This window comes from Schistocerca cancellata, chromosome 2, assembly GCF_023864275.1.
Source record: "Schistocerca cancellata isolate TAMUIC-IGC-003103 chromosome 2, iqSchCanc2.1, whole genome shotgun sequence".
NCBI classification, from domain to species: Eukaryota; Metazoa; Arthropoda; class Insecta; order Orthoptera; family Acrididae; genus Schistocerca; species Schistocerca cancellata.
The window spans coordinates 971,534,249-971,794,856 of record NC_064627.1 but is presented as its reverse complement, the minus strand read 5'-3'; the positions used below and the strand labels follow the sequence as shown (position 1 = coordinate 971,794,856).

The 260,608-nt window shown below is 41.9% G+C and overlaps 1 protein-coding gene across 7 annotated transcripts; it reads left to right on the top strand.

Moving 5' to 3' along the window:
* Positions 1–29,140: 29,140 nt before the first annotated feature.
* On the top strand, positions 29,141–221,701 carry LOC126162936 (leukocyte elastase inhibitor-like). 7 transcript variants are annotated; one of them, XM_049919766.1, is made up of 9 exons: positions 29,141–29,254; positions 50,915–51,001; positions 54,929–55,108; positions 73,076–73,283; positions 75,264–75,478; positions 84,923–85,108; positions 104,318–104,459; positions 155,952–156,125; positions 183,834–183,957. In XM_049919766.1, the coding sequence occupies exons 2-8, from the start codon at positions 50,927–50,929 to the stop codon at positions 156,104–156,106; spliced, it is 1,161 nt and encodes a 386-aa protein (XP_049775723.1). In that variant the 5' UTR covers positions 29,141–29,254; positions 50,915–50,926; the 3' UTR covers positions 156,107–156,125; positions 183,834–183,957. The 7 variants fall into 7 exon arrangements, with proteins under 7 accessions (XP_049775723.1, XP_049775718.1, XP_049775717.1 ...); XM_049919761.1 differs by having other exon boundaries at positions 155,949–156,125; XM_049919760.1 differs by lacking the exon at positions 155,952–156,125 and having other exon boundaries at positions 183,834–184,127.
* The last annotated feature ends 38,907 nt before the right edge of the window (positions 221,702–260,608 follow it).

Genomic DNA, 260,608 nt, shown 5'->3' with positions numbered 1-260,608 from the left:
CACTTTGAGCATGAGATGTGAACGCTATGTTTAGTATGTAGTGCTGGTATCACAGTGGAAGTTTCTACAAAGGGCCATTTTACTCAGTGATGTTAAGAAACATTTGTTTGCAACAATTTGTCATTTAACGCATTAGATAAACATAACATTGATAATTATGTGATAATAAAACTAATTGGTTAAACATGTTTACATTCATCTTCTGTGTCCTACCTGAACTTCCCAAATCAAAACATTTTTACCTAAACAACGGTAAAACTTTTAGTCCACTTGCTCGTTTCACTAAAACCGTCAACATGAATTTTACTATTACGAGTGAATGATTAACTGTCACTTGCACTAGATCTACAGTAAAGTTTTAACGTTGAACGGCAGTTCCATTTTAGTAACGGATTAACGATAAGCGAAGTTAACTTTGTGACTAACGTTGCGGTACACAGATATGTTACAGAACCGCATCACCCCTAGCCTATGGGATAAATACCTGCTGGAATGTACGACGTTAATGCAGGATGGCAGCAGACCGTATTATTCGTTTCGGACCTCTTGATAAGTATGGAGGTGTGATTACACATGTCAATCACATCGCGATTGCGGGCAGCATGGGGTTCACGCCTGAGCCTCAGGACGTGCGCTAGCAGCGCATGTCGGGTGTTCCAAGCGTCAACTTCGCGTCTCAATATCTCGGGATGTAATGGGAATATTGCGATGCAATCAACGCCATTGTGTATGTGCTTTGTCATGTTATGGATTGCTGAAGAAAAAATATGGGAGGTCCATTTAAAAAAACATACGTTTGTGTTAAAAACACATATGCTTTCGTTTTAGAATGTTTCCAAATATGTACATTCATGGGCCCCAGCCCTACATTGATACCGGTGAAAGTCGTTTTCCAATAGCTGTTATTGTTCCAGAGATATTTTGGGTGGACAAGATAGCTGGAACACGCTGTATACAAACAAATTTTGCATATAGTACCTATATAACGGTAAATGCACCTGCACAAGTCTATCAATTTGCGACACAAAGATCAGGAAGTATTACGTCATAGATGCAGCTCCAAGCAGAAGACGTGCCTTTTGCTCCACATCTTGCGTCATATTCGTGAGATATCCTGCCGCTGCAGTTTTCATCTGCGGCACACTGGACTAAAGCCGCAACACGAAAGCAGCTACTTGCAAAATCCGTGCAGTTCGCACATTTATTTTCATATATTGACGTATATTAGTCGACTTTCGGTTTTTCCTTTGTGTCCGAACAAAATGACGTGTATCAGATGAAATCTTCTCGAAAACTTTGTTCCAAAAACTGAGCGTCAAATTTAAACGTGCTTTTCGTCGTTATTACACCATAACTCGAGAAATGTGTCGAGATAAATAATTTTCGTACACTGCGTGCCATAGACAACGTAATATATGTGATAACGTCAGTTTCAATTAACATTTGTGCCTTATCCAATGTTTGCAGAAGTATCCTCATTCAAGGAATCGTTCATCTCGAACATCGGTTTATGTCAACATGAATAATCGTAGAGTTCTGAAAATGTTTGGGAGTTACGAATGTTCATTCAAGAGACTTGCAAAGATTTATTACGAAAATTACAAGTGATTGTGCAAATCTATCTTGTAGTCCATCGCCCTTTGTGATTTACAGTTACTGTAAATAACGAACGTATTGCGTCACATTCGTTTTCTCTTTTAACAGCAGTGTATATTGTCTGTATTAATGGTACGTTATCGTTATTGTGGAATTTATTAGAGACAGTAACCTGGAAAATGTTTGAGAGAAACAGCAAATTGTGTACCAAGTTAGCGTAATAGACGCCTCCTTTTGGCTGTAAATCGCTACGTTCTGAAAGAGTGCTGGTAATACTTGTAGCATATCAGACCCATAAATTAAAGAGAATCAACCTTAGCTTACGCAGTTGGTTAGTTACACGTTCCATAGATGATATGAACGATCATTTATCGAAACGATATGTAAAGAATCAGTTATCTACTTATTGTTTTCTAAAATATTGCACAAGGGATATTGCAGCCCGACTGTGTATGTTGTTCTCGAACACGGGGTGAGTTAGTTGCTGTTCATAAGCAACTGGAAATCCGCTTGACTGCTCTCAAGCGGTTGAAAACTGTTGCAAATATGGTTACCAAAGACACCAAAGGTACCTCAAGTACTATGATTTCTTGTGGATAATGTATCTTCTGTAGGTAATATGCGGTCTGTAACTACTCGTCCACTTGACTGTGAGTGGCATGTCAGTCGTAGCTCTAGGCTTCCTGCACAGGGGACACAGGGACTAAGCAGAACTCAGGATGTTACAGCCATGCCCCTGACCAATAAATTCGAGGTGTTCTCTTCCACTGAAACTGATCCAGTGAGACTCGCTGCACATGTTTGGGAATGTTCTGTATCCCGTGGAAAAGGAAGGCAAACACAGCAGGATAGGGTATATTATTCGTCAGCAGTTCAAATGTACTGCAAATAATGGTACCATTTAGGGAAATGGCAGGAAAGGATGCACTCAGTGTGTATATCTTGGGGCTTCATTCAAAATGTTGGACGCAATAGTGCCAGCTACTGAGGGAACAGCGTGTAATCAGCCACAAAGTGTGGCGCATTTTGGGACAAACGATGCCTGTCGTTTGGGCACGAAGGTCGTTCACGTATCATTCCAGCGACTGACAGAGAAGATTGAGAATACCGGCCTCGTTCATGGAGTTCCATCGATGCTCACGATCTGCAGCACTGGCCCGAGAACATATCGTGGCCCCGTGATTGTGAATCGAGTGGAGAGCTTAAACTGTAAAGTTCTGTGGCAAGCTAATCTGTAACATTTCAGACTTGGGGTAGAGAACTGTAAGGTACACTGTAAGGGACGCCTAAAAGAATGCGGTGTGCACAACGCATCATACAGCACACAAGGCTTTTCAGATTAGGCAACTTCCCACCTAGTTCAGATAATGGTAGATGTAGGAAACTGAGAAGTATTAGGGTAAGATCCGAAGAAATGCTCCTACAAGCGAGAGTATTAAAATACTAGTGGTTAACTGCTGCAGCATTTGTAGCGAAATGCCAGAGTCTGAAGCGCTTCTAAGAAGCCGTGAGGCTCCTATAGTACTAGGTATGGAAAACTGGATCAAACCTGAGGTTGACAGCAGTGAGATTATGGGGAAAATTTAACTGAATGTCGATACAATAGGCTAACGGGAACTGGAGATGGTGTAGTCGTGTTTGTCGCTGTAGACAAGAAACCCAAATCTGCCGCAATAAAAACTGAAGCAGCGTGTGACACTGTTTAGGCAATACTCTGCTGAATATGGGGTGGGCAAAAAATTGTGATTGGATCTTCCTATTGACCACTAGATTTACCTGTTTATGTGACCGAAAACTTTAGAGAAAATCTCAGTTGTCTTGACCGTAAGTTCCCAAATCATGCGGTAGTCACCGAAGGTGACTTTAATCATCCAACGATCAACTGGTTTCATTACAATTTTGTTACACGTTCACACGATAAGACATCCTGTGAAACATTACACAGTGCTTTCCCAAAAAATTGTCTAGAGAAAGCTGTTTGGAATGCATTTATGGTGGAAGTGTGTTACATCTAACTGAAACATACAGACGCCACCACTTTGAGGATGCCCTAAGAGAAACTGGTATCACTGACTATGAGGCAGTTGTAGTGATACACAAAAATTTTTGCTATGCGTCGTAATCAAACTCCATTAAACTGACCAACCCACCAAATCTAATTAATTACCACCGAGAAATTGAAGAATTAATATTGTTTACCGAACGAGGTGGCGCAGTGGTTAGACGCTGGCCTCGTATTCGGGAGGACGACGGTTCAATCCCGCGTCCGGCCATCCTGATTTAGGTTTTCCGTGATTTCCCTCAATCACTCCAGGCAAATGCCGGGATGGTTCCTCTGAAAGGGCACGGCCGACTTCCTTCCCCATCCTTCTCTAATCCGATGAGACCGATGACCTCGCTGTCTGGTCTGCTTCCCCAAACAACCAACCAACCAATTAATATTGTTAAAGTTAATCTCAGTGACTGCCATATACGGCAAGTAAAATTCGATATTAATTTCTTCTGGTGCACGATATCTTAAATGAATAGTTGAGAGTCCCACTGAATGAATGTTGAGCGAAGCCTCGCAGAGCAGAGACAGGAGGGCGAAAATAGATCCACTAGGTTCAAAGTCCGTGCCGCTCCGGCAGTAGTACTTGCGTACTAAGCGAGAGGAAGTTATTACGTAATAAAAAACTGTCTTTAAGGTGTGCAACACTACAGGCTACCGCTAAATTAGCAATATGTTCATAAAGTTATTCCTCTGAAAGGATATTTACTGGACCGTGTTCGTGCGTAATAGAAAGATATCGGAATGTTTTTGTTTCTCTAAAGGACAAACAGTACCAAGGTTCTATTACCAATAAAGTTAACTCAGTTACATAAAAGGAAACGGTCACCAGCTTAATTAGGCAAAGTTAGACCAAGTACTAGAACCGCTCATAAAGAAAGTTGAAACGTCCCCTTAGAAAAATTTAATGAGTTACTGTGCTGATAAACCTCTTACATTATTTGATTTTCAAACAGCTGAGCAGAACTGAACGTACTCAGACATTTCGCTCTTTGCCTATTCTGATCAACACTAAACTGACACACAATATTTTTAGCGTAACACAATCTGACTTTCAAAAATCCCTGCAAAAGAATGGCCCTGACTAACATTAACCTATACCTTTCACAAATCACTTACCTCAGCAAAATCTTCGTTACTCGAACTACTGCAATACAGCGAGCGCCACTACTGCCAGCTAAATAAAAGATTGAAACTACTGAAGGCACTAACTACTGATAGACATAGTTAGCAAATGAAAGATTTTGATAGAGAACAAACAATGTATTTACCTTAATAGTGTTCAAAAGTCATAACATACATCAGTTCATGATACCCAGTCTTACAAATTTACTGTCTCTGATGGATACACGTCCAGATCATCCGCTCTCAAAACTCAGCCATCTCTCTCCCCACATCCACCACTACTGGCGGCTCACCCCCAACTGTGCAACGCTACGCGCTGTTAACATCCAACTGCCCAACACTACAATAGCAATACTGCAACAATGCAGACCAGCCACAGACTTCACACAGCACAGTCAGTGATTTTCATATAGAGTGCTACGTGGCGTTACCAACATAATAACCTATACAGCCTACTTACAAAGTTAACTATTGGGACTGACTGTACTTGATACTGAAATTCTGTTTTTCTGACAAGACACAAGGCAGTAGCAGAATTTAGCAAGTAATGTACCAGTGGTTTGACATAAACTACAAGAGGAGTAAGAATACGTTTAGGCAACAACCGGCTCTCAAAAACACTTACTGTCTGTACATAAGCAGGAAGCTACTGATCATTATAGGCACATGATTACAAATGGTGAAGCACAAGTATCTTGTACGAGGAGTATTTTGTCAGATTTGTTATTGGAAATTACTACCACTGAAACAGTTTTCAAATAATTGTATCTTTTGTACTGATCGTTATTTGTATTCTCAAGGAGCATTCACTTCCTTACACTATTTAGTTCCAATGGGACATCTGAAAGTTGTACTTTGTGATTACTTTTATTGTAAAATGAAATTTAAGCCTGGCTCAACTACAGGGTTATTACAAATGATTGAAGCGATTTCACAGCCCTACAATAACTTTATTATTTGAGATATTTTCACAGTGCTTTGCACACACATACAAAAACTCAAAAAGTTTTTTTAGGCATTCACAAATGTTCGATATGTGCCCCTTTAGTGATTCGGCAGACATCAAGCCGATAATCAAGTTTCTCTCACACTCGGCGCAGCATGTCCCCATCAATGAGTTCGAAACGGTAAGGCTTCTGCTTTAGCCTTTTCCGTAAGATTTTCCAAACCGTCGGCTGTGGTACGTTTAGCTCCCTGCTTGCTTTATTCGTCGACTTCCGCGGGCTACGCGTGAAACTTGCCCGCACGCGTTCAACCGTTTCTTCGCTCACTGCAGGCCGACCCGTTGATTTCCCCTTACAGAGGCATCCAGAAGCTTTAAACTGCGCATACCATCGCCGAATGGAGTTAGCAGTTGATGGTTCTTTGTTGAACTTCGTCCTGAAGTGTCGTTGCACTGTTATGAGTGCATTTCAAGCACGACATACGCTTTCTCGGCTCCTGTCGCCATTTTGTCTCACTGAGCTCTCGAGCGCTCTGGCGGCAGAAACCTGAAGTGCGGCTTCAGTCGAACAAAACTTTATGAGTTTTTCTACGTATCTGTAGTGTGTCGTGACCATATGTCAGTGAATGGAGCTACAGTGAATTTATGAAATCGCTTAAATCATTTGTAATAGCTCTGTATTAGCATGAGGACTCAGAAAATAATCTGTCAGTAGACTCAAATCAAGGATGAACACTTCAGGCGCAACACAATATGGGAAACATAGATAACTATATGCACATGATATAACAAATACTGTTACTTTGGAAACTACGCATTAATTAATCTTAATGCTGGTCATTCAAAGTCTGCTAGACAGTACAACAAAACTTATGCTCACTGAATAATTATGAAATTTACTACTCAGGAAAGTTTATTAATTGTAGTGAAAGTTTACTGAAATTACTTTTCAGTTGAATAAAATAAGATAAGAGGAAAAAACGTAGCAATTGAGATAGGACCCTATCTAGGTAATCGACTAAGGATAAAATAGGGTACTCACACAAAGTTTACAGAACACGAACTTATTACTGAGAAAGAAACCGCACAACTGGTCCAAGCAATGATGCAGTACTCAACTGCTAATTTGAGATGAAGTTGGTGGCGATGTCGGGCTCCTGTGCTACACAAAAAGTCAAAAAAGGCGGAAAAAATATAAACGGCTCTTTCTGTGTAACTACCTCTGAAAATTCTCTTCTTAGCGTCGGACTTTCATAACACTAACCAAAATTAGCCATGAATAATAAGCCACATTACGTCCACTTCCGGGGCTATATTATACACATACCAAAAAAAGTTTCGCATTACCTCGGTTCCGAGAGTTCCAGAACATGTAGAGAAAATTGGAATAGAGATCAACATAACCATCATTTCCGCCCTTTTTATTGCTAATGAAAACCACACATTTCACGTCATACCACCGTACAACGAGACCTTCAGAGGTGGTGTAAGTAGGCTGTTCAGGTTTTTATATTAGTAACGCCAAGTAGCGCTCTGTATGAAATTACTGGCTGTGCTGTGTGCAGTCTGTGGCTAGTTTGCATTGTTGTCTGCCATTGTAGTGTTAGGCAGCTGGATGTTAACTGCGCGTAGCGTTGTGCAGTTGGAGGTGAGCCGCCAGCAGTGGTGGATGTGGGGAGAGAAATGGCGCAGATTTGAAATTTGTAAGACTGGATGGCATGAACTGCTATATATATTATGATTATTAAGGTAAATACATTGTTTGTTCTCTATTAAAATCTTTCATTTGCTAACTATGCCTATCAGTAGTTAGTGCCTTCAGTAGTTTGAATCTTTTATTTAGCTGGCAGTAGTGGCGCTCGCTGTATTGCAGTAGTTCGAGTAACGAAGATTTTTGGTGAGGTAAGTGATTTGTGAAAGGTACAGGTTAATGTTAGTCAGGGCCATTCTTTTGTAGGGATTTTCGAAAGTCAGATTGCATTGCGCTAAAATTTTTGTGTGCCACTTTAGTGAATGTTTGAGTACGTTCAGTTTTGCTCAGCTGTTTGAAAAGCAAATAGTGTAAGAGGTTTATCAGCACAGTAATTCAGAAATTGTTCAAAGGGGGCGTTTCATATGTCGACCCTTAGCCGAGGATACCTCATTGGAATCTTCTGATTTTTTTCTTGTAGTTTGTGTAATTAGTGTAGCTTTTGTTTATTGCTAGCACGTAACTGTAGAGAGAATTTCCTTTGTAGTTGTAGTTTTTCATTCTTGTACAGTACAACAGTTGTGGCATGCATGTAGATTTGCACCAAGTATTTCGCAGCTGCGCTTGCAATTAACTAGATATTATTTTCAGTGCTATGTTAATGTGTTCCCCTATTTTTGCTCTTCAAATTGTGTTTTTCTGTGTTGTCTTGTGAAATATTGTGACAATAATGGCGTGTGAAAAACGTAATACTAGGCTCCAAAGTAAACTGAGAAATGACAGTGAAGACGAAAGCAGTGTGTTAGCGCCACCGTGTAATGAATTAACTAATGTTCAACATAGTAATTTGGTAATTGTGCATAGGGAAATGGAGCGGGCGGCAAACAATGGCGTAGGCAGTGAAGCAATTAGTGAACAGGGAAGCATTATCGATCGATCGGTCGGCAACAGCTCGCCTCGGGAATCCGAAATGACAGAACACAATATTGCAAATACTGTAGACTTAGGTTTTGGGTCCTCTCAAATGAGTCAAGACACATTTTCTGCTTGTCAAAATGCGAAAGTTGCCGGTGAAAATGCACTGCCAAAAAGCATAGAGAAACAGATTCCAGACACTAATACATTATTATAGGAATTAATGCAACAAATGGAACAAAATCAGAGACAAACACAGCAAAAGCTTCAAAAGTTAGACGCAATGGAACAAAATCTTCAAAAGTTAGACACAATGGAAGAAACTCTTCAAAAGTTAGACACAATGGAACAACACCAGAGACAAACACAGCAACAGTTAGACGCAATGGAACAAAAGCTTCAAAAGTTAGACTCAGTGGAACATAAGCTTGACAAACACGTGAAGATTTAACTACTGAGTTACATAACATTTAATCGAAATGTCAAAAAGTCTGTAATGATGTGAAAACACAAATTTGTGAGCATTTTCAACCTATTTTTTCGCGGCATGAAAATGCATTATAGAATCACGAAGCAGCCGTAAAAGAACTGCAAACTATTGTTCATGAAAATCATGAGACCTTGCAAGCTAAAATTGACTCAGTTGCATCTACCGATTCGGTTACGCAACTTGCAAAAACTCAGGAGAACTTAAAGGACACAGTAGATACCCTGAAAATTGGTTCAGAAAGACACATGGAGGAAATTAGTTCATTATCAGACAAAGTAGTCGAACTTTCGGATCAGCTAAATAATTTATCTACGAAGTTAGATGATAATCTGAATGACACAAAACCGGTAGTCTTTAATGACACAGAAGAGTGCAAACAAATTAGGAAATTAAAAAAAATCAGAATCAAATAAATACGCAACACCAAAGAGAAATCCGGGAAGTACAAGATCAGCTGACAGAGGTAATACAAGAATTACGTACACTCCTGGAAATTGAAATAAGAACACCGTGAATTCATTGTCCCAGGAAGGGGAAACTTTATGGACACATTCCTGGGGTCAGATGCATCACATGATCACACTGACAGAACCACAGGCACATAGACACAGGCAACAGAGCATGCACAATGTCGGCACTAGTACAGCGTACATCCACCTTTCGCAGCAATGCAGGCTGCTATTCTCCCATGGAGACGATCGTAGAGATGCTGGATGTAGTCCTGTGGAACGGCTTGCCATGCCATTTCCACCTGGCGCCTCAGTTGGACCAGCGTTCGTGCTGGACGTGCAGACCGCGTGAGACGACGCTTCATCCAGTCCCAAACATGCTCAATGGGGGACAGATCCGGAGATCTTGCTGGTCAGGGTAGTTGACTTACACCTTCTAGAGCACGTTGGGTGGCACGGGATACATGCGGCCGTGCATTGTCCTGTTGGAACAGCAAGTTCCCTTGCCGGTCTAGGAATGGTAGAACGATGGGTTCGATGACGGTTTGGATGTACCGTGCACTATTCAGTGTCCCCTCGACGATCACCAGTGGTGTACGGCCAGTGTAGGAGATTGCTCCCCACACCATGGTGCCGGGTGTTGGCCCTGTGTGCCTCGGTCGTATGCAGTCCTGATTGTGGCGCTCACCTGCACGGCGCCAAACACGCATACGACCATCATTGGCACCAAGGCAGAAGCGACTCTCATCGCTGAAGACGACATGTCTCCATTCGTCCCTCCATTCACGCCTGTCGCGACACCACTGGAGGCGGGCTGCACGATGTTGGGGCGTGAGCGGAAGACGGCCTAACGGTGTGCGGGACCGTAGCCCAGCTTCATGGAGACGGTTGCGAATGGTCCTCGCCGATACCCCAGGAGCAACAGTGTCCCTAATTTGCTGGGAAGTGGCGGTGCGGTCCCCTACGCCACTGCGTAGGATCCTACGGTCTTGGCGTGCATCTGTGCGTCGCTGCGGTCCGGTCCCAGGTCGACGGGCACGTGCACCTTCCGCCGACCACTGGCGACAACATCGATGTACTGTGGAGACCTCACGCCCCACGTGTTGAGCAATTCGGCGGTACGTCCACCCGGCCTCCCGCATGCCCACTATACGCCCTCGCCTAAAGTCCGTCAACTGCACATACGGTTCATGTCCACACTGTCGCGGCATGCTACCAGTGTTAAAGACTGCGATGGAGCTCCGTATGCCACGGCAAACTGGCTGACACTGACGGCGGCGGTGCACAAATGCTGCGCAGCTAGCGCCATTCGACGGCCAACACCGCGGTTCCTGGTGTGTCCGCTGTGCCGTGCGTGTGATCATTGCTTGTACAGCCCTCTCGCAGTGTCCGGAGCAAGTATGGTGGGTCTGACACATCGGTGTCAATGTGTTCTTTTTTCCATTTCCAGGAGTGTATTTCAGAGGACACTCGCGCCCCAATACGGGAAGAGGGACATAGAAATACGGAACAGCTACAAAATAATAACAGAGCGCATTCCGGAAATTATGAAAGAAATTGGCAAGGTTCACCGAATTTGGAAACGGAACCGCCGAAACGACGTAGCAATGACCGATATGCGACTCGCCGACATGATGATTTTGACTATAAGCTGTTCATTACTACACGTAAATTCAAAACATTTAAGAATTCTGGCAACGACATTCATCCACAAGCGTGGCTCCATCAATTCTCTCATTGTTTTCCGCCCAACTGGTCATTAGAGCACAGATTAGAATTTATGTGTGGCTATTTAGAGAATGAACCAGCTGTAAGAATGCGATCGATCATTCACGATTGCCACAGTGAAGGAGAATTTTATCATGCCTTCCTCTCAGCATATTGGTCTCAAACTGCACAAGACCGAGTAAAACATAACATCATGATGATGAAACACTTTGAACAATCTGAATTTTCCAGTCTTGTCAAATATTTTGAAGACATGTTGCATAAGAATCAATATCTTTCAAACCCATACAGCACTTCGGAACTCATCCGCATTTGCTTAATGAAATTGCCTGAACATTTACGACATATTATTTTGGCAGGACGTTGCAAAGACGACACTGAAGCTTTTCAGGGGCTCTTACAAGAACTGGAAATTGACACTAACAATCGCAGAACGCGAAATCAGGAGCACAACAATTACAGGTCACATCCGTCACAATTCCGTGATGACAGAAATAATAACTGGACGCGACAAGCCTATTCTCACAACAGAAATCGTGACCAAAACAGACACCACCCGTATGACAACCGTTGGCAGAGTAGTAATAATTACAGGGAAAGACAAAAAAAAAATGGTTCAAATGGCTCTGAGCACTATGGGACTTAACTTCTAAGGTCATCAGTCCCCTAGAACTTAGAACTATTTAAACCTAACTAACCTAAGGACATCACACACATCCATGCCCAAGGCAGGATTCGAACCTGCGACCGTAGCGGTCGCGCGGTTCCAGACTGTAGCGCCTTTAACCGCTTGGCCACCCCGGCCGGCAGGGAAAGATCACCTCTCTGCAGTAATGACTATCACAGAGACAATCAGAGAAACAGACAATATGGGAACTAAAACAATTATTATTACGGGAGACAGAATAACTTTAGACGCAACGGTCCAACGCGCAGTTACGATTCAGGGAGAAATTCTCCACCACTTAACCGACAAGAAAGGAACTACAGGAACTACCGACATGACGACAGACGATATAATCATAACGACAGACCTGAATTTCATTAGAACTGGCGCGATTTAAACAGGGCTGGGCCCTCTGGGCAACGTGAATTTGTAGAAGTTAGACCTCCAAATCTCAATAACGACACGCGCCAACAAAGAAACAGACAATGACTCGCACCGCAGGCAGCCACGTGCGCCAGCTGGCTCAGAGAAAAATAACATAGACGCTAACATTGAGAAAAATTCCAGTATTCTTTACCGACGTATACAACATGATAATTGCTTTGAAGTTGAAACTCTGCGTACTAGGAAGAGTAAAGGATTGCACCACATTTCACATGTAAAACCGTTTATTGAAAGATGATCTGCTTTATAACTTAGTCTTTGCTATAAAATTTTTCACTTTACATTGCTAGTATACTTTGCCAGACTTAGAATCTGTTAACATGCAACAATGTTTGAAGTTAAATATCCAGTCAAGAACCAAGAGAACTCATTTAAACAGAAATTACGAATGCATTGTTATTGTGAACAGACCACACAGTGTAATTGTGTGTGTACATTCTTGCTTGTTAGTTGCACGATTACATAACAACTATAAGGCTCACATACTTTGAACATTTACCAGTACTGCTAATGATATTTTAATGCAACATTTTGGTTTACTTGAAAATACATTCTGGATTTAAAGTACTTTCTGTGAGATACCAGATGACACAGTGGTTAGTTTATGTGGCAGCTATACGATTATATCACGATGCTACTAATGTGTGACACAATTTACATTGTTGCTTTTGCGGTGTTTCTGTTTTATATCTGCACAGTTTTTCTGAATTATTCTGGAAAGTAAAACATGTTTTAGTAGTAACTTTTGTGCTATAGCTACAAGGAGACAGCCTTTTCCGTAGGACAACAATACATTACAGCACAGTACTTTCCTCATCACGGCAATAAGCGTAATAACTAAGATATCTATACGCAAAGCATTTCACTTTTGTGTATCATGAGGTAAGTACATTGACTTGTGCAGAACTTAGCTTTCGGAGGACGATACCTACGACACTTCCACAGAGATTATCTTACAACAAGACGCACAGTTTAGCGCTACAGTACACATATCTGAGTAATTAATTTTGTACTTAAAACATTTATTTTTAAAGATATTTGAAGTACAATGATACAAAGGTTTTCCGTGATACATTTCATTCCATTGCTGTAATCTGTAACACCTGAGGGTATAATTACATTAATCCTCAGGGGGGTACACGCCTACTTTGTGTACCATGTGTTTGGCAAGCACAAGGAGCCCTAGCTAATATGGTATTTGCTTATACAACTTTACACATCGGTACCATATTCCTCTAACACATAAATTACACAGCTATCTGATCATTTAATTGAGAGATAAAATTTTTTTACTACATCAGTGACAGATGTTTACGCAATTACTCAGTTGGGTAACTTCACACTTATGAAATTGTATTTTGTCTGTACTGTGTGAACTCTTCATATTTTTTCATAACCATTGTGATACCATAAGAGCTTTGAATGATGTATTTGATAAGGGAGCATGATTTTAAAGTATGTTTGAGGTAGATGACACTATTGAAATGAGCAGAGACCTTTTTTTTTGTTTTGAAATTATTGCATAAAGCTACGACGTTTTTGAGATTTGGCTGAGGTGTTATGGTGTTATTATTACGACGACGATGTGTATTATGCTTTTGAGGCATGTTTATGATCAATAAGCTGATGCTATATGAGGAATTTGATTATGCTATGTATTTATTATGATGAAATATTGAAGTGTCATCGCAAGATAGACGTGTCGACGAATATATATGTGTAATAAGGTAAGGAGTAATGAATAGTGGTTAGGGACTCTGACTTGTGAAAAAGGATGTTGGAAACCAAGAATCGTACTTTAAGAGTTATGAAATGTATGTAAATGTGTGAATCTATTACAATGCCGACGAAAATTTTTTGGACACTGTTATATCAATAGCATTTTGTTTCTACAGATTTGTAACGCAAATTCTTGACCTGTGAAATATTTTTATATGAGACTGTCACTGTAGCGGAAACTGCTGTCGTAAATATTTCGGTAAGAAAGTTAAGTGACCACCTTCACGTAATGCGTCGTGGGCACCCAGCTGTGCAACAGACGCCCGGAAAAAAAGCCATTAGTGTGTGCCTTTCAGAGGTACAGGTGGAGAAAAAAAAAAGGGGGGCCATTATCCTCGCTATTGACATTCCTTTGTAGAAAGCATCGCAAATACGACACGCTCATTACTTGGAAACATTATCGTACTTTGTGCTACTTACTGAAATGCTTATGAATTGATGGGAAATATTCTTACATCTGCAAACCTGATTATGACAAGTGTCTTTCTACGAGAGTTGAGAGCTACTGACTTACGAAATGCCACATAGCTATTGAATGATGTTTTTATGCTTTGGTTTGTGTAATTGCTTATTTCATTTGATACCTGTTTTCCAGCTGTGTTGCAGCATTGGTTTTATAAAATAAACTTAAATGCATCTGCTAATGTGAACACTTTCTGTCAACAGATTTATTAAATAATTATTTTCTGATCCACATTCTTCGAAAAAGGAGCTCTTGGAATGGAGAGGACAATAAGAAGGGACTAATAACAGTAACTGCATATATAATTTTCTTTTCAAGTACTTGGTAATTTTTTGTAGAATTAGTTTTTGTGGTGCACCACTTTAATTACATAGACATTACGATGTGAATATACATTTCCCTTGTCTGCACTGTTGTCTGTAGTGTAATATTTTTTTTGCTTGAGCTATGTCATGTTTAGATATAAGTTATTTCATTTGCTGCTCCTGTTTGCCAGGCATAGTGCTACTAAATTTCACTTTGTATTACTCTGTTAAGCTAGTTTTACTATTGATATATTTTTCTTGTTTGCTGCACAGTGCCTTATATTAGTTGTAATATTGCAATTGCTTTGCCTATTTCTATTTCTTATCATTGCTGTTTGTGTTAATTGTTTTGTGCTGCTGCATTGCCTCGTTCCTTAGTTTAGCATCTGAGCTCAGTAGATTTAAGTTAGCTTGAGATGGGGTAGGCTACATAAGAGAACGAGTTTGATGAATTGGAAGAAATGCATTGAGAAGCTATAAGAAAGTGGTTTGGCCAAAAAAGTATTTTGAAAGAGGATATGAGCAAAAAAAAGTAGGGTTTAGGGACAACAGGTTTAGGTAGGATTTTCTTGGAAATAAATGATGAGGTAAGATAATGGAAAATAAATAATGAGGTAAGAAATATGTGAACATATAAATACAGAAAGCATGCTTGGATAGGATTTTTTTGGTGGAAACAAATGTTGAAATAAGACGAAAGATCTATGGAATGAAGTTTTAGGTTGGACTGCAGTACCAAATGTCACACAGAAAACAAACCCTGTCCTGTATTTTTGTGTTATTACGCTATTGAATTTGTGTTTTTCCTGTCTTAATGTGTTTAGCTAATAAGAGTTATGTTGTAGAATTTTTCTGATAATATGTTATTTTCTTTGTAAAGATGTTTAGACATTATTTATTCTGTTCTGTTTTAAAGCTCATGTGTGAAGATGATGTTTTGAAAGTTATTCTGATCTTTTATGTATGTACTCATGTCATAATTCCTGTAACACTGATGCAAATGTTATTTCGATTTTTTTGTAAAGCCTGTACAACAAATGTTTTCTGTATTGTTTTGTACCTTTGTAATTGTGTTCTTATGTTATAAAATTGTAATTGACACCAGTTCATCATATTACTGACTTGTAAGTTACATTTCACTGCACACGTTTCTGTTGGTCATAGTATATGGACAATATGTGAGAAGTAGGGACTGATAGTGTTTGCACGTGTGTTAATAATTCAGCAAGGGACTGGATAACAGCATTGCTGATTCTAAGGACAATTCCAAAAAGTTCGTGAGTGTACAAGTGGTGGTTTATGGACTTGCTATATTGTCTGCAAGACTTCTAAGGACAATTCCAAAAACTTTGTGCGTGCACAAGTGGTGGTTTATGGACTTGCTATATTCTCCGCAAGACTCTTCAATGGTGATTGTGCACCTGCACAGTCACAACAGATGGCCGCTGGCCATCTCTACAAGGACTACAGTGGGTCCTCATCTTTGATGACCCAACAATACCATTATTTCTACAAGGACTACAGTGGGTCTACACCTTTCCTCCCTCACCAGTACCATTATTTCTACAAGGACTGCAGTGGGTCTGCACCTCTGGTGGCCCACCAATACCACAATCTCTACCAGGACTACAGTGGGTCTGCACCTCTGGTAGCCCACCAATACCGTAATCTCTACCAGGACTACAGTGGTCTGCTCTGTGATGACCTACCTACCAATATTCTTCAAAACTTCGAATGACTCTGCTGTCGGTTTTTGCTCTGTTGTGGCCCATTACCTGTCTGCATGTCGAGAGTCAGCACTGTCTTTCTGTTGGAAGGACAACACTACTTCTTTAAGACTGCATGGAAATCCACTACTTCCGTGTGCATTTTCTTTTATTGTTCAGACTTTGAGAAAAACACTGCAATTTTACTGTGATGAATGATCAGGACTGTCTTTATGGACTGTGAATTTTAGCTTTTGACCAATATTGTATCAATAAGTGTGTGCATTTGATATCTTTGTTATTGTAATTATGAAAAATTTTATCAAATCATTATTGGCCACTGCCCAAAACAATTTGTAAAATTTGTTGTGGGGAGCGTGGGGGCTATGTAAGTAGGCTGTTCAGGTTTTTATATTGGTAACGCCACGCAGCGCTCTGTATGAAAATTACTGGCTGTGCTGTGTGCAGTCTGTGGCTAGTTTGCATTGTTGTCTTCCATTGTAGTGTTAGGCAGCTGGATGTTAACAGCGCGTAGCGTTGCGCAGTTGGAGGTGAGCCGCCAGCAGTGGTGGATGTGTGGAGAGAAATGGCGCAGATTTGAAATTTGTAAGACTGGATGGCATGAACCGCTATATATATTATGATTATTAAGGTAAATACATTGTTTGTTCTCTATTAAAATCTTTCATTTGCTAACTATGCCTATCAGTAGTTAGTGCCTTCAGTAGTTTGAATCTTTTATTTAGCTGGCAGTAGTGGCGCTCGCTGTATTGCAGTAGTTCGAGTAACGAAGATTTTTGGTGAGGTAAGTGATTTGTGAAAGGTATAGGTTAATGTTAGTCAGGGCCATTCTTTTGTAGGGATTTTCGAAAGTCAGATTGCGTTGCGCTAACAATTTTGTGTGTCACTTTAGTGAATGTTTGAGTACGTTCAGTTTTGCTCAGCTGTTTGAAATGCAAATAGTGTAAGAGGTTTATCAGCACAGTAATTCAGAAATTGTTCAAAGGGGACGTTTCAGTGGTGGTCCAGACTGCTGTACAAGCCGATAGCTCTAATGCACAGTAGCACATCCTATTGCATTGTTGCATGCCTGTATTCGTCGTGGCATGATACACACAAGTTCAGCAAGGCGCTGTTGGTCCAGATTGTCCCATTCCTCAACGGCGATTCGGCGTACAACCCTCAGAGTGGTTGATAGGTCACGTCGTCCATGAACAGCCCTTTTCAATCTATCTCAGGCATATTCGATAGGGTTCATGTCTGGAGAACCTAGTCGAGCGATGTCGTTATCCCGAAGGAAATCATTGACAAGATGTACACGATGGGGGCGCGAATTGTCGTCCATTAAGACGGATGCCTCGCCAATCTGCAGCCAATATGGTTGCACTATTGTTCGGAGGATGGCATTCACGCATCGTACTGCCGTTACGGCGCCTTCCATGACCACCAGTGGCGTACGTTGGCCTCATATAATGCCACCCCAAGACAGCAGGGAACCTCCACCTTGCTGCACTCGCTGGACAGTGTGTCTAAAGTGTTACGCCTGACGAGATTGCCTCCAAATACTGCAGATTGAAACTGAAGAAACTGCAAAAAGGTGGGAATTTAAGGAGATGGGACCTGGATAAACTGAAAGAACCAGAGGTTGTAGAGAGTTTCAGGGAGAGCATTAGGGAACAATTGACAGGAATGGGGGAAAGAAATACAGTAGAAGAAGAATGGGTAGCTCTGAGGGATGAAGTGGTGAAGGCAGCAGACGATCAAGTAGGTAAAAAGACGCCGGCTAATAGAAATCCTTGGGTAACAGAAGAAATGTTGAATTTAATTGATGAAAGGAGAAAATATAAAAATGCAGTAAATGAAGCAGGCAAAAAGGAATAAAAACGTCTCAAAAATGAAATCGACAGGAAGTGCAAAATGGCTAAGCAGGGATGGCTAGAGGACAAATGTAAGGATGTAGAGGCTTGTCTCACTCCCTAGGGGTAAGATAGATACTGCCTACAGGAAAATTAAAGAGACCTTTGGAGAGAAGAGAACCACTTGTATGAACATCAAGAGCTCAGATGGCAACCCAGTTCTAAGCAAAGAAGGGAAAGCAGAAAGGTGGAAGGAGTATATAGAGGGTTTATACAAGGGCGATGTACTTGACGACAATATTATGGAAATGGAAGAGGATGTAGATGAAGATGAAATGGGAGGTAAGATACTGCGTGAAGAGTTTGACAGAGCAGTGAAAGACCTGAGTCAAAACAAGGCCCCGGGAGTAGACAACATTCCATTAGAACTACTGATGGCCTCAGGTGAGCCAGTCATGACAAAACTCTACCATCTGGTGAGCACGATGTATGAGACAGGCGAAATACCCTCAGACTTTAAGAAGAATATAATAATTCCAATCCCAAAGAAAGCAGGTGTTGACAGATGTGAAAGTTACCGAACTATCAGTTTAATAAGTCACAGCTGCAAAATACTAACGCGAATTCTTTACAGACGAATGGAAAAACTGGCAGAAGCCGACCTCGGGGAAGATCAGTTTGGATTCCGGAGAAATGTTGGAACACGTGAGGCAATACTGACCTTACGACTTATCTTGGAAGAAAGATTAAGAAAAGGCAAACCTACGTTTCTAGCATTTGTAGACTTAGAGAAAGCTTTTGACAATGTTGACTGGAATACTCTCTTTCAAATTCTGAAGGTGGCAGGGGTAAAATACAGGGAGCGAAAGGCTATTTACAATTTGTACAGTAACCAGATGGCAGTTATAAGAGTCGAGGGGCATGAAAAGGAAGCAGTGATTGGGAAAGGAGTGAGACAGGGTTGTAGCCTCTCCCCGATGTTATTCAATCTGTATATTGAGCAAGCAGTAAAGGAAACAAAAGAAAAATTCGGAGTAGCTATTAAAATTCATGGAGAAGAAATAAAAACTTTGAGGTTCGCCGATGACATTGTAATTCTGTCAGAGACAGCAAAGGACTTGGAAGAGCAGTTGAACTGAATGGACAGTGTCTTGAAAGGAGGATATAAGATGAACATCAACAAAAGCAAAACGAGGATAATGGAATGTAGTCAAATTAAGTCGGGTGATGCTGAGGGAATTAGATTAGGAAATGAGACACTTAAAGTAGTAAAGGAGTTTTGCTATTTGGGGAGCAAAATAACTGATGATGGTCGAAGTATAGAGGATATAAAATGTAGACTGGCAATGGCAAGGAAAGCGTTTCTCAAGAAGAGAAATTTGTTAACATCGAATATAGAGTTAGGTGTCAGGAAGTCGTTTCTGAAAGTATTTGTATGGAGTGTAGCCATGTATGGAAGTGAGACATGGACGATAACTTGTTTGGACAAGACGAGAATAGAAGCTTTCGAAATGTGGTGCTACAGAAGAATGCTGAAGATAAGGTGGGTAGATCACGTAACTAATGAGGAGGTATTGAATAGGATTGGGGAGAAGAGAAGTTTGTGGGACAACTTGACTAGAAGAAGGGATCGGTTGGTAGGACATGTTCTGAGGCATCGAGGGATCACAAATTTAGCATTGGAGGGCAGCGTGGAGGGTAAAAATCGTAGAGCGAGACCAAGAGATCAATACACTAAGCAGATTCAGAGGGATGTAGGTTGTAGTAGGTACTGGGAGATGAAGAAGCTTGCACAGGATAGAGTAGCATGGAGAGCTGCATCAAACCAGTCTCAGGACTGAAGACCGCAACAACAACAATAGTGATAAATCCAGAAATCGTAAAAATCAGTCAAAGAATTTTCTCGAAGTCTAATTTATTATCACACTATTTAAAACTGGCAACCTTTTGCAACCCATTCTCTCTTTTTAGATACAGACTGCTCCATAGATTTAATAATTCATATCCATATACACATATGTAGCTCTACACAAGGAAATCCGGTTTAGTTACACTGATGCGCAATCATTCAGCAAAATCCGTGTGCTAGCATATTGACCTAAATAGATGTGTAATATTATTAAGATTTCATATATGTACATCTTACACGTAATGGTGAATGAGTGTTTATATGTGTAAAATTAAGTCATCCGTCCTAGACAAGGGTAGCAGTGATGTTAGAAACACATAGAGGACATGGAAACATTTGTTTGGCGTTGAAGTATTTTGGAGAAACAATACAGGTTTGGTGGTAAAATTGCGAGTGTTTGTCTTTGTTAGTAGTAGCAAATAGTCATTTAAGCTTACTTCAGATGTAGTCAAGCGTTCGTGAGTAACATTCCACAGCTATGTATGAAGTTAGGGCTAGTAGAAATCCTTGGGTAACAGGAGAAATATTGAATTTAATTGATGAAAGGAGAAAATATAAAAATGCAGTAAATGAAGCAGGAAAAAAGGAATACAAACGTCTCAAAAATGATATCGGCAGGAAGTGCAAAATGGTTAAGCAGGGGTGCCTAGAGGACAAATGTAAGGATGTAGAGGCTTATCTCACTTAGGGTAAGATAGATCCTGCCTACAGGAAATTAAAGAGACCTTTGGAGAAAAGAGAACCATTTGTATGAATATCAAGAGCTCAGATGGAAACCCAGATCCAAGCAAAGAAGGGGAAGCAGAAAAGTGGAAGGAGTATATAGAAGGTCTATACAAGGGCGATGTAATTGAGGGCAATATTATGGAAATGGAAGAGAATGTAGATGAAGATGAAATGGGAGATAGGATACTGGGTGAAGAGTTTGACAGAGGACTGAAAGACCTGAGTCGAAAGAAGGCCCCAGGAGTGGACAACATTCCACTAGAATTACTAACAGCCTTGGGAGAGCCAGTCCTGGCAAAACTCTACAATCTGGTGAGCAAGTTGTATGAGACAGGCGAAATTCCCTCAGACTTCAAGAAGAATATAATAATTCCAATCCCAAAAACACAGGTGTTGACAGATGTGAAAGTTACCGAACTATCAGTTTAATAAATCACGGCTACAAAATACTAACGCGAATTCTTTACAGACGAATGGAAAAACTGGTAGAAGCTGACCTCGGGGAAGATCAGTTTGGATTCCGTAGAAATGTTGGAACACGTCAGGCAATACTGACCCTACGACTTATCTTAGAAGATAGATTAAGGAAAGGCAAACCTACGTTTCTAGCATTTGTAGACTTAGAGAAAGCTTTTGACAATGTTGACTGCAATACTTTCTTTCAAATTCTGTAGGTGGCAGGGGTAAAATACAGGGAGCGAAAGGCTATTTACAATTTGTACAGAAACCAGATGGCAGTTATAAGAGTCGAGGGACACGAAAGGGAGGCAGTGGTTGGGAAGGGAGTGAGACAGGGTTGTAGCCTCTCCCCGATGTTATTCAATTTGTATATTGAGAAAGCAGTAAAGGAAACAAAAGAAAAATTCGGAGTAGGTATTAAAATCCATGGAGAAGAAATAAGAACTTTGAGGTTCGCCGACGATATCGTAATTCTGTCAGAGACAGCAAAGGACTTGGAAGAGCAGTTGAACGGAATGGACAGTGTCTTGAAAGGAGGGTATAAGATGAACATCAACAAAAGCAAAACGAGGATAATGGAATGTAGTGGAATTAAGTCCGATGATGCTGAGGGAATTAGATTAGGAAATGAGACACTTAAAGTAGTAAACGAGTTTTGCTATTTGGAGAGCAAAATAACTGATGATGGTCGAAGTAGAGAGGATATAAAATGTAACCCGGCAATGTCAAGGAAAGCGTTTCTGAAGAAGAGAAATTTGTTAACATCGAGTATAGATTTAAGTCTCAGGAAGTCGTTTCTGAAAGTATTTGTATGGAGTGTAGCCATATATGGAAGTGAAACATGGACGATAAAGAGTTTAGACAAGAAGAGAATAGAAGCTTTCGAAATGTGGTGCTACAGAGGAATGCTGAAGATTAGATGGGTAGATCACATAACTAATGAGGAGTTATTGAACAGAACTGAGGAGAAGAGGAGTTTGTGGCACAACTTGACTAGAAGCAGGGATCGGTTGGTAGGACATGTTCTGAGGCATCGAGGGATCACCGATTTAGTATTGGAGGGCAGCGCGGAGGGTAAAGATAGTAGAGGGAGACCAAGAGATGAATACACTAAGCAGATTCAGAAGTATGTAGGCGGCAATATATAGTGGGAGATGAACCAGCTTGCACAGGTTAGAGTAGCATGGAGAGCTGCATCAAACCAGTCTCAGGATTGAAGACCAGAACAACAACAACAACGAGAAAGATTTATCTTTACATTCAAACACACGTAACTTCCGTCGCGTAATTTATGCTTTTCTGAGTACTGGCCACTCTAAATTCAGTCTTCACCAAGTATCTGTTCTAGGAGCGCACTTGAAAATAGCTCTAATTTGACATTCGCCACATTCCCAGGCGTCTGCAGAACTGTCGTAACGTCGGTTGCTGTGAACTCTTCTAGTGTGAGGATGCTCACTTTGTTTTATTTAATTAATTATGAGTATTTGTTTGAGTTTCATCTAAAGACAACGTAACCTTTTATAATGCACTGACGGAGAAAAGATCGCAATACCAAAAAATTATTAGTATAGGGTAATGAAATTTCAGGAGTAAATTTGTCTATGTAACACATTTAAGTGATTAGCAAATGGTTCAAATGGCTCTGAGCACTATGCGACTTAACTTCTGAGGTCATCAGTCGCCTAGAACTTAGATCTAATTAAAGCTAACTAACCTAAGGACATCACACACATCCATGCCCGAGGCAGGATTCGAACCTGCGACCGTAGCGGTCGTTCGGCTCCAGACTGTAGCGCCTAGAACCGCAAGGCCACTCCGGCCGGCTAAGTTAAAAAAAAAAAAAAAGGTTCAAATGGCTGTGAGCACTATGGGACTTAACATCTGTGGTCATCAGTTCCCTAGAACTTAGAACTACTTAAACCTAACTAACCTAAGGACATCACACACATCCATGCCCGAGGCAGGATTCGAACCTGCGACTGTAGCAGTCGCGCGGCTCCGGACTGAACGCCTAGAACCGCGAGACCACCGCGGTCGGCCCGGCTAAGTGATTCGCATTGCAAGATGTAAGCGCAAGATAAGCCACTACAAATGTGAAATGCTGATACACTAATAAGCAGTGCAAAAACCGGACTGTTGATTGCACGCATGCAAACGTTTGCTCGTTATGTTATACAGGTTCCGGATGTCAGTTTTTGGGATGGAGTTCCATGCCCGTTGCATTTGGTTGGTCAGACAAAGGCCTTAATGCTGATGGTGGGTGACGCTGGAGTTGTCTTCCGATGACGACCCATTTGTGCTGGACTGGAGACAGATCTAGTAATCGAGCAAGGCATGGCAACATGTTGACACTCTGTAATGCACGTTGGGTTGCAAGAGCGGTTTGCGAGCGAGCGTTACCCTGTTGTAAGACAACCCCCGGAATGTTGTTCATGAATGGCAGCACAGCAGGAGGAATCTCCAGACCGACGTACAAATTTTCAGTCAGAGTGCATGGGATGACCACGTGAGTGTTCCTGCTGTCATACGAAATCGCACCCCAGACGATAACTCCAGGCCTATGTACAGTGTGTCTAACACGCAGACAGTTTGGGTGCAGGCCCTCAGCTGACCTCCTTATCGCTAACACACAGACAAACACCAGACAAAACCAGCTTTCATCAAAAAACACCACAGACCTCCACCCTGCCCTGCAATGAGCCCTCGCTCGACACCAATGAAATCGCGAACGGCGATGGTTTGGGGCCAGCAGAATGCATGCTACGGGGCTGATGGCTCAGAGCTGTCCTTAAAGTAAGCGATTAGAAACAGTTCGTTGTGCTTTTGTGGTGCCAACTGCAAACTGCTGCTGATGCAGTACGATGCGCCAGGGCCGCTCGTCGAACACGACGGTCTTGCCACGTGACCGTCTGGAACCCAGTCTTCTTGCTACCGTACATTCCCGTGGCCACTACTGTCAGCAGCCATGTGCAGTGGTTGTATTCCTCCCAAATCTTTCACCAGTATCGCAGAAAGAACATCCAGCTTCTCGTAACCCTATTACAGGACCTTATTCAAACTCAGTGATGTGTCGATAATAGCGTCTTTGTCGCCTTAAAGGCATTGTTGACTGACATGTACTCACCACGTCCGATCTCAAAGGAAAATAACGGTCACTATCGTTACAGAGCGTATTTAAAGCGTATGTTATTTACAGCCTCATTGTGGCGGTACTAGTGCCACACTTATTTGACTGGCGCGAAATTCGAATGGACATCATATTTCAACTGTCGAAACACGCCTACCAACATTCGTTAATGTGGAACAGCTCCTTTCCGTGGGTGTAAATATGCCATTACAACATTTTTTTAAATATTTAAACTTGGGAGCCCTGCCTGGAATGGTGTGACTTCTTGTCGTTTGCTATGGTACGTGCCCCAGTATGTGTTTGCAATCCATTCCACCCACCGCAGTGCATGAACAAGGCCACGCGGAGTGGCCGCTAGGTTTGAGGCGCCATGTTACGGATTGCGCGGCATCTCCCGCCGGAACGTAAGTTATTTTAAGTAGTGTGTAAGTCTGGCGACCGATGACCACAGCAGTTAGGAATCCACACACATTTAAACATTTTTCCATGAACAAAGCCTGAAAATGTGACAGTGAGAAGTTTTATTTTTTTAATTTGACATAAAAACTGTCATCCCTTGATGCCTCAGAACATGTCCTACCAACCGGTCCATTCTTCTTGTCAAGTTGTGCCACAAACTCCTCTTCTCCCCAAATCTATTCAGTACCTCATCACTAGTTATGTGATCTACCCATCTACTCTTCAGCATTCCGTTGTACCACCACATTTCGAAAGCATCTATTCTCTTCCTGTCCAAACTATTTATCGTCCATGTTTCACTACATACAAATACTTTCAGAAACGACTTCCTGACACTTAAATCTATGCTCGATGTTAACAAATTTCTCTTCTTCAGAAACGCTTTCCTTGCAATTGCCAGTCTACATTACATATGCTCTCTACTTCGACCATCATCAGTTATTTTGCTCCCCAAATAGCAAAACTCTTTTATTACTTTAAGTGTCTCATTTCCTAATCTAATTCCCTGAGCATCACCCGACTTAATTCGACTACATTCCATTATCCTCGTTTTGCTTTTGTTGATGTTCATCTTATATCCTCCTTTCAAGACACTGTCAATTCCGTTCAACTGCTCTTCCAAGTCCATTGCTGTCTCTGACAGAATTACAATGTCATCGGCAAACCTGAAAGTTTTTATTTGTTCTCCATGGATTTTAATACCTACTCCGAATTTTTCTTTTGTTTCCTTTACTGCTTGCTCACTTTCAGAGTGAATAACATCGGGGAGAAGCTACAACCCTGTCTCACTCCCTTCTCAACCACTGCTACCCTTTCATGTCCCTCGACTCATATAACTGCCATCTAGTTTCTGTACAAATGGTAAATAACCTTTCGCTCCCTGTGTTTTACCCCTGCCACATTCAGAATTTGAAAGAGAGTAATCCAGGGAACATTGTCAAAAGCTTTCTCTAAATCTACAAACGCTAGAAACGTAGGTTTGCCTTTTCTTAATCTAGCTTCTAAGATAAGTCGTAGAGTCAGTATTGCCTCACGTGTTCCACTATCTCTACTGAATCCAAACTGATCTTCCCTGAGGTCGGTTTCTACCAGTTTTTCCATTCGTCTGTAAAGAATTCGCGTTAGTATTTTGCAGCCGTGACTTATTAAACTGATAGTTCGGTAATTTTCACATCTGACAACACGTGCTATCTTTGGGATTGGAATTATTATATTCTTCTTGAAGTCTGAGGGAATTTCGCCTGTCTAATACATCTTGCTCACCAGATGGTAGAGTTTTGTCAGCACTGGCTCTCCCAAGGCTGTCATTAGCTCTAATGGAATGTTGTCTACTCCCGGAGCCTTGTTTCGACTTAGGTCTTTCACTGCTCTGTCAAACTCTTCACGCAGTATCCTATCTCCCATTTCATCTTCATCTACATCCCCTTCCATTTCCATAATATTGTCCTCAAGTACACCGCCCTTGAATAGACCCTCTATATACTCCTTCCACCTTTCCGCATCCCCTTCTTTGCTTAGGACTGGTTTTCCATCTGAGCTCTTGATATTCATACAAGTGTTTCTCTTTTCTCCAAAGGTCTCTCTAATTTTCCTGTAGGCAGTATCTATCTTACCCCTAGTGAAATATGCCTCTACATTCTTACATTTGTCCTCTAGCCATCCCTGCTTAGCCATTTTGCACTTCTTGTCGATCTCATTTTTGAGACGTTTGTACTCCCTTTTTTCCTGCTTCATTTACTGCATTTTTATATTTTCTCCTTTCATCAATTAAATTCAATATTTCTTCTGTTACCCAAGTATTTCTACTAGCCCTCGTCTTTTTACCTACTTGATCCTTTGCTGCCTTCACTACTTCATCCCTCAAAGCTACCCATTCTTCTTCTACTGTATTTCTTTTCCTCATTCTTGTCGATTGTTCCCTTATGCTCTCCTTGAAACTCTATATAACCTCTAATTTGGTCAGTTTATCCAGGTCCCATCTCCTTAAATTCCCACCCTTTTTGCAGTTTCTTCAGTTTTAATCTACAGTTCATAACCAACAGAGTGTGGTCAGAGTCCACATCTGCCCCTGTAAATGTCTTACAATTTAAAACCTGGTTCCTAAATCTCAGTCTTATCAATATATAATCTATCTGATACCTTCTAGTATCTCCAGGCTTCTTCCATGTATAAAACGTTCTTTCATTATTCTTGAATCAAGTGTTAGCTATGATTAAGTTATGCTCTGTGCAAAATTCTACCAGGCGGCTTCCTCTTTCATTCCTTACTCCCATTCCATATTCACCTAGTGCGTTTCCTTCTCTTCCTTTTCCTACTATCGAATTCCAGTCACCCATGACTATTAAATTTTTGTCTCCCTTCACTATCTGAATGATTTCTTTTATTTCATCATACATTTCTTCAATTTCTTCGTCATCTGCAGAGCTAGTTGGCATATAAACTTGTACTACTGTAGTAGGCGTGGGCTGCGTGTCTGTCTTGGCCACAATAAGGCGTTCACTATACTGTTTGTGATCGCTTACCCGCACTCCTATTTTTTTATTCATTATTAAAGCTACTCCTGCATTACCCCTATTTGATTTTGTATTTATAACCCTGTATTCACCTGAACAAAAGTCTTGTTCCTCCTGCCACCGAACTTCGCTAATTGCCACTATAACTTTAACCTATCCATTTCCGTTTTTAAATTTTCTAACCTACCTGCTGAATTAAGGGATCTGACATTCCACGCTCCGATCCGTAGAACGCCAGTTTTCTTTGTCCTGATAAAGACGTCCTCTTGAGTACCCCCCCCCCCCCCCCCCAGAGATCCAAATGAGGGACTATTTTACCTCCGGAATAATTTTACCCAAGAGGACGCCATTATCATTTAACCATACAGTAAAGCTGCATGCCCTCGGGAAAAATTACGGCTTTAGTTTCCTCTTGCTTTCAGCCGTTCGCAGTACCAGCTCAGCAAGGCGATTTTGATTAATGTTACAAGGCCAGATCAGTCAATCATCCAGACTGTTGCCCCTGCAAGTACTGAAAAGGCTGCTGCCCCTCTTTAGGAACCACACGTTTCTCTAGCCTCTCTACAGATACCCCTCCGTTGTTGTTGCACCTACGGTATGGCTATCTGTATCGCTGTGGCACACAAACCTCCCCACCAACGGCAAGGTCCATGGTTCATCAGGGTGTGAGGGCGGGAATCATTCTCATAAGTAGTGATGTGCTAGTTCTGTGATATGTTTCAAAAAGAAAATTATAATGACCATGAAAAAATTCCTTGGACTGAAAAGTACATACACGGCACACACTTCCATATACCTGAGCACAATGGGTATTAAAGACGTGAGTGTGGTCGTGACTATGTATTTTTCTCTGTTCCGTCTTTCACTCACATGTATTTCCATGCAGTGTAGTAGGTTGAGAGATAGTGCGAATTTATCAAGTATTGAGAATCTAGTTACCGCAGCATTTCTAAAAAATGGTTAAAATGGCTCTGAGCACTATGGGACTTAACATCTGATGTCATCAGTCCCCTAGAACTTAGAACTACTTAAACCTAACTAACGTAAGGACATCACACACAGACATGCCCGAGACAGAATTCGACCGTAGCGGTCGCGCGGTTCCAGACTGTAGCGCCTAGAACCGCTCGGCCACTCCGGCCGGCGCAGAATTTCTAATTTCATTTCATTCTGTTCTGTGCAAAGAAAGGTAGCTCGTTTCGTGTTATCGCACAATAGACGTGAGAGTGTCACTGATATGATACGCCACTGAAACGAAGGTGGTTTTGTTTGCGGCGAGATCTATTTACGAAATTTCAATCACCAATTTTCTCTTCCGAATGCGGAAATATTTTGTTGACACCCACCTACGTAGGGAGAAATGATCATCATAATAAAATAAGGGAAATCAGAGCTCGAATGGAAAGATTTACGTGTTCCTTTTTCCCACTCGCCACTCGAGAGTGGAATGGTAGAGAAGTAGTACGAAAATGGCTCGATGATCCCTCTGCTAGGCCCTTAAAGAATCTCTTGTATTTTGTGGAAAATGCGTTACGAACGACCCTATCCTGGAAACAGGAGATAGAAAACCGAAGGTGCTGGAAGAGTGCGTCATTAGCTTTCTGTGAAATGCGGGCGCAGAGAAGATGTGCTTATTGGCTGCCTGTCCAGGGCTTTCCCGGCTGTGGACGTCGGCCGTTTTACACCGCCGCTGACCTTGAGAGACCAGAGAGTGCGTGATTACAGATGACGTCATCCGTGCCTCCGGACGGAAAAAGAACGAGTTTGCGATTGGGTACACTGGCAGCGCAGCTTCGGGGAGCCCCAGTCCACTGCCGCAGCACTAGCGAGCTGGTGAACATCCGCAGCAGGAAAGGTAAGCCCGGCTCTCAACAACACAGCGTTGTTACCTACTATCACAGTCCGCGCTCCACGACAGTGATCGGCATTCACTAAAAACGAGTCACTATGCAGCGGGTTTTGTCTGTATTCATTACATTTGGTATACAGAATAATTTCAAACATGTTGCTTACTGAATTCCGTTATTTGATGCTTCCCGGCGATTTTTTTTTTATGACGAGTATAGCCATGTATGGAAGTGAAACATGGACGATAAATAGTTTGGACAAGAAGAGAATAGAAGCTTTCGAAATGTGGTGCTACAGAAGACTGCTGAAGATTAGATGGGTGGATCACATAACTAATGAGGAGGTATTGAATAGGGTTTGGGAGAAGAGGAGTTTGTGGCACAACTTGACTAGAAGAAGGGATCGGTTGGTAGGACATGTTCTTTGGCATCGAGGGATCGCCGATTTAGTATTGGAGGGTAGCGTGGAGGGTAAAAATCGTAGAGGGAGACCAAGAGATGAATACACTAAGCAGATTCAGAAGGATGTAGGCGGCAGTAGGTACTGGGAGATGAAGAAACTTGCACAGGATAGAGTAGCATGGAGAGCTGCATCAAACCAGTCTCAGGACTGAAGACCACAACAACAATGACGAGGGTCTTCAAAAAGTGAGTTACACATCATTATGACAAGTCGATTTACTTGTATTGAAAACTCCACTAAACATCAAAGTGAAGCAGATACATGACACTATTTGTCAACATAGTTACCAAATCTCTCTAAACGAACGGCCAGACCGTTGTACTCACTGGGATGCACTTCTTATCACATGTTATCCGTATCGTAGCATAACTATTTCTGCAAGAAACCTACAACATATGCTCTCTGTATCACATTGAATTTACACTGAAGTTCAAAAAAGAAAAACACATTGAACGACTAGAGATAGGATGTTAAGATTCACAGGATATGTACATTAATATGTTCTGCAGAAAGATCAGCATTTCAGTAACCTCGGTTCAGGATGTGTCCTGTTGCCTAGTGGGCACAGGGTCTACCATGACCCCTGATAACTTGTTCCACGCGTGACGGCATCGATGCGTATAAGGCGGGAATGGCGTCCTGTGATATAGCCATTCATGCTGCATTCACCTTGTTCCAAAATTCAACTAAGGCAGTGGGCATTGGGTCACAGCACTGCACCCGTCATTTCACCATATTCAAAAAAAAGGTTCCTGGCTACAAGTCTGGTGATCTGGAGGCCCAGGGCAAAAGGGTGAGATCCTGAGACACCAAGAAGGCACGTGTTCGTGCAGCAACATGTGGTCTTGCATTGTCTTGCTGAAAAATGTCGTCTTGGATGCTGTGCAGAAAAAGGTATGGCTACGGGTCGCAGGGTGTCATTCACGTAAATCATACTGGTCACAGTGCCCTGTTCATGCATCAGCAGTGATTTGTGGGTGTACCCAATAGCACCCCACACCATAAGATCTTGAGCTGGCGCTCTATACCTTGTGCGAATGCGGTCACTGTGATGCCGCTCGTCTGCGGCGAACCAAAATGCGGCCATTGTATTCGAACAAAGACAACCAGGATTCGTCCGAAAACACTATCTGATGTCATTCCTGTTCCCAGTGACGTCGTTCCACACTGTATCACAATCGTTAAAGGTAGATGGAGAAGTGGACGACACGCACGTAAGCCTACCGTAATAAACGGCCACGGTCTCTCACCCGTGATAGTGTACGATGTGTTACACTTTTCCACTTTACCGAACTGAGGAAGACATAAATATGCCGTTCAATGATATTGGGATAAGGTGTCGACCTTCTCTGTGGGCAGTGGGGCGTCTAGGTGGTGCGACCTGACCCGTATCGTCGTGTTCCACTGCCTTCCGTGACTCATTCTGCACACACACACACACACACACACACACACACACACACACACACACACTTCGTCCCATACGAGCACTAGTTAACCACATGGATGTATCACATTCTCTCATGCCAATAATGCGCCCTCTTTCGGACTCTCTGATTTGACGGTACACTTCGCACATACGTCTACGAGGGAGCCTATACGTCTGCTCAAGTAACACTTATGCATTACCTTCGATGTATAGCGACAACGAGAGGCAGGCACATTATATCGGTAGGTGGTGTTGTGCGGTATCGATGTTGGCCTAGTACCCGTGGGCCGACATGCCTCAAAATCTACTCATTTCTGCAGAACACAGTAATGTACATTTTCTGTGGATACGAAAGTCCGGTAGCTATTAATTCAAGGGGTTATGCATTTTTTCCTGAACATAAGTGTATACAGATGTGTTTCGTTTATCAGATGTATCTGATGATGGAATGTGTATTCCAAAAGAAATCCGCTACTTGGTCACGGAGACATTCGAGAACCACTGTGTGAACGTCACTGCCGTTGGAAAATCTCACTCTCCATCCCCGATGTTCTTTCAGCTTGCCTTCCTTCGCGATCGGCACCATCCACAGCGGTGCAGCCTTCATCTACATCTATATCTACATTTATACTCCGCAAGCCACCCAACGGTGTGTGGCGGAGGGCACTTTACGTGCCACTGTCATTACCTCCGTTTCCTGTTCCAGTCGCGTATGGTTCGCGGGAAGAACGACTGCTCCGTGCGCGCTCGAATCTCTCTATTTTACATCGTGATCTCCTCGGGAGGTATAAGTAGGGGGAAGCAATATATTCGATACCTCATCCACAAACGCACCCTCTCGAAATCTGGACAGCGAGCTACACCGCGATGCAGAGCGCCTCTCTTGCAAGGTCCGCCACTTGAGTTTGCTAAAGATCTCCGTAACGCTATCACGCTTACGAAATAACCCTGTGACGAAACCCGCCGCTCTTCTTTAGATGTTCTCTATCTCCTCTGTCAACCCGACCTGGTACGGATCCCACACTGATGAGCAATACTCAAGTATAGGTCGAACGAGTGTTCTGTAAGCCACCTCCTTTGTTGATGGACTTCAGTTTGTAAGGACTTTCCCAATGAATATCAACGTGGCACCCGCCTTACCAACAATTAATTTTATATGATCATTCCACTTCAAATCGTTCCGTACGCATACTCCCAGATATTTTACAGAAGTAACTGCTACCAGTGTTTGTTCCCCTATCATATAATAATACAATAAAGGATCCTTCTTTCTATGTATTCACAATACATTACATTTGCCTATGTTAAGGACCAGTTGCCACTCCCTGCACCAAGTGCCTATCCGCTGCAGATCTTCCTGCATTTCGCAGCAATTTTCTAATGCTGCAACTTCTCTGTATACTACAGCACCATCCGCGAAAAGCCGCATGGAACTTACCGACACTATCTACTAGGTCAATCAAATTGTTGGCGCCATTTCACTCGGCTGGACGCGGCATTGTATTTGGTCTATACACCGCCAAAGATCACGTTAATCTGTATACAATTTAGAAGTTTTGACCACAAGAATCGTACTGTCTCGCATCCATGGAGTACGTTTGCAGTTGCAAACCATTTCGCTCCCACACTGTGATGTACCTGTTACCCATACAGCTACAGAAGTATGTCTACAAGAAGAGCAGCACTTGTGCCCCCTTCAGACAATGCGGTTCTCTTATTGTGCAATGTTCCTATCGTCGGACGAGATTTGTAACTTACATTTAAAGTATGTATGTATTTTTAATCTCTACCTTGTTATTGATGATAACATTTCGGAATTACTTATTCGATGGAGGAGTTGTTGTCGTTTCAGAAATTTGTATGAATGTATGATTTCTCGAAAGAAAGCAATTATGTAAGATTACAGACTCCTGTTGCTTGGATTTTCAGTATGACTCTATATGTACTCTGTGCAGTGACATAGCTAGGTAGTTGGCATCCAGTGCGCAATTTTGACAACCCCTCCTACGACAGCCCCCCTACCCCCCCTACTACCAATCCCACAAAATCTTTCTCAACAGGCAACTTTTTGGTACAAGTGGTTATGTAATCAACGTGTACTGGTAACTACTTTGTAAATAGTTTTTATGAATGGCAACAAATAAGTTAAACGGATTTTTATTAATAACAGAGTGTAGATTATTAATAGTGAAGCAGGTCAAATAACCAAAATTTTCGTTAGTGATATGTGAGTATAACATTCAGCTTTCTTCCTTTCATGTCTTTTGCTGCAAATTTTGAATTTGCATCATCAGAATAGATACTTTTAGCTAAACAAGTTTCTGAGTCGTGGTTGTCTCATAGTGGGCCTAAGGTAATTCTTAATTAGTTTGAATTTTGGAACACTCCTCTCACACGACGTTACCAAAAGACAAACTGTTAATAAAAATGCTAACTCCAAAAAGAGATTTGGAACTGGTGCAAAAAATTAGTATTGAACCATGAACTGTAAGAATCTTAAAAAATCCGACCAAAAGCCTTTGCAGAAATCAAATTCGGCGTGGAATTCAGTTTCTTAGGAAATAAGAGAGCCAAAAATTATAAGGGCCCTGTGGATGAACTGTTGTCTTGTTATTAAAAGCTTGACTGTAACATGTCTCAGAAATACACTTCCTTCGTGCACAGGTGCACAACTCTGTTTGTTCACTGAAAATTGCGGAGCAGTTCCTGACGAACGTGGTGAGCGGCTTCACAAAAAGATTTCAGTCATGTCGAAGAGCTATGTAGGGAACTGGCCTCTTGATATTTCGATATACGACTGTGGGACTATTCCGGGGATGGTCCAGCTATAACTTATGAGCGGTAAACCAAATTCTGAAAAAGTCAGTTTAGATCATTGATGATGACGAAAGTGTTTCTAGTAGTGACTATTACGCAGTCTAGCGGTATCTACCGTTATTTTCTTTATTCGTTATAAATTTATGCGTTATGGATAATAGATAATTTCTAGAAGAAACTGTAAAAACACGGAAAATTCTTCAGTTTCTTTTGTATTAATGCAGCAATTTTGTGAGTTGATGTGTATTGAAGTTTATAAGTGCAACTGTTCCATATTATTTGGGTGAAACTTCACCTTAGGGATTCACAATTATTAACAAGTTTTCTTTATGGAACTTTTCAAGTGTATATTGCTACTGAAATCAACATGTATTGGCATATTGGTGGCATAAAACAGGCCAGGTATTTATGCAGCTGTAGTTAGGTATTTTTAATGGTTATTTTTCCTCGCATTACGTGTAAATAGATGCAGAAAACCTGAATACAAGTAACTTCCAAATGTTAAATGAAAATTAGTTGCACGGTGTAATCAGCGGTGCTACATACACCTACTCTTGTTAGATTTTTCCTTGAATATGCTGTGGAACGAGGCTCATTTTTAATACATTTAAAGAGAAACTCTCGCTCAGCCAAGTTCACCGTGACTGAGAAAGGGCGCAGGTGTTGTTTACAAAAGAAGTAACAGAACGAATGCACGGAATTACACACCAATATCAGTAATGTCAATATGTTGCAATATAACAGAGCACTTTCTATGCACAAATATTACGATGATTCCTTAGGAAAAGAAGTTTCTCTCAAAGAGTACCTATTTACAAAGAATCGATCGGATGAGACACAACTTGCTTTATTCACACACCATGTGTTGCATAGGGTAGTTGCAGGGGAACCTGTCAAATCTATTTTCCTAGATTTCTGACAGCCATTCGACACGGTAATATATCGTCGGAAAAGAAAACCAAGACACTATCATACGAGATATCTTCACAGATATATTGTTGGGTGTGTTATGCAGGACGGCTAATCGGCTATGTTCATCCTAAACGAAAGTGACTTTACCTGTGTCCATGAAAAACGGTATAGAACCGCTAATGTAATACACAGACTATGAGAGTTTATCAGATGAGAACAGCAGAGCTATAGTACTATTCTACACGAAAGTATCGTCGTAGGGCAATCGTAACGAAATGTAGAAAGATTTGAACAAAACTTCCACTTGAGGTACGTAACGGCAGCTTTACTAAAATGTGCATAATTGCAAGATAATGCCTATAAAAGAGAGACAGAACTCAGTATTACCCGATTACAAAGTGAGTTGAAAATTTACGATATTGGTCGCGTAGATACACAATTAAGGGCAATATTAAAAAGCGAAATCAAATAGGACGAAAAAGTATAATCATTAATATGGAATGCAAATGGAAAAATTAGATTTATTGTAAGGGTTCTAAGAAGCTCGATGCATCCGTAACTGAAATCGCATACAAGACGCTAGTCACAGTTATTATGGAGTACTGATACACCATTTGGAGTTGTTAGCAAGATGCCTTGGTAGCAGGAAGCACTTGAAGGAATTCAGAGACACGATGCCAGGACCGTAAAAGGTTAGTGCAGCCTGTGAACAGAGATTCTCGGGAATGTGAATATTTGAAGGAAAAGCAGAAAAGTAGCGTTATTCTAGTTAAATCCTGTTGGGGAAAATAGAGAACCAGTACTCGACGAATGCAGCGTGACAGTTCTGCTGACGCCATCGTATACCTTGAGCAGTGACCGTGAGAATAAGGTGAGAGAGACTAGGCCGCATGAAATTGCGTACAGAGAGACTTTTTTCTCAGTATGTGAATGGAACAGGACAGATCCTGTAACATTGGTATGAAGTGTCTTCCACCACAAACTCTCCAATGACTTTTGGAGAATTTAAGTAGCTATAGATACGAAAAACTCTAATCTGTAAAGTTATTTTCTTCGAAATACGGGGTGTCTACACCGAAATGTCCTATTTCCTATTTGCTCCAAACACAAAAGTAAATGAAATAAATATAAATTTCCTTGTAAGAAATAAGTTGTACGTCAAGTTGAGTTTAAAAAATTCCAACTTCAAATCAAAACACTTCTACGTGAGCACCTGCGGTGATCCGAAAAATGTCTTGCTGTACTGAACTTCCGGCCAAGTCCGCTGCAACATGTACGAAGCGATGGTACCGACACAGTCCGAGTACGGTCTTGGAGGTCCAGACTACATCGGCGAACGCACTGTCCTTCACGTAGCCCCAGAGAGAAAAATCCGCTGATGTGATGCCAGGAGAACGAGGCGGTTTGTTCATTGGTACACCTCGTCCAATCCAGCGTCCTGGAAATATTCGATTCGGTGTTTTCCGAACATTCATTGACCTGAGGTGGGGCAACATCTTCTTGAAACCACTGGTTCGGTTGTGTTTCTACAGCCTGGGGAAAAGAGAATGTCTATGACAGTTCTAGGGGCGATGTTATGTGACAGTTTTCTCAGCAAAGAGTAACTGTCCAACTACACTATGTGATCAAAAGTATCCGGACACCTGGCTGAAAATGACTTACAAGTTCGTGGCGCCCTCCATCGGTAATGCTGGAATTCAATATGGTGTTGGCCTACCATTAGCCTTGATGACAGCTTCCACTCTCGCAGGCATAGATTCAGTCAGGTGCCGGGTTTCTTGGGGAATGGCAGCCCATTTTTCACGGAGTGCTGCACTGAGGAGAGGTATCGATGTCGGTCGATGAGGCCTGGCACGAAGTCGGCGTTCCAAAAAGGTGTTATGTAGGATTCAGGGCAGTGCACTACATAGATGTTATTATCGTGTAACCACTCCGCACAGGCCGTAAATTACGAACAGGTGCTCGATCGTGTTGAAAGGTGCAATCGCCATCACCGAATTGCCCTTCAACAGCGGGAAGCAAGAAGGTGCTAAAAACATCAGTGTAGGGCTGTGCTGTCATAGTGGTACGCAAAACAACAAGGGGTGCAAGCCCCCCTCCATGAAAAACACGACCACACCACAACACCACCTCCGAATTTTACTTTTGGCACTACACACGATGGCATATGGAGTTCACCGGACATCCGCCATACCCACACCCTGCCATCGGATCGCCACAATGAGTACCGTGATTCGTCACTCCACACAACGTTTTTCTACTGCTCAATCGTCCAATGTTTACGCTCCTTACACCAAGCGAGGCGTCGTCTGGCATTTACCAGCGTGATGTGTGGCTTATGAGCAGCCGCTCGATCATGAAATCTACGTTTTCTCACCTCCCGCCTAACTGTCATAGTACTTTCAGTGGATGCAGTTTGGAATTCTTGTATGATGGTCTGGATAGTTGTCTGCCTATTACACATTACGACTCTCTTCAACTGTCCGCGGTCTTTGTCAGTCAACGAGGTCGGCCTGGACGCTTTTGTGCTGTACGTGTTCCTTCACGTTTCCACTTCACTACCACTTCGGAAAAAGCGGACCTAGGGATGTTTAGGAGTTTGGAAATCTCGCGTACAGACGTTTGACCCAAGTGACACCCAATCACCTGACCACGTTCGAAGTCCGTGAGTTCCGCAGAGCGCCCCATTCTGCTCTCTCACGATGTCTAATGACTACTGAGGTCACTGATATGGAGTACCTGGCAGTAGGTAGCAGCACAATGCACCTAATATTAAAATAGTTTGTTTTTAGGAGTGTCCGGATACTTTTGATCACTTACTGTACCTTATCGCTTATCAGGCCAAAGCAATCGTTTACTTTCTGGGTATCTCCCACTTTTCGCCTGGTTCTGTGTGGATTCTGTGACTGCGAAATGCGAACGTTTTGCTTGTTTACAGATCCAGAGACTTGGACTGTGACCTCATCAGAGATCACTATTCTTGTCAAGAGAGCAGAATTCCGATAGATTCGGTTAAGCATTTCAAATGCAAATCCACGCCACCGATGCTTGTCGTCGGCTTTTATGGCCTGCAGAATCAGCACGTTGTATGACTACATATTCAACTGATGTTTGAGGACCTTATGCATTGTTGCAAGTGGCATTTGAAGTTCCCGTAAAGCCTGACGAATTGATTTGCGTGGACTTCATTGGAAGATTTGGCAGATTCTCTCGTTTTGTTGTCTAGAGATACACCCACCTCTTGCATGGCCCCAGAACTGCCTATGCCGTGCTTTTATCCTCAAAAAATGTGTGTGTGATTTCCTAAGGGAGCAAACTGCTGAGGTTGAAACGGCCCCTTAGAACAATTATACATGGCTGTGCTTAAACTGACACACAATATTTTTTGGCGCAACGCAATCTGACTTTCAAAAATCCCTACAAAAGAATGGCCCTGACTAACATTAACCAATACTTTTCACAAATCACTTACCTCACAAAGATCTTCGTTACTCGAACTACTGCAATACAGCGAGCGCCACTACTGCCAGCTAAATAAAAGATTCAAACTACTGAAGGCACTAACTACTGATAGGTATAGTTAGCAAATGAAAGATTTCGATAGAGAACAAACAATGTATTTACCTCAATAGTGTTCAAAAGTCATTATATATATACACTCCTGGAAATTGAAATAAGAACACCGTGAATTCATTGTCCCAGGAAGGGGAAACTTTATTGACACATTCCTGGGGTCAGATACATCACATGATCACACTGACAGAACCACAGGACATAGACACAGGCAACAGAGCATGCACAATGTCGGCACTAGTACAGTGTATATCCACCTTTCGCAGCAATGCAGGCTGCTATTCTCCCATGGAGACGATCGTAGAGATGCTGGATGTAGTCCTGTGGAACGGCTTGCCATGCCATTTCCACCTGGCGCCTCAGTTGGACCAGCGTTCGTGCTGGACGTGCAGACCGCGTGAGACGACGCTTCATCCAGTCCCAAACATGCTCAATGGGGGACAGATCCGGAGATCTTGCTGGCCAGGGTAGTTGACTTACACCTTCTAGAGCACGTTGGGTGGCACGGGATACATGCGGACGTACATAGTCCTGTTGGAACAGCAAGTTCCCTTGCCGGTCTAGGAATGGTAGAACGATGGGTTCGATGACGGTTTGGATGTACCGTGCACTATTCAGTGTCCCCTCGACGATCACCAGTGGTGTGCGGCCAGTGTAGGAGATCGCTCCCCACACCATGATGCCGGGTGTTGGCCCTGTGTGCCTCGGTCGTATGCAGTCCTGATTGTGGCGCTCACCTGCACGGCGCCAAACATGCATACGACCATCATTGGCACCAAGGCAGAAGCGACTCTCATCGCTGAAGACGACACGTCTCCATTCGTCCCTCCATTCACGCCTGTCGCGACACCACTGGAGGCGGGCTGCACGATGTTGGGGCGTGAGCGGAAGACGGCCTAACGGTGTGCGGGACCGTAGCCCAGCTTCATGGAGACGGTTGCGAATGGTCCTCGCCGATACCCCAGGAGCAACAGTGTCCCTAATTTGCTGGGAAGTGGCGGTGCGGTCCCCTACGGCACTGCGTAGGATCCTACGGTCTTGGCGTGCATCCGTGCGTCGCTGCGGTCCGGTCCCAGGTCGACGGGCACGTGCACATTCCGCCGACCACTGGCGACAACATCGATGTACTGTGGAGAACTCACGCCCCACGTGTTGAGCAATTCGGCGGTACGTCCACCCGGCCTCCCGCATGCCCACTATACGCCCTCGCTCAAAGTCCGTCAACTGCACATACGGTTCACGTCCACGCTGTCGCGGCATGCTACCAGTGTTAAAGACTGCGATGGAGCTCCGTATGCCACGGCAAACTGGCTGACACTGACGGCGGCGGTGCACAAATGCTGCGCAGCTAGCGCCATTCGACGGCCAACACCGCGGTTCCTGGTGTGTCCGCTGTGCCGTGCGTGTGATCATTGCTTGTACAGCCCTCTCGCAGTGTCCGGAGCAAGTATGGTGGGTCTGACACACCGGTGTCAATGTGTTCTTTTTTCCATTTCCAGGAGTGTATATATATATATATATATATATATATATATATATATATATATATATATCAGTTCATGGCATCCAGTCTTACAAATTTACTGTATCTGTCCAAAACTCCGCCATCTCACTCCCCACATCCACCACTGTTGGCGTTTTTTAAAAACATTTCGTCCCCTATTGCACTTCCTTAGGGACTGAATTTCCAGAAACACTGAAACACGTATTTTTTTTTATTTCTAACTGAGAAGTCAAATACCAGTTGTCATATATGTAGCCTTAAAATCGTTTAGTTCTTTAGTAATACCAGGTGTACCGGTATGAAATGAGCGTTTTCTTGTGAAAATGAAACACTAATTTTGAATTGAAAAGTAAAAACATTTTATTCAAAGTACTGACCATTGCTTTGTATACATGTTGGCCACCATTGTGGCAATTTGTGGACACCACGCCAATAGAAATGTTCGTCTTTTGAAGCAAACCAATCAGACACCCAATTTTCGACTTCTTCGTAGGAATCGAAGTGTTCCTCAGCCAATGCGTGTCCCATTGATGAAAACAAATGGTAGTCGAAAGGGGCAAAGTCTGGCGAATACGGCAGATGGGGTAGCAGCTCCCAGCCAAGTGTTTTGATTGTATCCTGAACCAGTTTTGCTTTGTGTGCAGGTGCATTGTCGTGTAAAAAATTACTTTGCCATGTCTATGGCCCATTCTGGTCTTTTTTCGATCAATGCATAGTTCAAATTGATCATTTGTTGTCTGTAGCGATTAGTATTCACAGTTTCACCGGGTTTCAGAAGCTCATGATACACCACACTTTTCTGATCCCACCAAACACAGAGCATTGTCTTCTTGCCGAATAGATCTGGTTTTTCAGTCGATGTTCATGGTTGCCCCTGATTAACCCATGATTTTTCCGGTTTAGGATTCTTGAAATAAATCCATTTTTCATCGCCAGTAACAATTAGATGTAAAATTGATTTTCTTTCATGTCTTCGAAGCAAAATTTGACAAATGGTTTTTCGGTTTTCCATCTGTTTTTCATTCAATTCATGTGGCACCCATTTTCCACACTTTTGGATCTTTCCCATAGCTTTCAAACGGTCAGAAATTGTTTGTTGTGCAACATTTAGCACTGCTGCCATTTGCCTCTGACTCGAAGTATCATCTTCATCCAATATTGCTTGCTATTCGGCGTCTTCGAACTTTTTTGGTGGTCTTCCACATTCTTCATTTCTGACATCAAAATCATTATTTCTGAACCATTGAAACCATCTTTTGCCTGTTGCTTCTGATAGAGCATGATCATCATATGCCTCGACAAGCATTCAATGCGACTCTGCAGCACTTTATTTGAAATGAAAACAAAAAATTAATGCTTTCCACAAATCATCATTTTCTGGTAGACAATTCGACATTGTTAACACAATGAAAACATATGATGTTGTTTGTTCCATGACTTGATGTATACTAAATATCTTTGACAGATGTCATACCAACCAAACAAAAAAAAGTTAAGGCTCGTTCACAACAAATGTTCCCTATCGACACATTTGTATCTTAACGCTCGTTTCATACCGGTACATCTGGTAATTTATTTTCAGAAACCTTTCACATTATTTTACCCCTTTAATGACCGAATTTCCAAAAATACTGAAATATGTATTTTTTATTTTCTGACTGAGAAACCAAATACTAGTTTTCGTAGATCTAGCTTCAAAATTCCCTTAATACCAACATACTTTCATCCCCTACCACACCCCCTTAGTAGTGGAATTCCACACAGTCCCTTCTTAAACGATGCCTGCAATTTAATACCCACATCCTCTCCAAACGTCAAGTTTGTATCCTTAGCGGTTTGGGCTGGGCGGTGATGAGTCCGTGAATCAGTCTGACCCTATTTCACATCCTTAGGGATTGAATTTCCAAAAACAGTGACATGCGTGTGTTTTATTTCTAACAGAGAAGTCAAATTTAAATTTTCATATATTTAGCTTAAAACTTCTTTCATAATAAAATATTTTCATAAAAAAATGTAGTTTCCTATTTCACCCCCTTAGGGCTTCAGTTTCCAAAAACAGTGAAACATATATTTTTTAATTTGTAACCGAGAAGTAAGAAACCATTGTTCATAGGTGTAACTGTAAAAACAGTTTAGTAGTTCTTTAATAATATTGTAACCTCCCCACAAAATTCCTTCACATTTAGTGTAACCTCAAAACAGAAGAATTTCTAAACTTTTCAACAGTAAAAATTATAATTATGTCGTTCACATTCAGTGTAACGTCCCAACAAAAAATAAATTCAGTAATCTGGTAATAATACAATGTAACTAACCTCTCAATTAAATTGTCGCTCACTTATAACTTTTCCATAATTGACTGTGAATTTAACCTGGTAAATTTTGGACGTCAGCAGTGCTGCGTCATGGCCCTGAAAGATCATTCTGAATAAAATAAAGAAAAATTCTTTCATCAATGAAGTCGCTGGATAACGCATATATGTCTGCTCTTACAATAAATTTTTCTGGCACAGCCCTGTGCAATGCTGGCCGATAGATTTGTCATTTATGAAAGGAAACAACTGAATTTTCTTTTGCAATAATCGGGACGATCATGGAATGGAGAAATTAGTAAATTCTTTAAATTGAAATGAATGATTGTTAAAAGTTACTTTTTATGAGAAAGATTATTATTAGGACATTTTTAAAACATTTACATGGGGCTTCAGATAACAATATTACATATGCGCGAGGCTGCTTTTTACCTTATACAATAAAGCTCAGGCTCTGGCATTGCTGCACCATGACCGGCCCAGCCAACATGATACACCAGACCAGAGTGCTAGCAACAACTTACTGCTACAGCTACACAGTTCCTACTGCAGTCAACCCTGCTCTCTGTTCTGAGATTCTCTTATACCTTACATATCGCAGGCAGTGCGTGAGCAATACATCGAAATTACATTGAAACATCCCCTTTGAAAAATGGGCATTTGAAGTTCCCGTAAAGCCTGACGAATTGATTTGCGTGGACTTCATTGGAAGATTTGGCAGACTCTCTCGTTTTGTTGTCCAGAGATACACCCACCCCTTGCATGGCCCCAGAACTGCCTATGCCGTGCTTTTATCCTCAAAAAATGTGTGTGTGAATTCCTAAGGGAGCAAACGGCTGAGGTTGAAACGTCCCCTTAGAACAATTATACATGACTGTGCTTAAACTGACACACAATATTTTTTGGCGCAACGCAATCTGACTTTCAAAAATCCCTACAAAAGAGTGGCCCTGACTAACATTAACCTATACTTTTCACAAATCACTTACCTCACAAAAATCTTCGTTACTCGAACTACTGCAATACAGCGAGCGCCACTACTGCCAGCTAAATAAAAGATTCAAACTACTGAAGGCACTAACTACTGATAGGCATAGTTAGCAAATGAAAGATTTTGATAGAGAACAAACAAACAAAGTATTTACCTTAATAGTGTTCAAAAGTCATAATATATAGCAGTTCATGACACCCAGTCTTACAAATTTACTGTCTCTGATGGATACACGTCCAGATCATCCGCTCTCAAAACTCAGCCATCTCTCTCCCCACATCCACCACTGCTGGCGGCTCACCCCCAACTGCGCAACGCTACGCGCTGTTAACAGCCAACTGCCCAACACTACAATAGCAATACTGCAACAATGCAGACCAGCCACAGACTTCACAAGCACAGTCAGTGATTTTCATATAGAGTGCTATGTGGCGTTACCAACATAAAAACCTATACAGCCTACTTACAAAGTTAACTATTGGGGCTGACTGTACTTCATACTGAAATTCTGTTTTTCTGACAAGACACAAGGCAGTAGCAGAATTTAGCAAGTAAAGTACCAGTGGTTTGACATAAACTACAAGAGCAGTACGAATACGTTTAGGCTCTCAAAAACACTTACTGTCTGTACATAAGCAGGAAGCTACTGATCATTATAGGCACATGATTACAAATGGTGGAGCACAAGTATCTTGTACGAGGAGTATTTTGTCAGATTTGTTATTGGAAATTACTACCACTGAAACAGTTTTCAAATAATTGCATGTTTTGTACTGATCGTTATTTGTATTCTCAAGGAGCATTCACTTCCTTACACTATTTAGTTCCAATGGGACATCTGAAAGTTGTACTTTGTGATTACTTTTATTGTAAAATGAAATTTAAGCCTGGCTCAACTATTAGCATGAGGACTCAGAAAATAATCTGTCAGTAGACTCAAATCAAGGATGAACACTTCAGTCACAACACAATATGGGAAACAGTTAACTATATGCACATGATATTACAAATACTGTTACTTCAGAAACTACGCATTAATTAATCTTAATGCTGGTCCTTCAAAGTCTGCTAGACAGTACAACAAAACTTATGCTCACTGAATAATTATGAATTTTACTACTCAGGAAAGTTTATTAATTGTAGTGAAAGTTTACTGAAATGACTTTTCAGTTGAACTACTGATAGGCATAGTTAGCAAATGAAATATTTTGATAGAGAACAAACAATGTATTTACATTAATAGTGTTGAAAAATCATAATATACATAGCAGTTCATGACATCCAGTCTTACAAATTTCAAAACTCCGCCATTTCTCTCCCCACATCCACCACTGTTGGCGGCTCACCTCCAACTGCGCAACGCTACGCGCTGTTAACATCCAGCTGCCCAACACTACAATAGCCAACAACAATGCAAACCAGCCACAGACTGCACACAGCACAGCCAGTGATTTTCATACAGAGCGCTACGTGGCGTTACCAATATAAAAACCTAAACGCCTACTTACAACATCTGCTCGGACCTCTTACAATATATTTTCAAAAAAAGCTTTCACCCACTATTTCACGCCCATAAAGTTGAATTTCCAAAAATACTGAAACATGTATTTCTTTATTTCTGACTGTGAAACTAAATACAAATTTTCATAGATCTAGTTTCAAAATTGCCTTAATAGCGACATTTTTCAAAGAAAAACCTACATCCTCTATTTCACCCCCTTAGGGACGAAATTTCAAAAAAATCCCTTCTTAAACGACGCCTACATTGTAAGATACACAGGTTCTCCAAATTTCAAGTTTCTGTCCGTAGAGGTTTGGGCTGGGCGATGTTGAGTCACTCAGTAAGTCAACCGTCAGGACATTGGATTCTGTATGTAGACGATGGCTGTACGAGCACAGTCTGTAGACACGAGGCTGACGAAATATGGAAGTTTGGGTCTAGCTGTGCGTCGCACTCGCGTAGCCTAATGCTGCCCGCACGTTAGCTCAGCGTGTTCCGTCAGCGGGTTAGCTGTCCTCTGTAATAAAAAAAAAATGAGTGAATGAATCAACGATGAACTTGAACGCATGTCATGGGACGTCCGCCCCGAACAAATGCCACGAAGAATGACGAAGCAAAAGCGGAAAAACCGTCTTCGAGTCTCGGTCCTGCACAAATTTCCATTGTTGTCATTCTATTATACAGCTGATGGTTGCCCGTATTCGCAACTCCGAATACATTTCATGTATCGATGGATTTTGTTTTCCGCAGAGATAAACCCAATTACCACTGAAACTTCCTGGCAAATTAAAACTGTGTGCCGGACCGAGACTCGAACTCGGGACCTTTGTCTTTCGCGGGCAAGTGCTCCACCAAAAGAGCTACCCAAGCACGACTCACGCCCCGTCCTCACAGCTGTACTTCTGCCAGTACCTCGTCTCCTACCTTCCAAACTTTACAGAAGCTCTTCTGCGAACCTTGCAGAACTAGCACTCCTGAAAGAAAGGATATTGCGGAGACATGGCTGAGCCACAGCCTGGGGGGGATGTTTTCCTAATTACCATTGTATGTGCCTACAATGTGCCGCTACATTTCAATTTTTCGTGGAAAGTGTAGTTGCTCAGAACCTCACTTCACGTGGTAAACTGCACAGCAGACAGCTCTCACAACAAGTTTGGCGCTGAGGTGTAAACCAAAACGACCAATCGTCACAAGGATAAAACCCCAGAGGCACTGCACAAAACTCACCTGTCACGAGTAATCAGTTCAAAGAAAAAAAGTCGCTTTTGTAATAGCGGCTTAAGGCGCCACATGATCCTAATGTCTTCCAGTACATAACATCGGTCTTCGAAACTGGATGCTCTGTTTCTCCTGAAAGTCGATCTTTAGTTTTTCTCATTTGGGATAGTGGACTTTTCCCCAGTATTGTCACTCTGAAGATGGCAGTAATCGAACCAATGTCACTCGTTTGTCAAACTGTATGAACTCTCACATAAAGAGGTTATAGGACTGTATTACAAGTCTGAATGTTTTCTATACTCTTGCGGAAAATGCTCAGTGCTATAGCAACCTTGCGTGGCTTCGTTTACATTTCCATCCACTAAATCCTTGAAAACACCCGACTGCCCCACTTGTGTATCGGGAAACTTCCCTAAAGATCTTTGCCACAATAATATGTTTATGCAACCTAAGTCCTCCACCGAAATTCATAGCGAAGGTAACATAATAATGAAACCAAAGTAAATAATTCTCTACAGTACTTTTCGTACTACGCTGAAGAACAAATTGTGATCTATCTTCATAGATTGTGTTTATTTCTGCTTGCATTTCAGTAAATTAAATTGTCTTTGACTCTTCGAGATGTAAAGTCCCATTGAAACTCATGCTTCTCTTGAACAATCTGAAGGAATGGTCTCCTTAAAGAATAGTTCAAGTGGGATGAGAAGTTCCGCCATATGCAATACACCTTATTTCTTGTTTCACCCATACATGTTTCAGCACTTTTGTGCTATCATCAGTGGGTTCTATTTATTTTTAACTGTAAATTTGTTGTTAACATATTAATATTTTCGTCGTTTACAACATTATGTAAAAGTTGCATTTATAACTTAAATGGCGAAAAGTAACATACCTTACATTATATTATTGTCCTCTTGTTTTGGTAGCTGTTATGCTACACAATATACAACATGTCATCTGCAAACAGCAAAACGTAATTTATTTTCTATTTGTTATGTATTTACGAACGGAAATAAGACTGTATCACCTTTTCTTTCTGTAACTTACAGTTTTGAAGTTGTGGTAGGTTTTCCTGTTTTGTTGGCGAAGTAAATGGGCTTACTTCTTTGCCTGTGTTCGTGTGGCAATGCAGTTTATCGATTATTCAAAACATAGGCGGAGTTTTCGCTGCCATTACGTGTTGTTGTGGTTGTGTGGCGTTCATTTGTTTCGTAGCGTGTTCTGTTGGCTGAGGCGCGCGAGTTTGAGTTGTATTTGATGTCAGTTGTGTGTGGTTTATATGGGTTTGTCTGTGTGTGATGAGTACTGGGGCAGAGAGGGAGTGTGTGTGTGTGTGTGTGTGTGTGTGTGTGAGAGAGAGAGAGAGAGAGAGAGAGAGAAGGAGAGAGAAAGAAAGAAAGAAAGAAAAGAGACAGGATTTGTGTGTGTGTGTGTGTGTGTGTGTGTGTGTGTGTGTGTGTGTTTTACTTGTACAGTTCTTCTATTGTGGTGAAGAGAGTTTTGTTGCACAGTGATGTATATTCATTGAGTACTTTCTTTCCTTGGGCTATTGATTTTTGGATGTGGTAGTTTTCTTCTATAGTTAATTTTTGGTATAGGCTGCTGCTGGTTTTTAGGATGTGAAGGTCAGTTTCAATGTTTGTTGGGTGGTGGTTGTGTGCTACAAGGTGGTCTGCAAATGTTGAGTGTGTGCTATTGCTTTTCAGTGCTCTGAGGTGTTCATTATATCTGGTTCTGAAGGTCCTGCATGTTTGGCCCACATATACAGATTGACAGCAGTTGCAAGTAAGTTGGTAGATGCCAGACTGGCTGTATTTGTCAGTGTTGGTGGTAATTCTTCCAAATCTGCTCTGTATTGTGTTGTTGGTTCTGTATGCTATGTTGAGTCCTTGTTTCTTTAGTATATTAGCCACCCTGTGTGTGACTTTGTTGTTGTAAGTCATTATGTGCCATTTGTTGCTTACTGTCTGCCAATTTGTTGTGTGATGAGTTGTGTTTGTATGTATGTGTGTTTCATGGATATGTGCTGTTTGTTTTTGTATTTTGTGGTTTATTTTGTCTATTCTCTTTGCATCATATCCATTCTCCTGTGCAATTTGTTTTATTGTGTTCAGTTCTTGTGTGTAGTCATGCTTATTCAAGGGGTATTTTGTTCAGCCTGTGAAGTAAATATCTGAAGCTGGCTTCTTTGTGGGTTATGGGGTGATTGGATTGGTTATGAATAATGGTGCTGGTGAGTGTGGGTTTTCTGTAGATTGTGAATTCATGTTTGTTGTTTTTCTTGTGTATAGTGAGATCTAAGAAGTTAAGTTTTTCATCTGTTTGTGTTTCTATGGTGAATTGTATTTGTGGGTGGATGGAGTTTATGTTATCATGAAGTTCTTTTATGCGGGACAGTGGTTCATCTATTAAGCAAATTATGTCTTCTACGTATCTGTACCAATATATTATTTTGTGCTGTTTTGGTATTACTATTTTGTCAAAGATTTGTTTTTTCTATTTGGTTGAGGAAAATGTCAGCTAGGAGGCCACTGATTGGGGATCCCATGGGTAGTCCATCTTGTTGAGAGTAAAATCTGTTGTTGAATGTGAAGTAGTTTTGTTCTGTGATGAGCCTGAGTATGGCTAATATTTCTTGTATGTTTGTTGTGGGTATGTTTCCTTGCAGTTGGAGGTTTCTTTCTATTATGTTGATGGTTTCTTCTGTTGGGATGTGTGTGTACATTGAAATTATATCAAATGAAACCAATGTTGCTGTGTTTGGTATGTTTTCATTTTTTATTTTTTCTATTAAGTCACTTGAGTTCTTTAGACTTCTGTTGTCAGTGTATTTGTATATTGTCTGTAGCAGAGTGTGTGTGTGTTTGGCTAAGTGGTATGTTGGCGCTTTGGTGAAGTTAATTAATGGACATATGGGTATTCTGGGTTTGTGAACTTTAGGCAATGATTTTAGGGTGGGGGCCTTGGGATTTTTCTGTATCATTTTTTTAATCTGTGTTTCTGTGAAAATTGTTTCTATGTTTCTCAGGGTTTTCTGTAACTTGCTTTGGTATCGGTTTGTTGGGTCACTTGTTAATTCTGTGATGTTGTTGCTTTGGATGAATTCTAATGTTTTGTGAATGTATTCCTGTTTGTTTATGACTACTATTGAATTACCTTTGTCAGATTTTGTGATGATGGCATTTTCTTGTGTTAATTTATTCTGTAGTTTTCTGTAGGTTTTTTCTTCAGGAGTCCTAGTGTTTTCTTTTATGGTGGTTTTGTTCTCTTTGATTATATTTCTTATTTCCTCAGCAACTAGTTCTCTTGTTAGGTTTGCATTAAATTCAGGTGTGTTTAGTGTTTCTTGTTGCTTTATGATGTTTTCAGTTTCTGTTATGATATTTTCTACTGTCCTATGTGACACCAATGTGTTAATGTTATGTTTGGGACCCTTTTCAAGTAGGCTGCTTTCTTGTTCAGATAATTTTATGTCTGTTAGATTAATAACTCTTTTGTGAAAGGTGTGTTGGTTGTATTGGTGGTGGGATTGGTGGGTGTTTGTGTGATTTAACATTTTTGTGAGTTTCTTTTGTTGGATTGTCTGTTTTCTTCCTATTATGGTCTCAGTGTATGTTCTAACCCTGTATATTAGTTCGTCAAAAAATGGTGGGTATGTTATGTGGTTCGCTAATTCTAAATGCAATCTGTATAATTCAATATTCAGAGTCTGTTTTTTGGAATACAAAGACCGGATTTCTTGCTTTATCCACATGATTTCTGCCTTACGTTTTGTCTGCTGAGCTGCTAGTGACATGTTGTTTACAGTTATTGTTACATAGTTAGGTACAATTTTATATGCCAAACATAGTTTATTGAACTTAATGTTGAGTATGGTTTTATGAAGTCTGATGGTTGTGTTCTGATATTTGTTGAAGAGCTGTGATGGAACAAGAAGAACTGCACCACAAGATGATTAATAGTTCAAGTATTCACATTGTTTATGGAAACTACAATTTATGTAAACCAGGATGCCCAGAAGCACATTCGAGTGAAATTTCAGCCGAATATGATAACAGTGTCTCAAGCACTGCGCAATATCTTTCGGTTCCATCGCATCATTTTCGTTAATTTCAGCTGAATGAAAGTTGTCTGAATTCAGTGTTTATTACAGAAATGCACATACGAGAAATGGATCGAAAACACTCAGGAGAAGCTATCCAGTGTATAGGATCATCAACATAGGGTCACTAATACACCTATGGATTGATCGTGTTGGACAACGATACAATAACCTTGTATAGCCTTTTCTAGCTGGTTAAATAACATTCAATGTTTCTCAGATCATCTGGACATATAATGTAATAATAGGAGTAGTAATAGTAGTAGTAGTTTTATTAATCGATAGATCATTTTTACAAGGGTACTGGACATGAAATGGTATTAGAATTTGTAGTTTCCCAATTCCACATTCACAAAAATACCTTGTTGAAATTCATTTAACGTCACCAAATTTTTGCATTTACGACATTCTGCCCTGAGTACAATGTTTATTAATCAAATACAGTGGTCAAGACAACAGACTACTCATCCAGCAAGTAAAATACGTTGACACACGGTCAACACAGTCGCACTCAATGCGTCGTTTCAATTGCGTTCACAGTGCGTCACTTCATTGCCTTCATTTTTCCTCTATCAGCACCCCATAAGCCACAGTGTTTGTCCCCAGTATTTGTAAAGGTATACATTTTCCATCCTCCATTCGTATACTGAACTTAGTAAAACGAATACATACATCATCGGTAAGTTAGTATACGTGGATTGTATTTGCCGAATATTATTCTTCTAGTTTTCCGTGTAACTTAACGTAATTCTCAGTATGGAAAGCATGTTTAGATAGAAATGTATTCGGACTGTTTATCAACTTCCTCAGAGTATTCTTATAATTTGTGTTCCTTTATTTTTGCAGATCGACGAAAAAATGGCAGAGGAAGTGAACGTCGCCCTGCATAATATATCTCAGGCAAATAATGTCTTTACTTTCGACATGTACAAGGTTGGTATCCAGGCAGTCCGCTACACGACAGTATGGAGTCGTGCATTTTACTCTTTTGGAAAAGCTGATTTAGGTATAAGATCTACTGTGTGCGTTACCAATCCCTTATGATTATCATTTTTGTACCAGCAATAGTCAAATGAAAATATATCACGTTCATAACTAAAAGACGTGAAGAACTGATAAAAGTGCAGTTCCCTATCCAAAACATCAAGCATAAGAAACCATAAGGTCTTTTTATAGGGGAATTTCAAATTTTCGTGCTTTTCAGCATATTAGAATGTAACTAGTTCTGTTTGAAACACAGAAGAAATTTTTTCATATATTCAACAGGTAAGTCGTATTAAGTGTGATCTGTGACAGTTTTCAAAAATTATTTCATTATATTGGTTTCACCAAACGCTGCCATAGTTACCAGTTAACTGGATATTCTTTCACGTTATATTTCACCTGACGTACACTAAAACAAATAGTAGCAGATTACTGTTTATGAGTTTCATAAAAAAAGATTTAATGTCATTCTTTCAAAGCCAGTTCTTCTCCACCATTTAAGTAAAGGCGTAACATCTATAACAAGTACCTACGTAGTGCTGGTAGAAAATTATAAAGCGGCGGCCACGTAATCTATTCTGCGAAACTGCGTGGATGACATTTACGGTGCTTCAAAATTACGTTTTGGGCGCGTGTAAGCTATTAAGGCCGCGCAGTTTTCAGAAGGAACAATAATACATCATTATCTGCGAAAAGTGGTGAACGCCCATAAATAATATGGGGCTGCTTCCACTTGGACCAGCTACAGCCGCGGAGACCTGCTATTAACTGTCATTAACTACAAGAAATCCCGATTCGTATTACATGCGAAGATGAGAGTCGCTCGCCCGAAATTTAAATTTCGCTGGCTAGGCTAAGAAATGAGAAACGAATAACTCATGGTCTAACCATTCGCGTGATGTGAGTTTGGTAAGTCATCAAATAGCGTTCTGCATCTGACTCCGCGTAGGAAAATGCAATATTTTACCACTGTACCATCTCGTCCCGTAGTAGTAGCAACTTCCACGTGTACCGAAATTTGAAACATACCAACCATCTGAATCACACTACTAGTAGCTCAATGTTGTCTTCATAGCATGCGGGCCGTGTGACGCGTTTAGCTGACCTTTTAGTGCAGTCAAAATTTGCTTGGCTTCAAGAGAGCGCCCCACCCATTCTGTAGGACCTATGGCAAATACAGTTCCAGATATTAAATATCTCTAGACCTTTGGCCTGTAAACCATTTAACAGTAACGTGACACTTTCTCATAAAAAGTGAGGGCACTGGACATCGCTGTTTTCTCGAAACAGACATACATCAGTATGGATCTGCGAACGACTGAAACGTATACACACTGGCCTCTTTAGGAAGAACTTAGAGTTAATACTCTATTGCAATCTCCTGCGAGCCGTAACTGAAGCGTAATTGCTTCTGGAACGCAAGTGAGACAGCGATTGTGCATGCGCTCTTGACTCTTTCTTAAAAATTATTAAGGGCTCTGCTGGGAAATTACGCCTTCCCTTACTTCAGGGATATCCTCCGTCAACGAGCAGGGAACTCTCCATTCGGATTTTTTACGACTCATTTACTATGTTTCGCATAATATTGATCTCGGTTCGATCCTACACGGTGGCAGCTTTGCAAGAGTCAGTGACAAACGAAGCTCCCACACGGAGAAAGTGAGATTGTGTTTCTCGGTGTTGCTAATTGTCTCATCTGTCCTTTTTCTCTAAAGCCGCGTCGGCAGGCTGGATCCTGCACTTCTGTGGCAGAGACTGAAAAATATTTGTTCTACCCTTACCTGAGCGACGTCTGACGAAGTCGTTGCAAGAAATTCATCCTTAAAGGCAGCTGTTTATTGTGAATATGTCAGCCTAAAATTTTTCTGAATGGTTTTCATATTTTCGTGGATCTTATGGACGAGAAACTTCTTCTGTGGCCTATTGTTGCCTTTACTTCGTGATTTCGTCATTGTGACGTGAAAGGCTGTGAGGTTCTCTGCTTACGGTCGCTATTTGTGCCAATGCTGACCTCTTAGTAGCCCCCAAGTTAAGATCGTCCGTGTAGCGTGGAACAGACAGGAAATAGTGAGGTATGCTTCAGCAGCATAGTGTGCCACGCTTATAACGTTATAAAATCAGTCCAGAACGCTGTGTTCAGAAATATCCAGTTGACTGTATAATGTCAAGTTTCATCGCATTGAGCAACGATTGAGAAGCCAGGGGAGCTTAGCAAATTCTATGAGAGACAATAGCTGTATTTAAGTGTTGAGGTGCGAGCGATTTTCATTAGATGCGAAACATAACAACCCTGACATTACGAGACTCTGAGTGAATGTACACGCGACACAGGGGAACATGGGATTCCAAGAACACCTTGAGAGTTCTTCTAAAAAGAACATAAGTCGTGGAAGAGAGAAATGATGATGGTGGGAGTGTCTCGGCGAAGTGCTTCTTGAATGCTAGATTAGGGAAGTTGATTGTTACGAGAGACGGAATTTGCATTTTTATGTCAACAGCGTAGATATTGATTACTACGGGTTAGTAGAAACAAGTGTGGCGTGATAGGAATCGTTCCCATTCATGGCCACCATTTTGGGACTACGCCAATGATATCATACCCTCCGTGGAAACTACATCCGATCAACATGGGGATGTTTATGGTCCATCAGCTGTCTTGCTGCATTTTCTGAAGTTTTCTAGCGCCTGCACACAGACTGGAGTTCTTTGATTGTGAAACTAACCACGTAATGAAACGTTTCGGATACTTTGGAGGCATCCAAGCTTGCAGCACTTTGTGTGTCTGCGAGGCCTCTCCATGCAGTAATGGGAGAAGTGTTGGTTTTTCTACCATACCTGGTAGCCTTGTTTGTCTGTCTGTAGCAGCACGTGCAGTTGCTTACTTTCTCTGACAGGGATTACTTATATCAGTTCAGGTGAAAATTAATTCTAAAAGGTAGGCAGAATTGTAGAAAACTAGTAAGTAGTTATGTTTGTAAGTCAGATGGCCTCCTTCAACTTCCATGGAAAACTGAACGATCCTTGATTACATTAAATTCAGTGCAATCAGCTCGATTATCGATTACAATAGTGTGTTACAGCGAAAACTATACGAAACGCCTGTTGTATACAGAACTTGCTAGAATTTAAAAATAGCTTTCGCATCTCAATCTAAGGAATACAAGTACAAAATATTCCTTGGACTGAAGATAACGATTCGGGTGCAACAGCGGTTTGGTTCTAGGAATGTCTCAGCCTCCTTTCATCTTCAATTAACAGCTTTAAGCCATTTTAAAAAGAATTTTTCTATGCACTCTCAACTAAATAACGGGTGGTAGAATGTGTAACTTGAAAAGTAATGGATTTTTGTTTTAGAATCTGTAATTCCATTCGTGAAGCAAAAATTCGGAACTTTATGAAAAGAAACAAATGGCGAACATTAACGACCAAGGTTGTCACAGTCTATCACGTTGAATGTACGAGTATTATCTGATACATAATAATTTCGATGATATTATAAGAAAGTGTCAATCAGATACATTAATTACATGAACTTCTTATTCACGAAGCACTTAGAAACAATTACTTTGATTGCAAACAGTTTTCTGATTCAGCGTTTCAGATGCTCTTACTTACCATTACTGTATATTAATTATGTAGAAAAGTTACATAATTTGCTGTCCTCGTTACAATTGGACCATCAGAATGCTTTGTTGTTGCTCGCTATCGATGGTGATGGCATAATTCATTCATTTCATTCTAATTCTAACGATCTCTACGAAGATATTTAGGTTTCACAGCCTTAATTTCTCTTAGCAGATAAATGTTATTATATTAGTGCAGAGCATGAACTACAAACGAAGAAGAATAAATTGTGACACACGTATTCATTTTCAGATTTTGGCGGCGGAGCCTGGAAACTTGTTCTTCTCTCCTATCAGTATACAGGTAATACTCGCGCTCACATTCCTTGGAGCCAAAGGCAATACGGCCAAACAGATTGCCAGAGGACTGCGCCTACCTGAGGACACAACTGTCGTTGAAGATGGTGTTGGGGCTATAATGAACAGATTACAGGTGAGTAAAGGTTGTGTAAGGGACCAAGGCACGTAGAAGGGATTCCTTATTCGTTTATATCAAAAGAACAGAAATCATTTCGTTTCTACATCTACATCCATACTGCGCAAGCGACCTGACGGTGTGTGGCGGAGGGTACTTTGAGTACCTCTATCGGTTCTCCCTTCTATTCCAGTCTCGTATTGTTCGTTGAAAGAAAGATTGTCTGATGCCTCTGTGTGGGCTCTAATCTCTCTGGCTTTATCCTCATGGTCTCTTCGCGAGATATACGTAGGAGGGAGCAATATACTGCTTGACTCCTCGGTGAATGTATGTTCTCGAAACTTCAACAAAGTAGTTTGTAGTCGGATTCTTGATACACGTTTAACGATATTATCTCAGTAAATTTGATTTCAGTGATAGCCAGTGAGACAACTTGCTTAGTATGGTAGAGGCAAAACATAAATTTTCGTACCTAGGGCGACAACAAGTGCGTGCTTGCATTTTCTTTCCGGTGTTCAACGGCGTTTTTTGAATATCACATACTGACCTTAGAATCTGCCTTAGAGTCTGCTTTATTGAGCATTTTTCATTAATTGTCGTCGAATCACAGCTTTCGTAGGCCTTCGTGTATACAGGTATGCAACTCCGGCTTCCAGGATCTGGCGAGTAGACATGTTACCGGCATCACTGCCTTAGCCAGTATCTATCTGTTCAGGCAAGGGACCTACATAGACTGGTGTCCAAAATTAAATCAACAAACAGAAAATTTGCAAGTTTGCCTTTTTTGGCCACAAAACAATTTAAACAGGTGATAAAAAAGTAGAAACAATGTAAAGAATACAGAACGTAAACAACTGCAACATGCATAACAGTAGACGAAAATGTTCTTCGTGTTTTCCATCTTAACAGATTTACACACACATTTCGACAACTGGCTAGTGCGACCACTATGGGGTGTGACCACCTCTGGCAACAATACAGGCGTGACATGTGTGTGAATTTCTAAGGGACCAAACTGCTGGGGTCATCGGTCCCTATACTTATACACTACTTTAACTAACTTTTGCTAAGAACAACATACACACCCATGCCCGAGGGAGGACTCGAACCTCCGGCGGGAGGGGCCGCGCAATCCGTGACCGCTTGGTCACTCCGCGCGGCACAGACCTGACAGCGGCAGAGCATACAGTGAGTGAGCAACGCCATCAGTGTCACGTTGAGGCAATAACGCCCATTCTTCCTGCGGAGCTCCTCGTAAGTCTTAGAGAGTGGTTGGTGGACGCTGACGCGATGCAACCCGTCTCCCTAGTACATCCCAGACAAGCGCTATGGGATTCGAATCGCAGAGCGAGCAGGTCACGCTATGCGCCCAGCATCTTCCGTTTCCAAGAAAACGTCAGCCACTCGTGCTTTATGAGGTTGAGCATTATCGTCCATCAGCACAACATCTGAACGCACAACACTTCACAACGACCGCACATGAGGTCCCAAGCCCTCGTCACGATACCTGACAGCAGTTGAAAAGTTTCCGATTCACCCGTAAAATTTCATGAAGAGATGTTCGAGTGATCAACATAATCCCTGCCCAAACCGTTAGCGATCCTCCTCGATATCGGTCTCTTTCCACTATGTTCGGATCTCGAAACAGTGTACCACATTGCCTTCAGATGCGAATCCGTCGAGAGCCACTCTCCAGACCAAATCGGGACTCATCTGTGAAAAGAACATTGGCCCACTATTCGACTGTCCAGGTGGGATATTGACGACTCTACTCTACACGTCCCTTCTATAAGGACGCACCAGAGGCATACATACAGCAGGTCTCTTGATGCGTCGCAGCTAGGGCGCAATCGCCAATTTGTCTATTAAAGCTTTCTTGTATGAATGTATGTGGGCCCCAGTGTAAGTAGTCAAGAATCTTATACGATCTGCAACGGGCGAGCTGTGTCCTGCAGACGTGCGCCATGACCATATGGCGTGACTGCAGCGTGTGAACGAAGTGGATAGGCGCTTACAGAGCAGTTACATTCTCTGGAATTATAAAAATTAATGTGGTGTCACCGCCAGACACCACATTTGCTAGGTGGTAGCCTTTAAGTCGGCCGCGGTCCGTTAGTATACGTCGGACCTGCGTGTCGCCACTATCAGTGATTGCAGACCGAGCGCCGCCACACGGCAGGTCTAGTCTAGAGAGACTCCCTAGCACTCGCCCCAGTTGTACAGCCGACATTGCTAGCGATGATTCACTGTCTACATACGCTCTCATTTGCAGAGACGACAGTTTAGCATAGCCTTCAGCTACGTCATTTACTACGACCTAGCAAGGCGCCATATTCAGTTACTATGAACGTATTCTGATCAGATGATATTGTGAATTATGTACCGTCAAGAGCGACGTTCATCATTAATGGATTAAAGTTAAGTATCAAACTAATTACGTCAGCTTTCTGAATTCTAATTCCTTGTCATGTTGCAGACCCCACGTCAGTGTAGTTCTTCCCTCCTCACGCCAGCCTGCGTGAGCTAAAACGCTTGCATTTCGGCCACCATTCGCAACACGGTGTTGGCTCTTCTGCCAACACAACAATTAATAACTGATCTAGAAATAGCCTGAGGAACTTCATATTAGGTACATAACCTTATGTTGTGTAAAGGAACAATCTGTCAAAATCTGAAGTCAATAACTGTCATAATTTGGAAGTTCCAAAAAAAAAAAAAAAAGTCAGTAGAAAACGTAATTATCCGACACTTAAAAAACTAAATCAATATATATATATATATATATATATATAAAATGTTAATAGTTCACCAACTGTGACAATTTGAAAACACCTTCAGTTTTTAGATTCAAATTTGGACAGTTCTCATTTTAGAAAACCTTTCGTAATTTTGATGTAGTAATAACTTTAAGAATTTAAGTAGATATTTGTGTTTTGTGTTAGGGTGAGTATGAAAGAGAGTACTTATGTGAGTGTATGTGGGACATTCGCCAATATTAAATTTTCAGTTTGTAGTTCTCTATAGGAACTTTCATGTGTTCCAGCTTTGTATCGTGAGAACGAATCCACCAATGGTTCCCCTACTAGTAGATGGCGGATGTCCAAGCATGTTTGAATATGTAAGAGACAGTTAAAACGTTCGCGACTATATAGCTAAATTCCAGACGTAAACTACAGCTTAAAGTTTATTTAATTTTATTTGTTTAACAAGAGAGTTTTGAGTTGCTTATGTTAATGACGTCAATGAGCTGAGAGCAGTGATGGTTCTTGCTAGATTTTGGCGCGAGCTGCGCCCTGAAAGTCAGTTCTGATTGGCCGTAATTCTGTACAGCCAATAAGAAGTGAGACGGTTTACCACCGAACGCTTGAGATAGAGGGGCTTGTAGAGGCAGAGAGAAGAAGGAAGTGGTAGACTAGCTTTCATGCTGAAAGTGTCGAACGCATTATGTGCAAAATGAAGTGATATTGTGACTTCCGCGTTTCGGTACAGTGTTAAGAGTGGAGAGATATTTTGTTCTGGAGAAAATCGCGTGTGTAAACTTTGATGATTTGAACACCTGTGGGCTGATGATCTTTCTTAATAGCAGTAAAAAAATCCTAATGCAAGTTTAAAAGGACCTTTGAACTTAACAATTTGAACAGCAACCCATTTTCGGTTTATTCTTTAGAGTTCACAAGACTATTTTCAGCTTTTTGTACTTATAGCGGCCTCCGACGTGTAGTTACGAAATCTCAGTTTCTTCACCACTGCTTTTCTGAGATCTCTTAAGTAGCTGCAGTCAGGAGCTACGTGTGCAGATCTGCAGCAGTATCGAGGTGGGTGGACAATTTATGTTGCAGAACCGCCGTCGATGTGCGAAAGAGCGCGTTACGTCGCACTCTGGCAATAAAGGCCACTCTGTCTAAGCCTTCTCTCCACCGTTTGCCTCAATACAACACGCCCTACGGATGCTGCGAGGTCAGATGCCAGTTGCAATGCAGCATTAAGGCGGTATCGCCGAGCCCTTACAGCCAAATAACGGTCCTGTCTTTCTGATATCACACGCGGTCGGCCCTGCGCTGATCTTTATGATACAGTTTCGGTCCCAATAAACTGCAGCCACACCCGAGAAACAACAGAACGATTCACGTTAAGCCATCGAACCACATGAGTTTGCGACTGTCCTGCTTCCATTCTTCCTATGGTCCTCCACTGCAGAGAGTTTGGTATGCTTCTTCTCTGTGCCATACTGCACCGCCTGTGACTGTGTATACAGCAACTGTGGGTGTGGGACTGCGGCAAACACTCTTCCGTTTGATAGGTGTTCTGACGTCATCGTTGGCGTGGTTTTCCGTTGACCGAAATACCATTTTCCGTGCAGAACACGATCGTACGGACATCTGTTGACAGTTTGTATGATTATATCGTGAATTAGACACAAGACGGAGAAACAGTGGTTCGCTGCTTTAATTTTGGGCACCAGTGTATTATACCTGTAAAATTTACTTTACCTTTATTTTTGGGCAAATGTAGTTTTTGCGCCATTTCAAATACATGATGTCCGTAAAGTCTCTTTACAAATTAAAATGTTACAGAGTTAAAGGAAAAAACAGACACGTGAAATGTTTCACATAATGAGACATACATATTTAAGTTTTCTTTTGCTCCAATTAATATGTATTTATGTTGAAGTCTCTTTACAAATTAAAATGTTACAGAGTTAAAGGAAAAAACAGACACGTGAAATGTTTTACATAATGAGACATACATATTTAAGTTTTTTTTGCTCCAATTAATATGTACTTATGTTGGTTGAATTAGCTGCACAAAGTACATCAAGACGGTAGCCGTTTTCTTACTACTTCCGCTGTAACAGCCCCACATCACTGTTGGCAAAGACATAAGTAATCCTCTGCTTGAGATGAGTGATGTCCCATACATTTGTCAAAGCCAGTGATATATGATGAAGGTGGTGGCCTTGGCTGTAAGCCACCTTTCCCACCCATGACACTGGAAAGTTTTAATTGGGAATTCACTCACATGTAATCCACAATGTGATGGTGAAGCACCTTACCGGAAAGTTATGGTCCTGTAGTGCTAAGCTGAAGAGCCAAAGAAGCTGGTACTCCTGAGTAGTATTGTGTAGGGGTCCCGCGAGCACGCAGAAGTGCCGCAACATGACGTGGCATGGTTCAAAATGGTTCAAATGGCTCTGAGCACTATGGGACTTAACATCTATGGTCATCAGTCCCCTAGAACTTAGAACTACTTAAACCTAACTAACCTAAGGACAGCACACAACACCCAGCCATCACGAGGTAGAGAAAATCCCTGACCCCGCCGGGAATCGAACCCGGGAACCGGGGCGTGGGAAGCGAGAACGCTACCGCACGACCACGAGATGCGGGCGACGTGGCATGGACTCGACTGATATCTGAAGTAGTGCTGAAGGGAACTGACACAATGAATCCTGCACGGCTGTCCATATATCCTTAAGAATACGAGGGGGTTGAGACCTCTTCTGAAAAGCACGTTGAGAGGTACCAGAGATATGCTCAATAATGCTCATGTCTGGGAAAATGGTGGCCAGCGGAAGTGTTTAAATTCAGAAGAGTATTCCTGGAGCCACTCAGTAGCAATTGTGGTCGTATGGGTTGTCGCATTGTCCTGCTGGAATTGCCCACGAGTGTCAGAAAGCAGAACGGACATGAATTGATCCAGGTGATCCGGTAGGATGCTTACGCACTTGTCGCCTGTCGGAGTCGTACCTAGACGTATCAGAGGTCCCATATCACTCCAATACACACGCCCCACACCATTACAGAGCCTCCACCAGCTTGAACAGTTCCCTGCTGACATGCAGGGTCCATGAATTCATGAGGTCGTCTCCATACCCGCCGTACACGTCCATCCGCTCGATACAATTTGAAACGAGGCTCGTCCGACCGGGCAATATGTTCCCAGTCATCAACAATCCAATGTCGGTGTTGACGGGCCCAGGCGAAGCGTAAGGTTTGTGTCGTGCAGTCAACAAGCGTACACGAGTGAGCCTTTGGCTCCGAAAGCCATATCGATGATGTTTCGTTGAATGGTTCGCACGCTGACACTTTTTGATGTACCAGTATTGAAATTTGCAACACTTTGCCAAAGGGTTGCACTTCTGTCACTTCGAATGATTCTCTTCAGTCGTCTTTGGTCCCTTTTTTGCAGGATCTTTTTCCGGCCGCAGCGACGCCGGAGATTTGATGTTCTACCGAATTCCTGATATTCACGGTACACTCGTTAAATGGTCGTACCGGAAAATCCCCACTTCATCGCTACCTCGGAGATACTGCGTCCCATCGCTCGTGCGCCGACTGTAGTACCACGTTTAAACTCACTTGAATCTAGATAACCTGCCATTTGTAGCAGCAGTAACCGATCGAACAACTGAGCCATACACTTGTTGCCGGCCGCAGCGCCGTTTTCTACCTGTTTACGTATCTCTGTATGTGAATACGCACGCCTGTGCTAGTTTCTTTGGCGCTTCAGCGTACATATTCAGTTTACAGGTCCAGGCAAACATATTTTTTATTGATGTCTCTCCGAAGAAAAACGGACTAATGACGCGATTACACACGATGCCACGCCACACATTCGCCTTTGGACTATCTCTCAGAAGTTCCGTTGACACTCGTGGGTTTTGTGACCCCCATGTTCTCGCGTTGTATATATTCAGCTTCCCTGAAAGATGAAAGGTTGACTCACCACTGAAACTAATTCTGATGACAATTGTTTCACCCGCAGACAGTCGTTACAGCATGTTATCTGGAAAATCTTGTAATTTTGGTTTACATTGTGACTCCTACAGCAATTGCACTTCGTAAGCGTAGAACGGCAAATTTTGTAAGACTTTGTGCATTAATTAACGTGGCAAGTGTAAATGTTTGAGAGCGACACGGATAGACTTGTGGAAGATCTTAAACGAACGATGTTTTCCTCATATTTTCTTGATAGTCCACTGTTCCTTTCTCCAATACTATTCCAGTATCCTCATATTTATTGCGCCACGTAAGGAAGTGACGGTGGGTGTCATCAGTACGTAGTTGTGTGTTCTTGCTGAGCCTACATCTCCCATATCTGTCTCAGTACATCAGAATATATAGTGTGACTTCCCCTGAAGAGTTCGTTTCACTGTATCTCATCCATCAACAGGACATCTAAAATATACACAAATGCATTATGATTAAAAACTTAGCAAACCAATGAGTGTATAGTGCAAATTTGATGACGATATCTCATCGGTTTCCACTGTAATGAATTTTTGGAACAGAAGAGAGACCTCATCCATGAGGTGTATGTAGTGGGGAAAAGGTCATAACGGAGAATTTGCTTTCGAAAATTAAATCTTTTGTCGGCTAACTTTCTAGTACTCAATCTGTCAGCTCCATACGGCAGTGCCATTTGACGGTATGTCTTTTTCTCTGAATCTCTGAATTTTGCTGGGCGGGGGGTTGTTGAGTTGACACAGTTTATTTCAAACAGGTTACATGTTTATGTTGTTGATCAGGTGTTTCTCCTCACTAACCCTTATCAATTCCCCAACTTGCAGGAGCCTCGTTGCACGATTCCTCCGTAAAGTACCAGTCACTAATATGTTGTTTTTAGTGCTATTTTTATTTTGGGCTAGGTATGTTGCTGCCTCTGTCATCGCAGCTTCACTTTCTGCCAGAACTGCAATGTCATCTACACAGTATTTACACATGGGATCTCCAACTCAGCTTTGCACACTCCCATTTTTCTTCATTCAGCGGTGGATTTCCCTAAGCGGTGTATTAAGCAATACTGGTGAAACAGATTGTCTCTCGTGTAATTTCTCTGTCTAGTAATTCACCTTTGCTCATACCCCTGAAAAACATGTAGGCGCTAACTCGAAATATTATATACATATATAAAACAACTGATCTCAGTCTAAGTATCCTAGCATCCCCAGACTTCTCTTTACATATGCCTTTAGGGCTTCTTAATATTGTAGACTTTCGTCAGTTTCCTTTCTCTTTACCATTCAGCAAGTGAACTACTCTATACGTCATCATTTAATTTCATAAACGCCGACTCGCTTAATTCATTTCAAATTTTTCTAGCTGTACAATATTTTTTGACCCATCTTTGGCCGCCACACTTCATAAAGTAAAATTATCGTAAGCGCCTCTTGAAATGACCTTAGGAGTTCATTGATTCTTGCACAGTAAGACCATCAGCTGTCTACTTTCCTAGTAGACAGCTATGTTGCATCGTTGATGTACGCCACATTTACTCCCAGAGAGTTATCGGTGGAAGCTTCAGAACTGACTTACTGTAATCATGCGCACGATGGTTCCAGAGCGCAGAATCAACATTAGCAAACTCCGATTTCCACAGGGCTATTCCTCGAATTTTAACAGTACATAAAATAATGTATGTAACAAAATTTCCTCCCTTGCACGCTTTCGGTGGAAAATCTGCGTCAAAGAAAGACATATGGGAAACATTCCAATCGCGAGAAAGAAAATTATTCTCATTCAAAATCTATGGCCGTGCGGCACAGTTTGAGCACTCAGCAGCGTTTTGCGTCAGAGCACTCGAGTTCGAATGCTCTATTAGGGTTCGATTTTTCTAATTTTATACTGTGTGATATAGTATCTGGCTTCTTAATTGTTTCACAGCAAGTACAGCAGTCTTTGCCCAATGGAATAATTTGATGTTAACACAGAAATAAGAGTACAATCATTTGTATTATGTCAATGTCAAACACATATTCAGGATTTAAAGTTTAACTCCGTTCTTTTCCACACACTAAACGCCTCCACGCTTTCCTGTCCATTGTCACCATTGATTCCCTTTTCTTCAGTTATATCCCTTCCTTCACCGTAAAAAGAAAAGACTCCTCTCCTCTCCTTTTTGTTCTACTCGTGATTATTTTATCCTAGGTAGTTCCCTGCAGTAATGTGCATCACATAGTCGCATCATTTGAGTGCAGGGATCTGCACAAAATCCGAGCCTGCTTTCCAGCATACCCTCCGCCCATTGGTACTATCGATTAGTATCAACTACCATATGTACCACTTTCAGTACTATTACACTTGCTTAGGGTGTCATCAGTACAGCTAGCAACCTACTTCACAGATAATTTCAAAACTCTGTTACTATTTTTACTGTTATCATATGACTACTGATTTTAAAGGGCTGTCAAATGAAAACGAATGTCTCGAGAACGAATCGTTATTGGTACGATTTGTTGCATTAAAACAACGAGGAATTTCATATTGGCTGTTAAAGAAGTTTTGTAATTAGTTTCTTTCGTGTCATAACTAGCGAGAGTATGAGGGTAAACCATTTTATAGCAACGCCCCATTGAAAAGTCATGAAAACATTTCGTTCTTGTTAGGATTTGTTATTATTAAATATCAATAACATTTCGGCGATTGAAACTTGTAATATAAGTACGAAATCAAAAGCAGTTGAGTTCTAACACATACTACGTGATCAAAAGTATCCGGACATGTGACTGAAAATGACTTAAAGGTTCGTGGCGCCCTCCATCAGTAATGCTAGAATTCAATATGGTGTTGGCCCACCCTTAGCCTTGATGACAGCTTCCATTCTCGCAGGCATACGTTCAATCACGTGCTGCAAGGCTTCTTGGGGAATGGTAGCCCATTCTACACGAAATGCTGCACTGAGGTGAGGTATCGATATCGGTCGGTGAGGCCTGGCACGAAGTCGGTGTTCCAAAACACCCCAAAGGTGTCCTATAGGATTCAGGCCAGACCTCTGTGCAGGCCAGTCCATTACAGGGATGTTATTATCGTATAACCACTCTGCCACAGGCCGTGCATTATGAACAGATGCTCGATCGTGTTGAAATATGCAGTCGCCATCCCCGATTTGCTCTTCAACGGTGGGAAGCGAAAAGGTGCTTAAAACAACTATGTAGGCCTGTGCTGTGATGGTGCCATGCAAAGCAACAAGGGGTGTGCGCCCTCTCCATGAAAAACACTACACCATAACACCACCGCCTCCGAATTTTACTGTTGGCACTACACACGCTGGCAGATGACGCTCACCGGCATTCACCATACCAACACCCTGCCATCAGATCGCCACATTGTACCGTGACTCGTCACTCCACACAACGTTTTTCTACTGTTCAATCGTCCAATGTTTACGCTCCTTACACCAAGCAAGGCGTCGCTTGGCATTTACCGGCGTGATGTGTGGTTTATGAGCAGCCGCTCGATCATGAAATCCAAGTTTTCTCATCTCCCGCCCAACTGTCATAGTACTTGCAGTGGATCCTGATGCAGTTTGGAATTCCCGTGTGATGGTCTAGGTAGATGTCTGCCTATGGCACATTACGACCATCTTCAACTGTCGGCGGTCTCTGTCAGTAAACAGACGAGGTCGCCCTGAACGCTTTTGTGCTGTACGTGTCCCTTCACGTTTCCACTTCACTATGACATCGGAAACCGTCGACCTAGGGACATTTACGAGTGTGGAAATCTCGCGTAGAGACGTATGACACATGTGACACGCAATCACCTGAGCACGTTCGAAGTCCGTGAGTTCCGTGGAGCGCACCATTCTGCTCTCTCACGATGTCTAATGTCTACTGAGGTGGCTCATATGGAGTACCTGGTAGTAGGTGGCAGCACAATGCACCTAATATGAAAAATGTATGTTTTTGGGGGTGTCCGCATACTTTTCATTACACAGTGTAGCATAATTAAGGTGACACGATACAGAACTGAGGGTTCGTGTCCCACTTGTGCCAAAAATTTTTTACCCCCTTATCGTTTTCAAAAAGCTTGCGGGAAGTTTGTATGAAGTTAATAAAAGAATTTCTGTAATATCTGACGTCATGCGAATATAAGTGCACGCTCTGCCAGGAGTGAGTTTTTCGATTTGGTGAATTTTTGTAAGCTGATGACCTTCCTGAGTGGATACATCTTTCATTTTTGTACTATTATATGTTCACAGTTACTGAAGTTTTTATTTGTGTATACCGCAGACAGATCAACATGACTAGCATATGTCAAGATGGTTCAAATGGTTCTGAGCACTATGGGACTCAACTGCTGAGGTCATTAGTCCCCTAGAACCTAGAACTAGTTAAACCTAACTAACCTAAGGACATCACAAACATCCATGCCCGAGGCAGGATTCGAACCTGCGACCGTAGCGGTCTTGCGGTTCCAGACTGCAGCGCCTTTAACCGCACGGCCACTTCGGCCGGCCATATGTCAAGAAAGAAAAGGTGTGTTTTAATAGAGCTGGCATATGAATTCTATGTGCGTCCATTTTCGTGAACGAATTGTATGGTTTGCGAGCCAAATAAAGCCGACAACTATCGCTGCGTAGCGCTGAGAGTTCAAAATCATGTTAACCAGGTCGTGGCATGTGCCGACGACTCTGTGTCGTGTGACGGGGGATATCCTGTCTGCGTGCATGTCAACGTTAGCTGCCTTGTCCCATACGCCGACGGCTTTAGAGAACAGGTGTGTGTTTGGATCAACAGCTGATTTCGACGAGTGAAGGGTTTACAGGTTTTTCTACAAATAGTTAACAGCTGGGAGCAAAGTAACGCACAGTTAAAGTACTCCGCTGTACAGTTGTATACTTATCGTACTTCCCTCTTGAATTTCTCGTCAAAACCGTGAACAGTAATATTGTAAGTAGGCTGTTTAGGTTTTTATATTGGTAACGCCACGTAGTGCTCTGTATGAAAATCACTGGCTGTGCTGTCTGCAGTCTGTGGCTGGTTTGCATTGTTGTTGGCTATTGTAGTGTTGGGCAGTTGGCTGTTAACAACGCGTAGCGTTGTGCAGTTGGAGGTGAGCCGCCAGCAGTGGTGGATGTGGGGAGTGAGATGGCGGAGTTTTGAGAGCGGATGATCTGGACAGAGACAGTAAATTTGTAAGACTGGATATCATGAACTGGTATATATATATTATGACTTTTTAACAGTATTAAGGTAAATACATTGTTTGTTCTATATCAAAATCTTTCATTTAATGTTTTAACGTTTCTGAAACATACAAAGTAACCATAATAACAAGCACAAGGAAAGGAGCACACTAATTTCCGCTGACTGATTACAGTAAGGATATTGACCAGATAACACTGTGAAACGTCCCCTTAGAAAAATTGTACATGACTGTGCTTTAACTGACACACAATATTTTTAGCGCAACGGAATCTGACTTTTAATAATCCCTACAAAAGAATGGCCCTGACTAACATTAACCTATACCTTTCACAAATCACTTACCCCACAAAAATCTTCGTTACTCAAGCTACTGTAATACAGCGAGCGCCACTACTGCCAGCTAAATAAAAGATTCTAACTACTGAAGGCACTAACTACTGATAGGCATAGTTAGCAAATGAAAGATTTTGATAGAGAACAAACAATGTATTTACCTTAATAGTGTTCAAAAGTCGTAATATATACAGGGTTAATGATTGAAGCGATTTCACAGCTCTACAATAACTTTATTATTTGAGATATTTTCACAATGCTTTGCACACACATACAAAAACTCAAAAAGTTTTTTTAGGCATTCACAAATGTTAGATATGTGCCCCTTTAGTGATTCGGCAGACATCAAGCCGATAATCAAGTTCCTTCCACACTCGGCGCAGCATGTCCCCATCAATGAGTTCGAAAGCATCGTTGATGCGAGCTCGCAGTTCTGGCACGTTTCCTGGTAGAGGGGGTTTAAACATTGAATCTTTCACATAACCCCACAAAAATAAATCGCATGGGGTTAAGTCGGGAGAGCGTGGAGGCCATCACATGAATTGCTGATCATGATCTCCACCACGACCGATCCATCGATTTTCCAATCTCCTGTTTAAGAAATGCCGAACATCATGATGGAAGTGCGGTGGAGCACCATCCTATTGAAAGATGAAGTCGGCGCTGTCGGTCTCCAGTTGTGGCATGAGCCAATTTTCCAGCATGTCCAGATACACGTGTGCTGTAACGTTTTTTTCGTAGAAGAAAAAGGGGCCGCAAACTTTAAACCGTGAGATTGCACAAAACACGTTAACTTTTGGTGAATTGCGAATTTACTGCACGAATGCATGAGGATTCTCTACCGCCCAGATTCGCACATTGTGTCTGTTCACTTCACCATTAAGAAAAAAAATGTTGCTTCATCACTGAAAACAAGTTTCGCACTGAACGCATCCTCTTCCATGAGCTGTTGCAACCGCGCCGAAAATTCAAAGCGTTTGACTTTGTCAACGGGTGTCAGAGCTTGTAGCAATTGTAAACGGTATGCCTTCTGCTTCAGCCTTTTCCGTAAGATTTTCCAAACCGTCGGCTGTGGTACGTTTAGCTCCCTGCTTGCTTTATTCGTCGACTTCCGCGGGCTACGCGTGAAACTTTCCCGCACGCGTTCAACCGTTTCTTCGCTCACTGCAGGCCGACCCGTTGATTTCCCCTTACACAGGCATCCAGAAGCTTTAAACTGCGCAGACCATCGCCGAATGGAGTTAGCAGTTGGTGGATCCTTGTTGAACTTCGTCCTGAAGTGTCGTTGCACTGTTATGACTGACTGATGTGAGTGCATTTCAAGCACGACATACGCTTTCTCGGCTCCTGTCGCCATTTTGTCTCACTGCGCTCTCGAGCGCTCTGGCGGCAGAAACCTGAAGTGCGGCTTCAGCCAAACAAAACTTTGAGTTTTTCTACGTATCTGTAGTGTGTGGTGACCATATGTCAATGAATGGAGCTACAGTGAATTTATGAAAGCGCTTCAATCATTTGTAATAGCCCTGTATATCAGTTCATGATATCTAGTCTTACAAATTTACTGTCTCTGTTCAGATCATCCGCTCTCAAAACTCCGCCATCTCACTCCCCACATCCACCACTGCTGGCGGCTCACCTCCAACTGCGCAACGCCACGCGCAGTTCACATCCAACTGCCCAACACTAGAATAGCCAACAACAATGCATACCAGCCACAGACTGCACGCAGCACAGCCAGTCATTTTCATACAGAGCGCTACGTGGCGTTACCAATATAAAAACCTAAACAGCCTACTTACAGTATATCAATCACAAACTCTGAATGCTTTTGATCCCTATTGCATCTGACAAAAGGCATGGAGTCGTCGCACATGAATATGCTGCTAGGTATCCTGTTCGACGTCATCCAGAGAAAAATGTATTTCATCGCACTCTAGCTAACGAGGAAGTCATTCTAGAAGCTATGCCCAAAGAACGCCAACGAAGTATAGGACACGCAACAACACATGATCACTGACGTGTGAAAGAAGAAGTACTGCACCCCAATCATATTCATTAAAGTGATTCAGCATCCTGAAGACTGCGTCCTACGTATGCAGTTTTGTAAATGGTTCCAACAACAACAAGAAGTTAACGACAACTTCCTAAAAATTATAATACGGCCTGATGAAGCTGTGTGATGGTCTCTTCAGTATCTACAACGCCCACCATTGGTGTCTAGTTAACCCACATGTCAGCTGTAACTTTAGACGTCGGGCCCACTTTAGCATCAACGTACAGATCAGAACAATCAAGTATTTCTTACAATTTGCTTGAATCACTAGAAGATATTGCACTTCACGTTCAGCCGGGGTTGCGGTTCCAGTATGATGGTGCACAATGGAAGAAATGCGAGATTTTTTTTAGAAACAGATCAGTGCTGGAAATTCTGTTTTAAGGCCTCCGCTTGTTCCTGATATCGATCGCTGGATTTCATCCTGTGGGGATTCTTGAAGAAGCACGTCTATTCTGCTCTGCTGATGAATTTGCAAGAACTCTTGTAAATATGGACGCAGCTATGCAGCAAAGAGTTCAAAGAAGCGTAATGAAGCCAGTCGCTAAATTTTTGGAGATGCAGAGACATTGATGAGTTTTGTAGCCATTTCTGTCCAATGACAGGTAAATTATTTTTAACAAATTTTTCTGACATATCGGGGCAGTAATAGTTCTCAAGTTTGAAACTTCCTGGCAGATTAAAACTGTGTGCCCGACCGAGACTCGAACTCGGGACCTTTGCCTTTCACGGGCAAGTGCTCTACCATCTGAGCTACCGAAGCACGACTCACGCCCGCTCCTCACAGCTTTACTTCTGCCAGTATCTCGTCTCCTACCTTCCAAACTTTACAGAAGCTCTCCTGCGAACCTTGCAGAACTAGCACTCCTGAAAGAAAGGATATTGCGGAGACGTGGCTTAGCCACAGCCTGGGGGATGTTTTCAGAATGAGATTTTCACTCTGATACACGAGATACTGGCAGAAGTAAAGCTGTGAGGACCGGGCGTGAGTCGTGCTTCAGTAGCTCAGATGGTAGAGCACTTGCCCGCGAAAGGCAAAGGTCCCGAGTTCGCGTCTCGGTCGGGCACACAGTTTTAATCTGCCAGGAAGTTTCATATCAGCGCACACTCCGCTGCAGAGTGAAAATCTCATTCTGGAATCATCCCCCAGGCTGTGGCTAAGCCATGTCTCCGCAATATCCTTTCTTTCAGGAGTGCTAGTTCTACAAGGTTCGCAGGAGAGCTTCTGTAAAGTTTGGAAGGTAGGAGACGAGATACTGGCAGAAGTAAAGCTGTGAGGACCGGGCGTGAGTCGTGCTTCGGTAGCTCAGATGGTAGAGCACTTGCCCGCGAAAGGCAAAGGTCCCGAGTTCGAGTCTCGGTCGGGCACACAGTTTTAATCTGCCAGGAAGTTTCATATCAGCGCACACTCCGCTGCAGAGTGAAAATCTCATTCTGGAGTTCTCAAGTTTGTTTGTGTGGTCGATCTCAGCAGCAAGCATATAAATACTTGTTTTCTAAATAAAACTGCCTTTTCCCGCTGCTAGTTACTTTATTTATCCCATACGTGTTTCGCCTTCTCCTGTTCTAAGGCATCATCAGTGGAATCTATAACGATATAGTTTTGTTAGTTACAGCTTATCAAACATTTCACTTCGCGATTTTTTGTAAAAAAAAAAGTAATTACTTACGATTTGCTGATCTGCGTTTCCTTACATCTGGTCCGGAGGTCGCACTACCACTTTTATCACTGCCATGTAATCACATCGTTGTGTTCTCGCCTTCCACACACTGATCACCATGTTTCTCACTCTTTTTTGTGGTGGACTATTGTTCTTTTATCACTCAATACAACTATTTCGTCGTACACCGCTTTTCACAGCGTAAATATTGCGACTCCATTACGTGTTTCATCTTCTTTGGTATGTTTACCTATTTGTTGCCAACCTAACGAAGTATGTGTTCATTGCTAACTTCTATTATTTATGATGTTTATACCGCGTGTGTGAATGAGTGAGAGAGAGAGAGAGAGAGAGAGGGAGCCTGGAAATATGGGATAAACTACTCTACATTTGCAGAACACCTAAGAGAAAATGACCACAAACCAACCACCTGAGAATATGACACGAAAATAATTAGAATCAACAATAAAAACACCTCCTGACCATGCAATAAAATTACCACATACATAAAACCAAAGCAGAAGGGAAAATCCTGTTGAATGACCAAGTACACACGCCAAGCAATTCATTATTTACACTAATAGATAAAATAATAGTATAACGTTCACAAAAAGTATTAATATAATAATATTGTGCAGTGTAATAATAATAGAACCCAACATCTTTACACTCACTCATCCTTGAACCCCTCCACAGAATGTTGAAACGAAAAGTCAAAACAGCTGTCACCAAAGTTTTCAGCCTCTCGCTAACAGCTAGTACACCTGACACGACACTCCCCGCCCCCCCCCCCCCCCCCACTCGCCCCCAAAAAAAGGTCAACTCTATCATCCTCTGTAATTACTTTTTTATTTACAAAAAATCGCGAAGTGAACTGTTTGATAATCTATAACTAACGAAACTGTATCGTTATAGATCCCACTGGTGATGCCTCAGAACAGGAGAAGGCGAAACGCGTATGGCATAAATAAAGTAACTACCAGCAGGAAAAGGCAGTTTTATTTACAAAACGTATACTAGTGATAGTTCTGTTCTTTACAGGAGCTGCAGTTGTAGGATATGTATCAAAATAAGAAAATAAAAGGAAATACGCCTAGATCCAGAATCGAACTCTGAACTAGAGTATTCTAATGCGAAATTCTACTCACTGCACCAACTGGGAAACACAACTATACAACGCTTAACCAAAATATTTGTACATATGACTACAAAGTTGCCGACCTTATGAGTGTCAAGCAATCCTTTAAAAGACTCACTGGGTGATTGATCCAAAATGGAGGGTTACTCTAATTTCGAAGAAGTTATTGGGAGATTTAGCTTGTAAAACCTATTTCAGTAATTCTAAGGCCCTGTTCGAACAACAAAACCTGTAACACGAGGATATGTTAGAATTCAATAAGAAACTTCTGTTTGACTTAACTCTTAGTGCAGCATTTCTTTGAGCCGCATTGGTCTGTATTTAAACATGATCTCCTTGATCGTTGTGAAGTGTTATGGTGAACTGCATTCGGAAATATAAACTCACGAAATGTTACATCGAAATTTACTGGCAAATTTTCGTATCTCTGTGCTCATTTGTCACTCATTTTCTCCAGCATTCTGTGATCACAATCGTGTACTTTCCCCTAGGTTAGTTCACTGAAGGTCAATAACATGATGTTAAAAACTAGTAAATAAATAAAAGTTAAAATTACTCAATAAAATGAGCTCACTGAATCCAAAGTACCAAATACAGTTCACACAACAAACGGAGCTTTAACCGTTGTTATTTTTCACTCACTCGCCGTAACTTTATAGTTTTTTTTTTATCAAGAAAGTCAATATTTTAGAACTCGCAATGAGTTCTAGAACTGGGCAGCATGTACACATTACACTATAGGTTTGATGCAGTAGCTCTATAATTTAGTTCTTCTGTCTTTAATGTAAGATAGTGCGACGTGTACTTTATTATGTGTATGGTGAGAAAGAAATTCTTTGTGCTTTGTTTTAATATCATTTGAACAATGTTTCAGGACAACAACGATGTGCTGCTTGACATAGCGAACAGAATATTTCTGAAAGCTGGTTATGGCATTAAAGATGGGTTTAATCAGTCAGCAACTAGATTCAAGGCTGGAATAGAAGAAGTTGATTTCCTGCAAGAACCACAAGCAAGGAAAACAATAAATGACTGGGTGGAGAAGAAGACAAATAATAAAATAAAAGACATAATTCCACCTGGTGAGCACAAATTATGGTCATTATAATATAATAAAGACATCACTCGTAATTAGTACCAGATGAAGAAAATATTTCCGCTAACCTTTTAGATAAATTATACAGGCTGCCTTAAAATTCGTCTCAGACAAGAACTTTGACAGTTGTTCAACGTCATAAACACTTAGCCCATTTCATACATTGCCTATGCTATGGGATAATCATGATTCTTCCTTTATTCATTTGTTGCGTTTGTCAGCACAACCATTGATTTGTATAGACTGCCGACAGTAGCGCAGTGGCGCTGTAAATGAGTCATCAACGTCGTACTTGAGTGACTTGGCGGAAGGTAATTCACCTCTGTTGTTATTAACTTAGCTTACGAAACTACCTTTGCAAAGGAAAATCCTGCAGTATTGTCTCACCTTAATTCTCGCACCACTTCAAAGATTGACAGAGGCATTAGTGCTACTGGCGCCGAGAAAAATCTGAAATCTATCTAAGGACCCGACAGCATCCCTGTCCGAATCTATAAAGAACTTGCGGCTGCATTAGTCCCTGTTTTAAGTAAAATGTACATTATATCCCTCGAACAAAAAATTTTGCCCTTATAGTTGGTAGGACGAGCTGGTCAAACCCGTCTACAAGCTGCATAGTGGAAGTCATCTACAAAATTACCGTGAGTGGATTCGGGGAGGAGACCAAACTGCGAGGTCATCGGTCTCAAAAATTACCGTCCAATACTTTTGACATATATCTGTTGCAGAATATTACAACATATTCTGAGCTCAAACAGAATGCGATATTTCAAACAGAATGAAAGAATTGGTCGTGTGAGACCTAACTCGCGCTTTTCTCACATTGCATTCTGAAAACCAGGGATGAAGGCCATCAAGTGAATTTGGTATTTCCTGCGATACGAAAAGCATTTTACTCGGCACCACATTTACATTTATTATTGAACGTATAATCGTAAGGGATACCAAGTAAAAATTGTGACTGCACACTTTTGAGGAAGGACGCATTTCCATCGACAACTGTACAAGTAGGTGTGCTGGTATCCTACATGTTATACATTAATGACACTGCAGACAATGTTAACAGTAACTTCCGACTTTTCGCGGATGATGCAGTTATCTCTGACGAGGCGTTGCGTGGAAAAATCTGAACAAATATTCAGTCAGATATTTATCAGATATCAAAGTTCTGGCAGAGATTGGCGACTTTGTGGTAGCCACTGTCAAACTGGGCGCTCAGCTGCCTCAAACTGCTCCGTGAGTCGGTCAGCAGGAGTCATCGAACAAATCACTTCAGAAACATGCTGAGACAATGCTGAGACAATTCAATTAACAACTCACACACCTAGTTCCTTCTTCATATTTGTCCAACAAATATTGTCTTCTGTCTGTTGGTGACCGATGGTCCTTTAAAAGATAGCCTTCCTTGACGTTCTTTTTTCTTCAGTCGCCAAACCTATTGCACATCTAGACTATCAGTTTTCGTGTGTACCCAGCAGTTGCACCGGTGATTTCTCGCATATTTCCACCAGCCTTGTTACATTTTAACTTCGACGACCCACATACCACATCAGTGTTGTCGTTTGAATTGTGCGGAAGAAACAGCAGCTCTGCCTCCCTCCTCCCCCCAACTCACACACCGCCCCATGCCGTTATAGTTAATTGTGAATTTATATGTTGATAAGTTTAGTGAGCCACGTGGTTAATAAAGGGAGTTTACATGTTGACTTGATGGTCATAATTCTGTATCATCTGATGAGTATGGGATGCGCTGATAAAAGATTACAAGAGCTACTTGCTAAACTACTTGCTCTGACTAAATACTGTTATAATTGGTGATCCTTGTATTGATATCAACCAAGTCTGGATTCATTGTTAAAATTCACTCATAATCATAGAAAAATCTCACAGAAGACATTGACTATTTACGTTTTCTGCGTGGATGTGTAAAAAAGATTGCTTACTGCTAACAGTTCTTTCTTTCCAGGTATCTTGAACGACTTAACTCGGATGGTACTGGTCAATGCCATATACTTCAAAGGGGACTGGCTCAAAAAGTTTGAAGAGGATAGAACCTTACCTTTACCTTTCCACTCAGCTGTTGGACAATCAAAGAATGTGGACATGATGTTCCTCGAGGAAGAATTCAAGTACACGGAGATAAATGATTTAAACTGTCAAGCTCTTCTGCTTCCTTATAAGGTACTGTTGCGACGATAGTGACTGTTGATGACTGATTGTAAAGCTAACATGAACACGAAAAGAGATGAAACTAATTCAGGATCAAATAGTCGTATATTAAATAAGGGACAAGTTTGGGGAGGAAGAAAAGCGTATAGAGTGAAATGTATGTACCCTGATTAACACCAATAAATATAATATTTTCTATGTGCTCATGTTGCAGCTATTGCTTTGCCTGGTTGTGCGTGGCATTAAAAGAAGAAGATATTTTTTTAAAATTGTTTTCTTATACAAGGTATGGAAACGTGCCATCGAAGCAATGTATACTAATGGAGACCGGAAAGAGAGGTAGCGTGCTAGAACGATGTGGCGTGTTGTCATTCTGTCTGGTGGTCTTCTGGAGCCCGTAACATTATAAATTTTCTCTTGCATCAATCTCCAGAAATATTTTGTATAGCCCGCCATGACTTTCATCTTCTATGCCAATCGCTTCACCTCAGTGAGGCATTTACGTTCAAAGAACTTGATTCTTGGATACGTTCCAATCTCTGCATTTAAAAAAAATGGTTCAAATGGCTCTGAGCACTATGGGACTCAACATCTTAGGTCATAAGTCCCCTAGAACTTAGAACTACTTAAACCTAACTAACCTAAGGACACCACACACACCCATGCCCGAGGCAGGATTCGAACCTGCGACCGCAGCAGTCCCGCGGTTCCGGACTGCAGCGCCAGAAGCGCTAGACCACCGCGGCCGGCATCTCTGCATTTACCTAGAGATTTTCACTCTAGTGATTCTTGTAGTACCATGGAAGCTATACCCTGATGTCTTAACACATGTAGTATCACCTTGTCCCGTCTTCTAGTCAATGTTTATCCCGTGTGTATTTCCTCTCGGATTTTGCGGAAGACAGCTTCATTTCTTACATTAGTCATTTCGTTTTCAACCTTCCTCCGTAACAAAACATGTAAGATAGTTCGGTTTTCCGGGTTTCGCACAGTCTATGATATACTTCCAAACAATGCTGCGCACCAGATGTATATTCTCAGAAATTTATCACCCTAATTAAAGCCTATGTTTGATACTAATAAATTTCTTTTATCGAGAAACGCCTTTTTGCCTGTTCTAGACTGCTTCTAAAATCTTGTTTATGATGCACGTCATGCGTTGTTTCGCCGGTAACAAAATGCTTTTACGTTACTATTTGGTCCCCAATTTTGATGTTAATTTTATCGCTAACTTTTCTTCTGTTAGTCATTATTTTCGCCTTACTTTAGTTTACTATAAGTCCATATTGTGCGCTCATTTCAATGTCCATTCCAATCAACAGCTCCTGCAATTATCCCTCATTTTGTATTCTTTTATTTTATTGAACTTTTTTTTGTTCTTACAACACAGTCACTTTAGGATTTCACAAAGCGTGGAACTCATTTCGACCAGCCAGTGGTCACTTTAGGGCTATAGGTACATGCTGCAAGCAGTTTTAGCATGAGCCCGTTGCTGGCAGTGTGAACCTCATATGTCATTGCTACTTAACAAAATAAAAATTGAAAGAACATAAATTACTCCCTTACTCAGCCTCCATGGTAACATTCATTTCTTCCTCTTTTCCATGAGGTTAGCAATGTCATCATAAAATATTATTAGTGATGTCCTTCCACTCTAAATTTTAATCCCTGAGAATTTCTGCCTTATACATTTCTAATACGAGCACTTCTCTCTTACTGTGCCATACTTACGGTTGCTTCTTGGATATTGTACATGTAGCATCATGGTCAGCTTTCGCTAAAGCTAAATTTTTTTTGTTATTGTCGAGAATTTCGTATCACAGTATTTGCATTCTCAGGCACATCATCATTCCTCAATATATCTACATTCCACTTCTTTACACGATTCTAATTCAGTACACTTTTCTCATCACTAAATTGTGATCTGAGTCTATCTGCTCCTGAGTACAATATGTGTTCAGCATCTTATTTTGCAATCTCTCTCCCACAATTATGTAGTCCAGTTGGTATCTTCCCGAGTCTCCAGGTCTTTTTCAGGTATACTTCCTTATGTTGTGATTCTTTAACAACGATTTACAATTGCGAGCTTGAATATTTTGTAAAATCCAAGGAATATTTCTCCTCCCTCATTCCCACTACAAAGCAGTAATTCTTTCCCTTACTTTATCGTTACAAACTCTCTTATTTCAATTTTCACCTTCCTTTGGATACTTGGTTACCCCTTCAGTACCCTCAAATACTTTACCACTTCTGTTCCCAACATTTAGGAATTATCAGGTCAGTAGGTCGGAAACCCCTTGACGCTGCTGTATTTAGAAAAGACCTAAGACCAGAAATTTCCATTGGTCGCAAGAAACTAAAACTGCGGGTAGCAGTAATGCCGAACTCTGTTTTCAAAAGTACCTTTACGAAGGAAAAGGTTCCAGGGATCGATGGAATCCTTTCAGATTCTATACTGAATCCGTGTCTGAGTTAACTTCACCGTTAACTGTAATACGTCGTAAATCTCTCGAACAAAAATCCGTGCGCAGCAGTTGGAAGAAGGAAGATGTCACGGAAGCCTACTAAAAGGGCAGCGGACGTGGCCCACAAAACTACCGACCAATCTACGCTACTGGCCATTAAAATTGCTACACCAAGAAGAAATGCAGATGATAAACGGGTATTCTTTGGACAAATACATTATGCTAGAACTGACATGTGATAACATTTTCACGCAATTTGGGTGCATAGATCCTGAGAAATCAGTACCCAGAACAACCACCTCTGGCCGTAATAACGGCTTTGATACGCCTGGGCATTGAGTCAAACAGAGCTTGGATGGCGTGTACAGGTACAGCTGCCCATGCAGCTTCAACACGATACCACAGTTCATCAAGAGTAGTGACTGGCGTATTGTGACAAGCCAGTTGCTCGGCCACCATTGACCAGACGTTTTCAATTGGTGAGAGATCTGGAGAATGTGCTGGCCAGGGCAGCAGTCGGCGGTTGTGCATTATCTGGTTAAATGTAGGGTTTCGCAGGGATCGAATGAAGGGTAGAGCCACGGGTCGGAACACATTTGAAATGTAACGCCCACTGTTCAAAATGCCGCAAATGCGAACAAGAGGTCATCGAGAGGTGTAACCAATGGCACCCCATACCATCAGGCCGGGTGATAAGCCGGTAGGGCAATATTTCCAATGTGCGCTCACCGCGATGTCGCCAAACACGGATGCGACCATCAAAAAATGGTTCAAATGGCTCTGAGCACTATGGGACTTAACTTCTGAGGTCATCAGTCCCCTAGAACTTAGAACTACTTAAACCTAACTAACCTAAGGACATCACACACATCCATGCCCGAGGCAGGATTCGAGCCTGCGACCGTAGCGATCGTGCGGCTCCAGACTGTAGCACCTAGAACCGCTCGGCCACTCCGGCCGGCGATGCGACCATCATGATGCTGTAAACAGAACCTGGATTCATCCGAAAAAATGACGTTTTGCCATTCGTGCACCCAGGTTCGTCGTCGAGTACACCATCGCAGGCGCTGCTGTCTGTGATGCAGCGTCAAGGGTAACCGCAGCCACGGTCTCCGAGCTGTTAGTCCATGCTGCTGCAAACGTCGTCGAACTGTTCGTGCAGATGGTTGTTGTCCTGCAAACGTCCCCATCCGTTGACTCAGGGATCGACACGTGGTTGCACGATCCGTTACAGCCATGTGGATAATATGCCTGTCATCTCGACTGCTAGTGATACGAGGCCGTTGGGATCCGGCACGGCGTTCCGTATTACCCTCCTGAACCCACCTTTTAAATATTCTGCAAACAGTCATTGGATTTCGACCAACACGAGCAGCAATGTCGCGATACGATAAACCGCAATCGCGATAGGCTACAATCCGACCTTTATCAAAGTCGAAAACGTGATGGTACGCATTTCTCCTCCTTACACGAGGCATCACAACGTTTCACCAGGCAATGCCGGTCAACTGCTGTTTGTGTATGAGAAATCGGTTGGAAACTTTCCTCATGTCAGCCCGTTGTAGGTGTCGCCACCAGCGCCAACCTTGTGTGAATGCTCTGAAAAGCTAATCATTTGCATATCATAGCATCTCCTTCCTGTCGGTTAAATTTCGCGTCTGTAGCACGTCATCTTCGTGGTGTAGCAATTTTAATGGCCAGTAGTGTAGTTGACATGCATTTTCCGTGGAATCTTAGAATGTATTAGGAATATGTTTCGACGAGAATGACCTTCTCCATATAAACCAGCATGGGCTCCGAAAACTCTGACAATGTGAAATCTACGTCACGTTTTCGTCACAATGTGTGCTGAAAGTCATTGGTCAAGACAGTCAAGTATTTCCCTGTTTTATTAACTTCCGAAAAGTACTTGATTAAGAACAACATAGACGCTTACTATCGAAAGATCGGGCGTATGGTGTATCAAGCGGAAGCTGCAACCAAATGACGTCTTAGTAGGGAGGACAAAGTACATTGTCTTAGAGTGTCGTAGACGTTTGTAGAAGTGCCCCAGGGCAGTGTGGTGGGCACATTCTGTTCATGTTGTATGACCTTGCACATAATATTCATATCACACTTAAACTACTTGTATGTGCTGCAGTTATCTATAACACAGCCTTACTTATATTCAGTCGTATCTTGATAAGTTTGCGCCACACTACAAAGCAGTACAGTCACTTTCATAGAGGTGGCAGCTCGATGATGTCCTTAGAGAAGGGTTGAAACATCCAGGGGTTTGAAATCAGTACTGGTATGAAATAATGAAATGTTTAAAAATACACAACGGTGGTTGTTATATAACACACAGCCATGGAATCCGCAATATGCCTTTTCTTAACAAAGTAGAACAGCACAAGAGAGGAGCAGTATCAAACAATTTGAAAGACCGATGATCTAAAAAGGAGGGTGCGTCCCACCAGTGGTTCTTCTCACCCGCCATAATATTACCCCAAGCAACCTTCCCATAAAGCATTAGGTGGCTTGTAGTGTATAGGTGTAGATGTAGGTAATTCTGTCATGTGTACGGTAATACCATCAGTCGTCAGTTCTGGGACCGTTGTTTTATTCAAATCGAAAAGTCGTGCGGGCTGATAACTGACAACACTAGCAATAGGTTACTCAATGCGTCCGCCCCGCGAAATTAACATTGACCTAACTCGCTCAGATATTCTGATTTTCCGTTCTATAAACAGCTTTCATTGAGCCATCTATTCGGAAATTTGACATTAGTGTCATATCACGTATCCAACAATTTCAATCACTTATGTGACAGCAAACGTCATGCTCCACTGTGACAGCTGTTTCACGTAGTTAGTCGCTACGAAGATGAAATTGTTTTACTAGGCGTGATCATATTGGAGCCGGTAGGCCATGGTCTTCTTCCTATTTGTATTAATTCGTCCCATCAGACTATCGCGGGAGCTAATGTTTGACGTGGTCTTCGAACAGACAAGGAGGAATTTTTCAATTATGAAAATCTTTGCCCTAGATGGAAACAATCCTATGGTTGAACCCCGAAACTCACCTGCTTAGATTCGCGCATGATAATGCATTTCCTGCTACAGAGTACTTCAGAGGAACACTTAATGAGTATGAGCGCGGTTTTCTGTTAGCTGGCCGCTGTAGCCGAGCGGTTCTAGGCGCTTCAGTCCGGAACCGCGGTGCTGCTACGGTCGCAGGTTCGAATCGTGCCTCAGGCATGGATGTGTGTGATGTCCTTAGGTTAGTTAGGTTTAAGTAGTTCTAAGTCTAGGGGACTGATGACCTCAGATGTTAAGTCCCGTAGTGCTTAGAGCCATTTGAACCATTTTTGGTTTTATGTTTACAAGTGTTCAGGCACATTTACACCAAAGTTTACAATGTTACTGATTTACAACGCTGCTTTCTTCTTATTTTCGATGGAAAGGTTTAATTGACGTCTGTTTATCATCATCAGAATGGGTCTGACTTCTGTCAGACTAGACAATTTCCGTTTTATGCTGCAGACGTAAATTTACTTAGCACTTAAGGGCAATACATAAGAATACGCACTGGTAATGATTTTATACTACAATATCTAATATTATAAGAATGATATTATAGAATCGAACGTGCGGTAACAAGGAAGAGAGTGTGTAGACAAAAATGAAGGAGGCAGCAATGACGATTTTCGTAATAGTATTTAATCTGCCTCGAGGTTGCGCTGTGCATGGTCTCAGTGAGAAGTAAAGAGAAATTTTCCACTGTTTCAATAGATAAGTCAGTAGTTTATTTTTAAAACCGAAAATAGATGACCTCATGACACATGTTATTCTATGTTCTAGTACTTGCTGCATTTAAGGACTTGGCTCAGACACTTGCGTTAGGAAATTGGTGATTTAGGGCGAGAGAATCGAACGTTTCGCGAGTGTTGTCCATGTAGGTTCAAAATCAAATGGCTCTGAGCACTGTGGGACTCAACATCTGAGGTCATCTGTCCCCTAGAACTTAGAACTACTTAAACCTAACTAACCTAAGGACATTACACACATCCATGCCCGAGGCAGGATTAGAACCTGCGAGCGTAGGGGTCGCTCGGTTCCAGACTGAAGCGCCTAGAACCGCTTGGCCACACAGGTCGGCGTTGATGTAGCAATACTAATTCTGATTATAGATATTTGAAACAAACTGGTTGATTAAAATAATTTTAGCATATTTAAAATTTGGTTGCTACTTTTCTGTGTTCATAGTTCTAAACTTACGGAAAGAAATCGCAACACCAAAAAATAATTAATGTAGAGAAATGAAATTTCTGGTATACATTTATCTAGGTAGCACATTAAACTGATTAACATTACAAGATTACTGCCTAATGTAAACACGAGAAAATCCACTGCAAATGTGTGAAAGTATGGCACGTTAATAACCGTCTAACCGTGAGAATGTAGAATACAAGCATGCAAACGTGCATCTATTGTGTTGCATAGGTGTCGGATGTCAGTTTGTGGAATGATGTTCCATGACTATCGGACTTGGTCCGTGAACACAGGGACGGTTAAAGCTGGTTGTGGGTCACGTTGGAGTTGTCCTCCGATGACGCCCCATATGCGCTCGACTGGGGATAGATCTGGTGATCGAGCGCGCCAAGGTAACATATCCGCACGCCTTAGAGCATGTTGGTTTAGAACAGCGGTATGTGGGCGAGCGTTAATCTGTTGAAAAATACCCCATGGAATGCTGTACATGAATGGTAGCACAACAGATCGAACAACCAGACTGAAGTGTAAATTTGCAATCAGGGTTCGTGGGATAAACAGGAGAGCGCCCATGCTGTCATACGAAATCGCACTCCAGACCATAACTCCAGCTGTAGGTCCATTGTGTCTAGCATGCAGATACGCCGGTTGCAAGCTCTCATCTGGCCTCCTTGTAACCAACACACTGTCATCGTTGGACCGACGCAGAACTAGCTTTCATCAGAAAACACAGCAGACCTCTACCTTGCTCTCCAATGACCTCTCGCTTGAGACCGTTTGAAGTCGCAAATGGCGGTGGTTTGGGATCAGTAGAATACACGTAACAGGGCAAGCTGTCCTTGTAGAAACCGATTTGTAACGGTTCGTTGTGTTACTGTGATGCCAACTGGTGCGCAAGTTGATGCAGTTTGATGGCCAGAGTCATATACCGAACACGACAGTCTTCTCTCTCGTTAGTGCCATGTGGCCGTCCGCAGCCCCGGATTCTTGCGACCGTATATTTCCATGACAACTGTTGCCAGCAATCATGTACAATGGCTACATTCCTGCTAAGGTTTTCTACAGTATCACAGAAGGAACATCTACATCTACACATTTACGTGATTACTCGACTATTCACAATAAGGTGCCTGGAAGAGGGTTCAATGAACCACCTTCATGCTGTCAACCGTTCTTCTCTCGAACGGCACGCGGGAAAAACGAGCACTTAAATTTTTCCTTTGCGAGCCCTGATTTCTCTTATTTTATCGTGATGATCATTTCTGCCTATGTAGGTGGGTGCCAACAGAATGTTTTCGCAATCGGAGGAGAAAACTGGTGATTGAAATTTCATGAGAAGATCTCGTCGCAACGAAAAGTTTGTGGCACAACTAGACTAGAAGAAGGGATCGGTTGGTAGGACATGTTCTGAGGCATCAAGGGATCACCAATTTAGTATTGGAGGGAAGCATGGAGGGTAAAAATCGTAGAGGGAGACCAAGAGATGAATACACTAAACAGATTCAGAAGGATGTAGGTTGCAGCAGGTAATGGGAGATGAAGAAGCTTACACAGCATATAGTAGCATGGAGAGCTGCATCAAACCAGTCTCAGGACTGAAGACCACAACAACAACAACAACATCGCGTAATCGAATTTTAGCTGATTTCTTTTAATAGTCATGTGACTAACATCGCACTTTTCTTTATTCGGGGTCAACTGCCACTTTTCGCACCATTCAGATATCTTATCTAAATCATTTTGCAAGTCGTTTTGATCATCTGATGACTTTACAAGACGGTAAATGACAGCATCATGTGCAAACAATCTAAGACGGCTACTCAGATTGTCTCCTACGTCGTTAATATAGATCAGGAACAATAGAGGATCTATAACACTACCTTGGTGAACGCCGGATATTAGTTCTGTTTTACTCGATGACTTTCCGTCTATTACTACGAACTGTGACCTTTCTGACAGGAAATCACGAGTCTAGTCTCACAACTGAGGCGATACTCCGTAGGCACGCAGTTTGATTAGAAGACGCTTGTGAGGAACGGTGTCGAAAGCCTTCTGGAAATTTAAAAATATGGAATCAATTTGACCTCTCCTGACGATAGCACTTATTACTTCATGAGTGTAAAGAGCTAGTTGTGTTTAACAACAACGATATTTTCTGAATCCGGGCTGACTATATGTCAATAAATCGTTTTCTTCGAGGTACTTCATAATGTTCGAATACAGTATATGTTCTAAAACCCTAGCTTCTAGTAGCCCTATTACACGAGCCCGTTTAAACTCAGTGAGGTATTGATAATGGGCTGTATGTCGTCTTAAAGCCATTCCTGACGAACATCAACTCATCACGCCCAATCTCATAGATAACGTACATCCCCGATCCTTAGAGGGTGTACTTAATTGAAACCTTATGTGCCTCCTCATAGTGGCGCTACTGGCGCCAGTCTTGTGCGACTGGCGCCAAATTAGAATAGTGTTCACCTTTCAAATGTAGAAACACGCCTACCAACTTTCGTTTATGCCACAAAACTCCTTCTTGTTGTCCGCGAGTTTTTCCCTTCGGTGTATTTGTTTGAATCTCTATGCATTTCGATTGATGAGCGTTTGAGTCATAACGCAATTAATACCATGTAAATGTCTTGATTGCTAGTAATCGAAAACGTAAGAAAGGCTAATAATCTATTAAAATATATAAAATAAAAAATTGTGACTCATATTGCTTTCATTGTTTCTTCCTACAGGGAGAGCGGCTCAACATGATGATCCTTCTCCCCCGAGAAGTTAACGGTTTGGCAAGCCTTGAGGCGAAACTTGCCGACTTCAGTCTCCAAGACACTGTGAACAACATGTATAGGACAAACGTATATGTCTATTTACCCAAATTCAAAATGGAATACTCAAAAGAACTTACCGGTCCACTAACTGGGGTAAGTTTAGCCAAGTGATGTATGTCAACTGCTTTCTATGTGTTTACAGTTAATGAAAAGTATCGCAATACTGGATAAAAAAAAAAGACAAAAAAGCATGCGTCAGAACAAACTCAGTAGTACGGGATCTTAATGTATCTGTCACTTAAAGCGAGGAACACGCTACTAAAATGTTTCGGGAGACAGGCGAACTGTTTATTGTAGGTTACTTATGCTTGAAACCCGTTTACATTGCTATGTTTTGTGTGGATATTCATTACCACACGACAGATCTTATAACAGCATCTCACAATTCTCCAAGCCATGTGCAGATATTTTTCAAATTTTTGTCAGTGGTCGTGTTACTAATGGTTAGTTTTTAATAAATCGGACTCAGTTGTTTTTTCGTCTCCGAAACACACCGTAATCAATACGTAAAAAAAGAGTTGATTGTGGAACGTTTCTGATGGGTTACACAAAGATCTTCCCACAAGTTGTAGCAAGGTAAAATTACAATCTCCAATCCAAATCCAGCATACATCGAGAAATCAAGAAAATTATAATATTTAAACCCAAAATTTCAATAAGTGTGTAATTTCTTCACTAACTGATTCATGAGAAAAGTATTTCAAGGATTCACCTTACGAACAAAGTGTTGATTTGGCACTTCACTGTGGGATACTAGTTAATGAGAAAACAACTCCCTCATATTAGCGATTACACATAAACTCACGATGAATCTTAAAAAAGCAACATCAAAACTTATAGTGGAAGTTAACCTGGCGACTAAGTTCCATTACATGGGGTTTCCATCAGTACACAGGCACATACGCTTATCACACTTACGAAACAATGAAAAATAATTTAAACATTTATTTTAAATGACTGTTGAATAGCACAGTCGAAATAAATAATTTTGAAACTAATGTTTAACTTTTTATGTTATTCATGTTATATTCCTGTATTGCTCAATAGCCTAATATGAAACATTTTTGCTTCACTCAGTCACTAAATTGTTTTTCAGGCAAATTTTAATCTCTGAAATTCTTTGTTAACAAAATATGACTGGACATTGTAATTATGACGTATCATATACTTTAGGAAACAGATCAGGACCCTGTCATTATCGTAATACAATCCTGGAAATGGAAAAAAGAACACATTGACACTGGTGTGTCAGACCCACCATACTTGCTCCGGACACTGCGAGAGGGCTGTACAAGCAATGATCACACGCACGGCACAGCGGACACACCAGGAACCGCGGTGTTGGCCGTCGAATGGCACTAGCTGCGCAGCATTTGTGCACCGCCGCCGTCAGTGTCAGCCAGTTTGCCGTGGCATACGGAGCTCCATCGCAGTCTTTAACACTGGTAGCATGCCGCGACAGCGTGGACGTGAACCGTATGTGCAGTTGACGGACTTTGAGCGAGGGCGTATAGTGGGCATGCGGGAGGCCGGGTGGACGTACCGCCGAATTGCTCAACACGTGGGGCGTGAGGTCTCCACAGTACATCGATGTTGTCGCCAGTGGTCGGCGGAAGGTGCACGTGCCCGTCGACCTGGGACCGGACCGCAGCGACGCACGGATGCACGCCAAGACCGTAGGATCCTACGCAGTGCCGTAGGGGACCGCACCGCCACTTCCCAGCAAATTAGGGACACTGTTGCTCCTGGGGTATCGGCGAGGACCATTCGCAACCGTCTCCATGAAGCTGGGCTACGGTCCCGCACACCGTTAGGCCGTCTTCCGCTCACGCCCCAACATCGTGCAGCCCGCCTCCAGTGGTGTCGCGACAGGCGTGAATGGAGGGACGAATGGAGACGTGTCGTCTTCAGCGATGAGAGTCGCTTCTGCCTTGGTGCCAATGATGGTCGTATGCGTGTTTGGCGCCGTGCAGGTGAGCGCCACAATCAGGACTGCATACGACCGAGGCACACAGGGCCGACACCCGGCATCATGGTGTGGGGAGCGATCTCCTACACTGGCCGTACACCACTGGTGATCGTCGAGGGGACACTGAATAGTGCACGGTACATCCAAACTGTCATCGAACCCATCGTTCTACCATTCCTAGACCGGCAAGGGAACTTGCTGTTCCAACAGGACAATGCACGTCCGCATGTATCCCGTGCCTCCCAACGTGCTCTAGAAGGTGTAAGACAACTACCCTGGCCAGCAAGATCTCCGGATCTGTCCCCCATTGAGCATGTTTGGGACTGGATGAAGCGTCGTCTCTCGCGGTCTGCACGTCCAGCACGAATGCTGGTCCAACTGAGGCGCCAGGTGCAAATGGCATGGCAAGCCGTTCCACAGGACTACATCCAGCATCTCTACGATCGTCTCCATGGGAGAATAGCAGCCTTCATTGCTGCGAAAGGTGGATATACACTGTACTAGTGCCGACATTGTGCATGCTCTGTTGCCTGTGTCTATGTGCCTGTGGTTCTGTCAGTGTGATCATGTGATGTATCTGACCCCAGGAATGTGTCAATAAAGTTTCCCCTTCCTGGAACAATGAATTCACGGTCTTCTTATTTCAATTTCCAGGAGTGTATAAACGTTTGGCTACAAATATAAGTTGAATTTGGCTCACATATTCGCAAATGAAGACACAAGAAATACTGGCCCTTATGTTTTTACAATGCTAAAAAATGACTTTGTCTGAAGGCAACGGTGCTTAGGACTGTGTTGACGTCTGCAAGTATTGCACACACATAGCCTCAGTATTTACGTAGTTTACTGTGTGTGTGTGTTAAATCTTATGGGACTTAACTGCTAAGGTCATCAGTCCCTAAGCTTACACGCTACTTAACCTAAATTATCCTAAGGACAAACACACACACCCATGCCCGAGGGAGAACTCGAACCTCCGCCGGGACCAGCCGCACAGCACGTAGTTTACACATGGCTCTTTTTCCCATTGCCATCTGCAATGGAACACAAGAAAAGTGTTCCACACTGTTACACGTGGAACAAGCATACATCTGAGGCTCGAATTACTTAGAACCGTAGGTGTTTTAGCCTCGTTTTCACGTTGGGGCATGCACAGTTTGATAGCTATCGACAGACTGGTACTTTCCACTTTCTGCGCATCGTCTACGTTTTGCATGGCACGTCTTTGCGTCTTTCACACAGGGGAACTTCCTTCAAGCTTCTCCTGTCCTCTAGCGAGAATTCAAATTATCGACCCTATAATATGACCAATAAATAACATACACTCCTGGAAATTGAAATAAGAACACCGTGAATTCATTGTCCCAAGAAGGGGAAACTTTATTGACACATTCCTGGGGTCAGATACATCACATGATCACTCTGACAGAGAACCACAGGCACATAGACACAGGCAACAGAGCATGCACAATGTCGGCACTAGTACAGTGTATATCCACCTTTCGCAGCAATGCAGGCTGCTATTCTCCCATGGAGACGATCGTAGAGATGCTGGATGTAGTCCTGTGGAACGGCTTGCCATGCCATTTCCACCTGGCGCCTCAGTTGGACCAGCGTTCGTGCTGGACGTGCAGACCGCGTGAGACGACGCTTCATCCAGTCCCAAACATGCTCAATGGGGGACAGATCCGGAGATCTTGCTGGCCAGGGTAGTTGACTTACACCTTCTAGAGCACGTTGGGTGGCACGGGATACATGCGGACGTGCATTGTCCTGTTGGAACAGCAAGTTCCCTTGCCGGTCTAGGAATGGTAGAACGATGGGTTCGATGACAGTTTGGATGTACCGTGCACTATTCAGTGTCCCCTCGACGATCACCAGTGGTGTACGGCCAGTGTAGGAGATCGCTCCCCACACCATGATGCCGGGTGTTGGCCCTGTGTGCCTCGGTCGTATGCAGTCCTGATTGTGGCGCTCACCTGCACGGCGCCAAACACGCATACGACCATCATTGGCACCAAGGCAGAAGCGACTCTCATCGCTGAAGACGACACGTCTCCATTCGTCCCTCCATTCACGCCTGTCGCGACACCACTGGAGGCGGGCTGCACGATGTTGGGGCGTGAGCGGAAGACGGCCTAACGGTGTGGGGGACCGTAGCCCAGTTTCATGGAGACGGTTGCGAATGGTCCTCGCCGATACCCCAGGAGCAACAGTGTCCCTAATTTGCTGGGAAGTGGCGGTGCGGTCCCCTACGGCACTGCGTAGGATCCTACGGTCTTGGCGTGCTTCCGTGCGTCGCTGCGGTCCGGTCCCAGGTCGACGGGCACGTGCACCTTCCGCCGACCACTGGCGACAACATCGATGTACTGTGGAGACCTCACGCCCCACGTGTTGAGCAATTCGGCGGTACGTCCACCCGGCCTCCCGCATGCCCACTATACGCCCTCGCTCAAAGTCCGTCAACTGCACATACGGTTCACGTCCACGCTGTCGCAGCAAAACAGTGTTAAAGACTGCGATGGAGCTCCGTATGCCACGGCAAACTGGCTGACACTGACGGCGGCGGTGCACAAATGCTGCGCAGCTAGCGCCATTCGACGGCCAACACCGCGGTTCCTGGTGTGTCCGCTGTGCCGTGCGTGTGATCATTGCTTGTACAGCCCTCTCGCAGTGTCCGGAGCAAGTATGGTGGGTCTGACACACCGGTGTCAATGTTTTCTTTTTTCCATTTCCAGGAGTGTATTATTTTACGAATCACATACAAATATGGAAACTGGCCATATTCAGAACAAATTAATAAATGGACACCAATAGTAGCAAGGCATACCTCTTTCCATTTCTCTTGAAGTTAGTCAACAATTTCAACGACGGACTAGGTCTGCGGACCCAACGGCGAAGATGGTGGAAAAACCAACTTCAGCAGCGTCTGTACTCCATGTTGGGAGCGACATTTCCTGCTGCTGGCAACAGCTCTAAAAAGCATGCTGACAGGCTATGTGACGAGCCGTCACATGTTTATGCAAATGTTGTCTTCTGGATCCCGTACAAAGACAGCATTAGGAAACAGTTTGGTGTTGCACCGATCTACGACAAGATGCGTGAGAGTCGTCTTCTTTGGTTTGGGCATGTTTCACGGGTTGATGATGAGTCTGTTGCCAAGGCGGGTTACACACTTGAAGCCATCGGCAGTGGACCCGAAGGACGATCCCCACGTAGGGCAGATCAGTTCATAAAGACCGTAAATGAGTGAACATTCACCCAGATGCACCCCGTGATAGAGCGAAATGGAGACAACGGACCCATGTAGAGGACCCCGCAGGCACGCGGGACAAACGCTGAAGCAAAAGAAGATGAAGAATAGTAGCAAGGCATACACAAAGTACGCGAAAAGCATTGCTGATAAACAGTAGAAAAATATGAACCACATGAAGTGTTGGTGTTAAACATTCGTTTATCACTTGCCACATCCTTTGTATCGTCGTTTCAACAAATGAGACGATCATAATTGTCGTACAGATTGAATAGCTTTTAACACACTAATTGTACGGCCTCCACACTTCGCTCTTTGATGACGCTACCTGCAACCAAGGCAATCGGCTACGTAACCTCCTTTAGTTTATGAGTAAAATACTGGAACAGTTTAAAACAAATTCATTTAAAAAATTGTCAAACAACATCGATGTATTTCCTCCCTACATAATCACCATTAGCCATTATCATATCTCTTAATAACATTTCCTTGCCTTGACGAAATAAATCTCAGGTGAACAGCATGGTATGAGTGTGCATAGGAGACAATATTTCGGCAATCGACCACGTTGCCATCGTCAGGTGATGGCAACGTGGTCGATTGCCAAAATGTTGTGTCCTATGCTCACTCATACTAGGCTGTTCACCTGAGATTTATTTCGTCATAAAATACACCTGGAGAAATTGAAGAATCACATTTCCTTGCCTTTATGTTGGGTGGTTATAGCTAAACTTTCTCTTCTTGAGAGAGTCCCTTTGAAGCTAATGATACGACGTGCATTCAAGTTCTAATGCCTCCGATTTTTTTCTCCGGACTGGAAAGAGATAGAAATATGTGCATTGTTTTAAAATGAGGCCGCGTTCATTGTCAATACGTCCCAGAGATGGCAGCACCCTACGGCAGATGGAATTTTACCGCCAGTGGCGAGAATGAGAACTGTTTTAAATACTTAAAATGGCGACGTTTTCCTTACTTGAACAGCGTGCTATCATTCGTTTTCTGAATTTGCGAGGTGTGAAACCAATTGAAATTCATCGACAGTTGAAGGAGACATGTGGTGATGGAGTTATGGACGTGTCGAAAGTGCATTCGTGGGTGCGACAGTTTAATGAAGGCAGAACATCGTGTGACAACAAACCGAAACAACCTCAGGCTCGCACAAGCCGGTCTGACGACATGATCGAGAAAGTGGAGAGAATTGTTTTGGGGGATCGCCGAATGACTGTTGAACAGATCGCCTCCAGAGTTGGCATTTCTGTGGGTTCTGTGCACACAATCCTGCATGACGACCTGAAAATGCGAGAAGTGTCATCCAGGTGGGTGCCACGAATGCTGACGGACGACCACATGGCTGCCCGTGTGGCATGTTGCCAAGCAATGTTGACGCACAACGACAGCATGAATGGGACTTTCTTTTCGTCGGTTGTGACAATGGATGAGACGTGGATGCCATTTTTCAATCCAGAAACAAAGCACCAGTCAGCTCAATGGAAGCACACAGATTCACCGCCACCAAAAAATTTCGGGTAACCGCCAGTGCTGAAAAAATGATGGTGTCCATGTTCTGGGACAGCGAGGGCGTAATCCTTACCCATTGCGTTTCAAAGGGCATTACCGTAACAGTTGCATCCTACGAAAATGTTTTGAAGAACAAATTCCTTCCTGCACTGCAACAAAAACGTCCGGGAAGGGCTGCGCGTGTGCTGTTTCACCAAGACAACGTACCCGCACATCGAGCTAACGTTACGCAACAGTTTCTTCGTGATAACAACTTTGAAGTGATTCCTCTGCTCCCTACTCACCTGACCTGGCTCCTAGTGACTTTTGGCTTTTTCCAACAATGAAAGACACTCTCCGTGGCCGCACATTCACCAGCCGTGCTGCTATTGCCTCAGCGATTTTCCAGTGGTCAAAACAGACTCCTAAAGAAGCCTTCGCCGCTGCCATGGAATCATGGCGTCAGCGTTGTGAAAAATGTGTACGTCTGCAGGTCGATTACGTCGAGAAGTAACGCCAGTTTCACGATTTCGGGTGAGTAGTTAATTAGAAAAAAAAATCGGAGGCCTTAGAACTTGAATGCACCTCGTAGTAGGAGAAAGAAATTTTGTGGAAACATTTGCAAGGACTCGCGAAAGAAAAATGGCAAATAAACCATTAAGAGAACCACATTTTAAGTAATAAATGAGAGGGTTCAAATCTAGTGATCTTGGTGGTTACGCAGTTTAGAACGATCGGCCAATGATTGGGTTTTCTCCAAATGTGTTGCAGAGTAACCGAGTGATCACGAGTAGTGTGAGGTGGAGTTCACAATGTATCAAAACAGCTGAGTCCAAGCAGCTCTCTCCCGTGGAGCGGGTATCAAATGTCGGCGAAGCAGATAACAGTAACGTGTGTCGCTTACTCTGCATGTCTTTGGTTCTTTGAGTCTGAGTTCCTCAAAGAAAAATGGACCAGTCATAAACTGTGCCGTGAAGCCGCTTTACACAGTGACGCGTGCACTATACAGGGGACCTCCATGAACGTTCGTTGGCGGTGACAATCCCCAAACGGGACAATTTTGGGTATTCGCCACCCCAGTAAAGGTAAAGTACGATTCATCACTGTACAAAATGTTCCTAGGCCGCATGTCGTCAATTTCAACCCTTGCAAGAAACGTAAGAGCAAACTGTACTCGAAGGCCTGTGTCACGTGGCAAAAGTTTGTGAGTCATGTGAAGTTTATACGGATACCATTTCACAACTATTCGGAGCACTTTTCGAACGGGGCACCATGAAACGTTCAGCTATCGTGACACAGCATGTCCCTACAGATATCTCCACAAAGTTTCCTTGTCCTACTATCAATAGCTTTATATGGGGCCCTCTCAAGTAGTGAAAACATCTCTGTATTTCACCGCTTTGCTATGGGTGTGGTTCAGGCTGAGTGGATGAGAGTCTGTCTCGAGTGTTCGGATTTAGTACCGAGAATTTCCATCTGTAGGCTGAGTTTATCCGACGACTCTCACAAATACTAATGCAGTTTCACTAGAAGAGAATTATGTAAATCATGTGAACGTCGTCATTAAGAAATGAGCTGCCGCGAATAATAATAATTAACCTTGGGACGGTAGTATACGACTTAAGGAAGTTTTGAATCGACGTTTTAGTGAGGAACTGTTCTGAGTAAGATTAATGTCAAAACGTGTACAGCACTTTCATTGTTTCATGTGCTGGCTTGTGGAACAACCTAAGTATTGCATAAAGCGGGCTGGGGTGCTCTCATGACACGAAGGTAACACTTGAACTGGTGGATTATGTTTGTTTGAAGTAAAGAAGAGGCTGTCGCGAGTAATGATTTTTCTTTTATCTTTTTTTTATTATTATTCCAGATCAGACCACGTGATAGGTAATGGGTATTTTGTAGATGACGGTCCACAAGTCCAGGTGCTGTAAGCGAAGCTTTAAATAAAACGATTAGATTTGTTTAAGTCTGAAATCTACGTCAACTAACCCTACTTAATGGAAAAAAATAAGTCTTCCAGTTATGTTCCAAGGAAAAAGGGAAAGATCAGTCAGAATCAAAAAGTTTTCAGCAATTTTAAGAGAATATATGCAAACAGAATTTATAGGAAATACAAAATAAATTAGCAGTGGAAGGGATTACGCAATTTACAAAGATGCAAAGCTAGCTACGGCAATATTCAGATAACATCAGACTGCATATTCACCGCTGCTGCGCAGTTTTCATTCTTTTACAAAAATGGTTTTCGTTACTGCTATTGAAACATCTCCAGGAAGAACAGAGGTTTGAATATCTACTTACATGGACGGTAAACGGGTGTTTGAGCTACAGGTCTGAGTACCTGAATATTTGCTGAATTAGGCGTAAAACTGTCGCATTGTTAGTAAGATGGCACGTTCCTGCTAATAATTTGTTAGTTAAACAATGAGGCGCCAACCGAGATAACAAGCCCTTTGGCTTCTAAACTGATCGCCAGCGGTTGGGCCAACCGAGAGACAGGTCACTCCTCAGAAAATCACACACGGAAGTGTATCTATCACGCAACCGATTAAATATTATGCAGAGAATTGCCATCGTAAATGATTCGCGGGTGCTGGTACTAAAAATAAACATTAATGGTTTATTAATTATAAAGGGATTCATCCAACAATTGAATTAAAAATCTTGTAGCAATTTGACCTCAGTTTATTACAACTACTCCTTGCGAGCACATTATTAAACAAGAAAGCAATAATTACAGATTATTGTATTAATTTATACTACTTTATAAAGAAAAATCGTTGTTTAATGTTGTTACCAAAAGTCTCGAAAAGTACTTGGTCCAGTTCCCTCAGTTTTTTACAGCGTACACTAATGAGCATTGGAACGCACGTTGGCTATATATTTTGGACGATTTAATTCAAATTTTTACGCGATACTCTAATGAACATTCAAACGAACAGAGGCTATGTACTTTTAATGTGTGTAATATACGAGGGTAGGAACTTAAAGAGTGGCAACTATTTATTCAGAAGTGATACAAAAGAGTTACATGTTTGCACCTGTTACTGTCCTTCAGAGTAGTCACCAGCGTTGCGTAGAACCCGTTGCCAGCGATGTGGAAGGCGTAGTATACTGTAAGCATAGCCTGTTCTGTTGATGGTGCGAATGGAGCGGTCTACTGCCTGACGAATCTCTGGAACAGTTCTGAAGCGAATGCCACGAAGTGATTCCTTCATCTTTGGAATCAAATCAAAGTCACAAGGACTTAAGTCCGGGGAGTATGGTGGATGGTACAGTACTTCCCAGTCCCATCGACCGAACAGAGCAGTCACAGCTTGCGCTGTATGCGCCCGCGCATTGTCGTGCAAAATGATGGGTTGGTTGCCCAGAAAGTGTCGACGCTTCTTTCGCAAAGCTGGTCGTAGGTGATGTTCCAAAACGAGCAGTAGTACTGTGCTTTGACGGGCTGCTGTGGAGGAACAAAATAGTTCAAATGGCTCTGAGTACTATGGGACTTAACATCTGAGGTCATTAGCCCCCTAGAACTACTTAAACCTAACTAACCTAAGGACATCACACACATCCATGCCCGAGACAGGATTCGAACCTGTGACCGTAGCAGCCCCGCGGTTCCGGACTGAAGCGCCTAGAACCGCTCGGCCACCGGGGCCGACGCTGTGGAGGAACGTATAGGATAACACCATCACTGTCGTACACGAGAATCACCATAACTTTAGACCGCTCCACTCCCACCATCAACAGAACAGGCTCTGCTAACGGTATAATACACCTTCCACACCGCTGGCGATGGGTTCTACACGACGCTGGTGACTACTTTGAAGGGCAGTAACAGGTGCAAACATGTAATTCTTTTGTATCGGTTGTGAATAAATAGTTGCCATTATTTAAGTTCCAACTCTCGTATAAATATATGTGTAATGCGTAAAGGGCAAATATTGTTACCAAAAATCTCCACAAATGTTTGGCCAATTTACTTTGATATTTACAGAGTACTGTAATGCACATTTGGACAGACGTAATAGGGAAACACTATTGCCAAAATACTTGGTCCATTTACTTCAGAGTTTCACACATTACTCTAACAAACCTTCAAAGGGACATGGACTATGTACTTCTTTAATTAGCGATCTAAAAGTTGTCTGTTAAAACAGAATACTGTGCTCTGCTGTGAAAACGTGTGGCTTTGTTTTCTTTCTCGTAGTCAATTGTAGCTATGATAGCAGGGCATTTAAACCGTGCGATGAACTATTTGACCCATATATATTATTTCTCTCCATAAACATTTTTTTTAAATTCGGTCATAACACTGTTGTGGCAGAGCACCTGAAGGAAAATTTGGAAAATATTTCGAGTAGATTTCCCGACCATGTTATAGTTCTGGGTGGAGATTTTTATTTGCCGGATGTAGACTGGGAGACTCAAACGTTCATAACGGGTGGCAGGGACAAAGAGTCCAGTGAAATATTTTTAAGTGCATTATCTGAAAACTACCTTGAGCAATTAAACAGAGAACCGACTCGTGGCGATAACGTATTAGACCTTCTGGTGACAAACAGACCCGAACTATTTGAAACAGTTAACGCAGAACAGGGAATCAGCGATCATAAAGCGGTTACTGCATCGATGATTTCAGCAGTAAATATAAATGTTAAAAAAGGTAGGAAGATTTTTCTGTTTAGCAAAAGTGACAAAAAGCAGATTTCAGAGTACTTGACGGCTCAACACAAAAGTTTTATCTCAAGTACAGATAGTGTTGAGCATCAGTGGACAAAGTTCAGAACCATCGTACAATATGCATTAGATGAGTATGTGCCAAACAAGATCGTAAGAGATGGAAAAGAGCCACCGTGGTACAACAACCAAGTTAGAAAACTGCTGCGGAAGCAAAGGGAACTTCACAGCAAACATAAACATAGCCAAAGCCTTGCAGACAAACAAAAATTACGCGAAGCGAAATGTAGTGTGAGGAGGGCTAAACGAGAGGCATTCAGTGAATTCGAAAGTAAAGTTCTGTGTACTGACTTGGCAGAAAATCCTAAGAAATTTTGGTCTTATGTCAAAGCGGTAGGTGGATCAAAACAAAATGTCCAGACACTCTGTGACCAAAATGGTACTGAAACAGAGGATGACAGACTAAAGGCCGAAATACTAAATGTCTTTTTCCAAAGCTGTTTCACAGAGGAAGACTGAACTGTACTTCCTTCTGTACATTGTCGCACAGATGACAAAACAGTAGATATCGAAATAGACGACAGAGGGATAGAGAAACAATTAAAATCGCTCAAAAGAGGAAAGGCCGCTGGACCTGATGGGATACCAGTTCCATTTTACACAGAGTAGGCGAAGGAACTTGCCCTCCTTCTTGCAGCGGTGTACCGTAGGTCTCTAGAAGAGCGTAGCGTTCCAAAGGATTGGAAAAGGACACAGGTCATCCCCGTTTTCAAAAAGGGACGTCGAACTGATGTGCAGAACTATAGACCTATGTTTCTAACGTCGATCAGTTGTAGAATTTTGTAACACGTATTATGTTCGAGTATAATGACTTTCTGGAGACTAGAAATGTACTCTGTAGGAATCAGCTTGGGTTTCCAAAAAGACGATCGTGTGAAACCCAGCTCGCGCTATTCGTCCACCAGACCCAGAGGGCCATAAACACGGGTTCACAGGTAGATGCCTTGTTTCTTGACTTCCGCAAGGCGTTCGATACAGTTCCCCACAGCAGTTTAATGAACAAAATTAAGAGCATATGGACTATCAGACAAATTGTGTGATAGGATTGAAGAGTTCCTAGATAACAGAAAGCAGCATGTCATTCTCAATGGAGAGAAGCCTTCCGAAGTAAGAGTGATTTCAGATGTGCCGAGGGGAGTGTCGTAGGACCGTTGCTATTCACAATATATATATAAATGACCTTGTGGATATCATCGGAAGTTCACTGAGCCTATTTGCGGATGATGCTGCAGTATATCTAGAGGTTGTAACGATGGAAAATTGTACTGAAATATAGGAGAATCTGCAATGAATTGACGCATGGTGCAGGGAATGGCAATTGAATCTCAATGTAGACAAGTCTAATGTGCTGCGAATACGTAGAAAGGAAGATCCTTTATCATTTAGCTACAATATAGCATGTCAGCAACGGGAAGCAGTTAATTCCATAAATTATCTGGGAGTAGGCTTTAGGAGTGATTTAAAATGGAATGACCATATAAAATTAATCGTCGGTAAAGCAGATGCCAGACTCATATTCATTGGTAGAATCCTAACGAAATGCAGTCCGAAAACAAAAGAAGTAGGTTAAAATACACTTGTTCACCCACTGCTTGAATACTGCTCACCGGTGTGGGATCAGTACCAGATAGGGTTGATAGAAGAGATAGAGAGGATCCAACGGAGAGCACAGCGCTTCGTTACAGGATGGCGAAAGCGTTACGGAGATGATAGGTAAACTCCAGTGGGAGACTCGGCAGGAGAGACGCTCAGTAGTCCGGTACGGGCTTTTGTTGAAGTTTCGAGAACATATCTTCACCGAGGAGTTCAGCAGTATATTGCTCACTCCTCCGTATATCTCGCGAAGAGACCATGAGGATAAAATCAGAGAGATTAGAGCCCACACAGAGGCATACCGACAATCTTTCTTTCCACGAGCAATACAAGACTGTAATAGAAGGGAGAACCTCCGCCACACACCGTCAGGTGGCTTGCCGAGTATGGATGTAGATGCAGATGTAGATGATTTTTGTTTCCTTCCTCGCAGTTCGTTTTCACCGGAAAAGTGTATTTACAGCTTATCGGCTTATCATTAGAAAACTGTTACGGAATCTGAATTTGCAGTAACAATAAGTGAGGCTCAAGGTTAGACAGAAAGGGAGGAAGAGGAAGTGGGGAAGGGAGGGAGGGGGGAGAAACTGGACATAGTGAGGGGGGGAAGAGGAGAAGGACAAGCAGAAGGAGATTAGTAGTTATGTCCAATTCTTATGGATGTTTATTAATTGCGAAGCATTTTCAGTAAAATACAAAGTGAAAGGAACTACTCACTGTGAACACTGAAACAAATGTAAGCCAGATCTAGGCAAAGCCTCCAGGAACAAATGATGTAAGAGCGACCGTCGTCTCAGCAGATCATTCCCGAATAAACACAACCGTGGATGAGTACCCAGTGACTGCACTGATCATGCCAGTCACATACGACATCAACATGCAAATGAAACGCCTGCTAAGTCATGGATGAAGACTCGAAAACCTGACACGTGGTAAATCTCGAAACATGAACCCGTTTAACAGTAACACGTCAAGAAGCGCCTTACTGTTTCCCTTTCGAGGTAGCCAGTGCTGACAGATATTCTCACCACAGTTGACAGGTTGAAGATTGAGAGTGCTGCATACTGCCTGGCATGCTGTCAACTGCTACACATCCCCGCTGCGTGATGGGCTGCACGTCTGCGTCCTGCCACGTCTCTAAAGGCACGGTGCCCTCTTCCGCGTCTCTATTTCCAGAGATCCGCTTCTATACACCTCCAAAACCCGAATTTCGGCTTCCGTGTCTCGAAGCAGTGTCTCAAAAATTCCGTCTAGCCTCTGAGATTCCCATGAGAAAGCAGAGATGAATATCTCTCGATCAACCTGGCATCCTCCAGTTTTAGAGGGAACGCGTTGCGGGCGGACACAACACTCTGCCAAGCTGTTCTTTGAGCAGAGAGGCCGACGTGTAAAAATAATTTATTCTGCATTGACTGGTCGCACGACACAGTTCATTATTATGTAAACTGAAGGTGAAAAGGAGAGAAAGGAAAGGTAAGGATTACTGGAGTCAGCTGGATCGCGACTTTACGCGAAATCAGCGGCGAGGAGTGAAAATATGCGCCGACCGGAACTCGAAACCAAGACCCCCTGCTTACTATACGCAATCGCGTTCACCACTGCGCCATCCAGGCACAGTGTTTATCGCAACCGCGCAGGCTAAACACGCCTCCCAGCCGACCCACACTCTCACCGAGGGTCACCTATGCGCAGCCCCCGTCCACGTCACTCGCTACTTTGAGATTGGCGCAGGAGACACAACGTAATTGTTTATCCGCACTGAAGGTGGCGGAGTTATGACACATCTACATCTACATGACTACTCTGCAATTCACATTTAAGTGCTTGGCAGAGGGTTCGTCGAACCACAATCATACTATCTCTCTACCATTCCACTCACGAACAGCGCGCGGGAAAAACGAACACCTAAACCTTTCTGTTCGAGCTCTGATTTCTCTTATTTTATTTTGATGATCATTCCTACCTATGTAGGTTGGGCTCAACAAAATATTTTCGCATTCGGAAGAGAAAGTTGGTGACTGAAATTTCGTAAATAGATCTCGCCGCGACGAAAAACGTCTTTGCTTTAATGACTTCCATCCCAATTCGCGTATCATATCTGCCACACTCTCTCTCCTACTACGTCATAATACAAAACGAGCTGCCCTTTTTTGCACCCTTTCGATGTCCTCCGTCAATCCCACCTGGTAAGGATCCCACACCGCGCAGCAATATTCTAACAGAGGACGAACGAGTGTAGTGTAAGCTGTCTCTTTAGTGGACTTGTTGCATCTTCTAAGCGTCCTGCCAATGAAACGCAACCTTTGGCTCGCCTTCCCCACAATATTGTCTATGTGGTCTTTCAAAATGGTTCAAATGGCTCTGAGCACTATGGGACTTAACATCTATGGTCATCAGTCCCCTAGAACTTAGAACTACTTAAACCTAACTAACCTAAGGACAGCACACAACACCCAGTCATCACGAGGCAGAGAAAATCCCTGACCCCGCCGGGAATCGAACCCGGGAACCCGGGCGTGGGAAGCGAGAACGCTACCGCACGACCACGAGCTGCGGACTGTGGTCTTTCCAACTGAAGTTGTCCGTAATGTTAACACCCAGGTACTTAGTTGAATTGACAGCCTTGAGAATTGTACTATTTATCGAGTAATCGAACTCCAACGGATTTCTTTTGGAATTCATGTGGATCACCTCACGATTTTCGTTATTTAGCGTCAACTGCCACCTGGCACACCATACAGCAATCTTCTCTAAATCGCTTTGCAACTGATACTGGTCTTCGGATGACCTTACTAGACGGTAAATTACAGCATCATCTGGGAACAACCTAAGAGAACTGTTCAGATTGTCACTCAGGTCATTTATATAGATCAGGAACAGCAGATGTCCCAGGACGCTTCCCTGGGAAACACCTGATATCACTACAGTTTTACTCGATGATTTGCCGTCTATTACTACGAACTGCGACCTTACTGACAGGAAATCACGAATCCAGTCGCACGACTGAGGCGATACCCTATAGGCCCGCAGCTTGATTAGAAGTCGCTTGTGAGGAACGGTGTCAAAAGCTTTCCGGAAATCTAGAAATACAGAATCAACTTAAGATCCCCTGTCGATAGCGGCCATTACTTCGTGCGAATAAAGAGCTAGCTGCGTTGCACAAGAACGACGTTTTCTCAAACCATGCTGATTACGTATCAATAGATCGTTCCCTTCGAGGTGATTCATAATGTTTGAATACAGTATATGCTCCAAAACCCTACTGCAAACCGACGTCAGTGATACAGGTCTCTAGTTCGATGGATTACTCCTACTACCCTTCTTAAACACTGGTGCGACCTGCGCAATTTTCCAATCTGTAGGTACAGATCTATCGGTGAGCGAGCGGTTGTATATGATTGCTAAGTAGGGAGCTATTGTATCAGCGTAATCTGAAAGAAACCTAATCGCTATACAATCTGGACCTGAAGACTTGCCCGTATCAAGCGATTTGAGTTACTTCGCAACCCCTAAGGTATCTACTTCTAAGAAACTCATGCTAGCAGCTGTTCGTGTTTCAAATTCTGGAATATTCCATTCATCTTCCCTGGTGAAGGAATTTCGGAAAACTGCGTTCAATAACTCCGCTTTAGCGGCACAGTCGTCGGTAACAGTACCATCGGCACTGCGCAGCGAAGGTATTGACTGCGTCTTGCCGCTTGTGTACTTTACATACGACCAGAAACCAATTATATGAATCCATTGTATGTGTTCTTTCGGGAATGTCGGAAAAAACAAACACTACACATTCATACAATTCACAATTTTCCTATTTTTTAACCAGTTCTGGACCGCACAGCTTGGGGGCACAATGTTTGGAATCTTGAACGTGCGCGCCTCGCCGAAGCCTTGTCGTAAAATACAAGACCCTTGAATGCCTATCTGGCGCTGGTCATTGCTTCCTTCTCAAGTGACCTAAACTTCAGGCGGCCCCTCGACCCCTCCTATCGTGTCGTCCAACAACGATTCCGTCAGATTCGTACATCACAACAAAAATGGGACGTGCAACTAACTATACAGAAGTGGAGATAAATTAAGATACGTATCAGCTGCTCAGTCTTTCCAGTCACTGATGTCACTGATATAATCAGCGCCAGATATTCATGAAATTGGTAGAAACATGATACAGATTACGATAAAATGAATAAATAGCAATTATCGATGAGACATATCAGTCCACACTTGATTGATGCGTTTAAAAACGTCAGACTTTTAACATGCTGTGAATTTACATATCGATCTTTGAGAACGTAAGCAACATTTCTCAATACTTTACTGAATTAATTAACGGCTTTGGCCACAGCTGATGACCTACCAGATTGGCAGTTATTGTCATAAAAGTCATACCGTTGTCCATGGGTATAGAACAGGGTGACCGAAAAATCCGTTAACATTTGAAAATTCAATACTTGACGGAATAATGTAGATAGAGGAAAAAATTGACACACGTGCTTGAGATGACTTTGTGTTTTACTGAAACCAAAAGAAAACTGCGAAAAATGGCCAACAAATGACGCTTCATATGATACAAAAGCAGTAATTAGCATCACAATTGATTTGTGGCATAGACGACGTTCTCTATAACAATTACTCAACATATTCGTCGTCATTCGTCAACTATACCTGCAGTCGAGCGACAATGTTGTGAACATATCAGTATGTGTGGTGAGAAGCTGCTGTCGGATGTTGTCTTTTAACATCCATATTGAGGTCGGACTATGGCGGTAGACTTGCAACTTTAGGCAGCCCTACAACTAATAATCCCACGGATTGAGGTCTGGGGACCTGGGAGGCTAAACATAACGAGCGTGGTGGCTCAGTACATAATCAACACCAAACGATGTGCGCAAGAGATCTGTCACACATGTAGCAACGTGGAGTGGACCGTCATCCTGGATAAAAGTCGCATCTTTCAGCAACTGCTCATCAGCCAGGCTAGGGATTATCTAACTCCCTCTTTCACTACAGCTCATTTCATACACGATTATCATGGAGCGTCACTGAGTTTTCCTGCACAGCGGCATCTGTTGGCCAGTTTTTAGACTCGTATCTGGTTTCAATAAAACCACATGTCATTTCAGGCATGTGTGTCAGTTTTTACCTCTCTACTTACATTATTCCGCGAATCGCTGCATGTTAACAGACTTTCGGGTCATCCTGTGCGTTATTCAGTCAGAAAGATTAATAAAACGTGTTGTGAGAGAAAGGCGTCTACTGTTTATCCTGAATAGCAGTACGCGCGCAATTGATCTAGCGTTTGAGATTGCAATTAGCCCATGAGAGAATCCTGAAGTTTTTAGTCGGAGTAAAGGGGTTGAGGGATAAGCCATTTGTTCAGTTATGTAGAAATAGAGAAACCACGCGGAATTAAGTCAGGGAGGTTGCGCCTTTGTTCAAAAACGTCCTGTCTGAACTTATGATTCCCGGGAAGTGTGTGATCAGCATATGGTATTAGAACAACACGACACTGATGGTCAAAAGACCGTGTTCCTTGTTTAGAATAGCGGTTCTCAGTTTGCTTTGTGTGTTTCAGAAGGATTCAGACATTTGAGGGAATTTTAAGTACCAGTTCGTTGCTGACTACAGACAACGGCCAATTATGCCACCAACATAAACTCATTTCGAACGGCTAATGTAGGCGAATGAGTATGAGCGTGGCTTTCTCGACACAAAATTTCTAGGTTCGCTGACGAAAGTGTGCAAATCAGGCCCTTTCCTTGGTACATGAAAATGGATATGCCTTTCAGGATAGTTTTCGTATTATTTAATCTGTAGTTTACAGAAAGCGCCCTGACGTAATGGAAAACTTCCTTAATCACCAAAAGAAACCAGCACGTTGAAAGACATAGCCGGAAAGGCAGTTTTGCTCAGATGATAGGAAATTCAATCCTTTGCTAATTCTGTGCAGACGAGACAGACTAAAATACGATGCTCGAAGTAACAAACTTCTGTTCCAGTGTGGCAAAGAATTGTTATGGGTTCAGTGTGATTTCGTGGTTTCTACCCCTTCAGCTCTACAATATTCGCACTCATTGCCTTTACTACCACCTTTGACTCCTTCAAAGAAAACTGCCGCTTTTGACTTCTGCATAGAAATCTGACTTCCGTATGTCACGCCTTTAGATGCGTCAACTATTTTAATTACACACTAGTGAATTTATAATGTCACTCAGATTTAGTCATAACTTTAATCCTTTAATCTACATCCTATTTTCAGCTCGGAATGATCGACATGTTTGATGACTTCGCCTCTAATTTCTCTGGAATTACTGACGAAGAGCGACTTAAGGTCGACAAGGTCTTACACAAGGCTTTCGTCGAAGTCAACGAGAAGGGAACAGAAGCCGCCGCTGCTACTGGTAAGAAGTTACGTATTATGCTCGTAGGCTTGTTTAGCTGTAAATTGTCTACTCTCTTCTTTACAAAAGTATCACAAGATTCAAATACTTGAATTTAGTATTCTGCACTTCATCAAAATGTCGTTCTTCAGCGATTTTTCTTGTTCCTTGTTACCATGGGAGAACTGAGATGTTAGTGAGCTGCAAAAATGCTTGAGCAAAGTGTCTGGTAGAAGGATGAATAAATAAAAAATGGTCAATAGAGTCAGGATATTTGACGTATCGCACATCTGTATAGATGAACAATACAGTCAAGACAGTTTGCACTTCTGAACATGAGTTGTGAGAAATGAATTCCTACTTGCCAATCGAAGGTCATTACGTACCATCACTCGACTCTGCTGAGCCACCAGCTTCGATGAAAATTATGTCCGCTGTTGTGATTAATAATGATGTTGCGGCTATGGTTTCAGACATCCATGGGGAAACAAATAAAAGCTCATATAAGCTGCAGTCATTGCTTTTATTTGTGAACATGAAGTCACTATCGAAACCGGTGCCATAGCAGGTTATGTTCTTTGAAACTGTGACTGCAAGTAAAGACATTTTTAAAACAACTGAAATACTCTGACAGACAAACATGATATGGCAAGTGTAAACATAGTAAATGTCATTGATAAAATCAGCGCCAGATATTCATGAAATTGGTAGAAACACAATACTGATTACGATAAAATGAATCAACGGCAATTATCGATGAGACATATGAGTTCACACTAGACTGATGCGTTTTAAAACGTCAGACAGTAACATAGGTCAACACGTGCTGTGAACTTACATATCCATCTTTGGGTACTTAAGCAACATTTCTTAATATTTTACTGAATGAATTAACGGCTTTGGCCACAGCTGATAACCTACGGGATTGGCAGTTATTGTCATAAAAGTCATAGCTTTGTTCATGCGTATAGAACAGGGTGACCCAAAAATCCGTTAACATTCGAAAATTCAACACTTCACGGAATAATGTAGGTAGAGGTAAAAATCGACACACGTGCTTGAAATGGCAACGGGTTTTATTGAAACTAAAAGAAAAGTGCACAAAATGGCCAAAAAAATGACGCTTCATATGATACAAACGCAGTAATTAGCATCACAATTGATTTTTAGCAAAGACGATGTTCTCTACAACAAATGCTCAACAAGTCAGCCGTAAATAATGCAGTCTAAGAAAAAAAAAAACGAAAAGGAAAAAACCAACGTACCACGAAGGTTTTATACGAATGGTACATAAATCAGTAGATGTGATGTACATATACAGAAAAATAGATGTTTACAGTTTTGGAAAAGTTGGATGACTTATTCAAGAGAAAGAACTTCACAAATCGAGCAAGTCAGAAGCACGTTGGTCCATCTCCGGCCTTCAATAAGCAGTTTCCAGCTTGGTCTACATTGACAGAGTTGTTGGATGTCCTTCTGATGGATATCGCGCCAAACTCTGCCCATTCGACGGTTTAGGTCGTCTAAATCTTGAGATGGTTGGAGGGCCCTGCTCATAATACTCCTAACTTTCTCAACTGGGGAAGAGATTCGGCGATCTTGCTAGCCATGGTATTGTCAAGGAAAAAGCCAAGCATAGAAACTCTCGCCGTGTGTGGGCGGTAAATATCTCGCTGAAACGTAAGACCAGAATGGCTTGCCTGGAAGGGCAACGAAATGGAATATCGTCGACGTAACGATTTGCTGTAAGGGTGCCGCGGATGACAAACAAAGGCGTCCTGCTGTGAAAAGAAGCGTCACCGCAGACCATCACTCCTGGTTGTCTGGCAGTATGGCGAGTTGACCATCAGTCTGGTATGCCATCGGTATCCGGAGCGTCTCCAGACACGCCTTCGACTTGGAATCTCATCGATTGGAGTAGTGTCGTCTTCAGTGAGTCCCGCACCGAATTGAGCCCGATGAACAGCGAAGGGTGCGGAGAGTGGTGGGATGCCATACTGCCCGACAATCAGCAGTGATTATCTGGGGCGCCATTTCTTTTCATAGCAGTACCACTTTGGTCGTTGTCAATGCACCATCACGGCACAGCGGTACGTCGACGATATCCTACGTCCCGTTTTGGTGCCCTTCATAGCAAGCCATCCTCAGCTTACATTCCAGCAAGATTGTGCCCGTCCGCACCCAGTGAGAGTTTCTGTTACCTGTCTTCGTCCTTGACAAATCCCAGCTTGGCCAGCAAAGTATCCAGATCTCTCCGCTTTATGGGATTATGGGATGGGTGTTCCATTCGGTTTGTTATTTTGACCAGTTGGTCAGAATTCGGCACGACGTACCTCAGGAGGACATCCGACACCCCTGTCAATCACTGCCAAGCCGAATAACTGCTTACGTAAGGCCAGAGGTGGACCAGCACGTTACTGACTTTCTCTTGAATAAATCATCCAATTTTTCTGAAACTGTAATCGTTTTGAAACCTGGTAATTAAGGAAGGCAGGATTGGGTTACGGTTGTGGATGGGGCCCAAATAAATTACTATTGGTTTGTATTGCAATTTCACTCATTTATTTTTAATAAATAATTTTTGAAAACAAGCCAATCAGGTCGCAAGAACCTACAATCAAGAAGCTGTCAAACTCACACGCCTCACTGGACTACGGCGGCAAGGCGAGGAAATGTACACTGCCGTTATACAGGGTGTTACAAAAAGGTACGGCCAAACTTTCAGGAAACATTCCTTACACACTAATAAAGAACAGATGTTATGTGTACATGTGTCCGGAAACGCTTAATTTCCATGTTAGAGCTCATTTTAGTTTCGTCAGTATGTACTGTACTTCCTCGATTCACCGCCAGTTGGCCCAATTGAAGGAAGGTAATGTTGACTTCGGTGCTTGTGTTGACATGCGACTCATTGCTCTACAGTACTAGCATCAAGCACATCAGTACGTAGCATCAAAAGGTTAGTGTTCATCACGAACGTGGATTTGCAGTCAGTGCAATGTTTACAAATGCGGAGTTGGCAGATGCCCATTTCATGTATTTTACATTTTCGCTCTTCACGCATTAAAACTGCCGCGTGAAGCATGACGCTTTAATTTCTAAATCTACATCTACATGGCTACTCTGCAAATCACACTTAAGTGCCTGGCAGAGAGTTCATCGAACCATTATCATTCTACTTCTCTACCATTCCACTCTCCAATGGCGCGTGGGAAAAAGGAACACCTAAATCTTTCCGGTCGAGCTCTGATTTATCTTATTTTATTATGGTGATCATTTCTCCCTACGTAGGTGGGTGTAAACAAAATATTTTCGCATTCAGAAGAGAAAGTTGGTGACTGTAATTTCGTAAACAGATGTCGCCGCAAAGAAAACCGCCCTTGTTTCAGTTACTGCCACTCCAACTCGCATAGCATATCAGTGACACTCTCACCCCTATTGCGCGATAACACGAAACGAGCTGCCTTTTTTAGCACCTTTTCCATGTCCTCCGTCAATCCTACGTGGTAAGGATCCCACACCGCGCAGCAATATTCCATCAGAGGACGGACAAGTGTAATTTAGGCTGTCTCTTTAGTGGGTTTGTCGCATCTTCTAAATGTTCTCCCAACAACTCACAGTCTTTGTTTCGCCGTCCTCACAAGCGACTATTAATTAAATTGCGTCTTTCCAATTTAATCTGTTCTTAATTGTAATTCCTAAATATTTAGTCGAATTGACAGCCCTTAGATTTGTGCGATTTATGGTATACCCAAAATTTATCGGATTTCTTTTAGTACCCATGTGGATGACCTCGCACTTTTCCTTGTTTACTGCCAATTGCCACTTTACGCACCATACAGAATTTCTCTCGAGATCATTTTGTTATTGGAATTGATCGTCTGATGATTTTACTAGACGGCAAATTACAGCGTCATCTGCAAACAATCTAAGGGCGCTACAGTCTGGAACCGAGCGACCGCTACGGTCGCAGGTTCGAATCCTGCCTCGGGCATGGATGGGTGTGATGTTCTTAGGTTAGTTAGGTTTAATTAGTTCTAAGTTCTAGGCGACTGATGACCTCAGAAGTTAAGTCGCGTAGTGCTCAGAGCCATTTGAACCAGAGCCAATCTAAGGGGGCTGCTCAGATTATCACCTAGATCATTTATGTAAATCATGAACAGCAGTGGGGTTATGACACTTCCTTGCGGAACGCCAGATATCACGTCTGTTCTACTCGATGATTTATCGTCTATCAATACGAACTATGACCTCTCTGAGAGGAAACCACGAATCCAGTCACACAACTGAGACGATAGTCCATATGCACGCAATTTAATTAATAGTCGCTTGTGAGGAACGGTATCAAAAGCCTTCTGGAAATCTAGGAATGTGGAACTGATCTGAGATCCCTTGTCGACAGCACTCATTACTTCAAGGGAATAAAGAGCTGGCTGTGTTGGACAAGAACGATATTTTCTGAATCCGTCATGGTTATGTATCAATAAGTCATTTTCTTCAAGGTGATTCATAATGTTAGAGTACAGTATATGCTCCAAGATCCTACTGCAATTTATTACTTGTTCAGTACTAAATGTATTCGCGACACAGTTTGTAGAGAGTATTATTCACCTGTACCACTGAAGTATCAGCAAAATTATATCATTGTACGACAAATAGCTCAGGAGATATGACGTCAAGTTATGGGACGCGAGAAAAACTGCAGCCTCATACATAACGTTTTAATTTGTTACTTCTTTATTACTAACTCTATTCGCATCACATGTTACAGACAGTATTCGCGTACAATATTGAATGTATCAGCAAAATTATATTATTGTACGACTGGTATTTCAGGAGATATGACGTCAAATATTGAGATGAGTGAAAAACTGCCGCATCATGCATGACGTTGTAATCTATTACCTGTTTAGTACTACCTCTACTCGCAACACATTTCGCAGACAGTACCACTGGATGTACCTAGAGAATATATCATTGTACGATACGTAGTTCAAGAGATATGACGTAATAAGCACCGATAAGCGACGCTTTAATTAATTGCTTCTTTACTCCTAACACTATTCACAGCACATCTTGCAGCCAGTAGCCACATATACCACTGGATGTCCGCTTATGTCGTATAGTATTATACTGGGGTTGGAACTTTAATAGTGGAAACTATTTATTTGCTGCAAGTACAAAATAGATAGGTGTTTCAAAGTTTTACTGACCTTCAAAGTAGTCACCAGCATTGTGTATAACCCGTTGCCAACTATGTGGAAGTCGAAGGATACTCTTAGCAGTGCCAGTTGTGTTGACAGTTAGAGATGCGCGGTCTATTTCCCGACGAATTTGTAGCAGTCGTGAAGCGAATGCCGTGAAGTGTTTCCTTTAGTTTAGAAGTCGAGTAGAACTCACGAGGGCTTGAGTCAGGGGAGTGCAGTAGGTGGTATAGCACTTCGCAGCCCCATCAGTCAAACAAATCAGTAACAGCTTGCACTGTACGTGCTTGAACATTGACCTACAAACTGATGGCCAGGTCCTGCAGAAAGTGTCATCACTTCTGTCTCTATGCTGTTCATTTTTGGAACACAACCTACGACCAGCTTAGAGACAGAACATATCAAGAAAGTAAAATCTGTTTTTGTAGTGTACGTCAAATCCGTCAGCTTCATCGCCAGTTGTATTTCTGTGGTTGTACCGAGTTACAACATACTATCTGTCGTGTGCGACTAACCTCATATTCATCGATACAAGATTTTCATACAATTTAGCGGTATTTCAGATAATTTTCCAAATCCATTATCCGTAATTACGCATTATTGATCGAGTAAAATTTGCATTATTGATCGAGCTGTCGTCCTGTCGTCCTCAGTCGCGAGTGATTTTATTTTAATAATTATTATGTTGTGTCTAACTACCGTATTCAGAAAGCCATTGTAGGGAACTAATAGATAATAAACGACCAGACACAAACTGTCTACTAATAAAAGAATTTACAATGAAATGACAACCCTTAGCTGCTTACAGGCGTTGACATACGTCAACGGGGACAGATGAAAATGTGTGCCCCGACAGGGACTCGAACCCGGGATCTCCTGCTTACATGGCACACGCTCTATCCATCGGAGCCACCGAGGACACAAAGGATAGTGCCACTGCAGGGACTTATCTCTGGCACGCCTCCCGTGACACCCACATTCTCAACGTATTGTCCCGCACTACATTCGTAGTGCCCCCGCCCATTATACTCATTTCTCGCGGCGCGTTGCCGATTCCCGTAAGAGTTCGGGCACTTGTTGTGCGTCCGCACAGAAGAAGAAGATGGTCAAGTGGCCGGTGAGCCTTAACTGTATATATACTAAGATGGTATCTGTTATCGGACATGTCCGAAAGAACAGATACCATCTTAGTATACAGGGTGTTACAAACAGGTACGACCAAACTTTCAGGAAACATTCCTCACACATAAATAAAGAAAAGATGTTATGTAGGCATGTGTCCGGAAACTCTTAATTTCCATGTTAGAGCTCATTTTAGTTTCGTCAGTATGTACTGTACTTCCTCGATTCACCGCCAGTTGGCCCAATTGAAGGAAGGTAATGTTGGCTTCGGTGCTTGTGTTGACATGCGACTCATTGCTCTACTGTACTAGCATCAAGCACATCAGTACGTATCATCAACAGGTTAGTGTTCATCACGAACGTGGTTTTGCAGTCAGTGCAATATTTACAAATGCGGAGTTGGCAGATGCCCATTTGATGTATGGATTAGCACGGGGCAATAGCAGTGGCGCGGTACGTTTGTATCGAGACAGATTTCCAGAACGAGGGTGTCCCGACAGGAAGACGTTCGAAGCAATTGATCGGCGTCTTAGGGAGCACGGAACATTCCAGCCTATGACTCGCCACTGGGGAAGACCTAGAACGACGAGGACACCTGCAATGGACGAGGCAATTCTTCGTGCAGTTGACGATAACCCTAATGTCAGCGTCAGAGAAGTTGCTGCTGTTCAAGGTAACGTTGACCACGTCACTGTATGCAGAGTGCTACGGGAGAACCAGTTGTTTCCGTACCATGTACAGCGTGTGCAGGCACTATCAGCAGCTGATTGGCCTCCACGGGTACACTTCTGCGAATGGTTCATCCAACAATGTGTCAATCCGCATTTCAGTGCAAATGTTCTCTTTACGGATGAGGCTTCATTTCAACGTGATCAAATTGTAAATTTTCTCAATCAACATGTGTGGGCGGACGAGAATCCGCACGCAATTGTGCAATCACGTCATCAACACAGATTTTCTGTGAACGTTTGGGCAGGCATTGTTGGTGATGTCTTGATTGGGCCCCATGTTCTTCCACATACGCTCAATGGATCACATTATCATGATTTCATACGGGATACTCTACCTGTGCTGCTAGAACATGTGCCTTTACAATTACGACACAACATGTGGTTCATGCACGATGGAGCTCCTGCACATTTCAGTCGAAGTGTTCGTACGCTTCTCAACAACAGATTCGGTGACCGATGGATTGGTAGAGGCGGACCAATTCCATGGCCTCCACGCTCTCCTGACCTCAACCCTCTTGACTTTAATTTATGGGGGCATTTGAAAGCTCTTGTCTACGCAACCCCGGTACCGAATGTAGAGACTCCTCGTGCTCGTATTATGGACGGCTGTGATACAATACGCCATTCTCCAGTGCTGCATCATTGCATCAGGGATTCCATGCGACGGAGGGTGGATGCATGTATCCTCGCTAACGGAGGACATTTTGAACATTTCCTGTAACAAAGTGTTTGAAGCCACGCTGGTACGTTCTTTTGCTGTGTGTTTCCATTCCATGATTACTGTGATTTGAAGAGAAGTAATAAAATGAGCTCTAACATGGAAAGTAAGCGTTTCCGGACACCTGTCCACATAACATATTTTCTTTCTTTGTGTGTGAGGAATGTTTCCTGAAAGTTTGGTCGTACCTTTTTGTAACACCCTTTATATACAATAAAAGAAATGATAGTAAATAAGTATCTGAGTACCTGCCGTTGCCCGTCTATGTATTTATTCCAGTCGTGCATTAGTCCATCTCATTCTTCCCCTCTCCCCCCCCCCCATCTCTCTGACAATCTCCTCTTTCGCCCTCTCTCTGTCCCACTCTTCCAACCCCTCTCTCGGGCCACCACTTCCACCCTCTACCTCTGACCATCTCTGCCTGCCCTTTTCTCTGTCCATCTCTTACTAACACTATCTGTCCATCTGCTCCTCGACCTCTGTCCATCTACTCCTTCCCCCTCTGTCCATCTCCTCCTCCCCTCTTATTCCATCACCTCGATACCCCCTCTTTGCCCATCATATACCTCCCTCCGTCCATCCATCTCCTCTTCCACCTTGTCTCTGTCCAATTCCTTCTACCTCTCTCCATGTCCGTCTCCTCCTACCCCTTCCACTGTTAATCAATTCGTCCCTCTTCTTTCTCTGTCCACTATCTCGTCTTTCCATTCCCTGTTCAGCTCCGCCCAGGCATCAAACGTCTCCAACCTGGTCAAATGTTCACACTCCAGTGCTTTCGCAACGCCCGGCGGCTGTAATCTCATACAGAGCGGGGCATCCTCGCGTACACAGTTTATTGTCTTAATAAAATATCTATAACTAAAAATAAAATAAATTTTACAGCATTGTGAGGAAAATGTACGCCGTAGAGTTAAAACAACAAAAGCGTAAAAATGTCAGCTAAGAACACATTAAATCTCACAAGGGGAAGGCCTCAGACACGGCCAACCGATTCGGCTCAAATTTGGCAGGTCGCTTGTGTACAACTTAAAACGAAGGACTCTAAGATATTTTGGGTCAACAGCCCCGTGTTTTTGAGAAAATCGCCCCTAAAGGTTATGACGAGCAACCGATTCAAAATTGGCGGGATCGATAGATAATTGTAAATAGAGCATTTTTCATCATCAGGTATGGGTCCGCAAACGCATACTTTTCCAGAAATCGAGGAAAGAAACTTTTACAACTGCTGTTCTGTAACCACATGGTAACCGTTTCTCGTCGACAGCACCCATATCGCCGGCACGGTAGCTCAGCGTGTTCGGTCAGAGGGTTAGCTGCCCTCTGTAATAACAAAAAAGGAAAAAAAAACTGAGTTACTTGATCCACAACGAACTTAAACGGATGTATTACGACGTCCGCCCCGACCAGATGCAACGAACGAAAGCGAACAAAGTGAGATTAAAAAAAAAAAAAAGATAGCGCAACGGCCAAGGTAAATGGCTGGTAATCGGAGAACCCGCGCTCGAATCTCGAAGAAACCTAGAGGATGTTCTTCTTTTCGTTTGTATTTTTTCATATCTCAATTGATAGGGATAGGAGGGTTAATAAGGTAATTAAATCAATAAGGAATGATGATAATAAGGTAGGCAAATAAATTTCCCAAACCTCTTGGGATAGTCAACAACCAAAATGTTACTCCAGGTCATTTTACAGTGGTTCTTCCAGTCACTGTTACTCGTCATAACCTTTAGGGGTGATTTTCTCAAAATTGCGGGGGTGTTGACCCAAAATATCTTAGAGTCCTTTGTTTTAAGTTGTACACAAGCGACCTGCCAAATTTGAGCCGAATCGGTTGGCCGTGTCTGAGGCCTTCCGCTTGTCAGTGTTCTGATATCATGCAGATTATGCTGCAATGAACGAAAACATCACGTGATACATTCTTTTGCAGCTGTGTTGGTTGCCGGTACGACCTCCCTTCAAACTGGGGGGCCACGACCCATCATCTTCAAAGCGGATCACCCATTCGTGTTCCTCATACTGGACCAGCAGACGAAAACTGTGCTGTTCGCGGGACGATACTCGGAGCCCCCGTCCACATCCTGATGTGAACACATTGCCTAGCGTAAAGCGAGCAGCACGTTGGATATTTGCACCGTATCACACCCATTTGAAGGAAACTGTTTTATAAAACGATCGCTCTTTACTGTATGAATTTGTTTTGAAAGACAGGCCTATCCTCAAAATAAATATAAATTACGAGTACTTTTGTGTTATTTTTTTCCACATTAAAGTTACTTTAATTGAAAATCAAGGTACACTTGTTTTCCTTGTAACACTTGTCCCACTTATGGTGGCGTCCTCAGTTTCATGATCTGACATATATCGTAGCTTTGCGGCCGTATGATCTTCGTGCCACCATAGCCATCCGATAAACTAATCTAGGAGCAAGTCGAGCGTCGATTGGTCTGTAAAGGGTGAAAAATGTTTTTTATATAGTATTGTGCTGTATTACAACTACGGTGCGATAAGTTTGGTCCAATACAAAAATGACGTAGTGAATGATACGATTAGCGGTAGAAATAGTAGAGTAACAAACACAAATGAATGAGAAGTCGTTCTCATTTTCTGTTTGCTTTTTGGTGTGCACATAATTAGAACCGCACGTCGCTCAGTGTTAGGTCGTTGTATATTTTACATCTTTACAAAATATAAATTGGCACAAATCTGAAATACAGAGAAGTCTTGATAGCACAATTCTTTATCAAGCCTTACGCGTTTCAAAATCTCATCATCAGATTGAAGCTGTGCGGGGTGTACAAGAAAATCGATAGCAAATACTTACATAAATACGAATCTAAGTATACCAGTACATTTAGTATCATACTTACGTTAAACTCAAACTTCAGAACAATAGTGAATACAATACAAATCTCATTTCATATATGCATATTTGACACCGCTGTTGTCTATTCGAATAGAACCAGTGCCAAACTGAGTGTGACGAGTAAGCTATCAAAGACGTAACGAAGGCCAGTGGGTGGCGCTAGTATGAACCGTAGAAAGCAAGTCAAAGAGTAGCTTAAAAAATTTCCTTGCACAGCGACTAAGTATATGTCACAGCATCGTGAGCAACTTGTCAAAAATAAATTTCTGCTACGTTTATCGAAGAAAAGCTCATATACTAACAGCATGAAATGTGCGTCGTTAGCTAACCTCGTGAACAACGTTACAGAGACTGCCTTTACCCAATAATCACAACAGAAGACAATTGCAACCAATAACTGGTGTGGTACGATATAAATATAAAACCGATATAAGTTTTCAGCCATCACCAAATAAAATTTTTCAGGAGTATCACCAAATGTAGTCATACTACAATAGACGAACATGTAATAAATGACATAACACAATCATTTAGATGAGCCGAGGTTAGTGGCAACAACTTAAAATAAAAACAAATGTGATGCAGTAAAAAGGGAGAATTTCTTTCGTTTTTTAAGTTAGTGTTAGATCGTATAACAGTCCAGCTGTTATCAGATTCCAACCATCACAAAAAAATGTTACATGCGTATGACCAACCGTAATCATTACACTAGTCGGACAAACAATAGATGTCATACAATATAACCATTTAGGTAAGTGTAGAGGAGTAGAGCTATTTACTAAAAAAAAAAAAAAAAAAAAAAAAAAAAAAAAAAAAAAAAAAAAAAAAAAAAAAAAGATACGAGAAGTTAAATTTGCTTTGCCCATAAAGTGGAATGCATGAGCGAGTTGTGATAAAACAGCAAAGTAAGTCAAATGAACGGCTTGGAGAATTATTATTGGCAAAATGCGAAGTATCGATGCACTACGCGTCGTCTGAAATTAAAGAAGCTGCACAGCGAGGCAGGTACAAGGTGTGTGGGTGCCTTCGAGAACAGTGGCTCCATCTCCTTGAGTCGAGTGAATCTGTAGAGGAAGATTGGCAAGACAGCAGCATCAGATGGTCCATGAAAATGGTGGCACCATCTAACAGGTTGGAATACAGTAAGGTATATTCAGCTATAATGGTTGCCAGTAAGTAAGTACGATAGTAACTGAAATGTCTATATGCTGGAATACTTAGACGCATACTTACGTACTTATCTGCCGTAGTTAATTTTCTTGTGGACTTCATTCCACAGCTACAGTCCAATGATAAGATTTAGAAACGCTTTCATAATAAAGAACTGTGAGATCAATACCTTTCTATGTTTCAGAGTTGTGCCAAATCTGAATGGTCACCTACCTCTACCATGGATGTACACATATCAAACAAAGTTTTGCATCACCTCGGTTCCGAGAGTTCCGAAACCAGTATAAAAATCTCCACCCTTTCTATTGCTAATGAAAAACACAAATATCATGCTGTACCACCATACAGCGTGACCCTCAGAGACGGTGGTCCAGACTGCTGTACAAACCGGTACCTCTAATACCCAATAGCACGTCCTCTTGCATTGATGATTGCCTGTATTCGTCGTGGTATACTATCCATAAGCTCATCAAGGCACTGTTGGTCCAGATTGACCTATTCCTCAACGGCGATTCGGCGTAGATCCCCCAGAGTGGTTGGAGGGTCACGTCGTCCATAAACAGACCTTTTCAAAATATACCAGGCATGTTCGATAAGGGTCATGTCTGGAGAACATGCTGGCCCCTCTAGTCGAGCGATGACGTTACCCTGAAGGAAGTCCTTCACAAGATGAGCACGATGTGGGCGCGAATTGTCGTCTATGAAGACGAATGCCTCGCCAATATGCTGCCGATATGGTTTCACTATCGATTGGAGGATGGTACTCACGTATCGTACAGCCGTTACGGTGCCTTCCATGACCACCAGCGGCGTACGTTACCCCACATAATGCCACCCCAAAACAGCAGGGAATCTCCACCTGTTTGCATTCGCTGGACAGCGTGTCTAGGGCGTTCATCCTGACCGGGTCGCCTCCAAACACGTCTGGTTGAAGGCATGTGCGACACTCATCGGTGAAGAGAACGTGATGCCAAACCTGAGCGGTCCAATCGGCATGTTCTTGGGCCCATCTGCACCGCGCTGCATGGTGACGTGGGTGCAAAGATGGATCTCGCCATTTACATCGGGAGTGAAGTTGCGCATCCTGCAGCCTATTGCCCACAGTTTGAGATGTAATACGACGTCTTGTGGCTGCACGAAAAGCATTATTCAATATGGTGGCGTTGCTGTCACGGTTCCTCCGAGCCATAATCGTAGGTAACGGTCATCCACTGCAGTAGTAGCACTTGGGCGGCCTGAGCGAGTCATGTCATCGACAGTTCCTCTCTCTCCTCCATGCCCGAACAACATCGCTTTGGTTCACACCGAGATGCCTGAATACTTCCCTTTGTTGAGAGCCCTTCCTGGCTTAAAGTAACGATGCGGACGCGATCGATCTGCGGTAATGACAGTCTAGGCATGGATGAACTACAGACAACACGAGCCTTGTACCCCCTTCCTGGTGGAATGACTGGAAGTGATCGGCTGTCGGACTCCCTCGTCTAACAGGCGCTGCTTATGCATGGTTGAGCGGGTTTAGTGATATCTCTGAACAGTCAAATGGACTGTGTCTGTGATACAATATCCGCAATCAACGTCTATCTTCAGGAGCTCTGGGAAACGGGGTGATGTATAACATTATCTGATGTCTGTATTTCTCCATCAAGTAAAGGATAATATACATTACAATTGAGGAGCACCGAAACAAAAGCCGATATATCCACTTTTGCTGTATTCGCGTGTTTGAGCTGCAGGAAAGAGATACATGCTGCCACAAAATAACTTTCAGCACAACGCGACATAAAGTGTTTTATTGTGTGTTTCTTCATTTTATAGCTTGTGGAGTCATGTAGAGATCACTATTTGTTACTTTCTGTACTAACAGCAACTGGGGATTTATCGGTTTTTGTTCCGGCGCTCCTCAATTTATAAGTAAGAAAAATTACTTGATCACGTATCGTCTGCGCTTTTATCTAACCGGCAATTACTCTAGTTGCAAGTGTAATTTACTTGCACAAACATAAGACGTTTTATGTAATTATTGTAATTCTGTAATCAATGGAACGTTCTTCAACACTATGAAAGACAAACGTTTTCTGTTGTTACTGATAAGCTTGAAAGTTGTTTATGAATAGCAGAAACATGTTTTATATACGATAGACGAAGAATCGAAGCGATTTTTGATATGTTTTTGTTTTGGGCTTTTTATACTACATTTTTGTACGAAATTGCCTTTTATTTTCACAAGTCCGTCTTGATCACACAGTTTTCTTACATTTTATTACCGGTTCCGGCAAACTGCCATCCTCAGATCTATTACAGAGATAAGTATTGTGTAAGCGACAGGTTCAATAAGTTAACGCTAAATCTAACAAATCTTAGTGATAGGTAAAATATAAAATTGTAAAATGTTTATAGCCACGTATATCTGCCATACATACGATTAAAATATCTGATGTAAATCATCGTCAAGTTACACGTGAGTACATGGTACGTGCTGGTAATACTCAGACTGCGTCTGGTATTTACACAAGAGACTAATGCCAGCAGAGGGCACTTTACCTAGAGCGCATATAATACCAGTGTCGCCAACGTGATGATTAAATTGCGGTATGCACAGTCATTAGTTAAACATTTATTTTTAAATTACTTGCCATAGCAAAACATTTATCTCAATTTGTGTTTTGGATGTTTTTGCCGACAGTTGAATATTGTTGCCAACTGTCGAATGTGAGTTTGTGATCTCTCTTGCATTCCTGTGTGTGTGTGTGTGTGTGTTTGTGTGTGTGTGTGTGTGTGTGTGTGTGTGTGTGTGTGTGCGTGTGTGTGCGTGCGTGTGTCTGTGTGTGTGTGTGTGTGTGTGTGTGTGTCTATGCGTGACTTCATATTTCTTTTAGTAACCATACGTATTATAAAAGTGAAAGGATAAATGTATGTATCTAGATAAATATGTAAGTTACACATCGCCTCCTAAACCACTGGATCGATGCCATCCAAACTTGATACACATGTCACATTGTAAAAAATCACTGTGGGGGTAAAAGCCACATACCTATCAAACGGGTGGTAGTGAAAAGGAAGTGCAGGTCACGACGCTTGAATACAGGTAATTTATTCATGCAGTAGTTGGGAACGAGAGCAATAAGTAATTTGCAACAAACTATACACATCAATTCGAACTTTTACGAAACTGTTTCTTGCTGACAACCCCCATAAAATGATGCAAGAAAAAAATGTTTATGGCTTACTACGTTTTCGCTCTTCATGCATTAAAACTGCCACATGAAGCATGAGGCTTTAATTTATCACATCTGCAGTACTAACTGTATTCGCGACATATTTTGCGCTACTGAAAGTATTAGCAAAATTATATCACTGTACAATAATTAGCTCGGGAGGTGTGACGTCAAATAATGAGAAACGAGGAAAACTGCATCGTCATGCATGATGTTGTAATTTATTACTTCTTTAGTACTAACTCGATTCGTAACACATTTCGTAGACAGTGTCATTGATGTACCTAGAAAATATACCGGCGTACGATACGTAATTCAGGAGATATGAGGTTCGCCGATGACACTGTAATTCTGTCAGAGACAGTAAAGGACCTGGAAGAGCAGTTGAACGGAATGGGCAGTCTCTCGAAAGGACGATATAAGATGATCATCAACAATAGTAAAATGAGGATAATGGAAGGTAGTCGAATTAAATAGCGTGATGTTTCGGGAATTAGATTAGGAAATGACACGCTTAAAGTAGTAAAGGAGTTTTGCTATTAGGGGAGCAAAATAACTGTTGATGGTCGAAGTAGAGAGGATATAAACTGTAGACTGGCAATGGCAAGGAAAGCGTTTCTGAAGAAGCGAAATTTGTTAACATCGAGTATAGATTTAAGTGTCAGGAAGTCGTTTCTGAAAGTATTTGTATGGAGTGTAGCCATGTATGGAAGTGAAACATGGACGATAAATAGTTTGGACAAGAAGAGAATAGAAGCTTTCGAAATGTGGTGCTACAGAAGAATGCTGAAGATTAGATGGGTGGATCACATAACTAATGAGGAGGTATTGAATAGGACTGGGGAGAAGAGGAGTTTGTGGCACAACTTGACAAGAAGAAGGGACCGGTTGGTAGGACATGTTCTGAGGCATCAAGGGATCACAAATTTAGCATTGGAGGGCAGCGTGGAGGGTAAAAATCGCAGAGGGCGACCAAGAGATGAATACACTAAACAGATTCAGAAGGATTTAGGTTGCAGTAAGCACTGGGAAATGAAGAAACTTGCACAGGATAGAGTAGCATGGAGAGCTGCATCAAACCAGTCTCAGGACTGAAGGCCACAACAACAACAACAACAGCTCATCGTATACCCCTGCAACGATTCCAACCGAATTTGCTACAATTATTAGTTACAATCTGAAAAAAATACTTTGGGGGTAAGAACCACAACCCTCTTGTTGAAGTATGGATGGTAACGTTGAGAGGGAAGGGGGGAGGATGAGATGGACAGAGATAGAAAATAGGAGGGGAGAGACAGAGGCAGGGGAGGAGGTGGGCAGAGAACGGAAAGAGGAGGTGTGGACAGAGAGAGTGGATGGAGAAGGAGATGAACTAATAGAAGACTGGAATAAATACATACGCGGGCAAGGCAAGGTACTGAGGTACTTTTTATATTATATTTCATTTTATTACGTTTAGCACACTTTGTGCCTGGTCGTTTATCACCGGTCCGTTCCCTCCAAAGGCTTTCTGAATACAGTAGTTAGACGGACACAAGGTGGTAATGATTAATATGATATTACACACAACAGAGGACGACTGGACAGCGAAAGCTTGTATCGATGAAAAAGGGGGTAGTCGCACATTACAGACAGGAAATTTTAGCTCCGTAGAAACACAGAAATTCACTACTGGCCATTAAAATTCCTACACCAAGAAGAAATGAAGATGATAAACGGGTATTCATTGGACGAATATATTATACTAGAACTGACATGTGATTACATTTTCACGCAGTTTGGGTGCATAGATACTGACAAATCAGTACCTAGAACAACCACCTCTGGCCGTAATAACGGCCTTGATACGCCTGGGCATTGAGTCAAACAGAGCTTGGATGGCGTGTACAGGTACAGCTGCCCATGCAGCTTCAACACGATACCACAGTTCATCAAGAGTAGTGACTGGCGTATTGTGACGAGCCAGTTGCTCGGCCACCATTGACCAGGCGTTTTAAATTGGTGAGAGATCTGGAGAATGTGCTGGCCAGGGCAGCAGTCGAACATTTTCTGCATCCAGAAAGGCCCCTAGAGGACCTGCAACATGCGGTCGTGCATTATCCTGATGAAATGTAGAATTTCGCAGGCATCGTATGAAGGGCAGAGCCACTGGTCGTAACACATCTGACATGTAACGTCCGCTGTTCAAAGTGCCGTCAGTGCGAACAAGAGGTGACCGAGACATGTAGCCAATGACATCCGATACCATCACGCCGGGTGATACGCCAGTATGGTGATGACGAATACACGCTTCCAATGTGCGTTCACCGCGATGTCGCCCAACACGGATGCGACCATCATTCTGCTGTAAACAGAACCTGGATTCATCCGAAAAATGACGTTTTGTCATTCGTGCACCCAGTTTCGTCGCTGAGTACATCATCGCAGGCGCTCCTGTCTGTCATGCAACGTCAAGGTTAACCGCAGCCATGGTCTCCGAGCCGATAGTCCATGCTGCTGTATACGTCGTCGAACTGTTCGTGCAGATGGTTGTTGTCTTGCAAACGTCCCCATCTGTTGATGCAGGGATCGAGACGTGGCTGCACAATCCGTTACAGCCATGCGGATAAGACGCCTGTTATCTTGTCTGCTAGTGAAACGATACCGTTGGGATGCAGCACGGCGTTCCGTATTACCCTCCTGAACCCACCGATTCTATATTCTGCTAACAATAATTGGATCTCGACCAACGCGGACAGCAATGTCGCGATACGATAAACCGCAATCGCGGTAGGCTACAGTCCGACCTTTATCAAAGTCGGAAACGTGATGGTACGCATTTCTCCTCCTTACACGAGGCATCACAACAACATTTCAGCAGGCAACGCCGGTCAACTGCTGTTTGTGTATGAGAAATCGGTTGGAAACTTCCCTCATGTCAGCACGTTGTGGGTGTCGTCAATGGCGCCAACCTTGTGTGAATGCTCTGAATAGCTAATCATTTGCATATCACAGCATCGTCTTCCTGTCTGTGAAATTTCAGGTCTGTAGCACGTCATCTTCGTGGTGTAGCATTTTTAATGGCCAGTAGGGTATAACAGACGATGAAACTGAGGGATCCGACGTACACCTGGAAAACATATTGCAGTCTTTTGATATGTTACAGGACCTTCATTAAACAGTACAGAAATAGATAACCTGATTCATTAAGAAAATTGCGCAGCTCCGTGTAGCTCCTCGCTGCACTTGCAAATATACAGCGTTAGACATTGCCCTGCTTGGGATTTCTCAAAATTGTGCGGTACTTGAAACTGTCCCATAGACCATTACCAGCGATGCATTGTGTGGAGCACGTGATGACAAAAATTGCTGATTCACTGCACCTACATTGGTGCCAAATCTATAAAGAGTGAGATTAAAGCAGTCCTTCGCTTTTTTTTAATGAATGACGAAAGTGAGCATTCATTCCCGATAAATTGTCAAAAATAACTGTTCTAGAATCAATTTATGACAGTGATTCTTAATATTGTTTTCGCTTTGCTCTATCACATCAAGATTTTTCATAATACAATTATACTTAAGTAATAGAAGTACAGATATTTAAATAGAAATTAAATCAAGGTCTTTATTTTTATAATTAATGGTTTAAGTATACATTACAAATGTTAGACACTGTTGTTTTAGCAACGTTATAAGTAATCCTTCACATTTAATTTTAAATCTTTCTCTTTTTTGTTTCTCTCAAAGAACCTTCAGCTTTGCCTCTCTCCAGCATCATACTTTCAGTCCATCTCACGTAATACATCTTCTCCATCCTGGTAATGTCCTGATGGAAGTGTTCACCTTGCTGTTCACTGTAACGTCCCAGGACATTCAGGGAAGTAGTCAGTACGTGAATGTAGAAACGGTACTTTTCACCTTACAGCCTAGCCTCTTGAAGCTTGCCGACATGGTTTTGAGAATTTGATGTTTATTACTCTCTAGCAACATATTTAAAGGCAGTCAATGTATCTTTTTCTGTAACATTCTTTGTACTCCCGAATTCGTGATCCCTCATTAGTTTGTGAATTTAAGGACTAAAGGAAATTCCACCTTTCAGTGCTATTTTACTGATGAAGAGAATTTTCACAGACATGCATTAATGCAGAACCCATCTGATGTAGAAATGAGTCATTGAACTCGGTATGATATGTAGCAGTGGAGCCCTTGTACACTGGTGTGTAAAACATGAGGACGAATACAAATTTGGCATCATGTGTCACATTCACGTGACATACCTCAATGAGACTTGGGCCTGATTAAGAAGAACGGCTACAGTATGGTAACAAAAGGTAACTGAAGGAAAGGCGCTATATAACGAACAAAAATGACTGTATTATTCAAAAGGAATAATTACACTTAAGTCCCCGCTATTCGTGATAGTCCGCTGTGCATTAAAAAGGCGTGACATGGTTCTTAATACGATGTGGGATCACACTCTACAGCGTGCTGCCTTGGCCACAAGGTTGGAGAGGCGTTCTTTTGGTAGGGCAATCCATTCCTCCATGCGTTGGACGTGTACGTGTTGTAATACGTCCCCCCAGCGCATCACATACCAGCTCGATCGGATTTAAACTGGGGGAATAGGCAGGCCAATCCATTCACCTAAAGAGCTAAACTCCGTCCGAACAGGCCTTCCAAAGCCCAACGGCATCGACCGGCCGCCGTGTCATCCTCTCAGCCCAGGGGCGTCACTGGATGCTAATACTGATGGGCAGGTTGTCAGCACACCGCTCTCTCTGCCGTTGTCAATTTTCGTGACCAGAGCCACTGCTTCTCAATCAAGTAGCTCCTCAGTTTGCCTCAGAAGGGCTGAGTACACCCCGCTTGTCAACAGGGCTCGGCAGACCGGATGGTCCCCCATCCAAGTGCTAGCGCAGTCGGACAGTGCTTAACTTTGCTGATCCGACGGAAACCGGTGTTACCACTGCGGCAAGGCCGTAATCCATTTACCTGCGCTGTTCGATTCGGCCACGCGTTGTCATCTATGAAGTCAGAGACGAATGAACCTTTCAAAATACGGACATGGAGAAAGAGCACAGTGTCAAAATAACATTGACTAGTGAGTGTAACGTGTCCGTTATCAACGATTTGGAGGTCATTATGCCCATGCAACAGTATGCCTTCCCACACCGTAGCACCTGGACTACCAAAACGATCATGTTCGACAATGTTCCATGGTGCGTTATGTGTTCCCGCATCTCTCCATATGAGGGAAAGTCCAGCGCTGTATTATAGAACATGGTCATTTTGATGGCCCGAGTGTTTCGGAGTAGGAAGGCATAATGTTGCATGGACGTGTTGACCTCCAAATCTTTGTACACGTTAGAATCACCGTTCAACGTCATTGTGACACTGTACGCCTTGCCCAAGTACACATTTTTAGAAGTACATTCTGCTCTGATGTCATCTATACGGGTGATATAAGACGGCCACGTCGGTAGCGCAAGTAGAGAAGCTCTTGGAACGAAAGAATATTCCGCGGAATGGAAGGTTACTCTCGTAATTACGTTTTACGCGCTAGTGTATTGTGTGGTACGTAAACAGTTCAGACAGCATATTGTTGGGCCCAGACAAAGGATGTCTCCGACGTGGTCAAATGTTCACACTCCAGTGTTTTCGCAACGCCATGTGGCTGTAATCTCATACATAGCGAGTCATATTCATGTACCTACTTGGCTGTCTTAATAAAATTCTTATAATAAAAAATAAAATAAAATTTACGGCGTTGTGAAGAAAATGTACTTCGTAGAGATAAAACAAGAACAGCATAAAAATTTCAGATAAGAAATTTCAGTCTTCTGATATAATGGAGATTACGGTGTGATGAAAGAAAACATCACATGATGTATTTTTTTGCAGCTGTGATTATTGGCTACCCTACCTCCGTCGGATTTGGGCCGCCACCACCCATCATCTTCAAAGCGGATCACCCCTTCCTGTTCCTCATACTGGACCAGCAGACGAAAACTGTGCTGTTCGCTGGACGTTACTCGGAGCCTCCGTCCACATCCTGATGTGAACACATTGCCAAGCGTAAAGCGAGCAGCACGTTGCTTATTTGCACCGTATCACACCCATTTGAAGAAAACTGTTTTATAAAACGTTCGCTCTTTACTGTATGAATTTGTTTTCAAAGACAGGCCTATCCTCAAAATAAATATAAATTACGAGTACTTTTGTGTTATTTTTTTCCACATTAAAGTTACTTTAATTCAAAATCATGGTACACTTGTTTTCATTGTAACACTTGTCCCACTTATGGTGGAGTCCTCAGTTACATGATCTGACACATATCGTAGCTTTGCGGCCGTATGATCTTCATGCCACCATAGCCAGCCGATAAACTAATCCAGGAGCAAGTCGAGCGTCAATCTGTCTGTTAAGCGTGAAAGATGTTTTCTGTATAGAATTGTGCTGTATCACAACTACGGTGCGGTAAATTTGGTCCAATACATAAATGACGTAGTAAATGATGCGATTAGCGGTAGAAATGGTAGAGCAAGAAACATAAATGAGTGTGCGAGAAAGAAACCGGGAACCGCCGACTTCTCATTTTGTGTTTGCTTTTTGGTGTGCACATAATCAGAGCAGCACGTCGTTCAGTCTTAGTACGTTGTCTATTTTATATCTTTGCGAAGTATCGCCGACTTCTCATTTTGTGTTTGCTTTTTGGTGTGCACATAATCAGAGCAGCACGTCGTTCAGTCTTAGTCCGTTGTCTATTTTATATCTTTGCGAAGTATAAATTGCCACAGACCTGAAATACAGAACAGTCTTGATAGCACAATGCTTTATCAAGCGTTACGCGTTTCAAAATCTCATCATCAGCGCGAAGCTGTGGGGATGTAGAAGAAAATCAACGATAGCAACTACGTGCATAAATATGAATCTAAGTATTCCAGTATACAGAAACTGCACTTAGTATCATACTTACGTTAAACTCAAACTTCAGTGCAAAAATGACTACAATACATATCTCATCTCATGTATGTATATTTGACAGCGCCGTTGTCTATTCGAATAGAACCAGTGCCAAACTAAATGTGACGGTTAAGCTGTCAAAGACGTAACGAAGGCCAGGGGATGGCGTTATCATTAACCATAGAGAGCAAGTCAAAGATGTACTCAACAAATTCTCATGCACTGCGACTAAGTATATGTCAGAACATTGTGAGCAACTTGGCGAAAATATATTTATGCTACTTTTATCGAAGAGAAGCTCATATACTAACAGCATGAAATGTGCATCGTTAGGTAACACCGTCAATAACGTTACAGAGACAGTCTCCAAGCACTAATCAGAACAGAAGAGAATTGCAACCAATAACTGGTGTGGTACAATATAAACACAAAATCGATATAGATAATACATAAGTTATAAGCTGCGAGGGAAAAAGTTTACAGCCATCACCAAATAAAATTCTTCAGAAGTGTCACGAAATGTGGTCATACTACAATAGACGAATATGTAATAAATGACATATGAGAATAATTTAGATGAGCCCAGATTAGTGGCAACAACTTGAAATGAAAAGAATTATTATGCAGTAAAAAGGGGGATTTTTTGGTTGTTTAGATTAGTGTTATATTGTGTAAGTGTCCAGCTGTTACAAGTTTACAACCATCACCAAAAAATGTTACATGCGTATGACCAACTGCAAACATTACACTCGTCGAACAAACAATAGATGGCATACAATATAACCATTTAGGTAAGTCTAGAGGAGTAGAGCTATTTATCAAAAAAAAAAAAGAAAAGAAACACTCGTTGAACTCGATACGAGAGGTTAAATTTACTTTGACCATAATGTGCAACGCATGGCGAGGGAGCATGAGCGAGTTGTGATAAAATTGTAGAGTAAGTTAAATGAATAGCATGAAGAATTATTACTGGCAAAACGCGAAGTATCGATGAACTACGCATCGTCTGTAACTAAAGGAGCTGCACAGCGAGGCAGGTAGAACGTGGTGGCTGCCTGGGAGAACAGTGGCTCCATCTCTTTAAGGCGAGTGAATCTATAGAGGAAGGTTGGCAAGACACCATTATCAGACGGTCCATGAAAATGGTGGCACCATCTAACAGGTTGGAATACAGTAACGTATATTTAGCTATAATGGCCAGTAAGTAAGTACGATAGTAACTGAAATTTCTGTATGCTGGAATACATAGACGAATACTTATGTACTTATTTCCTGTAGTTAATTTTCTTGTGGACTTCACTCCACAGCTACAGTCCGATGATGAGATTTAGAAACGCTTTCATAATAAAGAACTGTGCGATCAATACCTTTCTATGTTTCAGAGTTGTGCCAAATCTGAATGGTCGCCTACATCTACCATTGATGTACACATATCAAACAAAGTTTTGCATCACCTCGGTTCCGAGAGTTCCGAAACCGGAAAAAGTGGAATAGAAATCAATATGAACATCACTTCTGCCCTTTTTATTGCTGATGAAAACCAAACACTGCATGTTGTACCATCATACAGCGAGACCTTCAGAAGTGGTGGTCCACTCTGCTGTACACACTGGTGCCCCTAACACCTAGTAGCAAGTTCTCATGCATTGATGCATGCCTGTATTCGTCGTGGTATACTATACACAAGTTCATCAAGACAGGGTTGGTCCAGATTGTCCCACTCCTCAACGGCGATTCGGCGTAGATCCCTCAGAGTGGTTGGTGGGTGACGTTGGCCATAAACAGTCCTTTTCAATCTATCCGGTCATGTTCGATAGGGTTCATTTGTGGAGAACATGCTGTCGACTCTAGTCGCGCGATGTCGTTATCCAGAAGGAAGTCATTCACAAGATGTGCACAATGGGGGCGCGAATTGTCGTCCATGAAGACGTATGCCTCGCCAATATGCTGCCGATATGGTTGCACTATCTGTCGGAGGATGACACCCGTTACAACGCCTTCCGTGACCACTAGCGGTGTACTTCGGCCCCACATAATGCCACCCCAAAAAAGCAGGGAATCTCCACCTTGCAGCAATCGCTGGACAGTGTGTCTAGGGCGTTTATCCTGCCGGGTCACCTCCAAACAAGTCTCCGACGATTGTCTGGTTGACGGCATATGCTACACTCATCAGTGAAAAGAACGTGATGTCAATCCTGAGCGGTCCATTCGACAAGTTGTTGGGCCCATCTGTACCGCGCTGTATAGTGACGTGGGTGCAAAGATTGATCTCGCCATGTACGTCGGGAGTGAAGTTGCGCATCATGCACCCTATTGCGCACAGTTTGAGACGTAATACGGCGTCCTGTGGCTGCACGAAAAGCAGGAAAAGGTTTTGGCTGCGTTTAAACTTGCAGTGAAGCTCTCTTTGCTTTCGCAGTAGTTTCCTAATTTTGTTGTTGAACCACGGTGGGTTTTTCCAGTCCCTCACAGTTTTACTTGGCACGTACCTATCTAAAACTCATTTTACGATTGCCTTGAACTTTTTCCATAAAGACTCAACATTGTCAGTGACGTAACAGACATTTTCGTTTTGATCTGTTAGGTAGTCTGGAATCTGCCTCCTATTACTCTTGCTAAACGGATAAACCTTCCTCCCTTTTTTTATATTCCTATTTGCTTCCATATTCAGGGATGCTGCAACGGCCTTATGAACACTGATTCCCTGTTCTGCGCTTACAGAGTCGAAAAGTTTGGGTCTGTTTGTTATCAGTCGATTCTCTGTTTAATTGCTCGAGGTAATTTTCGGATAGTGCACTCAGTGTAATGTCACACGATGGTCTGTCCCTACCACCCGTCCTAAACATCTGAGTGTCCCAGTCTATATCTGGAAAAATTGAAATCTCCACCTAAGACTATAACATGCTGAGGAAATGTATGTGAAATGTATTCCAGATTTTCTCTCAGTTGTTCTGCCACTAATGCTGCTGAGTCGGGAGGTCGGTAAAAGGAGCCAATTATTAACCTAGCTCGGTTGTTGAGTATAACCTCCACCCACAATAATTCACAAGAACTATCCACTTCTACTTCACTACAGGATAAACTACTACTAAAAGCGACAAACACGCCACCACCGGCTGCATGCAATTTATCCTTTCTAAACACCGTCTGCGCCTTTGTAAAAATTTCGGCAGAATTTATCTCTGGCTTCAGCCAGCTTTCCGCACCTATAACGATTTCAGCTTCGGTGCTTTCTATCAGCGCTTGAAGTTCCGGTACTTTACCAACGCAGCTTGGACAGTTTACAATTACAATACCGATTGCTGCTTGGTCCCCGCATGTCCTGACTTTGCCCCGCCCCCTTTGAGGCTGTTGCCCTTTCTGTACTTGCCCAAGGCCATCTAACCTAAAAAACCGCCCAGTCCACGCCACACAACCCCTGCTACCCGTGTAGCCGCTTGCTGCGTGTAGTGGACTCCTGACCTATCCAGCGGAACCCGAAACCCCACAACTCTATGGCGCAAGTCGAGGAATCTGCAGCCCACACGGTCGAAGAACCATCTCAGCCTCTGATTCAGACCCTCCACTCGGCTCTGTGCCGAAGGTCCACAGTCAGTCCTGTCGACGATGCTGCAGATGGTGAGCTCTGCTTTCATCCCGCTAGCGAGACTGGCAGTCTTCACCAAATCAGATAGCCGCCGGAAGCCAGAGAGGATTTCCTCCGATCCATAGCGACACACGTCATTGGTGCCGACATGAGCGAGCACCTGCAGATGGGTGCACCCTGTGCTCTTAATGGCATCCGGAAGGACCCTTTCCACATCTGGAATGACTCCCCCCGGTATGCACACGGAGTGCACATTGGTTTTCTTCCCCTCTCTTGCTGCCATATCCCTAAGGGGCCCCATTACGCGCCTGACGTTGGAGCTCCCAACTACCAGTAAGCCCACCCTCTTCAACCGGCCGGATCTTGCAGACTGAGGGGCAACCTCTGGAACAGGACAAGCTGCCATGTTTGGCTGAAGATCAGTATCAGCCGGAGACAGAGCCTGAAACCAGTTCGTCAGACAAACTGGAGAGGCCTTCCGTTCAGCCCTCCGGAATGTCTTTCGCCCCCTGCCACACCTCGAGACGACCTCCCACTCTACCACAGGTGAGGGGTCAGCCTCAATGTGGGCAGTATCCTGGGCAGCCACAGTCGTAGTCCGATCGGGCAATGCGTGGGACGAGCTGGCCGTCCCTGACAAACCCCCATCCGGACCCTCACAGTGATGCCCATTGGCAACAGCCTCAAGCTGTGTGACCGAAGCCAACACTGCCTGAAGCTGGGAGCGAAGGGATGCCAACTCAGCCCGCATCCGAACACAGCAGTCGCAGTCCCTATCCATGCTAAATACTGTTGTGCAAAGAACGTCTGAACTAATCTACAGAGAGCACAAACAATTCGACACAAAATTTAAAGGGTTATTAAAATACAAGACTGCCTAGTAACTGCATTAATGCTGCTACTTGGGCACTGCTGACACACTGCTCGGTGGCAGAAGGAGACTACGCAATTTTACACTATTCAGGTACTAAAACGCGATGCTACAACTCTCAAAAACTATAATACCCCCGAAATTTGTGAATTAAACAATGCAAGTGCCCAAAAACACTCAAAGAAATTGAGAATTAAACTATGTAACAAATAAGTGAGCTAGGGGTATATGACTTACTGTTGGCAGCTGCTTATCCAACGGCGGCAGGGAGCACACTCTGTAACAGATCTGAGGATGGCAGTTTGCCGGAACCGGTAATAAAATGTAAGAAAACTGTGTGATCAAGCCGGACTTGTGAAAATAAAAGGCAATTTCGTCAAAAAATGTAGTATAAAAAGCCCAAAACAAAAACATATCAAAAATCGCTTCGATTCTTCGTCTATTTTATATAAAACATGTTTCTGCTATTCATTAACAACTTTCAAGCTTACCAGTAACAACAAAGTTAGGAAACTACTGCGAAACCAAAGAGAGCTTCACGGCAAGTTTAAACGCAGCCAAAACCTCTCAGACAAACAGAAGAGGAGGGCTATGCGTGAAGCGTTCAGTGAATTCAAAAGTGAAATTCTATGTACCGACTTGACAGAAAATCCTAGGAAATTCTGGTCGTACGTTAAATCAGTAAGTGGATCGAAACAGCATATCCAGACATTCTGGGATGATGATGGCATTGAAACAGAGGATGACACGCGTAAAGCTGAAATACTAAACACCTTTTTCCAAAGCTGTTTCACAGAGGACCGCACTGCAGTTCTTTCTCTAAATCATCGCGCAAACGAAAAAATGGCTGATATCGAAATAAGTGTCCAAGGAATAGAAAAGCCACTGAAATCACTCTACAGAGGAAAGTCCACTGGACCTGACGGGATACCAGTTCGATTTTACACAGAGTATGCGAAAGAACTTGCCCCCCCCCCCCCCCCTTCCTTCTCACATCCGTGTACCGCAAGTCTCTAGAGGAACGGAAGGTTCCAAATGATTGGAAAAGAGCACAGGTATATCCAGTTTTCAAGAAGGGTCGTCGAGCAAAACTATAGGCCTATATCTCTGACATCGATCTGTTGTAGAATCTTAGAACATGTTTTTTGCTCGCGTATCATGTTATTTCTGGAAACCCAGAATCTACTCTGTAGGAATCAATATCGATTCCGGAAAAAAGCGTTCATGTGAGACCCAACTCGCTTTATTTGTTCATGAGACCCAGAAAATATTAGATACAGGCTCCCAGGTAGATGCCATTTTCCTTGACTTCCGGAAGGCGTTCGATACAGTTCCGCACTGTCGCCTGATAAACAAAGTAAGAGCCTACGGAATATCAGACCAGCTGTGTGGCTGGATTGAAGAGTTTTTAACAAACAGAACACAGCATGTTGTTCTCAATGGAGAGAAGTCTACAGACGTTAAAGTAACCTCTGGCGTGCCACAGGGGAGTGTTATGGGACCATTGCTTTTCACAATATATATAAATGACCTAGTAGATAGTGACGGAAGTTCCATGCGGCTTTTCGCGGATGATGCTGTAGTATACAGGGAAGTTGCCGCATTAGAAAATTGCAGCGAAATGCAGGAAGATCTGCAGCGGATAGGAACTTCGTGCAGGGAGTGGCAACTGACCCTTAACATCGACAAATGTAATGTATTGCGAATACATAGAAAGAAGGATACTTTATTGTATGATTATATGATAGCCGAACAAACACTGGTAGCAGTTACTTCTGTAAAATATCAGGGAGTATGGGTACGGAACGATTTGAAGTGGAATGATCATATAAAATTAATTGTTGGTAAGGTGGGTGCCAGGTTGAGATTCATTGCCAGAGTCCTTAGAAAATGTAGTCCATCAAGAAAGGAGGTGGCTTACAAAACACTCGTTCGACCTATACTTGAGTATTGCTCATCAGTGTTGGATCCGTACGAAGTTGGGTTGACAGAGGAGATAGAGATGATACAAAGAAGAGCGGCGCGTTTCGTCACAGGGTTATTTGGTAAGCGTGATAGCATTATGGAGAAGTTTAACAAACTCAAGTGGCAGACTCTGCAAGAGAGGCGCTCTGCATCACGGTGTAGCTTGCTCGCCAGGTTTCGAGAGGGTGCGTTTCTGGATGAGGTATCGAATATATTGCTTCCCCCTGCTTATACCTCCCGAGGAGATCACGAATGTAAAATTAGAGATATTCGAGCGCGCACGGAGGCTTTCCGGCAGTCATTCTTCCCGCAAACCATAAGCGACTGGAACAGGAAAGGGAGATAATGACAGTGGCACGTAAAGTGCCCTCCGCCACACACCGTTGGGTGGCTTGCGGAGTATAAATGCAGATGTAGATGTAGATTATTCAACATGGTGGCGTTGCTGTTAGGGTTCCTCCCAGCCATAATCGGAAGTAACGGTCATCCACTGCACTTGGGCGGCCTGAGCGAGGCATGTCATCGACAGTTCCTGTCTCTCCTCCATGTGCAAACAACATCGCTTTGGTTCACTCCGAGATGCCTGGATACTTCCCTTGTTGAGAGCCCTTCCCGGCACAAAGTAACAATGCGGACGCGATCGAACCGCGGTATTGACAGTCTAGGCATGGATGAACTACAGACAACACGAGCCTTGTACCCCCTTCGTGGTGGAATGACTGGAAGTGATCGGCTGTCGGACTCCCTCGTCTAACAGGCGCTGCTTATGCATGGTTGAGTGTGTTTAGTGACATCTCTGATCAGTCAAATGGACTGTGTCTGTGACACAATATCCGCAATCAACGTCTATCTTCAGGAGGTCTGGGAAGCGGGGTGATGCAAAACATTATTTGATGTCTGTATTTCTCCATCAAGTAATGGATAATATACTTTACAATTGAGGAGAGCCGGAACAAAACCCGATATATCCACTTTTGCTGTAGTCGCGTGTTTGAGCTGCAGGGGGGAGATACGGGAGTAATAATACATGCTGCCACAAAATAATTTTCAGCACAACGCGACATAAAGTGTTTTATGGCGTGTTTCTTCTTTTTATAGCTTGTGGAGTCATTTAGAGATCACTATTTGTTACTTTCTGTACTAACAGCAAATGGGGATTTATCGGTTTTTGTTCCGGCGCTCCTCAATTTATAAGTGAGAAAAATTACTTGATCACGTATCGTCTGCGCTTTTGTGTAACCAGCAATTACTTTAGATGCAAGTGTACTTTACTTCCACAACCATAAGAAGTTTTATGTAATTATTGTAATTCTGTAATCAATGGAACGTTCTACAACACTATCAAAGACAAAAGTTTTCTGTTGTTACTGATAAGCTTGAAAGTTGTTTATGAATAGCAGAAACATGTTTTATATATGATAGACGAAGAATCGAAGCGATTTTTGATACGTTATTGTTTTGGGCTTTTTATACTACATTTTTTGACGAAATTGCCTTTTATTTTAAGAAGTCCGTCTTGATCACACAGTTTTCTTACATTTTATTACCGGTTCCGGCAAACTGCCATCCTCAGATCTATTACAGAGATAAGTATTGTGTAAGCGACAGGTTCAATAAGTTAACGCTAAATCTAACAAATCTTAGTGATAGGTAAAATATAAAATTATAAACTGTTTATAGGCACGTATAGCTGCCATACATACGATTAAAATATCTGATGTAAATCATCGTCAAGTTAAACGTGAGTACATGGTACGTGCTGGTAATACTCAGACTGCGTCTGGTATTTGTACAAGAGACTAATGCCAGCAGAGGTCACTTAATCTAGAGCGCATATAATACCAGTGTCGCCAATGTGATGATTAAATGGCGGTATGCACATTCATTAGTTTAACATTTATTTTTAAATTACTTCCCATAGGAAAACATTTTTCTCATTTTGTGTTTGGGATGTTTTTGCCGACAGTTGAATGTTGTTGCCAACTGCCGAATGTGAGTTTGTAATCTCTCTTTCATTCGTGTGTGTGTGTGTGTGTGTGTGTGTATGCGTGACTTCACATTTCTTTTAGTATCCATACATATTATAAAAGTGAATGTATATATGTATGTATCTACATAAGTATGTAAGTTACACATCGCCTCCTAAACCACTGGATCAATGCCATCCAAACATGGTACACCTGTCACATTGGAAAGAATCACTGTGGGGGTAAAAGTCACATACTTATTAAATTGGTGGGAGTGAAAAGGCAGTGTAGGTCACGACGCACGAATACGCGTAATTTATTCATGCAGTATTTGAGAACTGGAGCACTAGGTGACTTGCAACAAACTGTACACATAATTTCGAACTTTTACGAAACTGTTTCTCGCTGACAACGCCCGTAAAATGATGAACGAAAGAAAAGTTTATTGCTTACTACGTTTTCGCTCTTCATGAGTTAAAACTGCCACATGAAGCATGATGCTTTAATTCACTACATCTACAGTACTAACTGAATTGGGGACATATTTTGGAGAGAATACTCGCCTGCGCCACTGAAAGTATCAGCAAAATTATCATTGTAGAACAATTAGCTGAGGAGGTGTGACGTCAAATAATGAGAAGCGAGAAGAACTGCATCGTCATGCATGATGTTGTAATTTATTACTTCTTTAGTGCTAACTCTATTCGTAACACATTTCGTAGACGGTATCATTGATGTACCTAGAAAATATACCGGCGTACGATACGTAATTCAGTAGATATGACGTAATAACACTGAGAAGTGAGCAAAATTGTCGCCTCATGTATGACGATTTAATTAATTGATTCTTTTCTACTAATTCGATTCCCAACACATCTGTCAGACATTAGCCACATATACCACTGAATGTATCTAAAAAAATATATCAATGTACGACACATACTTCAAGAGATATGACGTAATAAACACTGAAATGCTTGAAAGATTGCCGTATCGTGTGTAATGTTTTAATCAGTTACTTCTTTAATACTAATTCTATTCACAACACATTTCACAGATACTAGCCCCCTATACTACTGGACGTACTATGTGCAAAATTATATAATTGTACGACAAATAATTCAGGAGATACGACGTCATAAAAACTTTGCTGCGTGGAAGTGGAACTGTTGGACGATATTCGCTAGAGATTCAGGCGAAATGCGCATACAAATGCGTGCAAAATATGTTGAATATGTGTGAAATATATTTGGAATCTGTTACAATTGTTAGTTACAATTAAAAAAAAAACTGTGGGGGTATAAACCACAACCCTCTTGTTGAAGTATGGATGATAACGTTGAGAGGTAAGGGGGAAGGAGGAAATGGATAGAGATAGAAAATAGAAGGGGAGAGACAGAGGCAGGGAGGAGGTGGGCAGAGAACGGAAAGAGGAGGTGTGGACAGAGAGAGTGGATGGAGGAGGAGATGAACTAATAGAAGACTGGAATAAATACATACGCGGGCAAGGCAAGGTACTGAGGTACTTTTTATATTATATTTTATTTTATTACGTTTAGCACACTTTGTGCCTGGTCGTTTATCACCGGTTCGTTCCCTCCAAAGGCTTTCTGAATACAGTAGTTAGACGGACACAAGGTGGTAATGATTAATATAATATTACACTCAACTGAGGACGACAGGACAGCGATGGCTTGTATCGATGAAAAAGGGGGTAGTCGCACATTACAGGCAGGAAGTTTTAGCTCGGTACAAACACAGAAATACACTACTGGCCATTAAAATTGGTACACCAAGAGGAAATGCAATTCATAAACGGGTATTCATTGGACAAATATATTATACTAGAACTGACATGTGATTACATTTTCACGCAATAAGGCTGCATAGATCCTGAGAAATCAGTACCTAGAACAACCACCTCTGGCCGTAATAACGGCCTTGATACGCCTGGGGATTGAGTCAAACAGAGCTTGGATGGCGTGTACAGGTACAGCTGCCCATGTAGCTTCAACACAATACCACAGTTCATCAACAGTAGTGACTGACGTACTGTGACGAGCCAGTTGCTCGGCCACCATTGACCAGACGTTTTCAGATGGTGAGAGATCTGGAGAATGTCCTGGACAGGGCAGCAGTCGAACATTTTCTGTATCCAGAAAGGTCCTTACAGGACCTGCAACATGCGGTCGTGCATTATCCTGGTGAAATGTAGGGTTTCGAAAGGATCGAATGAAGGGTAGAGCCACGGGTCGTAACACATCTGAAATGTAACGTCCACTGTTCAAAGTGCCGTCAATGCGAACAAGAGATGACCGAGACGTGTGACCAATGGCACCCCATACCATCACGCCGGGTGATACGCCAGTATGTTGATGACGAGTACACGCTTCCAGTGTGCGTTCACCTCGATGTCGCCAAACACGGATGCAACCATCATGATGCTGTAAACAGAACCTGGATTCATCCGAAAAAACGACGTTTTGCCATTCGTGCACCCAGGTTCGTCGTTGAGTACACCATCGCACGCGCTCCTGTCAGTGATGCAGCGTCAAGGGTAACCGCAGCCACAGTGTCCGAGCTGTAAACGTCGCCGAACTGTTCGTGCAGATGGTTGTTGTCTTTCAAACGTCCCCATCTGTTGACTCAGGGATCGAGAGGTGGCTGCACGATCCGTTACAGCCATGCGGATAAGATGCCTGTTATCTCGACTGCTAGTGAAACGATACCGTTGGGATGCAGCACGGCGTTCCGTATTACCCTCCTGAACCCACCGATTCTATATTCCGCTAACAATAATTGGATGTCGAACAACGCGGACAGCAATGTCGGATACGATAAACCGCAATCGCGATAGGCTACAATCCGACCTTTATCAAAGTCGGAAACGTGATGGTACGCATTTCTCCTCCTTACACGAGGCATCACAACGTTTCACCAGGCAACGCCGGTCAACTGCTGTTTGTGTATGAGAAACTTGTTGGAAACTTTCCTCATGTCAGCACGTTGTAGGTGTCGCCACCGGCGCCAACCTTGTGTGAATGGTCTGAAAAGCTAATCATTTGCGTATCACAGAATCTTCTTCCTGTCGGTTAAATTTCGCGTCTGTAGCACATCATCTTCGTGGTGTAGCAATTTTAATGACCAGTAGTGTATAACAGATGATGAAACTGAGGGATCTGACGTACACCGGAAAATCGTATTTTACTCTTTTGATATATTACAGGACTTTCATTGAACAGTATAGAAATAGATAACCTCATTCATTAAGCTCCCTGTAGCTCCTCGCTTCACTTGCAAATATACAACGTTAGACAGTGCCCTGCTTGGGATTTCTCAAAATTGTGCGGTACTTGAAACTTTCCCATAGACCATTACCAGCGATGCATTGTGTGGAGCACGTGATAACAAAAATTGCTGATTCACTGCACCTACATTGGTGCCAAATCTATAAAGAGTGAGATTAAAGCAGTCCTTCGCCTTTTTTAATGAATAAGGACAGTGAGCGATCATTCTCGGTAAATTATCAAAAATAACTGTTCTAGATTCAATTTATGACAGTGATTCTCAAAATTGTTTTCGCATTGCTCTATCACATCAAGAGTTTTCATGAAACAATAGCTCGTATTTTAAATACATAAGTAATTGAAGTAGATTAAAAGTGAAGAAACTGCAAAAAGGTGGGAATTTAAGGAGATGGGACCTGGATGAACTGAAAGAACCAGAGGTTGTACAGAGTTTCGGGGAGAGCATAAGGGAACAATTGACAGGAATGGGGGAAAGAAATACAGTAGAAGAAGAATGGGTAGCTTTGAGGGATGAAGTAGTGAAGGCAGCAGAGGATCAAGTAGGTAAAAAGACGAGGGCTAGTAGAAATCCTTGGGTAACAGAAGAAATATTGAATTTAATTGATGAATGGAGAAAATATAAAAATGCAGTAAATGAAGCAGGCAAAAAGGAATACAAACGTCTCAAAAATGAGATCGACAGGAAGTGCAAAATGGCTAAGCAGGGATGGCTAGAGGACAAATGTAAGGATGTAAAGGCTTATCTCACTAGGGGTAAGATAGATACTGCCTACAGGAAAACTAAAGAGACCTTTGGAGATAAGAAAACCACTTGTATGAACATCAAGAGCTCAGATGGAAACCCAGTTCTAAGCAAAGAAGGGAAAGCAGAAATGTGGAAGGAGTATATAGAGGGTCTATACAAGGGTGATGCACTTGAGGACAATATTATGGAAATGGAAGAGGATGTAGATGAAGATGAAATGGGAGATACGATACTGCGTGAAGAGTTTGACAGAGCACTGAAAGACCTGAGTCGAAACAAGGCCCCCGGAGTAGACAACATTCCATTGGAACTACTGATGTCCAGTCCTGACAAAACTCTACCATCTGGTGAGCAAAATGTATGAAACAGGCGAAATACCCTCAGACTTCAAGAAGAATATAATAATTCCAATCCCAAAGAAAGCAGGTGTTGACAGATGTGAAAATTACAGAACAATCAGTTTAATAAGCCACAGCTGCAAAATACTAACACGAATTCTTTACAGACGAATGGAAAAACTAGTAGAAGCCGACCTCGGGGAAGATCAGTTTGGATTCCGTAGAAATACTGGAACACGTGAGGCAATACTGACCTTACGACTTATCTTAGAAAAAAGATTAAGGAAAGGCAAACCTACATTTCTAACATTTGTAGACTTAGAGAAAGCTTTTGACAATGTTGACTGGAATACTCTCTTTCAAATTCTAAAGGTGGCAGGGGTAAAATACAGGGAGCGAAACGCTATTTACAATTTGTACAGAAACCAGTTGGCAGTTATACGAGTTGAGGGGCATGAAAGGGAGGCAGCGGTTCGGAAGGGAGTAAGACAGGGTTGTAGCCTCTCCCCGATGTTATTCAATCTGTATATTGAGCAAGCAGTAAAGGAAACAAAAGAAAAATTCGGAGTAGGTATTAAAATCCATGGAGAAGAAATAAAAACTTTGAGGTTCGCCGATGACATTGTAATTCTGTCAGAGACAGCAAAGGACTTGGAAGAGCAGTTGAACGGAATGGATGGTGTCTTGTAGGGAGGATATAAGATGATCATCAACAAAAGCAAAACGAGGATAATGGAATGTAGTCGAATTAAGTCGGGTGATGTTGAGGGTATTAGATTAGGAAATGAGACACTTAAATTAGTAAAGGAGTTTTGCTATTTGGGGAGCAAAATAACTGATGATGGTCGAAGTAGAGAGGATATAAAATGTAGACTGGCAATGGCAAGGAAAGCGTTTCTGAAGAAGAGAAATTTGTTAACATCGAGTATAGATTTAAGTGTCAGGAAGTCTTTTCTGAAAGTATTCGTATGGAGTGTAGCCATGTATGGAAGTAAAACATGGACGATAAATAGTTTGGACAAGAAGAGAATAGAAGCTTTCGAAATATGGTGCTACAGAAGAATGCTGAAGATTAGATGGGTAGATCACATAACTAATGAGGAAGTATTGAATAGGATTGGGGAGAAGAGAAGTTTGTGGCACAACTTGACCAGAAGAAGGGATCGGCTATTAGGACATGTTCTGAGGCATCAAGGGATCACCAATTTAGTATTGGAGGGCAGCGTGGAGGGTAAAAATCGTAGGGGGAGACAAAGAGATGAATACACTAAGCAGATTCAGAAGGATGTAGGTTGCAGTAGGTACTGGGAGATGAAGAAGCTTGCACAGGATAGAGCAGCATGATGAGCTGCATCAAACCAGTCTCAGGACTGAAGGCCACAACAACAACAAGTAACTGAAACACAAATATTTAAATAGAATTTAAATCAAGATTTTTGTTTTTATATTTACTGTGTTAGGTATACACTACAAATACTGCAAACTGTTGTTTTAGCAACGTTGTAAAAAATCCATTACATTTAATTTTAGAACTCTCTTTTTTGTTTCCCTCAAAGAACCTTCAGCTTTTCTTTACCTCTCCAACATCATACTTTCAGTCTATCTCACCTAATACATCTTCTCCATCCCGGTAATGTCCTGATGGAAGTGTTCACCTTGCTCTTCGCTGTAACGTCCCAGAGCACTCATGGAAGTAGTCAATATGTGAGTGTAGAAACGGTACTTGTCACCTTACAACCTAGCTTCTTGAAGCTTACCGAAATGGTTTTGAAAATTTTATGTTTATTACTCACCAGCATCAGATTTAGAGGCAGTCAATGCATCTTTTGCTGTAGCATCCTTTGTACTATCGAGTTCGTGGTCCCTCATCAGTTTTTGAATTTGAGGACTAGAGGAAATTCCACCTTTCAGTGCTATTTTCCTGATGAAGTGATATTTCACAGACATGTATTAAAGCGGACTCCGTCTCATGAAGAAATGATTCATAGCACTCGGTTCGATGTGTAGCAGTGGAGCCCTTGTATACTGGTGTGCAAAACGTAAGGACGAAAACAAATTTGGCATCATGTGCAACATTCACGAGATATATCTCAATGGACCTGATTGGGAAGAACGGCTACAGTATGGGAACAGAAGGTAACTGAAAGAAAGGCGCTCTAAAACGAACAAAAATGACAATTTTATTCAAAGCCAATAATTACACTGGAGTCCCCGCTATTCGTGATGGTCCGCTCTACACTAGAAAAGGCGTGACATGTTTCTTAATAGGGTATGTGATCACAGCAGACGGCAGTGGACGCTGTACAGTGTGTTCCCGTGGCCACCAGGTTGGAGAGGAGTTCCTTTGGTAGGGCAGTCCTCCACCAACATGACCGACAACGGCTGGCCTGACATTCATGCACGCGTAGGATGTGTGCGTATTGTAATACGTCCCTCCAGTGCATCCCATTCAAGCTCGATGGGATTTAAGTCTGGGGAACAGGAAGACCAATCCATTCACCTGCGCTGTTTGATTCGGCCACGCATCAATGAAAATGAAGTCACAGACGGATGAACCTCTTAAAATGCGGACGTGGAGAAAGAGCGTGGTGTCACAATTACCTTGACGCATGAGTATACATTGTCCGTGATCAAAGTTTTGGAGGTCAATACGCCCGTGCAACATTTTGCCTTCCCACACCGTAGCACCTGGAGCACCGAAACGATCCTGGTCGACAATATTCCACGGTGCGTCTCGCCATATGAGGGAACGTCCAGCGTTGGAGAACATGGTCGTTTTAATGGCCCAAGTGTTGTGGTGTAAGAAGGCATAATGTTGCATAGACTCGTTGACTTCCAAGTCTTTGTACACATTACATTCACCGTTCAACGTCATTGCGGCGCTGTACACCTTGCCCACGTGCACCATTTCAGAAGTACATTCTGCTCTGACTTCAGCTTTATGGGCGACATCAGGCGACCACATCGGACAGCGCAAGTAGAAGAGCTATCGGAACGACGGAATATTCCGCGGAATGTCCTTAACTTTTGCGCGCTAGAATATTGTGTGGTGTGTGTAGTGACCCTTTTTTCTATCCCGACTTCCGTATCTTGCATGAAAGTAGGAATGTTAATTTATCTATACATTGACTGGTATTGAGGAGTTTTGTTTTATCCCGGCTAGTTCTTAAATTAACCCCAGTGAGTTACTACACGTATTGCCTTCCTAGTTCTGAAGGAAAAAACCATAAGTAAATTAATACTAGTGTTTTCAATAGATTCATGTTCACTTGTTTCAGATACTAATCTGCAGTTTATTCTTGGTGAAAATCACGTAACCTAATTATTTATGAACCTAAATCGAAGTAAAGTTCAAGACGAATAGTCAGTTTCAAATTAACACGTTATTTTATTTAACAATAATTATTAGTAAATCGATTATTTCACACTATCGCATTCAAAGGGGTTCTTTGAATAAGTATCTGATCAGGAATCCCGTAAATATCAGAGATACTAAACAATGTTCTGTCACTTTAGAGAAAAAGATTGTTCCCGTTTAATATCTATAAACAACTGTCACGAACTATGATTACTAGTCGCGTGAAGTAAAGCTTTTACACTATCACAATACAAAGTCCGAATCTGTCCAAAAATCGTTAATTCCGTAAAATATTTAAATCTTCACACGAAGTCACGTTAAAGTCAGAGAGATTATTGATCACCTCCCCGTTCCTCTAATATGACGAAAGCTCTAATTCTGATCTGAAATTAATGCTTCCCAAAAAACAATCTCGTCGCGATTTATTCTTGCGCCCTGGTTTAATAAAGCTCCTATTGTTGCTTCCTAAAGCTGCACGTCCTAATTGACTTCGAATAGACTAGAGGATAGAGACCGGAGTATCATAATTGCATTGTATGTCTATTTATACTTTAGTAAACGCTATCTTTGGTGTTCAAGACCTACGTTCTGTGACTATAATATCGATTTTCTCATAGATAAGAATAACTAATAATTTAACCATTTCTACCGTTCCCCCCCCACCCATGCTTCCAAAATTTGTGATTAAAATTCTTTTCTTTTTCTATTATTTTTCTACTATAGATTTCCCTCTATTTGTCTCTTATTTCTATTTCGTAAGTTACTGCTTGTGAAGGGGCTTTGGACATTTTCTGAATTTATATTTCGAGGGCATGGGAGCTAATTTGGGAGCTATTTTGGTTTATTAACACGGAGAGGCGTTGTAGGTGTTACATGTGCAAGTCGTTCACGCAACATGTTGTTAGTCCCAGGCGTAAAATGACTCCGACCTGGTCAAATGTTCACACTCCAGCGCTTTTGCAATGCCCGATGGCTGTAACCTCATACATGGCGGGGAATATTCTTGTACCCAGTTTGCTGTCTTAATGAAATAACTATAACTAAAAATAAAATAAAATTTACAGCATTGAGAGGAAAATGAATGTTGTAGAGTTAAAACAAGAAAAGTATAAAAATGTCAGCTAAGAACACATTAAATTTCAGTCTTCTGATATGATGCAGATTATGGTGTGATGCACGAAAACATCACGTGATGCATTCTTTTGCAGCTGTGATTGTTGGCTACCCAGCCTCCGCCGTATTTGCGCCGCCGCGTCCCATCGTCTTCAAAGCGGATCACCCCTTCCTGTTCCTCATACTGGACCAGCAGACGAAAACTGTGCTCTTCGCGGGGCGTTACTCGGAGCCCCCGTCCACATCCTGACGTGAACACATTGCCTAGCATAAAGCGAGCAGCACGTTGGATATTTGCACCGTGTCACACCCATTTCAAGAAAACTGTTTTATAAAACGCTCGCTCTTTACTGTATGAATTTGTTTTGAAAGACAGGCCTATCCTCAAAATAAATATAAATTACGAGTACTTTTGTGTAATTTTTTTTCGCATTAAAGTTATTTTAATTCAAAATCTAGGTACACTTGCTTGTCTTGTAACACTTGTTCCACTTATGGTGGAGTCCACAGTCACATGATCTGACATTTAACGTAGCTTTGCGGCCATGTGATATTCGTGCCACCATAGCCATCCGATAAACTACTCTAGGAGCGTGAAATTACAATGAAATTCAGAGCTGTAGCTGCCTACAGGCGTTGATAAATATCAATGGCGACAGTTGAAAATGTGTGCCCCCAGTGAACTAGAACACGGGATCTCTTGTTTAAATGGCAGTTGCGCTATCCGTCTGAGCCAGCGAGGACAGGGAGAACAGTGCGATTGCAGGGACTTACCGCTGCCATGCTCTCCCATAAGACCCATATTCCCAACTTACTGTCCACACACTACATTTGTAGTGCCCCTGCCCACGGATCCAACGGAGAGCAGCGCGCTTCGTTGCAGGATCATTTAGTAATCGCGAAAGCGTTACGGAGATGATAGATAAACTCCAGTGGAAGACTCTGCAGGAGAGACGCTCAGTAGCTCGGTACGGGCTTTTGTTGAAGTCAAGCAGTATATTGCTCCCTCCTACGTATATCTCGCGAAGAGACCGTGAGGATAAAATCAGAGAGATTAGAGCTCACACAGATGCATACCGACAATCCTTCTTTCCACGAACAATACGAGACTGGAATAGAAGGGAGAACCGATAGAGGTACTCAAGGTACCCTCCGCCACACACCGTCAGGTGGCTTTCGGAGTATGGATATAGATGTAGACTATAGTCATTACTCGCGGCAGTCAATCTACCGATTCCCGTAAGAGTTCGGGTAATGTGGGTGCGCCCGCACTGAAGAAGATCATTGGCCGGTAAGCCTTATCTATATGAAGATGGTACCTTCGGGATCGAAAAAACAGATACCATCTTCATATATAGATAAGGCTTACTGGCCAATGATCTTCTTCAGTGCGGGAGCACCCACGATGCCCGAACTCTTACAGGAATCGGTAGATTGCCGCGAGTAATGAGTATAGTGGTCAGGGGCACTACAAATTGAAACGTCCCCTTAGAACAATTATACATGACTGTGCTGAAACTGACACACAATATTTTTGCGCAACGCAATCTGACTTTCAAAAATCCCTACAAAAGAATGGCCCTGACTAACATTAACCTATACCTTTCACAAATCACTTACCTCACAAAAATCTTCATCACTCGAACTACTGCAATACAGCGAGCGCCACTACTGCCAGCTAAATAAAAGATTCAAACTACGGAAGGCACTGACTACTGACAGGGATAGTTAGCAAATGAAAGATTTTAATAGAGAACAAACAATGTATTTACCTTAATCGTCGTAATAGTCATATAGCAGTTCATGACATCCAGTCTTACAAATTTCAGAACTCCGCAATCTCTCTGCCCACATCCACCACTGCTGGCGGCTCACCTCCAACTGCGCAACGCTACGCGCTGTTAACATCCAGCTGCCCAACACTACAATAGCCAACAACAATGCAAACCAGCCACAGACTGCACACAGCACAGCCAGTGATTTTCATACAGAGCACTATGTGGCGTTACCAATAAAAAAACCTGTACAGTCTACTTACAAAATGTAGTGTGTGGACAATAAGTTGGGAATATGGGTCTTATGGAGAGCGTCCCTGCAGGCGCGCTCTGCTCTGTGTCCTCGGTGGCTCAACGGGTGCCGGCAAGGTAGCTCAGCGTGTTCGGTCAGAGGGTTAGCTGCCTTCTGTAAAAAAAAAAAAAAAAAAAAAAAAAAAAAAAAAAAAAAAAAAAAAAAACCTGAGTCAACGGCTCAACATTGAACTTGAACAGGCGTCATGGGACATACGCACCGGAATCAAAAACAGGAAAAAACGGATAGAGCATCTTAGCAGGAGATCCCATGTTCGCGTCCCGGTCGGGGCACACATTTTCAACTGCCCCTGTTGATATTTATAAACGCCTGTAAGCAGCTTCAGGTCTGGATTTCATTGTAACTTCATTCTTCGGGAGCTGCAAGATTCATATAAATCTAGGAGCACGTCGTGCGTCGATCTGTCTATGAAGCATATAAGATGTTTTCTGTGTAGAGTTGTGCTGTACCAAAACTACAGTTTGGTAAGCTATGTACAATATGTAAATGACGTAGTAAATGATGGGATTAGTGGTAGTATTGGTAGCGTTGGTAGGGAATGAAACACAAATGAATGTGCGACAGAGAAACCAGGAGCCGACGACCTCTTCATATTTTATGCTTGCTTTTTGTTTTACGCGTAATTAGAAAAGCACGTCGTTCAGTGTTAGTCCGTTGTATATTTTATATTTTTGCAAAATATAAACTGGCACAATTCTGAAATACAGAAAACTCTTGATAGCACGATTCTTTATTAAGCGTTAAGCGTTTCAAAATCTCATCATCAGACTGAAGCTGTGGGGTGTACAAGAAAATCAACGATTGCAGATATGTACATAAGTATCAATCTAAGTATAACAGTTTACAGAAATTTCAGTTAGTGCCATACTTGCATTAAAATCAAACTAAGTACAAAGCTCACGAAAGTGAGCACGTAGAGTGAATACGATACAAATCTCATCTCATGTATGCATATTTGATAGTGTCGAAATCTATTCGAATAGAACCAGTGCCAAACTGAGTGCGACGATTAAGCTATCAAATACGTAAACGAAGGCCAGAGGGTGGCGCTAGCATTAACCATAGAAAGCAAGTCAAAGTGGTGCTTAAAAAACTTCTATGCACTGTGATTAATTATATGGTGGTGGTGATGATGGTGGGGTTAAGTTCTAATGGGACCAAACTGCTGAAGTCGTCGGTCCCTAGGCTTATACACTACTTAATCTAACTTACGCTAAGGAGACCACTCACATTAATAACCGAGGGAGGACTCGAACCTCCGACAAGGGGATTAAGTATTTGTCAGAACCTAGTGAGCATCTTGACAAAAATACATTTATGTTACCTTTATTGAAGAGAAGCTCATATTCTAACAGCATGAAATATGCGTCGTTTGGCAACACCGTGAACAACGTCGCAGAGACAGTCTCCAGCCAGTAATCAGAACAGAAGACAATTGCAACCAATAACTGGTGTGATACAATATAAACATAAAACCGATATAGGTAGTACATAAATTATAAGATGTCAGGGAATAAGTTTACACCCATCACCAAATAAAATTTTTCTTAAGTATAGAAACGTCTCAGAAAAATTTATGAATGACTGTGCTGATAAACATGTTACATTATTTGCTTTTCAAACAGCTGAGCAAAACTGAACGTACTCAGACATTACTCTCTTTACTTATTCTGATCAACACTAAACTGACACACGATATTTTTAGTCCGCAGCTCGTGGTCGTGCGGTAGCGTTCTCGCTTCCCCAGTCCGGGTTCCCGGGTTCGATTCCCGGCGGGGTCTGGGATTTTCTCTGCCTCGTGATGACTGGGTGTTGTGTGATGTCCTTAGGTTACTTAGGTTTACGTAGTTCTAAGTTCTAGGGGACTGATGACCATGGATGTTAAGTCCCATAGTGCTCAGAGCCATTTGAACAATATTTTTAGCGCAACGCAATCTGACTTTTAATATTCCCCACAAAAGAATGGCCCTGACTAACAATAACCTACACCTTTCATGAATGGCTTACCTCACAAAAATCTTCGTTACTCGAACTACTGCAATACAGCGAGCGCCAATACTGCCAGCTAAATAAAATATTTTAACTACTGAAGTCACTAACTACTGATAGGCATACTTAGCAAATGAAAGTTTTTGATAAAGAGCAAACAATGTATTTACCTTAATAGTGTTCAAAAGTCATAAAATATATATATATATATATATATATATATATATATATATATATATATATATATATATCAGTTCATGACATCCAGTCTTACAAATTTACTGTCTCTGATGGACACACGTGCAGATCATCTGCTCTGAAAACTCCGCCATATCTCTCCCCTCATCCACCACTGCTGGCGGCTCTCCTCCAACTTCGCAAAGCTACGCGCTGTTAACAGCCAACTGCCCAACACTACAATAGCAAATTTCAACAATGCAAACTAGCCACAGACTGCACACAGCACAGCCAGTGATTTTCATACAGAGCACTACGTGTCGTTACCTATAAAAAAGACCTAAACAGCCTACTTACAGTATCACTAAATGTAGTCATACTACAATAGACGAACATGTAATAAATGACATAGCAGAATCATTTAGGTGAGCCCAGGTAAGTGGCAACAACTTGAAATGAAAAGAACTAGTATACAGTAAAAGGAGGACTTTTTTTGGTCTTTTATATTAGTGTTAGATCGTAGGACTGTCCAGCTGTTATCAGTTTACAAACATAAAAAAAAATATTACGTGAGTATGACCAACTGTAATCATTACAACCGTCGAACAAACAATAGATGACATACAATATAACTATTTAGGTAACTCTAGAGGAGTGGCAACCATTTGAAAAAATGTATGACAATTTTTTCTTGTATTTTACATTAAAAACGTAAAGGTATAATATCAGAAGTGTATATCAGATCAGCCTGAAGCAGATGCGTGAGGACCTCAAAAAATGTCCTAGCATACTGTGGTTGAGGATGCGAGATTATGATCATTGGTTGACAAAAAAAGTGATGCCTAGGCAATCGTAATGTGAAATAGTGGTCATATTATTTAGGATGTAATGGACTTCGTTTGGACTTACATGAAATGTATTTCGAATGTGTAATACTGTTGTAAAGCTATTAATTAAAAGAAAGTCCCGTTGAACAGCTATCGTCACCCAAACGTTCATCGTCCGTACGTTTTATTATTTTTTTCCTTTATTGATTTTCGATTCCCCCTCCCCCCTCCCTACATGGGAAAGGGGGGGGGGGCTGACAGTAGCTTAATACGCTGCTCTACAGCCAAGAGAAGAGTTAAAGAAACAATGGTAAGATAACAAACAATATAAAAAGGCGAAAAACGGTGACTTAGTTAATAACACTAAAATGGTTTAAGGTTGCGGGATTTAAAATACAAAAGCACGGCGTTGACGATGCGGATGAAGACACACAGTATGTAGACAGGCACAATTAAAAAACACGGCGACAGTCTGGTGTCTGTTCACACGAGATAAAAAACACAACGGGTGATAGTATGGTGGCTGTTCACAACACTGTCGGGGGACGCACAACACTGAATATTCACTGGAAACAGCACTATTGGCGACACAGTGGCAGATGGGGCAGGGGGAGGACCTAGACTGATGAGGGGGAGAAAAGGGGGAAGGAGGGAAAAGAAAAAAGGGGGGAGCTGATGGAGGAAGAGGATATAGAAAAAGAGAGGCAGAGCGGACACGAGAAGGAGTGAGGAAGGCAGTGGAGGGGAAAGCAAAAGGACTCGGGGAAGAAAAGGGAGTCAAAGAGAGGATATGTAGGGAAGAACAGGATGGAAGGGGGGGGAGAGGGAGCCCATGAAAAGGACAGAGGGAGGAAGGGGGAGGTGAGGAGCAGAGTTGATAGGAGGGATAGATGGAGGGAAAGAGGGAATCATCTGGGAGGGGGAGTTGGAAGCTACCTCAGGATAGGAGATGAAGGGTATAAAGGGGTGGACTGATCTTCCCTGAAGTCGGCTTCTATACGTTTTTCCATTCTTCTGTAATTAATTCGTTTCCTAACTTTGCAAACATGATATATCAAACTAATTATTCGGTGATATTCATTATTCGGTGGCATTCACCCCCATCAGAAATTGCCTTCTTTGGAACTGAATTTATTACGTTCTTCTTGAGGTCTAAGGGTATTCGTCTGTCTCATATTTTGCATGACTGACTCATCCTAGGCTCTCACTAATTCCAAAGGAATGCTGTCTGCTCCATCGCTACTAGTTCGAGTTGCGTCTTTTAGCGCTGTCAAACGTAACTCCCATCTTATCTTCCGTTACTTTCTCTTCTCCTTCTATTTTGTTGTCCTCAATTTTATTTCCGTTACACAGACCTCCCACCCTTCAGCTTTTATGGCCCCTAGTTATGCATGCTTCTACAGTCTTGCATTTGTCCTGCAGGCATTCCTGCTTATCTATTTTAAATGTCCTTATTCTCTTTCGTCTGCTTCATTTGCTAGATTTTTATATTCACTTCTTTACTCAGTTAAATTCAGTATCTCGGATAAAGTAATGAAAAGCTTCTGATGGCCTAGGAACACGAAATTCTTGAACATTATCCACTAGCTAAACTGCAGACTTACGGTTAGGTAACTAGTTATTTTTGTAGAGTGTGAGTTGTAGGCAGTGTCACGTATACTACTAAAGTAACGATCATCAGAATGGCTTCTTAATTGTAATTGGTATGAAAAATCTAAAGGCTTATTTTTTTACCATCTTATAAGTACCCTGGTGACCAGTTTTAGGTCTCAAGTATGAGAGGTACATTTTACTAACTAAAACTGTAAAGTTCCTTTGATGCTTTTTGCTCACAAACGTACCATAAATGTAACAGAGACTGTCAGGACAGTTTTTAAAACTGAACGCTCTAAAAAGAGAAACGTGTGGCTGCGTTGCAACAGAATGAACTATCGTAAATAATGAAGAAGAGCCAAAGAAGTTGCCATAGCAGTTACGACTTGGTGTGCAACATCTACCATCGAAATTTCAAATTCATGTTGTAAATTTAAGTAGTAGGCAGCAGTCGGCAGATAATGGTTGAACTTGTAACCTCCCTCTTACTAATCGGTCTATCCTGCTTGCGATATAAAATATGACCGTGGATCGCATGTATGCGTAATGGATTTTTACTAATTGGATAAGGCTATCTTTCCCGAAGAAATAATACCGATAAGTAGGAGGAAAGTGTACAACAGATGATGGAAAAGTCTACTAAAAACAAAAAGTAATTAAACTGAACAGGGTTATAATTTGGAAAAACGAAAGTTATTTTGTGCATTCACTCCCGAACAACACTGAACAGAAAAGGATACCACTGATCATAAATCCAAAAGTTACACTAATGAAGGAAAAGGAGATAATTAACGGTCGCTAACCCACTAGGGCTATTTACATACAAAATCCCGTACAAGATGATGAGAAAGAAAAACGTGTATTATTAAACACTGACGTGACACCTGAAGGTAGTCAAGTTTTTTTTTACACTAATTTTAAGTACGTAATGATAAAGGAAACTGAGAAGTCACTCTTACGTTATGTTTGTAATTAAAGTTTGGAAAAAACTGATCGAGTAATGATTTGAAAATATGCAATTAAACTGTATGTTAGTACTGAACTTCATTACGTGAACATTGACTTTCAGTGACCTCAACGTAACGTCATCAAAGAAATTTAGAAAAAAAAGCAAGCACTTTTACTTTGCAGTTACTTATTTTGCAAATTGGATTTCAAATTATTGTCTGAACAGCTGAGCCTTTTTTACTGACTTGAACATAAATAAATAATAGAATACGTACCAAACCAAACAGCCATGTGCTCCAAGCTACATGTAAAATAAATAAAACTTCGGCTCTCTTAAATTGTGCATTTCTTTAGATTTGGATTTTTCCAGTGATTGATTCTCAAACTTGAAAAATGAAATTGCTTTACATTACTCATACACTGAAGCCTCTGTTGTACAACAGTTACTTGAAAGTCCACTGAGGCTACAATTCTTAAACATGAAATTATTCATTAATAAACTGGCTGTAACTATTCAATTTGTTTCTTAAGGCACTCGGTTAGCATATAAGGAAAAAAAAAAAGGAACAAGGACCCTTCTTGGTAACAATGTCTGAGGACAATGAGGACACAATGGCCCTGAGTTTACCTTATTATTATTTAAATAAATTTTATTCATCAAATCACATTCAATTGTGCTGCTAGGTTAGCCATTAACACTTTCTACCAATGAACAGTCTTACTTCAGTGCTGGGCATACGACGAAACTCGGAGCCGACGACGAAACTGTGTTGCTGGAACTGCTGGTGTTGTTGAAGATGGTAGCATCTTCAACTACAGGAAGGGGCAATCGTAACTAATACAGCCTCTTCCGCCCGTCCACTGTCATTACTCGTGCCGCTAGTCACATGGCCGGCGCGCATACATGATGCCACCGAAGAAAATACCCTTTACTGCGAGAGCGTTAACACCACACTTTCGCACACTATAAGCGCTGGAATCCGTCTCTCTCTCTCCGCGCGCTCCGTGCAAAAACTCCCTACCCAAAGATTTTACAACCCACAAGCACTGCTTTTATCGTTGCTAGTCGATGCAAAAACAATTCCTTTGGCTTTTTCCCTGAGCTCATAAGTTTCACAATAAGACACAGGTAAATACAATGAAATGTCAACAGACCTCTACCGAAATTTACACATACAGTGAAGCAATGTCCTTACTTATTAAAAGAAAGCATTTAAATTACAAATATTTACATACAATTCAGCAAAAAAAAAATATTTATCGGTAGCGGGTGCGATGCATCCTGCATTTTCGGTGTTACAAAGTGATCGATAGCAAAAACCTACTAATACCAGCGTTTCTGGCCCCCGTTTTGATCACAACCGGTGTAGAATCTTCCTACACGTTGGCCAGGGACCTGAAGGTGGCGTAGAAAAACGCTAAACTGGTTGCCAAATAAATTAAGGTTAGAAACTAGACGGCTGAAAGGTGTTTAATTTGACACTTCGTATCGAACAGCCGAGTCCGGCAAACATCTCTGAAAAGATCGACATACAGAGAGTAGGCAATATGAGACATACACTGCTTGACAAAAAGAAAGTGAGACATTAGTCGTAGAGAGTATACTACTTATGATGTGATTTCTGTTATCACAAAAACTAGTACAATTTTCAAAGAACTTCGGAGTATTGTCCCACTTATTTGTGTGGCGTTGCAACCCCTCTGGTCTAGATGCATGGACTGATTCATTTGGGAAGGTGTTGTATCCAATTCTGAGCAAATTCGCTTACAACTGGGGTAACTTGTGCTTCACATCGTAGATAGTGGCACTGGGACATAGTTGACGCCGGCCGGTGCGGCCGAGTGGTTCTAGGCGCTTCAGTCTGGAACCGCGCGACCGCTACGGTCGCAGGTTCGAATCCTGCCTCGGGCATGGATGTGTGTGATGTCCTTAGGTTAGTTAGGTTTAAGCAGTTCTAAGTTCTAGGGGACTGATGACCTCAGATGTTAAGTCCCATAGTGCTCAGAGCCATTTGAACGTAGTATACACCCGAGCTGGTCCCACACAAATTCTATCTGGCACAGATCTGTGGATCTTTCTGCCCACGGTACTCCTTCAACATCGCGCAGACATTTCATAGAGGCACGTGCCTTGTGTGGACGAGAATTATCCTGTTGAAAAGTGTCACCACGTTACTGTGACGTGAGAGATAACAGACTAGCTGGCAGGATGTCAGTGACGTTCCGTTGTGCTGTGAGAGTTCCTGAAGCTCGCCACGCCATGACGCCAGGATTAACACCGCTGAGCCTCTACAGAACGTTCGAAGAATGGGACCTCCCCCACGTCGCCGCCATCCTCGCCGATGACGGTCATCCGACGCAGTGCAAGACAGCTGTTCACCGCTGAGCACAAAACGACGTCATTCATTAGGAGTATATGATCTCTGCTCACGCCACCACTCCGAACTCAGCCATTGTGATGTTAACGGCAGCGTATCCATGGGACCGTAATTCCATACTCCTCCTGTTGCATCTCTCTGACCGCCGGCCGTTGTGGCCGAGCCGTTTCTAGGCGCTTCAGTCTAGAACCACGCTGATGCTACAGTCGCACGTTCGAATCCTGCCTCGGGCATGGATGTGTGTGATGTCCTTAGGTTACTTAGGTTTAAGTAGTTGTAAGTTCTAGGGGATTGATGACCTCAGATGGTAAGTCCCATAGTGCCTTTTTTTTAGCATCTCTCTGACCAGTGGTGCTGCTTGTATTAGAAAGTAGGAGGGAGTCCACGACTTGTTCTCGGATGGCAGGCGCGGATGTGAAGACTTAGTGATGTCCTCGGTGCACAATACGGCACCCTCCCTTGTGCTGATCAGATGTGGTTGATTGAAACCTCTGACGATAGGTATGCCTCCGTGTGCAGCGAAACATCGGGCGACTGTAACGTCCGAATGCCCCACAAATCTGTGTATCGCAAGAACCGACCAGCAGGCCAGCGGATACCCACAACGAGGCTTCTTTTAAATTCCGTCGGGTGCTGTTAATGCTGTCTCACATACGTATGCGGCATCCCAGTGTACTACATAGTTGTCACTCAACGTCTGACGCTGTTCTCTCCCTTACATCACCCACCAGGCCTGGTAACAAATTCAACATGAACAGTGCTAACGCTGGTAGCCGTTCTGCTTGTCACAGAGAACCGAGAATTAGCAGTTTTCAAATACTGTTGTGATAACAGAAAAAAGGGGTTTCATACGATGTTTGTCTTACGGCAGGACGTAGCACACTAAACACCGTAAGAATATGTCACTTTCATTAAAAGGGCATTTTTATCTCCTAGCGGCAAATGGATTTTTTTTGGAGACCTACATCTACATCTACTTTTATATTCCGTAAGCCACCCAATGGCGTGTGGCGGAGGGCACTTTAAGTGCCACTGTCATTACCTCCCTTTCCTGTTCCAGTCGCGTATGGTTCGCGGGAAGAACGACTGCCAAAAAGCCTCCGTGCGCGCTCGAATCCTTCTAATTTTTCATTCGTGATCTCCTCAGGACGTATAAGTAAGGGGAAGCAATATATTGGATACCTCATCCAGAAACGCACCCTCTCGAAACCTGGACAGCAAGCTACACCGCGATGCAGAGCGCCTCTCTTGCAGAGTCTGCCACTTGAGTTTGCTTAACATCTCCGTAACTCTATCACGCTTACCAAATAACCCTGTGACGAAATGCGCCGCTCTTCTTTGGATCATCTCTATCTCCTCTGTCAACCCGACCTGGTACGGATCCCACACTGATGAGCAATACTCAAGTGTAGACCGAACGAGTGTTTTGTAAGCCACCTCCTTTGTTGATGGACTACGTTTTCTAAGGACTCTCCCAATGAATCTCAACCTGGCACCCGGCTTACCAACTATTAATTTTATATGATCATTCCACTTCAAATCGTTCCGTACGCATACTCCCAGATATTTTACAGAAGTAACTGCTACCAGCGTTTGTTCTGAGGTTCTTTAGGTTATGCTAAGCGTATTTCAATCCAGTAATATCAACACATTTTTCTTCGGGATTTTCTCCAAACCACACTGATGACTGCTAAAGAAAAGAGTACTGCTGTTTCACGCGTGTCCATTTTCGGAGGCAGAACTTGTACGGCGTTACCACTGGAGAGCACTGTGGTTGCAGGCAACATTGCCAAGCACACACCGCATGTTTCTGAGCGCTCACCAAGCACATTGCTTTCACGTCTGGCATGCGGCTTTGGGAAGTACACGCCAACACGATCCACTATTGCTGTTACCTCTAGCTGCAGTTTACTAGACCTCCCTTACCCACGTGAGTGGCAATGGATTATCCATAAAAATCGAGTTATCTATCAAGTTCTCCCCTTTCCCACGCTTAATACGGAAGACCTCCCTGCTGTTTTGTGCTATCCATAGGTGACGAAAAAGATGTCGCGATTATCTCTATGCAGCAAACAGAATATTCTACATGGAACAGCGTTGTAGTCACCGCAGTTTTCTGTTCCAGTTGCTCTGTTAATTTAATAGAAATTTCACTGCTTCCACTGTAATTTACTTTCAATTATCATTTCGTTTATCAAAAATCTATTGTTTAGATGTTATTCTTTTGTAACCAGTAAGCGTTTCTTTGGGGGCTGAATGATCATTTAATTATTCAGTGTCTCATTATTTTTCAGCAGTAGTGGACGTCGCTGTTGATTCCCTTTTTGATCCTGAGCCACCAAGCCCCACCGTCTTCAGAGCGGATCACCCATTCGTGTTCCTCATACTGGAGCAGCAGACGAAAACTGTGCTCTTCGCTGGACGTTACTCGGACCCTCCCGCTGAATCCTGAAGTGAACGACTTACCTGAGGTTCAGACTGTTGACTGTTTTGTCATTTGATGTAAATGTTGCATTACTTACATAATGAGGTCATAATTTACCACGCATATTTTCTTCTGAAGAACAACACGTCTTAAAAATAATCGGAAACTGAATATGAAACCAGTACACTGAGCTATTTTTACTCCACCCAATGCACCTGCCAAAAATACCTGAACTATAGTGAATTATGTGCATATACAGGGTGTCAAAAACCTTTTGGGTCAAATTTAAGTCGGTGACAGTGGATCCACAACTGATTATATTGAGGTTAGGGAGCCAGTGGTTGGAAATGTTTATTGTGTTATGGACATAGCAGCGCATACCGTAGCTGATAGTAACTGTTCAGTGACGATAGTGTATTGTCGGGAGTTAGGAGAATCCCCATGCCTCCCACATCGGTGGCCACCAACAACGATTCTCTGTCAACGTATGGGCGATCATTGTCCAAAATCGCCTAAGAGGACCTTCTCTGATGCATTCCCTGTTTTAGTGGTCTACGTTACCTGTTATGCAAGATTTGCTGCCACAATTCATGGCAACTGAATCCTTGTTGTCAGATAAAGCATATGGTTTCAACGTGATGGTGCACCAGCTCACTTCGAACTTAATGTTCGCGAGCACCTGAACAATACGTATCCCAATCGTTGTATTGGAAGAGGAGGTCTTGTCTCACGGCCAGCGCAATCGCCCTGTCTCACGCCTCTGGATTTTTCCCCCTAGGATTACGTCAAGAAGCTGATGTATGAAACGGATGAAGACCTTTGAAATGTTACGATGAGCTACGTTGTAGCTACGCTGTGTATGTCCATATCACAAAAGTATGCGTTTACGGCCATTCGTTCCCTATCTCAATTTTATCGGTTGTGGGCCCATTTTATCATCTGTTTCAATTTGACTCATAAGGTTGAGATACGTTTTATATACAGTACGTTTGCAGTACGTTTGTTTTAATTTAAGACAACCAAATATCTCGAAAACGACGCATAATACGGAAAAAGGAAATTCTAGATGAAAATTTGATTAATGAACAAGACATCTGTCTGAGCTGCAACTGGCCATTTCCTAATTGCACCTCGTCCATGGGCGGGGACAGCTTTGCATTTTGAAATTTGAACTCACCATTTTAATTAAATATTTACATTCTACACCAAAAAATACGTACGATTTACTCAAACCAGTGTTCCCCGTTCGTCGTAGATGGCGCGGTGATCGACAAATATCAAGTGTGCCTATTTTTGCAATGAAAAACTGACGCATTTGATTCTACCCTTCATTTACGATGTAAATGTAAACGTTTGTGCTATAGCGTTTGCTATTGATGTTAAAACGTTATTTGAGTGTTTACAGTGTGATGCTGTTGTCTTCAGTGACGACTGCTGACTAAACTGAGTGATACTGCGCTCAGATGTAAATAAGCGAGCTGATGCTGATGGCGTATGGGAACTCTTCTGCGAGTGTCTACCCCACCGTCCCTCATTCGTCGGTACTTGTATCGACGATGTTTACTTGTGCTTCCGTTGCGAGGTTACCTCACTTGCCTTGGCACCTCGCTCTTCCGACGACACCACATTCAGTATGGCTTCAGGAAAGTCGAAGGCATCAGAGATTCTGTTCTGAAGTTGTGCTTGATAATGGAAGCAAGGTTTCAGAAAAACTGAGACACGTTTGTGGAATTTGTGGACCCCCAAAAACCATCGACTTCGTGCAATGGTGAAAGATGTTCGAAATTCTAAGTAAAATGGATGTAAAGTATTAGACAATACAGATGATATACAATATGTACAGGAGCCGAGATGGAACAATAAGAATGGAAGACCAAGAACAAAGAGCTTTTATTACAAATGGCTTAGGAGGAGAGTGCAGGCTTTTGCCGTTTAGGTAAAGCCATATATCGCAGAAGGAATAAAGGAAATAAAAGAATGGTTCAAGAGTGGGATTAAAATTCCAGGTGAAATATTATCGATATATTATTAGCTGATTACTTTTCTACTCTCAATAAAAGCGTTGAAAAATTGTGTAATGAGCATGCACTATGGTTCCGATGGGACAAAACACGATGGACAAAGCGAGGAGGGCAAAAATAGCGGACTAGCACACATGAAGAGGGTAGTCTTGGCTTAAAGAAGGCTACCGTAGTAATATCAAACATCGACCTTAATTAGTGGAAGAAATTTCGGATAATGTGCATTTGAAACACAGCACTGCATGGAAGTGAATCATGCACTAGTCGAGAAATGGGAAAGAAGATAATCGAAGCGTTTGAGAGATAGTGTTACAGAAAGATGCAAAAAATTAGATGAACTGGTAAAATAAGAAGTGAGGAAGTTGTCCGCAGATTTGGCGAGGAGCAGAGCATACGGAAAACATTAACAAGAGAAAGGACAGGATGATAGGACATGGGTAAAGACATCAGGGAATTGCTTCCATGGTACTCGAGGGATAGGTAGTAGGTAGGAACTGTAAAGGAAGACAGAGATTTAAATACTGAATGAATAAATAATTGATTATACGCGAAAACGCAAGTCTGAGATGAATATTTTGATACAGGAGAGGAATTTACTGGCGTCTGAATCAAACAGTTCAGCAGACATTAAAATAAAAATCTATGATTGTCACTATAGCCAACATATTAGTAACGAGAGATTCAGCAATTATAATGTTATTGAAAACAACTCTCATTCGTTCTTCAATCTCAGTAACACATTTTTAATTATATCATATGTTTCGAAATATAAAAATTTAAATACTTCGGAGAAACAATCCAGCCAAATACTCTGCAATCATAAACAGAGTCACAAAAATGTAAACAGAGTCACAAAAATGTGAATGGCATTCCACTCAACAAAGAACAGACACAATAAAAAATCCTTATTTATTCAGGCAAAATTGCCAATGGCCTTGCCGCAGTGGTAACACCGGTTCCCGTCAGATCACCGAATTTAAGCGCTGTCGGGCTGGGCTAGCACTTGGATGGATAACCATCCGGTCTGGCGAGCGCTGTTGGCAAGCGGGATGCACTCAGACTTTGTGAGGAAAAATGAGGAGCTACTTCACTGAGAAGTAGCGGCTCCGGTCTCGTAAAGTGACGTACATTCGGGAGAGCGTTGTGCTGACCACATGCCCCTCCAAAGTCGCATCCAGCAACGCCTGTGGACTGAGGATGACACGGCGGCCGCTCCGTACCGACTGGTCTTCATGGCCTGTTCGGGCAGAGTTTACTTTTTTCATTAATACAAAATTGAGGTGTGACAGTTTTGTGATTATAACTGGGTGCCTTTATGTCTCAGGACGCTTCGCCATAAACACAGCTAAACAGTTAAGTAATTTGGAGAAAATTAAGGAAGAATAATTCGAAAAATATAAGTCCAAGGAAAGAAAATAGGATTTGGAATTTGAGAAGCGACAAACAGATGTATGAGAAAGCTGAGAATGTAGTAGATACAATGAGGAAACGGAGGATTATATTTCATGCCAACATAAAAAGAATGGGTAACAATATGCTGAGAAAAAGTATTCAAATTCTTTGACACAAGTTCAGTAACCCAAATTTCACGGATTGCAAGAGTTTGGAATGATGTACAAGAGTTGTGGATAACAGAGAACGACATGAAATCGAAGAAATATACAAACAGGTCAGAATTTTCGGAATAAAACACAGAAGAAGAAAGGAGGGACACGGACAGAAGAGAGGAGAGAACAACAAGACCAAGAATGAAGTATTGGGTAGCCAAAAGAAGTAAAATAATTTGATGTCATAAATCAGCAGGGTTGTGAAATGCTGAATTCGAATAATAATAATAAACATCGACATCTAAACGGGAAAAGTATTTAGTATTGTCAAATTTGTTTCCTAAGCAATTAAATATAAAATATTAATACTGGATATTAAGTATCTTGGCGCCAAAGCTTGATGCAAGATTTCCTACTATCTGTCATCTCTCAAATATAGCTTAGTCTACTCACATGACTTCCACATATTCGCTAACAATGTTACGTGAACTTCTGTCGCTAGTGGAGCAGGTGACCTGTCTTTTCCACTGGCTTGCATCGCAACAATAGCGTATGTTACTCCGTAAAATATGATAAATCATAACCTGCAAAGTAGCACCTCTGCCACACAATTCTTAATAATTTCTATTTTTATTACATACTGAAATAAAAAAAAGAGTTAAAACAAGGTCCAAACCTACTTGGACTGGGGCTTTATTCACACCATTACAATGATAATACACTGCTATTTTGGTTGAACAAATTCTGAAATTGCATTTAATCATAGAAATCCTAAGATGTTCATATGTACTTTCAGAAAGATATTGCAAACAACGAAAACATTGTTATTATCACTATCAATTGTTTGGGTGTACTATGTGTTTTCAACTTCCATAGGTGAAAATTAATTTTACAAATATAGCAATACAGTATAATAAGATTTAATATTTCTGATTTTCATTCATTTGGTAACGACTCTCTGCTCATTTGTATCCAGTACTAACAATAGAGCCATGCTACTGGTTAGTAGCGTAAATTTCTCATATGCATGTTCTTGTTGGATGTGCAAAATCAGCCATTGATTCATGGTCTTGTTGTTGAATTCAGTTTTGGCATCTCCTCTTTGCTTTTCTTGAATACAGTCTTAAATGAAGTAAATATAAAAAAGGAATAGATTACGTGCATATAACAATATTATCTACCTGAAATAAAGTCATCATATATTAATAATACTTAGAGCAGTGAGAAAATCATCTAAATAAACATACATCAATACAAGTGACACACTAATTACGATCTATTCAGTGAGCAAATAATCGCTTTGTCTATTTTTAAGGAAGCATGAAAACTTATGACAGCTATTACACATCAAACAGCATTGCGACCCTTGTTTTCCTTTAGCTGGGCGCTAATGTGTCCTTGATTACACTGCCATCACCACGCAGTTCACTGCCTTTTGAGTCACAAGCCTTGTAACTCACATCAGTCCTCTGGTGGTTCTGCATACACTCAGCTATTTTTACTGCCGTCGCACTAATGCAGTGCACTCTGATATTTTATGTACTTCATATTATACACGAAATGTAAAATGTTAGTGGCTGATGCCATAGATCATTATAGAAGCATTAAACAAACATTATTTAAATTAGAATTGACATAGCGTAATATAATTAATTACTGAACATAGTACTTATTGATATGATTAGATCTTAATTTTCATTGAAAGGAATGTCTAGTTTTGCAGTGTAATAAAAACACATCTAAATTTTTATACACAGTAGGGTGTAATGTCTACACTGTTATAGATATGTTTCGACATGTTTGTTACAGCTGTTGCCAGTTCCACAGCATTAGAACCTGCTATACATAACGAGTGGTTATAATTACACATTCCCTATTTAACACGTTATAACAAGGAAACTAATTACTGTACGAGTACCAAACTTGGTGGCATTAATGTCCAGAGCATGGGGTGCATGATTTCCATGCATCACAGCGGCAACGTCCAGTCCCAACTATGGCCACCAGATGCCGTGATCAGTCATCTTGATTGACAGTCTCGCATATCTGACTAGCGCAGTGCACTTGTTGATGTGTCAACATGAGCTTGGACAAAAGGAGCAGGACATTACTAGTGAAGCTCTGTTATCAAAACAACAGTAATGCTGCAGCTGCACTTCGAAAATATCGCTGGCTGAAAGGATCACGGAAGGGTCCTCTTTCTCTGCTGTGAAGAGCATGACGAAGAAGTTCGAATCCAGCGGAGAACTCGGCGTCGCTCCGGGAAAAGGCCGACGGCCTGTTGCACCGCAGGTGATTGATGAAATCGCTGTTGCAATGGCAGACAACGCTGCGCGCAGTTCCCGATTGTCAGGCAATGCGCGTGCTGTGTCACGACAGTTGAACATCCCCTTGTCAACTGTACGGAAAGTGCTTCGAACCATTCTCAAATGGTATCCGTACAAGATCCATATCGTGCTGCAGCTTGCACTACAGGATGCAAAACGACGTGTTGACTTCGCTCTCCACTTTCTCACAAGGATTGAAGTTGACGAGGGCTGGCCCTCGACCATCCTATGGACAGACGAGGCTCCTTTTTCTCTGACGTTTGAGGTGAACACACAGAACTACCGAATGTGGGGATCTTCACCTCCAGTCACTGTACATGAAGTTCCTCTATGTAGTGAATGTGTCATAGTCTGGTGTGGCTTGTAACATTATGTGATTGTCTTATCATTTTAAATCATTCACTAATGGAGCAGTCGCTCGGCAACAGCTACAGTTAGCAAATAATGTTTGGAGAATGTAAAAGCTGAACGACCTGTGACGTAACTTGTTTATTGTCGAAGCGCTGTCAGAGATGCAGTGAGTTATTGACTTTGAAAACCGCGGCGCGAAAAACGGACAGAAGAAGAACACTTTTACACATTTTTTTTTTTTTTTGAGGTACGAGATATTCTCGATGAACAGTTACTCATTCTTCTCTTGTCTCCTGTAACTTGTGTCGGACGCGCATGTCTTGCCGCCGTATTATTATTGTCAAAATTAATATTGTTCTAGTGTAAAGTAAATGTGTAATACTAAAAGTACCTAGCAGTAGATTTATTGTGCGACGTGTATGTGAAAACGTCGAAGGAATTGTTTTTATTAAGAGAAGTGCCAGTCAAAACGGCATCCATGTTAAATCCTTCATTGCAGTGTAAGTTCGTCGATTAATTACCATAAATTCAGAGTTAAATGGAACTGGTGTATGGACTATTCATTGACTATAGAATCTATGTCTCACTTCTTCATGAAATTATTTAATTTTCTATATGTTTCTGCCAAATAGAGAGTTCACAGTCACGAATTCTTTCGTCGAGTTCGGACGGAAGTTGCATGCGGCGAAATATTTTCTCCGCGCCATATTTTACTGGTAAATGCATGATAAACTACGGTCCCTTAGGAAATTCATGTTGAGCTATCCAAAATAATTATATTTTGAATAGGCATTTACTCTCCTATGCAATGCAACTTCCGACTGATCAGACGATCCAACAAGAAACAGCCGCACACGGTCGGCGTTCGCAAATATGTTTCCACCGCTGATTATAGCTATATGTTACAGCACAAAAGTAATATATTGTTATAATTAGAGACTACGAACGGGGACATTTATAACTGTATGTTTATGTACACACATTACGTAAACATAACGTTATAGGCTTCACTGCTACGTTCATCATTGGCCCATTCTTTTTTGAACAGGTTGGAGCTCAAGGACCAAAGACGCGCATTGTAACTGGCCAGCATTACTGCGATATACTTTGCCAACATGTCATACTCACCCTACAGGAGAGAGACGCATTGAACTCAACAGTTTTCATGCAAGATGGGGCCCCATCGCAAATCCCTCGTGAAATTTTACTGCCTCTCCGAAACACATTTGGAAACGATCGAATTGGCAGCCGATCGTTACCAAATGCTTGGCCGGTATCGATCGTCTGATCTCCCTCCCTGTGATTTCTGGTTGTGGGGTTACCTGAAGGACAGGGTTTACCAGGGGATCGTTCACACATGTGCTGATCTGAAGGGGAGCATATCAAGAGAGGTAGCCAGCATACCTACGAACATGCTTCGTCCCGCTGCGTAGAAAAAAATCCTGCTCTTTCAGACTCTTCTGGACACGGATGGTAAGATGTACCGTAGCAACACATTGAAAGTGTTTCAGTTGAACTGAGTCTGCATTATTTCTTTTCTCCATGTCCTTGACATTAATGATACTATGTTTGGTACACGTATGGTAATTAGTTTCTGTGTTATAATGTGTTAAATAGGGAAAGTTTAATTATAACCACCCGGTATAATCCAGTATAGATCCTCAGAAATTTCATGGAATTTCTTAATTACAGGAACTTATTTTTTGATAAACTAGTCCTCACTTACACCAAGACTAAATCTCCTATCAGAAAAAATTCTGCCATTGCTCCATGAGTGTACGTTTGTCACTTTCACCATTTTCTTTTTTTGGGTTTTCATCTTACGAAATCTGCCTTCTAAAAGAAAATGTAGCAACTTACTCATAAATATTTAAAGACTTCAACCAAATATTACTTCATGTGGTGATAAGTCTGTCACTGAGTGTGGTAACTCATTCATTATTTGTTCAAATGTCTTGAAGTTCTTTTGCCAGACTGAGTGTTTTAGCACAGTAAGGTCTAAACAGTCTAGCTGTCTCTCTCATCACTTAGCCTGCAGGACTGTATGATGGAAAGTATTTTAGATATATAAACTGGTACTGCTTATGTTTCCCTTAATAAGTTGTGGCCTACTTTTCCGATAAACAGCGAACCATTATTAATAAGAACTTTTTGCAACTAACCAATAATTTTCACGTAATCTTTCTTCGTATTATGTGTTATGACATTACTAGTATTTTTCGACAAGGGATTAGTTTTACCTGACATCAAAATGGTAGAAAATGTGTAACAGTCGTGCCAATCGAAGCGTGGATTGCCGAGTTAAATCCTCGTTTGGTTGCAGGTAGTGGGCCATGCAAATATACTGCAACTAGACTAACAGAAAAAGAAATCTCAACACCATAAAATAATTTAGAATAATGAAATTTCAGAAATCATTTGTGTAGGTAACATATTCAAATGATCAACGTTGGAAGATCACAGGTTAGTGTAATTGCGAAATGTGAAATGTTGTTACATTAATAACCAGTGTAATCGTCGGCATGTTGAATGTCAGCATGCAAACGTGAATTCATTGTGTTGTACAGGTGTTCGATGTCAGTTCGTGGGGTGGAGTCTATGCCCGTTGCACTTGGTCGATCAAAACAGGGGTGGTTAATGCTGTTTCTGAACGATGCTGGAGTTGCCTAATGATAACCAACATGTGCTCAATTGGGGGCAGATCTGGTGACTGAGCATGCCAAGACAACATGTCAATACATGTCAACACGTAGAGCCTGTTGGGTTCCAAATGCGGTATGTTGGAAACCACCTCCTAGAATGCTGTTCATGAATGACAGCGCAGCAGGTCAAATCACCAGACCGACGAACAAATTTGCAGTCAGGGTGCATGGGATAACCACGAGAGTGTTCCTGCTCTCATACGAAATCGCACTCCATAGCGCCACTCCAGGTATAGGACCAGTGTGTTTACCACATAAACAGGTTGATTGCAGGCCCTCAACTGGCTTCTTCCTAACACATGACCGTCACTGGCACCGAGATAGAAACAGTTTTAATGAAAAACTACAACATACTTCCACTCTGCCCTCCAACGAGCTCTCACAAATGGCGGTGGTTTGGGGTTATTGGAATGCACGCTACAGGGAGTCTAGTCCAGAGCTCTCCTTGGAGTAAACGATGTGTAACAGATCGCTGTGTCACTAGGGTGTTAACTGCTGCTCAGATTACTGCTGCAGATGCAATGCAACGCGCCAGAGCCTTACGCAAAACACGATAGTCTTCCCTCTCGGTAGTGCCACGTGCCCATCTGGAACCTGGTCTTTTTGCGACTGTACCTTCATGTCACAGCTGCTGCCAGCAATCATGTGCAGTGGCTACATTCCTGCCACGTCTGTCTGCAGTATCGCAGAAGGTACATCCGGCTTCTCGTAGCCGTTATTCAGACGCAGTGAGGTGCTGATTATGGCATCTTTGCCGCCTTAAAAGCATTCTTGACTTACGTCAAGTCACCGCGACCTTTACAGCATGTATTTAAAGAAAACCTGATTTACACTTTTATTGCACTGTGGCGAAATCTGAACAGATAGCATCTTTCAGATGTAGAAACACGCCTAACAAATTTCGTTTATGTTGCATAACTCCTTCTTGGTGCTGCGCTTTTCTGTCAGCAGTGTTTTTCTCAGACTATCTTGGGGTAATGCTGTACGTGAGCCCATTCATCTGTTGATTCGATGCTTTTCTCTTTTATAATACTCCACTTTCTCCAATACTTTCCTCACTTTCTTTTCCATGTTATTAAATCATCAGCTAGTGCAAAGTGTACATTCCAGTTATTAGCTGGAGTTAATACATCACGCATGTAACGTAGCTTTTGACAACACTTACTCTCCTAATACCCAACTCAACATATACATAAATGCTGAAACAAACATTTAGATCAAATGGTGCTGCTCTGAAGTGGTAAAACTAGTCGATGTAAATGAATGTGGTGTACTTTCTGCAATCTTACTTGCCAAAAATCTAGCTGTTACATCAGTAAAAGCCATAATCTGTACACCATTAAATTACGTAATACATTTGTCTAATTTTTCTGCTCTATCCATTACTAGAATTATTATTTTATTTATTGCCTTTGCATCTTAAGTTATTCACACGGACCCATCCATAACAATTGCGATAACAAGTGGTCTTCAATATTAGCTTCGTGATCTCTCCTTTGTACCCCATTACCGCAGACATTTAATTTCCTTATCCACAGTCTCCTCCTTTGGTATGCCATAAGGAGACAGTTCTTTTACTTCACATCAGTAAGCAAAGTCCTTCCTAATACGAAGTCTTCCGGAGAATACTTTTGTATGTTTCGTCAACAACTTTCTTAGTTCTTCTGTCTCACAGTACTCTGTATCTTCCATTTCAATTACTTTACCGTCAATTGCTTCGTCAATATTCTGATTGGACGCTACAAAATTTGAACTTAGGGCGTAAACCTCATTCCCACTATTTTCATCTATAATATCATTTGAAATAGTTTCCTCTTTGCATATGGCACAATTCATTACTTCATTAGAAGCTGCATTTGCATCATATGCATCTTCCACTATTTCATTGTTATTCTCATCAGAGTACCGGTTGCTTTTATCTTTCCATATTTTAACATGAACATTACGGTGTTTATTCTTTGGGAGCACATATGCTGCAAAAGTTAGTTCAGTTCGCTTTTCAACTACACTCCTGGAAATTGTATAAGAACACCGTGAATTCATTGTCCCAGGAAGGGGAAACTTTATTGACACATTCCTGGGTCAGATACATCACATGATCACACTGACAGAACCACAGGCACATAGACACAGGCAACAGAGCATGCACAATGTCGGCACTAGTACAGTGTATATCCACCTTTCGCAGCAATGCAGGCTGCTATTCTCCCATGGAGACGATCGTAGAGATGCTGGATGTAGTCCTGTGGAACGGCTTGCCATGCCATTTCCACCTGGCGCCTCAGTTGGACCAGCGTTCGTGCTGGACGTGCAGACCGCGTGAGACGACGCTTCATCCAGTCCCAAACATGCTCAATGGGGGACAGATCCGGAGATCTTGCTGGCCAGGGTAGTTGACTTACACCTTCTAGAGCACGTTGGGTGGCACGGGATACATGCGGACGTGCATTGTCCTGTTGGAACAGCAAGTTCCCTTGCCGGTGTAGGAATGGTAGAACGATGGGTTCGATGACGGTTTGGATGTACCGTGCACTATTCAGTGTCCCCTCGACGATCACCAGTGGTGTACGGCCAGTGTAGGAGATCGCTCCCCACACCATGATGCTGGGTGTTGGCCCTGTGTGCCTCGGTCGTATGCAGACCTGATTGTGGCGCTCACCTGCACGGCGCCAAACACGCATACGACCATCATTGGCACCAAGGCAGAAGCGACTCTCATCGCTGAAGACGACACGTCTCCATTCGTCCCTCTATTCACGCCTGTCGCGACAGCACTGGAGGCGGGCTGCACGATGTTGTGGCGTGAGCGGAAGACGGCCTAACGGTGTGCGGGACCGTAGCCCAGCTTCATAGAGACGGTTGCGAATGGTCCTCGCCGATACCCCAGGAGCAACAGTGTCCCTAATTTGCTGGGAAGTGGCGGTGCGGTCCCCTACGGCACTGCGTAGGATCCTACGGTCTTGGCGTGCATCCGTGCGTCGCTGCGGTCCGGTCCCAGGTCGACGGGCACGTGCACCTTCCGCCGACCACTGGCGACAACATCGATGTACTGTGGAGACCTCACGCCCCACGTGTTGAGCAATTCGGCGGTACGTCCACCCGGCCTCCCGCATGCCCACTATACGCCCTCGCTCAAAGTCCGTCAACTGCACATACGGTTCACGTCCACGCTGTCGCGGCATGCTACCAGTGTTAAAGACTGCGATGGAGCTCCGTATGCCACGGCAAACTGGCTGACACTGACGGCGGCGGTGCACAAATGCTGCGCAGCTAGCGCCATTCGACGGCCAACACCGCGGTTCCTGGTGTGTCCGCTGTGCCGTGCGTGTGATCATTGCTTGTACAGCCCTCTCGCAGTGTCCGGAGCAAGTATGGTGGGTCTGACACACCGGTGTCAATGTGTTCTTTTTTCCATTTCCAGGAGTGTATCTTTCTCGTTACAATTCCAGTCGCAAAATCAGCAGTTGCACATGTTTCTATTAGCCAGTACACACCCAATATTATTCCCACTCACCCCTGGAACTATCCTCACCATAAATCTTCTATCCCGAAAATATACTTCCAACATTGCCTGCTTTCTTATTCGCTAACTTATTGTACCCATGGCTTCAACATCCCTTATCCTTTTTGCTGGAAACCATGGAATACTTTTCCTCTTTGTTAGTTTGATCCAGACTTCTTTAGTAACTGCACAAATGTCACTTCATCAATAGAAAAATGTTTAAATACCTGATCCATATGTTTCTGCTTTTAATGTTGTGTGATATACTCGAACTGTTAGGTTGGCACAGAAGTTCGAGTGTTTCTGTTCTGTATGTTAGTATTCCGGTTGCTATGGTTTTATTTATCGGCTGACGTTTTTTATTTGCATTTCAATGTTGCTATTTATTTTTACATATGGTCATTCTGTCATTTAGAGATAGTGGGTTGAGCTGTATACTCTGGAAAGTGGAGATATTCGAGTGGAGATTACGACATATTCTTCTGTTTGAGTTCAACAGACGAATTACAGCTGTGGAGGTAGCCAGAACCATTTGTGACGTGTTTGGGGATAACGCCATTGGACAGAGCACGACAAGAATTCTTTTTTCTTCAAGAGGGTCGTTTTGACATTAGTGACTCTCCACGTTCAGGAAGATTGTCGGGGTTCCATGAAGATCGCTTACAGACATTAATTCAAAATTATCCACGAGAGTGTACTAGACAACCGACATATGTGATGAGCTGTGATTATTTCATCGTCGTGCGACATTTCCATGTAATGCAGAAGGTTCGAAAATGGGGCGTGTGAATATCACATACTCTAAGCTAAAATCACACAAATACGTGGGTGACGATTTATGCATCTCTGCTTGCTCGTCGTCGGTTGACTTGTGAGCAACACCCACCATTCCTATCCTTTACCGTTACTGGTGACGAGAAATGGTGTCTTTATGCTAACATAAGGACAAGAAAGAAGTGGTTGAGTCCAAAACGAGCCAGCAACTCCTCGTACAAAGATTTGTGTGCATCATAAAAGATAATGTTTCGCATCGGGTGGAACAGCGACGATATGGTGTACCATTGACTGTTTCCCCAAGATATAACGATCACTTCTGACCTTTATTGACAACAATTGACACGTATTGCAGACGCAGTCCAAGAACACCGACCAGTAAGACTGTATGAAATGGCGTTACTCCACTATAACACCCTACCGTATTCTGCTTGACTGACAGAAAACACCATGCAGGTGTTGGGCTGGGAAGTCATTCCACATCCACCTTATTCACATGATCTTGCTCACTCAGATTTTCACCTTTCCCGCTCGCTATCGAACAACCTTCAGGAATTTCCTTCCCAGATGAAAATCCGCTCCGAACATGGCTCGACGAGTTCTTCGCCTCAAAATCACGTGATTTGTACAGTTGCGGAATCGAAAAGTTAACCCCAGTGTAGGCAAACTGTTGTAAACAGTGAAGGAGAATATAATTATTATTGATGAATAAAGTCTCTGTTACATGTATCTGATGTGTTTATTAAGCTTATGGATAAAACGCTATGAACTTACGCACCAAATTAATATTTCCTTTTAATCCTCAAATGCTGAGTCCTTCTTTATAGCATCCCTTTCGTTGTATCCCAAGTAAGAAACAATTAATTGTCTATGTGTTAATTCATTTCTGGATGGAACTGCATCAGAATCCTGAATTAGTTTTCCTGATTTGGTCCATTCTTTTCTTTCATTTGGCACCCTTACTTCTTCTCCATTTTCACTTCCCTTTGATTATACAGATAATGACTTTTATGTCATCACGATTCCATCCACTTCAGCTTTTATGAGATGGTTATCCCAACATCTTTCTTCCCTAATATTGTGTCTCTATCCGTTATCCCACAATTCTTCTCTTTGTCGACGAATGCCAGACACTGTAGCTGTTCAAGACCATACTAAATGCTATCAGCATTGTTCTTCCGAGTTCCTATTAACGACAATTTAATTAACACAGAATAAATACGTTCCCTCTCTTTAAGAATATAAACTTTCTTCCAGACAGTTCTGAAAGAAATCTTTGTAACTGTAATGCCCACTATCAGAAAAAATTCTTCCCATAAAAATATCACTGTTCATACTATTTTGTGCTGTGTTTGACCAACGTTGATTTATAACTGCATTAAAAACATTCCTTCTCTACAAACAATACAGACAATTTCTTTCTGTCAACCAGCGGTTTAGGTAATGCAGTAATGAAGTGTTTGAAGAAAGCAGTAGGTTGAGTAGAACACCATGTTGAAAATTGATAGAACTTGCACACCCACAAGAAACTGTCATCAATCACATCACAAAAACCTATTTCCATTTGATTACCTATCCACATTTGGTTTCTTTCTTGTGTATACCAAGCCTCCAGCCTTTCTTTAACATTATTTTCAGCTTATGTACCATATTTACTTAATACCTGTTTATTAACATTAATTTTTCCAGTAAGTTTCATTTATTTTAAGCAAAATACCATCTGTCATGTTAGTACGCTGAGACGGTAATGACTGAGCTCATTTGTAGCTTCAGATAATTTTCTATCTTCTTTATTATTTTCTAACTCACATTGTATAATTTTATCACAAAATGTAGCATATTGATCTGATCTCTATTCCCTTTACTTGAGATCTGATAATAATTTCTGAAGTGTAAAATTATGTTCCCTCAACTTAGTTTTATTTTATCAACATCAAATTTTTTCTGACTGTTCCTCTTGTGTGCTTTCAAGTGACTAACTCAGCCTGTCATTCTTGTGTTTGCTTTTTCATAATCTTTCATCACAATATTCTTAATGTTTCCTATTTCACAACCAGTTTTCATCAATGCAATTTCAAATTCCCTATTTAAATTTTAACATAGTTTGGTAGCTGATCTGTTCACTCATTCATTTCTTTGTTAGTTTGTTCAGTTTTATAACGATAATAAGATGGTTCACTGGTTTGGTTCAAAAGCTTCTGAAATTATTTTAAAATTTTTTCTTCATTTATTTGCTGGTTTCAGTGCCCATTTGCTCTAACCATATAATCAGAAGTTACATAATGGAAGTAAAGGTTCATCGCCTTTGTCAATTAAATATGGACCTCAGAATTTACCGTATTACCCTAAGTGGGAACATTAACCATATCCTCGTTATTAAAACTCATTTTGTATTATTTACTGTACCAGCAAATCACAGAACGCGTAAATTATAAATCCTAACGTTACAAAATGAGTTCTACAAAATTATAGCAATAGAAATTTTCTTACAGAATATTGTGATTATTTACATTAGCCTCTCAGAATTTGTGCATGACCTCCAGGCTGCCATGATGTTGAAGCAACATAGATCAACTGCTCAGTGAGCTGAACCCTATTGATTGCTGGTATAACACCTCTGTCTATCACTGCACACAGTGCCACTTATTCCCCAGCCAATGTGACACCTCTAAGCAGATATGGGATTGAAGCCATATGCATCAAGCTGATTTGCTGGCCAAACCTCTACAAGCTGTCGATACAGCGTCTCCAACATTTGACACACTCTGAGTCATTTGCGTGCGATTCGAAGCTGTACCGTCCAGAGTTTGTCAGTTTCACACATCAATATACACTGACACCATGTCAACAGCATGCTAACTGACAGACACTCACAATGCACAAAATGTGCTGATTAATATCCATGCACAGTACACTACAAGCGTTATTTGATATCTATATACAGTTTGCAACCATACCTAATATTCCATCAGTACTGCTTGAATAATACATATGCTGCCTGTGGCAGTAATAGGTCTCATTTAATGTTTACGTAACATGGCACTTCAGTCCATAACAGATTCTGTACATTGTCATTATTCCAGTTTCCAGAAATAGCTTTCACATATATCGTCCCGGCCAAGCATAAGAAAGCGATCGGCCGATAATTCAATCGTTTCCAAATGTGTTTCTGAGAAGCAGGGAACTTCACGAGCGATGTGCCGTGGGGCCACATCTTGCATGGAAATTGTTGAGTGCAATGCGTCTCTCCCCTGTAGGGCGGGTATGACATGCTGGCGAAGCATAACGCAGTTGCTCTAGCCAGTCACCCTGCACATCTTTGGTCACTGATCGGAATGGCCCAATGGTGAACGTAGCCGTGGAGCCATACCATACGGTGACACGTTCACCATTCACAGGAACTTCAGGCACAGTAAATGGAGGTGAAGATCCCCACACTCGGCAATTGTGTTTGTTCACCTCACCCGTGAGAGTAAAATAAGATTCATCTGTCCATAGGATGGTCCATGGCCAGCCCTTGTCAGCTTCAATCCTTGCGAGGAAGTCGAGAACGAAGTCAACACATCGCTACTGTACGATATGGATCTTGTACGGATACAATTCGAGAATGGTTCAAAACACCTTCTGTACAGTGGATCAAGGGATGTTCAACTGTCGTGGCACAGCACGCGCACTGCCTGACGATCGGGAACTGCGCACAGCGTTGCATGCCATAGCGACGGCGATTTCAACAACCATCTGTGGTGCAAGTGGTCGCTGGCCTCTTCCCAAAGCGACGCCCGGTTCTCTATTTAATTCGAAATTCTTCATCATGCTACGTCCACTTGGTTAGATGAGAGGTTACGTGGTTGCCTTCCATGCACTGGGTCCGGGTTCGATTCCCGGCCAGGTTGGAGATTTCCCCCTCTCGGAGACTGGGTGTCGTGTTGTCCTCATCATCATTTCATCCTCATTCACAGTCCGCAAGCCTCCCAATGTGGCTCTTGGCGGTCGAAACCGACTGGGACATCCCGGCCAACAATGCCCTGCTCCATTTGTCCAAGCTCATGTTGACGTGTCAACAAGTGCACTGTGACTGGTCAGGTGTGTGAGACTATGAATCACGATGACTGATCACGGCACCAGATGGCCATAGTTGGAATTGGAAGGTGGCGCTGTGAGGCGTGGAAATCATGCACCCCAAACTCTGGTCATTAATGCTATCAAGTCTGTTACTCGTACGGTAATTAGTTTCCGTGTTATAACGTTTTAAATAGAGACTGTTTAGTTATAACCACTCGGTACTTGGAACAGTTTTTTTTTGTCCCACCCAGCACTCTGATCTCGAATTTTACGTCCGAAGTATAAGGAATGTAGTTTTCTTACAGAATCTGTATTGTTCCTACCATGTTTCTTTCTGACAAATTCACCACTCTTTAACAAATCTGTCAAGACAGTTTTTGAACTGTGCCTAGGTATTGTACTAAACGCTTTCACTAAAAGCCATAATAATGTGCTTGCATTACGACAAAACAATAAACGGTAAGCAATGAAGAATAGCCAAGTAAATTCTCGTAGTAGTTACGAGATACGAGCAATACCTACTAATAGAATTTCGACTGCATTTTATAAAGTTACATACCATATGATATATATTAACATAGTTAAAATGCATTTTTGAAATATTACAAAAAATTTTTGTGGCTTTTAGCGAGTAACCATGTCGGTCGAAGTGGTTGCACAGAGGCTAGCGTCACTGCCTTTCACTTTTGCGCCCCGTGTTCGAAACCCGTTTATCATTTCTGTTTTAATTTTTCATTTATACATGTGCATAGATTATTACTATACAAACGTTTTACAATATATACTGAAATAATGTTGTCCTTATTTGTCTGCAAATGGTATGTCTGGTGAATGAACTTAAAAAATTGCAAAAATTATTTGAAATTGTGTCTGGTGCAATTCCTATGGTGAATCTCGATTCATAATCAGTAGCAAGCGTCAGGTTTCGGAAAAGTGATCTGTTATGTGTGGTTTGCCGCGAAATTATTGCCAAAGCGTTAACGACTTTTCTTTCCCGAGGGATATTCATACGAATAAATGGTCACTGTGACAAATTTGCCTTCGCACGATGCTCGTGGTGTTCGGAATTTCTATGTTTCGAATGTTCCTACGGTCAGTATCATCCAAGAAAATGCACCAAGTCTTCCTCAAGAACAAAAGCAAGAATAAAATACAAGCATTAAGAACTGATGTACAAATGAAATTTAAGTATATGAGAATTTAGGAAGATTGTACCGCTGAAAATACCCTATACAAACAAGTAATAAATGTGTATCACTTAATGTGAACCCCAGTCATAATTCCACAATTAATATAACGCCCTTCTATTCAATAATTTGATCAACGTTCGTGTAGTAGCCCTCTACGGACGTGATTAGATAAATGAAAATAATGAAATAAAGTAAAAGCAGTAACCACGTTTCGAACGCGGTACGCGAAAGTGACATTCGGAGACGTCATCTGTTATACCACTAATCCAGTGGTGCTTAACGCCCGCTAAAAGGCATTTTACTCCAAGACTTTGACGGTCATTTTCTTGGAAACGGTAAAGTACCTACACAAAAGTTGAGAAACGTGTTCGCTTATTTTGGCTCCTCTTTCACTGAGCGAAGTTTCTGGGAAATCAGGTTATCGCACTTGCCGTGTTCTCCTCGTAAGCGCATTTGAGATGAATTATACCGCCACAGTTTTTTTCCGAATGTGCTCTGAATATAATTGAGAATCACTAAGAAAGTTATCATTGTCATTTCACGTGTCTCCATTTTCGGAAACAAAATCTAAGTGGTGTTGCCACTAAAGAGCAATGTTGGCGGTCACGTCAATTTGTTTCTGAGCGCTTACCAAGCACACTACTTTCACGTCGCGTGTGAAGTCGTGGCAAGCACACTGTAACGCCGGAAATGCATAGCCTCCTATTTCCATCTATTGTACTATTTTTTTCCTTGCTTTGTTACCTCAAGATATGACATTTCTGTCTCTTTGTATATTGTAATTGCTTTACTATTTGTATATTTATGCATTTATGTCGATGTATAATTGGTTTGTTTCGTAAATATTATTTGTATTTTTACGCTGGGTCTTGCCTAGGGAAAACTGCTATCGAACGATTACGTCGATAGGTCGTGTGAAGAATCAAAGTGTGTAGGATCTTTGGTAGTGTTAACTCTGCCGCGGAGAGCGCGGGGGGAGAAGGAGTCTGGCTGGAGTAGCGAGTGGAGGTGTGGTGTGACGCTCCCGCGAGTTGCCGCGCTTTCGGGGTTTGGCAGCATGTAATTGCGCTCGACTTGTGATGATAGTTTCTGACATGGTGTCGCGGACGGGAAACATTAACTAGCGCGCATCAAGAGCCCGTTTCGTCTGGTGACCGTGTCGAGAAGAAGGCGCGCCAACATCCAGCTTCTGCAACAGCGACGGCCGACAATGAGTGACTGTCGCCACCTCCTCGACCGACGGCTTCAAACCTTCAATCAACCGACAAGGAAGACTGGACGCAAGTAAAGTTTTAGAACTGTATGGCAGACCTCAGCTTTTCAAACTGTACCATTTTCGTAACTATAATTACAGCAACTTAGAATGAACCTTTGTTGCTCATTGTCCCAATTGCATTGCCAAGCAGGGTCCCTTCCTTTTCCGAAATGAACCCGAGTGTCGTTGAAATTTAAACGCCAGCACTAAAGTAATATAGCTAATTCTATTTCACTGCTTTAATTTCAAAGTTCAGTTAGCTGGCTACAATATTCAGATTACACAAGCACAAATTAAGAGTGCGAGTTTTGTTATCGTATTTTAGCTTACCTGTGACTGCAGCTCAGCTTGGTACGTACTAAATTTTACTATTGTTAATTGTTCAGAATCATTTAATTCAAGTTCAAAGTTAAATCTCTTATTTCCAAATTGTGTAGATTCAAGTAGTTTTTTGAAATGATTGTTGAGGTAGTCCAAGACTAACCGTATTTTACTGAATTTCGATGTGCTTCAGAAAGAAAGCTCACTATTAACTTCAGTCACTAAATTAACTTTCGATTTTCCGGTTTTATTAATTCTTTGCTAAATTAAGTCAGGGTGTAGCGAAGTTTATTACTTCTGACAAACTTTCAGTTTTCACACTACACGTGTCAACCTTCAGTTGCCACGCTTCTAGTGCTAATTATATGTGTAATAACCTTTCTTTTTCAGTTACTATAGTAATTGTCCTTAGGACTGGCGACCGTGATTTCCCCCAAATCTCAAATACCTAATTACCGCTAGTTAATTGTTAACGTAACGGCTGCACATTTACTTTCTTTATTAACATTACCCCTTTTCAAAATTAATTTCCACCAGTTTCATTAGCACATTTCCTTTCATTTAGATGTAACCCTTTCCTCCCTCTTTACCGACAGCTTAACTTCGGTGACGATTGCTTTTCCAAAACTCCCATTAGGTACACGCGGTTTCATTTTTCACTGTCATTAAGGTCGGTAAGTGAGGGGGAGGTTACACGTGGCGACCTGGTGACAGGACAATCTTCGGATTTGAGGTTGTTCTGGACACGAATTTTGCATTGTGCAAATCTCGTAACAAAGTACTGGTTACGTACAGGCCGTTACGTCAGCGAGAATAAGTAGTGGGAGTAATCCTAATTATATTTGAGGTTTGGCATTTATATTGAAAATTATTAAAATGAGTGAAGGCAACAATTGCCAAAATTTGGTAGACTTGGATACGGAACAATCGGTCGAACAGTGGGAAACGCGCACCGCGGTACCCATTGTTCAGGGGCAGGCGGCTAGCATGAAAGACGCGACCGCCGAAACGCAACAAAGAGCAGAAATGGAATTCCACACTTTAGAAAATGTTTCGGAATCGGAAGTGAAAATCAGATGTGAATCCCTTGATGACGAATACGGGGGGACAATTAAAGAGGAAGCCGCTACGGAAGTAAAACCGGTAGTTTCCGGGAATTTAACTGATTTATTGAATGTTTTGATTAACGAAATCAAGAGTCAATCGGCAGAAATTAAAGCTCTGTCTGCCAAGCAAGAAGATCAGGCTGCCAAGCAAGAAGCTCAGGCTGCCAAGCAAGAAGCTCAGGCTGCCAAGCAAGAAGCTCAGTCTGAAAAAATTGAACGGATGCTAGACAATCAGAACAAAGCTATTAACGTTGTTAACAACAATGTTGGAGTTGTTAATACAAAAGTTGATAAAATCAAAGAAGATATTGTTGTAATTAATACCGAAATCGGTAATCTTAAACAGGAAATGATAGGCGTTCAGGCGGAAATTGCGAGCATAAATACTCGTTTTTATTCCGAAATTAGCAGAATCGAGAAAAGTGTAGGAGAGTCAGTTGCTCCGATCATCGAGAATAAGGTGACGGAACAAATTCAATTAGTGAAAAAAGAGGATCAAAAGAAAGTGGAAACTTTAAAGGCTTTAGTGTCCGAAGTAGATACTAAAGTGCGGGAGCAGGCTAATACCTGCGAAGAGAAAAGGAGGGAAGTGGAAACGCTTGCGACAGCCACTTTCCAAGTAATTACGAGAGTGTCGGAATTAGAAAAGAAACTTGACGAAAAACAGAGCTATGTGCCAATCTATGCACATAGTACGGAATTGTTGACGAAAGAGGAGCGGTTCGACCCCTTGAAAAAAGGCGGTATACACGCGACGGATTTCATTAAGAATTGTGAAAGAGTTTTACCCAGATCATGGACTAATGAGAGAAAAATTAATGCGGTTATTGATGTGCTGGCTGGTGATGCCAAGCGTTGGGGTTTAAACCTCAACATTACTAACCTAACTTTTGACGAGTTTCAAAATTTGTTTCTGGCTGAATACTGGTCAGAGCAAAAACAGCAAAGTGTCTGGCGCGAATTTGTCGTATCGAGGCCTTTCGATGCGAACTCGCGCGGCTCGATGAAGGAGTTTTGTGAGGGCTGGATCCGCAAGTTGGAATATTTGCGTGATTGCCGCACGGAATCCGAAATAGTCTGGGAACTCTACAGGAAGCTTCCAGATGACACAAAACGCTACGTAGGAAGCAATTACAGGACAATAAATGATTTCCTGGAAAGAGTGGAGGACGAGGACAATTGGCGCAATAATCGCGACAGTGGTAGAGGCCGTGGTAACAACAACAATTACCACAGCAACCACAACAATGATAACCATGGGAATAATGCATACCGCAGCAATAACAATAATGGTTCGGACCGTAATAACAATCGGTACAATGCAAATAATAACAGGAATGACAGAAACCAGTATCATACTAACGTGATACGGGCTTCACAGAATAGTAATAACGCCAGAGGGTGTGATCAGCCGCCTCAGCAGCATCCGGGGAGCGTATCTGCTGGGACGAGACAGGGAAACCATTAGCCGCGCCGGTGAGGGGCCGAGCGGGCGTGGAGAAATTTTGGCGGCCCAATAACAAGAGAAAACCAAGGTGTCGCCGTTATGAAAATTCCGTATGGACTAATCAACGGCGGGAGAGTGTGCCAGTGTTAAGAGAAAAGAGTGCGCCCACAAGTAGTAGATCAGCTGTATACACGGCAGTAGAAAATACATTCGCTGTCAGTGAGAACAATTTAAGTAGTGTTCCGGAAATCGATCATAAAGTGGCAGCTGTAATACCCACAGCGGAACTGGAGATTGAGTTTAATAATGATTCGCAAGTGTTGAGAGAAGATCAGATGTCGGATAAAACGTCCGTCATCGAGCGAGGGGATGCAGAGAGGGATGAGGTCTGGTTAAGGCAGTTCGGTCGCTTATACGACGAACTAAGAGATTATAGGGGTCTGTATGGGAGAAGCGTTTATGGGGAGCGCGTGCAGGATTTTCCGCGTCTCGTCCCGCAGGAAGATAGTGTTTGTGAAATGATAGAAAGTTCTGGCCCTAATCGGCAGACTTTACTAGAAATAGTTGATGTTAAGGGGGAGCACGAGCAAGATTCGTCGTGTTTCGTCCCGCAGGAGTTAGATGTTGAAGTAGTAACGGAAAGTTCTGGCCCTAACCGGCAGACCTTACCGAAAGTTTCAGTGGTAGAAGTAACCGACCCATCCGACGCAAACCTCCAGTTTAAACATTGCGAGAGTATTAAGGAGAAACATTGCGAAAATTTTAGTGATAGCCGGACACGATTGGTAGAAAAGCACATAGATTACAACGTGTATGAGGTTAGAGCTGACGTTATACAGTCAGACGGTAGCAGTGTGGGTTGCGCAGATCCAGAGGAAGTAATTGCAGATACTACTGGGCACATTTCTCCAGGTAGATTGGCGGATGAGATTAATCTGACCAAAGTGGAATCAACGAAGGTGACGATTAATGAATTGATAGCAAAGCAACACTCACTAGTTGACGAGTTACAGGAAAAGGTTTCGGTATTGGAGGCGAAGCTACAGACTACGCCTCAGGACAAACGTGTTGAAATTAAAACTGTATTTGAACAGAGGCTGAAAAAGCCGCCAGATAAGCCGGATTTAGGATCAAAGCCGGATGGTTTTTTCTGGAATGACCTGGATATAGACGAGGATTTACTGTGGGAAAATAAAGATACAGTCGAGGACAAGTGTAGACAGATAGTAGTGTCTGTTAATATGCGCGACCTACAACTAAACGTGTTGATTGACACCGGTGCAGAATTGAGTGCTGTATCTGGGAAATTATTTGAGTTACTAAAAGACAGACCAGGCATCGTAGTTATGCCAGTAAGAGGAGTGAAAATTATCGGTGCTACTGGGAAGGCCAGTAAACCGGTCACAAAACAGATTTTTGTCCACTTCGAGATATGTGGGGCACGATTTGAACAAGAGTTTGTCGTCGTGCCAGACTTGACTACGGAAGTAATTATCGGGTTAGATTGGCTATTAAAGTACCGTGCAGTGATTAATTGCGAAAGTAAAACTTTGACATGTGCGTCACAAGATAAAACAATAGCAGTTAGTTTTGACGAGGCAGGAGACGGTGTGCATAGGCAATACCAGCCTATACACATTGTTAACTGGCCGGATGCTATTGACGTAGGTATGAATTTGAACTGCCGTAACGTGAGGAATTTCGGCATTGACAAAAGTGTAGAAAGTGAATTGGAAGAGATAATCAAATTCCCTCCACGGATTGACATTAGTATTGGTGTGAAAAAAGATCGTTTGCGAGAAGTAATGAAGCTAAAAACCGATGGTCGCATACGTCGTCATAACGCTAAAGCGCGTTTTGCTAAGTTTGCAATCGGAGACTTAGTACTTGTAAAAGCTCATGAGAAATCGAGCGAGATAGACAATGAAATCTCTAAATTTAAGTTTGTTTATAATGGACTATATAAAGTCATTGGTATACCTCACACAAATGCTTATTGCTTAGAGTATCCAAGCTCTGGAAAACGATTAGGTATACGGAATATTGTAGACTTGAAATTGTACCAACCTAGGATCGATTAATACCACAGAAAGGGTAATTTGTACAGTATGTAAATATAGAGTGTAAGATTTAAGGATGTGCCATGTTACGATGCTTTTGCCTGACCTAGAGGTCATTAAAGAAGTTGTAATTAATAAGTAATTAATTTTGACTAAATGATTGAAGAGTAACTGATTAGTAATCATCTCAAAAATCCAAGCTGCTAGTTTAAGTTTTCAGCTGAGTCACAGTAGATTAAGCAATGTAAATATGATTTTGTAACTTTCTGTAATATTTCATGAATGTGTGTTTTTATTAGTCATTGCCGATGTACTTAGACGCTGTTTTAAGTTTCAGGCTAGTACATGCGTGTGATGATGGACAGTGTTGAGTTATCCACTGTGATAGTATTAAGGGACTCCTTGAGATTACTCGGGAGTGAGTTTTTCCTAAAGAATCTAGTGAAACGGACGTTCTGGAAACGCCGTTACAAGGGCGAGTGAGATCAAGCGTGCCGCACAGGCGGGCGCAACAATACTTGCGAGGCGAAGCCGCTGTCGGCTCTTGTGCCGCTGACGGCTCTTGTGCCGCTGTCGGCATTCTTTGTACTTGCGGGTACGGAAGGCGGAACTGTTTTTCTTCCTGGACAGCTGAAAGAATTCTACTGTCAATATTTATGTTTTTTTTCGATCTGCTGTATATTATTTTCTTGTTTAGCGTTAATTGGACATGACGAGAATATTAATTATGAAAAGGTTACATAAAATTGTGTATTCTATGTAATTAATTATTAGTTTGCGTATTTTGATATACCTGTTTTTTATGACCATGTACTCTGATCAATTTTGCAAATAGTCTTCCATTTCTTATCGTGTTACGAATTTTAATGATTTTGGAATAGCTAAACCATTTTCTATGTTTTTTATGAATCTTGATATGTTGTCAACCTGTTTTACTTTGTGCAAGATGACAGAGTGGAATAAGATTAGGAGTATCTCCACTCAATTATTATCATCTCAAAATTGGTTTACGATTAATTAGACGAATGCTAAATTTTGTTATGTTTTGAGGGTATGCATTTCCGCTGTTTCTTTTTGGGACATTTTCTGAGTCTGTTTACGTTACACGAACATCCTCAGACAATGTGGGGCACGTGTAACGCCGGAAATGCATAGCCTCCTATTTCCATCTATTGTACTATTTTTTTCCTTGCTTTGTTACCTCAAGATATGACATTTCTGTCTCTTTGTATATTGTAATTGCTTTACTATTTGTATATTTATGCATTTATGTCGATGTATAATTGGTTTGTTTCGTAAATATTATTTGTATTTTTACGCTGGGTCTTGCCTAGGGAAAACTGCTATCGAACGATTACGTCGATAGGTCGTGTGAAGAATCAAAGTGTGTAGGATCTTTGGTAGTGTTAACTCTGCCGCGGAGAGCGCGGGGGGAGAAGGAGTCTGGCTGGAGTAGCGAGTGGAGGTGTGGTGTGACGCTCCCGCGAGTTGCCGCGCTTTCGGGGTTTGGCAGCATGTAATTGCGCTCGACTTGTGATGATAGTTTCTGACATGGTGTCGCGGACGGGAAACATTAACTAGCGCGCATCAAGAGCCCGTTTCGTCTGGTGACCGTGTCGAGAAGAAGGCGCGCCAACATCCAGCTTCTGCAACAGCGACGGCCGACAATGAGTGACTGTCGCCACCTCCTCGACCGACGGCTTCAAACCTTCAATCAACCGACAAGGAAGACTGGACGCAAGTAAAGTTTTAGAACTGTATGGCAGACCTCAGCTTTTCAAACTGTACCATTTTCGTAACTATAATTACAGCAACTTAGAATGAACCTTTGTTGCTCATTGTCCCAATTGCATTGCCAAGCAGGGTCCCTTCCTTTTCCGAAATGAACCCGAGTGTCGTTGAAATTTAAACGCCAGCACTAAAGTAATATAGCTAATTCTATTTCACTGCTTTAATTTCAAAGTTCAGTTAGCTGGCTACAATATTCAGATTACACAAGCACAAATTAAGAGTGCGAGTTTTGTTATCGTATTTTAGCTTACCTGTGACTGCAGCTCAGCTTGGTACGTACTAAATTTTACTATTGTTAATTGTTCAGAATCATTTAATTCAAGTTCAAAGTTAAATCTCTTATTTCCAAATTGTGTAGATTCAAGTAGTTTTTTGAAATGATTGTTGAGGTAGTCCAAGACTAACCGTATTTTACTGAATTTCGATGTGCTTCAGAAAGAAAGCTCACTATTAACTTCAGTCACTAAATTAACTTTCGATTTTCCGGTTTTATTAATTCTTTGCTAAATTAAGTCAGGGTGTAGCGAAGTTTATTACTTCTGACAAACTTTCAGTTTTCACACTACACGTGTCAACCTTCAGTTGCCACGCTTCTAGTGCTAATTATATGTGTAATAACCTTTCTTTTTCAGTTACTATAGTAATTGTCCTTAGGACTGGCGACCGTGATTTCCCCCAAATCTCAAATACCTAATTACCGCTAGTTAATTGTTAACGTAACGGCTGCACATTTACTTTCTTTATTAACATTACCCCTTTTCAAAATTAATTTCCACCAGTTTCATTAGCACATTTCCTTTCATTTAGATGTAACCCTTTCCTCCCTCTTTACCGACAGCTTAACTTCGGTGACGATTGCTTTTCCAAAACTCCCATTAGGTACACGTGGTTTCATCTTTCACTATCATTAAGGTCGGTAAGTGAGGGGGAGGTTACAACACGACAACATGATCCACGATTGCAGTGCTCTCCAGTTAGCATTTAGTGTACGTCCCTTGCCAATGTACATAACAGTGGGTTGCCCACTGACTCTAATACTGTATTTATGATTATATTCACAGCACATGTAGTGGATTGCGCTCACGGACATTTTCTTTCCATTTTCTCTGTTAATTAACATAATTTTTCCAAAAGAGTTAACTTCTTCCGGTGCCATTATTTATAGCCAACTTCCTCCTTTATTCATCATTCGGTTTCTTAGAAATCTATACTTTAGATTTTACTTTTTGTGAATAGTAAGCTCTTTCGTGTGGAATAAAGTTTCATTTAAATATTCAGTATTGCGTTTCTTTTTTCAGCTGTACTGGTGGCCGCTATTGAGTCCATTGATTATAACGAGCCACCAAGCCCCATCATCTTCAAAGCGGATCACCCTTTCGTGTTCCTCATACTGGATCAGCAGACGAAAACTGTGCTCTTCGTGGGACGCTACTCGAACCCTCCCGCTGAATCTTGAAGTGAATCACTTGCCTTGGGGTCCGACAGCTGCATGTTTTGATGTAAAATGTGTATCACATACATTGTCCGGTCATATATTTATCACACGCCCTCTCTTCTGAAGGACAAAAAATAAACGGAAACTTAATACGAAATCATTACATTTCGTTATTTATTACCTTACCAACAGCAGCCAAGAACATCATTTTGCCACATACTTAACAGTAATGTATTACGTTCATCTACAGAAGACATTTCCCATTTAATGTCATGTTCAAATACATTTGAAAATGTCTATTTTATTACGCCATTTACGTTCAAATGTGCATACGTCTGGGCAGTGACTGTATCGTTCAGGGGATTAGAAACATGACGATTTGAGAAGAATAGAAGCTCTATTCATTCAATATCTCTTCCTTACGCACCATTGCCGTGCAGCTTCCCACTGAAACGCGAAGAGGGACTGTATGTGTCCACACGACAACGTTCAACACCATAAATGGATGATGATTCTTCATCTGGATGCTTACACATTGCGAATGTGACATTATAGATTCTCGTCAAACGAAAATACGTTGACTGTCACGTTGTACGGAAACTGTGAACGACCAGTAGAAAACCTGTACAGCAGTCTTTGTCTTTGCGTGCGAAGTCGAAATACATTCTCCTGTGTGGATAAGATGTGACATAAATGTGATCGTTTCAAATACATATCATCCTTACAAAACCTTCTACGAATCGTATTCGATTCTGTCTCTTCACATTTACACAATAACGGCAGCTATGTTTGTATGGGACACAGCTGTCTTTCCTCGAGTGACCGCAGGTACCATTCATTGTCCTCGACTATCCTGGGCTGTGCATTGTGGATCTCAGCCCAGCGTTAAATAACTATCCAGGGGCGCAGAGCACTCGCACACTGAGGGCTTCGAGCAAACTTAATTACGTATGTGGACAGTTCATCCACTCCCGGAATCGAGAATCTCGGCAATATTCGCCTGGTATCGACATTCATACTGGCAAGATATCGGTACCAGGTATTCCAAGATTATCGAGAATAACTTAATTTACTTTCGAGAATATCTTAACTTCAATAATGTACACTGAAGCGCCAAAAAAAGTGGTATAGGCATGCGCATTCAAATACAGATATATGTCAATAGGCATAATACCGCGCTGCGGTCGGCAACGCCTACATATAACACAACAAGTGTCTGGGGCAGTTGGTAGATCTGTTACTGCTGCTACAGTAGCTGGTTATCAAGAATTAAGTGAGTTTGAACATGGTGTTATAGTCGACGCACGAGCGATGGGACGCTGCTTCTCCGAGGCAGCGACGAGGTGGGGACTTTCGCGTACGATCATTTCACGAGCATACTGCGAATATCAGGAATCCGGTAATACATCAAATCTCTGACATCGCTGCGGCGGGAAAAAGATCTTGCAAGAACGGAACCAACTACGACTGAAGGGAACTGTTCAACGTGACAGAAGTGCAACCCTTCCGCAAATTCCTGCAGATTTCAGTGTTGGGCCATCAATAAGTCTCAGCGTGCGAACCATTCGACGAAACATCATCGACATGGGCTTTCGGAGCCGAGGGAACACTCGTGTACCCTTGATGACTGCACGACACAAAGCTTCATGGGTCGCCTGGGCCCATCAACACCGACATTGGACTGTTGATGACTGGATACACGTTGCCTGGTCGGACAAGTCTCGTTTCAAATTGTACCGAGCGGATGGAGGAGTGCGGGCGGGGAGAGAGCCTCGTGAATCCATGGACCCTGCATGTCAGCAGGGGACTGCTCAAGTTGGTGGAGGCTCTGGAATGGCCTGGGGCGTATGGTGGTGGTTAGTGTTTAACGTCCCGTCGACAACGAGGTCATTAGAGACGGAGCGCAAGCTCGGGTTAGGAAAGGATTGGGAAGGAAATCGGCTGTGCCCTTTCAAAGGAACCATCCCGGCAGACGTGGGAAATTCCAGCAGCACAGTGCGACACCCCACACGTCCCGAATGGCTACAAAATGGCTCCAGGAACACTCTTCTGCGCTTAAGCTCTTCCGCCTGCCACCAAATTCCCCTGACATGAACATTATTGAGCATATTTGGGATGCCTTGCAACGTGCTGTTTAGAAGAGATCTCCGCCCCCTCTTACGGATTTATGGACAGCAGTGCAGGATTCATGGTGTCGGTTCCCTCCAGCAATACATCATTATTTGAGCGCATGCCTCGTCGTGTTGCGGCACTTACGCGTGCTCACCGGGTCCCTACACGATATTAGGCAGGTGTACCAGTGCCTTTGGCTCGTCAATGTAAACGTTATATAAAGTCAGGCAGGAGACAGGCGACCATTATTATAGTAACCAGTAGTTCGTCATTGAGGCTGAACGGGTTGTAGTGGTAAAAGTCAAACAACAGGCGGGGAATGACTTTACTGCGTTTGCTAATATTTGTTTCACTCAACTTGAAACACGTAGTAAACGTGTAGTGATCGCTCCTGGATATCTCGTGGAGGATAAGTGCCGAAACCCGTGATATGAGCATTAAAGTCATTCGTTACCTGACATTTGACATTTACCATTGCGACCCAGCCAGTGTGAATGCGGAACTACTGATCGTTTTAATTGAAAGTTTTACGTCGGATAAGAAATAACAAAAGACGTATTTTTTCATGTGACATAATAAAAAGTTAACGACTTTCGGGTTTTTTTCCTGTGCTTTTACTGTGAAAGCTTGCTTCTTGCGAAATTTCATGACTCTTTATCAGCGGGAAGTACCCTATAGGTTTCGATGAGTGAATTTTCGAGTATTAAAATATGTAGCATAAATGGCCTTATCTTATTATTAGGGGTAAGATAGATACTGCCTACAGGAAAATTAAAGAGACCTTTGGAGATAGGAGAACCATTTGTATGAACATCAAGAGCTCAGATGGAAACCCAGTTCTAAGCAAAGAAGGGAAAGCAGAAAGGTGGAAGGAGTATACAGAGGGTCTATACAAGGGCGATGTACTTGAGGACAATATTATGGAAATTGAAGAGGATGTAGATCAAGATGAAATGGGAGATACGATACTGCGTGAAGAGTTTGACAGAGCACTGAAAGACCTGAGTCGAAACAAGGCCCCCGGAGTAGACAACATTCCATTGGAACTACTGACGGCCTTGGGAGAGCCAGTCCTGACCAAACTCTACCATCTGGTGAGCAAGATGTATGAAACAGGCGAAATACCCTCAGACTTCAAGAATAATATAATAATTCCAATCCCAAAGAAAGCAGGCGCTGACAGACGTGAAAATTACCGAACAATCAGTTTAATAAGCCACAGCTGCAAGATACTAACACGAATTCTTTATAGACGAATGGAAAAACTAGTAGAAGCCGACCTCGGGGAAGATCAGTTTGGATTCCGTAGAAATACTGGAACACGTGAGGCAATACTGACCTTACGACTTATCTTAGAAGAAAGATTAAGGAAAGGCAAACCCACGTTTCTAGCATTTGTAGACTTAGAGAAAGCTTTTGACAATGTTGACTGGAATACTCTCTTTCAAATTCTAAAGGTGGCAGGGGTAAAATACAGGGAGCGAAAGACTATTTACAATTTGTACAGAAACCAGGTGGCAGTTATAAGAGTCGAGGGACATGAAAGGGAAGCAGTGGTTGGGAAGGGAGTAAGACAGGGTTGTAGCCTCTCCCCGATGTTATTCAATCTGTATATTGAACATGCAGTAAAGGAAACAAGAGAAAAATTCGGAGTAGGTATTAAAATCCACGGAGAAGAAATAAAAACGTTGAGGTTCGGCGATGACATTGTGATTCTGTCAGAGACAGCAAAGGACTTGGAAGAGCAGTTGAATGTAATGGATGGTGTCTTGAAGGGAGGATATAAGATGATCATCAACAAAAGCGAAACGAGGATAATGGAATGTAGTCGAGTTAAGTCGGGTGATGTTGAGGGTATTACATTAGGAAATGAGACACTTAAAGTAGTAAAGGAGTTTTGCTATTTGGGGAGCAAAATAACTGATGATGGTCGAAGTAGAGAGGATATAAAATGTAGACTGGCAATGGCAAGGAAAGCGTTTCTGAAGAAGAGAAATTTGTTAACATCGAGTATAGATTTAAGTGTCAGGACGTCATTTCTGAATGTATTTGTATGGAGTGTAGCCATGTATGGAAGTGAAACATGGACGGTAAACAGTTTGGACAAGAAGAGAATAGAAACTTTCGAAATGTGGTGCTACAGAAGAATACTGAAGATTAGATGGGTAGATCACATAACTAATGAGGAAGTATTGAATAGGATTGGGGAGAAGAGAAGTTTGTGGCACAACTTGACCAGAAGAAGGGATCGGTTGGTAGGACATGTTCTGAGGCATCAAGGGATCACCAATTTAGTATTGGAGGGCAGCGTGGAGGGTAAAAATCGTAGGGGGAGACCAAGAGATGAATACACTAAGCAGATTCAGAAGGATGTAGGTTGCAGTAGGTACTGGGAGATGAAGAAGCTTGCACAGGATAGAGTAGCATGGAGAGCTGCATCAAACCAGTCTCAGGACTGAAGACCGCAACAACAACAACAACAACAACAACACAAATGGTCTTATCTTGTGACTGCATTGGCTTAGGAGCTTCAACGTTTTAGAAGGCAAATGGAACATAGACCTCAGTATGTGATATAAATTTCAAGTTGATGTGTCTCCTGAGAAAAAGCGTTTTTAACAGTCGGATTGACATGCGGACAACATAGTTATCTTATAAGGGATCCATTTTCACCGATTGAGGTACATAGCTCTAATACTATTTCCACATCGTATAAATAATGAAAGAATGAACAGTTAACTAGAATGAGATTTTTACTCTGCAGCTGAGTGTGCGCTGATACGTACCTTCCTTGCAGATTAAAACTGTGTGCCGGATCGAGACTCTAACTCGGGACCTTTGCCTTTCGCGGGCAAGTGCTCTACCATCTGAGCTACCCAAGCACGACTCACGCCCCTTCCTCACACCTTTACTTCTGCCAGTATCTCGTCTCCTACCATTCAGACTTCACAGAAGCTCTTCTGCAAACCTTGCAGAACTAGCACTCATGGAAGAAAGAATACTGCAGAGACATGGCTTAGCCACTTTTGCAAGGTTCGCAGAAGAGCTTCTGTGAAGTTTGGAAGGTAGGAGAGGAGGTACTGGCAGACCTGAAGCTGCGAGTACGCATCGCGAGTCGTGATAGGGTAGTTCAGTTGCTAGAGCAATTGCCTGCGAAAGGCAAATGTCCCGAGTTCGAGTCTCAGTCCATCACACAGTTTTAATCTGCCTGGTAGTTTCATATCAGCCCACACACTTTTTCAGAGTGAAAATCTCATTCCGTAAACATCCCCCAGGCTGTGGGTAAGCCATGTCTCCGCTATATCCTATCTTCCAGGAGTGCTAGTTCTGAAATGTTCGCAGAGGAGCATCTGTGAAGTTTGGAAGGTAGGAGACGAGGTATTACCACAGCTGAAGCTGTGAGGACGGGTCGTGAGTCGTGCTTGGATAGAACACTTGCCTGCGAAATGCAAAGGTCCCGAGTTCGACTTTGCTATGGGAACGATTTTCTGGGGGCTGCAGTGGATTGGATTGGATTGTTTGGGGGAAGAGACCAAACAGCGAGGTCATCGGTCTCATCGGATTAGGGAAGGACGCGGAAAGAAATCGGCCGTGCCCTTTCAAAGGAATCATCCCGGCATTTGCCTATAGCGATTTAGGGAAATCACGGAAAACCTAAATCAGGATGGCCTGACGCGGGATTGAACCGTCGTCCTCCCGAATGCGAGTCCAGTGTGCTAACCAATGCGCCACCTCGCTCGGTGCTGCAGTGGAGATAGATACCTACTTATTATTGGATCTTGAAACTTTGTAAGGACGCTCCCCCGGCTTAGTTGCCGTCAGTTTCCAAGTGTCTGCAAGTTAAGATGTTTCAGTATCTCCGGGACGCTCTTCTGCGATACTAACTATCCCTTACATGCCCGTCTTCATGTTCGATCAATATTCACTGCTAGTCCAATTGGCTACTGGTGTCACACACAACATCAGTATTCTGCGATCAGTCACACGAGTGTTGTGTAAGCAATATTCACTGCAGATGACTGCACGTTTCCTGTATCCTACCAATGAACAGAAATCTACCACCTTCTCTACCTGCTGCTGAGCTTACGTGATGATACCATTTCATACCATCACAGATTGTTGAACCCAGGTAATTGTACGACTTTTTTGAACCCACGTAATTTTACGACTTGTCTGATTCCAGTTGTGATATTGTAGTCGTAGGATACTGTGTGTCTACGTGTTGCAAAGTGTACGGTTTTTGAATTTCTGAATATTTAAAGCAGCTTTCCAACTGTTTCATCACTTTAAAACAGTATCAAGATCTGACTGAATATAATCACCATAATCACCAGACAGTTCCATCACCTGGTGATGTGGCCTTCCGGGCGGGGTGGCCGAGCGGTTCTAGGCGCTACAGTCTGGAGCTGCGCGACCGCTACGGTCGCAGGTTCGAATCCTGCCTCGGGCATGGATGTGTGTGATGTCCTTAGGTTAGTTAGGTTTAAGTAGTTCTAACTTCTAGGGGACTGATGACCTTAGAAGTTAAGCCCCATAGTGCTCAGAGCCATTTGAACCATTTTTTGAGTCGGCATGGAACATAGAATCCCAAGCAGGTTCTTCCATTTTTGCCGATCTTGAGATTCCTGTTGCCAATTTAATTCAGTTGTCTTCATTAAGTCACTCTCCCATCTGACTGGTTGTATTCTTCTTGGACCATTTTGACAAAATTGGGTCATATCTAGTACTTGTTTTGATCATCTGTTATCTTTTCCTCAAGTGACTTGAAAAGACCACTGCCATTTCAAGATATTCACTCCCTCCATTATGTCGCTGACCTCTGTTGTACGTCTGATACCCGATTTTTCTTCATGTAGTCCAACACCAATCCTTCCATTCCTCTTTGAGTTACTATTCGTTTTCTAATAACGAACTCATTTATCTCTATGTCTCACAGCCATATGCTTTAACTGGAATTATAAATCGGTAAAAAACATTTTTTTCAATTTAGCAGATATCAAAGCCTTCAGAACTGAAGAGGTTCTTCCATAAACTTACCAGCACAATTTTATACATCGAAATATTTACGGTTTTATGTTTTCTTTCATACACTCCTGGAAATTGAAATAAGAACACCGTGAATTCATTGTCCCAGGAAGGGGAAACTTTATTGACACATTCCTGGGGTCAGATACATCACATGATCACACTGACAGAACCACAGGCACATAGACACAGGCAACAGAGCATGCACAATGTCGGCACTAGTACAGTGTATATCCACCTTTCGCAGCAATGCAGGCTGCTATTCTTCCATGGAGACGATCGTAGAGATGCTGGATGTAGTCCTGTGGAACGGCTTGCCATGCCATTTCCACCTGGCGCCTCAGTTGGACCAGCGTTCGTGCTGGACGTGCAGACCGCGTGAGACGACGCTTCATCCAGTCCCAAACATGCTCAATGGGGGACAGATCCGGAGATCTTGTTGGCCAGGGTAGTTGACTTACACCTTCTAGAGCACGTTGGGTGGCACGGGATACATGCGGACGTGCATTGTCCTGTTGGAACAGCAAGTTCCCTTGCCGGTCTAGGAATAGTAGAACGATGGGTTCGATGACGGTTTGGATGTACCGTGCACTATTCAGTGTCCCCTCGACGATCACCAGTGGTGTGCGGCCAGTGTAGGAGATCGCTCCCCACACCATGATTCCGGGTGTTGGCCCTGTGTGCCTCGGTCGTATGCAGTCCTGATTGTGGCGCTCACCTGCACGGCGCCAAACACGCATACGACCATCATTGGCACCAAGGCAGAAGCGACTCTCATCGCTGAAGACGACACGTCTCCATTCGGCCCTCCATTCACGCCTGTCGCGACACCACTGGAGGCGGGCTTAACGATGTTGGGGCGTGAGCGGAAGACGGCCTAACGGTGTGCGGGACCGTAGCCCAGCTTCATGGAGACGGTTGCGAATGGTCCTCGCCGATACCCCAGGAGCAACAGCGTCCCTAATTTGCTGGGAAGTGGCGGTGCGGTCCCCTACGGCACTGCGTACGATCCTACGGTCTTGGCGTGCATCCGTGCGTCGCTGCGGTCCGGTCCCAGGTCGACGGGCACGTGCACCTTCCGCCGACCACTGGCGACAACATCGATGTACTGTGGAGACCTCACGCCCCTCGTGTTGAGCAATTCGGCGGTACGTCCACCCGGCCTCCCGCATGCCCACTATACGCCCTCGCTCAAAGTCTGTCAGCTGCACATACGGTTCACGTCCACGCTGTCGCGGCATGCTACCAGTGTTAAAGACTGCGATGGAGCTCCGTATGCCACGGCAAACTGGCTGACACTGACGGCGGCGGTGCACAAATGCTGCGCAGCTAGCGCCATTCGACGGCCAACACCGCGGTTCCTGGTGTGTCCGCTGTGCCGTGCGTGTGATCATTGCTTGTACAGCCCTCTCGCAGTGTCCGGAGCAAGTATGGTGGGTCTGACACACCGGTGTCAATGTGTTCTTTTTTCCATTTCCAGGAGTGTATTTACAAGCTGCTCCAGATGGGCGGTTATAAGTACATCTTTATCAGGTAGTACTTCATTACAGAAAACTAGATTAACCAAAAAAGATCGGATTACTATCCAATAAGAAAATCAAGGATCCCAATAATTTTCTTTGGGGCTTACATAAAGCTGCTTCATCATTGGTCGATGACTGTCCATGCTGCGTCCTTTCCATCAAGAAATTCGCAAAGCAGTCAAAAATTTCGTTTCATACCCCATATGAAATAAATAAGAACAGCAGGAATTCGAAAGTGAAGTGGCTACTGAAAAATGCGAAGAAATCGAAATGGAAATAGTCGTCGGAAGACCTGATTCAGCATGCAGAAAAGTCAAAGCATCAGGAATCCCACTGTTAAGGAGAGAGCGGGTAGATGGAAAGAGTAGAGGGGAAGGAACTGTCCGAAGTGATAGAAGATGCATTGGAAATCGATATAAAAGACGCAAGTGATGTAGTATTAGAGGCATAGTTTAACAGAAAGTCGGAAGACTAGCGATCAGACAAGGCGGAAATCATAGCCAACATTCCTTCGTAATTTGTAAAATCGTTCGGGAAAGTGAGAACCAGACGACAGTTGACTTTTTTTAGTGATATCGATGAGTTTGGTTCTATAACACCAGACTTTCGGAAAAATGACACACGCGGAATCCCTAAGATAAAAGGACAGGTAAGTGTATGATCTATCGCACATTGACTTTATCTGCTAATACATCCAGGTTTCTGACAAAGATAATACCTAGAAGACTGGAACAGAAAGCATTAGATTTGTCTGATGATATTCGATATGAACTCTAGGAAAGTTAAAGCACCAAGGCGGGAAGTCCTGACGAAGTGCAACACTTGAGGAAAAACGAGACACGTTCATAGGATTGGTGGAACTAGAAATATCATTCGACCATCTAAAATGGTGGAAAATATTCAAAGTTCTAAGGAAAGTAGATTAAACTTATTGGGAAAAGGGTGTAGTACACAATATGTGCAAGAGCCAAGAGGGAACAATAAGAATGGAAGACCAAGAACGAAGTTCTCGGATTGAAAACGTTGTAAGACAAGCTTTCGCCCCTGTTGCTCAACGAAGAAGCAATGATGGAAATGGAACAAAAGACCAGGAGATTAAAATTCTGGATGAAAGGACATCAATGATAATATTCACTGGCGACATTGGTATCCTGGTATTGGTGGAGAAGAACTTGTAACCTCCCCCTCACTTATCGACCTTGATGGCAGTGAAAAATTAAACCGCGTGCACCTAATGGAAATTTGGGAAAAGCAATCGTCACCGAAGTTAATTTGTCAGTAAAGAGGGAGGAAAGGGTTAGATCTAAATTAAAGGAAAAATGCTAATGAAATTGGTGGATATTAATTTTTAGAAAAGGGTAAAATTAATAAAGAAAGTAAATGTGCAGTCGTTATGTTAACAGTTAATTGGCGTTAATTAGATATTTGAGATTTGGGGAAAATTACGGTCGCCAGTCCTATGGACAATTACTATAATAACTGAAAATGAAAGATTAATGCACATATAATCAGCACTAAAAGCGTGGCAACTGAAAGTTGACACGAGTTGTGTGAAAACTGAAAGTTTGTCAGAACTAATAAATTTCGCTACACTCTGACTTAATTTAGCAAAAGAACTAATAAAACCGGAAAATTGAAAGTTAATTTAGTGACTGAAATTAATGGTGAACTTTGTTTCTGAAGCACTACGAAATTCAATAAAATAAGGTTAGTCTTGGGCTACCTCAACAATCATTTCAAAAGATACTTGAATCTACACAATTTAGAAATAAGAGATTTAACTTTGAACTTGAATTAAATGATTCTGAACAATTAACAATAGTAAAATTTAGTACGTACCAAGCTGAGCTGCAGTCACAGAAGAGCTAAAATATGGTAACATAACTCGCACTCTTAATTTGTGCTTGAGTAATCTAAATATTGTAGCTAGCTATGAATACTTTCACTGAACTCTGAAATTAAAGCAGTGAAATGGAATGATATTACTTCAGTGCTGGCGTTTGAATTTCAATGACACTCGGGTTCATTCCGGAAAAGAAAGGGACACCGCTTGGTAAAGCAATTGGGACAATGAGCAACAAAGGTTCATGCTAAGTTGCTGTAATTTTGAGAGGCAAATGGGACAATTTTAAAAGCTGAGGTCTGCCATACAGTTCTAAAACTTTACGTGCTTCTAGTCGTCCTTGTTGGTTGATTGAAGGTTTGAAGTCGTCGATCGAGGAGGTGGCGACAGTCACTCATTGTAGGCCGTCGCTGTTGCAGAAGCTGGATGTTGGCGTGCCTTCTTCTCGACACTGTCACCAGGCGAAACGGGTTGTTGATGTGCACCAGCTAATGCTTCCCGTCCGCGACACCGTGTCAGAAACTATCATAGCAAGTCGAGCGCAATTACATGCTGCCAAACCCCGAAAGCGCGGCAACTCGCGGGAGCGTCACTCAACACACCTGCTCCACCGCCCTACTCCAGCCAGACTCTCTGCCCGCGCTCCACGCAGCAGAGTTAGCACTACCAAAGACCCTAAACACTTTGGTTTTAAACACGACCTATCGATGTAATCGTTCGATAGAATAGTTTTCCCTAGGCCAGACCCAGCGTAAAAATACAAATACTATTTACAAAACAAACCAGTTATACATCGACATAAATGCATATATATAGTAAAACAATTACAATATACAAAGACACAGAAATGTCATATCTTCATGTAACAAAATAAGGAAAAAATTTATAATACAATAGATGGAAATAGGAGGATATTCATTTCCGGCGTTACAAACTGCAGGTCCTATTGAATGAAATGGCCAACCTAATAAACACACGATGTGGATTGAAACTGGATAACATATAACGGACGATGAAAGCAGGACAAAAAAATTAGTCTATGCGAAGAGGGCTTTCTTGATGAAAAGGGATCTCCTAGTATAAAATATTGACCTTAATTTGCGGAAGAAAATTTCTGGAAGTGAATCATGGACTTAGTGAAGACTACTAAAGAAGATAATCGAAGTGTTTGAGATATATTGATACAGAAAGAGGTTAAAAATGAGGTGGACTGGTAATGTCACAAGTTATGAGGGTCCCTGCAGACAAGGCGACGAGCGGAACACGTGGAAAACATTAGTAGGGAGAAGGACAGGAATGTAGGACATTTACTAAGAGGTCAGGGAATAATTTCCATGGCATCAGAGCGATCTGCAGAAGGTAAGAGCTGTAGAGGAAGTCAGAGACTGGGTTACATACTGCATGTAATTGTGGACGTTGGTTGCAAGTGCTCCTCTAAGATGAAAAGGAGGGTACAGGGGCGGCATTTACAATGAGAAGACTGATGAAAATACATACATAAACGTGTGACTGTACTTTCAGTAATAAACGTTGGAGTGCTACTGAATGAAATAGTTTTTATGTGTAAGATATATAGAATCTAAGAGAGTGGTTGATCTATGGCATTCTGGACATCATGTGAGAGAAGGTTGATGTAGCTTGGGATTTAGATGGAGTGGATTTCGGACCGGGGGTTGTGAAGACGTGGGGTTCAGTTTAAGAATTAATTTATTTACCATGAAAATTTTCAACTAACAGAACAGTTAGCACTTACAATAAAATAAATATAATTGTTTGCAGCCAAAAAGAACTAAAATACTTCGAATATACGAGATAAAGCGTAAAATATCCTTCTGACAACAACGGCACAAGATCAAATACACAACAAATTCAGTCGAACCATATACGGAGTTACCAGGCAATTATGTGCAGCTTAAAATGCTTGGCACTCTGACACAACAACGAAGGACAGGAAAAAACTAACAACACTAAATACTATATCATTTATTTACGATCAGTAATATAGAATCTAACTACATCTTGCTCTACTACTACTATCGTCTCTCGAGAACCAAGCTACCGACAACATTACCTAGCTACCTTCGCTTATGTGTGGACAACTTCCCTTACAATACATATATGACAAATCAATACAGATATGACAGTTCATTCACACAAGGCAATATCAACCACATCTTAATGCACGGATGTGAACCACCGATTGAATCACAAGAATTCAATACAGAATCAAATCTTAAAAAAACGGAATAAGCAACTGATTCAGCTTCGTGGTGAACACAGTCGGCTTCGGTTTAGTTTGCTTAATCACCCACACGGTGTGCACTGACGCAATTACACCTGCTTTGTTATCACAATATACTCCGCTGCACACCCCAAATACCATACACACATTTTTTTGAGTCATCAGTCTTCTATCTGGTTTGATGCGGCCCGCCATTAATTTCTTTCCTGTGCCAACCTCTTCACCTCAGAGCAGCACTTGCAACCTACGACCTCAGTTATTTGCTGGATGTATTCCTACCTCTGTCATCCTCTAATCCTCTACAGATTTTTCCCTCTGCAGCTCCCTCTGCCACCACGGAAATCATTTCTTGATGTCTTAACATATGACCTATCATCCTGTCCCTTGTTCTTGTCAGTGTTTTCCATATATTCCTTTCATCGCCGACTCCGTGATGACCCTCCTCATGCCTTCCCTTATCAGCCCACTTAATTTTCGACTCTCTTCTGTTCCGATTTTCCCATAGTCCACGCTTCAAACGTACATTCTCAGAAATTTATTCCTCAACTTAAGGCCTGTGTATGATGCTGATAGATTTCTTTTGGCCAGGCATGCTCTTTTTCCCAGTGCTAGTCTGCTTTTTATGTCCTCCTTGTTCTGCCCGTCGTGGTTTATATTGTTGTATAGGTAACACAACTTAACTTCATCTATTTCGTGATCACTAGTTCAGATGTTAAGTTGTTCGCTGTTCTAATTTCCGCTGCTTCTCTTTCGTTTTTTTTTTTTTTTTCGATTTACTCCTAATCCATATTCTGAGCTCATTAGACTACTCATTCTATTCAACAGAACCTGTAATTCTTTCTTCACTTTCACCGAGGACAGCAGTTTTATCAGCGAATCTTATGACTGATATCCTTTCATCTTGAATTTTAGTCTCCGCTCTGGAACCTCCCTTTTATTTATATCACTGCTTCTTCGATGTATAGATCGAACAGGAGGGACGAAAGACTACATCTTGGTCTTACAACCCTTTTAACCTGAGCACTTTGTTCTTGGTCTTCTCGTCTTATTTTTCCCTATGATTCTTGCGCATATTATACATTACTTGTCTTTCCCCATAGCTTCATTTTTCTCAAAATTTCGAACATTGTGGAACGCTTTTAGCAGGTCGACAAATGCCTTGAACGTGTCTTTATTTCTCTTCATTCCCGCTCCCATTATGAACGGCAATGTCAAAATTGCCTCTCTGTTGCCTTTACCTTTCCTAAATCCAAAGTTATCGTCATCTACGATATTTTACATACATACTAGTCGTGAAAGATCAATCGCAAACTTTCATTCAGGTAATCTATCTCTGTCCAGAAAGTCGCTACAGGGAAAGAACGTTAGTACATGACATGCTACACCACTTCAATCACAAAGTCACCAGGCGATAGCACTCTGGTACTATTTCTTATGACCATCGGGAGCCACTCCTTCACCTTATCCTATAACTGCTGTGCTTCCGACCACCTAAAGAAAGCAGCTCCCCCGTTATTGTCCACATTGCGGCCCCGTCATCCTGCACGTTGACACGCACGGCAACCGTCCTACACACACCAGTCGCTGAGGTAGGTACGAAGGAAGATTTTTGTTTAATTTCCTTTCGACAACGAGGTCATTTGAGACGCAGCACAAACTCGGTTTCAAGGATGGGGAAGGAGATCGGCCGTGCACCATCAAAGGAATCATCCTGTCTCTTAGCTTGAGCGATATAGCGAAACCACGGTAAATCTAAGTCTGGATGGTCGACGCTGATCTGAACCGTCGTCCACCCAAATGCGAGTCCAGTGCTTACCTCTACGCCACCTCGCCCGGTACCAGTTCTTGAGGTCCCTCAGACTTGGCACCAGCCGAGGCACTCCGCCTCCTGTCACTCCAGCAGCTGATCACGCTGGCGTCTCTTCAGGCCCAGACTTCCTTCGCTACCAGTCTCCAGTCTCAGCCCGAGCCGCAAGTCTCGGCCACTGACACAGCCGTATCCGCCCCTCGCCGAACACGGTTACGGCACTGCCTTCCGGGAGATGTGGCAAGAGTGGCCGTCACCATAGGTCCCTCAGCATCATGCCCGCTTGGTGACGTCGTCAGGCGCGAACCGCTGTGATTCGTCCGCTTCACAGCTTGTTGCCATATACACGCTGCAGCAACGATGCAGCCAGCAAAATTATGAGTGTTCGCGAATGTTATCATGTGTTCGCGTGATACCATGTGCTATGATGTGTTCAGTCCTCTGCTGAAAGGTGCATTGACTCGTGTTTTGTAGTGAGCCTAACGCATGAGCAGAGGTCACATCTGGTCGCTGGGCATAAAGGGCGACAAGACATTCGAAGATAAACTGAGATGCTCATATAAAACGTACTGAAGTTTTTCTCTGATCCGGCCGACAGTGAAGAAACCACGAATAATATAAATGTTGGCCAAGTTCATAAAATGATAGCAGATGTTTGTGGTATTTCCGAACCAACTGTATTCCATATTAACAGTGCAGCAACATCGGCAGAATCACCAGATGTGAGCACGTGCTTTAATCCTCAAAGGAAGGGATACCAACGAAATGGAAATTACGGAATTTAATGATTTTTAACAAAAACTGTACATGGTTACTACGGGAGAGGAGGGGAGCCGACGACCAGAAAAATACCGGAGGAACTCCGTGAAATAGTTAATTAGTCTGGTTCAGGTATCTTCTCTGCCTACTTGCTTTTTGGCTCAGAAAGTGTAATGACAGACGAAAATTCTTAATGGAACGCAGAGACAAAAGCAACGTTTTTGTGTACAATGCACATATTGCGTGCTGAGGACTATAGGTTTGTAGTGGACTTCGATAAAACTTGGGTTTCACAAAACCACACGACTAAATATATTTGGCTCGACTTCAAAGGAAATAGTGGGTTGAAAATACCTGCTGTTACTTTCCTACAGCGTTTATCGGTGATTTGGGTGATGGGTAGGGTAAGAAAGGGTATATAGCGCCTGCAAATAAATAAAAAATCGGGAGGCAGAGTATATTCTCGGTGGTATTAGTCCGAGCTGTCTGAAGTAGACCTGGCCCCGGCATAAAATTACTCAGGTGCCGTCGCGTTCATGATTGGTACGATAAAATAATGATGTCTCATTTGTTGCCAAAATTAATAATACAGTTTTTTTAAGAACTTTTTCGCTCGAACTTTCTGCAGGGTCCAGCTGAACGCAAATTAATCAGAGATGACAATTTACGTTAGACAGGTGGAACAGTTTCATACCTCTTACGGTGTTTTTTCTTTATCTCGGAATGGTTTTACGTTTTTATGATTAAGTATGTGTCACATACGTCTATAAACTTTGAGAACGTTCCTACTTTTTTTTTCAATCCAAATATGCAAGTGGTTCTGCTTTTTCCACATGTTAAATTAAAAAAATCATTTTCTTTCAAGATTTGTTGCAACATTAGTTTTAATTTTTGTTCGTATCAGCTGAGGAGAATTTTTCTTTTGAAAAGCACCCCGCCATATTCTGGATTAAAAATAGAGATGTCTAACATTTTTTAGGAATTTTTACTAATACTTGAAACTATCACTAACTGGCAATGCTGTAAGACAGTGAGATGACCTTGAGGTGCCTATTTTCGCGCTACGGTCGCAGGTTCAAATCCTGCGTCGGGCATGGATGTGTGTGACGTCCTTAGGTTAGTTGGGTTTAAGTAGTTCTAAGTTATAGGGGACTGATGACCTCAGCAGTTAAGTCCCATAGCGCTCAGAGCCATTTGAACCATTTGAACCTATTTTCGTGACGGTCGCTACAGTTCTGATCTTTGTAACTAGCTGCCTGCTCCCACTTGCGCTTCTCCTGAGCTCTGCTGAAGCATCTCTCGAATCTGTCACGTGACCCGCTCTGTCCACAATCATGTGGCACAAGCGTGTTGCACGAGTTGAAAGGTATCTATGGGACTGGGGAACTTGCCAACAGGACACCAAGATCAAACAGTGACAAAGTGACATTAAATTCTTCATTTGTGTGGCCATATTGTCCGTAGTTGCTTTACATTTCTTGAGGACATATTTGCTCTGTCGTTGCAACTACAAAAATGTGTCATTATTTTTCACCAGGGGCGTTTCGCTTTATTGATGTAAAGCATCATCAGTGCTCTGTAATTAATTTATTTACATTTTTACTTGCTTTTAGATCGAAAAACAGTTCGTTAAGAATGTGTTGATTTGTACTCACGGTGATTTCCCGCTTACATTGGAAAATGCAGTCTGCTAGCACATCGTTGTTTTTCTGTCTAATGGGGTGCATTTAAAGACAACTACTCACCGTTCTCCAGCTCTATAGAATTTGAAAACACTGGATTATGCACAGAAAGGGAAGAAATTAAATACCCTCGAGGAAATGGAGGTTTCAGAGCATACAGGAGGAAGAAAGGAGGGTCTTCTAAACGATCAGCTGGCTAACAAAACCCAAGTGTATTCTGATATAGTATGTTTCTTGCTTAATAATATGTAGCAAAACTGATGACGCCAGGCTCCCCGATAGCATTGCCTTCTACTAGCAGAGAAACGCTAATCGCCCCAAAATAGCATTGTTAGCTTACTCAGTGTTCATCACTTTTCAGTTCAATAGTAATTACCCCTTTACTTATTTGACTAATTCTCATCTTCTCATACTGTATTATAAAAGTCTTGCCAGGCCAGTGTTTGGCACTCTCGGACCACTAGCACCTCTTACACTGTTTCAGCGTTATCCAGAATTCAGTTTGTGGGCCTCCGTATCGGCGCTACAAGTCAGTCTATGAATGTATAACTAAATCTATACGCCCCGGTGTCTGTATAGCTAATTATCGAGTAGTTAAGTAGTTTTATCCTGGATTAATTTCTACCTTGTGTGTACTCCTGTACACAACTGTAACTGTACTCTGTGTCTATTCTTTTGCTACTTTAATAGGGAAAGAATCTGTGAGAGACATGTCTCTAGGCTACGACACGTGATTTCATTAATTTATTACGTAATTGTTCGTTTTTAACATAAATTTATTCAGGACTTTGATTTACGTGCCCTTGCATCGGCACTGTTATTTCACCGGAGGACCTGCTTCGACTTATGAGACCATTTGCACCTGGTACTTGTCTTCTGTTTTTATTTATTTTTCGTTTTTTAATAACAAACTCCCTATGATTTTACGTCCTTAGTTAACTTCACACAATTTTAACTTATTATATTTCAGCTTTGACACATTTTTGCTAAGAAAACTCTTGCCGTAAATAATGTACGTTATCCAGACTCATTGTTTCTACAAAATCTGTTTAGTTATTTATAAAACCTTCTAAATAACATTCTTAAAAATAAAACTTTATATCTCACGGTGAACTAATGCCATCTACCGTGGTCAATGCACACTTGCCACAGGCCTAATGTGCCACGGCGTTCAGTAGTGTGTATGTGGTAGCAGGTTGTAGAACGACGCTTGCAGCATGTTTACCATTTGACAGATTTTTCAGGTCTGATCCTGCCTTGTATTCAGTGGATCACATTAAGCGCCCCAGCAATGTAATAATTTCACATCTATAACATTCACGAAAATGACAAGTTGTAGTTTTTGCTTTTTTTAATACATTCCGTATATTTCAAGATTATCGGATGGTGTGGTTTTAACGTATGACCGGAGCATATACTATTTTTCTTTCTCATGACGAAAGTGGTTTATTTTTGTGGAAGTTTTACAATCAATATCTGATAAAGGAGTGGGGGGTGGGAGAAATAGAGGAATAGAAATTGACAGCATTAAATATGTTCGTCAGGAATACCGCACAAGGTCTTATTGATAACTGTTTAGCAAAAATTTGTTTGGAAAATTTTTTAACCGACAGATCAATAGTTAACCTTTAAAAATTAGTGGATAAAATTCCAAAATGATAACAGGTAACCAAGAAGGCGTTTTAAAACACAGCTATAAAAATTTCTTTGAATCAAATGATCCATGTATAACTGTTTAAAAATTATTGAAGAAAATTCATACCATAAAAGAATTTGCGGAAGGCGATCAGGAACGAGAAGACAGTGCAATACGATCATTGTTTGCAAGATTGCACAGAGGGAGACTTATTATATTTAGAGACCAACACACTTATAAAAATTTTAGTCAAAATGCAGCCATTGTAGCAAAATAATTTAAAAAACAAGCAAGAAAATTAAAGGGGAACACAAGGACTGACCAGTTGAATGCTCTTTATTAAATGGATGGCTCTTTTATTCGACTATAGTCGTACAAGGAATATTATTTTAAAAGAAATATAGAGGCAATTCGATTTTGTCGAAATGCGAGAGCACTCGAGGCAGCTTACAGCGTTAAGAAATTATAAATACCATATAAGAAATAAAACATGAATTCCAAAGCTGGCGAACGCCAAATTTTCAGCGAACTGGGTCTTTAATGCCTTACATGAAGAATGGCAGTTTTGTCGTTGAAGAAAATTAATTTTATTTCAACTTCAAGGATGTACAAAATCCAATCATCATAGATTGCTTCCACTTATTGTGGAAATCCAAAGTTTATAGTGAACTACCTGACACTCAGCCAATAGGCTTTCAAGAACTTACTCGCTCCAGCAACATCAGATTAACTGCGGTTGAATGGCCAACGAGCAAAGCCCTCAAAAAAGCAGCTATTACAGGCTACACGACAGTGACCAGTACTACAACAGATGAAACTCATAATTAGATACACGCCTAAAATATCTAGTATTAAACTCTGTAGAACTAACACGGCAAAACGGGGGAAGCACATGTATCCAGTTAAAGGAAATTCCACGACCAATGTAGCCCAACTGCAGTGTAACTTTTTGCCTTAAGAACTTATCCACTCGATACTGAAGGTGATGCAACTACTTACTATTGTGGTGACGACAATTTTAAATGTCTGTCACGCCGAACATTAAAAATCACCTCGTTAACCACCTTCGACATGAAAGGGAGTATAAGGTTTACAACATAGCTTACCATGCAATATTTTCACTGTGACAATGAATCCACATTCGTTACAGAAGTTGACCAACATTTGTGAGTCCAGGTTGCCTTCTTTTCTGAGAGACTGTAACACCAATTTTTGACCTATTTAGTATCTGCAACTATATTGCTATATCAGTCTGTAGTATTGCTTATGTATGATGTTGTATCTGTCATGGAAATTCTTAGACTAGTAGAAATGTTTCAGTTATGTAAATTTTTGAATGATATTGTTTAAATTATGCTTGTGAATTGAAATAACTACTGAAATGATTGTTATGTAATCTACTATAAATGACTTGGTCCATAATTAGGGAGCGAAAGGTTAAATATAAAATATGTGGGGAAGCCCCCCAACTCCGGAAGTAGACTGGCGGAGTGAAAAAGGTGTGACTGGCGCGAGTGGCAGCTCGTCCTTTGAGACGAGTAAGGAGTGCTGTGGTTAACATCCTGCTAGCAGCAGCGGATAATGTTGTTGTTGCGGTCTTCAGTCCTGAGACTGGTTTGATGCAGCTCTCCATGCTACCCTGTCCTGTGCAAGCTTCTTCATCTCCCAGTACCTACTGCTAACTGCATGCTTCTGAATCTGCTTACTATATTCATCATTTGGTCTCCATCTAAAATTTTTACCCTCCACTCTGCCCTCAAATACTAAACTGGTAATCCCTTGAAGCCTCACAACATGTCCTCCCAATCGAAGCTTTCTTCTAGTCAAGTTGTGACACAAATTCCTCTTCTCCCCGATGATGTTCAGTATCTCCTCCTTAGTTACGTGATCTATTCACCTAATCTTCAGCATTCTTCTGAAGCACCACGTTTCGAAAGCCTCTAGTATCATCTTGTCTAAACCAATTATCATCAAGGTTTCACATCCATAAATGGCTACCCTTCATACAAATACTTTCGGAAAAGACTTCCTGACACTTAAATCTATACTCGATGTTAACAAATTTCTCTTACTCAGAAACGCTTTTATTGCCATCTCCAGTCTACATTTTATACCCTCTCTACCTCGACCATCATTAGTTATTTTGATCTCCAATTTTCAAAACTCATTACTATTTTAAGTGCCTCATTTCCTAATCTAATCCCTCAGCATCACATGAATTAATTCGACTACATTCCATTACCCTCGTTTTGCTTTTGTTGTTGTTCATCTTATATACTCCTTTCAAGACGCTGTCCATTCTGTTCAACTGCTCTTCCAGGTCCATTGCTGTCTCTGACAGAATTACGTCATAGGCAAACCTCAAAGTTTTTTTTTTTTTTTTATTCCCCGTGGATATTAATTCCTACTCCAAATTCTTCTTTAGATTCCTTTACTGCTTGCTCAATATACAGATTGAATAACACTGGGGATCGGCTACAACCCTGTCTCACTGCCTCCTAAGTCACTGCTTGCCTTTCATGCCCCTCGACTCTTATAACTGCCATCTGGTTTATGTACAAATTGTAAGTAGCCTTTCCCTCTCAGTATTTGACCCCTACCACCTTCAGAATTTGAAAGAGAATATTCCAGTCAACATTGTCAAAACTTTTCTCAAAATCTACAAACATTAGAAACGTAGGCTTGCCTTTCCTTAATCTATCTTCTAAGATAACTCGTAGGGTCAGTATTGCCTCGCGTGTTCCAACATTTCTACGGAATCCAAACTGATCTTCCCTAAGGTCGGCTTCTACCAGTTTTTCCATTCGTCTGTAAAGAATTCGCGTTAGTATTTTGCAGCCGTGAATTATTAAACTGATAGTTTGCTAATTTTCACTACTGTCAACACCTGCTTTCTTTGGGATTGGAATTATTATATTTTTGTTGCAGTCTGAAAGTATTTCGCTTTTCTCATACATCTTTATCACCAGATGGTAGAGTTTTGTCAGGTCTGGCTCTCCCAAGGCTGTCTGTAGTTCTAATGAAATGTTGTCTACTCCTGGGGCCTTGTTTCGACTTAGGTCTTTCTGTGCTCTGTCAAACTCTTCATGCAGTATCCTGTCTCCCATTTCATCTTCACCTACCTCCTCTTCCATTTCCATAATATTGTCCTCAAGAAGTTCGCCCTTGTATAGACCCTCTATCTACTCCTTCCACCTTTCTGCTTTCCCTTCTTTGCTTAGAACTGGGTTTCCACCTGAGCCTTTGATACCTTTGATATTCATGTAAGTGGCTCTCTTTTCTGCAAAGGTCTCTTTAATTTTCGTGTAGCCAGTATCTATCTTGCCCTTAGTGATGCATGCCTCTCCATCCTTACATTTGTCCTCGTCACCCTGCTTAGCCATTTTGCACTTCCTGTCGATCTAATTTTTGAGACGTTTGCATTCATTTTTGTCTGCTTCATTTGCTGCATTTTTGTATTTTCTCCTTTCATCAATTAAATTCAGTATCTCTTCTGTTACCCAAGGATTTATATTAGCCCTCGTCTTTTTACCTACTTGATTCTCTGCTGCCTTCACTATTTCCGCTCTCAAAGCTATCCATTCTTCTGCTGTATCTCTTGCCCCCGTTCTTGTCAATCGTTCCCTAATACTCTCCCTGAAACTCTCTAAAACATCTGGTTCTTACAGTTTATCCAGATCCCATCTCCTTAAGTTCCTACCTTCTTGCAGTTTCTTCAGTTTTACTCTACAGTTCATAACCAATAAATTGTGGTCAGAGTCCACATCTGCCTCTAGAAATGTCTTACAGTTTAAAATCTGGTTGCTAAGTCTCTGTCTTACCATTATATAATCTATCAGAAACCTTCCAGTGTCTCCAGGCCTCTTCCACGTATACAACCTTCTTCCATTATTCTTAAACCAAGTGTTATCTATGATTAAGTTACGCTCTTTGCAAAATTCTACCAGGCGGCTTCCTCTTTCATTCCTTGCTCCCATTTCATATTCTCCTACTACTTTTCCTTCTCTTCCTTTTCCTACTATCGAATTACAGGCTCCCATGACTATTACATTTTTGTCTCCCCTCACTCGCTGGATTTCTTTTATCTTATCATACATTTGTTCAATCTCTTCGTCATCTGCGGAGCTAATTGGCATACAAACTTGTACTTCTGTGGTAGGCGTGGACTTCGTGCCATTCTTGGCTACGATAATGCGTTCACTAAGCTGTTGGTAGTAGCTTACCCACCCTCCTATTTTTTATTCATTATTAAACCTACTTCTGCGTTACCTCATTTGATTTTGTATCTATATCCCTGTATCCACCTGACCAAAACTCTTGTTCCTCCTGGCACCGAACTTCACTATTTCCCATTGTACATAACTTTAACCTATCCATTTCCCTTCCCCATACCTGCCCAATTACGGGATATGACATTCCACGCTCCGATCCGTAGAACGCCAGTTTTCTTTCTCCTGATAACGACGTCCTCCTGTGTAGTCCCCGCTGGGAGATCCGAATGGGGGACTATTTTACCTCCTGAATATTTCACCCAGGAGGACGCCATCATTATTTAACCATACGGTAAAGCTGCATGCCCTCGGGAGAAATTACTGCTGCAGTTTCCCCTCGCTTTCAGCTGTTCATAGTACCAGCACAGCAAGGCCGTTTTGGTTAGTGTCACAAGGCCAGGTCAGTTAATCATCCTGACTGTTGCCCCTGCAACTACTGAAAAGGCTGCTGCCCTCTTCAGGAACCACACGTTTGTCTGGCCTATCAACAGATACCCCTCCGCTGTGGTTGCACCTACGGTACGGCTGTCTGTATCGCTGAGGCACGCAAGCCTCCCCACAAACCGCTATGTCCATGGTTCGTGGGTGGGTGGGTGGATGGGTGGGAGAATGGGGAGCGGATCATAGTGGCTCATATTCCTGAAGTTTTGAGGCCAGATGAGCCCAAAGGCAGTATTTATGGGCCTCGGATGGTGAATTTGGTGATATCATTATCACGGCTTGGTTTTTGGTCCTATAAAAATATTATTTCAATGCCAAGATCAGTAATAGGACGAGGCCAACAGTTCTGTCATGGCTGCAGGTTAACAGCCACTGAAAATTGTGCCGTCAGTGCCACCAGCCTTCTACTAAATTGTTTTGTATTTGGCATTCTGTAAATAGACCAGGTATTTGTGAAATTTGCTTAATTTTAATAATACTCGTGGTGTTACTAAAAACTTACGCCCATGATGACCCCAAATCACAAACTTGGACGGAATTCCTATCGTAGTGAATTTAGTTCCGCGTGTCCTAACCGATTATGAGAAAGTGGCTGAACTGGAATTTAAAGTTGTGTTGTCATTTGCACAGCCAATTATAATTTTGAGGAAGTCAAAAGACTGCTTATGAAAGCACATTTGTTATTTAAAGAGTTATAGTTTGTTGTGCTTTACTTAACTGATAATTAATGATAAGAGTACTTACATTTTCTCATACATACTAGTGTTGTTTTGATAATGAGCATGGTTCTGCCGGCCGCTGTGGCCGAGCGATTCTAGGCGCTTCACTCCGGGACCGCGCTGCTGCTACCGTCGGAGGTTCGAATCCTGCCTCGGGCATGGATGTGTGTGATGTCATTAGGTTAGTTAGGTTTAAGTGGTTCTGAGTCTAGGGGACTGACGACATCAGATGTTAAGTCCCATAGTGCTTAGAGCAATGAGCATGGTTCTTCAAACCATGAAATTTAAGGTTCCTCATGGACCAGCCTGGTTATTTGATGAAGCAACGAAAAGGCTCTTTCGTAGCCACTGTAGTTAGATTTGTACTCTGTTTAGTCGCATCAAACCGAGTTTAAGAAAGAAATGTTGACTGTGTTATCTATTCTAATACAAGTTGGTTAATGCACAGGCTTGGAGACCCTGTATAACATAATGGTTATAGATTATGATCATTAGTAGACCCCTGATTTAAATTCAGAATCATTTCAAGCTTTTCCCTTTTCAGTATTGCTACTGATTTCATGTGAGTCGGTATTTGGTTATATAAACTGTTGCACCTGTTTCATTTAAGATATGTGTTGTTGAATGGCATGTGTTACTGTTTCCTGCCTCATTGGCGATTTGCTTATCTGACTTACCAGTTAGTAGCATATTTATCTGCAAGGTTAGGTTACTGTGTTGTGGTGTGAACAGATGTAACGAAAGCGTTTAGTGTGTGTGTCAAGGAAGCACTGCCTTATGCTTAATCATCTTGTTTGACACAACAATGCCTAATTACGCTAGAGACCTGTTTTAATATGTAATGTTAGAACTTGCTTGTTCCTGACCACCGTTTGTTATTGTTTATACTTTGCTGGTGTGTTTCGGGAACGAATCCCAGTTTCCTTGCTCTGTTCTCATTAGATATTCCCGGTCACATCTCAAAAAGTTCTCCCAAAGGTATAACGCTAGCACCGATTGCAGTTCAAGGTGGTCGGCGGTAGAGTTACAAGACAATTCCACAGTAATGGAGATACAAGTCGACAGCGCGGCTTCACCCACAATTACCGGCCAAGCCGATTTCTTATGTTATGGCCAGCCAGCAGACACGAGGAAAGCTGTCCATAGTCACTGCAGTCGGTAACTTCTCTCTCCTCGCCGGCGGAGCCGCCTAACTGGCCTTCCCCGCCGGCCGAGGTGGCCGAGCAATTCTAGGCGCTACAGTCTGGAACCGCGCGACCACTACGGCCGCAGGTTCGAATCCTGCCTCGGGCATGGATGTGTGTGATGTCCTTAGGTTAGTTAGGTTTAAGTAGATCTAAGTTCTATGGGACTGATAACCACAGCAGTTAACTCCCATAGTGCTCAGAGCCATTTGAATAATTTTTTCGCCTTTCGCCAAGCCGATTTCTTATGTTATGGCCAGCCAGCAGACACGAGGAAAGCTGTCCATAGTCACTGCAGTCGGTAACTTCTCTCTCCTCGCCGGCGGAGCCGCCTAACTGGCCTTCCCCGCCGGCCGAGGTGGCCGAGCAATTCTAGGCGCTACAGTCTGGAACCGCGCGACCACTACGGCCGCAGGTTCGAATCCTGCCTCGGGCATGGATGTGTGTGATGTCCTTAGGTTAGTTAGGTTTAAGTAGTTCTAAGTTCTATGGGACTGATAACCACAGCAGTTAAGTCCCATAGTGCTCAGAGCCATTTGAATAATTTTTTCGCCTTTCGCCAAGCCGATTTCTTATGTTATGGCCAGCCAGCAGGCACGAGGAAAGCTGTCCATAGTCACTGCAGTCGGTAACTTCTCTCTCCTCGCCGGCGGAGCCGCTTAACGGGCCTTCCCCGCCGACCACGGTGGCCGAGCAATTCTAGGCGCTACAGTCTGGAACCGCGCGACCACTACGGTCGCAGGTTCGAATCGTGCCTCGGGCATGGATGTGTGTGATGTCCTTAGGTTAGTTAGGTTTAAGTAGCTCTAAGTTCTATGGGACTGATAACCACAGCAGTTAAGTCCCATAGTGCTCAGAGCCATTTGAATCATTTTTTCGCCTTTCGCCGGCCATGACCTGAACAAAGATAGGCGAGCGTAATAATTATGGACACGGTAATTCCAATTTTTTAATTTGCTAATTTCGTCCAAACCCAAGGTAGCCTCAAGCTTCCGTACCCAAAGACTGGAAAGTTGCACACCAATATTCAAGAACGGTAGTAGCAGTAATTCACTAAATATAATTAACGTCGACATACAGCAATATTCTGCAACATATATTGTGTTCGAAATTATGAATTACTCGAAGAGACGGTCTATTGACACATAGTCAACACGGATTTAGAAAAAATTGTTCTTGTGAAACACAACTGGCTCCTTACTCACACGAAGTGATGAGCGGTATTGACAAGGGATTTCAAATTGATTCCGTATTTCTAGATCTCCAGAAGACTTTTGACACTGTACCACACAAGCAGCTTCTAGTGAAACTGCGTGCTTATGGAATATCGTCTCAGTTGTGTGATTGGATTCATGATTTCCTGTCTGACGGGTCACAATTCGTAGTAATTCACGGAAAGTCATCGAGAAAACAGAAGTGATTTCTTGTGTTCACCAATGTAGCGTTATAGGCTCTTTACTGTTCCTTGTCTATATAAACGATTTAGGAGACAATCTGAGCATCTGTCGTAGGTTGTTTCCAGATGATGCTGTCTTTTATCGACTAGTAAAATCATCAGAAGATCAAAACAAACTGCTAAACGATTTAGAAAAGATATCTGTATTGTGCAAAAATTGGCAATTGACTGTAAACAATGAAAAGTGTGAGGTCATCCACATGAGTGCTAAAAGGAACCCATTAAACTTCGATTACACGATAAATCACGCAAATCTAAAGGCCATAAATTCAACTGAATACCTAGAAATTGCAATTACGAACAACTTAAATTGGAAGGAACACATAGGAAACGTTGTGGAGAAAGCTAACCAAAGACTGTGTTTTATTGGCAGGACACTAAGGAAAATGTAACAGATCTACTAAGGACACTGCCTACACTAAGCTTGTCCGTCCTCTTTTAGAATACTGCTGCACGGTGTGGGGTCCTTACCAGATAGGACTGACGGAGTATATCGAAAAAGTTCAAAGAAAGGTAGCACGTTTTCTATCATTGCTAAACAGGGGAGAAAGTGTCACTGAAATGACACAGGATTAGGGTGGACATCTTTAAAACAAAGGCGTTTTTCATTGCTTCGGAAACTTCTCACGAAATTTCAATCACCAGCTTTCTCCTCCGAATGTGAAAATATTTTGGTGAGGCCGATCTACACAGGGAGAAATGATCTTCATAATAAAATAAAGGAAATCAGAGCATGCATGGAAAAATATAGATGTTCGCTTTTTCCGCGCGCTGTACGAAATTGGAATAACAGAGAACTATTCTGAAGGTGGTTTGGCACTTAAATATGATTTTTAGAGGATCCGTGTAGATGTAGAATTCGATTGGATTTTAATGTAGGGTAGTCTGAAGATGACTTGAATTGGATGAAACGCGCGTTATTGATGAATGAATAAACAGTAATTTCAACATCACAACCAAAACCGTTTTCTACTCCTCTTTCGATATAGCGGTTGCTGTATCACCATGCCATGGAGTGGAAAATCTTTTACATCAGCTTAATGCAGTGACAGGACCTCAGACGAAGCGCACCTTTAGCCACCATCGACCACTAACAAAGGAACCTGAAAGGGCACATAGAAAGCATGCAGGAGTGGTGCCACCAAAGGAAACATTCAGTATGACAGTATCCACTGCCGAGCCCAGGCCAGTATTGGTTCTCATCCCTTTCTCTGGGAGCACACAGTACTCTTACTTGATTACTCATGTTAGTGAGGTTTCTGTTCCCACACTTCGTAAGTCAGTGCTTATGTGTTATTTACTATGCCGGCACGGTAGCTCAGCGTGTTCGGACAGAGGGTTTAGCTACCCTCTGTAATAAAAAAAAACTGAGTGAACGGATCAACCTGAACGGGTGTCATCCGGAGTCCGCCATGAACAAAGACAAGGAACAATATAAAACAAAATGAGATTTAAAAAAACCCACATCTCTGCTCCCAGTGAGTGCATGGGAGTGGATAAGCCACAACGACGTCGTAAATTCACCGAGATGCCTTCCTTACAAACACAATACAAACCTCTGGACGGCCTTCAATCGTTGAGCTGTCTGTTACCTACGGATGACTGAAACTGATTTTACTGTCTTTTATTTTCATAAACTGCTCTCGATCTTCTATTTGTAAGCTGTCGGGAGAGGGAGTGATGATGGTTGGGGGGGGGGGGGGAAGGGATGGGGGAATGGCATCCTCCACAATAGCTTTCCTGTTCTGGATATTGCTCGTGTGTATTGCGAATAACCACTGTCACTCCAGTACGCTACGTGGAGACGTCCGTTGTTGCAGTGACAGGTGCCTAATAGAAACACCTGTAGCCCCTTCGTGCATTTGACTGTAATCTGAGGACTCTACACCACTTCTGAGTGTTCGGAGCTGGTTGTGAAATTTGGGAATTTGCAGTTGCGTGACGTGAAGTACAGGAAATTTAGAACCGGTTGTTGTATTTTTGTGTACTTGTAAAACCATTTCATAAATTAAAAGAAAAAGCAGTACTCGACACGTCTCATTTTAGTCAAAACTCACGCATAATTCTTCACGACGCGGCTGGCTTCTCTCGTAACACAACTATTGATACACGAATATCAGTTCAGCCGTGCAAATAATTCCCACTCTGTCCTCATCAGTCACCGATAGGTAATACATTTGTAGTAATGGAGAAACAAGTAAAAGCAAGGATTTAGTAATAAAAGCTATTATATTTTGAACAGTAGTAACGCATATTAGTCTCATTATAAAAAATGGACATCACGTATGTTGTGAGCTACATCGTTTATGCATTTAGACAACTGTGTTTAAGGATTATGTGTGTCAAGCATTACTTGCAATTCATTTCCCTGCAACGGGGTTATTAACTTCATTCGCTTTTTTTTTTATTTTGGGTCTTCAGTTTTCTGATTGTTTTGATGCAGCCAGCCACGATTTCGGCTCTTGTGCCAGCATCTCACAGTAGCACCTCCAGCCTATGTCCCCAATTATTTGCTGGATGTACTCCAATCTCTGTCTTCCTCTACAGTTTTCGCCCTCCACCGCTCCCTCTAGTACCACGGAAGTCGTTCCCTGATGTCTTAACAGATGTCCTGTCATCCTGTCCCTTCTCCTGGTCAGTGTTTTTCATATACTCCTTTGCTCTCCGATTCTGCATAGAACCTCTTCACTCCTTACTTTATCAATCCACCTAATTTTCAACATTCGTCTGTTGCATCACATCTCAAAAGCTTGTATTTGTGTTATCAATCTCTTACCAGTGGAACATTTCCTGACTGACTAAAATATGCTTATGCTAAGCCTCTTTACAAGAAGGGGGATAAAGAGGTACCATCATACTATCGACCAGTTTCACTTTTGCCGGTTTTCTCAAAAATATTTGAAAAGGTTGTGTTCAAGTGTCTCCTTAAGCATCTGACTGAAAATTATATATTGTCCAAGTCACCGTTTGGATTTCGTAAGGGTTGTGTCGTAGAAAAAGCTATTTACACTTACAGTGAGAATGTACTTAATTCATTAGATAATTAATTAGAGGCTACTGGCATTTTCTGTGACCTGTCAAAAGCCTTTGACTGTGTGGACCACAGCATTCCATTAAGTAAATTAGAATATTATGGGGTCGCCGGTAATGCTGCGAAATGGTTTGAGTCTTATCTATCTAAAAGGAGACAAAGGGTGTCGTTGCAAAATAGCTCCATCTTGGGTCCAATGCTTTTTCTTGTGCACATTAATGACCTCTCATCTGTTACATTGTCAGATGTTAAGTTTGTTCTGTTTGCAGATGTACAAACATTACAAAAAGTAGCAAGTCAAGTACAGATTTAGAAATAGCTGCTAATCAAATTTTCACTGATATTAATAAATTATTTAAAGCTAATATACTGTCATTAAGCTTTGAGAAGACCCACTACATGCAGTTCAGAACCTGTAAGAGATTTCCTTACAGCATGTGTATAACAAATGAAGACATTCAGATCGAAGAGCTTGACAATCTCAAATTTCTGGTATTGCAACTCGATAGTAAATTCTGTTGGGAAAGGCATACTACAGAATTCCTTTAGCGCCTAAACAAGTCTGTATTTGCAGCGAGAATGATGTCTGATGTAGGCGATATGGGATCATATTCTGGGGTAAGTCATCAAAGCGAGCAAAAGTTTTTAGGGTGAAAAAGTGTGTGATAAGAATCATTTGCGGTGTAAATTCAAGAACATTATGTAGAAACCTGTTCAGAGAACTTTGTATTCTAACCACTGCTTCTCGGTATATTTATTTCTTAATGAAATTTTTTGCAAGTATATATCTCTATTTCCAACCAATAGGTCAAGACATAGTATCAATACTATGTAGAAGCACAATCTACATAAAGACCTCAAATCACTTACCTTGGTCGAAATAGGGGTCCAATATTCAGGAGCACGCATTTTCATGCAATTGCCAGAAACCATTCAGGTAAAGCACGGTTTAAACAGAGTGTGGAAGACTTTTTGATAGGTAACTTCCTCTATAGATGAGTATCTTAACAGACTGTTAAGCCAGCATAAGTAAAAATGTCTATCAGATTTCAGTTTTGACAGTACTTGGTCACAACAGTCAGGATTAGGTATTTTGTTTATGATAAATTTATTAATAGTGCATAACAATGTTTTATTCTGACAGCGTGTTAATTCTGTGAGTATTTCCTGTCTCAGTTTACCACATTGTAATCACCTATTCCGGCACTCCCTGACAAATGATCACGGTGGTAAGTGTTATATTCAAATGTTTTATGTTATATTTTCTGGCTTGTTCCACACCCACGAGAATCATCTCATTTTTGGGTCAATGGCACGAAAACTGAATCTAATCTAATCTAATATCTATTCTGTTCTGATTTTCCATCAGTCCATGTTTCACTATCATACAATGCTGTCTCCAAACGCACATTCTCAGAAATTTCTTCTTCAAATTAAGACCTATGTTTGATACTAGCAGACTTCTCTTGGTCAGGAATGCCCTTTTTACCAGTTCTAGTCTGCTTTTGGAATCCTCCTTTTTGTGTCCGCCATAGGTTATTTTTCTGCCTAAGTGGCAGAATTCCTTAACTTCATTTACTTCATGTGCATCAATCCCGATGTTAAGTTTCTCGCTGTTCTCATTTCAGCTACTTCTCATTACTTTCGTCTTTCTCCAGTTAACTCTCAACCCATATCTGTTCGCATTAGACTGTTCGTTCCATTAGCAAATCATGTATTTCTTCTTCACTTTCACTCAGGATATCAATGTCGTCAGCGAATTTTGATATGCTTTCAGTTTGGATTTTCTTTTACTTCCAGCATTTCTTCTTCGATGTACAGATTGAACAGTAGGGTTGGAAGACAACTTACCTGTCTCACATCATTTTCAATCCGAGAACTCGTTCCTGGACATCCTCTTCACTCTTGTACATATTGTATATTACCTGTCTCTTCCTATAACTTACGCCTATTTTTCTCAGAATTTCGAATATCTTGCACCAATTTACACTTATGAACGCTCTTTCCAGGTCGACAGATCCTACGAATGCGTCTTGATTTTTCTTTAGTCTTGCTTCCATTATCAACCGCAGCGTCAGAATTGTCTCTCTGGTGCATTTACCATTACTTAAGCCAAAATGATCGTCTTCTAACACAGCCTGAATTTTCTTTCCCATTCTTCAGTATATTATTCTTGTCAGCAACTTGGATGCATGAGCTGTTAAGCTCAGTTTGCGCTAATTCTCGCACTTGTCAGCTCTTGAAGTCTTCGACATTGTGTGGACGATGTTTTTTTTTTCCGAAAGTCAGATGATATGTCACCAGATTCATACAGCCTACACACCAACGTCAATAATCCTTTTGTTGCCACCTTCCCCAATGAATTTAGAAATTCTGATGGAATGTTATCTATCCTATCTATATTATTTAGCTTAAGTCCTCCAAAGCTCTCTTAAATTTTTATTCTAATACAGGGTCCCCTACTTCTTTATACTCGACTCCTGTTTCTACTTCTATCGCCCCTTTATCGAGGCCTTCAATATACTCTTTCCACCTATCCGGTCTCTCCTCTGCATTTAACTGTGGAACTCCCTTTGCATTCTTAATGTTACCACCCTTGCTTTTAATTTCACCGGTTTTGACTTTCCTGCATGCTGAGTCAGTCCTTCCGATTATCATCTCTTTTTCAACTTCATCACATTTTCCATGCACCCATTTCGTCTTAGCTTCCCTGCATTTCTTGTTTATTTCACTCCTCAGCGACTTGTATTTCTGTTTTTCTGAATTTCCCTGCACATATTTTTACTCCCTTCTTTAGCTGTCAGCTACAGTATGTATTCTGTTACTTATGGTATCTACGCAGTTACCTTCTTTGTACCTATGTTTTTCTTTCGAACATATGTAATTGCTCTTTTCAGAGACCTCCACTCTCTTCAGCTGTATTGTACTGCCTGTTGAGCTATTTTTTATTGATCTCTAGCCTTAGAGAAATTCAAGCATATCTCGTTATTCCTCTGTACTTCTGTGTCCCACTTCTTTCTGTATTGATTCTTCCTAACTATCCTCTTCAATTTCAGCCTATCTTCAGCGCTACTAGTGATGAAGTTTTGTCTAGAGCAACATATATGGGCACGTGCCTGTCAGCTTAAACTGAAGGAGGCTCTTTTATAATTGCAACAGTATATAGGTCCCCTTCAGGAAACTTTCATTTATTCCTGGGAAAACTTAGATGCCTTGTTGTGCTATTTGTCAGATAGGGGAAAGCAAATTATTACTTGTGGGGACTTCAATGTTGATTCACTGGAAGAGTGTAATAGGAAGAATGACCTGGAAGTCTTGCTCAGTTCTTTCAATTTGACATCTGTCATTGATTTTCCTACTCGGGTAGTAAAGGGCAGCAGCACATAGATAGATAACAATTTTATAGACCAAGATGAGTTTAAAAGTATGAATTCTTGTCCTGTACAGAATGGCGTTTCTGATCATGGTGCTCAACTAGCTACAGTATATGACATAGCTTCATTCAGTAATCCAAAACTACCGTCCACAGTTGTGCATTCAATTAATGACTCAACAATTAGAAATTTCAGAGAAAATCTTCAGCAGTTAGACTGAGATGAGGTGTTCAAGGAACCTGGTGCTAATTTAAAATATAACTTATTTCTTGATACACTTGTAAGAGAATTTCAAAACTGTTTCCCCAAGAAAGTAGTTATATCTAATTATAAGATACCATGCAAAAAACCTTGACTTACTAAAGGAATAAGAATATCTTGTAACCACAAAAGGGAACTGTATCCAACAATAAGAAAGAGTAATGACCCAGAAACAGCGAAATATTACAAAAACTACTGTGCTACATTAAGAAAGGTTATTAAAAAGTCCAGAAGAATGTGCATCAAGTCTGAGATTAATACCTCTGATAACAAAATCAAAACTATTTGGAATATTATTACAAGGGAGACAGGGCAACCAAGAGTACAAGATTACGGCATTGTCATCAAAGTGAATGGAAACTTGACAAACAATAAGCCGGAAATCGAAAACATTTTGAATAACCAATTTTTAAATGTTGTAGAGAAAATAGGATCTAAATGTTCATTAGAAGAAGCAAGGCAGTTAATGGAAGAGGCCTTGCCCATTTAATTTGATACAGTTGAAATTCCATCCACCTCTCCTTCTGAAATTGGGAAGATAATAAATTCTTTCAAGAATAAAACTCACATGGAATTGATGGCATTTCCAGCAGGAGAATAAAAGCTTGTTTCCAAGAGATAAGTGGGATTCATAGCCACATATGTAATAGCTCTCTGAAGCAGGGAATTTTCCAAGACAGACTGAAGTATGCCATTGTTAAAGCACTGCATAAAAAAGGGGATACATCTGATGTCAACAACTATCGCCCAATCTCTCTTCTGACTGCCTTATCCAAAATTCTTCAAAAGGTAATGTATTGTTCAGTAGCTTCACACCTTTGTAAAAATAAAGTTTTAACAAAATGTCAATTTGGTTTCCAAAAAGGTTTTTCAACGGAAAATGCTATATATACTTTTACTAATGAAATATTAAATGCTCTGAGTAAACAGAAGTCACCCGTTGGGATTTTTTGTGATCTCACAAAGGATTTTGATTGTGTAAATCATGGAATACTTCTAGAAAAGCTCAAGTACTGTGGTATGAATGGGAAAGCGCTCAAATGGTTTAAATCTTACCTAACTGGAAGAGTGCAGAAAGTTGAAATAAGCAGTTAACATAATATGCAAAAAACTAGTGATTTCTCAAACTAGGCAACAATCATGGATGGGGTGCCACAAGTTTCAGTCTTGGGTCCTCTACTGTTCTTAATATATATTAATGACTTGCCATTCTATATTCACGAAGATGCAAAGGTGGTACTTTTTGCTGATGATACAAGTATAGCTATCACACCCAACAGACAAGAATTAATTGATGAAATTGTAAATGACGTTTTTCAGAAAATCATTAAGTGGTTCTCTGCAAATGCGCTCTCATTAAACTCTGACAAAACACAGTATATACAGTTCCACACAATAAATGGAATGACACCATTAATAAATAGAGATTTCGATCAGAAATCGGTAACTAAGGTACAATATTCAAAATTTCTAGCTGTATGCATTGATGAGGGGATGAACTGGAAAAAACACACTGAAGATCTGCTGAAACGTTTGAGTTCAGCTACTTAAGCAATTAGGGTCATTGCAAATTTTGGCGATATACATCTCAGTAAATTAGCTTACACGCCTATTTTCATTCTTTCGTATGGCATCATATTCTGGGGTAATTCATCATTGAGTAAAAGAGTGTTCATTGCACAAAAGCGTGTAATCGGAATAACTGCTGGAGCTCATCCTAGGTCATCCTGCAGATACTTATTTAAAGAGCTAGGGATCTTCACTGTAGCCTCACAATATATATACTCACTTATGAAATCTCTTTATTAACAATCCGAACGAATTCAAAAGTAATAGCAGTGTAATCTTCACTACTCCAGGTTAAATCTAACTTTGGCTCAGAAGGGGGTAAATTATGCTGCCACCGAAGTCTTTGGTCACTTACCTAATAGCATCAAAAGTCTGACAGATAGCCTTATAGCAGTTAAAACAAAATCCAAGTAATTTATGAATGGCAACTCCTTCTACTCATTAGATGAATTTTTGGACATAGTAAGTGGGTAATTTCCCCATCCCCACCCAAAAAAAGAATTTAAAAATGTTAAATGTCATGTAATATTTTGTATAATGTAATATCTTGGATAGACACCTTTTATTAACCTGACACGTTCCACATTATTACGAAGTGTCATATTCATGATCTATGGAACAAGTACTAATCTAATCTAGCTAGATATTGATCTGAGTGTATATCTGCTCCTGGGCACACCTTACAATCCAGTATCTGATTTCTGAATCTCTGTCTGACCATTATGTAATCTAAGAAATCTTCGCGTATCTCACGGCCTTTCAATGTTTCGCTTTAAAATGTTGTAATTCATTATCAAAATCTATAGTTAAGAGGCCAGCGAATGTTAGCGCAACTCCTGCAGAAGGCTGCAAACTTCGTGACGTTTGGTACATTTGTCCCTGTATTTTAAACTATATCGACCACTACCAGAAATATCAGCCAAGTTAAACTACTTAAACTGAACTGAAGCAAATTCCAGAGCAATATTAAACTGTCTGATATTTTCTTGGTAGTTCTTAGTATTGTCATTATTCTGTTCTGTGAGGTTTTGAAGCTCTTCCACAAACTTTAATAGGATCTAAGTTAGCTTTTCCTTGTGGCAACACATAAATAGCTGGAGTGTCAATGAACACCTCTGCAGCCAACGCTGTAAGCCAGTGTACGCACATTTGGTGCTGCGTGTCTGCAGTTCTTTGTGTCAAGGGAAACAACTGCAGAACAATATGTTTTTTGAAGGCTATGTAGTTGTTTCCTTGCACTCATGTTTTGAAGGATATGACATAGATAATTTGGTGACACGAAGTCATTGTCTTGTACTGACTGTTGCCGTTGAGTATTGAATCGGTCTTGTCTGCGACTGCGCTTAGCTTCTCTGTCTTGATGTAGTCGAAATTTTTGTCTTTGTTCGTCACTTTGTTTAGCATTTCTGCTTCTGCGATTTGTGATACTTTTCAGTGGTGTGGAACACCCTCATGGTCTGCATGTTGCGCCCTGTGGAATGTGGAAACCTGAAATGCAGAAAAAACGTTCGCGGAAAATTAACAGTGTTTGGTCTTTGTAATTACTCATTTGTTAAGAAAAATTAGTATGAAATAAATATTTCCGGTAGGACTTTTTTTTGTTTTTATCTTTGCTGGCGATGCAGGTTAATGGTACTGAGATTTGGGGAAGTATAACGTAACGTTGAAGTCGCTATGAATTAAAAGTTAGATACATTAAGCTATAAAAATAAACGGTACTTAACTGGGATGATGAAAGTTGATGTAATTCAGTTCATTGGCGCAGAACATAGGGCTTGCTTAAAGGAAGTAGACAGCTCCAACCGCTGTTGTGCATAATAGTAAAAGTAGATTGTCAATAGATGGCGCCTTCTAAATTTTTTACATCGACGTGTATCACCGAAATTGCGTAATTGACTACGGTTGCATAAAGAATGTAAACGACTGCAACAGCTGTCGTATGTGTTCGTTAAAAAGATTGTCAACAAATGGCACATTCTACATAATTTAAAAAAAAACTGTTTTCAAAAATAGTCATTTAATGAAAACGTGAACTTTGAACTACCGTATTTGTGCATTTATTGTCATTAATGGTGAACGAAATTTTGAAAATGACGTACTGTTCATTAATTTTAGTTTAACGATGTGGGAGATATGCCGTACCGACAAAAATACACAGTTGAGAAATAATATACACGATACCCCAATAACTTCCCTTCCACGGAAGCAGTTTACGTATAGTGACGCGTCCAGTACTGCCATAGATACCGGGCTTTCTCCGACTCCCATCACGCGAATTTTTTCCCATGCGTGCCTAGGTGCTCTTTATCGGTACCATCGCTTCTATATGAGGCTTACATACTCACGAACATTACTCACTTCTTCCAGCGTAATGAATCTTAAGCATTTAATTTCATTAGTCTTTTCGCTACTGACGAAAAGAAGTTAGACATTGTTTTTATTTGAACTATAGGTAATGTTTTCCATGTTTTAAATGATAATGTTGACATTATATGTTATGTTCTTTTTCAGCGGTGATAATCGGCATTGAATCCTTTGATGGTTCTGAGCCATCCCGTCCCATCATCTTCAAGGCGGATCGTCCTTTCGTGTTCCTCATACTGGACCAGCAGACCAAAACAGTGCTGTTTATGGGACGTTTTTCGGACCTCCCATCTCAATCGTGATGTAATCAACCTATTTGCTGGTTGAGACTATAACATGTTTCCGCATATCCAGTAAATGTCCAGTCTCAGTTCATCACATGTATAAATTACAAAAATGTGCTAATTATAAAAAAAGATATAGCATATCATAGTACTACAGTGCATTCTTTATTACCTCACAACTGTCATTGATAACAACCTTTCCCTAAATATGAAAGAACAAACTGTCTTGGTTGCAAAACTGGTTTTTCTATTTTACTTACCCTCCAATAATGCATTTCGCTTCATCAGGTTGGCCAACGAGAAAAAAAATACAACCTATCATACAAATGGCATGATTGAGATTTAGCAAAATTCGTCTAGCAAAAAAGAAAATAAAGAACTTACTGGCAAAATATGCTGTCAAGCATACAGGATGACGCGCACACAAATATCCAAGCACGAAACTGCCGTGGTCAGAATTTAAAAAACACTGTAAGTGCCGTGTAATACAATTTCAGAAGCCAATTAACAGTCTAATGCACTACAAGCCCAAAACACAGTCGAACTAGATTTAAAAACATATAAAAACAATGTACTGGTAGAGAAGATGTTAAATGCAAGGGGAAACCGAGACTAAACATGTGAAAGAACCAACAAGTAACAGCCCTTGACTTTTTTTTTTTAGGCCTCGTGCGAGGCCAAGAAGTACTCAAAAACAAATAACCGGCTTAGTCTCACAAGAATGTGTATAAATAGACACCAGATTACCTTGTCCGATTTGTAGGCGATGGGTCGTGAAGCTACTAGGTTTCCAGAAGTAATCACCAAGAGGAACATGACAAACAGTAAAGTCATGTAAAAGATCTTACTTAAAACAACAGATAAAATATTTATACACATGGATAATAATAAACAAGAGTAAATAGATTTTAAACAATCAAATATACTGCGTAGCGCAAACGAATAAAACCGGCAAGAGGGAACCAACGGAACTGATTTCTCAGTGGGTCAGGAAGTATTATGCCTAAAATTCATTTCACACACTTCAATTCACCTCAATCAAAATTATGCAGGGTCAAATTAGAGTCAGTAACCTCAGACCTTAAGACAGAATCACTAATAACCTATCTGGATGCTAATAACTGAGTCGTCATATATTCCATTGAAACAATTGCATCAGTGTAAAGGATCGAATCTAGCGCATACCATATTGCGTAAAACAGCAACTCATACGTGAAGTGCACGAACTACAAATAAGAAAAAGCAATGTTGCTAAAAACTAGAATTTTAAAAAAAATGCAATAAAACTTTTAACTGCGAAAAATTACAAAAATGCGAGGCGGCACAAGAAGACAGACAAATTCCAAGATTAACAACTTACTAAAACAGTGACCTGATGATATCAAAACAAATTTGATTATTTTCTTTTGAGGTTATGTTCAGCCATTTTTGTTTCAGATAATTCCTCAATTTTACGAGATTTATTAGAGGCAAAAGATCGCAAATAATATTTTTAAATGAATATACAAAACTAACTACTTGTGACAACAACAAACGCGAACTATAGATGTAATCCAGGTCAGTGAATTTTGTGGTGTCACCGCCAGACACCACACTTGCTAGGTGGTAGCCTTTAAATCGGCCGCGGTCCGCTAGTATACGACGGACCCGCGTGTCGCCACTGTCAGTGATTGCAGACCGAGCGCCGCCACACGGCAGGTCTAGACACACTTCCTAGCCCTCGCCCCAGTTGTACAGCCGACTTTGCTAGCGAAGCTACACTGACAAATACGCTCTCATTTGCTGAGACGATAGTTACCATAGCCTTCAGCTACGTTATTTGCTACGACCTAGCAAGGCGCCATTACCAGTTTATATTGAGATTGTTATTAATGTACCGTCAAGAGCGATGTACTCCAATTATGGATTAAAGTTAAGTATTCCAGCAGCAACGTACCTTATTGGCTATATTAATTACATTGTCATTTTCCAGACCTCACGCCAGCCTTCGTGAGCTTAAACGCGTGCCTTTCGGCTTCCTCCAAACTTCGTGAATTGGCTCCTGCCAATTCGCAACAAATTTCACAACACACTGCCCACAGAGCAAAATGAAATAAAAAGAAACGATTGTATGGAACAGATTGCCTGGAGCCCCCACATGGGGAAGTGTGGGTGCCACGCTACAAGCCTTTTCAATTGACACGCGACACTGAGAAGCTAGCGTGTCGATTGTGACGAGATGATGATGAGGACAACCTAATATCCATTCCGAGAAGGGAAGAAATTCCCCGACCCGGCCGGGAATCGAACCCATGCCTGATGCATGGTAGTTAGGCGTGCTGATGGCTCATTTCACCTATATACGCACATCAAAAGTAGTTTTGCATCACCCCTGTTCCCAGAACTCCTGAAGATGGACGTTGGCTGTGGGTATTGTATCACAGATATCACGAAAACCGCCCATCGATGTGAACAACCATGCATGAGCAGGCGACAGTCGATCTGTTCCAGTCATTCCTCCAGGAAGGAGGTGCACGGCTCGTCTGTACGAGGTGCATTCAAGTTCTAAGGCCTCCGATTTTTTTTCTAATTAACTACTCACCCGAAATCGATGAAACTGGCGTTACTTCTCGACGTAATCGCCCTGCAGACTTACACATTTTCCACAACGCTGACGCCATGATTCCATGGCAGCGGCGAAGGCTTCTTTAGGAGCCTGTTTTAACCACTGGAAATTCGCTGAGGCAATAGCAGCACGGCTGGTGAATGTGCGGCCACGGAGAGTGTCTTTCATTGTTGGAAAAAGCCAAAAGTCACTAGTAGCCAGGACAGGTGAGTAGGGAGCATGAGGAATCACTTCAAAGTTGTTATCACGAAGAATCTGTTGCCTAACGTTAGCTCGAGGTGCTGGTGCGTTGTCTTGGTGAAACAGCACACGCGCAGCCCTTCCCGGACGTTTTTGTTGCACTGCAGGAAGGAATTTGTTCTTCAAAACATTTTCGTAGGATGCACCTGTTACCGTAGTGCCCTTTGGAACGCAATTGGTAAGGATTACGCCCTCACTGTCCCAGAACATGGACACCATCATTTTTTCACCAGTTACCCGAAATTTTTTTGGTGGCGGTGAATCTGTGTGCTTCCATTGAGCTGACTGGCGCTTTGTTTCTGGATTGAAAAATGGTATCCACGTCTCATCCATTGTCACAACCAACGAAAAGAAGGTCCCATTCATGCTGTCGTTGTGTGTCAACATTGCTTGGCAACATGCCACACGGGCAGCCATGTGGTCGGCCGTCAGCATTCGTGGCACCCACCTGGATGACACTTTTCGCATTTTCAGGTCGTCATGCAGGATTGTGTGCACAGAACCCACAGAAATGCCAACTCTGGAGGCGAACAGTCATTCGGCGATCCCCCAAAACAATTCTCTTCACTTTCTCGATCATGTCGTCAGACCGGCTTGTGCGAGCTCGAGGTTGTTTCGGTTTGTTGTCACACGATGTTCTGCCTTGATTAAACTGTCGCACCCACGAACGCACATTCGACGCATCCATAACTCCATCAACACATGTCTCCTTCAACTGTCGATGAATTTCAATTGGTTTCACAGCATGGAAATTGAGAAAACGAATGATTGCATGCTGTTCAAGTAAGGAAAACGTCGCCATTTTAAGTATTTAAAACAGTTCTCATTCTCGCCGCTGGCGGTAAAATTCCATCTGCCATACGCTGCTGCCATCTCTAGGACGTATTGACAATGAACGCGGCCTCATTTTAAAACAATTCGCATGTTTCTATCTCTTTCCAGTCCGGAGAAAAAAAATCGGAGGCCTTAGAACTTGAATGCACCTCGTAGTTCAACAGTACCTACATGGTCAGTGACGCGGTTCCATTGCGTTCCCACTGTTACTTGCGCCAGGAAGGGCTCTCAACAAGGGAAGTGTCTAGGTGTCTGGGAGTGAACCAGAGCGATGTTGTTCGGACATGGAGGAGATACAGAGAGACAGGAACTGTCGATGACATGCTTCGCTCGGGCCGCTGAAGGAATACTACCTACAGATTATGGCTCGGAGGAACTGTGACAGCATTGCCACTATGTCGAATAATGCTTTTCGTGCAGCCACAGGACGTCGTGTTCCGACTCAAACTGTGGGCAGTAGGCTGCATGATGCGCAACTTCACTCCCGACGTCCATGGCCAGGTCCATCTTTGCAACCACGTGAATCATGCAGCGCGGTACAAATGGGTCCAACAACATGCCAAATGGATTGCTCAGGATTGGCATCAAGTTCTCTCACCGATGAGTGTCGCATATGCCTCCAGCCAGACAATCGTCGGAGACGTGTTTGGAGGCAACCAAGTCAGGCTGAACGCCTTAGACACACCGTCCAGTGAGTGCAGCGAGTTGGAGGTTCCCTGCAGTTTTGGAGTGGCATTATGTGTGGCCGACGTACGCCGCTGGTGGTCATGGAAGGTGCCGTAATAACAGCACGATACGTGAACGCCATCCCCTGACCGATAGTGCAACCATATCGGCAGCATAATGGCGAGGCATTCGTCTTCATTCGTGCCCCCATTGTGGACATCTTATCAATAACTTCCTTCAGATAACGACATCAGTCGACTAGAGTGGCCAGCATCTTCTCCAGGCATAGACCCTATCTAACATGCCTGGTATAGGTTTAAAAGGGCTGTTTCTGGACAATGTGACCCACCAAACACTCCGAGGGATCTACGCCGAATCGCCGTTGAGGAGTGGGACAACATGAACCAACCGTGCCTTGATGAACTTTTGGATAGTATACCACGACGAATGCAGGCATCCATCACTGCAAGAGGACGTACTACTGGGGATTAGAGGTACGGGAGAGTACAGCAATTTGGACCACCGCCTCTGAAGGTCTCGCTGTATGGTGGTACAACATGCAATGTGTGGTTTTCATGAGCAACAAAAAGGGCGGAAATTATGTTCATGTTGATTTCTATTCCAATTTTCTGTACAGGTTCCGGAACTCTCGGAACCGAGGTGATGCTAAACATTTTTTTATGTGTGTATGAGCACGACATCCGAACAAGTGCCTCTTCTTCTTGTCGTTGCCATGCGGTGTAGCCTCGCAGTCTGATGCACCTTGCCACGATTCTTGCGGCTCCCCCGTCGGAGGTTCGAGTCCTCCCTCGGGCCTGGGTGTGTGTGTGTGTGTGTGTGTGTGTGTGTTCTTCATAATGTAAGTTAGTCTAAGTTAGCTTACGTCGTGTGTAAGGGTAGGGACTTATGACATCAGCAGTTTGGTCCTTACCACAAATTTTCCGTCTTGTCGCTTCCACATCTCTAAATTGTACAAATTCTCTCAGGAAAGTGAGAAACACGTGTGAGGTAAGGATACAATTCAGAGTTCGGCACAACCATAACCTCAAGGACGTTACAGTAACTAGAATCGATCAGTGAATTAGTGCTGAGATAGCTCAGTCGCTACACTACTGCAGTATGTAGTCTAGAAGCATGTGCATCATGTCTGAGACTAATACCTCTGATAACAAAATCAAAACAATTTGGAATATTATTACAAGGGAGACAGGGCAACCAAGAGTACAGGATGACGGCATAACCATAAAAGCGAATGGAAACTTGATGAACAACAAGCCGGAAGTCGAAAACGTTTTGGATAATCATTTTTTAAATGTTGTAGTGAAAATAGGATCTAAATGTTCATTAGAAGAAGCAAGGCAGTTAATGGAAGAGATACAACTGAAATTCCACTCATCTCTCCTTCTGAAATTAGGAAGATAATAAACTCTCTCAAGAATAAAAGCTCACATGGAATTGATGGCATTTGCAGCAGGATAATAAAAGCTTGTTCCAAAGAAATAAGTGGGATTCTTAGTCACATATGTAATAGCTCTCTGAAGCAGGGTATTTTCCCAGATAGAATGAAGTATGCCATTGTTAAACCACTGCATAAAAAAATCGGATACCTCTGACGTCAACAACTAGCCCCAATCTCTCTTCTGACTGCCTTACCCAAAATTCTTGAAAAAGTAGTGTATTGTAGAGTAGCTTCACACCTTTGTAAAAATAGCTCACGTACTGTGGTACAGTGCTCAAATGGTTTAAATCATACCTAACTGGAAGAGTGCAGAAAGTTGAAATAAGCAGTTCACATAATATGCAAAAAACTGGTGATTTCTCAAACTGGGGAACAATCAAGAATGGGGTGCCTCAAGGTTCGGTCTTGGGTCCTCTACTGTTCTTAATATATATTAATGACTTGGCATTCTATATCCACGATGATGCAAAGCTGGTACTTTTTGCCGATGATACAAGTATAGCTATTACACCCAATAGACAAGAATTAACTGGTGAAATTGTTAACGATGTTTTTCAGAAAATCATTAAGTGGTTCTCTGCAAATGGGCTCTCATTAAACTTTGACAAAACACAGTATATACAATTCCACACAGTAAATGGAATGACACCAGTAATAAATATAGACATCGATCAGAAATCGGTAGCTAAGGTAGAACATTCAAAATTTCCAGGTATATGCATTGATGAGGGGTTGAAGTGGAAAAAACACACTGAGGATCTGCTGAAACGTTTGAGTTCAGCTACTTATGCTATTAGGTTCATTGCAAATTTTGGCGATATTCATCTCAGTAAATTAGCTTAACACGCCTATTTTCATTCTCTGCTTTCGTATGGGATCATATTCTGGGGTAACTCATCATTGAGTAAAAGAGTGTTCATAGCACAAAAACGTCTAATCAGTATAATTGCTGGAGCCCCTCCAAGACCATGCTGCAGACACTTATTTAAAGAGTTAGAGATCTTCACTGTAGCCTCACGATATATATATATATATATATATATATATATATATATATATATATATATATATATATATATATTCACTTATGAAATTTATTATTAACAATCCAAATGGATTCAAAAGTAATAGCAGTGTACATAGCTACAACACTAGGAGAAAGGATGATATTCACTACTCAAGGTTAAATCTAGCTTTGTGTCAGAAGGGGGTAAATTATGCTGCCATAAAAGTCTTCGGTTACGTACCTAATAGCATCAAAAGTCTGACAGATAGCCATATAGCATTTAAAAGGAAATTAAAAGAATTTCTTAGTGGCAACTCCTTCTTCTCATTAGATGAATTTTTGGCTATCGTAAGTGGGTAATTTCCCCAACCCCCACAAAAAAATTAAGAATATTAAGTGTTATGTAATATTTTGTGTAATGTAATCTCTTGTATAGACACCTTTTATTAACCTGACACTTTCCACATCATTACGAAGTGTCGTATTCATGATCTATGGAACAACTACTAATCTAATCTAATTTGTGGGTTGTATTCGTAGTCGGCATTCAGTTCTGAGTTACAGAACATGTACAATGCAATGTTCCACAAAAGAGTAGAAAATTGTTATCAAAGTATCCGGTACCCCTTTTATGATGGAATGAATACAGATCAAAGAAAGCCGGCCGAGGTGGCCGAGCGGTTCTAGGCGCTTCAGTCCGGAACCGCGCGACTGCTGCGGTCGCAGGTTCGAATCCTGTCTCGGGCATGGATGTGTGTGATGTCCTTAGATTAGTTAGGTTTAAGTAATTCTTAGTTCTAGGGGACTGATGACCTCAGAAGTTAAGTCCTACAGTGCTCAGAGCCATTTGAATCAGATCAAAGAAAATTACACGAATGCTCGCGTCTCTTTCTTAACTGAAGACATGTGATTAGACACTACAGAACGTGGCCAATGACCTGTAGTAGAAATTGAAAGTAACTGAAGGCCACGTGCTAGATAAATGTGTAGCCTAGACGATAGTGAAGGACAGAAAAGGCCACCGTGGTTCAATAACTGAGCACTATATAACTACGCCAACATAGAATACGGTTCCTTCATTCTCAGCTTTCTGCTATGCAAGAAATGTAATTCTCTTTATTGTGGTTGTGGAGTAGAAGATATTTTAACTGGGTATATTTAACATTCTGACTAGAAGTTAAAGGCAATCATAGCGGTTTCCAAACTGATTACACGAAGGCTGTGGTAATATTTTCAGAATTGCTTGCACTGTATGAAATGCATCTGCATCTACATCTACACCTACATCTACATCTACATGACTACTCTGCAATTCAAGGTTAAGTGCCTCGCTAAGGGTTCATCGAACCACCTCCAAGCTATTTCTCTATCGTTCCACTTGCGAACAGTAGGCGGGAAAAATTTTCCGTGAGAGCTCTGATTTCTCTATTTTTTTTTATAATGATAATTTCTCTCTATGTATGTAGGAGCCAAAAAAAGATTTTTGTATTCCGAGAAGAAAGTTGATGATTGAAGTTTCATCTGCATCTACATAGACACTCCGCAACCCACAGTAAGGTGCATGACTACTAGTTATTTCCTTTCCTGTTCACCTCGAAAAAAAAACGATCGTCTATATGCTATATGCGTTCCTCGGAAAGAACACCGCCTTACCTCCTGGAATTGGCGTTTGAGTTACCAAAGCATCTCCATAACACTTTTTGTTCGAATCTACCAGTAGCAAATCTAGCAGCCTGCCTCTGACTTGCTTTGATGTCTTCCTTCAGTCCTACCTGCTATGGAACCCAAACACTGTAGCAGTACTCAAGACCAGGTCGCACCAGCGTCCTATATGCGGTACCATTACAGGTGAACACCTCTTTCCTAAAATTCTTCCAGTACACCGAAGTCGATCACTGTCCTTCCCTACCACAGTTCTCCCACACTCGTTCCATTTCATATCGCTTTGCAACGTTACACCCAGTATTTAAGAGACTTGACTGTGTCAAGCAGGACAGTAGTAATACTGTATCCGAACATTACAGGTCTGTTCTTCCTATTCATCCGCATTAATTTGCATTTTTCCACATTTAGAGCTAGGTGCCATTCGTCACACCAACTAGAAATTTTGTCTAAGTCTTCTTGTATCTTCCTACAGTCACTCAACTTGGACACCTACCATACACCACAGCATCATCAGCAAAGAATAGCAGATTGCTGCCCAGCCTGTCCGCCATATCATTTATGTATACAGAGAACAACAGCGGCACTATCATACTTTCAGGCACACTCTTGACGATACCCTTGCCTCTGATGATTCAAATGGCTCTGAGCACTATGTGACTTAACATCTGAGGTCATCAGTCTCCTAGAACTTAGAACTACTTAAACCTAACTAACCTAAGGACAACACACACATCCACGCCCGGGGCAGGATTCGAATCTGCGACCGTAGCAGCAGCGCGGCTGCAGACTGAAGAGCCTAGAACCGATCGGCCACAACGGCCGGCTTTTTAGATGTACTCGCTCAGTCACAGCTGATGAGCATCCCACACTGCGCAGCAATACTCCAGTTGAGGACGGACAAGCGTCGTGTAGGAAGTCATTTTATTACACCTGTTGCGTTTTCTAAATATTCTGTCACTAAACCGCAGTCTTCGGTTCGCTTTCCCCATACCATTATCTGTGTTATCGTCCCAGTTTAAATTATTCGTAATTGTAATCCCTAAGTGTTTGCTTGAATTGACAGCTACATTTTGTGATTTATCGTGTAATCGAAATTTAGCGTATTCCTTTTAGTACTCATGTGGATGACATCACATTTTTCATTATTTAGAGTCACTTTTCGCACCATACTGATAACTCATCTAAATCATTTGGCAACTCGTTTTGGGTATCTAATGACTTTACAAGACGATAAATGAGAGCATCATTTTCGAAAAAATCTGAGAGGGCTGCTCAGGTTGTCTCCTAACTCGTTTATATAGATCAGGAACTGCAGAGCGCCTATAACGCTTCCTTGGCGAACGCTAGATGTTACTTCTACTTTATTCGATGACCTTCCGCCAATTACTAAGATTACGACTAACTGTAACTTTTCTGACAGGAAACCACAAATCCAGTCGCGCTACTGAGACGATACTCGGTAGTCACGCAATTTGATTAGAAGTCGCTTGTGAAGAATGGTGTCAGTAGCTCTCTGGAAGTCTAATAATATGGAAATAATTTGACATGCCCTGTCGATAGCTCTCACTACTTCGTGAGAATAAAGAGCTAGTTGTGTTCCACAAGAACGATATTTTCTGAATCCGTGTTGTCTATTTGTCAGTAAATCGTTTACTTCGAGGAAATTAATAATGTTCGAACACAGCATCTGTTCGAAAATGCTATTGCAAATCGACATTAGCGATAAGTGTCTGTAATTCAGCGGAACCCTTTCTTGAGTACTGGTGTGACCTGTGCAACTTTCGCGTCGTTCGGTATGGATCTTTCGACACCCAACCAGCTGTATATCATTACTAAGTATGGAGTTGTTGTATTTGCAACTCTGAAAGGAAAGTATCAGGTCTACAATCTGGACCAAAGGCCAGCTTATTATGTACGAGTCGCCAGCTTATGATTTATAGTGATTATAAGCCATATGAGCCTCCTATTGTAATTTATATTCCCGTTGATCTTTGTTCTTATTTGAATCTTTCCACCATAATGAGTACCTCATTAAGTTTCATTATTGTAGCTCGATGCTGCTGACTTCACACCAAGATATTTCAGCAGACAAACAGGCAGAAATTTGAAACTTCGATTTCACTGATCAACTTTCCTGTAAGTGGAAGGTAGCCAATGAGGTGGGTAATAAGTCTCGCATTTTCAATTTCTCAGTAATGTTGCCTTACATTCCAAAGATAATCTCCAACTTTCTTTTTTTTGTTTGCAAATCAGACTAATTATCCACCAATATGTTTTTCATTGGGTGGATAGCTGGTCCAGAAGCAGGCCATTGCAGAAGAATAATATCGTTCTGCTCTCTACGCCCATATTTCTCAACCTTTTTTTTTCTCTTTGGGGCACACCAAAGTGAGTTTCAAGCTTTCGCAAGACCTCTACATCTAATGTTGTTCCTAGATGCAAAACAGCAAACACCAGAGTACATGCAATACATTCCTTTTATTATTATGCCTATAATAACGTATTAAGAAGGGCGATTTCTTGCATTTTGGTCTCCTCCCAGAAACTTTTTTTTTATATTCTAGATATTTTATCTACGGATAATTATAAGACATTAAAAATCTCGCGACACATTTGTCTCTCCTGTACACCAATGTGTCGCTGCATTAGACCATCTTGGACGATCACTGATGCGTGCACGGTCTTCATTTTTCTCGGGCTAGACTACTTCCTCATTATACAGGGTGAGTCACAAACTATTGCCACCAATAATAACTCCGAAAGTATGATAGGAGCTGAAAAGTTTGTGAGACAAATGTTGCATGGGACAATGGGGGCCATAATATGACGTTGGCTTTTTGTTGCTAGGTGGGGGCGCTTCAGAGATATGAAGGTCAACTTTGTTTTTCTTTTAATGGGGTTCTACAGTTTTGTACTTATTTTCTGATAGCGGCTATCGAGACGAATCCAATGATGTGTAAAAGTAAGGTCTTTGAAGATCCACGAAGGTCACAAAGGTGGCATGAACGTCCATTTACAGAATGTGTTCGAAATGATGACCATTGGTATCTTCTTATCATGGATTGAATGGTATTCCCTATCACATCGGCACTTATCGAAGCACATGCTCTGACAATTCTCTCTCGCATATCTTCAGATGTAGTTGGAACGTCTTTATAAACAGTCTTTTACAAATTCCCACAAGAAAAAATCCAGAGTGTCAAGTCTGGCAAACGAGCCGGCCACGACGCATCTCCTCCGCTTCCAATCCAATGATACGGGAATTGTCTCTGCAACTCATTTCTAGCTATCAGCAAAAAATGTGCCGGACATCCACCGTGTTGATACCACATTCTGTTCCTTGTTTCTAAACGTATTTTTTCCAATAACAGATCTAATGTTTCTTGCAGGAATGTGGCGTTCTTCCTACCCATAAGATTTCCTTCGATGAAATAGGGGCCTATAATTGTGTCCTCCAGAATCCCACACCAAACATTCAAAGACCACGGTTTTTTGTGTGCAACTTGCTGCAGCCAACATTGATTTTCAGTTGCCCAATAATGCATGTTATGCAAATTATTATTTCCACGATTCGTGAATGTAGCCTCGCTAGTAAATAAAATCAAATTAATAAATGTGTCATCCCTCTGAATCTGAAGTTGAGCCCATCGGCAGAATTCAATGCGACGCATACAATCCGTACCATTTAATTCTTGGTAGAGACTAATATGGTAAGGATGATATTTATGGCGATGCAGAAGCGGAACAACACTACTCTGGCTCATGCCAGATTCCCTTGCAATTTGACGCGAACTAACACAAGGATCTCGAACCACATTGGCACGAGTACCGATTTCCGTTTCTTCATTAGTAACTTTCCTTTGCTAGAGATGTTTCCAATGCGTTTAAGATCAAGTTGTTTTCAATTTATCATGCACATATTTAAATTTACGACGTGTAGGGTGAGTACGATGAGGATATCTTTCAGCGTATAAGTTTTCGTTGGTATTCTCCACAAATCAGAAGCATATCGACTTGTTCTTCGAAGGAATACATCATACACATTCGCTTGATTCGACGATACTAGTCTTACCGTTGCTATTATTGTTGTATTGCGAAACCGTCGAATGGTGTTTACTTGTCAATGGCAAATTATATGGATACGCTGTATTCGGCGAATTTTTACTATTTACACGATATACGAGAGAGAATTGTCAGAACATGTGCTACGATAAATGCCGAAGTTACAAGGAATACTACTCAATCCATTATAAGAAGATTGCAGAAGTGCACTGTGCGAGCTTTCAAATAGAAAATGAAATGGCCCTCAGCTACGTAGCCTCCGACTCCGAGTTGAAATTTTAAAAGTTTCGGCTGGTTTCGTTGTCTAGGGGCTGGGATACATAGTTGCCGCATTACAAGCCAACTACTGCTGTGTCTACAGTATACAATATGAATATACACATGAATCGAATGGTCGAAGGTTCCTATCACTCGGCAATTGCGAATTTTGAATGTTATAGAGAAATTTATAAATGAAAGACTGCAATTAAAAATGGTTCAAATGGTTCAAATGGGACTGAGCACTATGGGACTTAACATCTATGGTCATCAGTCCCCTAGAACTTAGAACTACTTAAACCTAACTAACCTAAGGACATCACAGAACACCCAACCATCACGAGGCAGAGAGAATCCCTGACCCCGACTGCAATTAAATAAAATCTGCAGGTACTATTTTAACGACTTTAAATGACGAGTGTGATAGCAGAAGTATCTTTAAGAATGCCCTTTATTACCGCAAAACACTTATTGATGTCGATGGTCCAGTAAGTAAATAAAATATAAGTTGAATAACAGGGAAACAATAGAGTCCTACTTCACGTAATTAGTTATGAACAACAGCATAGCTCGCAAGATATTCACTTCTAAACGCATACTACGTCTTCATTGCAGAAGCCACGGAAATCTCACAAGTGCATAAGTCGGCACTACGAAATATTTCTATCTCTCGCGACCACGCGCAAACTTCTCCACTCTCCAAGTCTTTTCCCGCGACTGTGCGTCCGTCGCGCCGTACTGCCCAGGACTCTACGTGTCCTGTGCGACCGTCCCTCGCACCGCCCTGTCAGAACCCCCACTTCCATCCGGTCTCCCCATTCACGAGCGCTGTGATTGGCTAGAGCGCCCACCCTATGTCTTCAAGCCAACACACACTCACAAACATATTGAAACACATTCGAAATACTGGATTTACATTTAAATAACTTGAAATTAAGTAAATAATCCAATGGCCGGACCATAAACATGCTCTAACACACATTATTAAATACATTAACAAATTAAATAAACATATATCAAAGGAATAGCAACAAAAGGTAGGCCAGTAGCCTAATGTCTCTGTGCTTTCTAAAACACAGTAAATATTTCACCAATTTCTTCATGAAGAGTATATATCGGATATAAACGAAAGACATAGACGACGAAATACACTCCTGGAAATGGAAAAAAGAACACATTGACACCGGTGTGTCAGACTCACCATACTTGCTCCGGACACTGCGAGAGGGCTGTACAAGCAATGATCACACGCACGGCACAGCGGACACACCAGGAACCGCGGTGTTGGCCGTCGAATGGCGCTAGCTGCGCAGCATTTGTGCACCGCCGCCGTCAGTGTCAGCCAGTTTGCCGTGGCATACGGAGCTCCATCGCAGTCTTTAACACTGGTAGCATGCCGCGACAGCGTGGACGTGAACCGTATGTGCAGTTGACGGACTTTGAGCGAGGGCGTATAGTGGGCATGCGGGAGGCCGGGTGGACGTACCGCCGAATTGCTCAACACGTGGGGCGTGAGGTCTCCACAGTACATCGATGTTGTCGCCAGTGGTCGGCGGAAGGTGCACGTGCCCGTCGACCTGGGACCGGACCACAGCGACGCACGGATGCACGCCAAGACCGTAGGATCCTACGCAGTGCCGTAGGGGACCGCACCGCCACTTCCCAGCAAGTTAGGGACATTGTTGCTCCTGGGGTATCGGTCGGCGAGGACCATTCGCAACCGTCTCCATGAAGCTGGGCTACGGTCCCGCATCACCGTTAGGCCGTCTTCCGCTCACGCCCCAACATCGTGCAGCCCGCCTCCAGTGGTGTCGCGACAGGCGTGAATGGAGGGACGAATGGAGACGTGTCGTCTTCAGCGATGAGAGTCGCTTCTGCCTTGGTGCCAATGATGGTCGTATGCGTGTTTGGCGCCGTGCAGGTGAGCGCCACAATCAGGACTGCATACGACCGAGGCACACAGGGCCAACACCCGGCATCATGGTGTGGGGAGCGATCTCCTACACTGGCCGTACACCACTGTCGATCGTCGAGGGGACACTGAATAGTGCACGGTACATCCAAACCGTCATCGAACCCATCGTTCTACCATTCCTAGACCGGCAAGGGAACTTGCTGTTCCAACAGTACAATGCACGTCCGCATGTATCCCGTGCCACCCAACGTGCTCTAGAAGGTGTAAGTCAACTACCCTGGCCAGCAAGATCTCCGGATCTGTCCCCCATTGAGCATGTTTGGGACTGGATGAAGCGTCGTCTCACGCGGTCTGCACGTCTAGCACGAACGCTGGTCCAACTGAGGCGGCAGGTGGAAATGGCATGGCAAGCCGTTCCACAGGACTACATCCAGCATCTCTACGATCGTCTCCATGGGAGAATAGCAGCCTGCATTGCTGCGAAAGGTGGATATACACTGTACTAGTGCCGACATTGTGCATGCTCTGTTGCCTGTGTCCATGTGCCTGTGGTTCTGTCAGTGTGATCATGTGATGTATCTGACCCCAGGAATGTGTCAATAAAGTTTCCCCTTCCTGGGACAATGAATTCACGGTGTTCTTATTTCAATTTCCAGGAGTGTATATTTATAAGCATCCTGCCACCCTTTTTACCGTGTAACTGTGGAGTACTTACGGCCTGACGCGATCGATAGTAATCGGCCACTTTGACCTCCAGTAACTCATGCACTATTCAAGTTACATGCCTGCAATTTAAGCCAATTTAGGTTTACACTAACAGCTTCCTAAAGACATGTCGGTAGACAAAATTGAATGAACCGTTTAGATTTTCGAAATTCGTTGCTGGGTGTTACTTGTATAATGTATCGTCAGACACTAAACATTAAACTAATACATGTACTGAAAATCTGATTACACCGTCAGAATCATCGTGTAAATAATGGTAATGCACATGTTTCTTTTTGAGGTATCATGATTCATCTGGCTACTATTAATTTCTGTAAGAACTGTGACATGTCTGCCATTAAGGTTTCACAAAGTCCGTCATCTTTGGCACTCTCCGCATACAAGTCTCTTTCATCGACACAGCGTCACCAAGGAATTCCCAGCCACACAGTCTGCTAGCAACCACGTGGTGCAGCTGCTGTGCGGCATCATGCGGTTGCTAACGAGCCGCGGCTTTGACGAGCGTCCTGTGCGGTTGCCCCAACTCCGAACATAGCATATTTCCAGGGCGCCACAAATCGCCCGTTACCTCACAAGTGGTACCAACGGTCATCACTTCCAACACTTTCTGTAAATGGACATTCATGCCACCTTTTTGACCTCCATTGACCTTCAAAGACTTTTCTGTAACACATCGTGGGATTCGTCTCGATAGCTGCTATCAGAAAATAAGTACCAAACTACAGCATCCCAGTAAAGAAAAAAATAAAGTTGATCATATCTCCCACGCGACCCGACCTAGCAACAATAAACCAACGTCTATTATGGCCCCCGTTATCCCATGCAACATTTGTCCCACAAAATTTTCAGCTACTATCATACTTTTGGAGTTATACTACGTGGCAATAGTTAGTGACTCACCCTGTATAGCTATATAGCTGTCGTACAGATAGCGTCATGGCATCACTCTCAACGTCAGCATCAAGTCAACCATGTATCGTGCAAAGCTTTTGGTGGCAACTACGAGATGACAAGTAGATATTTTTGAGAGTTGCAAGTGATGGCAAGGGGAAGGGTAACTATGCTAGCACATTCATGACATAGAGGGCCAATAAGGAATACTGCTTAAGAATTTAACTCCTTTGCATAAAGCAATCTGCATAAAACAGTGAGGATTTGTACCGGAATAATTCCTGTCTTCTGTACCAGTACAATGGATCTAAATTGCATTTCGTTGCTTCTTCGGTAAGTTTTGGCCAAACGCAATACTGTAATTATGCCCTATCCTCCATATTAGGCTGACCTGGTCCTGTATGACTTTTTCTCTTCACAAAGTGTATAAAACCTTAAAGGGCTGTCGTTTTCCACACTTGGATAAGATTAAAAGCTAACCGCTGAGGGCGCTAAAAGTCAATAGTAGGCAACTGCCGCTGCTGGGACTGTATCACCCGGCCTAATTTCAAATCTATTTTTATCAAATGACCTACGTTTTCCTGAGACATTCTATTTTTAACTTATGACCAGTCATTTAAAGGACATTCTATTTTAGCCCATGACCTGCTTTTTCCTAGGAATCTGGTGTATTTTTTTCTGGAACATTCTATTTTTAGCCTATGAAATATTTATTCCTGGTACATTACTTACATCCCAGAAAATCAAAAACTGGCGGAAAATTCAAAACTATTTCCCCCCTACCACTCCACACTGATATAGATTATCGTAACCTGAGGATGGTTTCACATATGGATATAATCTCAGCATTTAGTTCATCAATCTAGAACGTTTTCAGGATTATGCTCTTTACCATAAGCAAGTATTATATTGACTGGTTGCAACTCGAAATGCAGCAGCATTGGAATAGCACCAAATGTCGAGTTTGCCATCACAGTGGAACTAGAGGATGTACAGCAACACAGACATATTCATTTCGGTAAGATAGAGTGGAGACACTACAGCAAAAAATCTCTCAGAGATTTAGAATCAACTCAATGCAGAATGGAACCTACATGTGGTCAATATCAGCTCTTCTTCCAGCAACAACAGCGTCACCAGCATCAGCAGCAGTCGTGTTACCACCACAACAGGAGACCTGTTTGGTCATACAGCACTGAAAATACTATATCAAAGGACCACGCGTTGCCTATGTTTAAAATAGCAAACTGTTGCAGTTATGCATAGTATATAAGATGTGATAAAATTAGTATTGCTTTTAAAAAGTTACGATATGTGTTCAATTTCCAGTCATGGTTATTACTATATTTTCATGTATTATAAGAGCTGTAACTTCATATCATTACAGTGTGAGAGAGCTGCATGAAAGTGTTCTGACTTAAATTATGAAACACTGAGTGTATATGTATATGTATTTTATAACATGAGCTTTGTAAACTTGTTACACACTAATGCGACTACTTCATCACTTTATTAACAGGAGAAAGACACATATAATGCAGCAACTGTTTATAAAAAAATCTCGTAGTGTTATTGCAACCACCGTAAAAATAAATATACAGAAAATATGAGGCCCCAACAAAGTAACCTTACTGGGAAAAGAAAAACTGTTTCGGTGTATGTGTGCTTCTTTAGCACCCATATAAAAGTGGAAGGAATTTACGTGTAATGCTGGATAAAAAGTGTAGCTTGGTGGTTTAACACAGCATATTTTAAAACGTGCAAAGTGAATATAATGCACTGCTTTCTTTTTGCGTGTACATACATACCTTTACAAAAGTGTTCAGCGTTTCCATACACACACATACACACACACACACACACACACATACACAATACCAACACACATGACGACTGTGAGGAAAATAAGAATACAGACAGCATTAGTTGCAACTTATAGATGTATTTTCTTTGTTCGACATACAGTCCATGCATCCATTTTTATAAAATAATCGTTTTCAATAAATGTTCATGACAGTGCACAACCGCATTTTGTATTTCAAACATCAAAGAGTCATTATTGAAAAACAAAATCATACATTTTTTTAAATGTAAGAGAGTTAAAAACAAACCAAAGTCGTACTGCACTTAAGCAGATGTTACATTTATCGAGTCATTACTATACCTATATACATGTAGTAACAAACATTCACAGTGTAAGACATTAAACTGTCAAAAAACTGTGACATCAAGTTAAAACTATAAATGCATACTTTTCATATAAAAATATATGAAATATCTAAATATCTTACTATATCTAAGTAAATGTTACATTTATCGATACATATTGCTACATCTAAACCTATGTTACTGTTTCCAAACATCATCAGTGTGTAACATTATGTTGTTAAAAAGTCATGCTTCTGTAACTGATTCTTAGAGACTAGCTGACTTGTGTTTCAAACAGCAACGAACTTACACGCATCTGTAGATGTTATTAACGAAAACTTAAATAGTGTGTGTTACAAAATCAAAAAAATGGAATCACCACATGAGAAAACTGAGGATGAAATCGGCTCACATAGCGTTTGTGTAAAAGTAATCAGAAACACATGACACATATGCAAAAATATGAACTATCTAAAGATGTATTTAGATTAATAAAATTCCCATACTAAATGTAAAAATATGAAAACGATGTAAGGCATATTAACACTGAACTAAATAGGATGCTCCAGGTACTGCCACAATCTCACGTAAGTGTTGTTACAGTTGATTCTATTGGTAGGTGGGGATACACTACATATGGCCTACACCTAAATAGGAAAGGGAAAGATAAGTTAGCTTCTGTATTAGAAGATACTGTAAGAGGGACCACTGTCATACAACGGACTAGACAGACAGGCTTTTAGGTTGTAGCCAAAGTCCAGACAGACAACAATCAAGACAAATAGAATAAAAGAAGCTTCATGTGCAGTAAATAGGGATAAAGCTAAGAACAGTATCAACTTACTTCCTCAAAATATGAGGGGAATAAAAAGTAAAGTAGATTAGCTATTAGTGTGTTTAGATGATCTCAAAAATAAGAATGAGATTGATGTAATTTGACTTCATGAACACTATGTAACTATGGGGGTAAATAGTTTTGGTGTAAATGGGTGTAATTTATAATATTGAAGATATAGTGGGGATAAAAGAGAAGTTGCCATTTACACAAAACAAGGGTATAAATAAAAAACTGTTGAAGTAAACAAATTTTGTGTCAATCAGCACTTTGAAGTTTGTGCATGTGAACTGAATCCAGATAATGTAGTGTACAGGTCCCCATTACGAGATTATTCTGTCTGTCAGACAAAAAGAAGATATTATTAATATGTGGTGATTTCAATGTACACTTTCTAAGCAAATTTTGATAGGGTAAGTGAACTAGAAGTGTTATTAATAACATGTAATTTAGAATCAATGATCCATTTCCCTACATGTATATCTCAAGACAGATAATGTATTTGTAAAGCAAGAGGATGAAAAACTAACACATGCTTTCCCGGTGATAAATGAATTATCAGACAGTGATGCACCATTGGTTAATTTGTAAAACATAGCAGGGTGTACAGTTCAGAAACCATTACACAGAAGTGTAAGGTTGCTCAACTTTGTATCTATAGAGCACTTCAGAGAAAGTTTAAGAATCGTTAATTTAGGATATGCATATAATGAGGCAAATGCTAATGATGGATGCAACATATTTCATGATAAATTAATATCCCTTTTTGAACATTGTTGCCAAAAAATTACTAAATAAACAACAAACAGTTTTCAAAGAAACCTTGGATTGCTACAGGTATTAAAGTGTCTTTAGTAAGAAAAAGAAAGCTGTATGAGACAGCAAGAAATAGGAAAGACCCATAAGCAATTTTACACTGAAAAATTTATTGTAACATTCTCATAAAAGTTGTAAGAAAATGAAGAAATATGTATGTTAGAGATGAAATTAACAACTTGGGCAATAAAATCAAATCAGTACAGAATGTTGTTACGAGAGAGACAGGAAAAGTAATCACTGGGGTAGGTAGTATTACTATTACAGAGAATGAGACCATCCTAACCAACAGCACACAGGTAGCTAATGTATTCAGCAACCATTCCTTAAATGTAGGTGAAAAAATTGATGAGAATAGCTCAAAAGAAAAAGCCAAGAAGTACATGGAAGAGTCAGTTTTGAGAAATCTTAGATTAATTTTCACCTAACAACCTCTTGTGAAACAAGGAAATCTCTAGCAAGATGGTAATACAATGTGGAGCACTTACAGCTGATGTTCTGAGTCACACATGTAATGCATCACTAACTCAAGGTATTTTCCTAGACAGATTAAAATATACCATTATCAAGCCTTTCTACAAAAAAGGGGACATCACAGATGTCAATAATTACGGGTCGGTATCCTTGCTTACACAATTTTCAAAAATCGTGGAGAAAGTAATTTGCTCAAGAGTGGTTAGCCATATCAACAGTAATGGGATACTTAGTAAATCACAGTTCAGACTTCAGAAACGCTGTTACACTAAGACAGCAATATACAATTTCACTGCCTGTATAGTTGAGTCTTTAAATAGTAAAATGTCACTGATAGTAATTTTCTGCGATTATCCAAAGCGTTTGATTGTGTGAACCATGACATTATGTTGCAGAAATTACAATTCTATGGTGCAAATGGAACAGCATTTGAATGTTTTGTCATATCTACAAAAGCGGAAGCAAAATGTATTTTATGTGGTTTAAGTGATTTAGGAAAGTTTGCGACTTCATCTAATTGCAGTGAAGTTACATTAGGTGTTCCACAGGGTTCGATCATGGGTTCTCTTCTGTTCTTTGTATATGTGAATGACCTCCCTTTTTATCTGAAACAAGAAACTAAACTGACACTGTCTGCTGATGATACAAGCATCTTTGTTAATCCAGTAACAGAAACTCCAATAGTTAATGATACAAATAATGTCTTTGGAAATATTGTTAATTGGTTTTCTGTGCATGGACTTGTTCTGAACTTTGAAAAAATACAGTATATCCAATTATTTGCTGCAAGAAGTACAGTTCCTTCAATAGATATAACACATCAACAGAAATCAGTAGCCAGGGTAGAGTGTACTTAGTGTTTGGGTGTACATATTGACGAGAACCGTAATTGGAAGGTTCATACTTTGGATCCCCTAAAGCGACTAGGTTCAGCAAATTTTGTAATCAGAATAATTGCCATTTGTGAGGATACAGAAATTGGTAAGGTAAACATACTTAGCATAGTTTCACTCTCTGATGTCATACGGAATAATACTTTGGGGTAACTCAACACTTAGTATTCGCTCAAAAGAAAGTGGTTAAAATAAAGTGTGGGGCTCATAGTCGCACATCTTGTAGGCATCTGCTTAAGAGGTTGGGAATTCTAACAACAGCCTCACAATATATTTATTCAGTAATGAAATTTGTTCTCAGCAACACGGACCATTTCAAAAACAGCACTGACATTCATGATTATAATACCAGAAGAAAGAAGGACTTACACTATCCTCCATTTAACCTGTCTCTGGCAAGAAAAAGAGGTAAAATATGCTGCTGTAAATCTTATCGATAAATTACCAGATGAAATACAATGTCTGACAGACAGCAGTAATACTTTCAAAAATATGAAATAATATCTCCCTTACAACTCCTTCTATACCACAGATGAGTTCTTGAACAGACATAAATAAATCTATAGGTATAACATATGCATTTTGTGCCATTTAAGGGAATGGGGCAGGTAATAAAAATGTTAGATTCATGCGTGCATTTGTTATACACTTGATAGGTTCCACATCATAACTGTTACAGTGAGATTGATCAATAGAACACGTAACTAATTGACTAACTAACCAACTATGTGGTGTAAGTTCAGAAACGTCGTGTTGATCCCTTTCCTTTACTCTGGGAATATTGACATTAGTCTCTCGATACACGTTTTCTTTAACGTCGTTTGTTGTTAACAATATCAGGTTATTCCCAAGAAATAGTTGCTTTCACTCAGTTAGTACTGGGCAGAAATCCAATTTACATTTGGAACGAACCTCCTTGACTCTTGTGCAGAAAGGCGTGCAGTATTCTACAACACCCATTTTCAGTTAGCTGTCACAAGATTTCAAAAACCTTAACACTTTGAAGTCTAAAATGTAGAGTTTCCTCATGGCTCATTCCTTTTATTCTGTCAAGGAACTCCTACAAAAATTAAACCGTTAAGCTAATTTAGGTATATGCGAAAAATACAATCCTGCAACTTCGCAACAAAATCGCACGGAATTTTCGACGTAAGTACCATAACCACTTAACCTCACATATTTATTTACGCTGTATTTCATCGTTTGGAGGTTAGTTATTTTCACATATGGCGCTTCTAACACTGTTTTTCTACCGTAGGGCAAAAACACACCAAAAATACTTCGCCACAGTGGAATAATGAAAATCGGAAACGGGCGATAATGTAAAGTGTATGTTGAAAATCATGTGAACAGCCGTCTGATGATGAACTTGCCAGTTCGAAACCGGTAACGGCGCTATTTAGCTAAATAAATAGCAGTGTTAATAGTGGGTGGTTGCTGTTTTCTTCTTTGTAAGAATTAACCTACTTTAAAAGAACCAGAGGACTGTCTAACGGAAAATGTGCTGGAGCAACTTGGATGCATGTAACTAAAGAACGTAGTTCTTGAAAAAGTCTAGAGGAGACTTTTTCCATCAGAGGATGTCCAATGACTGGTGACAGAATTAAAATATTTCTGTTTGCTGATGACACTAGCTTGGTAGTAAAGGATGTACTGAACAACATTGGCTCTGTTTCAAATAGTGCAGTTCATGACATAAGTTCATGGCTTATGGAAAATAAACTAACGCTAAGTCACAGTAAGACTCAGGTTTTACAATTTATAACTCACAATTCAACAAAACTCGACGTTTTAATTTCACAGAATGGGCATATGATTAGTGAAACTGAACAGTTCAAATTTTTAGGTGTTCAGGTAGACACTAAAATGTTGTGGAAAGCCCACGTTCAGGATCTTGTTCAAAGACTTAATGCTACCGTTTTTACTATTCGAACGGTATCAGAAGTAAGTGATCGTTCGAATCGAAAATTCGTCTACATTGCTTATTTTCATTCGCTTATGTCATATGGTATTATGTTTTGGGGTAACTGTTCCCATTCTAAAAGGATATTTTTGGCTCAGAAACGGGCAGTTCGGGCAATAAATGGTGTAAGTTCGCGAACCTCTTGTCGACCCCTGTTCATTAGTCTGGATATTTTGACACTGCCCTCTCAATATATACCTATTCATTCTTTACTGTCGTTTCTTGTTAACAATATCAGCTTATCCCAAGAATTAGCAGCTTTCACTCAGTTAATACTCGGCAGTTTGTATCGCACTTCCTTAGCGCTTGTGCGTAAAGGTGTACAGTAGACTGCTGCATCCATTTTCAATAAACTACCACAAGAATTCAAAAATCTTCTCAGTAATCCACGCGCTTTCAAATCGAAACTGAAGAGTTTCCTCATGGGTCACTCCTTCTATTCTGTTGAGTTCTTTGAAAAATTAAGCTAATTCGTGTGTTATATTGTTGATTCCATTTATTTAAACTTATGGCTTGGTTTTTTTTGGGTACATAAAAGTTTTATTTTATCTGTTATTTATTTTATGCTGTAATTTCATGTACTGACATGTTCCACGACCTTGGAGATTTGCTCCTAAAGAATTAGAGGAGTAAATAAAAATAAACAAAATCTTGAATATTTTGATGAATTTATTCCTCAGTGACTACACAAATATATTGTTTAGTAGATGTCGTAAAACATCGTTTGATTTCACAAAAACTTACCTTGTAAATGTTGATTGTAAACAAAGAGTTTGCTTGAAATGTCTTCTACAGCGCAACGTTAGCTCCTCCATCCGTCATTTTGACTGTTATCTGCATACGGAAAGGTTATTGTAAGAACTGCAATCTATTCGAAATGCTGTGTGAGGAAAATTAGAAACTGTCGCATCTGTGCCAAGAGAGGAAAACGGAATGTCAGCCACGGAAATGAAGAACCGTTCCCACTTCCGTAGCAGAGGCCTTTAACCCAATTATATCGCTTAACTCTCAGAAAGACGTATAGAATGTCTGTGGTGGAGGAAATTTTAACCAGCAGTATCTGACCAGGAAGGTGAGGTCATATGATGGCGTTACGTTCTTGACCACCAGACGTTGCACCAATGACCTGAATTGAATTTCAAACCTCTCCACAGTCTCTCGTGGAGTGAAGGCATGTGATACTGTCCGTGGTGACCCGATCGTCGGATGGGGAATATGTACCAGCTCTGGGATGCACCCTCATCACTATACCAAACAAACATCACACCACACTGTGCACACGTCAGTGACATTAACACTTAACAGATACACTTCAGACACAACTCACACACTGCAGGTAAGCGGACCAATTTGTGCCGATGAAGAAAACTCTTCCTGATTAGGCGGCTGAATCAACGCTCAGAGTCTCCCAAGCACAATACCATACGTCTCTCTAGCACAACAGTAATTATATCGCTAAAAGAGATATAGCCACCAATGAACGATGTACAAATGTGTGTATGCTACTGTCGACTGCTGAGGTTTTATTTTGTGTGGAGTCGTTGACGTGATAATTGCACGTTAGGTGGTCGGTGATGAAGCCATCTATGATACCGGAAAAAATATCTAACATGGATCAGAGGCATATTTCAGGGTGTATGTGAAAATTAGATTGACAGTCCCGAAATCGATTACAAATTGAAGCAATTACAAAACATACTTCCAACCAGAGGCTAATATACACTCCTGGAAATGGAAAAAAGAACACATTGACACCGGTGTGTCAGACCCACCATACTTGCTCCGGACACTGCGAGAGGGCTGTACAAGCAATGATCACACGCACGGCACAGCGGACACACCAGGAACCGCGGTGTTGGCCGTCGAATGGCGCTAGCTGCGCAGCATTTGTGCACCGCCGCCGTCAGTGTCAGCCAGTTTGCCGTGGCATACGGAGCTCCATCGCAGTCTTTAACACTGGTAGCATGCCGCGACAGCGTGGACGTGAACCGTATGTGCAGTTGACGGACTTTGAGCGAGGGCGTATAGTGGGCATGCGGGAGGCCGGGTGGACGTACCGCCGAATTGCTCAACACGTGGGGCGTGAGGTCTCCACAGTACATCGATGTTGTCGCCAGTGGTCGGCGGAAGGTGCACGTGCCCGTCGACCTGGGACCGGACCGCAGCGACGCACGGATGCACGCCAAGACCGTAGGATCCTACGCAGTGCCGTAGGGGACCGCACCGCCACTTCCCAGCAAATTAGGGACACTGTTGCTCCTGGGGTATCGGCGAGGACCATTCGCAACCGTCTCCATGAAGCTGGGCTACGGTCCCGCACACCGTTAGGCCGTCTTCCGCTCACGCCCCAACATCGTGCAGCCCGCCTCCAGTGGTGTCGCGACAGGCGTGAATGGAGGGACGAATGGAGACGTGTCGTCTTCAGCGATGAGAGTCGCTTCTGCCTTGGTGCCAATGATGGTCGTATGCGTGTTTGGCGCCGTGCAGGTGAGCGCCACAATCAGGACTGCATACGACCGAGGCACACAGGGCCAACACCTGGCATCATGGTGTGGGGAGTGATCTCCTACACTGGCCGTACACCACTGGTGATCGTCGAGGGGACACTGAATAGTGCACGGTACATCCAAACCGTCATCGAACCCATCGTTCTACCATTCCTAGACCGGCAAGGGAACTTGCTGTTCCAACAGGACAATGCACGTCCGCATGTATCCCGTGCCACCCAACGTGCTCTAGAAGGTGTAAGTCAACTACCCTGGCCAGCAAGATCTCCGGATCTGTCCCCCATTGAGCATGTTTGGGACTGGATGAAGCGTCGTCTCACGCGGTCTGCACGTCCAGCACGAACGCTGGTCCAACTGAGGCGCCAGGTGGAAATGGCATGGCAAGCCGTTCCACAGGACTACATCCAGCATCTCTACGATCGTCTCCATGGGAGAATAGCAGCCTGCATTGCTGCGAAAGGTGGATATACACTGTACTAGTGCCGACATTGTGCATGCTCTGTTGCCTGTGTCTATGTGCCTGTGGTTCTGTCAGTGTGATCATGTGATGTATCTGACCCCAGGAATGTGTCAAAAAAGTTTCCCCTTCCTGGGACAATGAATTCACGGTGTTCTTATTTCAATTTCCAGGAGTGTATTTATAACTGAAAAGTTTTTAACATTCTCAGCAGCACACGCACGGCTGAAACGGTGAACAAATGGTTCAGTCAGCCGTTGTGGCCGAGCGGTTCTAGGCGCTTCAATCCGGAACCGCCCGACCACTACGCTCACAGGTTCGAATCCTGCCCCAGGCATGGATATGTGTGATGTACTTAGGTTAGTCCGGTTTAAGTAGTTCTAAGTTGTAGGGGACTGATGACCACAGATGTTAAGTCCCATAGTGCTCAGAGCCATTTGAACCATTTCGTTCTGAAGCGCCTAGAACCGCACGGCCACACCGGCCGGCGCAAAACGGTGAACAAATCCCAGTCCTGACGCCTTGAGGTAGTAGAGGATTATTACCCCAGAGGAATTTTTGTGCAAATATTTATACAAATAATACAAAAACTTTGTGGAAACTGTCCGAGACGTTCGTGAGCTATACTTCTATGTCACTCCCTTTCCACCCAACACTCTCACTGATTGTAGGAGGAATGTGTCTCTTACATACCAGTGTTTCTTTCCAGACACTAAGCGATATGTGCACCAAGCTTGGTTGAAGTCGGTCTACTGGTTTAGAAGAGATGCGGAACAAACATACATACAGACAATGTTTTTATAAGCATACTAGCTATACCCGGCGCCTCTGAAAATCTTTATATGTTATAGCTGACCCGGCAAACGTTGTTTCTCCATATAAATTATCCCTAGTCTATAAGAATATTGTATACGTGTAACACAATGTATAACCGGCGAACTTCGTTCCGCCTCTGAATATCTTTATATGTTATAGCTGGCCCGGCAAACGTTGTTTTGCAATATAAATTATCTGTAGTCTATAAGAATAATGTAAACGTGTAACACAATGTATGTGTGTACACAATAGCCGTTGTTGGCGGGAGCTCGTGGCACAAACAATAATAATGGCCGAAAACTGGGTAGCGAGTGAGAAAAGGCTTAGGGGGAAGTCCGGCAATATCGGCCACTATTAGTTCTAGCGTTTCTACGGTAGATCGCGCAGATTTAGCAATTGCAGGCGATACACGACTCGTCCATGAGCCTACAAACATAGCGCCAGTTTCGTGTCGAAACGTTTTCGCCAGCATTATGAATAAGGCCAATCGCACATGCTTCGTTTTTTATCGTACGTAAAAATATTGTACGATTAAATTGGTTTAGAGGAGCAAATGAGAGCGTAGGAACCTCTGTGTTCCACTAAAAGAATTTGATCGTACGATATATTTTCGTACGATAAAAATCGATGAGAGTGCGCTAGGCCAAAATGTCGGTTTGGCGAATGACGCGTGCTACCTAGTTAAACTTCTCGGACTAGTTACGTCGATTCAGAGAGGGATATTCGAGTCCTTGCTTTTGGTACGTTTTCTTCAATTACCTATCTATCGAATAATGAAAGACTATCGCCAGTAGACACCTGGCGGGGATAACTGATCAAGTGATAATTGATCAGTTATCGACCGGGGTTGAAAATTATTAAATTACTGAAATCGGTATTACAAAATAGGGGTTGGTGGCAGAAGGGTGAAAATTTATGGTTGCGTGTATTTTGTAACGCCACATCATTAAAAATAAAAAGTTCTGTCTAAAATAAGAAAAAAAATTTGGGGTGGACCACCCCTATCACTTAGGGGTACGAAAAATATATTACGACCGATTCTCAGACGTACCGAATATACATGCAAAATTTCGTCAGAATCTATCTAGCCGTTTCAGAGTAGTATGGTGCCAACTAACAATGTGACACGAAAATTTTATACATAAGGATATATATGGGATAACAGGTATTACAGAAAGAAGCACCAGTTCAAAAACTCAGGGTTGCAACTAATTTTCGCACTTATTCCCATTCTGTACTAAAAACTGGATAAACACTTCTTCTCTGAATAAATGACGCATTAGACACTGAAGCAGAAGTATCGTTCGAAACCAGAGCGGATTCTTTGGAAATGTTTTCATTCGGAAATACGTCACATCGTAAAGAAACAATTCTTTTAATAGGGATGCACTGTTATTTTTCAGGTTCCACAAACAATCCTGTTGGTGGAACATCCGCATCTGAGTATTATACCAGAGGTTGAAAATACCGCTCCAGTTATAAAGTTCTTTTATTATCACACGACCGGTTTCGGGCTGTTATAAGCCCATCTTCATGAGTCGTAACTTGGTACTGTGGTCCCCGAGCGCGGCGGTGGACGTGTACTAGGCGTGGTGTGCTACCTGTGAGCGCTTTACAACTGGAGCGGTATTTTCAACCTCTGGCTGTATTTCTAATAAACTTTCAACACTTAGTGAGCACGAGTAAAGTGCATATGAAAACTTGTACATATTATTGATGGCTTGTGCCGTTACAGAAAATGTTTGAGTTTGTAAATGTAGCTGAATTTCATTAGGTTATTAAATATAGACAATAACTTGGGAATTTTTCGAACTAAAAATGCTATTAGTCACAAAATCACATCCGTTTTTATGATTAGCGAATAAAAGATACAAAATAGAAATATTAAGGAGTACAATACAGGATAATTATTATTCTGATGAAATCTCGGTTGAGATACGCTCATTGCTCTAGCAAACAAAGCGCAGGAGTTAAACCTCTAGCGTGGTTTCAGCTGAGCTTTCTAGTTAACTACGTTGCAAGTTATTTGCTCGCGGTAGATAAGCTACTTTCAAAAACCCACTTATAACATTCCTACACTTATTTGCACCTATCGATGGTGTGCTACGACACGCTCTGTTCATTCGGCACCTTGTCCGTGGACCATGTACTCGACACGTGCGCTTGTGATGCTTCGTCGTTGCTGCAACGCAAGCTCAGCTGCAGTTCGACTGCAGTGCTGAGAAGTATTTAAACGCCTCCGACGGGGCCTCTTGCTTTCCTAGAGGCTGCTGCTGATTGACATAACTGCAAATGTTGAACTTCCAGGTTTTGGCGGAGGCCAATAATGTCGCCGTATCCCTCCAGTCTTAATTACAAGAATGGAACATCAGGCTAACGGATGTGGTGGGCATTCGTTAGCCGCTGGTGTCGTCATTTTGGCTGGACGGGTAGGTGTGTAACGCTCTAAGTGCGCAGCAGATATTTTATTCATTTTCCTGGAAGTAACATATGACCTCAGTAGTGACATGTTATACATCTGTATCGCAGCCGAGTACTGGGAATCCCTGCTACTGACGCGAGTCCTGGGAATCCCTGCCGCTGACGCGAGTCCTGAGAACCCCTGCTGTTGATACGTCACAAGATGCTTGCTTCCAGGGGACGCAGAGCATGACTGCTGAATACCTGCGGAACGCTCCTTTCCTGCTCCAGGTGTCTTTGCACTTGCAACAGCACAGTGTCCTACTCATAGTTCTCCGTTTTCATTAAAAGCACGAGGTAGTTAACTTCAACTTTTCTGTAAGTGCAAAACATACGTAGAATGCCTTATTGCCAACTTCGAGTATCAGGGACAATTGACAATCTAACGTCTTGTACTGAACTCACTTCATAATCTGCTACAGTTTAAAATCCCCTTCCGGGACTTCAACCGAATAGAAAACCCCTTTACAGTTCCTTAACAGTGGCGAGATGTTAGAAGTTTTCCGAAAAGCGGTGGTCGATGAAAATTACCTTAAATTGCCTCTCAGTGTGGTTCTCAGAAACATGAACTCGACTCTGGAATGACCTGCTTCATAGTATCTGAGAACTGAGTATTGGCTCCAGCTTCAAAAGACAGTTGTATCTACTAAAGCCACAGTAAGTTTGTCTTTCTTCCTGTATGCACTCGTTACCTCGTTACTAAGTATCATTACTACTGATTATCTATATTAGCCCAAAGCTCTTAGCTGACGCACTACAACTAAATCTCTCTCTTTCAGAATTCGATATGCTGCTAAAAATAACTTTCGAACATCTATAAATATATTTTGTATCACTATCACTTTTATCAGTATTAACGTTATACATATGTTCTTAGTAGTGTTATACAAAGTATCATTAAGTAAAATTCAGTTATATTTTGTTCCCATTAATACCGTTCTATTACTATTTATCACACCACAATTACTGTCATTTCTTAAGAAACTATAATTTAGATGTAAAACCCTCATTCGACGTAATGTAGGTGCTGCATCACTCCAATATGTCATCCAGATGCGTTGCTATTGTGACTGATCCTGTACTGATGTGACCAATATGTCATCCGGGTGTGTTGCTAATGTGACTGATACTGTTCTGTTAAGAAGGTCGTCACTGACCTGTTGGTAAACAAACATACACCTACCATGAGCGCCACCTTCGGGTAGAACGAAGCATTCGAATGGATTCCAGTGTTTCAGCTGACAGTAAAAACGTATTAGACTTGTGGTCTAGCCGGCCGGAGTGGCTGTGCGGTTCTAGGCGCTAGAGTCTGGAACCGCGTGACCGCTACGGTCGCAGGTTCGAATCCTGCCTCTGGCTTGGATATGTGTGATGTCCTTAGGTTAGTTCCGTTTAAGTAGTTCTAAGTTCTAGGGGACTGATGACCACAGCAGTTAAGTCCCATAGTGCTCAGAGCCACTTACACCATTTTTGAACTTGTGGTCTAATGGGAGTGTTTTTGTTAGTAATCAAAACGTCTTTGGTCCCGGCTTCGAAACTATCCACTAACTAAATTGTGAATTAACATAATTATCAATGGCTGCCGAATACTTCTGGCATAATAAATCACCCTCGTCCTGCCAACGGCCCTCTCAAAGAGGGCGAAGGAGCGGACAGAAGTTCAGGGCATTTCTTGCCCTTGGACTGGGAAAATTCCCTTAAAAGGCGGAAGAACAGGGAACCACTGCATTAAAAACATATAGTGTGTATCCGTAGGACATGTGGTCTATAATTGAAAAAATGCCATGATGACGTCCCAGTAGCAAGAGATTCCGGACTAACCCCAATTCGGATTTTCGGGAGGGGACTGCCAAGAGAGAAGTGACCACGAGAAAAAGATTTAATAATCAACGAAAGAGTAACGTTCAACTAGTCGGGGCTTGGAATATCAGAAGCTTGAAAGTGATAGGGAAATCAGAAAATCTGAAAAGGAAAATGCTAAAGCTCAACGTAGATATAGTGGGAGTCAGTCAAGTGAAATGCAAAGAAGACATGGATTTCTGCTCAGACTAGCCCAGGTTAATATCAATAGCAGCAGAAAATAGTGTAACGGGAGTAGGATCCGTTATGAATAGGAAGTTATGGCAGGAAGTGATTTACTGTGAAAGTTTCAGTGATAGGGATGTTCTCATTAGAATCGACTGCAAATTCAGACAACAATAGTTCAGGTACAGAGGCCAACGTCGCAAGCAGAGGACGAAATGATAGAGAAATTATATGAGGATATTTAACAGATACTTCAGAAGGTAAGGGGAGATGAAAATCTACTACTAGGGCAGTAGTACTGTTGTAGTGGAGGGAGTAGAATAAAGGTTTACGGGAGAATATGGTCTTGGTAGCAGCAACGAGAGAAGTAACAGGCCAACGCAGTTCTGCAGTACATTTCAGCTAGTAATAGCGAACATTCTGTTGAAGAATCATAAGAGGCAGAGGCATACTTGGAACAGGCCGGTTTCAGTTAGATTACATCATGGTCGGGCAGAGACTCCGAAACCTGATATTGGATTGTAAGACGTACCCAGGAGCAGATACAGACTCAAATCACAATTTAATAATGACGAAGAGTAGGCTGGCATTTAAGTGACTAGTTAGGAAGAATCAATGCGCAAAGAAGAGGGATACGGAAGTACTACTGGATGAAGAGACACGCTTGAAGTTCTTTGAGTCCAAGTGAAGAGGATCAGACATCTCTAAACAGGGTATTACAGACTTTGGAGAGAAAAACGTAGGTGGAAGGGAGGTATTGAAACGTCCCCTTAGAACAATTTATACACGACTGTGCTTAACCTGACACACAATAATTTTAGCGCAACGCAATCTGACTATCAAAAATCCCTGCAAAAGAATGGCCCTGAGTAACATTACACTATACCTTTCACAAATAACTTACCTCACAAAAATCTTCATTACTGGAACTACTGCAATACAGCGAGCGCCACTACTGCCAGCTAAATAAAAGATTCAAACTACAGAAGGCACTAACTACTGATAGGGATAGTTAGCAAATGAAAGATATTAATAGAGAACAAACAATGTATTTACCTTAATATTCATAATTGACATCCAGTATTACAAAACTCCGCCATCTCTCTCCCCACATCCACCACTGCTGGCGGCTCACCTCCAAGTGCCCAACGCTACGCGCTGTTCACATCCAGCTGTAGCAGTGTTTGACAACAATGGCAGACAACAATGCAAACTAGCCACATACTGCACACAGCACAGCCAGTGATTTTCATATAGAGCGCTACGTGGCATTACCCATATAAAAATCTAAACAGCCTACTTACATAGCCCCCATGCTCCCCACAAAAAATTTTACAAAATATTTTTGGGCAGTGGCCAATAAAGATTTGATAAAATTTTTCATAATTACAATAACAAAGATATCAAATGCACACACTTATTGATACAATGTTGGTCAACAGCTAAAATTTTTCACAGTCAATGAAGACAGTCCTGATCATTCATCATAAGAGTAAACCTGCAGTTTGTTTGCTCAAAGTCTGAGCAGTAGAATACAATGCACACGGAAGTAGTGGATTTCCATGCAGTCTTGAAGAAGTAGTATTGTCCTTCCAACAGTAAGACAGTGCTGACTCTTGACATGCTGACAGGTAATGGGCCGCAACAGAGCAAACCCACAGCAGAGTCAGTCGACGTTTCGAAGAATATTGGTAGGTAGGTCATCACAGAGCAGACCCACTGTAGTCCTGGTAGAGAGTATGGTATTGGTGGGCCACCAGAGGAGCAGACCCACTGTTGTCCTTGTAGAAATTGTGGACAGGCCCACTGTAGTCCTGGTAGAGAGTATGGTATTGGTGGGCCACCAGAGGTGCAGACCCACTGTAGTCCTTGTAGAGATGGCCAGCAGCCATCTGTTGCGACTGTGCAGGTGCACAATCACCATTGAAGAGTCTTGCGGATAATAGAGCAAGTCCATAACCACCACTTGTGCACTCACAAAGTTTTTGGAATTGTCCTTAGAACCAGCAATGCTGTTATCCAGTCCCTTGCTGAATTATTAACACACGTGCAAACACGAACAGTCCAAACTTCTCACGTAGTGTCCATATAGTATGACCAACAGAAAAGTGTGCAGTGAAATGAATGCTTACAAGTTGATAATATGATGAACTGGTGTCAATTACAATTTTATGACGTAAGAATACAATTACAAAGGTACAAAATACATCATTAAAAACATAACAATACAGATAACATTTGTAGTACAGGCTTTACAACAGAATAGAAATAAACATATACATCAGTATTACAGGAATGATGACATGAGTACAAAAATAAAAGATCAGAATCACTTTTGAAACGTCAACTTCACACATGAGCATTAAAACAAAACAGAATAAATAAAGTCTAAGCATCTTTACAAAGAAAATAACAGAGTATTAGAAAAATTCTACAACATAGCTCTCATCAGCTAAACACATAAAGACAGGAAAAACACAAATACACACGGGTACCCAAACACATAGTGGGATAACACAAAAGGAAAGGACAGGGTTTGTTTTCAGTGTAACATTTGGTACTGCAGTCCACCCCACAACTTCATTCGATAGATCTTTCGTCTTATTTCAACATTTGTTTCCACCAAAAAAATCCTATCCAAGCATGCTTTCTGTATTTATATGTTCACATATTGCTTACCTCATCATTTATTTCCAAGAAAATCCTACCTATACCTCCTTCCTGTATTCTATTCATATTTCTTTCAAAATGATTATTTCTGATTGTACAACACTCATTTGGGCCCAAATCTTTTTTCATGTAACCTTGCAATGCATACTTTACCTATTCTCCATAGTCAGTTTCTTATATAGTCTACCCCCTCTTAAGCTAACTTAAATCTACTGAGCTCAGATATATATACCAAGGGACGAGGCAATGCAGCATCACAACAAATCAACACAAACAGAAATGACAAAAAATGCAAATTGGCAAAGCTAGCAGCATAAATTAGCAAAAGTCAAATTCAATAACACTATGCCTGGCAAACAGCAGCAACTTATACCTAAACATGACATAGCTCAAGCAGAAAAAATATTACAGTAAAGACAACAATGCAGAAAAGGGAAATGTCTATTCACATCTTAATATCTATGTAATTAAAGTGGTCATCTTAATGTCTATGTAATTAAAGTGGTGCACCATAACAACTTATTGTAAAAAAAATATTACCATGTACTTGAAAAGAAAATTATGTGTTACTGTTACTAGTTCCTTCTTGTTGTTCTTTCCTTTCCAAGTGCTCGTTTTTTAAAGAATGTGGATCATAAAATAATTATTTAATAGATCTGTTGACAGAAAGAGTTCACATTAGCAAATGCATCTAAGTTTATTTTATAAAACTAATGCTGCAACACAGCTGGAAACCAGATATTAAATGAAATAAGCAACTATGAAAAGCAAAGCATAAAAATATCATTCAATAGTCATGTGACATTTCTTAAGTCAGTAGCTCTCAACTCTCGTACAAAGACACTTGTCATAATCAGGTCTGCAGATGTAAAAATATTTCTTGTCATTTTGTTAGGCATTTCAGTAAATATCATAAATTTTTAAGTAACGAGGGTGTCGCATTAGCGATGAAAGGCACATCCTAATGGCTTATTCTCCAGGTGTTTGACACAGCTGTGTGCCCACAACGCATTACAAAAATCATATGTTTTCAAGTAACGAGCGTGTCGCATTAGCGATGCCCTCTACAAAGGTATGTTAATAGCGAGTTTAATGGCCTCTCTTTGTCCTTCTCTTCCACCTGTGCCTCTGGCACACCCTAATGGCTTTCTTTTCTACCTGAGCGTCTGAAAAGGCTTGTTCTCCAGGTGTCTGACACACCTGGGTGCCCACGTCACATTATGTGCAGGTGGTCACTTAACTTTCTTACGGAAATATTTACGACAGTAGTTTCCGCTACAGTGACAGTCTCATATAAAAACATTTCACAGGTCAAGAATTTTATTGACATAAACATACCTCAACAGCATAATACACATCGTCGTCGTAAAAATAACATCATAACACCTCAGTCAAATGTCAAAAACGTCGTAGCTTCTTCCAATGATTTCAAAACCTAAAGAAAATTCTCTGCTCATTTCGGTAGTGTCATCTACCTCAAACGTACTTTAAAAATTATGATCTCATACCAAAATACATCATTCAAAGCTCTCATAGTATCACAATGGTACCAAAAAAATATGAACAGTGCAAAAGGTACAGACAAAGTACCATTTCTTAAGTGTGAAGTAATCCAACTCTGTAATTGCGTAAACATGTGTCACTGACGTAGTAAAAGGATGTTTGTTTCTCTGTTAAATGATCAGATAGGTGTGTCATTTATGTGTTAGAGAAATATGGTACCGATGTGTAAAGTTGTATAAGCAAATACCATATTAGCTAGGGCTCCTTGTGCTTGCCAAACACATGGTACACAAAGTAGGCGTGTACCCCCCTGAGGTTTGTTGTAATTATACCCTCAGGTGTTACAGATTACAGCAATGGAATGAAATGTATCACGAAAAACTTTCTTTGTAATTCAAAAATCTTTAAAAATAAATGTTTTAAGTACAAAATTAATCACTCAAGTACGTGTCGTGTAGCGCTAAATGTGCGTTTTGCTCTAAGATAATCTCTGGGAAGTGTCGTAGTTATCGTCCTCCAAAAGCTAAGTTCAGCAGAAGCCAATGTACTTACCTCATGATAAACAAAAGTGAAATGCTTTGCGTATGGATAACTTAGTTATTACGCTTATTGCCGTGATGAGGAAAGTACTGTGCTGTAACGTATTGTTGTCCTACGGAAAAGGCTGTCTCCTTGTAGCAATAGCACAAAAGTTACTACTAAAACATGTCTCACTTTATAGAAGAATTCAGAAAAAACTGTGCAGATATAAAACAGATACACCGCAAAAGCAACATTGTAAATTGTCACTCATTAGTAACATCGTGATATAATCGTGTAGCTGTCAAAGAAACCAAATACTAAGTCATCTTGAATCTCACAGAAAGTACTTCAAATCCTGAATCCACTCTCAAGCAAACCAAAATGTTGCATGAAAATTTCATTAGCAGTGCTGGTAAATGTTCTAATCGTGCAACTAACAAGCAAGAATGTACACACACAATTACACTGTGTCGTCTGTTCGCAATAACAATGCATTCGTAATTTCTGTTTAAATAATTTCTCTTGGTTCTTGACTGGATGGTTAGTTAGCTTTAAAACATAGTTGCATGTTAACAGTTTCTCAGTGTGACAAATTGTACAAGTAGCGTGAAGTGAAAATTGCAAAGACTAAGTTAAAAAGCAGATTATCTGTCAATAAATGGTTTTACATGAGAAATGTGGTGTAAACCTTTACTCTTCCTAGTACGCAGAGTTTCAACTTCAACGCAATTATCATGTGGTATACGTCGGATTCTGTAAGGTCCATTGTAAACTAGAAAGAATTTGTGACTCAAGTGTTTCTTCTTATGTGACAATGAATGAGCTTTAATGAGAACTTTCTGACCAATACATAATTTCTTTGCATTTGCTTTACCGTGTAGTTTTCTCCTTTTGTCTGCTGCAGATTTTATATTTTTAAGAGCCAAATCAATTATGTCTTTGTGTCGAAGTTTACGTGTATTCGGGAAAGGTACAAGCTCTCTGATTCTGTTCGGAGGTTCTACATTCTTCAGTACAAGAGTAGGTGGTAAAGCAGTGGAATCATGAGGCATTTCATTCAGCACATTTTGAAATAAGTGTAAATATCTGTCCCAATTCTGATGCTTTCTGTGACAATAAAGTCTGCAAAGCTTATTGATTTCTTTCATAATCCGTTCAGACGGGTTACAGTGTGGTGAATACAATGAAATAAAAACAGGTTTGATTTTATGATTCCGAAGCATGCGTGACCAAACGGCAGATCTGAATTGCGGTCCGTTATCTGAAATGACTTTACTAACGTGTCCAACTTCACGTAAGAAATTTTTAACAAAGGCGTTGGATACAGACCGTCCAGTGGCTTTACGTAACGGAGTGAAAGAAACAAATTTTGAAGTAAGTTCAACAGCGACTAGAACGTACGCAAATCCATTAGATGTTCTGACAAGCGGTCCCAAGAGATCAACCGCAGCAAATTCTTTTAATTTAGAAGGAATGATAGGAAACAGCGGAGCACGATGGGAGACAGTAGATGGTTTCGCCTTTTGACAAAGTTTACAAATAGACAAGACTCTTCGAATTCTCTTTTCCATATTGTTAAAATAACAAGTCGTTCGAAGAATATGATAACATTTTCGTGGACCAAAATGTGCGTAGCTGAAATGAATGTACCAAATGAGCTTATTAACAAAATCGTCTGGAATGCAAAGTACCCATAGCTTGTCATCAACAGTGCAGCGTTTGAAGAGTATGTTGTTTCTAACCAGGTAATAATGCCGAATCTGAGTGTGTGTCTTTTCATGCCATTTACTTTTGATGACTTTCCAGATCGGATCTTTATCTTGTTCATGAGCAATGTCCTTTAAAGATGTGGTGATGAAGTTTTCAAAGGCGACTTTCTGAATGTAAAGAATACTGAAATTTTTCTCAAGGTTGCCTTCTGTGTTACTTTTCTCAAGCCCAGCCGGTGCGCGTGACAGCGCGTCCGCAACAATGTTCTCCTTGCCGGGAATATAGACTATTGTGAAGCGGAATTCTTGCAGAAACAATGCCCAACGTTTTAACCTGTCATGATTTAATTTTGAAGACATAAGAAATTGTAATGCACGATGATCACTGTATACTTTTACGTGCTTACCAGAAAGAAAGAAACGGAATTTGTTAAATGCCCAAACGATAGCTAAAGCTTCTAATTCAGTAATGGAATAATTTTTTTCAGATTTTGTTAGCACTCGGCTAGCAAAAGCAATGGTTTTCTGAACAGTAGTGTCATTTTCTATAGCTTCTTGAAATAAGTGGGCACCAAGACCGACTTTAGAAGAATCCGTGCTAAGGCAGAAATCTTGTGACAGATCTGGATGAGCTAGTATTGGCGCGTGAAGTAACGCTTCTTTCAAAGAATTGAATTCCAACTGTGCTTGTTCGTCCCAGTTCCAAATAGTACTTTTTCCAGTGAGAGAACAAAGTTTTGGTGTAACTAGAATATGCATATTCAGAAAACGACGATAAAAATTTACGAGACCTAGAAAACTACGGACTTGTTTTTTTGTGGATGGAACTGGAATGGCTCTGATTGCTTCTAACTTTTCAGGATCCGGCTGAATGCCTTCAGAAGAAATAATATGTCCCAAAAACTTCACCTTTGACCTACCGAATTCAGA

Bases quoted from the DNA above. Each gene is read 5' to 3' on its own strand.
- LOC126162936 (XM_049919760.1), top strand. From the start codon at position 50,927: ATGGCAGAGGAAGTGAACGTCGCCCTGCATAATATATCTCAGGCAAAT. The intron at 75,479-84,922 runs GTACTGTTGCGA...TTCTTCCTACAG, and splicing joins CTCTTCTGCTTCCTTATAAG to GGAGAGCGGCTCAACATGAT. The intron at 85,109-104,317 runs GTAAGTTTAGCC...TCCTATTTTCAG, and splicing joins TTACCGGTCCACTAACTGGG to CTCGGAATGATCGACATGTT.